General features: G+C 40.4%; 1 long non-coding RNA gene across 2 annotated transcripts; it reads right to left on the bottom strand.

Annotated features, from left to right (window-relative positions):
- Positions 1-28,177: 28,177 nt before the first annotated feature.
- LOC122813373 lies at positions 28,178-207,969 on the bottom strand. 2 transcript variants are annotated; one of them, XR_006366677.1, is made up of 3 exons: positions 207,877-207,969; positions 72,801-73,054; positions 28,178-28,376 (listed from the first exon to the last, which is right to left on the bottom strand). It is a non-coding gene; the product is annotated as an uncharacterized LOC122813373 (long non-coding RNA). The 2 variants fall into 2 exon arrangements; XR_006366678.1 differs by lacking the exon at positions 207,877-207,969 and adding an exon at positions 95,241-95,421.
- Positions 207,970-271,719: the final 63,750 nt, after the last annotated feature.

Raw genomic sequence — 271,719 nt, 5'->3', positions numbered from 1 at the left:
TTTTTTCTTCCATCCTTTTTAAAACCTCTTCTGCTTTGGTGCCAAACAGATTGTCCTTGTTCAGAGGTGCATCCAATAATTTTGATTTGACATGGTCTGGCAAGGTCTGCTCCTTAAGCCAGACATGCCTCTGAGCACAGAACCTGTGACTGCTGCCTTGCAGGATGCTTCTAGGGCGTCAAACCCACATTACAGGGTATGCTTGCTGACTTGGCTTGCAGAGTGCATAAGCTCTTGTAATTCTTTATTTTCTGCACAGTCAGGGAAGGTAGATAATTTTTGCTTAATAGGTTCCATAGTATGTTGCTGGTATTTCAGCATGTGAAACTGACAATTTAATGCTCTAATGGCAAGAGTTGCAGAGGTGCACACTTTTTTACCCTGTCTAAAGCTTGGGACTCCCTGGTTGAGGGGGTGGGATTCTTAGCTGTAGTTGCTTTTATTCCTTTAGGTCCTTGGGAGATGACCTCTGGGTCAGCAGTAGGATTTTTGAAAAGAAATTTGTGTGTGTCAGGGACTGTGTAGTACCTGTCAGGTTTCCTGGGAGCAGGGGGTAAAGTATCAGGAGTTAGACTGGACTCCATAAAGACATCATCCACAACATCCAGAACAGGAGGTATGGCTAAGGGTCGTGCTGTGTTAAGTCTGAAAATTCCCTGAGTCTCTTTTTGGACTGTGGATAATCCTTGCATTCCCAATGGAAATGCTCTCTCAAAGTATGTAGGGTTTCACCAAAAGAAAAATCCTCTGGAGGGGAGGCAGAAGGAATGGATTCCTCTGCATCTGAATCCTCATAGGCAGATAAGGGCATGTCTTCATAATCAGAAAGCTCAGAGTCATTCGACTATTGGTCAGATAAAGCTGCTGGGGACAAGTCTCTCTTTCTTTTAGCAGGGGAAGGCTGGCTTCCCCTAATCAGCATGATCAGGTCCTTCTGCCATTTTAAGCATCTGTGATTGTGGCAAGGAAGCAGGCGCTTGAGCTTAGATTGTCAGGTTTTTAGGTGTAGCTCGTACTCTTGGCCTTAAAAACTCAGTAGTTTTAGAAAGAACTGAAGAAGTGAAAAATTGTCGTCGGTTTGTGTCGAATATCAGTAGTGCGAAGAACTTCCTCAGAAGCCGGTGCCTGCACAGCAGCTCCGGACCCATCCAAGGTTGAGACATCCGCAGGTTCCGTAGTCAAATTAGAGTCTCGCGGCATACCAGACTCCGAACGAGTCTCGGTAGCAGCCTGCGAATACATTGAAGCGGGCATCAGGAGCTGCGAAAGTGCCTCACTGAGTACCGGTGAACTGCCGACTAGCTTAACGGACGCGTCATCAGCAGTTTTGGACCTGTGCAGTCTGTTTATGTCATGGTCTGGGCCTAAACAGGTGACGCAGTAAGAATGGAAATCTCGGTGTGGTATTTGCTTTCCACAGGTGAGACAATTGTTAACTTTTTCTGACATTGGTTAGAGCAAGAAAAAAGCATCCCCAACGGGGTACTTAGCTTTAGAAGACTTCAAGAGGATTCAATTTCGGAAATGAAAACTCCGGTAGAGGCCGACCAGCACTCATGCAAAATGCTTCTGCTTCGGGCTCCTCGGCAAGAAAGACAGATGCAATGGCATCGGCTACCTGTTTTTATACCACTGACGACCTGACATCAGTCCTGAAGCGACAGCAACCGATGCAAAAATACTAAGCCTCTGGTATTCTGGCCAACTGAGGCTACCCCTGGCAGGATAACCCAAGTGTGATGACTGCAACAGTGAAACAAGAACATGTATTGGTTCCCTTGCTGAAGCCGTGGCTATTTACTTTGATTACTTGCCGATAACTTTAGCAGAAAAGAATAAGTCATACATAAGAGATTTAATGGATTGTTTGAGGAAAATAAAAAACATTACAGTGGAAGCTGACAGTATTTTATTAACTATCGATGTGGAATCCTTGTACGCAGTACTCCCTCACAATTACTGTATAACAGTAGCTATGGAATATTTTAAGAAACACAATCAGGATACACAGGCACAGCTGCAAAAGTTAAGCAAGTTCATCAATCTTGTATTGGACTAACTTCTTTACCTTCAATGGCAAACACTACAAACACAAAACTGGTATAGCAAAGGAGGCTGTCATGGTTCCCCATATATTTTTTATTAATTTTACATTTGTTTACTGGGAAAGTCCAGTTGGACATGTGTCCTTTTTCAGTGGAGGCGCTGGGAGATAAGCGCCAAGCCATAAAGTAGCATAGCAAAAGTACAATATATTACCAAAAGTAAAGTACTTCATATTAACAAAAAACAATAAAACAGTGTTAGACATTGCAACTCTAGACATAACACCAAGTAGAAGTTATAGTTATATACAAAGTATTACCAAATATGCAGAGATATCTAAATTGGCAGTTGATATATAAACATAATTGTCAGTAAGGTGTGAAGAGCATTCAGCTCTTAGCTTCAAGAACTGGCCAGAAAACTGTTAAGCAAGGGGTAGGAGGTGTGTTAGTAAACAAGAGTGGTATGTGAAAGTGGCCTATCCTGGGGGACTACAGGGACAAAGTCAGGTGTTTGCAAGGTGCATTTTTAGGAGTATTTTAAATTGTTTAGATGAGGGAATAGTCACTATTGAGTTTGGTAGGGTGTTCCAGAGTTTTGAAGTGTAGTTGGAAAACAGGGATTCTCCTGCTGAGTTTTTTGCTTTAGTAACTTGTAGCAGACGTTTATTGTTAGAGCGAAGGGATCTTGAAGCCGAGTATGGCTGAATGAGGTATTTGGGTGATGTAGAATTTTATGGGCTAAGATTAACAGATTAAAATGTAGGAGTTGATGGAGTTCGAGCCAATCGAACTGTTTGAGAGCAAAGCAATGATGTGACTTGTAAGATGCGTTGGTAGCCAATTTAGAGATTTTACTGTAACAAGCTTCCAGTTTGGCAAGGTCGTTTTGCAGAGGTTGGATAGGACCAGGGATGCATAAAGGAGTGTTTATAGCAGGTGGGTTCTGGCAATGGTTACTCTTGTACTATATGTTAAAAATTGCTTGTTTCTATATAGACCACCAAGTTTTTAATGCACTTTTTGATGGTTTGATCTATATGGAGATCAAATTTCAGGTTATTGTCTATTATGACCCCCTAGCAGTTTGGTATGGTCAGTTGGAGTGATCAAGGTTTTGTTTTTGGAGTAAATGTGGAAGATTGGGAAGGGGGGGTGTAGTCCTAGTGGGGCAGAAGAGGAGGGGATTTGTTTTACTGGGATTTACTATAAGCTGGGAGTTGGTTAGCCAGGTTTCTACAGACAGGACGGAGTCCTGGGTTACGATTTGAAGATGTTGAGGGAGGAGGCTGAGCAGATCAGGGTCGAGTCGCCCATGTATTGAATTACGGTGGTATGCAGGGTGGCAGAGTGAAGCTGGTTGGTAAAGAGGGAGAACAGAAGGGGTCTAAGGATGGAGCCTTGGGGGACCCCTAAGGTGACTGGGAGGAGATGTGAGAGGGTCTGTTGCCACCGGACTGCTTGTTGCCGGTCGGATTAGTAGGAAAGGATGCTAATGAGCTTCTTGTGGCTGAACATGTCGAAGACTTGACAGGTCAAGGAATAAGGCTGATACAAAGTGGGTATTGTTTCTGTGTTGGTTAACTATGTTAGTCAAGGACAGAAGGGCTGTTGTGATGCTATGAGCAGGGTGAAAATCATGCTGGGTGTGGTATAGAAGATTATGTGAGAGGACGTATTCCATGAGTTGAGTGTGTACTACTCTTTCAAGGACTTTGGACAGGGGTGAAAGAATGGCAATGGGGTAGCAGTTTGTAAGTTTGCATGAGGTTCCTCCTTTGTGAAGGGCTAGAATGTGAGAGATTTTCCAGATAGTAGGAACATATGCTTCAGCTATTAATCTAATTATGAGTATGACAATTCACCAGGAACCATGAACCAGAGAAAACAATCCACAAATAGGCACAGTGAACTGACTAACTACACACACCAAGTACCACCAAACTAATTTCAAGTAAATTCAGATTCAAAAATACAATTTATTCGAACCGAGTGATTTCATCTATTGTAACATAGACTTCATCAGAGTTAATGCATAAGGTGAAATGAGCTCAATTTATACCTTTCAATTAATTGATCACATGACAACATAACCCCATAAAAATCTTAGTCATATTACCCCCCACATGTACATAAATCACTACAAAATAGTTAAAACATATGAACTTTGAAACTTTACTTAAAATCAAACTATATATGATCTCAATTTTAAAATACTGGCAACTGACACCTAATCATTAAGTCCAGGAACCTTACAAGCATCCAATTTAAGTTGCCAAATTAGTTCTTTTACCTTTAACAGGTTTTCCCACAAAGATGTGAAGTTATTGTACATTTTGTATATTTACACAGCAAGGTGATAGTTTTTTTACAGCCCTTATTTAAAGAAAATCATTAAGACCAGTGCAGGGGGTGACTAACACTACAAAAGTAATTTACAAGGCACAGTGCAACTAATGTGATGCATTTTATGTGGGCAAGACTGTAAATAAACTTAAGCGTACGATTTCATGTCATCTGGCAGAAATCCACAATGGATGCAAAAATAATGCACTAGCCAAACACCTTACTCTGCATAAAAGAGACACAGGTTTCAAGTTCAGATACTGGATCACACAGACATGGGTGATCTTGAAGGAGACATCCTGAATATGCTGGAAAAACATGAACTCATGTGGCAATTACAGCTGAACTCTTTCAGGAAGCCTGGACTAAACTACTATTGTTCACTTAAAAGTGTATTGGAACTTAGAAAATTGCCACACTGTTTACATGACTAATTTAATTTTCTTCTTCCAGTTGGTTTTAAATATCATGGTAAATATTTTTTAATAGAAGTGTACATTTTGTTTTTATCACACTTTTTTTTCTTTTTCTTATTCTTTTTTCCACTTTACTTGAAATTATGTTTAATAACAAAGCTAGCTAACTATACAATAATATTTTTTTGTAGATAGCTTTTTATGGTTCTTGTACACAGACCTGAAGAAGTCTAGAAGGACGAAAGTGATCTTTGTTAACAGGTTATGGAAATAAAATATGGTTTGCACATGGATTTTTTGCATACAAAATGTATTATCTATATATTTACATATACGTTTAGATTGCTAAATGGTCTAAGGTTTTTATATATTTCCAACTATGTAGTATATTGTCTTGGATAAAATCACAGGCTTAATAATCTGGTTAATAAGAGTTGCATCACTATTAATTTTATTTAAAGGACATAAGGGTTATATTATTATGACAGCTACACTAAGTAGGGCAGGACCAGCTCTAATGTCACACTGATTGGGGAAGGGATGTGAATTTGTTAACATGTGTATCAAAACACTGTTTTATGGCACAATAAACCACTCCTTTACCTGATAAAAAGTATATACATAGAAAGGTTGTGATGAAACTATTATTCTGTTATTTTTGTTTTCCCTGGATTGCTTGTCTGTGTGCTTAATAATTTTCGACTAGAAACAGACTGTCTACCCTGATTGGATTATTTTTGAATGCTTAGTAATTCTGTATAATATTTCAAATTATACTTTTTATTATTTTTTGATTTAGGATACGTTTGTTGGCTACTTTTACTACTACTACTATCTGATCTTATTAATCTCCAGTGATTAATTAGATATATATGAATTGAAAATCTTCCTCACTGAAAAGTTTCTTGCACTGTTTTGTTTTAAAGAACAAGATTTCAAACACCCACTTGATAATGTCATGTTTTTACCAAAGTTGTATGTTGATTGTACTACAAATTTGGTGTACTTGGCTACATGCGACAATTGCACATTTCAATGTAGAAAAGACTGAGACAGTCTAAAGAAAGGATAGCAAAGCACATCAGTGATATCTGTTTGAAAGATCTTAAAAATCCCCTGGTGAAACATGTGCATGAATTAAATGGACACAAGTAATTTTTTTTTTGGTGAGAGTATTACAAGTGGTATCTGAACAACAGAGAGGCAGTGATCATAATAATCGCTTGGAACTTCCAGAAATTAAATGGATAGGAAGGTTCCAAACACACAGATATCCTGGGCTGAACTAATACTTCCTGCTGAACCTGCCCTTAAGGGTCAGAAGCTGAAGCATTAATGTTGATTAGTTGAAAGTTCTTTAAATTTTGACATCTTGGATTAGTTTAATAGATCTGATGAAGGGAAATCTTGTACCTGAAAGCGCTTATCTGCTGGTTTTATATATTGCTACTTTATTAAAGTTTTCATTCGAGCCACAGCAGTGTTTATATGGACTGCCTTGTTGTAACAGCACTGATTTTTGTCTTTTCATATTATGTATTTTTACACACACACAGACACACGCACATACACACAATTGGGACTGTATCCTTACAACTGCTACCCAGCATTACAAAAAAAAAAATTGAAATCATTTTTTTTACAGCTGAATAAGGGCTTCTTCCATAGTGTAAGACATGACATTATGAAAAGCAGCAGCCCTGCCTTTCTTTCTTGGTAAAGGGGAATGATGATCCTTTGGGAAAAGGAAGAACATGTGATCTCATTTTCTACATTTACACGGAGTACTGCGAGAAATAGAAATATTTGCTACTAGAAAGACAAAAATCATATTATTATGTCCTCTAACACAACTGTGGGTTAAAACCAAATTAAAAAAAAAAGCGTTGCCAGATAATACATACTACTATATTGACTACTGATATAAAAAAATTTACTTATGTGACAGGGAAAAGTCTGACTGGGTAAAACTCATTTTCAGAGGATGCCCGGGGCAGAAAAGCTCCACATTTACAGCTGCTGCAGGATAATATCTAAACGTGAGCTTACTTACACCTAATTTTAAATATTGTTTACATGAATGTAGCATTTTAACACAAAGAAAATTTAACATAAATTTGATATTCATTGAATAGAAAATAAAACATCTGCAAATGAATTTACAGCATGATGACTGCAGGGAAAAGATCAACTGGGGTGTTTTTTTCAGATTAGCAATAATTTACCGATAGACAAGTAGTAATGTGATAACAGATATAAAAAGAGGAATTATAGATATCAGCAGGAAGATAAATGGACAGAAGGAGAATAGTAGTTAGTGGTGGGGTGAGAGAGGAGGAGGAAGATAAGTGTTTAGGAAATTAGTGCAGTATGAGCAAAAACAATAAGGTACAGAAGACTGGGAAGCCAAATGGCTGTAAGAGTTGGAGAAAAACACTCTGAGTAAAGCTACCAGGTGAGCAGGATCAAGAGAGCCATTTTCGGCATAGGTGCTGTTTAAGCAAATTTTTCTGTCTGTATTAACTGTGAATGGATTTCAGTTTTGACACATACTGAGAGTACACAGTCTTTCCAGCAGTGCTGAATGTCTTACTGACACAAAGTAAGATTTATTGCTAGAGTGAAGGTCTCCAGTGGGTAAATACTACACTAGAGTTTTTCATAATCCTGGGCGTTTGTCTGAAGAGTTCAATAAATTGTGGGCAATAAGTAGTTGAAAGCATGTCAACTGGTTTGGGAGTTCAAGCCAGTTTAATTATTTTAATGCAAAGCAGGTGTGCTTTATAAGGTTGCTTGGTTACAAATGTAACTATTTGGTAGCAGCAGGAGGCTAGTTTAGTTTTATACATAGTGCTGATATTTGTAAGAATAAGGGGAACATATAGTGAAGGAAAAAAGTCAAGCCAAATAGGTGAATAGAGTCCTTGGGGTTATTGCTGTTTATGGATTGCCAGTCTATATTCAGGTCACCTAAGATTAAGGTTTTCAGGGGGATGTTGTCAGATATCCAGTGTAGGATATTTTCAGCTGTAGCAATGTTGTTGCCTGTTAGGATGTACACTGCTGAAATACATGTAGATTTATTTTGGTTGATTTTTGCAATCAGAATATCAGCATTATTCAATTTTGGGATATTTAGATGGGCTAGAGTTATTTCTAAGTTGTTTTTATAAATAATAAAAATACTACCTGCTCTAAGTTTCCTCTCCATTCTGCGCATGTTAAAACATGGGGGAATAATTTCATGGTCAGTTATTTGTTTTTTTTTTCTCCAGGTTTCAGTGGCAATTAGAATGTCTGGGCAGTAGAAAATCTAGACATGCACGTATATCATTAATTTTGTTGCAGATAGTTCTAAGGTTAACACTGAAAAGAATGAGGTTAGATTCATTATTGGATGAGAAAATTATGGACTAAAAACGCTTCGTTTGTAGTTGAGGACATGCAAACTCATTCCTATCCTAAATTAAATCCGCTAACAAATAAGTAAACTATTGAAGTGAAAGGGATGAGGAGGCAGTCATAGAGGTTTCCTTAGCCTCAACAGATGCAATTGCTTTTACAAATAATTAACTGAAAAAAGTTACAAGCCTTGCTAACAAGCAATTTTAACAAGTACTACAAGCTTAGTTACCAAATAACAATAAAGACATACAACAGAGTTAGCTTTTATTTGCGTTTCCTTTTCAACTTGCAAAAGTCATGTAAAGTAGAATCTTAAAGTCAAAGGGTTCAGTTGTAGATGTGCAAGGCCTTGTTATTTTCTGTAAAAATAACTCAAACTGCAGCTTGTAGTTACTACTGGCCATGAGGAAAGATGCAAGTGACTGCCGCAGAAAGAGAGCTCGAGTGTGATAAATATTTTTATAGTTTCTGATCACAAGAGGTGCTTTATGACACGACTATGTTGGGATACTCTGCCATAAGAACAATCAGGGCATTCTTATTATTAAACAAGTTCCAATCACTGAATGTCATACTGCTCAAGTAATGCCAATGATTAAATATTCTGATCACAACGCAATATTACATGTTTCAAATGGCAGAAAGTACTGGAAATTTGAGAGATCATGCCAATACTGCATATGTGATTTTCAAATAAATCATCAATCATCAACCTCCCTCCCCCTTTCCCCCATTTTCTACAAGGGGTTGGGGGGGTTGTGTTAACTGTCACCATCTCTCTCGATTCAGTGCTAAATTCCTGCCTTTAACACTCATGCCTGACTGGCAGATCTTCTCTCTCACAATCTATGCATCTCTCTGCTGGATGCCCTTGTTTCCCCTTACCTTCTTCCCATCTGTCCCAAATCATCTTCACCAGACTGTCTTCTGCCTTTCTGCGCATGTGCCCAAACCACCACAATCTGTTCTCTTTCTGCAACTGTAGCTACTTTGGCTTCTGCTCTCATGTCCTTATTTCTTAGTCTGTCACACAGACTGCATCCTGCAACCCATCTCAGGCACTTCATTTCCATGACCTCTAGCTTCCTCATCTGCTCGTACTAGTCGCATCACTATTTTGTACACCTTACTTTTCAGGTTCTTTGGCATTCGGCTGTCACACACTGCACCTGACACACTATGCCAGTTTGCTGCATCCCCTCTGATTCTAGCTTTGACCTCTTCATTCAGGCTTCCCCTCTCCTCAACCACACCCCCCAGATACTTGAAGCTATTAACCTGTTCCATTATCTTCCTCTCTATCGCAATTCTCAGCTTCTTCTGGATTTCCCCAACTTGCTCTCATTACCACCGTCTTTATCTGTACTTAAGTTTCATCCCATGTGTTTTCCATTCCCCTATTCTTCACTGAAGTTATTGCTCAGAATCTGCCTGCAATGCCGCATCGTCTGCATGCAGCAACTTTGTTGATCTGTCCACTCCAGCTTGTTTGCTAATATAGTCCACCTCTAGTATGAACAGCAGTGAGCTCAGAGCTTAACATTGACGTACAATCACCCACACTGGGAACCCTTCTGTGAGGGTGAACACTGCTCGTACACGAGTCACTGTGTCCTTGTACACAGTCTCCACTAATTCCACCAAGGTTTCTGGGACTTCAAAACACCAGAGTACTGCCCAAATCAGCCTTCTTGGGGCCCTGTCATATGCTTTCTCCAAGTCTAAGAATCTCCAGTTGGACTCTTTCCTCATGTCTAGCTTCTTCTCCACTATCTGTCTCACTGCAAATATCACATCATTTGTGCTGCATCCTGGTCTGAATCCAAACTGCTCATCTTCCATCTTACTTTCTCATTCTCTGAGTGTCCATTTATCACCCTCTCCAGAGCTTTCATGCAATTTGACAGGAGTTTGATACCTCTGTACTACCCACAGTTGTGGTTGTCCCTTTATTCTTGTACACTTGCACAAGTATGCATATTCTCTATAGTTATCTGGGATACACCTTTCTCTCTACATTACTAGGAGTACTCTCATAAGCCATTTCTCCTGTAACTCACACCCAGCATCTTTATATCTGCTGTGACCTCAACTGAGCCTGCTGCTTTCCCAGAATTCGTTTTCTTTAGTCCTATTCTTACTACTTCTAGGGTGGGCTTTTGTGAGGTTTTCTTCATTTAGAAGCTGCTGGATGTACTCCCTCCATCTGCCTTTGATATCCTGGAGAATGGCGAGTAGCTTGCTGCTGGCATCCCTAATGAAGGATGTCTGACTATCTTCATCTTTCTGTCTTTGCCTTGCAACCTGATATAGTTTCTTTGTGCCACCTACTAAGTCAATTTCCAGAAGCTGGTAGAGTGCCTCTGAAACCCTATTCTTTGTATTGCAACTCCCTTGTTAGCCAATCAGTATTCTTTCCTAGCCTAGTCCATTTTTTCCATCTCCAACTTTTTCCTGCATGCCTTTCTTTTGAGAACTTCCTTGACTTCTGCATTACACAACCAGCTTTCCTTATGTACCTTATATACATACCTGGCTCTGTCACATATCCGTTCTGTAGTCCTCAAACATGCTATTTTGAAGTGCTGCCATTCTTCAACTCCACCTACTTCCTCCTCTTCTTAGGGTGGTAGAGCCCTAAGTAATCCCTTGAACTGTTATATTTTCTCTCCAATAAACTTTCTGGTCTCTGTTGACTTTGGGCCCTTCTCTGACTACTGCTTGCAGCTGACTGTGGCAACCAGTGGTTTATGCTGTGGGCCGACTGTTTCATGGGGATGACTTTGCAATCATCGATGCTACCCCAGTGCCCTTTCCTTACTAAGAAAAAGTCTGAGTTGCATGTTGGCCACTCTTGTATGTGACCTTGTGACGGTCTCTTTTTCTGAATGTGTTGGCTACAATAAAGCTATATACCAGACAGAAGACTAGAATGGCCTCTACTTTATTCCTGTTGCCCCACCCATGTGGTACCAGGCAGTCCACATATTCTGCTATGTCTGTCCCAATGTGTGCATTCGAGTCCTCCATCATCAAAACCAATTCAAGTTGTCCTGCTTTATCAAATAGGTATTGCAACTGCTATATGGATGCATGCTTTTCCTTACTATTACAACCCTGCTGTGGGTCATAAGCTGAGATTATCAATACTGCTCAATCATTACAGTGGAGTCTGACTGCATGAGTGTCACTAATTCTATCTCTCACTGCCTTCTGAAGCCTCAATCTCACCACAGTTCCACCATAATTTCTAGCCTGCCCTCCTCCTGAGTAGTAGACTCTGGATCCCAAGCCAAGTGGCTTTGCTGAATTGCCCCTTCCATCTTAACTCTTTGACACATATGATGTCCAGCCTCTTCCATACCAACATGCCATCCACTTCCAAGCTCCATCCTGTTAGTGAACATACAATGAGTGCAGCAATTATAAAGTTAAGGTTTGGCAAGTGTATTGCTTTTACTCAGAGCTATTCCAGGTAACCCAAGGTGGGCAACCAGACATCAGCCTGATGGGCTGCTGGGCTTGAGACAGGCATGCATTGACCAACAGGGGTACGTGCACCCATCCCCCCATTAGCATGGGTCTCTAGAGTAGGAGGTTGGAGTAGGCTGGGTCCTCATAGGTTCATAGGTGTTTACTAGGCCAACGACCACAAGGATCTTTTTAAGCCTAGCCATGCATCCCAAAATCTGACAAGTTCTGGTACCTTTAAGTGTAAGCAGGGGCTTGAGAGATTAAACATTTACAAGCAGGGGCTTGGGAAATGAAACATTTACAGCATGCCTGTGTCCATTAGAGAGAGAGGTGTCAAACCAGATATGAATTTCCTATTTCCCATCCAACTGTCCAAGGTACACTTGGATTTAGTTAGGGAGGAACTCTGCTCTGTGTCAGTCAGTCCTTCTTGGAGAAGATTTTTGTCAGTGTGGGATTCAATGGCAGTTCCTAATTTGCAATCTGCAAATTTAGTCAGCCAGAGGCCAGAGGCCACTGATATTGGTCTTGACTTCAGAGAAGTAAATCCAAAAGGAGTGGTCCCAGGACCAATCCTTGAGGGACTCCGCTTGTTCTCTATGGCAATTAAACAATGACTCTGTACTCTAGGTACTTGATACTATTGAAATGATGCAGCCAACAAGTACAGGAACCAATTACTCTCAATGCCATCTAAAAATTTTGAATTTAGGTAGGGAGTGGCAACCAAAAAATAAGAAGCTGTGAGGTTGCATTCTAAGAAAAATATGCTGCTTCCCTTAAACAGACAGGCAGGTTATTTCATATACAAATCACCACCAATGCTATCAAGAGAGGTGTACTGTCATTTTGGAATGTGTACTCAGGATTGGGGTTACGACCTTCAGTGACAGAAAAATGCCCTATACTTAAACTGTGAAGTGGACAACTTGAAGCTTGCAATATCTATGCCCCAGTAAGCAACTACCACAGTATATTTACACAAAGAAAGTCACTGCTGGTATGGCTTCTATTTAGGTTTTCATAATGACTCAAATTTGTAAGGCTTCTTTCTTTTTTCTCTACAGTTGTGTAATTATGAATTAGTATACAGAAGTAAGGAGGTGAAGCTCCCATCAAAACACTTCTTACTCCTAGTTTCATTCAGCTGAAGCTTCATCCATTTTTCTTAATGAAATATAATAGAAAACATGACAGCAGAGAGATGGAATAAAAGATGGACCTCACTTGTGGTTTTACTATATATGCAGGATGCTTCTCTGTTTTACACAGTGTACACGTAACGTGACTATGAATCTCATGGAACATCTCAAATCATTCTTAAACAAATATTCGTACTGAACCTAAGTTTTATTGTGGCTCAGTTTGTTTTTTTTTTTTTAAAAGAAGAAACATCCCTATTAAATTATGTTGTACGACATGGGCAATCTTACATTGATATAAATGCAAATAAACCATACCAACGTAATCTCATTTGTAAACACTACTTAAAAACCATGCCGACACAACTGTAGCTGCAAACATTATACATCACTTCTAATATTTCCCATCATTGTCAGTCAAGCATTGCACAGCTCATTCACTTCCTGCCTTCTTTTAAGCCTCGTTCCTCCTCTGCATGTATTAATTTCACACCACATTTTTTTCCTACGTAATTTGCTCTTATCCTTTTCTAAATATCCCAATTCCAGTTGTTTTTTCTCGGTTACTATCTTCGCTAGGTCTATTAAAGTTGGTTTAGACTGATTTCCATTTTCTAGTAATTGCTTTTTGGCAGCCATCATAATTAGACTCTGCAAGGCCTTACTATATCTAGGCAATTCCAATTCTGTATCATAGCTCAAAAAAATAATTTCCTTAGTTACACCAATTTGCTCAACCAGCATCACCGGCAGAGCAGTCTGTGGGGTATCTTTAAAGTCTACCAATTCATTACACTTCAAGAAAATATGTTACCAGTTACCTCTTTCTTCCCCATCACACTTCCAACATTTGCTGTCTACCTGAGGAAAAGTTCTTTGCAGTCTACTTGAAGAATAATTGCCAATTTTCTCCAATAAATTCCAGCCAAATCTTGCCTACTGCCTGTATCCCTAACTGCAGTCATCCTTATCAGCAGAAACTCCTTTCTCCATTCCTGTGTTGGCTTAGTTCCTAGTATGCTTTTTTCTTCTTTAAGAATATAATATTCTGTAGGATTATAGTTATTCTCCTTAAAGGTCTGCTTCCAAAATCCCAGTCTCTCTCTCTCTCTTTCTTGAGCTTCCCCCCATTTCATCATCTCTTTACACTTTGAATTACAGTTTTCTGCTTGTACTATGTATAGGAGCCTTAACTGTGTTACTCTGAAATACCCCTTCAAATCGGGTAATCCTAATCCACCATGTTCTACTGGAAGAATAAGATCATCCCACTTGACTCTTGCCGTCTTCCCCTCTCAGATAAAATCCTTCAACACTTTAAGTGGTATCCAACAACTTCTACTCGGATGATAAAAATATGCCTGACCTGTGTACAAGATTAAAGGGACTAAAACATTTTAAATGATTGTATCTTACTATTGATATTCACTTAACCAAGCAACCATTTTCTCAGTTTTTGCTGTATCTTTTGTTTAGTCTCTTCCCACATACCTTAAGCTGACACACTGGAATAATTTTTAATCCATGCTCTTAAATATTTCATTTTATCATGTTCCCACAAGTATGGATATTGCTGAACCAATTTGTATGTGGGTACACAGTTAACTATTACTTTTGTTTTAGCTTCAATAATTTTGTATTCAGAAAAGATATGAAACTCTCAATATGTTCCAAAGCATTGCAATGTCTCTTTCTGGTTTTGTCAGGTATAAAATAATGTCACCTGTAAATAGAGCCAGACTTTCTTGACTACCATACCAACTATACCCTTGAATTTCTGAGTCCCTTATTCTGGTTCCTCTGTTCAAACACAGATTATAAAAGAGGACAGCATCCACTTTAATTTTCTCCTCACATCTCTAATATAGCCTCCTAATCAACCTTATAATTTTATCAGGGAATGCAAATGCTTCTAATGCTCTGCTCATAAAGTCCCAGCTTACTCTGGCAAATGCTTCCTCTGCATCAAGACCCACTAACAGTAGTGGTATTTTCTTACTTTTTCCTTCCCTCTGGATCATCAGCGTTCTCTTCTCTTAATGTTTTCAAACATTTGTCTCTCCTCCACAAAACCACATTGATCCACATCTATCAATTCTGGCATCACTTTTACCAATATGTTAGCCATTATAGACAAACGCTTTATAATCATGATTTAGTATTGAATTGGGCCTGGATGAAGCTGGCTCTGATGAATCTTTACCCTCTTTAGGTATTGCAGCTACCACCACTTTCTTCCAGGATGTTGGTACTTCTCCTCCTCTTAAAATACTGTTAAACAAAATCTTCCAGATCTTTATCAGCTTTTTCCTCCTAGTTTCCAAACTTCCACAGGAATACCATCTACTCCTGTGGACTTTCCTGTACATCGGTTATGCATAGTCATTTTATCTCATCTCCTGCTATCCTAAACGGTTAGTAATTGAGCCTTCTCTACCTCTAACCTTGGCATATTTAATTCTTCCAGAAACATTTCCATATGTACTATTTTTTGAGTTCCATATTTCTCTGCTTTATACAGAGTTTCATACAATTTACAAAATATTTCTAATACTTCTACAGAATCCCTTGTTCTCTCCCTAAACTTGGTGACGGCCCTTTTTACTTTCTGCTGCCGGAGTCATTGTGCTAAAAGTTTTTTTTGCTCTAGAGTTAATCAAAAAACAGCTGCTTAACAGCAATCTTTCTAAAATCCTGCATATAACTAAGGCAATCCCTTATTTTCTGTTTAGCATTCTGCAGTTGTCCCTCTTCCTGTTCTGTGAGATTCTCCCTATTTTGCAATACGTTGTCAGTCCCTCTAAATAACTTACTTAACCATATCTCCCTTTCATTTATTTCTAGCCTGTTTTTAACCTCCACTTTAAATTTTATCTCACTCCACAGCTATATTTTCAGAAGAAACTTCTATCACCTATAATAGCTCCTGAATAATTTCCACTACCCATTCCTTAAATTTCTCTTTTTTCAACAGATAGGTGGGAAAGCACCAGTATCTCATTTTTATTTCATTACCCTCTTTTTTTTTTTTTAGTTATTACTGGTGCAGGATCTGAAATAGTTACTGGGTGCATAACAAGACCTTCAATTAAATGCGCATGTTCCTGTGAAATGTCAATTCTGTCTAGCCTAGTACAGTTTTTGCATCTTCGGGAATAAATATGTAAATTCACATCTTCTATGCCAAATATTTTCATAAAATTTCTTTAAAAATCTACGCTCCTTTGCTATATTTTTCCTTCTGGGCCGCCAGGACACATCTTCACTACTGCAAATCAAATTCCATTCCCAACTTATAAGTAATATTCCTTGCTGAAAGCTGATATTTCTCCCATAAGTTTAAGTTTCATTATAGCAGTTTTTGGTGGAATATACATACATGCCAGTGTAATCTTCTTCCCTTGCGAGTAGCCCATTAGTACTACAAATATACCATTACAGTCTTTTTTTATGCTCTTCTGTTACTACTGGAGCTCCTTTTGCAATTAATATAGGTACTCCTCTCCCTCCTTTGCCCCAGGTATACTGCTGAATAACCATCATAAAAACCTTTCTTTATCAAATTCACATGTTCAGTTCTTTCCAAGTATGTCTTCTGTAGTATAGCTATTTGCACTCTACATTTTCTTAATACAGTCCATTGCTCTTTCTTTTTTTCATATTTATCAGTGAGACCATTAAAATTTTAAAGACATTAAAGAAAGCATCATATTCTTAAGAGATTATTCTCACCTTTTATGTATAACAGCTTTTTTGTTAAATATCTAGTTTCAGATTTTGTGTTGCATGCATACACCATTTGGCAGGTTTATCTTTTATACAGTCATTTCTTGTCATCTCCATTTCAGCCTACAGAACTTTTTTTATTGAAAACCCTTAAACAAAAATACACACAGTCACCCAATACCCACAAAAAACCTAGTAACTTAACACAAAAAACTATGTTAATCTTCAAATATTGAAGTTTTACCCTCCTAATAGGAACACATGTTCCAAACTGACAGACACACACAATCAAGCTAACCTAAAATAAAGGTTTATCTATGCTAAGATGCATGGTATAGTCTGTGGTACTATTAAGTGCTGTCTGTTTTTGTCTCATATTTATAGCTCTCTCAGCAGGGAAAACAAATACTTTCAGCAAACATTTTCTCCAAGCCATTTCTCTCTATCAGATTGTCTGCTAGAGACATGAGAACCAAACACAAAACTGTTTACTAGAAAAAAGTCTTTTACTATTCAATATTCTTTTTCATTTACTTGCTTTCTCAAACTTGTTACTAGATTAAGCTAACCTTAACCCAGTCATTCCCCTATGCAAGAATGAGAAAAAGCACACTTTCTCCTGTCAACCTCTTTTAACTAGATTCTTTTTACATTGCAGTGCCTACATTTCTTAAAACTTAAAGTTTTATTCTATTTTCTATATATTTATATATCTTTATTCTTTGAATAAACATGCAAAGAAAACCGTGCACCTTTTAAATACTATTATGAAAACACTGTTTTACTTACAGTTAACGTTTTCCCTCCTCTGCTCCTCTCCTGAGTATTTTTCCAGCCATTACTGACATGAAGCAGGGCATATGCTTTAGAGTCCCTAACAAGTTTAATAAACTCCAAGAAAGTCCAACATTTCCATATGTTCTTGTCCTACTCCTGCTAATCTTCCACCAAACCCTGTCTTTGCTTCATTTCTAACTTACTCTTGATTTTTATAGTCAACTCTTGTATTTTTCCCTCTCTCAAGAATTTTCTGTTGAAACACTGGAAAATGTTTCATTGGCACAGTCTCACTGTGGTCTTTATTACCACAACAAGAAGCAGAATCTGCTTCTGTTTCACAGTTCACATTTTGCTGGACACACTTCTGTATTTCATCCTCAGCAAGTACTTCATCAAAAAATGATTTTGCTCCTCCAGGGAAAAAATATTCAGATAGCTGGGTACAGCAGTTGGAATCTCACACCTGCTTCTCAACACTCCTTGAATAATGGGACAAATTTACTCCTCTTCTGCCTGCTGTAAAATGAGTAGTCATTCTCCACAAACAAACACTCCGCTATCTCCTATGTTTAGTGTTTTCTTCTTCTGCCACAGTTTTGTCAGAATCAACCCCTGCTTACTATTAAACAGTCTAGGTTGTTTTCTCATAGCAACGTTTGGAGCATACACGATGTACCCTTTCAATTAACAATTCCTGTTGTGGAACACCAATCCAGTTGCTTATTTTTGCTTTCATAACATTAATACAGTCCGTTCCTTCCAGCTTCTCAGGTACAGCAGAAAATCTCAGGTTTTCCCTATGTACTCTGCTCTCTAAATTCTATTTTTTTAAACATTTTTTTCTTGTGCAGTCTTATATACAGCCAGCCTTTTCTTCATTTTGACCTCTGAGTTTTGCAGTTTTATCACCTTACCTAAATATCTGTTCAAAACTTCTTCCATTTTTCCAGCTTTTTGTTTGAGCTGATATACTCCATCAGTGTTGCATTTATTTTAGTCAGGTGTGCGTGCAGCTGCCTTATACTTTCCTCTAGGTTACTGGATGTCATGTCTGGAGCTTGCACTGCTTTTTGCTGAACAGCTACAGTATTTTTCCCAGCCAGTGTTTTTCCGTTGTCTTTTGTAGTGGATTTTCCTTCAGGTCCTCTGTATTTCTTTTTTTCCTGGCATCAAGGCAGAGCACTTACTAGCCAGTTACTGAAATTTACCCAGAAATCTAGATTCACTGGCTTTCTTTGCTAAGTTTCTGTTTCATACTGGGAGAGCTAGAATAAAGCTGTTATTCAAGTGTGACGCTATCTTGGAAGTCCACATCTCAATTTGTTAATACTTCAGTGCCTTCGTGTTTAAAATGCTACTACAAGAGAGAGAGAGAGAGAGAGACTATCATTCAGTCCCAGTCGACAGCTTGCATTTAGCCTGATCAGCCTTAACAATTCCTTATAACCAATACTTTCCCAACAACAACCTCTTTCAGCTAATTCAACCTTCTCTAGTACAAAAAATAAACAAATTCACGGCAATATAAAGAATGCTTCAAAGTATATGATTTGTATTTTTTTTGATATTATGTAACAGTTCTCAAATTCTTTACAAAAAATTTCAGTTTATCTTTTAAAACAGAGCATTTAAAAGACTTGTGTTCTCAACTGGTGTGAGTTTTTAAAGCTAAAAGAAATATTTAAAAACATAAAAGTACACAAAATCATGGTGTAGCACAACACCTAAAGCAATGACAGAATGCAGGTGCACGCAACTACTGTAGTTATATTCTTGAAGGATCAAGTGTGATGCGAGTAATTATCCCACTCCTATTCAATATAAAGACTATTACAACTGTACAAAGGGGACGGTTTGCATTGCCAAGTGTTTTACATGCAACACATATTTTGTTGGCAACTGTAAGATGTCTGGCAAAAAATTTATGAGCACTGTTACAGAATCTTAAAAAGGATATAAATAATGCACTTTATAATCTTAAACTGTCATGATATAAAAACAAGTGTTTTTTTGTACTTGAAAAGGTTAAGTTACCTGAAAGAGCTAATTGGTGGAAAAATATCATTGCTCAAAGAACTATTAAAACAGATCAGGCCAAACGTGGGTTGTCCACTTAGGCTGAATGACATTACCTCCTCTAGTGGTGTTTTAAACACGAAGGCATTAAAATATTATTTAGAGAGAAGTTATTAAACGGTATAAATTGATTTTTATTCCATGCTTTGACACAGGATGTTAAATCAGAAATTTTAAATACTCCTCTGGATAAAGAGATGTTATTTGGCATTCTTCTACAGAAGACCTTAAAGGATTTGATGAAATAAGGAAAGTTAATACAGGGAATTACCCAGGTTTTCTTTCCTTCCATTCCAAAAATGAGAAACTTTTTCCAGTTCAGGTTTTTCTTTCAGAAAGCAGAACAAGAGTACTCATCAATGTTTAGGGAAACAAAATTTCAAAAAGTAGTGAAAAAAGGAAGTTACTTCCAGATCCCGGCACAATACAAAAAAAAAATAAATAAATCAGGCTGACTATATGACCCTTCTTTTTCAACTCGCCATCCTGTCAATTCTATGAATCTTCATTACCCTTGTAGCACCAGATATCTTACAGCTGGGTTTAAGAATCATTCTCTGTGGTTACAGCTGACAGTGGGACTCCCTCAGTTTCAAAGAATTCCTCCAAATCTTCCCAAACTGTCCTGCTTCAGCGTGTCTCAATGTCACATGCTGTCTCAACTGGTAAGAGAACCTGTTCCCTGACACCAAGCGGGGAAAGGACTTCAGTAAAGAATCTTTCTGATACTAAAGAAAGAAAATTCCTAGATATTGTCCTAGACCTTTCCTCTGTAAATCTTCACATCACAGCTCAAAGTTGAAAATGCTTTCTTTACAATCTTATTTACTCCTCATTCTTCCATCCTGTTTTCTGGTAACTGTGGCCTTAAAAAATGCTTAGCATCAAATTCCAATCAGCAATAACTTCAGGTGCTTTTTGATTTCACTGTATTTGGTCTGCATTTTCAGTTTGCTGAACTGCTCTTTGGGTTATTACCGTTCAGAGTGAGTTCACAAAGTTTTTAGGTTCTGTTAATAGTCCATTTTACTTAGTTGGCTGACTGATACTTGCAGCTTCCTTCACAACTTATCACGAACCGCTGGCTTGGGTACTAAACCTATTTTGCAACCTGGGATTTGAGGTGAACAGACAAATACTCTCATTCCTTCTCACAAGGTAGTGTTTTTATATAAGACACTTATGATGGCATTTCTTCCTTAAGGCATAGTGGAAAATTACAAGCAAAATTTTCTGACATGTTTAAAGCAAACTTGGGTATCTGCCAGAGAATATCTCAGAATTCCAGTTTTGATTGCCTCAACAAATCTAATGATTCCATTAGCCAGAATTAACACAAAAAGATTGGATGGTTTCCCAAGTCAATCTGGACTTTATGCAAGCACCCTCTGTCATTTCAAATTCCAGTGTGGGGTATGTAAAAAAGGAGTTGAACTGGTGTGTAAATCAGTTCTCCCTCAACCCAGGTCTTCCCTTCCTCCTGGCAGCCCCCATTCATTCTATAACAGACTTTGTTCGGGGAGCTGCTTCTAACAGGATGAAACTGCAGTTTCTATGGAATAAAAACACAAATCAAACAAAAGTGAAGGCTGTTATAAAAGCTCTCAAACGTCTAAATCATCTCTGGATTCCAGGTCCTTTGCTAGTTCTCAAGCATCACCACAGTACTGCGTTATAGAAATAAACCTGGGGGAAAGAAACCCTTTGCAAACTAGCTATGGTGCCCTGGGATCTAGCAGCTCAGATACATTTCTCCTGTTGAGCTACATGCATTCCATCAGAGCAAGGATTTTGGACAGAGAAGCTGAGCATGACCAGGACAGATCCCCTCAAATGTAAATGAAACCCGGGAGTCTTCCAGGAAATGGTCCAAATGTGGGGAAATCAAAGTAGAGCAGTTTGCATCCAGTCAAAACAAACAGTTAAAGAAATTCTGCTCCAGGATTCCATTCAAGCAGGTTGGGAAGACAGATGCTTTTTCAATCACATGCACAGTAATGTTGCTTTATGTTGTTCCACTCTCACCTCTGATAACCAGGGTTCTTAAAGATTCAGAAGGACTCTCCAAAGATAAATGTGGTGATCCCCTTTTGACCTAGGCTAATAGTAGCTTCCCCTTCTTTTGAAACTGGCAAAGAGCAATCACTATAAACTGTCACATAATGGACTTGTTCATAAAGGAGAAGGGGAATTTGACACACCCCAATGTTCACCCTCTTTAACTGACTAACTAGATGATAGAATTTGAATGTCTTTTAAGCATCTTTTTTTTCTGAGGGCTGTTGGCAGGTATTAGAGGAAGCAATGAAAACTGCTGCTAGAAAATCATACAGGACTAAGTGGAAAAGACTTTTGAGCTGGTGCCAGTCTAAGACCCACAATCCTTTTAAATCACTCAGACTCTTGTTATTCTTCTGCATTTGTATGAGTTTTTTTATCCCCGGCCATTCTTATTCTTCTATCAAGATTCTGCTTGATTTCTATCAAGACATCTATCAAGATTTCTGCTTGTGATCTCCCTCTTGCTATTTTACCCCCAGTGAAACCGGTTATAAAAGGGATATTATATATCCATACACCTAGTAAACAGCACCTGCTGAGGACCTTAATTTTGTCTTAGATTAATTCCTTAGGAATCTGCTCAAGAGGCTGACTTGGGGTTCTTGTCTTAGAAGACATTGTAATTTACTGCTCTGACTTGTGCAAGAATATATGAGTTACAAGCTCTTATGGTTATCCCTATCATATTTTCTACAAGGATAGGGCAACATTCAGATCAAATCCTCCTTTTATGCCCACGTCATTTCAGAGTTTACATTAAACCAGTTATACATCTCCTGGTTTTCTTTTCAGAGCCTATGAGGGAGAAAGAAGTATTCACATACCATATGTCCATAGGCATCTCAAATACTATATTAAGAAAAAAATCCTTCAAGACTTCTTATCGTCATAATAAACAAACAGATGATCAGAACAAAGGCAGCCAGTGTATAGACAGATCATTTCTAAATGGTTGCTCATTTATTAATTTGCCTGGAAGTGACTTGTTATGGTGGGAATAAAGTCAGGGCCCAATTTACTACAGCTCTGCCTACATATGTGGCTTTTTCAAAGGGGTGGATTCAAGAAGTACTTCAGAGGCAGCAACCTAGTAATTTTTGTGCACACCTTTGCCACGCAATATAAACAGGAATCCATCTTTAGGTCTAAATCAGACTTTACTAAGATTATTCTCCAAGGGAACCTGGACTCTGATCCAGCTTCCTCCTCCTCCCTTACTCAGTAAGCTCTGACATTTGTTGCATACAGCTTAAGGCTACTGCACCAGTGATTGTATGATAACCATAGTACAGTTGTGCAAGTAAACTTACCATAAAAGTAGACGTTTGAATAGGCCACTGTGCTTTCTACATGACTCATTGTCACTACTCATTTTTCTGTTTAAAAAACTGGGTTCATGAATTATTCTGATAAAGTCCACATTATAACAGAATGACATCACTAAATAAATGTGCTTTTTGGGTCTTATTTGCAAGATGAATTAGTGTTTTCTTTTTACATGAGGTACATTTACAGAAAGAGCAAGCCAGTATTTTGAACAATTAAGAAAACCAAGAGATTCATGTTACTCAGCTGTAAATATAGACAATACTTAAAAGGAACTTTCACCACAAACTTTTTTTAGGGGAGCATAAATTGAAACAATCATAGATGGCTCATCAGTGGTTCACTTACAGGATTTTTTTTCAGACAAACTGGAAAAACTCCAGCCAAATGATGAAAGCCAGAAGTACTGCAAACAGGAGCAGAGCACATAGGCACTGTAAAAGACTCTGAAGTGGTCATGTCATTTCTCCAAGACTCAGAGAACAAATGGTTGGGTGCATAATGGTCAAATAACATTTTTTTCCCCACATCTTTTTGTGCTTCTGGCCCCCACCATCAACCACCTCTCATATCCTTGTGCCCTTCTTCAACCTCCACAATGAGGCAAAGGTAAGACATGGACACATTTGTACAGTACTGCCATGATTAAAGAAAGCTTTTTATAAATTTATAGACAATCCAAAGCCAAAGAGCCTTATTTACAACCACTGATGTTTTACCATTACCCCACTCAGGCTGATCCTCCTTTCTCCAGGAAAGCCAGATGAATCAATCCTGGAGTAAATTTGTGGATGCCCATCCAGACAAAGTTACATTTAAAAGAAGTGAATTGCACTGCTCAAAAAGCATGACGTTTATTACAGACGTTGGGGAAGTGCTAAGTTATAAGCCAGTCCTTCCACTGTGTTTTTTTTTTAATCTGTTAGTGAAGATCTAGTTCCCTGGTATTAGCGTTGGTGGAGATTACAGGACTTGCAGAGACACAGGAGGTCTGAGTTAATCTGCCACTAAAAGCTCATTAAGTGAGACAGATCTCTCATCAAAAGTATATAAAGATACTGTACAAACGTGATGGAGCACTCGGTCTCTCTTGGGGACTCTCCAGGTACTTTAGATCTTTGATCTCCTTGACTAATAACTTTTGGGGCAATTCTAATTACTTGACATGCTTAGCAGGATTCATTCCAATGGGGGCACCATACTCAATGGACACAATCATTACCAACTATTAGGGAGCTATTACTCCTTTAGACCTTCATAACATTCCTTTGAAAGTCATCTTTGAAAAATAAAGGGATTTCCTGACAATTGTTGTCACATGATGGTCAAAAAAAAAAGGGCACTATCAACCCAATTACTAAGGTCCCCACCAATATTTGGGGCGTCATCTACATAGTATGATGAGAGAAGGGGATGTCTACCAAGAGTGAATAAAACTTAAATGCTAAAAAGAGTTGCAATACACCAACAGTTTACTAGTGAGAGCAAATTCTGGGGTGTCTGCATATCATACCTCCACCACTACCACCCCAGTTTGCAGTGATCAAAAAACTTAGTCAGAGGTATTGGTAAATATTTAAGTTATCATTCCTTTGACACTTTGGCTATTCTAAATATTCTATTTCCATGCAGTGTGCACAAATGCATCACTACAATGGTTTGTGTTACCACATGCACACCCTCTTCTGCAGATGACCTGTCTAAAGTTTTCCTTGCTACATTTGCCCTAGCTAGGCCTAGAGGCCTCTCCCAGGGGGTCACAGCCAGAAAGAAACATTTTATTCCTGAGATGGGCAAGTTGATATTAAGCCACTCATTCTCACACCTCTGGACTATTCCTTCTGTGCCCAGCACTGCTACTCAAATCGTGTTTTCTTGGGGTCAGTTGGGGCTGCATTCCTGTGCAACAGAAACCAGGTTAATTCTTAGATGTTACTTATTTTTACATTACTTTCATTTGTAAAACACCTGATAAAGGGTTAATTCCAATATTTAAGCTACCATTACTTTGGCACATCAACTTAATAAAAATCAATGCACACCAAATTAAGTTATTTCAAATGCTCAGCAACGGTTGTCATTATTCAGCTTACTTGGAAGAAATACAACATTAGCATATCACTTACAAATTTACTTATAGGAGTAATTGTGATTTATTTTAAACATTTCCCAGCCAGTGCCAACAGAAGACTAACAAGAAAAGCTGTTGCTATGCACTGAAAGGGAACCCAACAATTCTGGTTGCTATATGGGCAAAGCAACTTAGTGTTTTTGTAGGTTTATACCTTACATGCTGTAATGGCAGATTACACCAATGTAATCATATTAGAAAGGTATTATACTGCAACACAGACATCAGTGTTGGTATGAGGCTGGTTAGATGGCTTAGAAAACTGCAATGCATTTTCGTTACAGTATGCCTCGAGCCAGGGTAAAAATAAAATAAGTCCTTTCAGCAAACGTAGTAGAATGTCATCAGCATGAACATCTTAATAATATGCACTTAAAAATCAATACAAAAGACATTCAAATGTATTAAACAGGTTATTATGCTCGTTTTCTAGGCATAATCAGTGTGGTTCCTACTGTATTTCCCTGTAAATAAGACCTAACCAGAGAATAAGGCCTAGCATGGTTTTCCAGGGTGGTCATGATATAAGCCTTACCCAAAAATAAGCCCCATTTAAGACAGTCAACAACACACGACGGATGTGTTGAATTATAAAATAATATTATTGACACCTGTTGACTGAGGTTATAGTACTCTGCTTGCCAATTTAGGACCATTCGGACACCCAACTTCTTCTCTTTGCAGAAAGTCGTAAGATTCTTTCCCCAGGACTCCTTCACGATTCTTACTGTAACCCGAATCCTCACTCACACTTGACAGTTGAGATCCTTGGCCCATAAACACTGGCAAGTGTACTTTGAATGGTCAAAGTACAGACAACAAAAGTAAAACGTGCACACTTGATAACGAACGGGTGTGGTTGTGTTTTCTTAACCGTCACCATCTTGTGCTGCCACTCCTGTCTCGTAAGTCTTCAATTAACCCACCCCCCCAGACAAGAGGAGTGCAAAAAGAAAGAGCTATTCCGTCGAGTACAAGAAAGGAATCATGGAGAACTCCCAGAGAAAGAATCTGATGGCTTTCTGCAAAGAGAAGTTGGATCTCCGAATGGTCAGAAAAAGGAGAGAATCGTATGATAACCTCAGTTAACAGGCCGACGAGGGAAATGCTAAGAAATGTAAGTGTGGATCAGGTCTGCAACCATTATTTCCTGAGCTTGAAGACATCATCTGTGAATGCATTGCTAACAGGACAGCAAAGGCTTTGGTTCTGCGCAAGACTGATATTCAAGTATTTGCCCCTGCAATGGCACCACAGTTAGAAATATCCCCAGAAGAATTCAAACCATCAGAACAGTGGCTGGATAGCTTCCTTCAGTGATATGAATGGTCTCTAAGAAGATCAACAACACTGTTCAAGCTGGAAGATACTGAAGTTATTAAACGTGCACTTGCATTCAAGTCCTTTGTCAATGGTATTGACTTTTCTAAATACCAACTCTCCAACATGATTGCTATGGATGAAACTGCAGTGTTTGATGATTGCTATGGATGAAACTGCAGTGTTTATGAGCCAAGGATCTCAAACAACAACTGATCAGATGGGTGCCTCGTCAATCTACATTCCTTCCACTGGTTACAAAAGTACACGTGTTACCTGTATTTTGACAATTCATCTAGATGGAAAGAAAACCCCACCTCTAATCATTAGTAAGGGCAAGAAAGATGAGACTGAATGTGTTTCAGGCATTTACATTCTTGAAACTGAAAAAGCCTGATGCACCCAAGCAGTTATAAGGAAGTGGGTCGATGTAATGCTGCCACTTGTTTTGCAAGGTGGCGAAAGAGGTCTGCTGGTCTGGGATTCAGCCAGCACTCACCGTGCTAAAGATATGAAGAAATTCCTTGCACAGAGAAAAACAGGTCAAATAATGATTCCCGCAGGAATGACTGCCTATCTCCAGACTCTTGATATTGCAATAAACAAGCCATTCAAGGGCCATTTGCACATGGAACTCATTGACTACATTGAAAAAAGAATGGAAAGAAATCAGCATGGAACCTTTGTGAAGCATAGCCAGCAAGTGGTAGTGACTTGGGTGAAGAATTCATGGGACAAAATCACTGACAGCTGTGTTGCCAATGCACTACGAGCAGGCTACATGGATAAGCAGTGCTCATTTAAGGAGAGCTCTATTACTAGGCATGACAGATTGGGGCCAATGGTTCTACAGGAAATGGAGTTGCAAGAAATTCAGGCCAGAATTCGGGGGTTGGAAACTTATGTCAATGTTCCAGAAGAAGATGACATGACTGTATTTGAATAACTTTTCCATTATCGGGGCAATGGAATGGATTGTTTCTGCTTTCAGCAAGCTCGTCAGTTTTTTTACTTTATTGTATTAAGGTAACGTTTCATTATCAAGGGGTATTTACAAAGTAAGGCCACTACTACCCACACTTCATTGTTATGACTTTCCATCATTCTTCTCTTATGGTTTTGGTAAGGAATAAAGAAAGCATCACCACTCAAAAAGTGGCAGTTATTCACCTGTTTTATTCCCCTCCTTCAATACACATGTATTGAGATTTTTCTGCACTTTCTGTTAAGCATGAAATATTGCACTGTGAAAGCCAAGGTGTAGATATTCTGAAGGTGAAATGTTTGTTGCACTGTTTATGTAGAATTCTCACACAAATGTTAATGCATTACCTAGAACTATTGCCCAATAACGGAAAAGTACCAAATAAATATTTATTTTATTTTTATTTTACATTTGTTAACCGAAGTTCCAACTGGACCAGGTCCATTTACAACGAAGACCCGGGGAGAAAAGCTCCTGCATTTAGTTTAACAAAAAGATACAACATATAAAGTACACAATATAAATATACAACATATTAGGGAAATAAAATAAGTGATAAGCAATAACAGAAAAAATACGATAAAAAGAATAGTAACAAGTTATATAGTGCTGTACAATCATCACGAGAAGAAATATGTCAAGCATTTCCAACAGCCAAAAGTTCGACATTCATATTACAATTAACATGGAGGTGTATACTGTTGTGCCTAAGGAGATGTCAATTTGTGTACATGAACAAATGTCGATTTGTTTACATAAACAAATGTCGATTTGTGTACATGAATAAATGTAGATTTTTGTACTGGGGGGCTATAAATAAGGCATCCCCTGATAAGCCCTAATCTGTATTTCGGTGGGGGAAAAAGTATAAGACCTGGTCTTATTTTCAGGGAAATACTGTACATACTCAAAAGATAACCTACAAAATGTTTTCAGAGTTTCAGAAGCCTGAGCAGATCGTCTGCCAGATTTGATGCCAATATTTCTTTTAACTTCCTTCTTTCTGTTCTGTCTTTTTCCTGAAACCGTTTTGACACAAATGGAGGTTGCATTTTTGACTCTTTACTTCCCCTGCAGGTTGCCATCATTTAGCAAAGATTCACTTTTCAGCCCACTGTTCTTCCCATTCACACATACCCAAACCTGCAAAGAGAGAAAATAAGTAAAGATCAGTGCAACTTATCAATGCAAGCATCAACAAAATTGCAATACAGTTAACAGTATACAACATTGTTAAAAACAAAATATGAACACTCACATCTGAGAGAATAAGACTGTAATGCACAAAATATGAACACTCACATCTGAGAGAATAAGACTGTAATGCACAAAATATGAACACTCACATCTGAGAGAATAAGACTGTAATGCACAAGGTTTAATTTAGTCAATCAGGATGGTCAAACTGGGTGCAGTCCACTTACATTCAAGTATAGAGAAAAAAATCCAATGGGTACCTCATAGCAGAATACTAAAGGAAAACCTGACCAATGCAATAGAATAATTTACACTATATATATATATATATATATATATATATATATATATATATATATATATATATATGTATGAACAAAAGGTTATGATCCTTACAGCAGTACTAATGGAGGTCAGAGGCTTAAGGCAAGTAATGAGCACATTACAGGGAGAAAACAAAACAGTGGCATACACCACAAACACCCAACCACCACCACTGTTCATATCAGTAACCTAACTAGTGTTCAGATTCAGGTAAAACTATAAGTGCTAACATTACTAGTATGTATTTTACTTAATAGTAGTGGAATATTAATAGCATTAATTAAGGGTGATAATCACAGCTTTAAGTGATACAGCATTTGGAAATGTAGCAGTTACCACATGATGTTTAATAAAGTGCAGTTGTGTACACTTACCATAAATGTAGATGTTCGAGTGTATTCACTGTTGCAGTCATTACATGTGGGTTATTTGCTTGCAGGTAGCCCTCAGCCGGCCTGATTATCAAACTCTTGGGCCCTGCGTCGGTTGCTGTCTCTTCTTCCATGACGTCAGATAGTCAGGGGTAAAAAAAGCATGCAGCCAACACCATTACATCAGTTTTTCTTGCCCCAGATGTCAGGTGCCCCCATAATGGGAAGCAATTATATACAAGGTTACACCTCCAATTATAAAGCAAATACACCAGAAAGCTTAAATACAGTAAACAAGAGAGGTATAGCACATGGAAGTCAGGGGGCTGGAGGGAGGGTAACCAGGACTACAACAGTGAATACACTCAAACATCTACATTTATGTAAGTGTACACAACTGTACTATGTTCTTCGTGTTTCACTGTTGCAGTCATTACATTTGGGTAGATTCCCAAAGCTAAGGAAGGGAGGAGGCAATTAGAGAGCATTAGGACCAGCTATTAGGCCCTGCAAGACTGCAGTGGCAAAACCAGCTCTAGATTTATCGAAAATAGGCAAGTGGTAATGCTTGGTGAAGGTATGAACAGAACGCCAGGTAGCAGCTTCTAGGATGTCCCTGGTAGGAACACCTTTAAGAAAGGCTGTTGAAGTAGATGCAGCCCTGGTGGAATGTGATCTTATCCCCTGTGGGGTAGGTTTTCCATGGTGTTTATAGCAGAAATGAATGCAATGGCCTATCCATTTAGAAATGGTTTGCTTTGAAATGGCCTTCGCCTCTGCCCCTGCAGCAAAGGCAACTAGCAGCTGTTCAGTTTTTCTGAAAAGCTTAGTCCTGTCCAAATAAAATCTAAGTTGTCTGTGCACGTCCAAAGAGTGCAGAATTCATTCTCCTTTGTTCTGTGGATTAGAAAAGGTTGGCAAATGAATGGACTGATTAAAGGCCACACTGGATACCACCTTGGGCATAAAGGAAGGATTGGTCCTGAGGGACACCCTGCCTACATGGAAGATGACGAAGGGCTCCACTGCCTTGAGGGCCTGTAATTCATACACTCTTCTTGCTGAAGTGATGGCTAGAAAGAAGGCTGTTTTCCAAGAAAGGAATTTCAACTCTGCAGTTGCGGCTGGCTCAAAGGAAGGTAGAGTGAGCTTTTCCAATACAAAGTTAAGGTCTGAGGCTGGAGTAGGGGCTCTCCTGGGTGGTCTTAAAGTTTTGGCCCCTCTGAGGAATTGCTTCAGCAGGGGGTGAAAGAAGAGGGGTGGGCTCCATATTATAATGTGCTGAAATGGCAGAGGCATGAATTTTAATAGAAGAAAAGGAAAGGCCCTTGTGAAGCATCTCTGTTAAGTACTGGAGAATATGCGGGCAAACTGGGCACTGTTGTGCCCATCCCCTGAGTTTAGCTCCAGGAACAGAATCTTTCCCACTTTTCAGCATAGGATTTTCTAGTACTAGGCCTCCTTGCCTCCAGAATGACATCCAGCACTTGCTTACTGAGGGATGGTAATGGGGAGCTCAGGTAGTTTAGCCAGGCTGCAAGGTTCAGGGTTTGAAGCTGTGGGTGCAGAATTTAGCCCTCCTGCTAGGACAGCAGGGAAGGGGTCTGAGGCAGGTGCCATGGTTCCAGCAGTGACACACTGCCCAAGAGGGGATACCAGTGTTGGCGTGGCCAGTCTGGTGCAATGAGTATTTGTCCTGTTTGATCTTTAGTAGAACTTTGGAGAGGAGGCAGAGGGGGAAAGGCATAAACTGAGAGGTTTTCCCAGGTGAAGGACAGGGCCATCCACTTTCCAAGCTTGTCTGTGGGGAGTCCTTCTGCAGAATTTGTCCAATTGGTAGTTCTGAGGTGAGGCAAACAGGTCTATCTCTGGGCTCCCCCATTTGTTTCTCTACATGTTGAATATCTTTGGTTCCAGTTTCCACTTGTGTGGGTCCATGAGATTTCTGCTTAGGTCATCTGCCAGTGAGTTTAGCTTGCCTGGCAGGAATTGAGCCTGTAGCTGTACTTGGTAGCTCAAGGCTGTGTTCCACAAAGCCATGGCTAGTCTGCAGAGGGGGTATGAGTGGGTTCCCCCTGCTTGTTTATGTACCACATAACAGTGGTGTTTGTTTTTACCAATAATTGTCCTGGAAGGATGTGGTCCTTGAAGGCTGTCACAGCATTCTGTACAGCTAACATTTATTTTTGATTGATATGCAGGTGCATTTGACTCTGGTTCCATTTGCCCTGAATGCACTGCCCTGCCAAGTGAGGCCCCCCATGCATAGTCTGATGAATCTGTTATTAGGGTTTGGGCGGCAGGGGGTAGAGTGAATAGCAGTCCCTTGTTGAGGTAGCAGGCCTTTGCCCACCAAAGGAATTATGTCTTTATACAAGGGATGATAGGAATCACGGATTCCAGGTCCTGAGAATGTTGACACCATAAGCTTTTTAGATACCATTGTTGTTTCCTCATATGCAGTCTTGTATATGGAATTAGAAGGATGCAAGAGGCCATGGAACCCCAGAGCTTGCAGTATTTTCCTTGCAGTTAACTGGGTCTTTGTGGTCAGTAATGTGAAGTAGGCTGTCAAATAAACTTGTTTCTCTGGCGTGAGGTAAGCCATCTGGGAAGTTGTGTTCAAGCTTGCGCCCAGGAATACAATTTGTAGGCAGGGTACTAGATGAGATTTCTTTTCGTTTATGGTGTACCCAATGAGTTTAGCAGTTTCTTTACAAATGCCAGATGATTTAATAGTATGCCCTGGCTTTCTTCCTGAATTAGACAATCGTCCAGGTATGGGTATATTTGAATATTTTTTTGCCTGCAAAATGCAATGACTGGAGCTAGGCATTTTGTGAATACCCTGGGCACAGTAGATAAGCCAAAAAGCAGTGCAGAGAACTGATAGTGCATGTAGCCTGCTCTGAGGCGTAGGTATTTTCTGCAAGAATCCCTTATTGGGATGTGCAGGTAAGCTTCCTTTAAATCTAGTGTTGCCAACCAGGCATCTTTGCCTAGCATGGGAAGCAGCTGATGAAGAGTTAGCATTTTGAATTTTGGAATTACCAAAAAGGTGTTTAGGATGGATAGGTCCAGGACAGGCCACCAGGAGTTGTCTTTTCTGGGTACCAGGAAAAGTCTGGAGTAAAAACCTTGTCCCCATTCTTTTGCTGGGACAGGTTGAATAGCCCTGATACTTAGAAGAGAGAGAACCTGCTGTTGAGCCTCTGCCCACTGGTTTGGGGGTAGGTCTGGCCAACCTTTTGGCGTTGGTAAGGTGCGGAAGTGGAATCTGTATCCTTGGGAAACTATATTTAAAACCCATTTGTCTTGGGTAATGAGTTCCCAAGTTTTCTGCATGCAGGGCGATCTTTCCCCTAAAGGTGCAGTCAGTTGAGCAGGGCTTGGAAGGTTTAAGGTTAAGTCATTGTGATAGTTTACCACAGGGGGGTGTCTTACTACCTCCAGCTTTGGAAGTGAGAGCCCCCCACTGTTTAGGCCTGTGAGTACCTTGAGACTGTGGCCTAGGTGGTCTGCTGTTCCTTGATGTGAACTGAGAAGGCCTGGAAGAGACAGGAAAGGACCAATTCTTACAAGGCCAATGCCTACTAAATCTGGGAGGCTGTACTTGCAAGAAATCTTTAACAGTTTGCATAGATTTAGCTTTTTCCTCCATCTTTTTAAGAACTACTTCTGCTTTGTTGCCAAACAGGCGGTCTTGGTTTAAGGGAGCATCCAGTAATTTGGCTTTAACATGATCTGGCAGAGTTTGCTCCTTAAGCCAAGCATGCCTTTAAGAAAAGACCCAGTAACAGTAGCCCTACAAGATGCCTCTAAGGAGTCAAAACCACATTGCAAAGTAGGTTTACCAACTTGTTCAGCAGAATGCATTAAATCCTGTAATTCTTTATTTTCAGCAAAGTCAGGAATCAACATCAATTTCTGTTTAAGTAATCCAATAATATGCTGCTGGTACTTTAACATATGAAACTGGCAGTTTAATGCCCTAATGGCCAAAGTAGCAGAAGTGTATACCTTCTTATCCAACCTGTCCAGGGCCCTGGAATCTCTATCAAAGGGGGTAGGAGATTTGGCAGTAGTAGCCTTAATGACTTTGGGACTCTGCGAAATAATCTCTGGGTCCGCAGTAGGATTCTTAAAGAGGAACTTGTGAGACTCGGGTACTCTGTAATACCGGTCAGGTTTCTTGGGAGCTGGAGGTAAGGTGTCTGGGGCCAGGCTAGATTCCAAGAAGGCATCATCCACAATGTCCAGTACAGGGGGGATAGCTAAAGGCCTGTGTTGAGGCAGGAGTAAGAATTCCTTAAGCCTCTTTTTGGAGTCACAGTAATCCTGGCTTTCCATGCGGAAATGCTCCTCAAGGAAGTGCAAAGTTTCAACAAAAGAGAAATCTTCTGGAGGGGAAGCAGAGGGAATGGAGTCCTCAGCATAAGAATCCTCAAAGGTAGATAATGACAAATCCTAGTCATCAGAAGAAACAGAAATTCCAAAATCCTGAATCAGAAGGAAAATCAGTTTTAGGTCTCTTATAGGGAGAAGGGTGGCTTCCCCTAATTAGAGTAATAAGGTCTTCAGCCATTCTTATCATTTCTTTTTCAGGCATATGGGCCTGACCATGCGGTTTGAATGTCTGTTTTCTAGACATGGCTCGAATCTTAGGCCTTGAAGAATAAGACGGCGTCTGTTTGATATGCAAGTCAGTAGGCCTGAATACACCCTCAGAAGCTGGTGCCTGCACAGCGGAACCATTCAAGGTAGAGACATCCGCAGGTTCCATAGTCGAAGAAGCATCTTGCGGCATATCGGACTCTGAATGGGTCTCAGTACAGGCCTGCGAATCTGAAGTAGCGGGCATCAGGGGCTGCGAAAGAACCTCACTGAGTACCGGCGAACTGGTGACTAGCTTAACGGAAGCGTTGTCGGCAGCTTTGGACCTATGCAGTCTCTCTCTTTATCTTTACGTTTTTTTGAATGTCTGTAGTCGGATGGCTTACCGAAGCCATTTCTGGATAATTAAACCGAGTACCGAAATAGTTAGATGCAAAAATGAACAGACAACGAATAGTACGAGGATTGAATAAGGCACAAAACCGACAGCGAGGGACGTCATGGTCTGGGCTTAAGCAAGGAATGCAGTACGAATGAAAATCTTTGAGGTATTTGCGAACTGCTTCTGCTTTGGGCACCGCAGGGAAAGAAAGACTGATGTAATAGCGTCAGCTGCATGCTTTATACCCCTGACTACCTAACTTCATGGAAGAAGAGACAGCAACCAACGCAGGACCCAAGACTTTGATAATCAGGCCGGCTGAGGGCTACCTGCAAGCAGATAACCCAAATGTAATGACTGCAACAGTGAAACACGAAGAACATCCAACTACTCCAGATACTCTGTTTCCTACTACATATACAAGTAGCACTACAATTTTTGTAAAATTATGAAGAGTTATTTAAGAACCAAGTAGAGAGACCCAAGTTTCTTCCAACCTCCAATCCTGTGCCTTACCTAGAAGCCCAATCTCCAGGCAGCAACAAACTAGTACACATTACATCAGAAGGGAAAAACAAAAAATGAGCCATTACTTGAGGCCTGCAGCACTTAAAAGAAAACAGATTTACCATAACTGCTCCTCATGCCAGCACTACTTAGAAAGTCGTGTTACATAAGAAAGTTATTCCATACTCACTACCCAAACCTCTCCCGTTATTAAAGCTCAAAGTGTGTTCTCCCAAGTCTACTGTACAGCAGCTTACAGTAGAGAAGCTCCACAAGAAGGAAATCAAAACCCTCACCAAATGTGGGAAACCTAACATTTGTTTGCTGCTTTCCCTTGGATGAACCCACCTAGGACTCAAGTTGCTACTCATACCTAGATTATTAATGGTGCTGGCAAGGATGAACCCTCTAAACCGAACAGGATCAGCAATGTGAATATTTAAAGGAAAACTAATCATCTTCACCTCACAGCTCAAGCAGAGCCTCAGTAACACTTTTAATAAGGAAGTGTGGGCCATCTTTACTATGGTAAATAATCTGCCCTACTAAGTGACAAAATGCAGTATTAAATTGCTTTCACTTCAACCTGCATGTAATGTAATTTGTAGCATGGCAAAAGCACTTACACATTAGATGGAGATGATTTAAGTGAAGTTGTGAACCAAGTCAAAGGTATCTTTATTTTAAATACTTCAAGCTGACATATTAAAGAGTACAAAGGAAGGGGGGCACCTCTCTGGCATACAAATGTGAAAATCAGTATTTGTTCATCACTCCTTAAACACCTTAAATTGTATCATACATAGTAGAAATCTCTCATCCCATAGTTCCGTTATTAAACGGCAGATTGTTAGTTGCAAGGTTTAAATAAGATGCATCATGACATTATCACACTTGATTATGTTCAAAAGCTTACTTTCATTGATGTACAGGCTACTGACATTAAAACCACTAAAATTCTGTAGTCACTAAAGAACTAAAGCTACGACATAAACTGGTTAAAAGACAGCATAACATGATTTGGTAACACAAGCTAATCATTGCCTATTTTAATGATGACCCAGGCTAAAGTTACTTACTACATTCCTTCTATAACACTTTCTGTATGCCGGCCCAGACTACTTAAAAAAAAAAACATAAACATATATACATACATACATATATATATATATATATATATATATATATATATATATATATATATAGAGAGAGAGAGAGAGAGAGACACACTATACACACACACACATTATATATATATACACATATTCATATTACATACATACACACACATATAGCCCTGAACAGCATCCTACCATCAGCCAGAATGACACCACAGTACAAGCAGAAAATGATTGATTTCAACAACTGGTTAAGTTTCCGGTGTCATTCTAAGGGGATCCAGTATCTGTCTGCCTGGGATGACAAGTGACAAGGGGAGTACCTCAGGGTTCTGTCCTGGGACCGCTCTTGTTTGGCATCTACTTCTCTGAAATACAGGCCAACACTAAGGGACTTTGGCTAAAAAAGTTTGCAGATGACTGCAAACAGGGAGCCATTACTGAATCCCCAAATTATGTGGATACTCTACAAAAGGGCCTCACAGAAACAGATGCTTGCTCCCAGAGCCATGGGCTCAAGCTCAATGCCAAGAAATGTATAGTTATCCCCTATGGGAAAAAACATGTACCCGTGAATTACCACATAGGTGGCAGGGCACTTAACACCGAAAGTGTGATAAGAGACTTAGGGACACAAGTGGACAGTGGTCCCACCTTTGATAACCACATCGCCACAACAGTCAGGAAATCCTATGTGGCACACCTCATCACTAAGGGCTTTTCATCCAGAAAAAAAGGAGGTCATTGTCTCACTGTACTCAACCCTAATTAGACTCATTATAGATTACAATGCCCCATTTGGTATGTACCTCTCAAGACATCTGCAACAACTGGAAAGGCCGCAGAAATACCTTACTAAAAGAAGAATCACAGGCCTAAAGCAGATGCCCTACGCTGACCACCTTAAAAAACTCCAGCTATACTCTGTCACATATCGTCTACTCAGAGGCGATCTCTGCTTAACATACAAGACCATGTCAAACCCAGAGCTGTTGGACATGGTACACTTAAAGAAATCCCAATCCCTCAGAGCCACACACTCCAGGGATCTAAACCTTGTCATCACAATAAACAAAACATGCTGGAGGGATAGGTTCCTGACCCAGGGACTCCCCAGACTCTGGAATAGACTGCCCATACATGTCAAGAAGAGCGCCTCTTTGGCCGTCTTCAAAAGGAACCTTGACGACTGGATGGGAGAAAGGCAATTCACCCCGGGGATCACGTCAGTCGTCCTGCTAAACAGGGGTCCAGGGAAGTAAATAGTGTGGGAAGAAAGAGCCAGGGAATTGTTATGGCTAGGCTTGTATAGGCCCTAGGGCCGATAGCCTAGTACCAACCTATGAACATGATTGACAGACCTCAATGCTTTGCTAGAGATGGCCTGAATCTGTCACCCCTGGGCTTCTGGATACTAGCCAAGGCTTTTGCCACCCCTATAGTGCCTTTTTTAGTCAGTGTTCCAAAGACCAAACTACCACTGTAACAGCTAACAAATGCAATCTGTGGGTCATTCTGCTCAACGCTAAAAGTCTAAACCTCAAAATGCACTCGCTCGAAGCACTCCTTAAAATGGAAAACATCAACATTTGTGCTGTAATAGAGAGAACTGGTTCAAGGCAGCAGAAAGCACCCCTGCACTACCAGGCTACATCTCATCACACCTTTCGGCACAAGAACTTGGACTGAAGCTCCAAAGGTGGTGGTGTTTTCGTATTCATAAAGGATGCGCACATCTCCAGACTGGTAGCCCAACATAATGCATCAGAGACACTTCAGGTGCACCTAACATTGGGTAAGACAGCGATTCAGGTCGTAGCCTGTTATAGGTCCCCACACATGTCCCAAGACTCACACTCCGCGTTCCTAAGCACCTTGGAGAATATTAGCGTCCAACCTAACACTTTCATACTGGGCGACTTCAACTACCCCTCCCTCCATTAACTGGGAAAACTACTCATGTACCAATACACTTGCCCAATGTTTCCTGGAATTCATTAATTCCAATGCCCTGGACCAGCTTGTTCTTACCCCCACTAGAGGTAGCAACATCCTTGACCTGGTCATTACTAACATGGGTGACCATTGCTCTGCACCAATAGTCAACTTCTCCCTGGTTAGATCCGACCACAAACTAATCACCTTGGAAATCCACATCCCTCCCACCCACCCTCACCCCCACAAAGGTAACCACTATGAAAAACTTCTCAAAAGCTAACTTTGGGCTCCTAAAAACAGAAGTGGCTAACTTTGGGTTCCTAAAAACAGAGGTGGCTAACTTTGGGCTCCTAAAAGCAGAGGTAGCGAACTTCACGGCACAAATGCAAATGGAGAATAGTTGCATGGCCACCGAATCATACACCAATGCACTGTACGAACACGTACACAAATGCATGGCTCTCGCCATACCCAATAGAACCAAGACACTCTTCTCCAAAAAAAGGAAGTCAATCTGGTGGTCCTCCGTCATGTATTAAACGAAAATGGTACATAGGACAAACGAAACGTAGGGTTAAGTTAAGAATCTTGGAACACTTGGGGGATATTAGGAATAGTAGACTTGATAGTCCAGTTGCAAGCCACTTTCATCAATTTCACAATGGAGAACAAACTGGTTTTAAATTCAGTATTTTGGCAAGACCTTGGGGAATGGGAGAAAGTAATATAAATTTTCAAACAAAATTATTGAATATGGAATCTAAATTTATTGTAAATTATGGAACACTATTTCCCAATGGTATGAATTTAGATGTATGATATAAAATATTATTTATTTTTTGTATTCTGTGTGCGCATGTATATATGTGTATAATATTATATATATGTGTATATATATATATATATATATATATATATATATATATATATATATATATATATATTTCTTTAAGAAGTGATATATTCATATTTGATTGATTAATTGTTTAATTGACATGATTGATTATGTGAGGTGTGTATTTATACTGGTTTGTGCTTTACATTATTGTTCCATGTGAAGGCGAAGGCCGAGGTACCAGAATCCAGTAAAAAGAAAATCTTTCTATCCAGTTGTGCTGCTTCATTTGTTTTTTTGTTTTTTGTGGGTCCTCCGTCATAAACAAACTCTACAACAGAAGGAGGAAACTGATACAGAATAAGGTGAAGTCCCAAGATGGGAAAAACTCCCTTATCAGCCTCAACAAAAAGTTGAGATCCCTAATCAAATCCTCTTAAGCTAGCTATGAAAACAGAATTGCAGCAGATAGTAAAGACAACCACAAGGCCTTCTATAGTTATGTAAAGAATCTCCATGGCAATACCCAGATTTGCTCTGAGCTACTGCACAATGGTACCTCCTATACCGAGCCAACAGATATTGCCAATATACTCGCCGACAGATTCAGTGCCAACTTTACCCCTCCCCCCCCAAAGGACCAATCACAATACCAGTAGATTGCCAGGCACCCAGTATTAGTGCTGCACAGGTTAAAATAGCACTGCCCAAGGCCAAGAATACAGCTTCTATGGGACCTGACAATATTCCCTGGGCTGTGTTCTACATGAACTACAGAGTGAACTGGCACCCCACTTGTGTGCCCTGTTCAATCACAGCCTCATCTCAGGCTTTCTCCCTACCAAATGGCACATTGCTACAGTCATCCCTCTCCATAAAGGAGGAATGACTACAGGCCCTGACAACTATCACCCCATTACCCTGACTAGTCTGATACGCAAAGCTATGGAACGCATCATGGACCTAATAAACAAGGATATAGGGAATCTCCAAACTCTGGATCCCACACAGTTTGGTTTTGTGAAGGGTACATCATGCCTGCTCAACTTGGTCGACAACTTTGAGGTCAGTCACCAGAGCTGTGGATGAAGGCAAGGTGGTTCATACAGCCTACCTTGATCTGGCCAAGGCCTTCAATACCATTCCCCACTCAGGAATCATAGAAAAACTCACTAAGCTAGGCATCAACCCCTATATCACTAGGTGGGTTGCAAACTGGCCCATTAATAGAACCCACAGTGTGAAAGTAACAGACTCCAAGTCAGACTGCTCACCAGTCACGATTGGAGTCCCACAGGGATCGGTCCTGGGTCCTCTCCTGTTCGGTATCTACTTCTTAGAAGTCCAGGCCAACACGAAGAAATTCTGACTGACAAAGTTCACAGGCAATTGGAAGTTGGGTGGAATTATCTCCCCAAGTGATGTTGACATCCTACAGAAAGGCCTCACTGAGACCAATGACTGCTGTCAGAACCATGGCCTTAAGCTCACTGCCAAAAAATGTGTAGTCATCCCCTTTGGGAAAAACCCAGTTCCCATGAATTACCACATCAATGGTAGTCCACTGAACACAGAAGGCATTATAAGAGATCTGGGAACACAGGTTGACAGCAACCTCTCTTTTGACCACCACACTGTCACTGTGGTCAGAAAGTCCTTATATGTGGCACATTTCATTACTAAGGGTTTTGCATCTAGGAAGAAAGAGGCCATTGTCTCAGTCTACTCTTCCCTCATTAGGCCAATCATAGAGTACAATGCCCCATTTGGCATTTACCTCACTAGACACCTGCTACAACTGGCGGGCCCGCAAAAGTACCTCACAAAGAAAATCCTAGGTCTTAAACACTTGTCCTATATGGACAGACTCAAAAAACCTCCAACTATTCTCTGTCTCATATTGCCTACTTAGAGGCGATCTCTGCTTGACTTGCAAAGCCATGTCTGACCCAGCTCTGTTAGAATGCTACATCTAAAGAAATCCCAATCCCTCCAGACCACATGCTCCAGAGACCTCAACCTCATTACCACAATCAACAGAACGTGCTGGAGGGACAGGTTCATAACCCAGAGACTGCCCATGCTATGGAATAGACTTCCCATACATGTCAAACAGAGAACCTCATTGGTCCTCTTCAAGAAAAATCATTTATGAGTGGATGGGAAGTAGAAAATTTGCCCCGGGGATCACTCCATTGCCCTACTCGACAGAGGCACTGGGAACTAAGGTCGGGTGGCACGATGCCAAGTTAATCCTATGGGCTAGGCTTGTAAAGGCTCCAGGGCCATTAGCCTAGTACACACCAATGAACACATGTATACACACGCACACAGACACACACACCCCCCACCCCCACACACAGACAAATGATAGACTGAAAAGTCTGGTGGAAGACATTTCAGCCATGAGAGCTACTTTAACACATTATCTGAGCAGTGCTCATCTGCCTGTAAATTACTATTTAAAAGTAAAAAGAGGTCTTCAGACAAGAAGCAGTATTTTTCAAACACCTTTATTGAATTATCACTTGTGACACAGGCAAATTTACATTCATATAAAAGTAATTGAACTGTATTAATATAAACATTATACTTCACATATATTGCTATACATCATATAACCTAACCAATATTACATAAATTATTAAATTCCTGCTTTTTTTTTTTTTTTTTTAAAGAAACATCTTCATTATACCATCTCTTACGACATATCCAGTCATACATACATTTATGTAAATGAAAACAAACCACACTAACACAATCCTAGTTGCAAGCATTTTACATCACAAATCATACTGACATGCTCCCAGTTGCAAAACTTTATACATCACTTATAGTCTACCCAATCTTTTTCACTCAAACATTGCATAGTTCATTTAAGTCCTGCTGCCTTACAAGAAGCAGTTTTGAGAGTCCTACCTTCATTTTTAACCACCTTTCTGTTGGGTGATACTGCAAAGGATCTTTCAATCACTATATTCTTTTGGAGAATGTGGTACTTCAGCAGGGACACTGCTAGCTTCTTTCCTGTAAGCAATGAGTTTTTAGACTGAATGCTTTTTTTTTTTTTGTAATGGAAGGAGACTAACAGAAAAGTAGTCCCTATTATCTGGTTGTGTAAGCTAGACCTTGTTGAAATTAGACCAATTCTGGATGTCCTGGTAGTATACAAGTCCACTTGTGTTTTAAGAACTGTGGATCAAACATACAACAGCCTGGACTCGGTTTGTGCTACTGTTATAGGTTTGATCCACAGTTCTCAAAACAAAAGTAGAAACTGAACCGTTAGTCTGTTGCATTTATCTCTGTGTGAAGATGGTGTCTGTTGATATTCTTGATCAGAGATGGACCTGAATTTCATAGCAGTGGACTCCACAAACTCATAACTGTGAAATGTTCTGCAGCTGTGTCATCACAAAATTAAACCGCTTACATTTAGTACTATAAGCATTCTGGCAAATGGTTTAATAGTAGCCAACACATGGTTCAGAAAGAGACACAGTCACAAGACAGCATACAAGAGTAGCCAACATGCAACTCGGGTAGACTTCATCCTAGTAAGGAAAAGGCACTCTGGTAGAATCAATGATTCCAAAGTCGTTTGCAGGGAAGCACTCTGCCCAGAGCATAAACCACTAGTTGGCACAATCGGCTGCAATCAGTGGTCAGAGAAGGCTCTAAGATCAACAGAGACTATTCTGAAGATCTGGAAGTTAACTGAAGAGAAAGTACAGCAGTTCAAGGAATTACTCAGGGCTCTAGCACCCCAAGAGGAGGAGGAAATAAGTGGAGTTGAAGAAGAGTGGCAGCACCTAAAAACAGCATGTGTTAGTACTACAGAAAAGATATGTGGTCGAGCCAGGTATGGAAATTAGGTACATATGCTGGTGGTAGAATGCAGAAGTCCAGGAAGTCATCAAAAGAATGGAGGACTGCAGGAAGATGTGGGCTATGGAAAAGACTGACCAAGCTAGGAAGAACTACTGGTTGGATAACAAAGCAGCTAAGAAAGAAGTTGCAATACCAAAGAATAGGGCATCGGATGCACAACACCGTCTTCTGGAAAGTGACTCAGTAAGTGGCACAAAGAAACTATAACAGATCGCAAGACAAAGACAGAAAAATAAAGATGATAGTCAGACACCCTTCATAAGGGATGCCAGCAACAACCTGCTCACCAGGCCAGTGGACATCAAAGGCAGATAGATGGAAGGGGTATTTCCAGCAGCTTCTGAATGAAGAAAACCCCACAGAAGCTGTACTGCTCCAGAACGAGCCTACAACGAGAGAACAGGAGTCCACCCTAGAAAAACAGCACTAAGGAAAATGAACTCAGGGAAAGCAGCAGGCTCAGATGAGGTCACAGCAGATATGATAACGATGCTGGGTGAGATAAGGGAGAAATGGCTCCTGAGGGTACTCGTATCAGTGTGGAGAGAAAGTTGCATTCCAGATGACTGGAGAATAAGCATACTTGTGCCAGTGTAGAGGAACAAAGGGGACATCCAGAACTGTGGGCAGTACAGAGGCATCAAACTCCTATCACATTGCATCAAAGTTCTGGAGTGGGTGACTGAAACGGATATGCAGAGTAGTAGAATCTAAGATGGGAGGTGAGCAGCTTGGTTTCAGATCAGGATGCAGCACAATTGACCAGATGTTTACAGTGAGACAGATACTGGAGAAGAAGCTAGAGATGAGGAGAGTCCAACTGGGTATTCCTAGACTTGGAGAAAGCATATGACAAGGTCCCATTAAAGCTGATCTGGGCAGTACTGCAGTGGTTTGAAGTCCCAGAAACATTGGCAGAATTATTGCAGGCTATGTACAAGGACCCAATGGCTCAAGTATGAACAGTGTTCGGCCTCACAGAGGGGTTCCCAGTGGGAGTGGGTGTATACCAGTGTTCAGCTCTAAGCCTGCTGCTGCTCATACTAGTGATGGACTACATTAGTAAACAGGTCAGAGGGGACAGATGTTTCTATATGCAGATAATGTGGCACTGCAGGCAGACTCTGAGCAAGAACTTCAGCAAAGGTTAAGAGAATGGAATGCAAAACTGAAGGCACATAGGATGAAACTAAGTACAGATAAGACAGTGGTAATGGCAGCAAATTGGGGAAATCAGAAGAAGGTGAGGATAGAGATAGGAGGGAAGATAGTGGAACAGGTAAACAGCTTCAAGTATCTGGGAGGGGAGGTTGAGGAAAAGTCAAGTCTGCATGAAGAGGTCAAAGCTAGAATCAGAGGGGCTGGAGCCAACTGGCATAGAGTATCAGGGGTAGTCTATGACAGATGAATGCCAAGGAAGCTGAAAAGTAAGGTGTACAAGACAGTGGTGCAACCAGTACTACTGTATAGTACAGAAACCATAAACTAATCACCCTTGATATCCACATCCCGCCCCCACCCCCCATTAAGAAAACTATGGCAAAACATTTCTCCAAAGCCAACTTCATGCTTCTTAAGACAGAAGTGGTGAACTTCATGACACCCATGCAAATGGACACTACAGTTACAAACTGCTGAAACTTACACAAATGCACTCTATAATCACTTACACGAGTGCATGGATCGTGCTATCCCAAACAGAACCAAGACACTATCCTCCAAAAAAAGGAAGCCAATCTGGTGGTCCCCTGCCATAAACAAACTGTACAACAGAAGGAAGAAACTGTTGCAAAAGAGAGTAAAATCCCATGAGTGGAGGAGCTCCCTGGTCAGCCTCAGTAAGAAGCTGAGATCCCTTATAAGATCCTCCAAAGCTAGCTACGAAAACAAAATCACCACTAATTCGGAGGACAACCACAAAGCATTCTATAGCTATGTCAAGAATCTCGATGGCAACACCCAGATCTGCTCTGAGTTATAGCACAACGGCATGAAAATTACAGAACCAACGGATATTGCCAACATCCTGGCAAATAGGTTCAGTGCTAACTTTACCCCCCTCACCCCCTAAAGGGCCCATATCTATACAGGAAGAATGCAGAGTCCCTGTATTCAAAACAACGCAGGTAAAAGCTGCACTCTCTAAAGCCAAAAACACAGCATCCATGGGACCAGGCTGCATTTTACACGAACTTCAGAACGAACTGGCTCCCCACCTAAACACCATGTTCAATAATAGCCTCGCATCAGGCTTTGTGCCCACCGAATGGCGCACAGCAACAGTGATCCCACTCCACAAAGGGGGAGCCACCACTGATCCCAGGAACTATCGCCCTATTAGCCTGACGAGCCTGGTCTGCAAGGCCATGGAACGTATCATCATGGAACTCATAAACAAAGACATTGGTAACCTCCAAACTCTGGATCCCACCCAGTTTGGGTTTGTGAAAGGCAGATCATGCCTCCTGAACCTGATCGACTTCTTTGAGGCAGTCACCAAAGCTGTAGATGAGTTTAAGGTGGTTCACACAGCCTATTGTGACCTCGCCAAGGCTTTCGACACCATCCCCCATTCAGGAATTATAGCTAAAAATCACTAAACTGGGTATAAATCCCTATGTCATAAGATGGGTTGCCAATTGGCTCATGGACAGAACCCACACTGTAAAAGTTGCAGACTCCAAATCTGACCTCAAACCAGAGACAAGTGGAGTACCACAGGGTTCAGTCATGGAACCGCTCTTGTTTAGTATCTACTTCTCTGAAGTACAGGCTAACACAGAAGGCCTCTGGCTAACGAAGTTCGCAGATGACTGCAAACTAGGAGCCATAGTCAAGTCCCCAAATGATGTGGACATCCTACAGAAGGGCCTCACTGAGACAGATGCCTGGTGTCAGAGCCATGGCCTCAAGCTCAATGCCAAAAAGTGCAGTGTCATCCCCTTTGGTAAAACTGTACCCATGAACTAAAACATAGGCAGCAATCTACTTAACACTGAATGTGTGATAAGAGACCTTGGGACCCAGGTGGACAGTAGTCTCTCCTTTGATAGTCACATCATCACAGTAGTCAGGAAGTCCTTCTACATGGCACACCATCATAAAAGGGTTCTCATCCCGGAAAAAGAGAGGTCATTGTTCCCCTCTACTAAACACTCATTAGACCCATTATAGACTACAATGCCCCTTTTGGAATGTACCTCACAAGACATCTGCAGCAGCTGGAAAGGCCACAGAAGTACCTCACAAAGAGGATTACTGGCCTCAAACAAATGCACTACACTGATTGTGTCAAAAAACTCCAGCTTTACTCCGTAGCATATCGCCTACTCCGGGGTGATCTCTGCCTAACATCTAAAGCAATGTCAAACCCAGAGCTGTTGGACATGCTACACCTAAAGAAATCCCAATCCCTCCGAGCTACACGCTCTAGGGACCTAAACCTTGTCATCACAATAAACAGGACATGCTGGAGGGATACATTCCTGTCCCAGAGACTTCCCATTCTCTGGAACAGGCTACCCATCTATGTCAAGCAAAGTTCTTCATTAGCACTCTTCAAGAAAAATCTTGATGAGTGGATGGGAAATAGGAAATACACCCCGGGGATCACTTCTGTGTCTCTGCTTGACAGTGGCACAGGAAAATAACTTTCTTGGGTGGTGTAAGACAGGGAACCTTGTTGGCTAGGCTTAGGTAGGCCCTTGGGCCGATAGCCTAGTACCTACCTATGAACCTATGAAATCTGGGCAGTAAAGGTAAAGAAGTTGAAGAAGCTAGAGGGGTTGGAAATTAAGTGGCTGAGAAGGGTGGTAGGATGCACACTGTGGGACAGACAAAGAAATGAGGACATAAGAGCAGAAGCCAAAGTAGCTCCAATTGCAGAAAAGATCAGAGAGAACAGATTATGCTGATTTGGGCATGTGCAGAAAAGCAGAAAACAATCTGGTGAGGAAGATTTGGGACAGACAGGAAGAAGGCAAGAGGAAGCGAGGATATCCAGCAAAGAGGTGGATGGATTGTATGAAAGAAGATGTGTGACAGTCAGGCATGAATGTTGAAGAAGGCAGGAGTATGGCACAGAGCTGAGAGAGTTAGCGACAGTTAACATGATACCCCGAACCCATGTAGAAAAATGGGAAAAAGAGGGCTGATGATGATGATTTAGTACTTTAAGCAAGAAACCAGAACCTTAAGAACTTCTGTATAAAGCTCTGCTCTACAAAAGCTTCAACCCTCACCCCCCAAAAAATGTTTGTTCAAGTGGTGTCATAAGACTTTGGAAGTTGGTGTAACTTTACTTAAAAATTAAGAATCTACAAGATAATAGCACGGCTTTCAAATGGGGCCTCTGTCATGAAACAAAGCCTTCAAACTGCTACTGCTCAACAAAAGACTAGTAAAATGCTGTCCTAAACCCCGGCATAGGATATTGCTGAGCAACAAGGGAGATAGTAAAAGGAAACAAAGAGGACCTTGCAAACTCTAATCACTTGACATCCACATCACTTAAGGACCCTGATAGCAGCTCAATGAAAGGATAAAGTGTTAAGAAAGAACAATGAAAATTGACAGAGGGCCATTATAATGTTGCATGTGGAAATCAGTGCTGTAGTTGAAGGAAAGTTCCATTCAGGAAGGCACTAACCAGACTGGTTCATCAGTTATTTTTTTGAAAAAGAATCCCACCATTTACATCAAAGTAGTCCTCATCACCTTGGAGTAAGGGAATAGGAATTGGAGTGTGAAGGCTGGCTCACCAGCAAATGGCAAAGGATAAATGCATCTTTTCTTCGCAATAAGATGCAGAAAATCAAATCTAACTTTCAGCTAGCAAACACTACCTCCAGGATCATGGAGTAGATTGTGGAATAATTTTTTTATGTTTCTTCTCAGTCAGGACAGGGAACCCAACCACAGACAAGCAACTGAACGACTTGGATAAGAGATATGGAGTGGTGATCAAATAAAAAAACTTGTCAGGGGGGGTAAAGGCCATTACAGTGTTGATAGTGGAAACTGTTGCTTGAGTGGAAGGAGACACTTTTTTACTGTGGTTTTAAATTATGAGAACCAAGATTATTCATCTAGTGGCAGTAGGTGCTTTGCAGCATTTACATATTTAGCTAGGACTATTTAGGTCTACCTTACCTTATTACAGCACCCTGGACTATCAGTGCTCAGAAAGCATCTGGTTTGGGCACTGGGCAGCATCACTGGTTAAATTAGCTGCAGATTACACCCTCCACTCTTATCCCTTGCAAGTGCACATTAGGATCTGCAACCATAGATGTCGACTTTCCTGCTAGTTCTGCATCTAGCTTGGTGGACATGGGCATCCTGAGGCAATATAGTAATTGCCTTATATACACCTACAACCAATTAATTCCTGAACAGCCAAATACAGTTTGCAAGAGATGAAGTTAAACATTAACACTAGAGCAACTAGTCTGCATTCCCACTAGGAGAACCAATATCTTAGATCTGGTAAACACAAATATGAGAGCGCTGCACCCCCCCCACCTCCCGTGTGATGATCTCATCATTAAATTAGATCACAAAGTGGTATTCCTAGAAATAAAGGTAAAACTAGTCCCACCAATTAACCCCAAAAAATTAAGAGAAGTTCTTAAACGTAAATTACCCCCTAGTAAGGGACTGCATAGCCAGTTTTCAAGCACTCTCAAATCCAGAGAAGAGACCTATGCAGGGGCATACACAAAAGCCCTGTACAACTGCACAGAAATTTCAGTACAAGACCAAAATAAACCCAGGTCAAACCACAAAAACAAGCTACTCTGGTGGACCCCTGGTATTAACAGGTTGTCCAACAAAAGAAAGAAAATCCTGTCGATAACTAAGGAGGAATGTGCACAACAGAACAAAGCCCCTCACTAGTCTAAACATGCTAATAAGCCAACTAGTCAAGTCTCTGAAAGCAGACTGAGGTAAGAATGGCCTCTAAAGCTCAGGGTAACCATATGGCATTTTTTAGTTATGTCCACATTCTTAAGGGCAACACCCAGCAATGTGCATAACTAGATGCAGATGGCATCACCAATACTCAGCCAGAAGATATAGCAAATCTGCTGTCCAACAAATCCAGCTCAAATTTTACCTCCCCATCAACCCTAGTTCTCCCCCAAGAAATACCCTTCACCACTCCACAGTCAATTATCACCAATGGACAGGTTGTTACTGCGCTCTCTAAAGTTAAAAAATTGTCTTCATTGGGGCCTGACAATATACCAGGTTTCACTTAAACAGCTTAAATCAGGACTTATCAGGCTCATTAGGATCTTTGTTACTACAATCTCTGGACTGCCTTTGTCCAGATAGAGTGGAGGACAGAAACGGTCATCCCTCTGCATAAAGGGAGACCAGGAGACCATCTACTGATCCAGGAAATTACAGACCAATAAGTTTGACTAGTCTTATAAGCAAGGCCATGGAAGGAATAGTCATGGACCACATAAATGATGACACAGGAACCTCCAAATACTGGACCCAACCCAATAAGCTTTGCCAAGGGCAGGTCATGTCTATGGCACCTGGTGGATTTCTTTGATAAAGTCACGAAGGCCATGGGACAGGGTAAAAAGTAAATGCCACCCACTTCAACCTGGCCAGGGCATTTGACACAATTCCCCACTCGGGTATAGGTTCATAGGTAGGTACTAGGCTATCGGCCTTCAGGCCTACATAAGCCTAGCCAAAAAAGTTCCCTGGCTTTTGCCACCCATGAAAATTATTTTCCTGCGCCCCTGTCGAGCAGAGCCACAGAAGTGATCCTCGGGATAAATTTCCTATTTCCCATCATCCAGTTGTCAAGATTTTTCTTGAAGAGGGCTAATGAAGAGCTTTGTTTGACATGAATGGGTAGTCTGATCCAGACCAGGGGAAGTCTCTGGGACAGGAATCTATCCCTCCAGCATGTTCTGTTTATTGTGGTGACAAGGTTTAGGTCCCTGGAGCGTGTGGCTCAGAGTTTTTGGAGTTTCTTTAAGTATAGCATGTCCAGCAGATCTGGGTATGACATGGCTTTGTATGTTAGGCAGAAGTCGCCTCTGAGTAGGCAATATGCGATGGAGTAGAGCTGGAGTTTGAGACGGTCTGCGTATGGCATCTGTTAGAGGCCGGTAATCCTCTTAGTGAGGTATTTCTGTGGCCGTTCTAGTTGTTGTAGATGTCTTGTGAGGTACATGCCAAATAATTAATAGGATTTTTTTGTCCATATTAGTGGCATAGAGATGCAAATGAATAGGTTAGTACTAAGCTAACTGCCCTTGCGAGCCATTTTAAGCCTAGCCAATTATCCCTTGTGAGACTCAAACCCTGCACCTTGTGTTTGTAAGGCAAACACCTTAACCATTAGGCCACCCTCCCAACCCTTGTACAGAACCCACGCAGTGAAAGTAGCTGACTCCAAATCCGACTTCAGACCAGTGACAAGTTCAGTACCACAGGGTTTAGTCCTGGGTCCTCTCCTGTTTGGCATCTGAAGTCCAGGACTAAACCCTGTGGGGCGTTGTACTCTATCATGGGTCTGATGAGGGATGAGTAGAGAGGAACAATGACCTCCTTTTTTCTGGAGGAGAACCCCTTTGTGATGAGGTGTGCCACGGAGAAGGATTTCTTGACTACTGTGGCGATGTGATTATCAAAGGAGATACTACTGTCCACCTGTGTCCCAAGGTCTCATCACACTTCCGGTGTTTAGTAGGCTACCGCCTATGTGATGGTTCATGGGTACAGTACTTTGCCCAAAGGGGATGACTATGCACTTCTTGGCACTGAGCTTGAGGCCATGACTTTGACACCAAGCACTGGTCTCAGTGAGGCCCTTTGTAAAATGTCCACATCATTAGGCGATTCTATTATGGTTCCTAGTTTGCAGTAGTCTGTGACCTTAGTCAGCCAAAGGCTTGCTGTATTAGCCTGGACTTCAGATGACAAACAGGAGAGGACCCAGGACTAAACCCTGTGGTACTGAACTTGTCACTGGTCTGAAGTCGGATTTGGAGTCAGCTACTTTCACTGCGTGGGTTCTGTCAGTGAGCCAGTTGGCCACCCATATTGTGACATAGGGATTTATGCCCAGTCTAGTGAGTTTATCTATAATTCCTGAGTGGGGGATGGTGTCAAAAGCCTTGGCGAGGTCAAGATAGGCTGTGTGTACCACCTTACCCTCGTCCACAGCTCTGGTGACTGCTTCAAAGAAGTCAATCAGGTTTAGGAGACATGATCCACCTTTTACAAACCCAAACTGAGTGGAGTCCAGAGTTTGGAGGTTACCTGTGTCTTTGTTTATAGGCTCCAAGATGATACATTCCATGGCCTTGCAGACCAGGCCTGTCAGGCTAATGGTGTGGTAGTTCCCAGGGTCTGTGGTGGCACCTCCTTTGTGGAGTGGGATAACCGTCCCTATGCACCATTCAGTAGGCACAAAGCCTGAAGTGAGGCTATGACTGAACGTGGTACTTGGATGGGGTGCCAGTATGTTCTGTAGTTCGTGCAGAACACAGCCTGGGATGTTGTCTGGTCCCATGGATGCTATGTTCTTGGCTTTGGAGAGTGCGGTCTTTACTTGTGCGTCCTTGATTACACGGGCTTTGCATTCTTCCGGTATAGAGATGGGCCCTTTGGGGGGGGGTAAAGTTTGCACTGAACCCATCTGCCAGGATGTTTGCAATATCAGTTGGTTCTGTATATCTACTGCCATTGTGCTGTAGCTCAGAGCAGATCTGAGTGTTGCCATTGAGATTCTTGACATAGCTGCAGAATGCTTTGTGGCTGTCTTTAGAATCAGTGGTGATTTTATTTTCATAACTCGCTTTGGAGAAATTTATGAGGGATCTCAGCTTCTTACCGAGGCTGACCAGGGAGTTCTTGCAATCAGGGGATTTTACTTTTTTCTGCAACAGCTTCTTCCTTCTGTTGTAGAGTTTATTTATAGCAGGGGCCCACCAGATAGGTTTCCTTTTTTTTTTTTTTTTTGGAGGATAGCGTCTTGGTTCTGTTGGAGATGGCAAGATCCATGCACTCGTGTATGTGCTTATATAGTGCATTTGTATAGGATTTAGCAGTCGTACCTCTATTTTCCATCTGTATGGGTGTAATGAAGTTTGCCATTTCTGTCTTAAGAAGCATGAAGTTGGCTTTGGAGAATTTTTTTACGGTAGTTTCCTTAATGGGGGGTTGGGGGTGGGATATGGATGTCTAAGATGATTAGCTGTGGTCGGATCTGACCAGCGAGAAGTTGACCTTTGGCGTGGAACATCGGTTACCCATATTGGTGATACCAGGTCCAGGATATTGCTGCCCCTCGTGGGGATATGGACAAACTGATCCAGGGCGTTGGAATTTATGAATTAAAGAAAACGTTGAGCAAATGCGTTAGTACACGAGTAGTTTTCCCAGCTGATGGTAGGGTAGTTGAAATCACCCATTATTACGGCATTGGGCTGTACCTTAATATTATCCAGTATATCAAGAAACGTTGACTGGGCATCCTGGGGCATGGCAGGGGATCTGTAACAAGTTACAACCTGGACTGCAGTCTTGCCCAGTGTTAGTTGTACTTTGATAATGTTGGATGCATTATGTAAACCAGCTATACTGGAGGTGCGGATATCCTTAATGAATATGGACACTCCTCCTCCTCCTTCAGTGTTTCGGTCCAGGTTAGGTGGCCAAAAGGTGTGGTATGAATTATAGCCTGGTAATGTAGGGGTGCTCTCTGGAGCATTGAACCAGGTCTCTGTCACTGCACATATGTCGATGTTCTCCGTCTTAAGGAGTGCCTCGAGTGAGTGCATTTTGAGGTTTAGACTTCTAGCACTGAGTAGCATTACCCTCAGATTTTGCTTGTTTGTACCTGCTACGGTGGGGAGTTTGTCGTTTGAAGCTTGCCTAAAAAAGGCACTATAAGGGTGGCAAGAGCCTTAACCAGTATCCAGAATCCCAGGGGCAACAGGTGTAGGCCATCTCTGGCAAAGCATCATGGTCTGTTGATCATGTCATCCGAGGAAGACAGATACTGGATCCACTTAGAATGACACCAGAAGCTTAGTAAATTGTTGAAGTCAATCATTTTGTCCTTGTACTGTGGTATCATTCCGGGTGATGGCAGGATGCTACTCAGGGCTAGGCTCATACCTGCCTGGGCTACATGATCCAAGAGCTCCTCCACGTCTCTTTTCATGTGATCCAGGGAGGTACATCTCAGGTCATTCACACCAACATGGACAACGACAGAGTCATATTTGTACTCTTTGTGGAGTGACCTGAGTGAGTGCATTATGTGGCGGATCCGGGCACTCGACATGCAGCTGACAGTAACTTTCTCCTTGTTTAGCCTGGTGAGTGGGACATCAGTGTGCTTTACTGAGTCACCTATGACTAGTGTGCTGGGTACGTTTTGCCTTATGGGCTGAGGTTGCATGGCACACTGATTTTGTGGGCTATGTGTCATTTGGGTAGTGTTGGAGGGGTGGTGGTCGCTTGTGTTTCAGCTTTGGAGGTCTCTGTTGTTTGGGCAGATTTTTATTGAGAGCCTTTGTGAATGTAGGTGCGTGTTTTGTGTTACTATGTGTGGGTTTAGATGGTGTAGGTTTTGATGGACTATGTGTGGAGTGTGGTGTGGTGCAGGTGTTTACCTTCTCCTCTTGACTGTCTAATCCAGTCTTGGCTGGAGAGAGCTTGGCTTCCAGTTTGGATAAACAAGTGCATCTCTCACAGGTTGCAGTGTTGGGTGCCCCAAGATGCCCAGATTCATCAGGTAGACAGGGGAAAACACCGGGAGCTGACCCTTAGACATGCCTGGACAGGTGCTTATTAATTTAAAGTACTAAAAACTGTTTTCCTCATCAAGTGAGGAAAGTTGAGTGCTGCAGTAATTTGTAGATTATTTAGTGCTTCCAATGAGTTTTGAACAAGTGCTGAGCACAAGGAAATAGTTTTGAGTGCTAAAACTAGAAAAATGGCTAGTTCTAAGGGAAAATTTGAAGAGCAGACTTTCTGGCACCGGGAATACTTTACCTCTAGTTAAACAACACTGCGCGATGCTCAAAACTACACAAACACAGGTTTTTAAACAGAAAGGGATAGAAATAGCCCAAAATGGACAATAAAACTGCAGATTCTGAGCTGAAACCACTCCTCCAGCGGCAGACAGGCTGCTCAAAGCTCACCACTCTCATGGATGGGCAGAGAAACTTCCCTCTATCTTAGTAAGGTCTGGACAACACAAACTACAAAACATCCCAGAATTCAGCAAAATCTGAAAACCGGACTCTACTGGTTATAGAAAGGTGGGAAACTAGTAGAGAGAGGTTTTTTTTTCCCAAAAATTAAAACAGATACAGTAATACAAATTTTTAAAGCAGAAAACTGGCTAGTGCACTTGAGTGTGTAGCCCTTGCAGAAAAATGGCTATTGCACTTGAGTGTGTAGCCCTCAACATTTAAATGGTTGAAAAACACTTAAAAACATTCAGTTAAAGTGCAAACAGTATCAGAATTAAAAAAAAACCCAGTTCAAATAAGTTGCAAAGTTAATAAAAAAACACTTGGAATAGTGTGGCTAGCAAAAATAAGCAATAAAAAGAAAAATAGATGTACTTAATCCACTCAAAGTCTTTCTTTTCTCTCTCTGCTGCTGTAGAACTCTGCAGGACACCCAGACAGGATCTTGCTGAGGTAATACAAGATCAGAAACAAAAAAACAATGCCAGCAAATATATAAAATAATTCAGTCAGGCAAAAATTAAGACAATGCAGAACTCTGAAAAGTTAAAGTGACAAGAATTTTACTTATTAGCGATATATTCCCAGATTGTTTGAGATCACTCTTCAGTCAGAACACAAGGAGTTTCTGTGTATAACAGTGTATTGTAAATAAACTCACAAAACTGGGCATGAATCTCTGCTTCACCAGATGGAACAGCCAACTGGCTCACGGACAGAGCACATGGTTAAAGTAGGCAAATCCAGATCCAGCAAGAGGCCAGTTAATACTGGTGTGCCACAGGGCTCAGCGCTGGGACCACTCCTCTTCAGAATATCCTTCTCTGATGTCAAGGCTAATGTGGAAGGCCTCTGGATGACAGTTTACCTCCAGCCTGCAGCCACTGACAATCACTGAATCCCCAATGATATAGATGATCTTCAGGAAGGTCTTGATCAGCCAAATGATTGGTGCCAGAACCATGTCCTAAAACTTAATGCAAATCAAAATCATCATCATACACTTTAGGAAGTCAAATACTCTGCGAAATGACATCAAAAACATACCTCTAACAGTATAACAGTAGACTCAGTGGTGACAGGTCTAAGTACAGAGATAGGACAACAGTCTGAATTTTGACTGCCATGTGTCCACAGTGGTGAGAAAGCCCTTCTATGTGGCACAACTTTTAAGTAATGGTATGGCATCCAGATATAAGGAAATTATACTCCCTCTGTACTCTGCCCTCATTGCACCAATAATTGGAATAAAATGCACCCCTAGGCATGTACAACTGGAGCAACCTCAGAGGTTCATCACAAAACAAATACAGGGTATAAACATGTCCTATACGGACAGATTACGAGCCCTATTCCTTACTCTGTATCCTACAAACTATTAAAGGATGACCTATGCCCAATCTACAAGGCACTCACAAAGATCCAGCCCTGATGGAGCTGCTACACATCCGCAAGTCAAACAGCGCAAGAGTCACCCAATCTAGAGATCCAAACTTAGTTAGCGATTCAAAGAAAACATGCTGGAGAGATAGTTATGTGCCTCAGAGACTGCCCCTTGTTTAGAACAGGCTTTCTAGTCACGTTAAGCAGAGCCCTTCAGTAGCATTCTTCAAAAGCAATGCAGATCAATGGATAAAGAATCGCAACTTAACACCTGGGATAGTGCCTATGCCACTTATGGACAGAGGCAAGCTAACACACTCAAGGCATAAGAAGAAACTCATGTAATCCTCTTGCCTCTAAGGGCCATTTATTGGGTAAAATTATGTTATATTGGTAAGGCATGTAAGGGCTCAATCCATTAGTCTAGTAATCTCCTATGAACCTATGAGAGTTCCATTCAGGAAGGCACTTAGAATCTTAACTCTCTCTGTATAACCTACTCCACAGATTGCACTTAGTCAGCAGCTGTACAAACAGGCCCTAGACTGTGACAAGTGGCACCCTAGTGTGTGTGTGTGTGTGTGTGTGTGTGTGTGTGTGTGTGTGTATATAGACAGACTGTTCATTTTAGACAGGCAGCACCTCCAGTAATAAACTTCAAAACTCATAGGTGCTTTTTCTGCCAACATTAGTAAGCACCTGGAGCCCATGATGTATACTTTCCAACCATCTCTGCAGCTGGCTTGGTTGAAATGGGCATCTCGGGACAATTTAGCAACAGTCTCATATTTACTAACAACCATCTACTACTTAAACATTGTGTGAAAGATGTAGCTACATACTGTTGTTACAGGCAAATCTCTCACACGAAGACACAACAAATAACGAGCAGGTTTTTCAATACCACACAAAATCTAACACAGACCTACAAATGCTGAAGCTCTATAAAGTCCATCCATCCCCCCCAATTTCACCATGGGGTTGGGGTGTCACTTCACCACTGACAATCATCTAAATCCATGGTTTACACTGTCAGGTGGCTAACCTTGCCTTGTTTGCTCTTCCAAACTACTCACATGCACACACACTCCCTTCTATGGCCAATTTAGTGTGTCCAATCGACATACTTCGTGCCTTTGGAGTGCGGAAGGAAAATGGGAGGACCTACAGAAAATCCATGCAAACACAGGGAGGATGTGCCAACTCAATATACAAGGCACACAAGCCCACTTTAAGCACAAAGGCCCCCTAAATGCATCCTTAAAAAGAAGTACCTTAAGCAACCTCACAAACACCCAACATAGGCACCACTTGGACTTCCAAGATGGCTGCACATTCAGTAACAGCTTAATTCTAGCTTTCTCAGTGTGAAAACAGAAACTTCGAAAAAGCCAGTGGACCTACATTTCTGGGTAAAGTTCAGTAACTAACTAGTAAGTGCACTGTCTGGATGCCAGGAAAAAAAGAATTACAAAGTACTTGAAAGAAAATCAGCTACAAAAGGTGACTAAAAACACTGACTGGTAAAAGTACTGCAGCTGTTCAGCAAAAAGCAATGCAAGCTCCAGACATGACTTCTGGTAACCTACAGGAAAGTTTAAGGCAACTATACACAGACCCGAATAAAATAAACAAAACGCTGATGGGAGTATATCAACTCAAACAATAAAAGGCTGAAAAAAATGAAAAAAAGATTTAAACAGATATTCAGATAAGGTGGTAAAACTGCAAAACTCAGAGGTCAAAATGAAAAAAGGCTGGTTGAATACGAGACTGGACAAGAAAAGATGTTTCAAAAAATAAAAGATTTAGAGAACAGAGCACATAGGGAAAACCTGAGCTTTTCTATTGTACCAGAGAAGCTGGAAGGAACAGACTGTATTAATATTATGAAACCACAAATAAGCAACTGGAATGGTATTCCACAACATGAATTAATTGAAAGGGCACATTGTGTGTGTGCTCCAAATCTGGCTATGAGAAAGCAACCTAGACCTTAAATAACAAATATGAAATCTTACCAGCAGGACAAGTTGATTCTGACAAAACTGTGGCAGAAGGACAAAGCACTAAGTGGGAGGCAAAGTGTACTCATTGTAGCGTAGACAGAAGAAAAGCACGTTTATTCCATTATTCAAGGGATGTAGAGAAATAGGCATGAGATTCCAACTGCTGTACCTAGCTATCTCCAAAATAATTTTCCCTGGAGGGACAAAATCATTTTTTTATGAAGTACATGCTAAGGAAGAAATACAAAAGTCTGTCCAACAAAAAGTAAGCTATGAAACAGATGATGATTATGCTTTTTGTTCTTCTGGTAATAAAGACCACAAAGAGACTGTACCAGTGAAACCTTTCCCAGTGTTTCAATGGAAAATGCTTGAGAAAAGGGAAAAAACAAGAGTCGACTAGAAGAATCGAGAGAACACTGGAAATGAAGCAAAGGCAGGATTTGGGAGAGGGACATGAGCAGGAGCAGATCCAATAAATCTGGAAATATTAAACTTTCTTGGACTTTGTTAAACTTGTAGGGGACTCTAAAGCATATACCCTGTTTGTTCGTTTGTCTTTCGGCTTTTCCCGGTTAGGGGTCGCCACAGCGGAACTCCGGTCCGCTAATGATTGGCAGTAGATTTTTATGTACTGGCTTGCCGGGCCTAATGCACAACCTTCAATGAAGGAACGCCCATTCACGCATGTCGCTACACAGAAGACGCTCTGAGAGTCAAACGGGCAACATCTAACTGTGAGGCGACAACGCTACCACAGCACCACCACCGCAGTTCTAAAGCATATACCCTACTAGGTCCATATCAGAAGCTTATGTTTTCAAAAACTTGAAATTCATATAGTCAAGTTTCCAAAAATACAAACAAAAAAATATTTATTTTTTTCTATGTTTTTGCAAGGGGGCAAGCCCCACTGAGGCCCCTACACCCCCTGCACATTATATATACCAACTCCAAGATCATACTACAGTGGGGAAAAGGGTAAATTCCCTGATCTGCACTGTACTGTGATCTCCATTCAAAAGTTTTGAGTTTTTGGAAACTATCATTGTCTCAACAATATGAATTTCGAGTTTCTGAAAACTCAAGCTTCTGACAGGGACCCACCCTACTTCATGTCATTAATGTTTGCAGAATAAAATCAGTAACTTGGAAATTGATAAATGTGTGATTACAAAGCAATAATTATGGTTGTAAAATATGACTGAAGAAGAAAATCTGGAAAAAATTGGACTGTTAAACTTGTAGGGGGACTCAAGTCCAAAAAAGCTTATGCCCTACTTCATGTCATTAATCTTTGGAAAAATACTCAGGAGGAGGGAATAGGAGGCAGAAAATTAACTTAAGTAAAACATTTTTTCTCTTAAAAGGTACTATTTTAGTAGTGCATGGTTTTCTTTGCATACTATAAAGTTTTTCGAGTTACTTTAAGTGTAATGTCTCTAAAAGTCAATGGTTTCACACAAATGCAAAAAAGAAAGAATAGTGGACTATACTGAAAAATGTAAATAGCTATGCTACAGGACACACACTTAAAAAGAAATGAACATGTGAATATGATAAAGAAATGTTTTCAGGATGGTTATTCAGCAGACTACCTGGGGCAAAGAAAGAGGAATACTTATACTAATTGCAAGAGGAGCTCAAATAATTATAGAAGAGGATAAAAATAAGATATTAATAGCAGATTTGTAGTACTAAAGGAGCTACTGGTAAGGGAGGAGGAATAAACTGGCATGTATTTATATTCCACCAAAAACTGCAATAAAGGAGCTTTAAGAAAACTCTGGGAGAAATTAATCAGCTTTCAGCAAGCAATATTACTTACAGGTGGGGACTGGAATTTGATTTGCAACAATATGGGGCCCAGAAAGAAAAAAAAAAACATAGTGGGGTAGGTTTAAAAAATATATGAAAATAGTTGGCATGGAAGATGAAATTCAGTACTAGGAGCTCAGAGTGAATTTACATATTATTCCCCAAGATACAAAAACTTGGCTAGGCTAGACAGAATTTACATTTCACAGGAATGTGTGCATTTAATTGAAGGTCTTGATATGTACCCAATAACTTTCAGATCATGCACCAACAATAGCTAAAATAAAAACACAAGATAATCAAATAAAAACGAGACACTGGTGCTTTCCCAGCTTTTGAAAAGTGAAGAATTTAAGGAATGGGTAGTGGAAAGTATTCAGGAGCTATCAAAGAAGATTGACATTTCTTCTGAAAATACAGCTAGGAAGTGGGATAAAATTTAAATGGAGTTTAAAAATAGGGTAGAAATAAAAGAAAAGGAGATATAGTTAACAAGTAAAGAATTATTTAGGAGGACTGACAAATGTTAAAGTAATATAAAACCAGGAATATCTCACACAACAAGAGGAGGAGCAACTGCAGAATGCTAAACAGAACATAAGGGATTAGCTCGGGAATATGCATGAGTTTAGAAGACTAAGGATCTTTACCATCTCTAGGTATTACAGCCACTACATATTCCTTCCAGGATGTGCTTTCCCTACTTTTAAAATACTGGGAAACAAAACCTTCCAGATTTTTATCAATTTTTTCCCTCATAGCTTTGAAATTTCCAAAGGAATACCATCGATTATTCCTGGAGACTTTCCTACAGATTGAGTATACATCACCGTTTTAATCTCCTCCTATCTTAACTGTTAAGCCTCATCCATCTCTAACCTTTGTATACACAAGTCTTCAAGAAAAGCACAGATGGAAATATTTCTGGATTTCCCCAGTTCTCTGCTTTATAAAATTTTCTAAAAACTTCCAAAATATCTCTACAGGACCTCTTTTTTTGTACAAACTCCCTTACATTGGCAACAACTCTTTCTACTTTGTTGCCCAAGTTGTTGTGCTAAATTTGTGCTCTGGAATTATCAAAAAAAAAAAAAAAAAAAAAAAGAACAGTTTAACAGCCATCTTTCTAAACTCATACATATCTTGATACCCCCCCCTTTTTTTTTTCATTAGCACTTCGCATTTGCATCTCTTCTGGTTTGGGGAGATTGCCCTTTTTCTACAATATGTAAACCTTGGTCAGTCCTTCTAAATTCTTGTTACTTCTTAACCTTCTCTTTTATCTCTACCTATTTTTAAACTCAAATTCATTTTATCCCACTCATCAGCTTCTGAAGAAATTTCTCTTTCCTAATAATTCTAGAATAATTTCAAACTAACCATTCCTTAAATTCCTATCTTTTTAAACAAGTAGATCGGAAAAGTGCCAGTGTCTCATTTTTACTTCATTAATCCCTGCATTTTTATTTTAGCTACTGGCACATGATCTGAGTTAAGTTATTAGATGTGTATCAAAGCTTTCAATTAAATGCAAATGTTCAGGGGAAATATAATTTTTGTCTAGTCCAACCCAGTTACTGTACCTTGGGGAAGAATATGTAAATTCGCTTAGAGCTCCTACTACAGAATTTGTGTCTTCCATACACTTCCTCTGAATTCTACCCCCTTTTTGTTAAATTCTTCCCTTCAAGGTCCTCTGCTTACATCCTCACTGTTTCAATGCTACAAATTAAGCTTCAATCCCCATCTGTAAGCAATATTCCCTGCTGAAAGCGGATTCTTCCCAAATCTTCTTAAGCACCATAATAGCAGTTTTAGGCTGAATATAAATACATGCCAGTGTCATCTTTCTCTCTCGCCAGTAGTTGCTAATATTCAAGGTGAAATCCTTTTAACAACTTTTTTCCAAATGTGCCTCATGTAGCACTGCTATTTGTACTTGCATGTCTTGTTTAATATCCTTACTTTTTTCCACTGTATCTGACAGACCACTCACATTCCGAAAAATATCTTTAGTGTAGCCATTATGTAAGTTATTATTCCCACCCATGACAGCTTTTTTAAATGTCTATTTCTAGCTTCTGTTTTACATCCACACTAATGTTTGACAGGTTGGTCCTTTATACAATTGTTTCTCATCTCCATTTGAATCCATGCCAAGATTTTTTGTTTTAATGAATACCCCAAAACCTATTAACACAATACTATGTACATCTTCAAATAATGAAGTTTAATCCATCTGAAAGGGACAATTGTCCCAAAACAGCTGCATCCACAGGCATCAATTAACCTAATATTGAGCTTATATATGCTAAAGCACATCATAGCCTGTGCTCCTACTTACATTAATTACAGTCTGTTCTTATCTTATCTTTATTCTCCTCTCATATGTGAAAAACAGCTTATATGCTTTCAGAAAACATTTACTTTTAGCCTTAAGAAAAAGTACACTGTCTTATCTTTAAATAAAACTAAATTGCGCATTATTCTAGTAGATGCATTAAAGCGTTTAGTTACCAGAAATGCTGCTCTTATTCAGTTCCAATAATTTCAAACTTTTTTGACTGAGCTACTTGTCTTTTAATGTTACATTTCTCTCAGAAAACATGTCTAGACCTCTCAGTTTATTGCTATCACCTTTAACCCAGACTACCATCTCATAGCGCGTCTGTGCTTACATCCGAGCTCGCTATGAGACGATAGAAATTGGATGCTTTTATCCACGAGTAGCTTCCACAGGTGCGTGAAAGTGTAATGTTGATTTGTAGATCAGCTTAGTGTAAAACACGCTGAAATCGTAACTGAACTTATTTACCCAATATAGGTACGATTCAGTGTGTTTTTCCATGTTGGTCACATTAAACTTTTAGGAGAAAATCTCCTTTCAAAGTATTTGCTCAAGCAAGTGGTGGCAGCCCATATGTTCGGCAACACTGCAGCGCATAAGACTGCTTCAGATTTGTTCCTTAAAAATGGAGAGTATCAAAATTCTGGTGTTTTGGCAACATTATTTTTTATAATACCACTGAATAGTTTTCTACCTAAAAGTCAGTTATTTTCAGTCCATTTCTTTCATTTGAGAGATTTTTTAACAGTTTATATATGATAGGCGTCCCGCTCTCGAGTTTACTCAAAGTACCTCCCACTTCTTTCACTAATTTAAATATGAAAAAATGTTTTCTTTATGTATTTGTTAAATGAGGTAGAGCTCTGGTTCACGTGGACCTTTGTCGGACTGAGCCCCAGAACATAGTTACAAAAAGTAAAATTACTTTGAAAAAAGTGTTGGTGTCAAGAAATCTGTAATGCGAGTGAAGACAGGTATGTGCCCGCTGCCCAGTCATGCAGCATGCTAGATGGAGGAGTGTTTCTAAAGAACACATTGGCTTGATCAGATACTTGCTCAAGACGAAACTTAATGCTCACACTTTGATTGGAATTGGTTGAGTTTTAGCATTCTGTATTCTGGTTGGGTGGGTGGATGGATGACTGGATGTTTGAGGCGGAACGAAAGTTGTGCCTGGACATGACAGTGCTGAGCTCATAAAAACAGAGGAAGCGATGAACAAATTTTGATTCGTTTGTGGCTATTAAAGTAAGATAAAATTTATTTTACCACTTTAGAAATGCGAGTCCGACAAGCACCTGTTTTCTCACTTTTGTATATTTTATTTGTAAGTTTACATCACGTATAGTTGTTAAGTCTGGATATTGCTGCTTGCTGGGGTTAGTCTTTCAGTGACCTCCTGTAAGATAAAATTTAATTGCAATGATTTGTTAGGTGTGGCAGATGGATGTTAATAACAATCTAAAGTGTGATTAGCACCCTAATTAAGCTTCCAAAGGTTTATCTGCTTGCCATTTGTTAGCAGTTTTGTTTAGAGGCACCGTGTTTGGTTTGACTTTTCCCAGTGGAGCATTATTGGTTAGGAAAACATAGAAGCATTTTCTACGTGGTGAATACACTTATACTTGCTCAATAGTAAAAGTTTTCTGAAACTGCAACACAGAGTTGTACGAAGTGCATTTCATAAGTAAGAGTAAATGCTCAGTGCCACAGATCAGAGCACAAAAACTTTTTCAGAAAGTTTTAGACAGTATTGTCAGATATTTTTCAATTTTACAACCACTGCAAAATATAACCATAACCACTTGTTTGAATCCCAGATTTTTTTTATGCGACAGCTCTGTGCGTTAACTGTTCTTTTTTTTGGGGGGGGGGGGTGAGAAACGTGCACAATCTAAAATGCTTTTCAGTCCTAAAACTGCTGACATTTGTGCTAGTATTACCTGATTTTGTTTTCCTTTGTACTGCCTACAAGGGCCAGTAGTAGTCCTTCTCAGCTGCCAAGTTACTCTAAGAATAACTGAAATTGCTGCATAAATCAAGCAAAATAGGCCAGACATTCTTTTCATGGATATGATGCACAGCTCACTACTCACCTTTATTTTTAGCATGTCTGCTCTTAAATCCTGAAAACAGTGGCTGAATTGATGTAACAGGTGTACTGCAATACCACTGACTAGCTGGGCTTCAGACAGCCTGACCACATATTGACAGTAATATCTCAGAGGTCAGCAGGGTAGCATACCTGAACTGTTCTCTGTACAGAGAGATCTGCTTTTGAACAAATGGCTCTTTCAGCTGGTAAGCACTTGGAATTTGCAAAGCATGTAAAGCCTTTGAACTAAAGGTTTTGGAGATGGATTTGATGATTTAATGACAATGCATTAATTAATTATTTCCCTTTGAAGCTCTTGTATCTAATTTTTGTTCATCTATCTACAGCTATATATTATATAAGATACATTATATATATATATATATATATATATATATATATATATATATATATACACACACACACACACACACACACAATTTGATGTGTGTGCATTATATGTTAATCTTTTTAAGTTCTTTAGAACCATCATAGCATACCTAAAACCATCAATGATAATAGACAATTATTGCATAGTTTTATTTATATATTTTATTGAACTGAGTAGAGAGCACTGACCAATTTAGACTTTTTTCAGATTCAGCCTGAGAGAATAAAGATAGAATATACAATTCGATAAATGCTCAGTATAGGTCAAAAAGCATAGCAGTAAATATTAACTAAAAAAAAAAAAGCCAGCTACTGATAAAATGGGAGGACTAGCTCTGAAGCTCTTATTTATATTTTAGTTTTATATTGTATATTCAGTTATGCCCCAAACAGTAATTTAAAACTAGAGATGGAGTCCAAAAACTTGCAGAAACTTGTTAAACACTTTACACATTTGCACATTGTTTGAAGATAAGTCCTTTCTCATATTCAGTTGTTTAGATTTAGTAAAAACATATTTACATTGATGGGCTGATCTATGCAGGAACATCTGAGTGTATGTCTAGAAACAATATGAAAAATACCACCATAAAATGACAACTATTTTTATTTATATTTTATAGGATAACCACCTTAGAAGTAGATAAATGAATGCAACTGATTTATGATGCCAGCCATAATATCCATGTCTGTATCTTGGATATTTGGCACAGTAGAGGTCAAAGGTAACTGCATGCAGCTGTATCAGTGGCATAGAATCATAAATACCTGACTACAACCTATTCATTCCAAGTTTATGTAGTGGTTTTGGGTGCTTGGCACATGAATGTGGGAGGCAGCTGCTGATCCTGGGGGAGGACATGGGTTTCTCAAATGGTATGAGCCATGTTCCAATGAGAGGACTTATTTCTGCAGAGATTGTGCTTGTGTGATATTGGTGAATTGTAATGACAGATGTCACAGTGGCCTTTTATGGCTGAAATGTACTGAAATGGGTAGTTTTGTCATTACTGGTTCATAAGTTTGATTCATTGCTTACAGAGAATGTAATCTAATATAACCAGCAAGATATGTACAGTTTAGGTCACAGGAAAGGCTCAGTGATACAAATGTTATATACATTTTATTGCTGCTTTTAGAGTAGTTCTGGCATTGCTCAACTCAGTATGTACGGCAGTATTTCTGACTTTTTGTATTTGTTTATTTACAGACAACAGTATGCTACAACATTCACGTCAAAAAACAATATTGAGCATGTAGTCAATATATGTTTGGGTGGGATAAGAGGCTTAGTCAGATGTATTTTATTGCCGATTTTTTTGGCACTGCTCAAACAGGTGTTTTACTTGCAAACTAGTACCAGTATAGAGCTACCATATATTTGGGGCAATATTCCAGGCTCTGTCACTACTGTGTAGAATTTAGGTAGGAGGAATTGCTCAGTAATATATGTTATACTAATTTTATTGAATTACTCTGGTCTTCTCCTAACAAATGGTAATGAGTCTGTTACACCTGCACCAGGTAATATAATGAATGCCTACTCAGCAGGTTATGTGCAGCAATTATCACCCATGTCTGACCGTGCAGAACTATGCAGCAATGACATGCAGGTATTTATCACATTAACAATAAGTGCAGTTACAGTACAACACTGAGTCATTACCACATTTCAGGTAAAACTCTCAGCAGCTGTCACGGTTATTCACATCAGTAGACGTCATTATCACATTGATGAATGCACAAGCCAGATTTGAGTTTTTGTCTATGTGCAGTCTTTTCAAGCCACCATCTCCCACCATGTTCTATCATTTTTACAATTTGTTTGATACACAGTTAAGTCCCCATTGTGGTTATATGCTTCATATTTTTGTAAACTACTGCAATTGAACATTGTATCACTGGGCTGCTTTCCTTGATATGCATGGTTTCAGCTGTGCCACTCTCATGCTTTCACTCCTTCCCCGAAAGGCCACCTGCCAAAAGAAAGTGTCTTGGCATGTCTTTTTTTTTTTTTTTTTTTTTGTGTGTGATGTGCCCTTTCTCTCTCCCTCCACTTTGGTGCCGTAAATGTATGTAGGTCAGGGCAGGAATTATTACATTGCTTCTGTCCTTGATCCCTGATGTCCACTGCTGCATTGACACATGTAAAGAGAAAAGGCAGAGGTAAGGCAGACTGCGGACATTGAAGGAGGTCGTTAGGATTTATGTTATGAGAACTATGACATTTTTTCATATTGTGGTAAATAACTTTGCTAGGGAAATTGTCAGCATGCTACGTAATACCTCATTTTGAAGACAGTATCAGTATGTACAACATGGTAAAAGAACTGTCTGTATGCTGTACACATATTACAGTTTGTTTAGGGCTTAGGTTATGGAATACTTTGGTAAATAACTTTGCCAGGGAGCATGTAATTGTGCCAAGTGATAACCTCAGTTTGAAGACCGTGTTAGTCCTTACAACATGATAAAAGAATTGCGCATGCTGTAAACATGTACAGATATCAAAGTTGATTAGGACTTAGGTTATTGAAATTATTTTTTTCATATTTTGGGAAATAACTTTGCAAGGGAGCATAACAATGCTCCAAGTAATACCTCATTTTGGAGAGAGAATTAATAGTTACAAAATGGTAAAATAACTGTATGTATGCTGTACACATGTACATATCTCGGTTTTTAGTAATGTAGGATTATGAAAATTATTCATTTGCAATATTTCTCATTATTATGCCCACATCTTTGCAAGGGAGCATGGTGCCGACACAACTGATGTATCATTTTGAAGCCGACATTGAGCCACACTACTAGAATTATGGTTATGAGAGTTATGATTTCTTTTCCTATTGTGCTAAATAACTGTCAGGGAACATGTCATCAGGTTAAGTAATACCTAATTTTGAAGGCAATATTATTAGTTACAGGATGGAAAAAGAAATGTGTCTGTATGCTGGACAAATGTACAGATATCACATTATGTTTAGGACTTCGGTTATGAGAATTATATTGTTTCATATTTGAATAACTTTGTCTGGGAACATGTCAGCATGCTAAGTAGTAGCTCATTTTGAAGACAGTATTAGTACTTGCAAGATATAAAAAGAACTGTATTGGTATGCCGTACACATGTCCAGATATCACAGTTTGTTCGGAACCATGATTATGGGAATTATGATATTTTTTCATATTTTGCTAAATAACTATCAGGGAACATGTCATCAGGGTAAGCAATACCTCATTTTGAAGGCAGTATTAGTAGTTATGGGATGGAAAAATAACTGTATGCAGGACAACTGTACAGATATATTTTGTTTAGGACTTCAGTTATGGAAATTATGATTTTTTATCATATTTCCGTACATAACTTTGCCAAGTTATACCGCATTTTGAAGACAGTGTTAGTCCTTACACATGATAAAAAAACTGTGTCTGCATGCTGTACACATATGCAGATATCAACGTTTGTTTAGGACTGAGGTTATGGAAATAATGATTTTTTTTCATATTGTAGTAAATAACTTTGCAAGGGAGCACGTCAATGTGCCAAATCATACCTCATTTTGAAGACATTATTCCTCATTACAACATGGTAAAAGAACTGTGTCTGTATGCTGCACACATGCACTGACATCAGTTTGTTTAGTCTTGCAGGATTATGAAAATTATACACTTGCAATATTTCTCATTATTATGTCCATATCTTTGCAAGGGTGCATGGTAACAACTCAAATGAGGCATCATTTTTGAAGCTGACATTCAGCCGCACAACTTGTACACTATGTGGTCTCTGTCTGTTACAGGTGTTGAGATATTGTGCTTTATCAGTTATAAGAAATATATTATTAATCATATTTTTGTGAAGATCTCTGTAATGGAGCATCAAACAGTAATGGTTAAGATATCATTTTAAAGCTAACATTCATGCAAACAAATTAATTACAAATTGTATGGGTTTACATGGTACATTCACCAAGACATTGCGATTTGTTGTACCAAAAAGGTAAAAAAATATGCACAATTTCAGTATTTCTTAGCAAATATTTAATAATGACTTGCATAAACACTATCAACATTTACCCTGTTGGAAAGGTCAGTGTCTGCTAAACAACTTTCGCATTTACATTTTTAGTCTAGCTTTTATGGTTAAAGAGTTATGAACATTTGTTTTCTGTATGGTATTACAAATGGATTATCTGAAAATAAGCTCAGGCTGCACTGTTGTTCCTATGGTGGAAGCAAGCAGGTAGCATTTTATGAGCTGCTCCAGAGTGAATGAGTTAAAGTGCTTGGTATCCATGGAAACTTAACAGAATGTACTTCTCAACTGACAAGTGAACATTTACTTGCTAAAGGAATATATTTAATACATTGTTAGAGTAAGCTAACGTAACAAAACCTTAATAGTTCATAAAAAGATACAACTGTCCTTAGAAGATTCTTTGTTTCAGAGAGCTATATCTGAAGATTTGATTTTTTTTTAAATCACAACATCCAACTACACCAGTGGCCTTCGGTATTCCGAAGGTACACAAGTCTATTGTACAACCTCCCTTCAGAATTATTATTTCTGCAAGATATAGTATCACTTACTCATTAAGCACTTTAATCAATAGAATATTGAAAAACTACATCAAGGATGTTGACTATTTACTTCCTGATTCATGGGATTTCTTGTCCAAATTTAAAAATGAATGGTATTCCGATAAAGGGATCATGAGTACAGTTGATGTGGTCAATTTGTTTACGTCAATTCCACACCATGAAGGTCTGGAATTATTTTATGAGGCAATCAGAGCTCTGACCCCTTTAAACAACACTATGATTAATTTCATCATGACCTCCATAGAATATATTCTGTCTAGTAACTATTTTTTTGTTTGAAGGTGAACATTATAAACAAGTACAAGGTGTTGCGATGGGAGCAACAACATATGCCCCTATATACGCAAATATGGTTCTTTTCGCCTGGGAGAAGAAACATTTTCTCTAGCCCTTTCAAGGAAGATTGGTTTAGTTACTTCCATTATTTGGATGACATTTTTATTATGTGGAAATGTCATGAATAGAGTCAAAGAATTTGTTAATTACATTAATCAAATCTCCACATTTTTTTAAATTCACTTCAGAACATTCATTAGATTGAAATAAATACATCCAAAAAAATTAATGCTAAGGACAAAGCAAAGGGTATTTTCACATCAACTATTTTTAGAAAACCCACTTTTTCCAATGCTTTTTTAGATCTCCAGAGTTGCCATCCATTTCACCACAAGAAAAATATTTTCAAAGGGCAACTTATTAGGGCTGCAAGAATGTGTTCCACTGAGGAATTATTTTTGAAAGACGTGGATAATATTTCACTTATGTTCAAAAATAGAGGATATCCCGATTCACTATTGTTAGAAACAACCAAAAGTGTAATTTATTTTCGGGGTACTAAATACAATTCTCTTTTTTGTAGTGGCATAGCCACTTCAAATTTTGTTCCCTTAACATACGGCTCTAGATTTAGTCTGAGTATGGTGATTCCTTTTGGTGAAGGTGAAAAGATTATGAAATCTATTATCAGGAAAAATTGGAACATTTTAAAGGGTAATTCTGAAATATTTAATGTGGTGGGTCAAGGTCCCCAATTTGTATATAAAACAGGCAAAAATATTAAATTCTATGTTGAGCACATCCCACAACGACCCATGCTAATGAGAGGTACATTCAGATGTGGCACATGCAAACAGTGCCCGTACATTTTAGAAAATTATGTTGTACAAGTAGAAGGCAGGATTCGACCAGTAAAATTACAGAAAGGCAACTGCAATACCAGAGGTATAGTATATATTTGCTGTCTGTCAGACATGTAGGTATTATTATGAAGGAAAAACAGAAAGAGCTTTAAAATCTAGGATTTACAAGCATTTATATGCTATTTCAAGGGGTGACATTAATAATGTCCTTTATAAGCATACACTCACGTCAGGATTTTCACCATTTTAAGTTTGGAATCTTGGAGGTGGTTCCAAAAAGCCTGAGAGGAGGGTGGTGGGAGCTCAACGTTGATTTAAGGGAATTGTCTTGGATCATTAGACTAAATGCTACGAATGTTCCTGGTTTAAATGAACATTTTTCATTATTACCAGTAGTGAAAAGTAAAGCTTTAAAGCTATTAAAAAAACATAACTAAACATGAAGCACATATTTATATTGTTGGTTTTATAAACAAAGTTTACAATTTTTTAATCGTCATAACATTTATTTTTTGGGTTTTTTTATTTCATTTGAAGCATGTATTTAAATTGTTTTTATTCATAATTATGTTGTGTATGTATTGTCTTAAGTAACTGATAGTGCTGATTGATTTATTAATAAGGGAATGTATTTAATGGTGACCTCACTTCCTTTTCATAAGTTCTGATGATGTCTCAGAGCATAGAAGAAGGGATGAAAGTGCTAAACTTGGTTAATAAATTGTTGTTTCTTGATTTCACTACGGACTGTTTGTGGAGCTTATTATGAAGTTACGTACAAGCACTTGTTTGTATTTAATATATTGTTAGAGTAAGCTAAAGGTATTATTCCATTCACCTATGAAAAAGAAAAATGGAACATTTCAACTCTACATATATATTAAAGTGCACTTTTCACCCCATTCCTCACAAACAGCCCACAATTATAACCTATTAACTTAAATAAGCTTTTGTCCATTCTTCTACTTTTACACTAATTCCTGCATTTTTCTTTTAGTTTTAATAAAATTATTTGTTTACTTTAGCATCATTATCACATATATCGAGAATGCTTTACTGCACAACATGCAATTTACATCATGAATCACTGTGCAGCCACCATCTTGGAAAACAAAAGCATATTCCCTTTATATTCTTGGAGTCAGACTGTACTATGTGGATTAGTTATGAAAATAGTCTTGAATGCAGTTTTCCTGCTCTTATTTCATCTTTGGCTGGCAGCAATGGGATACCATCGGTGCCAGCTACCTTGACATCAGTTTGTGGCATCCAGGTGACAGACTGATCACAGGGGTGCATTCACACAATCATATCTGATGGCAGTGGTAACAGTCTTATAACCCCAACCGTAATAGTTCATTATATTTTGTCAAAAGCTATGTATTATAAAGTAATTTCTGTATGTTTTTTAGATGTTTAAGTTAGGCAGGATTCATTTACATTAATACAATAATGCTGACCAGTCCTACTTTTTCCACTTCAGTGGACTAAACATTCATTCTTAATCAGCATTAAAAACAAAGTTCTTGGTAACAGTAGTGCATATTATAATTAAATGTTACTTGAATTGCATCTGAACATGAAGCAAGATGCAATATTTTGAGACAAAACTGTCTTACTCAGGTTATAACACCAGCTACATACTGTTATATGAAGACCTTAGTTCTTAAATGGTATCTTTAAGCAACACATAGGATATGGTTTTCAGTAAATACCTAAAATAATCCACTACCAGACCAAAGCAAGTTACTTTGCATAATGTTTCAGTAAGTTAACACCAATAGTACACGACAGAAAATGTATTAAGGCAAATGATGTAAATAAAAGGAGGACATCCATTTGTACTAATTTAAAGAAATCAGAAAGGTTTGCACTACCATCTGGTGAATTCATGTCAGAGAGCTCTTGCACTTCAAGCTTTATCCTAACTTGATTGTTTTTAGTACTGTTTTTTATTTTTTAACTAATATTAGGTAGAGATTATGTTGTGATAAACTATGTAGACTACTACTAAAATAACAGCCATGATTTGAACTTTTTACGATTCCCCAGTAATGCAGTACTTTACATTCCAAGTAAAAGTCTGATATGATCTGAAAACATATGTCGAGTGTTTTCAGTGTTAAACAAGTCAGAATAACGAGAGATTATTTTTTTTAATTGCACTTTACTACTTAAACAAAGTAATGAAGTACAACTGTGTGCGTTAAAATGTACTTCATTATCCTGTGTTTACCTGGCAATATTTCAGTTCCCTTTCATAATCAACTATATTTTTCAAAGTAATCAGTGAGACAGCTGTGAAGTGGTATAACTCCTGAATCTTATTAAAATAAGTTAACTTTTCTGTAATGCTGGTTATAAATATTTTACTGCGATACCAGTATCACATGATGTTCTTCTTCTTTCGGCTTTTCCCGGTTAGGGGTCGCCACAGCGGATCACCTTGTCCGCTCATGATTGGCAGTGGAGTTTTACGGTGTCGAGTTGCCAGCCCGATGCCCAACCTTCCACAGAAGGCACACACACACACACACACACACACACACACACACACACACACACACACACACCTAGGGCCAATTTAGAGTGTCCAATCCACCTGCAGCATGTCTTTGGGGTACGGGAGGAAACCGGAGCACCTGGAGGAAATGCGACCACAGGGAGGACATGCAGACTCCACACAGAAGGTACCCCATCCGAGGATCGAACCGGAGAACCTCTTGCTGCGAGGCGGCAATGCTAACCACTGCACCACCGTGGCCGCCCTGATACCAGTATCACATGATAACATATTAAAATAATTTTATGACAAAGCTGTACTGTACCTGAAACCAGCTTATATCTGGATCAAACAGCCAGCAATGCTACTGCTATAGGGTTTGCAATTCACTACTTATGTAATTACTAAATGTAATTACTGGCTACTTGCTAAGACAGTTTGAGGTGCATTGTATGAAAGAGCATATTAATCATGGGTAGATACATGACTGCAAGATTTTATGGTCATCTTTTCTATCTTCACGTGCCAGCTTTTAAATGTTTTGTGTTACTGCACATATTGTCAGTATGAGTAAACTAGTTTTAACATTACATTTTCTGTTATTTTTGTTATATTGCTCATGTTAGTGCTTTGTCTCTCAGCAGAAGGCAACTGAACCATTCTACCACATCAAACAGCTCAAGTCGTATACTTACTGGTTTATTTTTATTACAGTACCACAAGGAGACATTGTATTTTTCTAAAATAAATAAATAAATAAAAACTTTCCAAGGTGCATGCAAAAAATTCACTACTATTACCTTATGAAAGAAGGTTTCAACAAGTTAAAATGAGGATTATTTCAGTCATACTTACTGAACTCTTGTTAAGAATTTGCACTTAAAATTTTCAGTGCAGGCTCTCAGTTTTTGCCACAATAAAACCTACACATTCCTGGAAGTCTTCCATCACAGCATGTTGCAAGCACCTCAGCAGCAGTTTCCTTGGAGGCAATGTTGCCACTGCTCTCTGGCACTACGGTTTCCAGAAGTCCACAATAACCTTTTCAATTACCGCCATTTTCTCGGTTCAGACAAGCATTTCACTATGCCTCAGCATCAGAGAAAGGGCTGTAAGATAAGAATGTGAAAAGGACATAAAATAAAAATCTCTTCCATAAAAGTTGCTGTTCAAGCAATAAAACAGACAACACTGGTCACCCAAAGCTAGAAATGCTTGTCTTTTGAGTTTGACAGCATCACTACCTGTACAGCCTATTTGGTTCCTTCCATCTAGAGTCAGTCACTTTTTGCTGGCTCAGCACAGCAGGACATACAGAGATTGGCACTCCTTCTCAGACTTGGAGATGCTACGGTGTTTAGCCAAAAGAAAGCAGTCCCCCCTCAATAAGCCACGTCTCAAGACATAGTGCCTGTACATATGACATATGCTGTGGTGGCTATGGCCCCTACCCCTTCCAGATTAACATGGTCAGTGACATTAGTCATCCTCCCAAGTAGTGGGAGGGTATACACCACATCTAAAGTGCTGAACATAGATACATATTTATCTGTAAAGTGCAACAGAAATCCCAAATCAAGCATAAACGCACTGCTTGCAATAATACTTTGAGAAATGTTTAAACTGTGATGAAATATACCAAACACCTTTTTTTCTTAAATGCATTTAATATGCAATTACTGTTGAAATGCAAATCTATTTAAATTTCTTATTAACTTCCAAGTACTTGCGCTGCAAAAACAAAGTTAAAATGATTTCAAACTTTTGGGCATCAATTTTTTTGAATTCATAAAAATTTTACTTGCATGCTTTCCCAAAACTATTGTTTGGAGAACTTTTAATAGATGACAACACCACTTCAAATGCACATAGACATTCTACTTTGAGCAAACTCACGATATAAAACTCAGTCTCAGTTAGTTAATAGTTCACCTGTGTTTTCAAACAATGATGCCTGTACTGCAGATATACCTCACCCTTGTTTGCATGATATGGAACTATATACCACCGAAAGACTGTTTATGAGACACAAAACCCAGCACGACTTGCTGCTCAGTGTCAAAAAAAAAAATGAAAATTATGTTGTTTTTTCGTATCAATTCTTTACACACAGTTGAGAAATGGTGGCAATAGCAAATTTTTATTTTTCCTGGGCTTAAAAAATCTCTGAAAATGGAAACTGCAACCATGAAATTACAAGACACTTCTTTGATGGAAAGCTATGACAAGTCTAGACAAGATTTTAAAGACTAAAGACAGTTTAATTGTCAAAGGTCCTGACCATCAAAGTTTGAGTTTCCCCAGTGATAGCATAAGGCTGGGTGGTACCAAACTGAGGATTTTGACCTGTGGAACTGCAGAATATGTTTGATATGTCAGTGGACAGCATCATCATCAAAAGTACTTTGTCCACATAATGCCAACTCAGGATTCACTAGAGAGGACATTGATGTAAGGAAAGATCAAAGACAGAAGAGCAAACCAGCAGAGGCCAAGATCAATAATTAAGCAATGAATATGAATTTACAAGAACATGAAGATGTTTCTGACAGGCAGGCCTGGTATTCTTTAGTCCCAGAGGCCAACAGTCTGACTTGAATAAACAAATCAGCTTTACCTAGAAGTACTTAAATAATATAATCACAATAATTTAGGTTAGCACACAGTCCAGTTACTCCAACCATGTTTTTTTTTTTTTGATTTAACTGATTTCTTCCTTTAAAACTCATTCCCTCCAGTAGAGCTCTTTTGAGTGTGTATCTAACTTCCAGTGAGTGTGGCTTCAGCCTTTAAAAATGAAATCATCTTACAGTTCTAACAAATACTAACAGAGAGGTCATATCAATACAGTTGTGTATGCCATCATGTATGCTTCAAGATAAAATAATCTGATACCTTGTATGTAGCATGGTTTTGGAATTATTAATGCAAATATGAACAGGCAATATTTGATGCTTAGAGACACAGTAGAAGGTAACCACAGAAACGCCTGGAGACATCACTCGGCTTGCACAAGTTAAAGGAAATTTTATGTTCAACATTAAACCTATTACATGTGTGTGTGATATATACATACAAACACATATATAAATATATACACCCATTATGTATTGTGTGTGTGTGTGTGTGTATGGGTGGGTGCACGCGCACACACACATTTATCTATATACTGTGCACAGGTGCAAGTAAGCACTTACAATTGTGATTTAACTCGGAGCTTTACTTTCTGCTTCACTCACTTCCACTCCATTTATATAGGAGTTCTGTGCATCAATTTTCCAGTGAAATAATCTATAAATTACTAATCATATCATTCATTCTCAAATTAATGTCAAAATTGTTTGCTGCTCCTTCTCCAAAAGGACTGTGTTCCACGTCTCTGATAAAAGTAAGGTAAGCTACAAATACACAAAAATATTGTTAAATCCAAATATCTGTGTGTACAAACACACACACACAAACTTCTTTATTAATCACTTATGACATAGGCAATCATACAGTTATAAAACATTACATAGTGACATATTCTATTTTTTCAACACCTTTCTTGTCACTTGTGACATAGGCAAATTAACATTTGCAGAAAAGCAATCAAACTGCATTAACAAATTAACAAACATACACTGCTATACATCATATAACCTAAGCAACATTACATCAATTATTCAATCCTTGCCTTGTGGAACAATACATACAGGAGGAATGAGGTTTAAAAGAAGGCAGGACATTTTCAGTTGCAAATGTTAAACATCACTAATCTAGCCAGTCATTATCAGTCCAACATTATAAAGATCATTTAATTCCTACCTTTTCTTAAACCTCATACCTCCTCAAAAACATTATTCTTTATGTATTGTTCCCACAATTCCCATTTCTATGTAACTTGTTCTTCCCTTTTCTAATAATCCCACTTCAAGTTGTTTTCTCTGTTACTAATTCACTAACTCTAGTACAGTTAGTTTATTTTAGACTAAATTCTGGTGGTTGCCAAAAAGCAGTTACTAGAAATAGAAATCAAGCTCAGATGTCTTGTCAATTTAATTTGTATCATAGCTCAAAAAGTAATTTCCTTAGTTACACCCAATTTCTCACTCAGTATTTATGTTACAGTAAACTACAGGAATTTTGAAGTCTGCCAACTCCTTACACTCCCCAAAACTTTGTTCCCGATTACCTATCACACCTTCAACATTTGCAAATTATCTGAGGAAAATTCTTTCAAATCTGCTTGGGATATAATACCTATGCAAACATGTCCCAATCAAAGCTCCTAAATCTTCTAACCTTGTTGCATATTTAGAGACAAACATGCACCCCCCATTGTTTCTTTGTGAATTGTTTATCCACGCTTTCTTCCCAACCTCTTCTGATCAATTCCTATAGTTATCATGCAATATTTTATATGCCCTAATTATACATGTTAACAGCAGCTTCTGTTGTAGATTCTACAAAGGAAAAAGAAAACTCTACCAGTGCTGGTATTTCACTTAGGAGCCCCCTATTTCTTTCTCTTTGTCTATAATCTAATATCAGTCTTTGATAGGGAAGACAACAGCCTGCAGCCTGAATGAATTCTTGGCCTCTCCCTATTCTATTACCTTTCTCTAATTATTTGCTCCCAGCACCTTGGTTCCTTTGCCAGTTTTCACCAGCAAATTCCACCACCTCTTGCCTATTCTCTGTGCCACTAATTGCAGTCATCCCTATCAGCAGAATCTTCTTTCTCCATCCCAGTGATGGCTTAGTTCTTAGAATACTTATTGCTACTTCATGAACATAATATTTTGCATGGTTATTATTCTCCTTCTCCTTAAGGATATGCATCCAAAACCCCAATCTCTCCTTGCTTCTTCAGTCCCTCCATTTCATCATCATCCCTTTCCACTTTGAATTACAGCTTTTGCTCAACTAGTATAGGAGCCTTAACTGTATAGCTCAGAAATACCCCTTTAAATCAGGCAATTCCAAACCACCTTGTTCTACTGGAAGGATAAACTTATCCTACATGACTCTTGCCTACTTCTCCTCCCAGATAAAAACCCTTTAACTCTACATTAATTGCTATCCATAACTTCTGCTCTGGTTGATAAAAATATGGCTGACCTGTGTATAAAATTAAATTAAAGAGACTAAAACATTTTCAATGGTTGTATCTGATATCCATATGCAGAGAACTTCCAATTTCTCATTTTTTGTATCATCTTTTTTAGTCTCGTCCTACATATCTTTCTTATAAGAGAATCAATTTTAATCCATAATCCTAAGTACTTCATTTTATCACATCCCCATAAATATGGATATTGATGAGCTGTGTGTGTGTGTGTGTGTGTGTGTATACACAGCTTACAGCTATTGCCACTGTTTTATCTTCATTAAATTTTGTATCCTGAAAAGACTTCGGCCTCAATGTCCCACACCACCAGAATGTCCATTTCTGGTTTTACAGAGTATTATCTGCTGCAAATAAAGCAAAGTTTTTGCCATACCACTTATATACTTTAGTTTTTGGGTATTTTATTTTCTTTGCCAAAGGTTCTAAATATAATGCAAACAACAAAATATTACACCACCACCTGGCTCCTCTGTTCAAACATAACTTACACCCTTCACTTTAACTTACACCTCAAATCCCTCCTACATCCTCCTAAAATAACCATATAATCAGGGAATGCAAATGCTTTTATTGCCCTACTCATACAATCCCAACTTACTCTGTCAAATGCTTTCTTCATATCAAGACCCAAAACGTGGTATTTTCTTAAATTTTGCTCCCCTCTGGATCATCACTGTTCTATTAATGTTGTCAAATGTTTCCTCCTCCACAAAACCACATTGATCCATATCTATCAATTCTAGCATCACCTTGGTCTATAATGACTAAAGGAATGGCAAACACTTTATAATTATGGTTTAGAATCAAAATGAGCCTATATAATGCTGATCTGATGGGTCTTTACCAATTTAGGGATTACAGCTACCACTGCTTTCTTCCAAGATGTTAGTGTTTCTCCTCCTTTTAAAATACTGTTAAACAAAACCTTCCATATCTTTATCACCTTCCTCCCTCCTAGCTTCCAAAGGAATACCATCTATTCCTATGGACATTCCTAAATTTAATTTCATTACCTGCATTTTTATTTTAGGTATTATTGGTACATGATCTGAAACAATTACTGGATGCGTATCAAAACTTTCAATTAAATGCACACGCTCCTGTAAACGTAATTTCAGTCTAACCTAGCCCAGTTTTTTGTATCTTGGGGGTATAATGTATATATTCTCTCTGGAATCATACTACTAAATTCACATCTTCCATACCAAATATTTTCAAAATGTCTTCAAAAATCTACCCTCTTTTGTTATACTTTCCCTTCTAAGCCTCCAGATAACATCCTCACTGTTTTAAATAAAATTCCGTTACTCACCTAGGAGTAATATTCCCTGCTGAAAGCAGATTCTCACAGAATGTTCTTAAGCTCCACTGCAGTAGTTTTAGGAGGAATATAAATTTATTTTATTTTTTTATTTTACATTTGTTGACCGGGATGGTCCAAACAGACAAGGTCCATTTACAGCAGATGACAGTGTCCAGATCCTGGCAGTGCTGTGTCCATACATTTTGAGATACCATTGTAGCTTCCTCATATGCAGTTTGGCATTGGGAAGCACCAGAATACAAGATGCCATGAACCCTAAGGCTTGAAGGACTGTCCTTGCAGTCAGCCCGGACTGATGAGATAGTTGATGGAAATAAAGGGATAGATTCTTTTGTTTGTCCGGGGTTAAAAAGGCCATCTGGGCTGCTGTATTCAGTCTCACACCCAGAAAGCACATGTCTTGGAGAGGGTACTAGACTGGACTTTATTTCGCTCACAGAATACCCTAGGCATCTTAGCACTGCTATCACATACTCCAAATGACGAAGAAGCTCTTCCTTTCCTTGAGCCAGAATCAGGCAGTCGTCCAAATAAGGATAGATCTGTATTCCTTTTAGTCTGAAGAAAGCTATCACTGAGCCAGAACTTTCGTCGGCGAACACTCTGGCGCAGTAGATGCTTCAAAGGGCAATGCAGAGAACTGATAGTGAGAAGTCCCAGCTCGAAACGCAGATACTTTCTGCAACTGAGTCTGATAGGAACATGAAGGTAAGCCTCCTTGAGATCCAAAGTTACCATCCAATGATCTTTGCCCAGCAGAGGTAAAAGCTGCTGCAACGTCAACATTTTGAACTTGGGAATGTCCAGATAAGTGTTGAGGATAGATAAATCCAAAATTGGTCTCCACGTGTTCCCCTTCTTTGGTACTAGGAACAGGCGAGAATAAAAACCTAGGCCCATTTCTGGCAGAGGGACCGGCTGTATGGCCCCTAGTTGGAGCAACAGAGAAACCTGTCTGTGAGCCTCTATTCTTTGAGGAAGAACGTCCGGCATGCCTTTGAAAGGAGGCAAGGTATGGAAATAAAACCTGTAGCCGTGGTGTATGATATCCAATACCCATCTGTCCTGGGTAATTAAACTCCAATTTTCTTTGAAGAGTGCCAACCTTCCTCCCAAAGGTGCTGCCAGACGAGCAGGCTCTGGCAGCTGAAAAGGTAGGTCATTGGGTCTGTTTACGAAAGGACTGACCCCTGCCCTCACCAAGCCTGTGCAGGAGAACTCCCTGTTCTAGGGCCGGAAAGAGCCCTGAGCTCTGCCCTTACCACGCCTAGATCTACCCCTAGACTGGGAATCATAAGAAGGATACGCCCACCCTTAAGTAGGCCAATTTCTACTAAACTTTGGAGGCTGGACTTGTAAAAAATCTTTAACAGTCTGCATAGACTTAGCCTTGTCTTCCATTTTCTTTAAGACTGTCTCAACAGGAGGCCCAAACAACACGTCAGATTGTAAAGGAGCATCTAAAATCCTTGTTTTAACATGTTCAGACAAATTCTGATCCTCAGCCAGGCGTGCTCGCGAAGAACAGTCCCAGTGGCAGCCACCTAGACGAGGCCTGTACAGCATCAAAACCACATTGCAAAGAATGCTTACCCACCTGTTCAGAAACATGGACTAAATCTTGCAACTCTTTACAATCAATACCAACTGCCAGAGCATCAACCTTAGACTTCAATTGTGAAAGGAGATAGTTTTGGTATTTCAACATGTGAAACTGGCAATTCAGAGCCCTTATAGCAAGAGTGGAAGAAGTATAAACTTTCTTTCCCCATCTATCCAAGGCCCTAGCCTCCTTATCTGTAGGAACCGGATTCTAACAACAGAAGCCTTAACACCCTTAGGCCCCTGGCTAACAGTTTCTGGGTCTGCCCTAGGACTTTTAAAAGATACTTGTGAACGTCAGGCACCCTGTAATACCTATCCGCTTGACAGGAGCAGGAGGCAAAGAATCAGGATTAAGAGAAGCCTCTGTAAAACATCTTCCACTACACCCAAAACAGGAGGTATAGCCAAAGGCCTATGCTGGGGTAAAACAAAATTCCTAAGCCTTTTCCTGGAATCAGAGAGTCCTGACCTTCCCACTTAAAATGCTCCCTCATGGAATGAAGAGTCTCAGAAAAGAAAAATCCTCAGGAGGAGTAGCAGAAGGAGTAGAATCATCCACATCAGAATCAGAATAAGGAGAGTACTCCTGCAAGTCTTCAGCCGAAGACTCTGAAATATCTGAAGCTTGCTCAAAACCACCCAGCTCAGGCTCCACCCTAGGTCTCTTAGCAGGAGGGGGCATAGAACCCTAATCAAAGTAATTAAATCTTCTGCCATTTTAAGCATATGCTTCTTGGGCATAGTACCTGAAGAGCTAGGGGTAACACCAACTGAAGCTAAACCTGTCCAGCCCCTGGGAGAAGCCTTAGTAACAGAAGGAGAGGGCCTAACCACCTTAGGAAGGGAGAGTATAGTAACCTGAGAAGCCCCTCAGCCTGACTTGCCTCCTGAGAGGCCACATCTTGCAATAATAAAGTTTCACTCTGTGAACACAAAGAAATCTCCGGTGGAGCTGCCGGCTCCACCGACACCTCTAAAGAACCGGCGTCCGTTACAGACGGTTCTTCTAGCCTAGGCTTAACTGTCTTGTCCTTGCGCTTCTTGAGAAGCGGGCGTCGGAGCATCCGACGGCATTTTATAATTGCACCGCTTCCCAAAGACTAACCTAGCACAATCCAACCTTCTCTTTATAGTGCGTTTATTAAATCTAGCACAAGAGCGACAGCTAACAACGTCGTGCTCAGGCCCTAAGCAAGGAATACACAAAGTATGATAATCTCTATGCGGTATCTGTTTCCCACAAGAAACGCAATTATTAACTTTTTCTGACATCCGGTAAATGACTGAGGCAAGAAAAAACAAAAATATTCCCCAACGGGGTACTTAGCCAACTTTGAACTTGGTCTGAAACTTCTAAATAGAAAAATCTCAGAACGCCAACCGGCACTTGCAATGTTGTTTCTGCATTGGACCATGCGGCAAAAAAGACTGAGGATATGACGCCGGTCATGCGCATTTGTACCCTGACGTCCTGACGTCAGTTAAATGCGCCCTGACCGACGTCAGCCTTATACTTTGATATTCGGGCCGACCGTGGACAGCGGACTACCCAAGTGTTAGGACTGCAGCAATGTGAGATGAAGAACATCTATTGTTTGGAGAACTTTTAATAGATGACAACACCACTTCAAATGCACATAGACATTCTACTTTGAGCAAACTCACGATACAAAACTCAGTCTCAGTTAGTTAATAGTTCACCTGTGTTTTCAAACAATGATGCCTGTACTGCAGATATACCTCACCCTTGTTTGCATGATATGGAACTATATACCACCGAAAGACTGTTTATGAGACACAAAACCCAGCACGACTTGCTGCTCAGTGTCAAAAAAAAAAAATGAAAATTATGTTGTTTTTTCGTATCAATTCTTTACACACAGTTGAGAAATGGTGGCAATAGCAAATTTTTATTTTTCCTGGGCTTAAAAAAACTCTGAAAATGGAAACTGCAACCATGAAATTACAAGACACTTCTTTGATGGAAAGCTATGACAAGTCTAGACAAGATTTTAAAGACTAAAGACAGTTTAATTGTCAAAGGTCCTGACCATCAAAGTTTGAGTTTCCCCAGTGATAGCATAAGGCTGGGTGGTACCAAACTGAGGATTTTGACCTGTGGAACTGCAGAATATGTTTGAAATGTCAGTGGACAGCATCATCATCAAAAGTACTTTGTCCACATAATGCCAACTCAGGATTCACTAGAGAGGACATTGATGTAAGGAAAGATCAAAGACAGAAGAGCAAACCAGCAGAGGCCAAGATCAATAATTAAGCAATGAATATGAATTTACAAGAACATGAAGATGTTTCTGACAGGCAGGCCTGGTATTCTTTAGTCCCAGAGGCCAACAGTCTGACTTGAATAAACAAATCAGCTTTACCTAGAAGTACTTAAATAATATAATCACAATCATTTAGGTTAGCACACAGTCCAGTTACTCCAACCATGTTTTTTTTTTGATTTAACTGATTTCTTCCTTTAAAACTCATTCCCTCCAGTAGAGCTCTTTTGAGTGTGTATCTAACTTCCAGTGAGTGTGGCTTCAGCCTTTAAAAAATAAAATCATCTTACAGTTCTAACAAATACTAACAGAGAGGTCATATCAATACAGTTGTGTATGCCATCATGTATGCTTCAAGATAAAATAATCTGATACCTTGTATGTAGCATGGTTTTGGAATTATTAATGCAAATATGAACAGGCAATATTTGATGCTTAGAGACACAGTAGAAGGTAACCACAGAAACGCCTGGAGACATCACTCGGCTTGCACAAGTTAAAGGAAATTTTATGTTCAACATTAAACCTATTACATGTGTGTGTGATATATACATACAAACACATATATAAATATATACACCCATTATGTATTGTGTGTGTGTGTGTGTGTGTGTGTGTGTGTGTGGGTGGGTGCACGCGCACACACACATTTATCTATATACTGTGCACAGGTGCAAGTAAGCACTTACAATTTTGATTTAACTCGGAGCTTTACTTTCTGCTTCACTCACTTCCACTCCATTTATATAGGAGTTCTGTGCATCAATTTTCCAGTGAAATAATCTATAAATTACTAATCATATCATTCATTCTCAAATTAATGTCAAAATTGTTTGCTGCTCCTTCTCCAAAAGGACTGTGTTCCACGTCTCTGATAAAAGTAAGGTAAGCTACAAATACACAAAAATATTGTTAAATCCAAATATCTGTGTGTACAAACACACACACACAAACTTCTTTATTAATCACTTATGACATAGGCAATCATACAGTTATAAAACATTACATAGTGACATATTCTATTTTTTTCAACACCTTTCTTGTCACTTGTGACATAGGCAAATTAACATTTGCAGAAAAGTAATCAAACTGCATTAACAAATTAACAAACATACACTGCTATACATCATATAACCTAAGCAACATTACATCAATTATTCAATCCTTGCCTTGTGGAACAATACATACAGGGGAGGAATGAGGTTTAAAAGAAGGCAGGACATTTTCAGTTGCAAATGTTAAACATCACTAATCTAGCCAGTCATTATCAGTCCAACATTATAAAGATCATTTAATTCCTACCTTTTCTTAAACCTCATACCTCCTCAAAAACATTATTCTTTATGTATTGTTCCCACAATTCCCATTTCTATGTAACTTGTTCTTCCCTTTTCTAATAATCCCACTTCAAGTTGTTTTCTCTCTGTTACTAATTCACTAACTCTAGTACAGTTAGTTTATTTTAGACTAAATTCTGGTGGTTGCCAAAAAAGCAGTTACTAGAAAATAGAAATCAAGCTCAGATGTCTTGTCAATTCTAATTCTGTATCATAGCTCAAAAAAGTAATTTCCTTAGTTACACCAATTTCCTCACTCAGTATTTATGTTACAGTAAACTACAGGGAATTTTTGAAGTCTGCCAACTCCTTACACTCCCCAAAACTTTGTTCCCGATTACCTATCACACCTTCAACATTTGCAAATTATCTGAGGAAAAATTCTTTCAAATCTGCTTGGGATATAATACCTATGCAAACATGTCCCAATCAAAGCTCCTAAATCTTCTAACCTTGTTGCATATTTAGAGACAAACATGCACCCCCCATTGTTTCTTTGTGAATTGTTTATCCACGCTTTCTTCCCAACCTCTTCTGATCAATTCCTATAGTTATCATGCAATATTTTATATGCCCTAATTATACATGTTAACAGCAGCTTCTGTTGTAGATTCTACAAAGGAAAAAGAAAACTCTACCAGTGCTGGTATTTCACTTAGGAGCCCCCTATTTCTTTCTCTTTGTCTATAATCTAATATCAGTCTTTGATAGGGAAGACAACAGCCTGCAGCCTGAATGAATTCTTGGCCTCTCCCTATTCTATTACCTTTCTCTAATTATTTGCTCCCAGCACCTTGGTTCCTTTGCCAGTTTTCACCAGCAAATTCCACCACCTCTTGCCTATTCTCTGTGCCACTAATTGCAGTCATCCCTATCAGCAGAATCTTCTTTCTCCATCCCAGTGATGGCTTAGTTCTTAGAATACTTATTGCTACTTCATGAACATAATATTTTGCATGGTTATTATTCTCCTTCTCCTTAAGGATATGCATCCAAAACCCCAATCTCTCCTTGCTTCTTGAGTCCCCCCCCCCTCCATTTCATCATCATCCCTTTCCACTTTGAATTACAGCTTTTTGCTTCAACTAGTATAGGAGCCTTAACTGTATAGCTCAGAAATACCCCTTTAAATCAGGCAATTCCAAACCACCTTGTTCTACTGGAAGGATAAACTTATCCTACATGACTCTTGCCTACTTCTCCTCCCAGATAAAAACCCTTTAACTCTACATTAATTGCTATCCATAACTTCTGCTCTGGTTGATAAAAATATGGCTGACCTGTGTATAAAATTAAATTAAAGAGACTAAAAACATTTTCAATGGTTGTATCTTGATATCCATATGCAGAGAACTTCCAATTTCTCATTTTTTGTATCATCTTTTTTAGTCTCGTCCTACATATCTTTCTTATAAGAGAATCAATTTTAATCCATAATCCTAAGTACTTCATTTTATCACATCCCCATAAATATGGATATTGATGAGCGCGTGTGTGTGTGTGTGTGTGTGTGTATACACAGCTTACAGCTATTGCCACTGTTTTATCTTCATTAAATTTTGTATCCTGAAAAGACTTCGGCCTCAATGTCCCACACCACCAGAATGTCCATTTCTGGTTTTACAGAGTATAAAATATCTGCTGCAAATAAAGCAAAGTTTTTTTGGCTACCATACCAATTATATACTTTAGTTTTTGGGTATTTTATTTTCTTTGCCAAAGGTTCTAAATATAATGCAAACAACAAAGGGGAAATATTACACCACCACCTGGCTCCTCTGTTCAAACAGAACTTACGCCCTTCACTTTAACTTACACCTCAAATCCCTCCTACATCCTCCTAAAATAACCATATAATCAGGGAATGCAAATGCTTCCATTGCCCTACTCATACAATCCCAACTTACTCTGTCAAATGCTTTCTTCATATCAAGACCCAAAAACGGTGGTATTTTCTTAAATTTTGCTCCCCTCTGGATCATCACTGTTCTATTAATGTTGTCAAATGTTTCCCCTCCTCCACAAAACCACATTGATCCATATCTATCAATTCTAGCATCACCTTGGTCTATAATGACTAAAGGAATGGCAAACACTTTATAATTATGGTTTAGAATCAAAATGAGCCTATATAATGCTGGATCTGATGGGTCTTTACCAATTTAGGGATTACAGCTACCACTGCTTTCTTCCAAGATGTTAGTGTTTCTCCTCCTTTTAAAATACTGTTAAACAAAACCTTCCATATCTTTATCACCTTCCTCCCTCCTAGCTTCCAAAGGAATACCATCTATTCCTATGGACATTCCTGTAAATTTAATTTCATTACCCTGCATTTTTATTTTAGGTATTATTGGTACATGATCTGAAACAATTACTGGATGCGTATCAAAACTTTCAATTAAATGCACACGTTCCTGTAAAACGTAATTTCAGTCTAACCTAGCCCAGTTTTTTTGTATCTTGGGGGTATAATGTATATATTCTCTCTGGAATCATACTACTAAATTCACATCTTCCATACCAAATATTTTCAAAATGTCTTCAAAAATCTACCCTCTTTTGTTATACTTTCCCTTCTAAGCCTCCAGATAACATCCTCACTGTTTTAAATAAAATTCTGTTACTCACCTAGGAGTAATATTCCCTGCTGAAAGCAGATTCTCACAGAATGTTCTTAAGCTCCACTGCAGTAGTTTTAGGAGGAATATAAATTTATTTTATTTTTTTATTTTACATTTGTTGACCGGGATGGTCCGAACAGACAAGGTCCATTTACAGCAGAGGCCCGGGAAGAAAACTCCACTTAACACAATAGACAATGATAATAATACATAATGTAAAGTAAAGACATTCGTTATTGAGCAATATTCTGTGCTTAATAGAACAGTTCACAAAGAATGACTATATCAGCAATATATACAAGTGAACATTAAGTTAGTCATCAAATATACAGACAGAGATCACAACATTTCAAATGTCAAGGGATACCATTTGTTACTTCCATTTTTACAGAGGGTCTGATAACTGGGGAGAAGAGAGAAAGATGGTGGTAGCATATACAAGGATTAAGTGACACATGAGCGTATGTCTAATACATGTCAGTGTAATCATTCTCCCTTGCCAGTAGCCAGAGTGCTACAAAATCTACCATTATCTTTTTTCCCTCTTCTATCACTACTGGAGTTGCTCTCGCCAATTAGTGCAAGTACTCTCCTTTTTCTTTCTCACAGATATTCCACTGAATAACCATTCTGAAATCCTTTATCAAATTCACATGTTCAGGTCTTTCCGAATACATCTCCTGTAGTATTGCTATTTGTACTCTGCATTTTGTAACACAGTTCACTACTCTCTTTTTTGTATGCATCTGTGAGACAATTCACATTTAAAGATAATATGGAAAGGGTAATTATGATAGCTTTTTTTTTTAATGTCTAGTGTATGCTTTTGCATTACATGCTTATATTGTTTGGCAGGTTGAGCCTTCATACAGTTGTTTCTTGACATATCCATTTTACCTATGTCACATCTTAAAAACTTTTTTTATTTTAATAAAAACCCTAAAAAAATTCACACCTCACAAACACTCCCAAAACCTATTAACTTAATACGAACACAAAACTATGTACATCTTTAAATAATGAAGTTTAACCCTCCTGATAGGGACAACTGTCCCAGATTGACAGCCACACTCAAAGGTTTGAATTAACCTGTAATGAAGGCTATCCATGCCAAGACGTATGGTCCAGCTTTGTGATTGTACCCGACTAAGCACTGTCTGCTCAATAACTTCCTTTTTGTTGAACAAACATTTGTATGTTTGTATTTAGTATGTTCTGCATCAAACAATGATTTTGCCTCACCAGGAAAACTTATTCTGAAAACAACTAGGTACGGCAGCTTGAATCTCACACCTGCTTCTTGACATTCCCTGATTGCTGGAATAAATTTACTCTTCTGCTTGGTGTACCAGTCGCTAATCACTTACACAGTGTCTCTGTTTGTGCTTTGTTCTTCTGCCACAGTTTTGCCAGAATCAACTTTCTGCTGGTTGGATTGCATCTTTACTATTAAATCTGTGGGGTGCTTCCCCATGGCCAGGTTTAGAGAATACACATAATGTGCCCTTTCAATTAACAACTCATGCTGTGGAAAACCAGTCCAGTTGCTAACTTTGCTTTCATAAGATACAGTCTATTCCTTCCAGATTCTCTGGTACAGTTGAAAATTTCAGGTTTTCCTTATGTGCTCAGTCCTATAATTCTACCATTTTTTTGAAACATCTCTTCTTGAGCAATCTCATACTCAACCAGCTTTTTCTTCATTTCAGCCTCTGATTTTTGCAGTTTTTATCAGCTTATCTGAATATCTGTTCAAAGCTTCTTCCATTCTTTTCTAGACTTTTATTTCAGTTGCTATACTCCTTCCATGTTTCCTTTAATTTAATCAGCTCTGAGCACATTTGATTTTTTCCTCTAGATTACAGGAAGTCATGTTAATGCACCAAAACTGGAGCTCTAACTGCTTTTTATTAAACAGCTGTTGAATATTTCCAAGCCAGTGTTTTTTTCTTCATCTTTTGTGACAGGGTTTCTTTTGGGTTCTCCAAATTTCTTTTTTGCTTTTATCCATTGCAGTGCACTTACTAGCCAGTTATTGAAATTTATCCAAAAAGACAAATTCACAAGCTCTCTTTTCTGAGTTTGTTTTCACAGCAGGAAAGCGGAAATTAAGCTGTTACTCACTGTGTAGCTATCTTCAAAGTCTTTTCAATCCAAATTAAATAAGCAGAGTTCCTCCCTAAAATTTATGTGCAAGTTAGACAACTGGATGGGGAACAGGAAATTCATCCCTGGTTTGGCACCTCTCTCTCTAATGGACACAGACAGCTTGTAAATGGTTCATCTCCCAGGCCCCTGCATGTAAATCTTGCATCTCCCAAGCCCCTGCTTACACTCATCAAGGGTACCAGAATTTGTCAGAGATTTGGGATTCATGGCTAGACTTAAAAAGGCCCGTGTAGTCATTGGCATAGTAAACAACCATGAACATATTTATAATCATATCACCTTCGATGCTGTCACATTTCTTAAAGATAAAGCTCTGAAATTTAAGTGATTAATTTAAACAAACCTGTAACACAGTTGCATCTTCATGGCTATAATCACTCTACGAAAAAAGTATTTTTCATATTTTCATCTTAAAGTAACTTTTTAAATCTGGTCCAAATACCTACCATCACATGCTTTTGCATTTCATTTTACTGTCATGGACATTCAACATGTATAATGACATAAAACTGGGAACTCGCAGAAAATCATTTCCATAATAGGTCAAAACAACTCACCCCCCCCACCCCCACCCCATTGTGAAGCAACTGTTTTAAAAAGACAAACTACTCACAAACAGAAGACTGTAGAGCAGCTGTGCAGTTTGGAAATTAGCCAATTGCTTTGACATTTACACCTATTAACTGGTCCCCCCATAACTGAATCAGTACATCTCGTTTGGATGCGACAACTAAAGCAGGACACTGACAGATATAAGACTTCAGTGTGTGATGGGAGTTTTTATAAACTTTTAAGATGAAAACATGGGAAAACACCTTTACTCCAACAGCAGCAATCACAGCCATGAAAATACAACCAGCATTTCATGTAAATTAAAATGTTAACATTTTAAATACTTTTGAACTTGTCTTTAACGGTTGTCTACTAAAAAAAAATGCTGCAACCTTTTGCCATGTGTATCAAACTCTACAGTTTTAGACCATAATCCTTCTTAAAGGCATTCCACTTATATTACATTTAGATATTACAATCTATAACACCGAAGAGCTTACAATATGCAGTTTGCATGTGCACAGTCACTTCTTGCTGAACTTTCTGTAAACCCAGCATCAGTACTGCAAACTTTCCCTTTCCTGTATGTTAAGCATTTACTTTTTTAAATTATAATTATTTTTATTGTGATAGTCATTTAATATTTGTATATTGTCACTTTATTTTTACTTATGTTTGCTGGGGCTTTTCCCCTCGGGTCTACACTCGGTTGGACAAACCCGGTTAACAAATGTGAAATAAATAAATACATACATACTTAATGAATTATGATACTGTCTACTAGACATCAACATAAATAGCTCAACTGTTCAGATTTTTGCCTCATAGTTTTCTTCTGTTCCTCAAAATGTATAGTTTTCTGAGAAATTGAGGACTTAAGTCATTAGAGAATGACACACTTGAGTTTCAGCCTTTATATCCTTCAGAAAATGCATGCAAACATAAACTCTGTTATTCCAGCAACTAAGTTCATAAGGACAATATTTAAAATCTGTCTCTATTTCTGGGCCCTTCTCCCCATTTCTGGCTTTGTCCGATTTCTTGCACTAAAAGGTCGAAAGGTATGGATATCAAACTTATGGTTTATGAGTAATCCTGCTCCTTAAAAAAGTAACGAGGGTCTCAAACTGCTCAGACGTCACTTTTCTTTGGCAAGCTGTGAAAAAAAGCCTTCAATAAGGTAGTCTCTGCTTCAAGCAACCATATACTAAATGAAATAACTTCAGTAAGTCATAAAAAAAAAAAGCTGAAACCTCACCTTAATAAAGAATGCATATATGTATGTTTCAGAGATCTTGGGTAGGGCAGTAGTACATTATTCCAAAACATTTTATTTTTCTGACTACTATGCTCATTCGGAAATACAACTGCAATTCTGTAGGACATATACAACGGAATCAATCCACTGCTTCAAACTGTGTTCAGAATTTTTTTTTTTTTTTTTTTTTAACTACAAGTTTAATTTGGTGCCTTCCGTGGAAGGTTGGGAGCCAGGCTGGCAACTCAACTCCGTAAAAACTCCACTGCCAATCATGGGTGGACAGGTGATCTGCTGTGGCGACCCCTAACCGGGAAAAGCCGAAAGAAGAAGTTTAATTTGACTATTAACCCAAACCTCTGGACATTTGAACACATTATATGTAGCTCTCTATTAGTAAAACCAGTTTTGAAGGCATTGCAACAGCTAAATGCATCACTTGTGAATTTCTGTTTTAAAAACATTTCTGGAACACGCATTTGTTTTTCTCCACATTCATATGTTTATAATGCCTCATTTATTTACACCATACTTACTATGTAATACATGCTTCTTTGTTGTATGTACCCACTCAGTGATAACAGCAATATTATACAGCGACCCCCCCCCATTAAATATTCAAAAACGTGCACGCTGATTGGTCAGCGTGCACGTTGTAAATCAGAGTTATAGTAATGGAAAAAGGTCCGGTCGCCCGGACTTTTTCCATTACTATAACTCTTTTTCATAGCAACGGAGAACGCAAGATCTCCGTTGCTTCACACTGTCTCGCTATGTTAAACAAGTTTAACATAGCGAGACAGCTTTAAAAAAGCAACGGAGATTCTCCATTGCTTTTTTTAAAGCTGTCTCGCTATGTTAAATTAATTTAGCATAGCAAAACAGTTTTTAAAAAGCAACGGAGATCTTGCTTTCTCCATTGCTTTTGCCCAGAGCTCTGATGTACTGCATAGGCATGCGCAGTACATCAGAAGTGCCACAAAATACCAGACAGCTGCGGAAGGGCAGCAAGGAGGCATTATACAATGCCATTATTTAAGAAAAGTAATTTTTTTTTTCTTAAATAATGTCATTGTATAATAGCAATAACCCACTTCTGGGTGTGGGTAAATGCTGGATTTACCCACGGTTGGCTTTGTTTGGCCACTCGGGCTTCGTCCTCGTGACCAAACCACACCAACCGTGGGTAAGTCCAGCATTACCCACACCCAGGCGTGGGTTATTGCTATAATTGTGACTTGTACAGGATTTCGTATTACAGGTTTCTTTTGATATCTGTACACATTCTAAGGGAATACATTTTTTTTTTTACAACACAAAGGGCTAATCATAGTTTTAACATAATGCACAGTGTGACTTTGGGCATGTAAGTTGTACTTACAGGAAACAGATTCCTGAATAACAAAATAATTGGTCAATGATCATATAAAAGTATCCAAAGTCATTTTGCAGACTAAGGCCCAAACTATAAAGTGAGTGGTTAGGCCAAGATAGCAAGCCACACTAGAAATGTTCATGCTTTTACTGCTATGCTATTGCAGAAGATTTTTCAAATTAGAGAGTGGATTTGAATTCAACTGTACTGCTAATGACACAAAACCAAGTTCAAATGCAACAAAATATATCTACTATTCCAGTTTACTACCTCTAAAAAAACTTTCAGAAAAACATTTAACACTTTAGAAATACTGCAAGCCTATATAAGCTTCAAGCCATAGGTGAAAACAAAACTACAAGACAATATGTTTCAGTTGTTTTGAAGAATCTTGGATCTTACAGAAGTGGGTAGTCCACATTACCACACACATGGCTCCTCCTGCATCAGAAGCAATCCCCGTGGCTTTCTAGACTCGAGAATCCTTTACTTCAAGCTTCTAATGTCCACATTTAAGTCATCAGTCTCACAGGCTGCTTTATTCAGACAAAGACAGCTGCTGCAATTTAAAGTTTGAAGTAAAAATAATATCCAATGTCAAACAAAAAAAAATTGTTTTTTATGCACTTTCAATTCCTATTTCACCTGGCTTCATATTTTGTGCCCGCATATAAATATCGTAGTTTGTCAAAAACCTAAAGCAAATTTTCCATTGTTCTACACAACATTCCCACGAATGCATTTAATTTCATCCCTATGTTACAACCAGTAACTCCACTAACATAAACAAATACATTCTTGGGAGTGATCTAGGAGTATGGTGTCATGTTTAAGTGGTGAAAAACCCAGGACTACACAACACTGTATAATGGCCCCTCGTAACATGAATCCTGTATGCTTAACAGTCAGAAAAACAAAATTTTTATGTCCTTCTCTTATTAAAGACTAAACTTGCTTTACTTGAATAATTTTGTCAGTACTACATAAAAAAGTAAGAAAACATTTTGGGTTTTAAAATGGCATAATGATTAGGTTGTTGCCTTGGACTGATTGGGTCTTCAGCTTTCCACTGAGGTACATTCTGTGTGCATGCTTGTGTGTGGGTGGACACGTATGTTTAAGGATTAAAAGCTGACAGGGAATGACATGAAATGTTAAGAGTATAAAGTCAAGTGTTTCAGCTACAAGGCTTCTCAATGTACATGATTTTTTTTTTTTAAAGTCTTAACGATCACATTCAGGCCAACAAAGCCAAACCCCACAAGCTGTGGACATGCATTAGCTGAAAGGCACAGAATAATAAGAGAGAGTAAAAAAAAAACCACAAACTCAACACAAACAGCAAAGTACAAATTGATACATAAATGAAAGAAGCTAAAACCCCACATAAAACACTAAAGAAAATTGTTAAAAAAAAAAAAAAAAAAACATACTACTTTTGTGGTGGGTGCCCTATGCTTCCCATACATTCATGCTACATACAAATTCAGATTGCACAACAGTTAAGGAAGGTATTTTTCCCCATTCTACACTGTAGTGCGATCTTACTCAAAAACAAAATAGCAAATTCACATACTTGCCATACATCTACCACAGATATAACTACAAACCACTCCCCGACATACTTTCAACCAACACTCAACACACACACTCACATGCATTACCTCACTACCAACATATGTGCATTTAAACCAAAAAAAAAAAGTTATGACAAAAATGGAAGAAATAATTGAATGCTGATAAAAATTCAACTACCTCCAAACACCCTTCTCTCTTCACTCACACACACACACACACACACACACACACACACACACACACACACACACATTACACATCTCAAAGCAACTTCTCCCCAGCACACACAGGCAGCACGTTCGACCATCAGCCCAGCCTCTACCTACATACCCATTACAAGTTGACAAAAAAAAAAACATATGATCGGGCATCCAAATGTTAACCATGTTGTGTGCTCAAGACACAGATTCCAATAAATTCACTGACAGGGAAGTCTTGGCATCCCTGTCGAGAACACATAATCAGTTATGATTGGTGAGACCCCATTCATAACTCTTTGCAGTGCATGCTGGTTTATCTACTCCATATACTACTTGTTAAAAAGGCCAAACTATTTTATCAGTTTTGAAAGCCAGTAAAGCATTTACAGAGCACTGTCAGCAAGTAAGGCAAAAAAGTCAGCCCTAACTTAAATAGGTTACTTACAGATTGACATCTATAAACGTACATGGACATACTGGGAAAGAAATTTGGGGACTATTGAGAGAGAAGGAACACCCTTTGCACTGATCTAATCAAATGTGTTTGTTCAGATATTTCGATTTCTTGCCTTATTTCAACAGTGACATAAATTGATTTGTCCCTTGCCTTATACCAGACTGTAGCAGCACTGTTTCTCGCTTTTCTTGGTCTATAGAAGTGAGCAACAGATTAATCTTTTTTCCTATTTTGGAGCATAATCTCTACGCACACTACATATGTATTATAGCTAGCAATAATTAATATCCAAACTGGCTATTTAATTGGAATTCGACTTTACCAAGGAGATCTAACCCATCTATATGTGGTTACCTCTTTAAATAATGTACAGTTTTTCAGCTTTTAATTACAGTATGAAGATATTCTGTGCTTTTGACTGTACTAAAGAAGCTCCATTTAATCAAAAGGAAACTTGGATTGCAGTTTTTCATTCTGGTCATAGATTCTGGTTAAACACAAGACTGGTGCAGTGTTTTCAGTGTACATGTTTATTTTACGCCCAAGAACTGGGCTCACCAAAAAATAATGAATCAAGACAAAGATTATTTCTGTCAAATTTAGCATCTGTTCAGTTGACCTTGTATTTGGAAAAGCAGATCATGTCTTAGCTTACAAAATGAGTCTAACCATCTATTACAGGTAAGTGATAAATACTGAAGAAAACTAGGTATGAAAGAATGGAGAATTCCCTTAAAAGAGCCACACCGTTACTGTATCACAATACGACATTGATCCCTTAACCACCTCTTACCAAGTGATAACCAGAAACCTTGTCAGTCTCCACAGACTGCCATAAAGGTAAACATTAGCTGTAGAGGTACATCACTACCATACTTGTCTGACAGCTACACCAAACCATTGATAAGGTCCAATGTTCTCCATTGCAGACACATTTTCAAAGTAAAGTTGCCACTTGTTTTCTTCCAACAAAAGAACTGTAAACTAAAGGGCACTACACAATGCAAATGTCCATGGAAACAGCTGTAAGACCCGCATCTTAAAAGCAATAATAGATGACTCAATGCACCTTTTTAATAAGATGGCTATTACATCCAACCTACAAACATGTTTTCTTCACGTTAGAATGTCATACCACCAGCAGCCACTGATCTAAAGAAAAATGATAAAGAAAAAGCTATAGGAAAAGCCAAGTTAAACGAATGTGTAGATAGAATGGAGCAGGAAAACAGATACAAACATATTAAGCCAGTGAAGCAAAACCTCAAAAAAATTGTGTATAGCCTGGCATAATACAACAGAAAATTACCACAAAAATTCAAAGGGGTCAACCTGTGCCAGAGGTGATACTGAATAATGGAGCCAGAATCAACAGCAACATTTTCTATTAAGGACAGTTGTTTAAGTAAACTTACCATAACAACAGATGTTCTAAATGATCACAGCTGCAGTAGCCTAAGCTATTCGAGTCCACCTCCTCGTGATCAACCAGCTTTCACACCTTTTGGGCAGCTTCTTGCCTCTCTCTCTCTCACTCACTCTCTGGAGCACAAAAGGAGCTACATAAAAAGACTGAGTAAATCTCTTCAGTTTTTTTTTTGCCTAGAAAGGGAGGCAAAAGTCCAGAAGTAATAATGAATGCTATGAAGCAAATCAGCAGTAAACTATATACACAATATATATTTACAATACATCCAAGCAAAATAAAAGGAACAATCCTTTAGAATAAAGAGGGCTGGAAGGAGGGGCAGCTACTGAACAGTGATCTTTTAAAACAGCTACCGTTATGGCAAGCAAGTTGACTTAAGCAGCTCTACTGTGTTCAACATTTAGACCTCTGTTGCAGTAGACAGTTGGGTAAGCTACTATAGCTTTGAAACAGAGAAGAATCTAGAAGCCCCTGGAGAAAGGCTGCCTAGAAAAGTAATCTAGTTTGTACCGCTTTGTAAAGATATGTACACAGGATCACATTGCTGCCTTAACAGATTTATACAGAATAATGTGAACTCTAGAAAATCACCAAAGAAGCAAATGCCTTAGTGGATTGGGCCCTAACCTTCCTGGAAGTAATTATTATGGCGAATGTAAAAAAAAAAAAAAAATGCAGTAGTCTGAGACAACTATCTGGAAATAAGAAGTTATGTACCTACCATAACGTTCCATGTTAGTTGTCTTCTCTCGCCTTCTTTCTTGCTTGATGGGTTCGGAGCCGATCCCTCGGCTCCGACTCGGCACTTGCTTTAGCTCGAGAACTCCTTTTACCAGCTCGAGGCAGCCCCATATCCCATGATGCAAGGCAGGAAGTACCCAGATCTCGTTTGTTGACAAAAGGGCAATAACACCAAGCATAAACAATACTTCCCAAAGGAAGAAGAAACTTACAGATGGAAAAAAGGACCAGGTCTAATGGTCTTTAGCATTATAGTTTCTTATACAAGGTCTGTCTAGGCCAGGGGGAAGGAGGGAGGGTCGCAAGAAAGAAGCGAGAGAAGTCAACTAACATGGAACGTTATGGTAGGTACATAACTTCTTAATGTTAAGTTGTCAATCTCGCCTTCATTCTTGCTTGATGGGACCGCGTCCCTAGCACCTCTATCCTGGGTGGCTCAATGGAACAAACTCTTGAGGACTGTAGAGCCAAAACTGGCTCTGTCCCTGGAGGCCAAGTCCAATTTGTAATGGGAAACAAAAGTGTGAGGAGTGGCCCAAGTGGCGCTGCACAAATAGTGTCTAAAGGTAGTCTAGCTTGAAAGGCTGTAGAAGTAGCTAAACTCCTAGTTGAATGTGCTTTAGGTTTTGAGCACAGCTGTTTTCCCCTGATCGTATAAATTTCAGTGATGACCGAAGAAAGCCATCTGGACAAAGTCACTTTAGAAACAGGAAGGCCTTTTTTATTATCCGCATAGGAAACAAAAGTTGATCAGATTTCCTAAATTTTTGTTCTGTCCAAATAATATCTAAGCTGACGGTGGACATCAAGATAATGTAGCTTTTGTTCAGCTCTATCTGAATAGTTAGGAAAAATACAGGAGATCAATGGATTGATTCAGATTGTTTTTGAAGCGACCTTAGGTAAAATGATGGATTAGTTCTCAAAGATACTCTGTCTTTGTGAAAAATCAAATAGGGGGGTCGAACAGAAAGAGCATGAAGTTCAGACACCCTCCTGGCAGATGTAATAGCCACTAGGAATAAAGTTTTCCAAGAAAGATATTTCAGGGAACAAGAAACAGCTGGCTCAAAGGGGAAGAATCAAGGATGTCAGCACTAAATTTAAATCCCACTGAGGAGGAGGATTCCTGATTGGAGGCTTTAGTAGGAAAATCCCTTTCAAAAGGCCCTGCAGAGTCTATGGGACATAATATTATGATCTGCTATCCCGACATGAAAATTAGAAATAGCAGCCAACTGAACTCTGACTGTGGAAGAAGAGGAGCCTGCCTGGAAAATCTCTGCTAAGAAGTCCAGAACTGCCTGAACAGGGGCAGTAAAAGGTCAATATTTTGGGCCTTAGCCCAATAAGAGAAACGTTTCCATTTGCTTGTGTAAATCCTCCTGGTAGAGGATTTTAGTGAAGCTACTATAATATCTCTAACTGGGTTAGAGATCAAAGGAAGCCTGGCTAAGGAAGGAAGTGGAGCAACCATGCTGTGAGGTTGAGAGAAGGGATTGACCGGTGCAGCTGACCGGATTGGTGAATCAGTAGATCTGGCACTGGGTCCAGATGCCACGGCTGCACCAAAAGGTGACGATGGAGGAACGGGAACCAAACTTGTCGAGGCCAGTAAGGGGCAATGAGAATCAATTTGGCTCTCAAAACGGTAGCTTTCTGGATCACCTGAGGGATCAGAGGAAATGGAGGAAGGCATAAAGAAGTCCCTGGGGCCAATCCTGGGTCAGAGCGTCTCTGGGGATGGCCTGATAGAGGGAAGAGGCTGAAGAAGTCTGGACATTTGCTGTTTTGGGGAGTAGCAAAAAGATCGCAACATGGACGACCCCATTCCAGAAAAATCTCTTCCGCTATGGATTGCTTGAGAGACCACTCGTGAGGCATGAGAATAGCTCTGCTCAATCTGTCCGCTATAATGTTGGTTTTCCCAGGGATATGCGTTGCTACCAGAAACCGATGAGAGGAGATCGCCCATTGCCATAGTCTGAGCGCTTCTCGACACAAGGGGTAGGACTTGGTTCCGCCCTGTTTGTTGATATACCAAACTACAGACATGTTGTCTGTGTGGACTGCAATTGTCCCTACGGGAAGAAAGTCGTTGAGGGCTTGCAACGTTAAAAGCACTGCTCTCATCTCCAGGACATTTATGTGCAGATGGTACACTATCGGTTGCCGCGTCCCATGAACCATCCTGCCCTGATAATGACCCCCCCCACCCGATCAGGGAGGCATCCGTGGTGACAGTGGCTATCGGGGACGGAGGTACAAAGCACCTGCCTTGGTGAACCTGAGGCGATGTGATCCACCAAGCAAGATGTTCTTTGCATGTTTGTGTCACCAGAATCTGGTGACGCATTGGGAGTTGCTGGTATGACCACTGTGTGAACAGCATCCACTGAAGGAGGCGCATGTAGAATCGAGCCAGGGGAAGAAGAGTGATGGCCGCAGCCATAAGACCTAATACCTTTAGAACCATTCTGGCCTGTACCTTTTTGCTGGCCAGAATGATCCTGACATGAGTCTGAATGTCTGAAACTCTTTGTTCTGTAAGGGTAGCTGACATCCGAACAGTGTTTAAGTTTGCGCCTATAAAGGTAATAGACTGGCAGGGCGATAAGGATGACTTTTCGTAGTTGACTGAGATGCCCAAATGAGAACAAAGGTCTATTGTGTAATCCCTGGCTTGTATAAGCTGATGCCTGGTGGTGGCTGACAGGAGCCAGTCGTCGAGATACGGAAACACCTGGAATCCTTGACGTCTCAGGTGAGCCGTGACCACTGCCATGCATTTGGTGAACACTCTGGGGGCTGTAGTGAGACCAAAGGGCAGGGCTCTGAACTGGAAATGACTGGACCCCAGCAAAGCGGAGAAATCTCCTGGGCGTCTGTGAATTTTGATGTGATAGTACGCATCCTGAAGATCTATTGAGCACATCCAGTTGTCCTTCTGTAAGAAGGGCAGAATTGACTGAAGAGTGACCATTGAATCTTGTCTTCCTGACAGACTTGTTGAGTCTGCTGAGATCCAATATTGGTCTCCAGTCTCCCGTCTTTTGGGGACCAAAAGAACCTTGAGTAGATTCCGGCTCTGAATGGTCTATTGTGACTGGCTGAATGGCTCTTTTGCAGTAGTTTTGCGATCTCTAACTCTGCAATGTCCCTTAGACCGGGTGGTACATCTGGAAGGGAACTTGAGGGAAGGACTTTCCTCGAAAGGAATTATGTAACCCTTGGATATGATCGACTGTACCCATCTGTCTTGAGTGAGGGAATGCCAGGCTTCTGGGTACAGTGATAATCTTCCCGACTGCCTCCAAGGAGGGACAGCCGGGCAACACCTCAGGGATGCTGAAAAGGCTTTTCAGGAAGAGACTCCCTGTTGCCCTGGTTCTTGGACCCCTCTGCCTCTAGCGGCGTCTGTTGTTGTTACCCCTCTGCCTCTAGGGGTAAACTGACCACGTGAATCCGCGTGACTCCTTGGGATTTACGGAACCACATCTTCCCACCCTTCTGTCCTTTAGGTTAAAGCCTAGAAGGGTTGGGAACACGGACTCCAACAGCAGAAAGAGTCTTGCCGTCCTGCTCACACCTGGTCAAGGTTTCTTTCACCTGAGGGCCAAACAAAGCTGACCCATCAAAGGGAGAATTTGTGAAGGACGCCTTAAAGGGATCCGCAAAATCACATAGCCGCATCCAGGCTTGGCGTCTAAGAGCCACACCTGTGCCTGCGGCTCTACTCGCTCCATCAGCAGCATAAGATATTAGCCGCATGGAGGAGTTAGCAATGGAATTGAGGGTTCCTAGCTGCGAAGCAATCTTTTCTTGGGCCCCTGCAGCTGTAGGATCCTGAACTACTTCTCCCAGCTCCTTCAGGATATCCCTCTGGAGTCTGGTGAAGTGACAAAGATAATTCAGCGAACGCATAGCAAAGGTCGCTGAGGAAAACATCCGCTTGCCGTACCTATCCATGGTCCTAGAGTCCTTATTAGGAGGATGGACGGGCACGGAAGGATCTGCAAGTTCCTTTTGGTGGCCGCAGCCACCACCATGGCATCAGCGGGACACCCTTTGTAAGGAATTGTTTGTCACTAGGGGCAGTTATAAATTTAGAAGGCCTCCTAGGGACTGGCTCTACAGAGTCAGGAGCTGTCCACGCCTTCGTGCTATAACCTGCATAAGGGGTCGAAGGCGGAGACACCCAGGAGGTGGAGGCCGAGATCCAAACGCCTCTAGGTATACTGACTCATCCTCAGGGGGATTGTTGGAGGCCCAGTTTCTCCTCTGTTTCAGAAGTTCTCGGCTGTCTGAGAAGGTGACATCCTCAGAGGGGATCTAGGGATCCCTCTGATTCATCAAAGTCAGTATCCAAGTGACAGACTCAGGGAGTCTACATGCTTCCTCTTACAAGTCCTCTTCCTAGGAGGATCTCCCGAAACATCAGGAGAATCCTCGGAAGAGGGGAAATTCCCAATGGGGAAACCTGAGGCGGAGGATCTCTGGGTCCTGTAGCAAGAGAAGTGGCAGAGATGTCAACAGGTACAATAGAGGGAGGAGCTACGGGAAGAGACTGCTGACTGATACCAGTGGCCAGTACACTCTTCATCACCTCGAATGCTCCCCTCCCAGGCAGGTCCGAGAGACCCGCTCCAAGAGCTAGGAACTCCAGGGGCCACCGAAGGGAAGTCTCCGAGGCAGATGTCGGAGCCGAGCTCACCAAGGCCGAGGCTCCAAGGGGAAGAGCGGGTTCGGACAAGAGTCCGATGCCACTCACCTCCTCGGAGGAGACCATGGAAGCCCGACCACCGAATCCCTCTAAAGAAGAGGAGATAAGAGTAGGGCTGAAGGAACAGAAGGGGGTATCCGTCCTCCAGCCGTAGCAGTAACCCTGCCCGAAGACTCCAACTCCAAACTCTGGGGTAGAGTTGAAGGAGGAACTGTAACGGGTGTGGACCAACAGTCGTCTGCTGAGACGGACTGTGTAGCATTTGGGCCAGTACCTGTGACTTGAGCAATCTACTGACCACTCTCTCTAGGTCATGGTCTGACAACCTGGACGACCTTGAAGATCGGCTCCGATGGCTCCGCTCCGATAGAAGAGGGAGGCCGGGCAGTATCGGCTCCAAGGAAGGAGACCTCGACCTCTTCCTGGAATGGGTCATCGGAGCCGATATTATTGATCCTGTCGGCACCGATTTCTCGGAGCCGGCAGAACGCCTCGATGTATCGGCTCCAGCCGGAGCCGATACAGCCACCAGAGTAACGGTGTCGGAGCCGATCGGGCCGACCCCGATGCCTGTGCCACATGGGTGTCGGAGCCGATCGGAGCCGACACCGATGTCCGCGGGTGTCGGAGCCTTCGGAACCGACCCACAGTGGTCAGCAGATTCGGCACCGATAGCCATCGGCGCGAAGGCTTAGTAGATACAGAATCGGCTCCAGCGGGCGATCTCGACTCTATACGAGTCGGAGCCGAGGCCACAGGCTTAGAACCAGAAGCCTGGGTCTTGGCAGATTTTGTTGATTTTGTGGGGCCGACTTAGCCGGAGAGCCCTCCGGCTTAAGAAGACCCCTCAGAATCAACTTATTCTTCTCTCCTGCAGGACTCTCTGGCTGAAGGAGTGACAAATAGCACAGGAGTCCTGCAGGTGAAGAGGGCCTAAACAGTACAGGCAAGAAGTGTGACCGTCTGTCAGAGACATCTTCTGACAGCACGAGTCACACTTCTTAAAACCTGAAACCCTCTCTTTAGACATGGTGCCCAAAAACACACACACACCAGTCCAATTAAATTAAATTAATCCCAAAAGGGATATAGTAAATTAAACCAACACACACACCCTAACAGGGGGATGGGAAAGGAAAATAACTGACTAAAAATTTTAAAAGAGACAGGGATTTCTGTCAGAAAAATTAAGTTTAAAGTTAAACTATCAAATATAAAAAGTTTTAAGTAAAAGGGGCTTAAATGTCACAAAGTGAATTACTTACCAGGAGCTGGTAAAGAAGACCTCCCAAGCGGCAAACGAGATCTGGGTACTTCCTGCCTTGCATCATGGGATATGGGGCTGCCTCGAGCTGGTAAAAGGAGTTCTCGAGCTAAAGCAAGTGCCGAGTCGGAGCCGAGGGATCGGCTCCGAACCCATCAAGCAAGAATGAAGGCGAGATTGACAACTTAACATCAGTGTGCTTTGATACTGGTTGTCCCTTCATTTTACCTTCATATGAGACAAACAGATTATCGGTTTTCCTGAAGGCCTGAGCTGTGTCTAGGCAGTGGATAACTAGAGTGTGAAGAATCTTCTTTTTTCATGGGTTCAGGAAAGAAAATGAGCAGCCAAACTCTGAAACTACTTTAGGCATAACAAAAATCACTTCTTAAATATACCTGGTCCTTCAGAAAAATGTGGTAGGGATGAATCACCGTGTCTGCAACTCAGATACTCTCCTAGAAGTAAGAGAAATAATAAACACAGACCTCCATTCCACATTAAGAACCTAAATTCAATAAGCAACTGCCACGAACTATCATGAACTTGTAAACATTTATTTGTTAGCGCCTCAGCTCAAATGCTGAATCGCTAAATGTAACGAAAAAATGTTTACATGTTCATGACAGTTATTTTATTTTGTTTTATTTTTTGTATAGTTGTGTGAAATTCTGCCCGATGAGCTGGTTAAAATGGAGAGAGTAAGATTTTTCAATCACAAAGTTAAGATCCCAAGAATAAGACACTTGTTTCCTAGATAGACACATATGCAACATCCCTTTCAGAAACTAACTTGAGAATGGAGGGGGGGTCTCAGGGCAGGCAAGCAGAAAAGGCAGATGAATTAAACTTTATGGAGAAAAAAAAATATGCCACAGCTCAGTAGCTCTCACAAGCAACCCACCAAAAATCAGAGGCAGCCAGGAATGAGGGGTCCTTGTTCTTGGATAGACATCACTTCTTGCATATATGCAATTTCTATTTGCGGGGGGGGGGGTCTCCTTTAGTACTTCCGGTGTGTCCTCAGAAAAACAGGTGCCTCAAAGGTATCAAAAACATCCAAGCAGAGTGTTGAGATGTTTTCTAGCGGAAATGAAACAAGCACCCCCCAGTCTTGTGTAAGCAAATCCAGTCTGTGGGGAAGCTTGTCAAAAAGGGAGAAGGTAATCGCAACAATTTCTGGAGAGTCCTTCTGGATCTTCAGAAGTACCTTGAATATCAATGGAAAGGGAGAAAAGGCCTTTAAGAGCACTCCTGTGCATGGCAATGAGAAAAAAACAAGCCTTCCAGGCCCATTAACAAGGAGTCATGGAGCAGAATTTCTTCAGCTCTCTGTTCTAACAGGAGACAGAAAGATCCACTGGAGATGTTCCACTCAGATGGATCAATTCTTGGAGATTCAAGGGTGAAGGTTCCATATAGGAGGGTTTGCGCTGGTCTGCAATCAGTTTGCTCGGACAGAATGTATGAAACTAGGAGAGTCAAATTAAGTTGAGCTGATATCTACCAGGCTATCAGAACAAAGTCTGCAAAGAAGGCAACCTCTGGCCACCACTGTTAATGTGTCACATCATTGTGGTGCTATGTAAATTTATAGAGGTCACGGGGACCAGAGATGAATTAAGGTCTGACGCACCTGCATCGCAGACTGGAAGAGGGGTGCAAAAGGGAGAAAGAAGAACATAGATTACAAAAGAACTGGTCTACAACTATAGAACTTGCCTATTTGCAATTCCCAGAACTGGAATCTGAAAGAAAAAAAGGGTGTAGATACTAAATCCAGACTAAGTACAAATGTATTCTCCCTCAAGTGAAGTCTGGCCAGGGGGCGCAGGAGAATCCTTAACATCATATACCCAAAAGTCCTAAGAAATTCCTAATAGATACATGGGTTTGACTGCAGAAAGTCAGGGATAATGGCAGAAAAGTGAACACCGATTCTTTCCTAGGAAGAGCCTTTCTTCCCCAGACTAAAACATCTCAAGATGCAATTCGGTGGGAAGAGCAGAGTGAAAACTTTTGAAATTGATTTCAAAACCCAGACTGAGCAGATTCTGAACACTTGCTAAAACTCTAGGAAACTGGAAAAGGAGTCTGCAAAAATAAAAATCATCCAATATGGAAAGGTATGAACACCCAGAAGTCAGCAATAAGCAATGACTGAAGCTAGACACTTTTATGAATAACCCTTGATGTAAAAATGATGCAAAGACAAGACAGAATGCCTAAACTGCTTACCAGTGGGAATGCAGTGATAGGCATCTTTTAAATGTAGCTTCATCAAGAAAGCTGTGGGAAGAAGCAGAGGTATTGAAGGAATTAAAAAAAGGAAAAGTCCAGTACAAGCCTCCAGGATCTTTCCCCTTTTGTTACCAGAAAAATGTTGAATAAGGGCCTTTGCCCACCTGGCACTGAAGCACTGGACCTATCATTCCTTGTATCAAAATTTGGATTCAGTTAAAGTCATCTGTCTTTAACAATCTGTTTCCACATGGAAGAAGCCTAAGAGAAATGGAGACATTGCTGGGTGGCTGAACAGGCAGTGTCATGCTCTCTGAGAGGATTGTCCTTCCCTTTTTGAAGCTTTACTTAAAAATTGTCAGCTCCTTGTAGCTTACTGACCAAAAAAAGAGCATTTCCAATATATCTGAAAATGGAGAATTGAAAAATCTAAATAAGTCCTTGAATCAGCTTTCCCCTTTGAATATACATCTTTATCAACTCAGCTGCAGAAGGCTGAGCAGAACAGCCTTATCTAAGGAAGAATTTAAAGTCAGTTAACATTTTCTAGACAGTTTTGATAATGAAGCAAAGACAATTTTGTCAATACTAGCCCAGAAGTAGCAACTCTGGAGAAAGAGATGAGGACATCAAAACCAGAAATGAGAAACAGATGTTACAGAGGCTTAGAATATGCAGGGTATTAATGTACAGATAATACCCTATGAAAAACAAGTCTGCTGCTTCAAGTGAAGCTCAGAAAGTTAAAAAAAAAATCAAACCATTTTTTTTATAGTCATTATAGTTTATGGCCACAGTAGTGCAGCGGTTAGCATAGTCACCGCACAGCAAGAGGTTCTCTGGTTCGATTTTCGACTGGAGCACCTTCTGTGCGGAATCTGCATGTCCTCCCTGCAGTCGAGTGAGTTTTAAAAACATGCAGGTAGGTACATTTGTGTGTGTGTGCATGCATATGGCTTCTGTGAAGGTTGAGCGCTGGGCTGGCAACTCAGCACCACAATAACTCCATTACCAAATCAATCGGCAGGCCAATGATCTGCTGTGGCAAGCCCCAATGGGAGAAGCCAAAAGACATTGCTTTTTCATGGCACACTGCTGTATACAGAGCGTAAAATGAAGAGAAAAATTAAAGAAAATATGTGTTTGCATGTGCTTGTGCGAGTGCATGACTGGCAAGTAGAGACAAGAGAAAACAGCATTGACTTCAACAAGCAGTCCATCAGCACAGATTTATTCAATGCCATAGACTTCAAACCTCAGTGATTTGACCTACAATGCAAAATTCAGCATGACGCACAGAAAAACTACGAACAGTATTGGTGGGGTAGCATAACGTTGCAATGATTTGCATTTTTTTTTAATTCATTGGCTTACACGGAGACATCGGAGGATATTTTCCACAAACTGTTTGTGTAGACATTACATACTTATACAGCTTATATTTTGAATGCACGATATATAGGAGAGCTTGAAACATTAGGCGAAGGAATTATTTTTCATAAAAAATATAAAGCATATATAGAAATTAAAAAAAAAAAAAAAAATCAGAAAAACAGATAACCCATTCTCTAAGCATAATAATGCCCTCAAGGGTGTGCACTGTTGGGAAAGAACATCATTCCAGGGGTGGAGAGACCTTACACCTGCTGTATTGGGTCTTAGAACACCCCAGGCATGCATTATTTCTGCAACAACACACCCCCTTGTCAAGCATTATTGCTTGCATTGAAAGAATCTTTTTTTTTTTTTTTTTACCTCAGAAGAAAGGGTAATCACTAACTTCTGCATCACAGAAATAGGTAAAAACTTTAGCATAAGAGCTAGGTAGTTAAAAATCATGAATACTACGGAACTAGAACATATTTTCTTTTCCCAACTTTTCCAATATCTTCCCATCCCTGACAGAGGGAATAAGGTTAGCAGCAGTAGTAGTCTGCTTAGCAGAAGCAGTTTTAGATACAGAAAAAAGAATTTATGTACCCACCATAACATTCCATGTTTGTTGTCCATCTTGCCGTTCATTCTTACAATGATGGGTTCGGAGACGATTCTCAGCTCTGACTTGGCTGAATACATAGCTGAAAGTCTCAAACCTGGCTCGTGACAAGAAGGTAACCCACATTGCAGTGATGTAATTCCCCAGATCTTGTTTGCTGCTACTACTGAATATGTACACTGTATACATATATACAAATATATACATATATCCAAGTCTATACTATACCTACTAGAAGGAGAAAAACTGAGACAAAGAACTCCTGAAGGTAGTAAAAAAACATCTACCAGGTCCACAAGGAGTCTTTGGCAGGGGGAAGGAGGGAGGGTTCGTAAGAATGAATGGCGAGATGGACAACAAACATGGAACGTTATGGTGAGTACATAACTTCTTTATGTTATGTTGTCCTATCTCACCTTCATTCTTACAATGATGGGATAGCGTCCCTAGCACCTTTACCCTGGGTGGCTGGCTCGCTCACGGGAGTACACCTTTAAGCACAGTGGAACCAAAGGAGGCTCTGTCCCTGAAGGCCAAGTCCACTTTGTAATGAGTGATAAAAGTATGTGGAGTAGTTCAAGCAGCTGCTGTACAAATATTATCCATGAGAATTCTGGCTTGAAAGGCAGATGACGTAGCCATTGCTCTAGTGGAATGAGCCTTCACTTTGAAAGGTAAATCTTGGTGATTTGAGGTATAGATGAATGTAATACAATTGGAAAAGGTAGTTTTAGAAACTGAGCTACCCTTTTTCGCATTAGAGAAGGACACGAATAATTGGTCAGATTTTCTGAAGTCTTTGGTCCTATGCAAACAGAATCTGAGTTGTCTATGCACGTCTAGTTGATGTAATTTGTACTCTGCCTTGTTGCTATGATTAGGAAAGAACACTGCCAGCTCTACAGATTTGTTTATGTGGTTTGGAGAAGAGACTTTGGGCAGAAAGGATGGATTAGTTCATAAGGATACCCTATCATTATGAAAAATCAAATATGGCGGTTTAATAGAAAGAGCTTGCAACTCTGATACTCTTCTAGCAGAAGTTATAGCCACTAGAAACAAGGTCTTCCAGGAAAGGAACTTGAGGTCTGAAGATGACGAGGGCTCAAAAGGTGGTAACGTGAGAGGAGACTGAACAAAATTTAAATCCCAAGGAGAAAGGGGTTCCTTAAAGGGAGGTCTTAATAAGGAGGCACCTTTCAAGAAGGCTCTACACAACCTATGTGACATTAAGTTGGAAGTAGAATCATCACTGTGAAAATTTTGACATTGCAGCGAGTTGAACCCCGATAGTTGCTGCAACTGAACCTTGTTGGAACAGTTCCGCCAAAAATTCCAAAACAGAATGGATAGGTGCAGAAAAAAGATCAATGTTCCTGTTTTGAGCCCAACAGGAAAACCTTTTCCATTTGCTAGAATACAGTTTTCTAGTGGAAGCTTTATGCGAGGACATTAAGATATGTCTAACTGTATGAGTGAAATTGTGAAGCCTGACAAAATTAGGAAGTTGAGCAGCCAAGCTGTCAACTTTAGGGTGTGGAGAGACGGATAAAGCTCCCCTGACATATCAGAGTCAGCAGATCTGGCACTGGGTCCAGAGTCCAAGGCTTCTCCTGAAGACGAGGCCAAAGGAAGGGGAACCAAACTTGGTGAGGCCAGTAAGGAGCAATGAGAATTATCCTGTTTCCAGAGTACTGAGCTTTCTGAATGACTCTGGGTATGAGAGGAAATGGAGGAAAAGCATATAGAAGTCCTGAGGGCCAATCGTGAGCAAGTGCGTCTCTCGGTGTATCCCCCGGAGGGGGGATTAGGATAAAGTAGTTGCTGCACTTGGTATTCATGGGAGTGGCAAAGAGATAACAGCAAGGCTGACCCCATGTTCAGAAAATCATTTCCGCTACACTGTGATTGAGAGACCACTCGTGAGGCATTAGGATAGCTCTGCTCAGCTTGTCCGCTATCAGGCTGGACTCCCCGGAATGTGCATTGCTATTAGAAAGCGCTGGGAAGAAAAGTACAGTTTTGTACCTACCATAAATGTAGATGTTCGAAGATCCACATTGCTGCAGTCCTAACACTTGGGTAGTCCGCTGTCCCAGTCGGCCCGAATACCAAAGTATAATTAGTCTGGCGCAGGACGTCAGGGTACAAATGCGCATGACCGGCGTCATATCAGTCTTTTCTTGCCCCAGATGTCAGAAGACCCTAAAAGATAAGGCCAAAACCAAAAAACACCAAACACTCCTGTACCAAATATATGTACAATATATACAAATTCACAGAAGTACAACCCCACCCACACAACCACCCCTAAACACAGAGGGAAGGAGGGAGCAATGTGGATCTTGAACATCTACATTTATGGTAGGTACAAAACTGTACTATGTTCTTCATCCCACATTGCTGCAGTCCTAACACTTGGGTAGAATCCCAAAGCAGAGGTAAGGGAGGCTGGCAAATCATAAAGAAGCTGGAGCTGTCAACATGCCCTGCAAAATAGCCGTGGCAAAACCAGCCCTAGATTTAGAATAGAGAGGCAGGTGGTAATGCTTAGAGAAAGTATGCACTGAACTCCAAGTAGCTGCCTCCAAAATATCCTTAGTTGCCACCCCCCTTAGAAATGCTGTTGAAGTGGCAGTAGCCCTAGTGGAATGAGGCCTAATCCCAGCTGGAATCTCCTTGCCATGATGGGAATAACAAAATGCAATGCAAAACCCAATCCACTTAGAAATAGTTTGTTTTGACACAGGCTTGCCCTGAGAACTCAAAGCAAAAGAAACAAACAACTGCTGAGACTGCCTAAAATCCTTAGTCCTGCTTAAATAACAACTGCCTGTGTACATCTAAAGTGTGCAAAATCTTTTCCCCTTATTTTGGGGATCTGCATAAAAAGTAGGCAAATGAATAGTTTGGTTTAAAGCCACACTAGAGACCACCTTAGGCATAAAGGAAGGATTAGTGCGTAATGATACCCTATCCTTATGGAAAATCAAAAGGCTCAACCGCCATAAGGGCCTGCAATTCAGAAACCCTTCTTGCAGAAGTAATGGCCAACAAAAGCAGTCTTCCATGACAAGTATTTCAATTCAGCAGTAGCAGAGGCTCAAAAGGTTGTAGAGTAAGTTTCTCCAACACAAAATTGAGGTCCCAAGCAGGAGTAGGAGCTCGGGGGTCTTATATTCTTTGCCCCTCTAAGAAATTGCTTGAACAAAGGATGAGAAAACAATGGTGGGTCACAATCATAGTGAGCTGAAATCGCTGCAGCATGAATCTTAATGGAAGAGAAAGACAAACCTTTGTCCAATAATTCAGTAAGATATTGAAGAGCCACACTCAAATTAGGCTCAGAAACCTCCAAATCCTTTGCTGCACTCCAAAATAAAAATCTCTAACATTTTTCTGCGTACACTTTCCTTGTACTAGGTCTTCTGGCTTCCATAATCACATTCAAAACTTGTTGAGGAAGTTGAGACCTGCTGTGTTTCAAAACATAATATGCCAGGCTGTTAGATGAAGAGAGTGAAGCTTGACATTGAGTAGATGACCGTCCCTCTGAGACAATAGGTGTGGAATCAAAGGTAAAGGCCATGGAGGCTTCCTTACCAGACTCCTCAGTAATGGGTACCAGTGTTGCCGAGGCCAATCTGGAGCTATTAAAATCATCCTTGGCTTGTCTTGTCTGACCTTTAGGAGTACCTTTGGGAGAACAGGCAGAGGTGGAAAGGCATACACATGAAGATTTTTCCAACTGAAAGAAAGAGCATCCACTTTCCAAGCTGTGTGATGAAACCTTTTCGTGCAAAACTTTGGCAGCTGGTGGTTTAGTGGAGAAGCGAACAGATCTATGTCTGGAGTTCCCCATGACACTGTCAATTTCCGAAATACATGAAGATCCAGTTTCCACTCGTGGGGATCCATGATTTGCCTGCTTAACACATCTGCCAAGGAGTTCTGTGCTCCCGGCAGAAACCTTGCCTGAAGATTTAGTTGCAAGCTGAGCGCAGTCTCCCACAAAATCATTGCTTGCCTGCATAGAGGATAAGAATGTGTTCCCCCTTGTTTGTTGATGTACCACATGACAGTTGTGTTGTCTGTTAGAATCAACACCTGCCCAGGAAGAAGTAACTCCTTGAAAGCCATTAATGCAAACTGGACTGCTAACATCTCCTTCATGTTGATATGTAGATGCTGTAGTCTGGCAGGCCACTTGTCTTGTATCCACTTTCCATTCAGATGAGCTCCCAAGCTATGTCTGAGGCATCTGTCGTTAGAATTTGACTCGCCTCTGGCCGGGTCACAGAGAGTCCCTTGTTTAGGTGACATTCCTGAGCCCACCACAAAAATTCCTTTTGAATGCAAGGTATTATTTGAATGACAGTGTCCAAATCCTGGCAGTGCTGTGTCCATACATTTTTGAGATACCATTGCAGCTTCCTCATATGCAGTTTGGCATTGGGAAGCACCAGAATACAAGATGCCATGAACCCTAAGGCTTGAAGGACTGTCCTTGCAGTCAGCCCGGACTGAAGAGATAGTTGATGGAAGTAAAGAGACAGATTCTTTTGTTTGTCCGGGGTTAAAAAGGCCATCTGGGTTGCTGTATTCAGTCTCACACCCAGAAAGCACATGTCTTGAGAGGGTACTAGACTGGACTTTATTTCACAGAATACCCCAGGCATCTTAGCACTGCTATCACATATTCCAAATGTTGAAAAGGTCTTCCTTTCTTGAGCCAGAATCAGGCAGTCGTCCAAGTAAGGATAGATTTGTATTCCTTTTAGCCTGAAGTAAGCTATCACTGGAGCCAGAACTTTTGTGAATACTCTGGGCAGTAGATAAGCCAAAGGGCAATGCAGAGAACTGATAATGAGAATTCCCAGCTCGGCAGATACTTCCTGCAACTTAGTCTGATAGGCACATGAAGGTAAGCCTCCTTGAGATCTAAAGTTACCATCCAGTGATCTTTTCCCAGCAGAGGTAAAAGCTGTTGTAACGTCAACATTTTGAACTTGGGAATGTCCAGATAAGTGTTGAGGATAGATAAATCCAAAGTTGGTCTCCACGTGTTCCCCTTTTTTGGTACTAGGAACAGGCGAGAATAAAATCCTAGGCCCCTTTCTGGCACAGGAACCGGCTGAATGGCCCCTATTTGGAGTAACAGAGAAATTTGCTTGTGAGCCTCTTTTCTTTGTAGAGGAGGAATGTCTGGCATGCCTTTGAAAGGAGGCAAGGTATGGAAATAAAACCTGTAACCGTGGTGAATGATATCTAATACCCATCTGTCTTGGGTAATTAAACTCCAATTTTCTTTGAAAAGTGCCAGCCTTCCTCCCAAAGGTGCTGCCAGGAGAAGGCTCTGGCAGCTGAAAAGGCAGGTCATTGGGTCTGTTTACGAAAGGACTGACCCCTGCCCTCACCAGAAGACTGAGCAGGTGAACTCCCTGTTCTAGGCCTAAAAGAACCTTGAGCTCTGCCCCTACCATGTCTAGACCTACCCCTAGACTGGGAATCATAAGAAGGATAGGTCCACCCCTTAGTAGGCCAATTTCTACTAAACTTCGGAGGCTGAACCTGCAAAAAATCTTTAACAGTCTGCATAGACTTAGCCTTGTCCTCCATTTTCTTTAAAACTGCTTCCACAGGCGAACCAAACAACACATCAGATTGTAACGGAGCATCCAAAATCCTTGTCTTAACATGCTCAGTCAAATTCTGATCCCTCAGCCAGGCGTGCCTGCGAAGAACAGAACCAGTGGCAGCCACCCTCGAAGAGGCCTGTACAGCATCAAAACCACATTGCAAAGAATGCTTACCCACCTGTTCAGAAACATGAACTAAATCCTGCAACTCTTTACACTCAATACCTACCCATAGAGCATCCACCTTAGACTTCAATTGTGAAAGGAGATAATTTTGGTATTTTAACATGTGGAACTGGCAATTCAAAGCCCTCATGGCTAAAGTGGAAGAAGTATACACCTTCTTTCCCCATCTATCCAAAGCCCTTGCCTCTTTATCAGGAGGAACAGGATTTTTAACAACAGAAGCCTTAACACCTTTAGGCCCCTGAGAAACAGTTTCTGGGTCTGCCCTAGGACTCTTAAAAAGATACTTATGAGCTTCAGGCACCCTATAATACCTATCCGGTTTAACTGGGGCAGGAGGCAAAGAATCAGGGTTCAGGAAGCCTCTGCAAAACATCTTCTACCACATCCAGAACAGGAGGTATAGCCAAAGGCCTATGCTGGGGTAAAAACAGAAATTCCCTAAGCCTTTTCCTGGAATCAGAGAAATCTTGACCTTCCCATTTAAAATGCTCCCTCATGGAATGAAGAGTCTCTGAAAAAGAGAAATCCTCAGGAGGAGAAGCGAAGGAGTAGAATCATCTACATCAGAATCAGAATAAGGAGGATACTCCTGTAAGTCTTCAAAGACTCAGAAGCCTCCGAACATTTCTCAAAACTCTCAAGCTCAGGTTCCACCCTAGGCCTCTTATCAGGAGGGGGCATAGAACCTCTAATCATAGTAATCAAATCTTCTGCCATTTTAAGCATATGTTTCTTAGGCAGAGACCCTGAAGAACTAGGAGAAACACCCACTGAAGTTAAACCAGGCCTGCCTCTCGAAGAAGCCTTGGAAACAGAAGGGGAGGGCCTAACCACCTTAGGAAGGGAGGAGAACAGCTACCTGAGAAGCCCCCTCAGCCTGGCCTGCCTCCTGAGAGGCCACATCTTGTAACAGTAAAGTCTCTCCCTGAGACTCCAAAGAAACTTCTGGCAGAACCTCCGGCTCCACCGAGCCCTCTAAAGAACCGACGTCCGGGACAGACGGTTCTTCCAACCTAGGCTTTGCTGCTTTGTCCTTGCGCTTTTGCCGGAGCATCCGACGGCATTTTATAATTACAACACTTCCCAAAAACTAACCTGGCACAGTCTAATCTTCTCTTTATAGTGCGTTTGTTAAATCTAGCACAAGAGCGACATCCAACAACGTCGTGCTCAGGCCCTAAGCAAGGTATACACAAGGTATGGTAATCCCTATGAGGTATCTGTTTCCCACAAGAAATACAGTTATTCACTTTTTCTGACATCCGGTTAAATACTGAGGCAAGAAAACCAAAATATTTACTTAGCCAACTTTGATTCGGTCTGAAACTCCGACTTCAGAAAATTTCAGAACGCCAACCTGCACTCGCAATACTGCTTCTGCATCGGACCATGCGGCAAAAAAGACTGAGGATATGGCGCCGGTCATGCATTTTGTACCCTGGCGTCCTGGCGTCAGACTAATCTTGACCGACGTCAGCCTTATACTTTGGTATTCGGGCCGACTGGGACAGCGGACTACCCAAGTGTTAGGACTGCAGCAATGTGGGATGAAGAACATCTGCCCATTGCCAAACTCTCAGGGCTTCTCAACAAAGGGGATAAGATCTGGCTCCCCCCTGCTTGTTTATGTATCAAACCACAGACATATTGTCTGATTGCATCCCAACTGCCCCTAGAGGGAGAGAGTCGTGAAGTGCTTGCAACACAAGAAGCACTGCTCTCATCTCTAGAACATTTATATGCAAGTGAACCCATATGTTCTTGCCATGTACCTTGAACTATTCTTGCAAGATAATGCCCCTCCACCCTATATGGGAAGCGTCCGGGGTCACTGTAGTTATGGGTTGATGTGGAACAAAGAGTCTGCCTATTGTCACGAGTGGAGTGGATCCACCATCTTAAGTCGTTCTTGCAGGATTCCATTATTCTGATTAGGTGAGACATCGGAAGCTCTTGAAGTGACCATTGGGAGAACAACAGCCATTGAAGGATCCTCGTGCACTTTGGCAAGAGGGACCAGTGTAATCGTGGAAGCCATTGTTATTAGTAATCTTGGGATTATCTTTGCTTTCACTTTGGACTTGGGAAGGAGGTGAAGTATCTGCTGTCTGAGTGCTACAGCTCTTTCTGTTGGAAGACGTACTACCATAGAGGAGGTGTCTAGATCTGCACCTATAAATGTAATATGTTGACAGGGCAACAAGGCAGATTTCTGAAAGTTTACTGTAATACCCAGCTGATTGCAAATGTCCAAAGTTAGATCCCTGGCTTGAAGGAGTAGATGTTTGGTGGTGGCAGATAGGAGCCAGTCATCTAGATAGGGAAACACTCAGAATCCTAGATGCCTCAGGTGAGCTGTAACTACTGCCATGCATTTGGTATACACTCTGGGGGCTGTGGTGAGACCAAAGGGCAGAGCTTGGAACTGGTAATGGCTGGCTCCCAGCCGGAAGCGCAAGTACCTTCTTGATGTCCTGTCCATTTTTATGTGGTAGTAAGCATCTTGAGCACATCCAATCATCTTCCCCTAAAAAGGGGAAGTACAAACTGCAGTGTCACCATTCAGAACATTGACTTCTTGACAGATTTGTTTAATTTGCTTAGGTCTAATATGAGCCTCCAAGTCTCCTGTTCTTTTTGGCAACAAAAAGAATCCAGAGTAAGTTCCGAATCCGTCTGCTTATATGACTCTTGTGCAGCAACTTTTGAATCTCTATAGTTGCTTGTTTCCTTAGATTGGGTGGAACATCTGGGATTGTTCTGGTCTGTGGAACAGGACTGGAAAATGGGATGGAGTATCCTCTGGATATTATATTTAGTACCCATTTGTCTCTTGTGATATTTTGCCAGGTTTCTGGGTACAACGATAAACGTCCCCAGACTGCTTCCAAAGTAGAGCAGATGGGTCTCCTTTCAGGAGCGCTGATAAGGGCGTCTGCGAAAGGAATCACGGTCACCCTGGTTTTGCGGGCCCCCTTTGGCTCTGGGACATAGTCTACTGTTACTGCCTCCCCCTCTGCCCCTGGGGGAGGAATCACCCTGTGCGTCCTGAAAAACTCTCTGGGATCTTTTGAACCACATTTTTCCACTATTCTGGTCTTTAGGATAAGGTCTTGAAGGTACAGAAAAATGTACTCCAACGGCTGAGAGAGTTATTCCTTCCTGCTCGCACCGGGTTAGAGTGTCTTTCACTTTGAGCCCAAAGAGTGAGGAACCATCAAAAAAGGCACTAGTAAAGGTAGACAAAGGGCACGGCAAAATTGCACAAGCATATCCAGGAGTGTCTCCTAAGGGAAACTCCGGAACCCGCTGCGTAGGATATGAGCCTCATGGAGAAGTTGACAATGGAATTTAAGGTGGACAGCTGGGAGGAGACTTTCTCATTCACCCCCGCAGATAATGAACCCTGTAGAGTATCTCCTAGCTCTTTCAGGAGATTTCTTTGTAGCCTTGTAAAGTGGGACAGGTAGTTCAGTGATCGCAGCGAGAATGTCACTGATGAAAAGACATGCTTCCCATATCTGTCCATCGTTCGAGAGTCTTTATTCAGAGGATGAACAGATGAGGAAGTCTCTGCAAGTTACTTCTTGGTGGCTGCTGCCACCACCATAGATCCATGGGTACCCCTTGGTTAGAAAATCCTTACCCAAAGGAGCTGATAAGAATTTGTTTGGCCTCTGAGGGACTGGCTCCATTGTGTCAGGCGACTCCCATGGCTTTCGACTAACCAGGTCCATTAGTTCATCGAAAGGTGGAGACACTCAGGAGGACCCTTCCGACTTGAGATCAGTGCTTGAAGTGACGGACTCATCTGGAAAGTCAACGTGCTTCCTCTTGCAAGTTCTCTTCAGAGGTGGCTCTTCAGAATGATATTCTGGGGAGGCCTCGGAGGAGAGGGGTTTGTCCACTGGGGGATATGGAGGCTCTGGATCTCTGCTGTCCTATGGAATAGGTGGTGCCAAGACAGTAGCCGATGCCTTAGGGGGATGAGTACTAGTATCCTTCTGTGGTGCTGAATGGGTAGACAACACACTCATCAGCTCAAAGGCAGATCCCGACAGCTCCAAAGACTCTCTCTGCTCCGAGGAGACCGAGGAAGGCACCAGAAACAACGAGATCGGACCGGAGGCTGATGTGGGAGCCAAGCTAACCCAGGCCGACGCTCCGAGGAGTAGACTCTGCACCGAAGATCGGGGCCAACCAGGGAACCCCGGCTCCCAGACTCCACAGATGGCACCGAGAGAGTCAGAGCAGATGTCGGCTCTGCGAACATCGAAGGGGGTCCAGGAACAGACAGATTCGCAGAAAGCAGTACCAAGCACCCTGCCTCCGAAGGACCAGCTTGGCTTGGAGAAGGAACAACAGTGAGTATAATGGGAACAGTAGGCTCAGAGACCAAATGGGTGGGGAGCCGAGAATAAATTTAGTCAGCAACTTCAGGAGTCTGTGCACCACCTGTTCCACATCATCGTCCGATAAGCTGCTGCTGGTCCTGGAAGATAGGGATGGAGAGCGAGACCTGTGCAGGATTGGATATCTCAAAATCGGAGAAACTGGTGAAATATCCATGGACCAGCTCACAGTAGAGGTATCTTGTGGCTCCGAGGACTTTGTAACCAAAGTACCAGGCCTGTCAACCAATATGACCTCCAACGGCTCCGAGGACTGTGGGGCCAAGGAGGTAGTGGCCTTGGAAATTTTTGGAAGTTTGAATGGCGGCTCCGACTGAGCCAATGTTGCAGGTGAATGTCTTTTTTGAGACCTATCCTTTTTAGAGGAAGGAGAAGAAGAAGAGGAAGAACTATGGATGGCTTCCTCAAAAGTCTACTTTAAGAGCCCTTTCAGAATCAATTTGTTTCTCCTTTCTTGAAGTACTCTTGCACTGAAAGAGTGACAAAAAGTGCAGTCTTCTTGAAGGTGAATAGCACTAAAGCAATAAACACATATAACATGTCCATCTGTGATGGACATTTTTTGTGAGCACTTCTGACATTTTTTAAAGCCTGAAGGCTTATGTTCTCTCTGTTTTGGGTCTTTGGACATAGTTAAAGTAAGACCACAAAAGCAACAACAAGAAAAAAATTGGCTATTGACTAATGAAGAGCTAAAGCTACACCGAATAGTAACTATGGGAAAAACAAGGAAATGACAACCAGGGAGAGAAAAATAGGACCTCTAACTCAAACGGTCCTATTTTCTAGACAAGACAATAATTAATGACAAGCCCTCTAACTTAAACAGGCGAATAGCTCTCTAACTTAAACGAGCTACAGATACAACTTACAGACAGAAAACAGCAACCACTACAAAGGATAACAATAGGCCTACAAAGTGACAGCAAAAGCCGTGCTAGGGGAAAAAAAAAGTTTATGTACTCACCATGACATTCCATGTTTGTAGTCCATCTCACCATTCATTCACTGCCTATTAGCAAGCTCAAAGTCTTTTAGTTGGCTCATGACTAGGTAGGTATCCCATGGTGCACCAGTATAATCCCCAGCTCTCGTTTGCTGCTAACTATAGAGAGAAAGAACAACAATAATAAAAGGTCTCCACTTGTTAAGAAAAAAATTTTTCTCTCTCCAGATCCTTCCAGGAAGGGGGTAGGAGGGTGGGTTCGTAAGAATGAAGGGCAAGACGGACTACAAACATGGAACGTTATGGTGAGTACATAACTTCTTTATGTTCTATAGCCATAGCTCGCCTTCATTCTTATACGTGGGACAGTGCCCCTAGCACCTTATTCTTGGGTGGCTGACGGAAAAATACTCCTGAGTACCATGGAACCAAAGGAGGCTCTACCCCTAGAGGTCAAATCCAATTTGTAACGAGTAATAAAGGTATGAGGGGTAGCCCATGTTGCTGCTGCACAGATATTACCAACTGGAAACCTGGCTTGAAAGGCTGCAGAAGTAGACTGGGATCTTGTAGAATGAAAAAAAACACTAGAGGCCAGCATAAGTAGTTCCACGTCTTTTATTCGAAACTTAATGAAATACTGCAAAAGGACATAATAATGTCCAAAAACCAACACTCAAACTAGTTTCGGCTACTGCCTTCTTCAGTGAGAGAAATAAAGAAATAGTAAATGCAACCAGCAAACCAGTAATCTTTATATATTCTTCACCCAGCCAATAGAGATGGAAGGTATAGTCCATACCTTCTGAATAATTCATTAGTTGACAACCAGGCTGCAGTAAGCAAAAAGTAAATTAAGACATATTTTGGGATGTCCTTGATAATCATTTGATATTTGGTATATACCATAAATTGTATGCATTAATATGGCAAAAACCATTGAAAAATGAGCAAATAATCCATGTGAGCATACACATTTAAACCATAAGTGAAAATAAAACCAAGCAACAATGCTGTATATATTATTGTAGTATATACATTATTTACTAAATCAACGCTATGTTAGAATTCTTTAATCTTATAATAATTGAATAAAGGAATATACTCATCATAAATGGTCATTGAGACCTGGTGGGAATAGGGCTCCAAGATGAATAATCCAATACTTTTCTTTATGGCTAAGTATACTTTGCCATCCTTTTTGATTGTGCTTGTTGCCTGTAATTTTATCAATAACTGTAAACATGAATTTTGCCGTAGGGTGTTTAATAGTATGCTGATATAAAGCATTCGTCAATTTCATATTACGAATGTCACTCCAATGTTCCCCTATTCTTATTCTTAGTGATCGTGAAGTTTTGCCCACATAGAAAGCAGAACACTGACATGTTGCCAGGTATATAACCCAGCTACTTGAGCAATTACCAAATATCCTGACATCATAAACTTTGCTTGTGTTAGAACTGGTAAATTGTTTAAGCTTGTTCACTTGACTACACGAAGTGCAGTGGCCACAAGGGAAAGTTCCCAAGAGTTCATCCCCTGTTATAGTCAATTGTTTGTACTTTGCCCCTCCACTCTCTCTCCGTTTGTAATGTGAAAATAATGATCCCAAGGTTTTGCCTCTCCTATATGATAGTTGACATTGGTTACCCAGGATACTACAAAGGTAGTTATTAGCTAACAAAATGTTCCAATTGTCATTCAGAACATTCCTAACCACCTGGTGGTTCCTACCAAAGGTGGTAATGAACCTGATAGTGTCATCCTTTAGGTTGTGTGTGCGGTCCTTGTATTCCAGCAAGGTTTTCCTGTCTTGTTTGTCTGTCCATGCACTGGCGGATGCAATATCGAAGATGCAATATCCCCTGTCCAAAAATCTATTTTTCAGATCTACTTTGGCATTCTCATAATCAATATTTGAGGAACTGATCCATTTAATTCTCAAATATTGAGATTTTGGGATATTGCCGATGGTGTGGCGTGGATGCATACTAGATGCATGAAGTAATGAATTGAATTGTGGATATTTCCGATGAATCTTAGTACTTAGGGTATGGTCCTCATTCCGATACACGGTAACATCCAAAAAGTCAATTTGATCAGTATGAGAAGTGATAGAGAACTCAATGCCCCATATATTGCTGTTAAGATATTCCACAAATTCAATAAGATATGTTGAATCTGCACGCCACACCATCCAACAATCATCAATATATCTCCGCCAGATATCGATTTCCACCAAATAAATGTTATGCAGGGGATTATATACAAGGCATTCCTCAAGATAGGCCATGAAAAGATCTGCATATATGGGGGCAAAAGAGGCCCCCATGGCCATACCTTGCAGTTGTCAGTAGCACTCCCCTTGAAAATAAAAAACATTTTTGCTAAGCACATGCTCGGACATACAGATGAGCAATGTGTTGAATCCCGGTGGATACAGTTCAACCTTGTTCAACCAGTGTTGTAGTGCCTGCAACCCTGCCCAGTGTGGTATACTTTGGTACAAGGACTTAACATCAAGTGTGCACATCAACCAAGTTCAAGGCTCAAGTTGTGTGTCTTCAATAATTTTCAAAAATTCTGTTGTATCCTGTATTCTTGCCCTTACATGTCCCAGGAGTGGTTTAAGATGTTGGTGAGTGAACACAGAACCATTATCGGTATTCTTAACCCAACATCTTAAACCACTTCTGGCCAAGCATAAGCTTTATCTCTAACTGTTATTATTGAAGCATATCCCTCCATTAAACTTGCAGTTAAAGCCTTCACAGACTTGCTTTTAAAATTTATTCAATATACTAGAAAGATGCAAGAAAACGGAACAAAAGACCACTCTGGCTATCGCTATCCAGTCCTGTCAGGAGGACAATTTAAGACCAACAATCAGCTTGACAGTTTACAATAACAGACTGTGAAAACTTAAAATAAATCATATAGAAAACTGCATAACTTGTATCAAAAAACAGATGAGGCTTTCTAAACAAAATTACTATAAATATTTTATGAAGCAACCATTTCTGTAACTTCAAATGTAATAAATGACAGAAAAGGTATCACCAAATAAATGCACATTAAATCCCTTCTCCTTTAAGTCCCACCTTGAAACTGCAAGCAGGTTTTACTCATACTTTGCCCCGAAAGAGTTTTCTTACCAGCTGTCAGCACTTAACCTAAGAGTGCTGCCTTGGAGCCAATAGGACACCCCCACCCTTGTACCTTTACAACCCCAGACTTCTGATGTATGTAAGAAATCTTATCACAAACAAAAGCTATGGAGATGCCATTGGTGACAATGATGGAGAAAAATAAACTAATTGTTATCCAAGTAAGACCACTAAACATAGACTCCACTTTGGAATGGCCCAGGTGCAATACCTTGTCAAATATCTTGCTCAGTCATACAGTAGGTAACAGGGGGCTGCAGGCATCAAACCCCAGACTTCTGGGGAGCCTAGGTCTACCAGTATATAGCCGTAAACCTCTGCATCAGACTCGGGCGTTTATTAGAGCTACACATTCATGCATTCTGCCTCCCCAATTAAACTATTTATAAACATAAGTATAATGTAAGGTACCAACCCAAACATCTAGAAAAAGAACAAGGTAACTCTTATCTCATTCCCTTTAAAGGAGCGGTGGAAGTTTGCACTGTAACTTCCGATCAGCAGAGCCTAAGCTTTTTTTGATCAAACAAAATGATGTCCTCACATTCCAAACAAAAGTTCATATGTCTGGAACAATAGCAGTTACTAAAAAAGTGTACGCAAGCTTTCCAGCACAAACCATTTTTATAGTGGTAGCTTTCTTTAGGGTACAAGTCTTAAACCAGATTTTATCAGTCACAATGAAAACTATTAAGTTTGTAATATTTTTGTTAACTTACAATATTTCAGCAACCACTCAAGTTACACACATACTACTGTCATCAGAATTTTAATCATCCATCTCAGAGCTTTCATAAGAGGATAACTAGTTCTGTCTGTACTACTTGTTTGTGGAGATATTTAGAAAAACAAAATTTATAAACACAAATAAATATACAAACAATTAACATCTCTAACTGCAACAGACATGCCCAAAATCAGTACAATAGAGTTTGCCATTGTTTAAGCTTTATGATGAAATCTTAATACTTTGTATGCAGCATGGTTTTGGAATTATTAATGCAGATATGAACACGCAATATTTGACACTTAGAGGCATCAGTAGGATCCAACTACATAAGTATCTAGACACATCACTTGGCTGTTATGAGTTACACACAAAAATGGGGACCATGTTAATAGAGAACTATAGATCAGCATTAATCAACCCACAGGCCAAAGTAATGGAAAAAAAGTTAGGCATACTAAGGCTACTTACAATGTATTCTGCCACAACATGCCATCACTATCACAACATGTTTTACAGGCAGTCAACATGAAAACAGTCACAGCCAGTCTGACAATCACATTATCTCCAATCTTGATCAGGGCTTTGGAAATCAGCAAGACTTTAATCTGTTAAAAGCATGCAGACTGGAAAAATCATTCCTAAAAGTTTAGTTAAAAGGAATGGACCACAATTCTGTTTGGTGTTTCAGAATATAGTAAGTAACAGCACCTGTTACTTGCTATGCAACAGAGCACCTAATTTTTTTTACTTGTAATGAAAAGTAGGCTGCATCCCAAGGTCATTCTTTCTGCTTATGTAAAATAAGAGGGGTAATACTGGTGATGTTTTACTTTTTTGTTTTAAAAAACATCTTTATTGAATTAATCACTCATGACATAGATGATCATACATTTATAAAAATGAAAAACTATACTGACATATTTTAGTTGCAAACATTATACATCTCACATAGTCTTCTATACAGTCGTCAAACAAACATAACTTGTATCATTCAATTCCTGTCCTCCCTTAAACCTAATTCCTCCTCCAAAATATTATTCTGCATGTACTGCTAACACAATTCAGATTTTTCCTGTTATTTGTTCCTACCCTTTTCAAACAGATCGCCCTTCCTTTTTTTTCTCTGTTACTATATTCACTGCTTCTAGTACGGATGGTTTAGACTTGGATTTCCATTTTCTAGTAAATATTTTTTTTCCAGCCACAAGAATTAAACTCTGCAAAGCCTTACTATGTCTATACAACTCCGATTCTTTATTACAGCTCAAAAGAAAAATTCCTTAGTTACACCATTTGTCACCCACTATTTCTGAAACAGTAGTCTGCACAGAATTTTTTTTTTAAAGTCTGTCAACTCATTACATTCCGAAAAAATATGTTTCCAATTAACTCTTTCTTTCCCATCACACCTCCATTTGCAATCTACCCAAGGAAAATTCTTTGGAGACTGCTTGGGATATAAAAATACCTATGCCAAAACTTCCAAGCAAAGATCCTAACTCTTCCTAGCTTTATGGCATATTTTGTAGCCAAACATGTATCCTCTCATCGCTTCATTATGAGCTGCTTATCCACTCTCTCTTCTCAATCCTTTCTCACCTCCTCCAATTGACTCCTATAGTCATCATGCAATATTTTATATGCCCTACTTTTATCCATTTTAACAGCTTCAGTTCTAGATTCTACTAAAAACTCAACCAGTGCTGGTCTTTCACTTAGGATCCCCCTATTCATTTATCTTTGCCAATACTTTTAGAAGTCAATCTCCAGCCTTCAGTTCAAATTACATTTTGGCCTCTACAATTATATTACCTTTCCCTAATTATTTGCTCCCAGTACCTTGGTTCCTTTGCCAGTTTTCTCCAGTAAATTCCAGCTCCCGCTTGCCTCTTCTCTGTACCCCTAATTGCAGCCATCCATATCAGCAGAATCTCTTTCTCCATTCCCATGTGGTCTTAGTTCTTAGAATACTGTCTGCTACTTTAACCACACTGAACATTATACTCATATTGTTATTTTCCTTAATGACCTGCATTCAAAATCCCAGTCTCTGCTTAGTTTTTGATCTTCCCCCATTTCATCACCATCCCTTTCCACTTTAAATTGTAACTTTCTACATATATTATGTTTAGAAGCAAACTGTGCAGCTCTGAAATACACCTTCACATCAGGTAATCCCAAACCACCTTGTTCTATTGGAAGGATCAATTTATGCCACTCTACTCTTGCCCTCTTCACTCCCAGATAACATCATTCAACTCTTACTAACTGCTATACACAACTTCTCCTCTGGTTTATACACAGGTCAGGCATATTTTATCAAACTAAAAGGACTAAAGATTTTCACTGCTTGTATCTAGGTATCCATAAAACAGAACTTCCAATTTCTCAGTTTTGTATCATCTTTTATTTAGTCTCTTCCCACATATCTTTAGGTGCCATAACAAAATAGTTTTATCCCATACTCCTAAGTACTATACCAGTTATATCCTTGAATTTTGGAGTCCCTTATTTTCTTTGCCAACAGTTCTAAAGATAACACAAAGAGGAAAGAGGATACCCCTGCATATTTCCTCTGTTCAAACAGAACTTATCAGAGAGGAACCCAGACACACTAATTTTCACCTGGTGGTGCTGCGGTAGCATTGTTGCCTCACAGTAAGACGTTGTCCTGTTCGATTCTCAGCTAAAGTGTCTTCTGTGTGGAGACATGCGTGAATGGGCGTACCTTTGTTGAAGGTTGTGCGTCAGGGGCTGGCAACTCAGTACGTAAAAATCTACTGCCAATCATTAGCGGATCGGAGTTCCGCTGTGGCGACCCCTAACCGGGAAAAGCCGAAAGTTACAACAACATCCTTCATATATCCTCCTAATTAACCTTATTATTCTGTCAATGAATGCAAATGTTTCCATTACCCTACTCATAAAATCTTAGCTTACTCTGTTGAATGCTCTCTGTGCATCAGGATCCACCACCAGCAGTAGTATTTTCTTATATTCTGCTTCTCTCTGTATCATTGTTCTATTAAATGTTGTCAAATTGTTGCCTCCCCCACAAAACCACACCGATGCTTATCAATTTTGGCATCACTTTTATCTATAATGGCTATTCTAACGCTTTACAATCATGATTTAGAATCAAAATGAGCCTATATGAAGCTAGATCTGAAGGATCTTTACAGTCTTTAGGCATTACAGCTACCACAGCTTTCTTCAAGGATATTGGTGCTTCTCGCCTCCTTTTAAAATATGGTTAAAAAAACATGCAAATAGTTATCACTTTATTCCCTCCTAGCTTCCAGACTTTCACAGGAATACCATCTACTCCTGGATACTTTCCAACAGATTTGTTAAGTCTCACCATTTTTATTTCATTTTCTCCTAACCTGTTAGTAACTGAACCTAATCTACCTCTAACCTTGGCATATTTAATTCTTCCACAAACACTGCCATTTGTACTTTTTTTTATATCCACATTTCTCTATTTTATACAGATTTTCATAAAATTTCTGAAGCATTCCTAATATTTTTAGCGAGGAAAATAGCCAGAGATCTCTACAGGCTTCCTAAGCTTGGTAACAATCCTTTCTACTTTCTGTTGTCTGAACCACTGTGTTAAAATTTTTGATAGTAACTCCAAAGTGCAAATTACTTAACAGCTATCTTTCTAAACTCACGCATATTATTGAGGTAATCCCTTATTTTCTCTTTAGCACTTGCTGTTGCTCCTCTTCTTGCCCAGTGAGATTCTCCCTATTCTGCAATACTTTAACCTTTGTCAGCCCACTAAATATTTCTTGCTACTTTTTAACCATCCATCTTTCCTTCTTTTATTCCTATCCTATTTTTAAATTCCACTTTCATTTTATCCCAATTCCTAGCTATATTTTCTGAAGATATTTCTACCTTCCCTAATAATTCCCAAATAAGTTCTATTATCCATTCCTTAAATTCCTGCAGATAGATGGGGAAGCACCAGTGTCTCATTTTTATTACCCTGCATCTTTATTTTAGTTATTACTGGTGCATAATCTGAAATAGTTAGTGGACATGCTTCAAAGTTTTCAGTTAAATGTATACGTTCCCATGATATATCGTTTGGCTAGCCTAGCCCAGTTTTCGTACCTTGAAGAATATGTAAATTCTCTCAGATTACTGACTGCTTAATTTATTTCTTCCTTACAAAATATTTTCATAAATTTCTAAAATAAATCTACCCTCCTTTGCTATATTTTCCTTTCCAGGCCACCCCCAGATATATCCTCACTACCGCAAATCAAATTCCAGTTCCAACTCAATTAATATTCCCTGCTGAAAGGAAATTTCTCACAAAATTTTCTTAAGCTCAACCGTAGCAGTTTTATGTGGAATATAAATCCATGCCAGCGAAGTCCTCCTCCCTTGTCAGTAGCCCCTTACTACTACAACTCTCCTATTATCTTTTTTCCCCCTCTTGTATACTGGAGCTCCTCTAGAAATTAATACAAGTACTTCCCCTCTTCCTTTGACCCAGATATTCTGCTGAATAACCACCCTGAAATCATTTATCAAACTCACATGTTCAGTTCTTTCCATTGTCTCCTACTTGCACTCTGCATTTTTTAATATATTTCAATAATCTTTTTTTTTTGTATATACCTGTGATACCATTCACATTCAAAGATAATATGGAAAAGGGTTATCATTATAAGTTATTATTCCCACATATTATGTACAACAGCTTTTTAAATTGTTTAGACACCGCTTTTATTTTACATACATACAATAATACTTGGAAGGTCGATCTTTTATACAGTTGTTTCTTGTCATATCAATTTGAACCAACATCACATTTTACAAGACTTTTTGTTTTAAAGAAAACCTTTCAAACACAAAACACCCCCCCCCCCGTATCTATTAAATTAATACAAAGCACAGAAAACCATGCACATCTTCAAATAATGACGTTTAATCCTCCTAATAGGAATGATTGTCCCAGACTGACAGCTAGACTCAACAGGCTTGAAATAGCCTAGTAACTACCTATGAACCTATCTGCCTGAAGGCATTTATAAGCCTAGCCAGAATGTGTTGGCTTTCGCTGCCCCCTAAGAATAGTTCCCTGTGCCTCTGTCCAGCACAGCCACTGAAGTGATCCCCAGAGTAAACTTTCTGTTTCCCATCCACACGTCAAGGTTTCTCCTTAAGAGCGTTAGCGAGATCTGCCTAATGTAGATTGGAATCTTGTTCCAAAGCATGGGAAGTCTCTGGGACAGGAATCTATCCCTCCAGCATGTCCTATTTATTGCTGTGGCGAGGTTTAGATCCCTAAAGCATGTGGCTCGAGGGGATAAGGTTTTCTTTAGGTGGAGCATGTCCATCAATTCTGGGTTGGACATGGCCTTGTATGTCAGGCAGAGAGATCACCCGAGTAGGCAGTATGCAACCAAGTACAGCTGGAGTTTCTTCAGTCAAGCTGCATAAGGCATCTGTTTGAGGCCAGTGATCCTCTTGGTGAGGTACTTCTGTGGTCTTTCCAGCTGTTGCAGGTGTCTTGTAAGGTACATTCCAAACAGGGCATTGTACTCCAGGATGGGTCTGATGAGTGATTAGCAGAAGAGCACAATGACCTCGTTTGATCTGGTTGCGAACCCTTTTGTGATTAGGTGAGCCACATAGAAGGATTTTCTAACCACTTTGGCAATGTGATTACCAAAGGAGAGATTACTATCTACTTGGGTCCCCAGATCCCTCATTACGTTTTCCGTATTTAGGGGACTACCACCTATGTGGTAGTTTGTGGGTACTTTGTTTTTTCCAAAGGGGATGACTATGCACTTTTTGGCATTTAGCTCGAGGCCATGATTTTGACACCAGGTATTCGTCTCAGTGAGACCCTTTTGGAGGATGTCTGTGTCAGCCGGAGTGACAATTATAGCCCCTAGTTTGCAGTCATCTGCGAACTTGGTCAGCCATAGTCCTCTGCTTGCCTGTACCTCTGAGAAGCATATGCCGAACAGGAGGGGTCCTAAGACTGAGCCCTGGGGAACGTCACTTGTAACCGATTTAGAGTCGGACTTAGCTCCCACAACTCTCACCATGTGGGTTCTGTCCATGAGCCAGTTGGCAAACCATCTTGTGAAGTAGGGGTTTATGTTCAGGCTGGTGAGCTTGTCTATAAAACCAGAATGGGGAATGGTGTCAAAAGCCTCTGCGAGATCTAGGTAGGCTGTGTGTACCACCTTTCCCTCATCTATAGCCTTGGTAACCATCTCAAAGAAGTCCACCAGGTTTAGGTGGCATGATCTGCCCTTAAAGCCAAACTGGGTAGGGTCCAGTGTTTGGAGGTTCCCAATGTCTCTGTTAAGGAGTTCCATGATGATGCGCTCCACAGCCTTGCAGACCAAGCTAGTCAGGCTTATAGGGCGATAGTTCCCAGGGTCTGTTGTGGCTCCACCTTTGTGGAGTGGAATAACCGTTGCTGTGCACCACTCTATGGGTATGTAGCCTGTGTAGAGGCTGAGTGTGAACAGTGTCTTTAGGTGAGGGGTTAGTCTTTGAGCTCGTGTAGGACACAGCCTGGTACACCATCCGGTCTCACTGATGCTGTGTTTTTGGCTTTGGAGAGGGCTGTTTTAACCTGAGCGTCTGTGATTTCAGGAACTCTACATTCTCCTGGTATGGTTATGGGCCCTCTTGGGAGTGAGAGGGAGGGTGAAGTTTGCACCGAACCGGTCTGTTAGGATGTTGGCGATATCCATCAGTTCAGTGTATTTTGTGCCATTCTGCACTAACTCCGAACAGATCTGAGCATTGACACTTAGATTCTTGACATATTTAAAGAATGCCTTGTGGTTATCTTTGGAGTCGTTGGCAATTTTTCTTTTGAAGCTCACCTTGGATGATTTTATGAGGGATTGTAGTTTCTTGCTGATACTGATCAGGGATGTCTTCCCTTCTTGGGATTTTACTCTTCTATACTAGTTTCCTCCTCCTATTGTATAGCTTGTTTATGGCAGGGGTCCACCAGACTGGCTTCCTTTTCTTGGAGGAAGGAGGCTTGGTTTTGCTTGGGATAGCATTATCCATGCATTCTTGTAGGTGCCCATAGAATGCATTAGTAAAGGATTTTGCAGCTTGGACAGCGTTATCCTTTAGCATGGGGGCTTTGAAACTTTCCACCTCGTTCTTAAGTAACGTGAAGCTTGCTTTTGTAAAGTTTTTCACGGCGGTTCCCTTGTCCGGGGGTGGGGGCGGAATGCGGATATCCAAAGTGATTTGTTTATGGACAGATCTAACCAGTGAGGGGTTGACCTCCAGTGTGGAACACTGGTCGCCCATGTTGGTGATGACAAGGTCCAATATGCTGTCACCTCTGGTGGCAGTGTTGACCAGTTGATCCAGGGCGTTTGAGTTTATAAATTCTAGGAAATGTTGGGCAAGGGAGTTAGTACTCGAGTAGTTCTCCCAGTTAATGTTTGGGTAATTGAAATCACCCAATATTAGGGTGTTTGGTAGGACCTTTGTGTTTCTCAGTGTTTCCAGAAACGCGGAATGGGGGTCCTGGGACATGGTGAGTGATCTATAGCAAGCTACAATTTGAACTGCAGTTTTGCCCATTGTTAGTTGCACGTGGATGATCTCTGAAGCATCATGGAGTGCCACTAACCTGGAGGTGTGGGTATCCTTGATGAATATGGATACGGACCTTTTCTATTTCGTCCGGGTTCTGTGGCCAAAATGTATGGTACGAGTTGTAGCCTGGTAGTGCTGGGGTGCTCTCTAGATCCTTAAACCAGGTTTCTGTTACTGCACATATATAATCAATTTTCTCCATACTGAGGAGTGCCTCGAGTGCGTGCATTTTGAGGTTCAGACTTCTGGCACAGAGTAGCATTACCCTCAGTTTTTTCGCACTTGTGCTATTTACAGTGGTGGGTTTGTCTTTTGAGCCTTGCCTAAAAAAGGCACTATGGGGGTGGCAAGAGCCTTGACCAGTATTCGAAAGCCTAAGGGTGACAGGTGCAAGCCGTCTCTAGCGAAGCAGCGTGGCTTGTCGAGCATGTCATCCCAGGTGGACAGACACTGGATCCCCTTAGAATGACACCTGAAACTTAGCCAACTGTTTAAATTGATAACTTTTTCTTTATGCCATGGTATCATTCTTGGTGAGGGCAAGATGCTACTCAGGGTCATGGTCATACCTGCCTGGGCTACGTGATCAGAGAGCTTTTCCACCTCTCTCTTCATGTAGTCCAGGGAGGTACGGCTCAGGTCATTCACACCAACATGAACAATGGCAGAGTCATATTTGTACTTATTCTGGAGTGACCCGAGTGCTTGTGTTATGTGGCAGATCCTGACACCAAACAGGCAGTTAACAGTAACCTTCTCCTTATTCAGCCTAGGGAGTGGGACGTCACTATGTCTGACTATAGAGTCACCTATTACTAGTATGTTGGGTATGTTACTTTGCCTCAAGGGCTGTGATTGAGTGGCACACTGGTTTTGTGAAGTATGCGTTTCATGGTTTGTGTTAGGGGGGTAGAGGTTGCTTGGATATCTGCTTTGGAGGACTCTATTGCTTTGGCAGATTTTTATTTAGAGCCTCAGAGTACGCTTTCGTGTATTTGTGTGTGATTTTTGCCGGTGCTGGTTTAATGGGTCTATGTGAGACTGGTGGTGTGATGCAAGTATTTCCCCTTCTCCTCTTGACTGTCTGATCCAGTCTTGGGTTGAGAGAACTTAGCCTCCAGTTTGGCTGTACAACTACATCTCTCGCATGTATTAGTGTTTGGTGATAGGAAGAGAGGATTGTCTGTGTACATGAGGCAGTTGTAACATTGCCTCAAAATGCCCAGATTCACCAGTTGGACTGGAGAGTACACCTGAAACTGCCCTTTGGACATGCCTGGATAGGTACAGTGAACTATTTTACTGAATGGCTGGTAAGGTCAAATAGAGAGCCTTGTCCTTCTGTACAGTATAGGGGGGTCTAGTGCTAGGATTTATAAGTGCTTGCTATGGGTTTTAAGCAAGTGCTAGGCTAAGAAATGAATGGCTTGAGTGCTTAAGTTAAAAGTTTGTCTAGTTCCAACGGAAAAATTGAAGAGGAGACTGTGTGGAGCCGGGAATAGTTATACCCTAGCTAACCAGCAATGCCCGGCGTGCAAAACCGGGCAAATGCGTTTTCATAGCAGGGAAATGAAAGAGATAGAAATTAGCCCCAAATGGCCAATAAGCTACTAATTTCTGGGCTGAAACCACTCTTCCAGGGAGAGATAGGCTGCTCAAACTCCGCTTTCTCACAGGTGAACAGAGAAACTTCCTTCTATCCAAGTAAGGTATGGGCAAACACAGAGAACTGTAACACAGCCCTGAATTCAGCACTAACCTGAAAATTGGACTATACTAGCTTAGAAAGGCGGGAAACAAGTATATCTTTTGTTTTTTTTTTCAGAAAATAAAGCAGATACAATAAAAAAAACACTTTAAATGCACAGAAAAGGATACTTATTGTTATATATCTCAGATCAGAGTTGTAGTCAATGCCCCTAGTAATAAAGTAGGAAGAAACAAAAAAAACCTGGTCGATTTCTTTGAAACAGTCACCAAGGCCATTGACGAGGGGAAGGTGGTCCACACAGCCTACCTGGACCTCGCAAAAGCCTTCGATACAATACCCCACTCGGGCATTATAGATAAGCTCACCAGCTTAAATATAAACCCCTATGTCACTAGATGGGTTGCAAACTGGCTCAAGGACAGAAACCACATGGTTAGAATTGCTGGAGCCATGTCAGACTCCAAACCAGTTACAAGTGGCGTCCCACAAGGCTCAGTCCTGGGACCTCTCTTGTTCGGTATATATTTCTCGGCGGTACAGGCCAACACGGAAGGACTGTGGCTGACCAAGTTCGCAGATGACTGCAAACTGGGCGCCATAATCAACTCTCCAGCCGACACAAGCATCCTCCAAAAGGGCCTCATAGAAACAGACAACCGGTGCCAGAGCCATGGCCTCAAGCTAAACGCCAAAAAGTGTATAGTCATCCCCTTTGGCAAAAACAAAGTGCCCACAAATTACCACATAGGTGGTAATCCATTAAGTACAGAAGAAGTCATTAGGGACCTGGGGACCCAAGTTGATAGCAATTTCTCATTTGACAACCACGTGGCCAAAGTGGTTAGAAAAACATTTTATATAGCCCACCTAATCATGAAGGGATTCACATCTAGATCAGGGGAGGTCATCGTGCCTCTTTACTCATCCCTCATCAGGCCCATAATTGAGTACAATGCCCCTTTTGGGATGTACCTTACCAGACACCTGCAGCAACTGGAAAGACCCCAAAAGTACCTCACCAAGAGGATCCAAGGGCTCAAACAGATGCCATATACTGCCCGGTTAAAGAAACTCCAGCTCTACTCAGTGGCATACCGCCTGCTCAGAGGCGATCTGTGCCTGACGTATAAAGCCATGTCCAACCCGGAATTAATGGACATGCTGCACCTCAGAAAATCCAAATCCCATCGAGCTACGACTCGAGACTTGAACCTCAGCACTGAAATAAATAGGACATGCTGGAGGTACAGATTCATAACCCAGAGGCTCCCTTCACTCTGGAATAAAATCCCAGTCCAGGTTAGGCAGAGTCCCACATTGACTCTCTTCAAGAGGAATCTTGATGAGTGGATGGGAGATCGTAGGTTTACCCCGGGTATCACTTCTGTGTCACTGTTAGACAGAGGCACAGTATACTAACCTCAAAAAAAGGCATAGCAAAATTAATTTAAAATGGGTGGCCAAAGCCAAACACACTCTGGCTAGGCTTATAAATGCCCTAGGGCAGATAGCCTAGTATGAACCTATGAACCTATGAACAGTAAAAGCAAATGAATAAAGTGCAATTTTTTTATAGATATAAAACAATAGAAAACGAAGAAACTGATTTAAACAAGTTACCCAATTAACCAGAAAAAAGCTCAAAACTGAGCCCTGTTCCAGCAGTCTTCAATCAGACAAGTTCTAACTGCACACTCCTGCTACTAGGGTGCAGGGGAACCTTCTCCAAAAAAAGATGGCTTGGATCAGTGCTCAAGTTATACAAACAAAGCTAGATTCAGCAGGCATGAATCTGGTCTATGCTACAGCAACAAAGCGCACCAATTTCAGAAAGAAACAGTTCAAATAAGCAGGCACAATAAGCCTGTGACCAGAAATTCCCAGCTCAATAGGGCAGAATCCAGCCTCTCCTCCCACAAGAGTGCAGACCACAAACCTTCTTAATGTAGAATAACTGGCCTGAAGCCCAAGTGCTTAAACCAGAACTAATACACTTTTAGAATAGCAGACACTGAGCCTTCAATCAGCAATTTCCAGCTTATAATGATGTAAGCTACCTGTCCTGTCACAACAGTGCAGACCACAAACCTTCTTAATGTAAACAACCAGTATGAAGCCCAAGTGCTTAAACCAAAAGGCTTAGAATAACAGTTACAATTTAATCAGGCTACTACCAAGCAGTAATAAATGCAGAAAAAATAAAATTGAGTACTTTTAAGAAGAGGCAAACGCAAAATAAAGTAGGAGTAAACACAAATACAGTAGAAACAGGTGAATAAAGTGCAATTTTTTTTTCTTGTTAGTAAAATGCAAGGAGAGGAAGGAAGAACCTAAGTGGGTTGGCCTTCTCAAATCTTCTCTCTGTATTAAGCAGAGTGAATACTAGACTCAGAATATGATCTCACTGTACTCGGTTAAGTGAGCAAATGAGATGGACTCAGGAGGAGTGTTCAAATACAGACTTACAGGAGAGGGCGGACAATTCCAGAGCCACCAACACTAACACCAAAACAAGAACAGGGAGAGTGGGTGGGGAACTAACTGCAGAGAGACACAGCACACTATATTCAGTGAAACACACAATTAGGTAACATAAAAAATGAAATACAGCACTTTTAAAAATGCAAGGTTGCACTTAACTTCAGCTTCTAAAGCAGGTGACTGTAGCCAAACCAGTCTCTCAGAAGTTGAGCATGACCTATAATTAAGGTTATCCATGACAAGATGCATGGTACAGCATGCACTTCTGCTTACACTAACTGCTGCCTGTTTTGTCTCATCTTTATTCCTCTCCCAGATGTAGAAAACTTGAAAAGTATTTTGTTTTTATTGCCCATATGAGCTTGTTTCCATACAAACAGGAGAACCAGAAACACAGCTGCATTCAGCTACAAGTTTCTCATGTTGTACTGTAAACATTTGCTAAAGGAAAGCTTAAATTCATTGTTCTTTTACTTACTTGCTTCTTAGGCCAAGGGCCTTAATCCAGTCATTCTCATATGTAAAAGAAAGAAAAAATCAGTTTTATGTTTATAGTGCTCTTTTCATACTTTATGCCTATATTTTTTAAACTAAACAAAAAGCAGTAAAAAAAAAAGAGTGTGTGTGTGTGTGTGTGTGTGGGGGGGGGGGGGGGGGCACCTGTTAGTATCCCTCTTCCACACAACTGAAAAAACTTTACAGTATTACATGCAGTATATGTCATGTTTTATAAACATATCATCAAGAACACAAATGGGCTTACTTACAGTTAACTCCCTCCTCCTCCTTAATCTTCTTCCAAACATTAAGGACATGAAGTTGAGCATATACTTTTGTTAAACTTGTAGGGGGATTCCAAAGTGAAAAAGTGCAATATTTCCAAGTTTTCTTGTTCTGTCATATTTCACAGATGGGAGTGATGCTTTGTAATCCCACATTTATTCATTAATTTCTGAGTTGCTGGTTTTACTCCTGTTGCTCTCAGTCTCCTAACTGTAGCCTCATGTTCATTTCCAGTGTACTCCTTGTTCTTCTACTCAACTTGTGCTTTTTTTTCAGTATCTCAAGGATAGCCTCTCATTTCAGCCTCTGATTTTTGCAATTTAATCAGTTCAGATGAATATCTGTTCAAAGCTTCTTCCATTTAGTCCAGCCTTTCATTTGAATGGATATAATCCTTCGATGTTTCATTTACTTTAATCAGATTTGAGCACATTTGTGCTTCAATGCTGAAAGAGGGGGCAGTTGAGCCCAGAGAGGACATTAATAAAAATAAACAAATACACCCTGGCATAAAAATACACATCAACAAACAAGGGGGATGGAGGAAGCAGTTCTGCTGCAGTGATTATTCAACCATCTACTGTCATGGTAAGTTTACTTACACAACTGTACTAGATTCTTCATATTGATCACTGCTGCAGTAGTCTAAGCTGTATGGGTGGATTACCACAGCTTGGAACAGGAATGAAGACAGAGAATGGTCCTAGCACAGCCTGATCTAGACCTGGAGAAGGTAACTATTGTGAACTGTTTTGTAAATGTACAGAAAACCAAGTTACTGGTTCTAGAATACTTTGAGTCTAACCCTTTCCAAAAAGCCAGAGGGGAAGCCAAGACCCTGGAGAATGAACATTGACCATGCCTGGAATAGATTTGTCATGGTGAGGACAAAAAAAGGCAATAGCCAGAGACAACCATTTGGAAATAATCTGCTTTGATACAGGTGGACTCTTATTACCTTCACAAGAAATGAACAACTGACTGAAGTTCCAAAAGGTTTAGTTCTGTCAAGCTAGTACCAGAGTTATTTATTTTATAATTTAACATTTGTTTGCCAAGATAGTCCAACTGGACAACAAGTGTCCATTTTCAGTGGAGTCCTGGGGGAAAAAACTCCATAAATTTAGACAGAAGAAAAATCTACAAGAGAGAGACATTACAGAGTAGTAGCATACAGATTGTAGACTTTACAGCCGTTAGTATACAATAAGAGGATATTCCCCCATTTGGTTGAAAATACAAGTGTACAAAATATACAATGAGAGTAGATAAGAACCTGGTAGAGCATTGCAAGATATTTCACAATTGAATAAGTGTATACAAATAAAGTTATATATATATATATATATATATATATATATATATATATATATATATATATATATATACACACACACACACACATATATATATATATATATATACATACATACATATATACACACACATGTGTATATATATATATATATATATATATATATATATATATACACACACATACATATATATGTAAATATATATATATATATATATATATATATATATATAAGCACATACACATTTTAGATATACACACACACACACACACACACACACACACACACACACACACATATATAGGTAATTGCTCACACATGGATAGGTATAGTTAGATGGTGGTAATTGTGGTGTCCAGGACAGATTGGGTGTAGAAACAGTGAGTGGATGAGGCTTCAAGGGGTCACTTACAGTTGCACAGATGGTTTGTAAAGAGGTATGTTTTAAGTAGGCTTTTGAAGAAGGGTGTGGAGTTTAGTAGTCGGAGGTCAGGGGGAAGATTGTTTCATATTTTTGCTATTTCATGGGCAAACAGTGATTCCCTGGAGCTGATTTTGCATGTGACGGTTTCAATTAAGGCTTTGTTGGAGGACCAAAGTTGTCTTTTTGAATTGCAAAAGTTCAGCGTGCCCGTCAGGTCGGGGGGTTTCTCGGGATAGTACAGAATTAGATGAGCTGATTATTTAGAATTGGGGATGCATAAAGTAGAGTAGATCAGAGGTGGGTCCTGGCTATTGCAATTCGTGATTCGGTGGTTAGATAACTTTTACAGCGATAGAGGGAACCTAGCTTTTTTGTGGACTTTAGTGATGGTTGTTGATATGTGCTTTGGGAATTTGAGTTGCTGGTCAATGTTAACTCCTAGGAGATTAGCCTCAGTGACAGGGGTGATTTGGATTTTGCTGGCGGAGAGTATAGACAAGGTAAGGTTGCTCGTTTTAGTGGAGTGGAATAGGATTAGTTGTGTTTTCTTGGGATTTAGTATGAGTTGTGAATTGTTAAGCCAGTTCTCTATCTCAGAGAAGGCTTTTTGTTGAAGTTGGATGTTGGTTGCAGAGCATATGAGAGTTGTGTCATCAGTGTACTGGACTATGTTGGCTTTAGAGGTAGCCAAGTGGAGTTGGTTTGTGAAGATATTAAAAAGAAGGGGTCCTAGGATTGATCCTCGCAGTACACCAAAGGAGGATTGGAGTGGGAGGGATAGAGAGTTATGCCATTTGACAGATTGTTGGCAGTTATCTAAATAGCTTTTAAACCAGAGGAGGGCGAGTTGTCTGTGGACATCCAAGGTATGAAGTACCCTCTCACTCATTCTTTGGTTCAAGGAAGAATACAGGGAGATAGTTTGGCTTAAAGCAAACTGATACTACTTTAGGCATAAGAGAAGGATTAGCTCATAAGGAAACCCTGTCTCTGCAGAAAAATGAGATGAGGTTGACCCACCACAACATCTCACAACTAGATACTTTTCTTGAAGAGGTCAGAGCAACTAGTAAAGACCATTTTCCATGTTAAGAACCTCAAGGCAGCCAGATGAGCTGGTTCAAATGGAGCAAGTCCTAGCTTCTCCAACACCAAATTAATATCCCAAGGTGGAGCCACTGGTTTTCTTGGAGGTCTCTCATGCAATACCCCTTTCAAAAACATTTTGACATGGGAATGCTTTGAAAGACGGGGATCCATGGGCAGACTCAGTGAAATGGCCAACAAATAAACCCCGACAGAGGAGTAAGACAGGCCACAGAAAAGTAACACAAACATTGTAAAATCACACCAGAGAAACACTAGCCCTGAATGGGTGGGGTTTTGTTGTTGTTACCAACTGGAAAACCTTTCACATTTCCTAATATATGATTTTCTAGTAGAAGGCTTTCTTGCCTCAATTATTGCCTGCTGCACATCCTCAGCAAGCAGGTGCCTAAAATGTATTAAGAGCCTATTATTCAAGCCATCGGTTTAAGTCGTTTGAGGCTAGGGTGTTATCAAACCCCTCTATTTTTCTGTGAGCAGATCTAGTATGCGAGGAAACTTGTAGTAATTCCACGCAGACAGCTCCAAAAAGGAAGGGAGACAATAGTTTGCCTATCCCAGAAAGGATTTACCACAACGAACTTAAGGGATTCCTTCTTCATCTTCAGAAGTATCCTGGATATCAGTGGAAAGGGTGGAAGAGCATACAGGAACATTAATGTGCAAAGAAAAGGAATCAGAGTTCCAGGCCTTCTTGCATGAAGTCCTGGAGCTTAATTCTGTCAGCTGATTGTTGAGAGGAAGCAAGAGAATCTGCCTGAGTAAACTCCCTACAGATGGATTAATCCTGGAAGACCCCTGATCACATTTCCATTTGTAAAGGTCTGCATTTGTCCTGCTCACCTAGTCTGCTAAAAAACGTTGCTTTGACGGAATGTAGGAAGCCTGTAGAGCAAGACTGTACTGTAGAGCTATATCCCAATGATAAAACATGGCTAGCCTCCGTAGGGGAAAATGCCCATTTCCCCCCTTGCTTATGTACTGTACCACCGCGGTATTGTCCATAACAACATGAAGTGTTCCTTTTCTCACAAATCCCAGGTCTGGAATCCTCAAGGATGATGGGTGTTGCTGCTGGGAACCAAACAGACTTCAGATACTACTGTATCACTATCATTTGGAGTCTTGACAGAGTTATCATGAGAATCATAAAATGCCTGGAGACCCAAAATCCTTGGGAATTCTCTAGCAGTGACCGAAGACTGAAGGGAGAAAAAAAAAAGACTTAAGAATGTTCTCTTAGAATTCCAGCCTACACAGGAGATCTCTCACCCAAGTGGGAGACTCCTGACACTTTGAAATAGATTCTGCAAAGATAAGCAAGTTGTCTAAATATGGCGGAAAAGGTAGATATTGTGTAGCCTGCAATGTACTATAACTGGAGCTAGACATTTAGTAAACACGCTGGGAGCAGTGGATATCCCAAACAGTTAAGACAGAGAATTTGATAATGTGATCCTGACACACAACCTTAAAATAAATCTGAAGTCTGGATGGATAGCAATGTGATAAGCATCTTCTAAATCAAAGGTTACCAAAAAACTCAAAAGATGGGTTTAGAGACACTGTGTAGTGAAAGCATTTTGAACGAAGGCTCAGAACTGGTCTTTAAGCATTTTCTTTCTTTGTCACCAGACAAAGGAGGAACTGTTTCTATTACTCCTTAGGAAAACATGTGCTGTAGGACATGAATGAACAGAAGGGTTTTGTTCTAGTGGATATGGAATAATTTCCTGGAAAGGAGGGACTTCTTCCCAAAATCATCTGTACTCCTACTTAAATCAGACTCAACCATTTGTCTGAAACAATCGGTTGTCAAAGAGAAATGGAATGGAGATTCAGATTTTCTGGAAGAGATAAGGGCCTGCCAACTGGGATGACAGGGTCCCTCACATAGTCATTCTGACTTAATTCATTTTTTCTGGAACCTTCCTGACTTGTTTTTAAATGTCTGCTCACCAACATTTTGCCGAGTCTTTTTTTAACCAAAAAAGAATGAGGAAGTACAAAAAGTTTTGGAAAAATTGTGTGTGTGTGGGGGGGGGGGACTGAAAAATAATCTTGAGTCTCTCCCTGCACTAGCTTACTCCTCTTATCTCATGTTTATAATCTTGGCAGCAGAAGGACCAAAAACTAAATTCCTAGCCAAAGGTGAATTTAAAATCTCATTTTTACATCTTCTGGGAGGTTTTGAGGATGCAGACGGGCAAACCACCTCAACACAGTACCAGTGGCAACAACCCAATCTATACACACTTTAAAACAAACAATGACTAGTGACCTGAAGAAACTGAACTACACAAAGCAAATTCTTCCTCATGGGAAGGAACTGCAGATACAACATTCCCCATAGTTTCACAATTAGTCAGAATAAACATTAACATATGAGCCTGACAGTTGAAAATTCTAAAAATTAAAGTTGCAGAAGCACACACTTTTCCCCCCAAATGCATATACTTGTTTTACCATCCTTGTCAGAAGAGGAAGGATTAGAGTTTTTTTTTTTTTTTTTTTTTTTAAAGTTTGGTAGCACATGAGTTGGCTAAATCTATACTTGCTGGGACAGGTCTGGGCCAAGTGTATAGAAAATTGAAAGACTGAGGAACTTTGAACATTCCATCTGCTCTCTTAGGTGCAGCAGACTGGCTGTCAGGGACACCACATCCTGTGATAAATATCCTCAAATGCTGGCAGCACTGGGGGTGGGGTATGAGAGAAGGTTTTGGAACTCAAGTAATAACATTTCATGGTATTGTCTGAGGGATTGTGTTCTCCCACTGAAAACACTGGCACATTCTGGAAATAGTCTCAGAGAGAGAACCCTGGACAGGGATATTCAGATAATTCTAATTCTGACTCGAAGGAGAAAAAGTTATGAGGAGAAAAAGCAGCTCCTCTGACATCACATTCCTCACCAGATTCAATTTTGTGAATCTCTTCAGGAAAAGAAGAATCCCTTTTTCTCGTACCAGAAATCAACTGAAAAGAAAATGTCAAAAGGCTATAAAAGACCCTGAGCCAGACAAACTTCTCCTTTCCAGTAAAACTGGAGCGGAATTAAAAAAGGTACATGCTCACCATAAACAGGCATCTGTGTTGTCCATTTTCACTCTTCAATACATGGGTTCAGATCCGCTGCATACTCCAGACTTTGGATCCAACTCTCAAACTCCTCCCTCTCCCATAATGCCTCACTCCATTCCCAACACCTCAGATTGAGTTTGTTGCCACAAGGACCCTATAGCTAGACAGAAACAGAGATAGCTGAAAGAAAAAGGGCTCAAACCCAGAACTGTAAGCTCTAATAACAGTTTCTCCAAAAGATTTAAGGATGGGGTATGGATGGGAGGGAAGCTAAAGAATGAAAATGGACAACCCAGATGCCTAGTTATGGTGAGTATATAACTTTTAAATCCTACACTGTCCTTTTCATTCTTCCTCAAGACATGGGACAGAGTCCCCAACTATACTGACCTTGGGTGGTCCTCATGGAAGGATATTCCGGAGTACCATCGAGCCAAAGGTGGCCCTACTTCTGGATACAAGATCCAATTTGTAATGAGTAATAAAGGGATGAGCATTGGACCATGTGGTCGCTGTACAAATATCAATAGATGTTCTTGACCAAAAAGAAGATGAAGTAGCCATGGAAATAGTTGAAAGAGCTTTGGGTGATTTTGTTAGGGAAATATCTTGTTGAGAACAGATACAAGATATGCAGCAAATCAGCGATCCGTTTAGATAAAGTAACTTTAGGAATTGGGAAACCCAGTCTTTTGGTGAAAAGGAAACAAATAGCTTATCTGATTTTCTGATTTGCTTTGTCCCAAGCAGACAAAAAAGTAATTGTCTGCACACATCATGGAGATGTAGCACATCATCTCCTTTGTTTGAAAAATTTGTAAAGACCAGTGTATGAATGGACTGGTTAATGTTCATTTCAGAAGCTATTTTAGGTAAAAAGGAAGGGTTTGCCCATAAGGAAATCCTATCTTTATAGATAATAATGTAAGACGTCTTTGAAGAAAAAAAACAAAAGCCTGGAGTTCAGAAATTCTCTTTGCAGAAGCAATACCTACTTAACAGACCCATTTTGAATTAAATAAATTTTAGATCATTTTTTTAATAAAGGTTCAGAAAGTTTGAAGGGGGGGGGTTGAAGGACCCTTTTTGGTGTTCTAAGGAGAAAATGCCTTTTAGAAATACTTTGTATAACTTGGAATAAGACCAGGAATAAGCTTAGTCTCCTGCATGAAAACTGAAAATGGCTAATTGCAGTTTAATCATAGAAAATCTAGCTCCTTCTTTAAAAAGAACAGCCAAAAATTCAGATACTGCAAAAACTGGAGCAAAAAAGGGTCATCATTTTTCAATGCCCAAAGTGAAAATCTTTTCCACTTGTTCGTATATAAACCTTCTTTATAAAATCTTTGTGTTCAACATCTTTGTATCCTGTACAGGAAGGGTTAAAATGTGAAACTGCATTGCGTGCAAAGAAATAAGCTAAAATGAGTTGTTTTTCTTGTAAGGAATTTGCTGACCAGAAAGGAATGCACAGATGCTACTTTGATCCAGGCACAGGCCTATCTTGGGACTGACCTCTGACCAAGGAGGAGTGCATAGATGTTACCTTGATGTAGGCACCAACTTATCTTGTGTCTGACTTTTTTACCATCTAAGGCTCCACTGAGTGAATTTATAGCCTTGACTGAAATTCCTTGTCTAGTAACCAGCTGCTGAGTATGCACGAAAGAGGGTATAAAAACCCATGTAAAGTGTGTAGAAATTAGACTGCTAGCAACCAAGATTTTTGTGGCAGGTCTCCATGCATGTAAAATAAACTCTTTTTTGGCCTACCTTCTTTTGCTGCGTGATTCTTCCAGTATATGTTAAGAGTATTAAAAATCTTTTGACATTTCTGGCGCCCAACGTGGGGCCACCTCTTCACGGTACGAATCACATAAGAGGGACTGAAAAACCTGTACAGGAAGGGGAGAACGAATCTCGGGCTCCCTTGAATGGAAAGACCTCCGACGAAGAAGTCGTAAGTAGAGGCCAGTCACTCTTAGATTCGATCCGTGGGACGGTGATTTAACGAGGGCGGAAGATCCGCAGTAAGGTAAGCTTTTTATTTGTAAAAGTTTTTTTATTTAAAAGGGACTAGTCATAAAGGAATTTCTTTTGTTTAAAAATTTTACAAAAGACCGGTAGAGATCTCAGGAAAAGGAAACAGTTTTTCTTTTAAATAAGAAAAATGGGAACAGGAAGCAGTTGTTGTGTTAGGAAGGGCTGCTTAAATAAAAGGACTGAGGATGAGGAATATATGTTTAAATTACACCCGAAAAACTTGAAATATATAAAAATGGAAGAAAGACTATGGGTTTAGTGGTACCTTGAATAAATCAGAATGTCAAAATCTAGTGAGAGACCTGCGAGGGACACAGGAGGTAAGGTTAAGAAACAAAAAGGGTAGGATTTCCTCAAGCACAGAAATGGTTAGAAGAAGCTAATAAGAGACATAGGGAACAACTTTCAAATAAGGGAGATGGTGGCTCGAGTGCAAAAGATGCATTTTTTGTCCGAAAAGAGGATGACGAGACATCTGTTGCCTGTCGAGACCGACAGCCCCGCCCTTGTATCCCGAAGTTAGAAAAGACATGGTTAGTCCACCCAAGTATCAGGAAAATGACACAGAGAATCAGGATAAAACTGTACCCCCTGTAGTACTGACAAAACAAGTAGGTGAAACCCTGGAACTCCGAAACCGTAATATAGATAAATCAGAATGGACGCGTAAGGAAGCTGAAATGCAAGAAGATGAATTAAATATAGTATCTACAGACTCATATCCCTTATAGAAGTAGCAAATCCACAGGCAGGAACACCCGGTCAAGGTCCCACTATTTTAGTTTACCGACCTTGGACACGGGAAGACATCCGAAAAGCTGTGGAGGGCATACCACACCCAAAATTAGACATGACCAAGTTTTGTGAAAATATCGCAGGCATGATAGAAAGTTACAAGCTAAATGCCGTAGAGCTGGAGCAAGTAGTTCGACAAATTTTGGGTCCCGACTGGCACCTGGTCTGTGGGGACTGGGACCCCATAACCAGGGAAGATGATAGACCACTTGCCTACAATTCAGACTCCTACCAAAAGCAGGTTAAGGATTTACTAGACCGTATTATGGAAAAATGGAAGCCTAGGGCAGACTGGACCTGTATCAATAGATGTGTGCAAGAAGACGATGAAAAAGTAGATAACTACTTGCACAGACTTACCCAGTGTTTTGATAACCATAGTGGAATAAGCAAACCACCCAATCAAAAAGATGATTCACCTTATGAACAACAGTTAAAAAATGCCTTTTTAAAAGGATGTAGGACTGCAATCAGTAACTTCATTCACAAACATATGATAGACCATCGGACGGCACGTCTGCAACCCTTACTGGAGTATGCAAGACATGCAGAGAAATATTTAGAAGAAAGGAAAAGGAAACAAGCTCAAACCTTTACGGTGGGTGAAGATGGGACACTTATGCTACTGCAAGGTCCGACTAACAGGGGCAGAGGCAGGGGCAGAGGAAGAGGGAATGTGGGACATTCCGAAGACTATGAAGGCAGACAGAAAAGAGGAGAATGTTTCAAATGTGGCAGAAAGGGACATTTTGCCAGGGATTGCCGGTCTTCTGAAAGAACTAAAACCACCCCGGATCACGAGTCAGCATGACTATATGATGGTGGTGGAGGTGAATCAGACCCGGACAAAAAAGCTGAGGGGCCAGACTCGATAAGGCGGAGTGAAGAGGAAGCTTTTGAGGACGTAAACGAAGAGGGTAAGGGAGAATGCGCAGGATGGGAGAATGAAATGACTGATTTTTCAGACAAAGGTGAATATCAGGTTGTTAATTTAACAGCGCTTGCTGTAACTATGCAGCTAGAGGCACAACCGATTACCACACTTCAAGTGGAAGGGAAGGATGTAGAATTTTTGTGATTCAGGGGCCTCCAGGACCCTGCTAAAAACCTCTGCAGTGCCATCTGATGTAACTTCTGATGACTATGTATTAGTCAAGGCAGCCAATGGCCGCATTTATAAAGAACCACTATCTAAACCCTTATGGTTTACGGACCCTGAAACTAACCAAACTATCAGATTTGAGTCATTATTTCCAAAATTTGCCCTGTAAACTTATTAGGAGAGATTTGATGCATGTGTTTGGCATAGCAGCTGTCCCGACTGCATCAGGGATTCAGGCGAAAGGAGTAGAAATTCAAGATGTTATGTTGCAGGTGGGGCAGGGTGATTTACACTACTGGTACAGTAATGATCTTGTCGAAACTGGACCACAAAATGTAGTTAATGAGCTAACTAATTTAGCCTTAAGCAAATATGGCACACAACCGCCAGTGGTAGCTAAACAACTACATTGTACAATGTACTACAGAAAGCACGTAGAACCAGTCGACAAATATGAAGAGCAATTCTTTAAACACAAGGTCACAAAAATCTTGTTACAAAACCTATATTGGGATAAAGCAGGAAATTCTGCAGTTACATGCAGTCTTACAAAAGATATGCAGTTACTTTTTCGCAATAATTCTATTGCACATGTCTCTGTAACAAGGGAAGAACAAATGGCATGGTATCTGGTGGGGAGGAAAGTTACTGAATGGGCTAAAATGACGCCAGAACAGTTGGCATGTAAAGGCGTACAGGTACAAAGACTAAATTGGGTCACCCAGGCTAGACCAACAGTGCACCTCCGTGAAGACAGGCTAACGCCACCCGGGGGAGGGCCATTCTGACTATATCTCCTAACCCCGCAGGAAGAATTGAAGTTACAATCAGTGCCAGACTCCTTATGGTCCCGCGGGCAACATGACATTGGGCTAATAAGAACAGCAGGACAGGTTAAAATAACTCCAAAATCCGACTTTAGACCTCACAAACGCCAGTATCCGTTGAGTAAAAGGCAGAAGAAGGCATTCTACCAGTGATCACGGCTCTATTACAAGCTGGGGTTTTAATTCCATGCACAGATTCACCGTGTAACACACCCTTGTTCCCAGTAAGGAAACCGGATGGGACCTGGAGAATGGTACAGGATCTGCAGGCTGTGAATGCTGCTGTGGTACCAAGGGCTCCTATGGTCCCAGATCCATCTGTTTTGTTAAATGATATCCTTCCCACAGATAAGTATTTTTCTGTCATTGATATCAGTAATGCATTTTTTCCATCCTCTACAGGAAACTAGTAGGTTTTGGTTCGCTTTTACGTTCATGAGCAAGCGGTACACCTACACCAGACTGCCGCAGGGATATTGTGAAAGCCTACAATCTTTTCACAAGAAATGTCAACAAACCTGGCACAGTTTCAACGAGCATGGCTGTCATCTACTGTTATATGTGGGCGACATCTTACTGGCTGCACCCACGGAGGCTGTCTGTGAGTCGAAACTATTCGGTTATTGCATTTCTTGGCGAAAGAGGGACATAAGGTAAACAAATCTAAATTACAATTTTGTAAAACTGAAGTACGATATCTAGGCTATACCATTTCAAATGCTGGTAGACAACTAGATAACTGTAGGAAAGAAGCTATTTTACAGGCACCAATGCCCAGTACGAAAAAAGAAATTATGTCATTTTAGGAATAACTAACTTTTGTCGTAGTTGGATTCCCAATTATGCAGAGGAAGTGAGTTCACTTTCAGAACTTATTTTACACTTCCCATGGCAGCACATGATGCGCTGAAATGGACAGATAAGGCAATACAGGCATTTACTAGGGTAAAGCAACTGATAGCAGGATCCGCAACACTTAGCTTCCTGACTATACGAAACCTTTGTTCAGACAGTAGATTGTAAGCAGGGTTTTATGACATCGGTTCTGTTGCAAATTTATGGGGATAAGTTGAGACCATTAGCTTTTATTCCAGTAAACTGGACACAGTGGCACGATCGTTGCCACACTGTGTACAAGCAGTAGTCGCAGCTGCACTGGCGTGCAGGCGTCTGCAACCCTAGTTTTGTTTCATGACCTTACTTTACGGGTACCGCACTCTGTCGCGTAATACTTCTACAGGATAAAGTTACCTTTCTCTCTCCTAGCAGACACTTGTCCTGCATGACAACATTACTATCACAACCACACATGACCATTGAGCGATGCACCACTCTAAATCCAGCCACGCTGTTACCTACAGCTGATGACGGTGCCCCTCACGTATGTTTAGACTTAATACACTCTAATGTCTTACCAAGACCAGACCTTAAGGATCAGCCTTTGGCAAATTCAGATTGGACCCTGTTTGTAGATGGGTCAGCACGTAAGAATGAGGCAGGTATTACACAAGTGGGTTATGCAGTCACAACTGAGACTAAGGTACTAGAGGCAAAACCTCTCCCCAGGAATCTGTCCGCACAAGCGCTGAATTGATTGCTTTGACCAGAGCATGTACCTGTTCCAAGGATAAGGCAGTTACTATCTACACAGTTAGTCAGTAGGCTTTTCCACGGTCCATGTCTTTGCACAGCAATGGAAAAATAGGGGAATGGTTACTGCCTCAGGAAAGGAAATAACCCACAAGGATTTAATTCTTAGCCTCTTACAAGCTGTCCAACTGCCACGGGGATTGGCCATCTGTAAGTGCGCAGCACACACAAATGCCAAGGATCCAGTATCACTTGGAAATGCACTAGCTGACAAAACTGCAAAAAGTGTAGCCTTAACCTCTACTTTTGCACTCGAGACCACACAGAAGGAACTTCATCCTACAGATAAATTTGATCTACAAACTTTACAAGTAATGCAGGAACTTAGTACAGTTCAGGAAAAACAGTGATGGGTTAAATATGGGGCTATTCAAAAGCAAGGAGTTTTTGTAGGTCCAAATGATAAGTATGTTCTGCCAACAAACCTTTTTAGGTATGCCTCATTAGTGACGCATGGCCCATCTCATCTGGGCCCTGCTGCTATGGTTCAAATGACCCAGCAAATTTTCTGGACCAAGGGCTTTATAGCATATGCTAAACGATTTTGTTTATCATGCCTGCTTTGTGCACGATACCATGGTGGTGGGGTACGAATCACTCCAGCAGCTTTCCCGCTGCCTCCGTATCCATTTCACACAATCTGTATGGATTTTATTGAACTAACTCCTGTTCAACAACAAAAGCGATTTGTATTAGTCATTATTGATGCTTTTACAAAATGGGTTGAAGCTTTTCCAGTAACACATCCAGATGCCCTGTCAGTAGCCAAGGCCCTTACGAATAATATTATCCCTCATTTTGGGCTACCCACACGCATCTATTCTGATAATGGCACACATTTTGTAAACCAAGTTATTCAAAAGCTGGCTGCCGTTTTTCAGATGGAACTAAAACACCACTGTGCCTACCACCCACAGTCAGCAGGGTTGGTTGAACGCCATAATGGCATTCTCAAAGGCAAGTTACGTAAACTCATGGCCGAGACACATCAGTCTTGGATAAACTGCTTACCTCTGGCACTCCTGTCCATGCGTACCACTCCCACTTCAAAAGGGGTCACACCATTTGAACTACTATATGGGAGACCTTATTACGTCCCGCAGTGGCAAGGTCTTTTGCCTGCGGAACGTGAGGGGTGAAGAGATAGCAGATTACATGAGGAAAATGCTGACAAAACTAACACTTCTCTAACGAATGATTATTTTTCAGATCAGAAGAACAACAGGATCCTGGAAGTGAAGGCTGGCGAGTGGGTATGGATTAAAATTGTAAAAAGAAAAACGTGGGCCTCCAAGTGGGAAGGTCCATACCAGGTTTTGATTTCGACACCCACAGCAGTTCGAATAAAGGAGCGAACATCTTGGATCCACCTGACACATTGCAAGATTGTCAGGAAATTTGAGTTGGAAAAGAATTTGAGTTCCCCTGAGGAACACTGATTAGTAGTAATCCTGTTTTTGTATGAACTTTTCTGACTGTTGTAGCAATGCAGGAAAATACCGGAAGGGAGCAGCCCTTCCCACAAAGGCATTGTAAAATAATTTTGTTATTAGTGATTGTAAGTGTTATTTTTCTGTTTTGGCCATTTTATTTTCACAAACTAGCCAAACAAAGAGAGATGAAAATACAGCTTGGCATCCACCTTTAACACGTACCAGGCTATTAAATATGCATATGCTTTGTCTTTTAATGTTTCAAATTGTTGGATATGCACAGCTATCCCGACTGTACATGGTGGTCTGATGTTAGGTACAGTCCCTTTGGGGCAAATGATACATGGACCAATTTACTATTTGAAACTTCGAGGTAGCCGTAAAGGACAAAATAGCATTACCCTCATGGGTCGTCAGAATGGAACTGTATGTTTCCAGAGATCTGGAAAAATTAAGGTTGGATGGAGTCAATGTAATATAACCATAATTCATAACTGTACATTAGATGGGCACTGTGCAACAAGTTTCAAGCCTATAAGAGTGCTTATTAATAGTACAGGGCTTATTAATGTCACTAGTTTTGTTGAAAAAATGTTATCTGTGTATGATCTTTGTTTAAAGGGATACAAGACAAAGGAAATCATTCTATTCCAGTAAATATCACTCTTAAAGTGAATGACTGTTATTTTGTCTGTGGTAAAAAGCATACAAATGGTTACCAAGGAATTGGTCAGGCAGTTGTTTTTGGGTTATTTGGCACCAGCTATAAGACATTCCTTTACTCTTCCCCAAGGTAAAATACTGAAATGTAATGCTGTGAATAAACCTGTTAATCCCGTAGGTAACATTGATGCATCCTGGATCTATCATCACGATTTGGCCCACAGTAGCAGCAAGGGACTGTCACACATGGACTTGGGCGATGATGTCATTTCTTGGGCTGGTATTCTTCCAGCCTATGGGACAGTAAAATCTATTTGGGAGCTCAGAAAACTGTCAAAACTGTTAGAAACTCTGAGCAATGCAACTTTTCTGCACTAGAGTTGGTGACGGATGAGCTAACTGCAATGAGGACTGTAGTGTTGCAGAATCGGATGGCGCTCGATTTCACCCTAGCGAAAGGAGGTACTTGTGCTCTTATCCAGGAGGAGTGTTGTTCTTTCATTCCTGACAATGAGCATGATATAGACAGTCATTTGGAGATCTTACAACAAGTTTCTGAACTTACAAAACCAGGGCAGAATCCATTGACTGACTTTTTCCAGAATTGGTTTGGAAATTGGGGAACAGTATTTATGAATGTCTTAATTGCTGTATGTGTTGGTGCCATTATATTCCTACTGTTGGGTTGTTGTTGCATTCCTTGCATCCGAATGATAATATCAAGTGTATTGTCTGCTAATGCAACTAAAGCTTATTATTCTGAATATACCGAAAATGAATCGTGTTAAAACCTGTATGAATAAAATGTATTACTGGGGATACAAAGTGTTGTGAGCTGGCAAATGTAGTAAGAATCTTTGTGTTCAACATCTTTGTATCCTGTACAGGAAGGGTTAAAATGTGAAACTGCATTGCGTACAAAGAAATAAGCTAAAATGAGTTGTTTTTCTTGTAAGGAATTTGCTGACCAGAAAGGAATGCACAGATGCTACTTTGATCCAGGCACAGGCCTATCTTGGGACTGACCTCTGACCAAGGAGGAGTGCATAGATGTTACCTTGATGTAGGCACCAACTTATCTTGTGTCTGACTTTTTTACCATCTAAGGCTCCACTGAGTGAATTTATAGCCTTGACTGAAATTCCTTGTCTAGTAACCAGCTGCTGAGTATGCACGAAAGAGGGTATAAAAACCCATGTAAAGTGTGTAGAAATTAGACTGCTAGCAACCAAGATTTTTGTGGCAGGTCTCCATGCATGTAAAATAAACTCTTTTTTGGCCTACCTTCTTTTGCTGCGTGATTCTTCCAGTATATGTTAAGAGTATTAAAAATCTTTTGACAGTGTTCTAAGGAGAAAATGCCTTTTAGAAATACTTTGTATAACTTGGAATAAGACCAGGAATAAGCTTCGTCTCCTGCATGAAAACTGAAAATGGCTAATTGCAGTTTAATCATAGAAAATCTAGCTCCTTCTTTAAAAAGAACAGCCAAAAATTCAGATACTGCAAAAACTGGAGCAAAAAAGGGTCATCATTTTTCAATGCCCAAAGTGAAAATCTTTTCCACTTGTTCGTATATAAACCTTCTTTATAAAATCTTTTTGCGAAGATAAAATTATAGTATGTACTGGGGAAGAAAGGCTGGGATGTGTAACCATTATTAAAAGTGGAGAACCCATGCAGTTAGCTTAAGGGCCTGAATATTGGGATAGTTGACTCCCAAGGAGTGTGACAGGAGATCTCGAAATGGTTCCAGTATCCATGGAGGATAGCGAAGCTGAGACCTTGGGAAGGGAAACCCTACTTGTCAAGGCCAGAAGGGAGCAATGAGGATGACTGAGCTCTTCAGCCAGTTAGTTTTCTGTAGAAATTTAGGAATCAAGGGAAGTGGAGAATAAGAGTAAATAAGACCAGCGGGCCAAACATGGACTAGAGCACCTCTCGGTAACCCCCTTGAGGGGGGATAACAGCAAAATACCTACTGAACTTGTTGTGGGGAGGAGCAGAGACATTGCAGCAAGGTTGGCCCAGTGACAATTGTTTTCCTCCAGACTGTATTGAGGGAACACTTTGCGGCATCAAAATGGACCTGCTTAATTTGTCTGCTAACATGTTGGGTTTTCCTCTGTATGCGAGTTGCAACTAGAAAGCAGTTTGAAGAGATCACCCATTCCCACAGTCTTATGGGTCTTCTCTGCAGAGGGGTAAGACAGAGTTACTCCTTGTTTGTTCATGTACCAGACAGACATTTCAGTCTGAACAGCAATGGCTCCTAGATGAAGAGCATCTGGAAAGGCCTGCAATACTAATAGGACTGCTCCCATCTTACGTACACTGATATGCAGAATGATCTCTTGGGGGAGGGGGGGACCTTGGACTGTCCTTCCCAGGAAATGCCCTCACCCCATTTAATTGGCATCTGTAGTCACTGTGGCCATTGGGGGAGATAAAATAAAAAAGTTAGCATAGACGAATGTCATCCAAATGAATCCACCAGCAATGTGTCTTTTGCAAATTGGAGTAAGTTTGAATGGAAAGGACAGGGGTTGAAGAATAACCCACTAAACAGCTATATTCCACTGAAGAACATGCATAAAGTATCATGCTGAGGGAATCAATACAATGGCTGCTACCATGGATCCTAGTGCTTAAAGAACTAATCTGGCTGAAGGAGATGAGCTGATGGACCAGAGAGTGGATATGCAATGAAGTGGTAGTTATGCTGTTTGCATTGTTCTGTACAGATGTGCGACGCCCATGCACTGGCCAAGCAATCAAGGAGCCTTAATCTTCACCACTAACACCAGTGAGGGGCATCCATATAGGAAAAGGATAATAAACACACACAAAGTAAAGTACAATTTCCCTAAAGAGCACACAGAGATCATAGTCAGTCTGGGGCTGGTTTCTCTCCAGGTCCCCAATAAGACTCCCCAGTGGCACATCTATAGGCTCCAGATCTCAGCCTAGTGGGCAAGCTAAAACCTTCAGCACCCTCTCTGTCCAACCAGTGCTTCGTGTCCCTGCCCAACTAGCTGACATACACACACTTTGAGATAAGTGTTGTAAACAACCACACAGACACTCTTGGGGAAGGCTGGCATAGGTTCTTCAGCTGTGCCCCTTTTCTGCCCAGTCTAAAAGGTAGTACCAGCTGCCACCACCTATTAATATCAGCTACTCAAAGGCCCTTCTGAAGGGTGCCCATTTATTACTGTACAATATTATTGTCCAAATGCTAAGTGTGAATGAGCAGTCAAGGCTTATTAGAGTGACTTGGTACAGTATCACTACATACATGCAATGTACTCTAGAGCTTAAATTAACTCTACATAAAACAGCCACTGTTGAAAGGTTTAAAAATATTTAATAATAAAAACACAAGACAATACTTCTTACTACACAGTGCTAGTCAAGAGTTCAGAAATCACAGAGAAATACTTAAAATACCATTGTAGAAAAGTTCTGACATCACAGAAAAACAAACTAGTCTAATCTTCCTATTTCCTAGCTATATCTAAGAGAAAACACTGTTCTAAATAACTTGCATACAGAGCAAAGCCGTGCTGGTGAAGTTGGATGTTCTCACGAAAAAATGCTCTGAGCTCTCGGATTCTCTCTCTTGAGAATGGATAACACAGAGGTGCTTCACATATCATTCTTCGCACTTCTCTGGTGTTCCCAGGCTAACAGAAACTACATTTACATTCTTTAAACCTGGTCAGAAACCAGAGCAATAAAGGACATTTATACATGCAAATTCTAGCCATTAACTCTGGTCTTACAACAACAGCAGGATGCCTCCCTTCTAGGCATATCAGCTCCAAATTTTGACATCAAAGACGGTCATAAAATGATCTATAAAAACAAGGAACTGCTTTGCTAATTTGTTTATTTCTACAGTCATAAAATGCTCAACTTGGATTTCTTTCAGCGGGGTGCACTGTTACATTTTTGCAGTTCAATATCCAATGCAGTCTTTTCACATTTAACAGAACAAGCCTGTGGCTTACAATAATATTTACAAATGATAGAAATCTGGCTAGGCTGGCAGCCTTCACATGTCTTCACAATGTCACCAATGAACTCCAGGCTCTGAAATGGTGTCACGTTTGATTTGGCATAATTTGTTATTCCCAGTGACTGGTAAATCTGGAGCAAATAGTCCCTGGACTATTGAATGAAATGCTTGGAGGGGGCAGCGAGGAGCTAGTCATCCAAATATGAAAACACTCCTAATCCTTTGAGTCTGAGGGGAGCAGCCACAACTGCCATGCATTTGGTAAACACTCTGGCGGCAGTGGTGAGTCCAAAGGTCAGTGCTCTGAAATTGTTAATGACTGGCTCTCAGCCGAAAGTGTAAATATCTTCTGGGTCACCTGTCTATTTTGATGTGATAGTGTGCATCCTGAAGATCTATGAAGCACATCCAATTGTCCCTGCAAGAAATGGGAGAATGGATTGAACTGTGACAATTCAGAAACTTCTTTACATACGGATTCAATTGCTCAGAGCCAGAATTGGTCTGAGGTCCCGCCTTTTTTGGGCACTAAAAAGAAACATGAGCAAGTTCCAAATCCTATTTGGTCTGGTGGGACTTCTCGGTTGACTTTTGCCTAGCAGCTTTTGAATTTCCTGCACTGCTGCTTTCCTCTGGAACGTCGGAAAGCTTTTTCCTTTTGCAAACAGAAAGTTGGAGAAATTGAATGGAACAACATCTGGATATTATTCTTAGCACCCAGGAATCTTCTGTTATACTTGCCCAGGCATCTGGGTGCAAGGATAATCATCCCCATCTGCCTCCAGAGTTTGACAGTTGGGCAGCACTTCAGGAGTGCTAGAAGGATCTGTCCAGAAAAGAATCATGTAAGTCTTGATTTTGTGGGCCTTCTCTACCTCTAGAGCAACATCACCCATTGGAACTTCCTCCTCAGCCTCTGGAGGAGTTTTCCTTGTGTGAATCTTGGAAAGGACCCAGAGCTTTCAGGATCCGCATTTTCTTACCAGCTCTTTGATTTCTGGAGGTTTGTTAAGGGGTAGAAAACTTTTTCCCCCACGGCAAACTGTCTTTCTTTCTTGTTCACTGCAGGTAAGCATCTCTTTTGCTGATGGACCAAATAAGGACGTGATATCAAAGGGTGTGTAGATGAACGACATCTTAAAAGGCTCCACAAAGTCACATAGATGCATCAATCCATGTATCCTTAGAACAATGCCTAAACTAGCAGCTAGTGAGGTGCCTTCAGCTGTGAGAGAGATCAACCTCAAGGAACCAGAGGAAACTTGCAACACAGTGGCCAGCTAAAAGGATGTTCTTTTGAAATCCCCTGTAGACATAGACTCAAGAGTATTTGATAGCTCCCTGGTCAAATCTCTCTGTAGATTCATGGAATGTGCCAGGTAATTAAGAGACCTCAAAGCAAATGTCGCAGAAGCCAAGACTCACTTTTCAAAAAACTGTCCAGCTCCCTAGACTCCCTGCCTGGTGGGTGGACAGCAGAGGTCTGTATTGCTCTTACTTACTGGCTGCCATCACCATCATAGCATCTACTGGATCTCCTTTGCTCCAGCCTTTGTCAGAGAATCATTAATATGTCTCCAAAGGAAATATCATCTGGTGGTGATCTGGGGGACTCTTATCCTTCACTGAAATTGGTATACTACACAAGATTCCAGCGGGGAATCTATATGCCTCCTCTTTAACATTCGCTTCTGATGGATGCCCTCTGGGGGATGTTCAGGAGAGGCATCTAAAGAAAGGAGAAGTTCCACTACAGGAACTTCTTGGAAATTAGTTGGAACTGGCCATCCCTATGGGAGTAGGCCTCATTAACTCAAAGCTTGGAACTGAACAGGGGATGGGAACTGGATCCAAGAAATGAGAAGGCAGTTCTATGGAGAGAGGAAAAAGCTTGTTGCACGACCGTGAAAGCAGATGGACCTACAGAAGCAGAGACCAACAGCACCACAACCAAGACTTCCAGTATAAGCAGATCATGACTCCTATCGGATCTGTGCTTCCAGGATGGAACAGGACCTGAACTGTCCAAGGCCAAGGCTCTGAGGAGTAGGGACAGATCCAATAAAGGAGTTGATCCCGGCCCCACAGATCCAATGTTGACTCTTCGGCTCTGGGGCCCATTCCAATCAGACGTTATCGGTGTGGAACTAGTCAGAGATACCGGAGTCGAAGAAGAGATGATCTTATTTGGATTAGACTCCGGTTCTCCCGAGCTTTCAGATGTTGGGGCTCCAAAACAGTGGGATGGGTTGTAGAAGGAAAGAGAATAGTACGAGATGTAGTTGGAAGGCTCACGGATCAAATAGGGAACAGAGCCAGTATGACCCCCATCTGGATCTGAGCTCTAAGAAATTTTCACATTATCCTATCCACATGTGATTCTGATGAACTTCTGGAAGACCCGAAGGATGTGGTGGACTGTGGCCTTGAATGATTCTTTGGAGTCTGTAAAAATGGAGAACTCACAGTAGGAGAAATTGGGTCTAGCAAAAATCTAGCAAAATGGTCTGGGATCCAAACTAGGGATCGTGGGACTAGCAGATATAATTATCAGATCTGAAGGTTTTGGATCAGATGATGGGATCTTCAGATCTGACTTTGAATCCAAGGATTTTCTGATCTTATTCAGTGGCTCCAACAAAGTCTTAGGGGACTTAAGTGGGGAGTGTTTTCTGGGCTCCACTGGAGCAGACATAGACGTTTTGACAGGGTTTGAGCCCAGGAAGTTGTTGTAGCAGCAGAAAGTAGGCCTTTCAATTCAACTTGTTGCATCAGTCACAGCCCTTGGATTACAAGTGGAACAGATGCTACAGTTGGAAACCAAGTGGCCCGCTCCGAGGCAATAAAATACACTCCTTGTGGGTATCCAAGTTAAGAACTTTATGCCCACAATAAGTGCATTTTTTAAACCTTGTCGTTTTTTTAGACATGACAGGAGTGAAAGCAATGCTAACAAAAGACAGCACATGAAAAAGCTAGAAAATAAGCCCTTTTTAAGGCAGAAAGGAAAAGGGAAGAAAGCAGAATTATTAGCTATGGTAATTAACAAACAATGCTCTTGTTTAAAGAGTACAAGGGGAAAAATACTAAATATGGTATGGAAGATGGGCTTTACTACTACTTTTTATAGTATAACACTGCTTTATAGTATAACACTGCTGCGTATACTAAGAGGGAGGATAGAAAAGTAAGAGAGACTGGTTATATAGATTTACTAAAATTTTCTTCTAAATCACCAGGAAGTCATTACTTTCTCGCTCAAGAGAGGAACCTGCATCTCAGCATGTTGGTTGCAAAAGAGATCTAAGGGATTGGGGATGGCCTGAGGCATTATGGGTAAAGGGAGGAGCTCCAGAGTTTGATCCAAAGTCTGGAGTATGTGGCCGAGTCGGATCCGAAGATCAGATCCAAACACATGCGTTGAAGAATGAAAAAAATATCATCAGATGATATACACTTAGTTTTGCCTTTATTTTCCTGTCAAAAAGAAATGGAAACAGGTTTTTAATGGCAGCAACAGCTTCTCCAGGGACTGGTACAAAATTAAAGTTGAGCAGGGTCACCTTCCGTGCCCCTTCTCCCAACACTGAAGAAAGTGGCTCTTCTTTACCCACTAAGGGGGACCCCAACACCCTCAGAGGACATGGCTAACCACCAGTCCATAGTGGCTGTATGGGCGACACCAAAGGGATCGGGGGGGTATGAGTGGTCCAGGGAACCAGCTTTGGGCACAGTCAAGTAACCACCTGCGGCTGACGCAAATTGCTAGCCTGCTGTAGTGGCAAAGGCTGTTTAGTTAACCTTTTTCTTTTTGTGGCTGGAAGGACAAGCATGACAAGCTGAAAATGGTGCCACTTTCTTTGGGAAAACTAAGCAGCACAAGCTGGTAAAATTTCAAAAGTTGTATGAAGTCATTTTTGCCAACAGAAATATAGTAAAAAGTACTGTAATAGGACCTTAACCAGTCCCCCAAAAGAAATTTAAACACAGCTTCTTCATAGAAAAACAATGGTTTAACTACCAAACACACGTGCTCATGTTTGCAAAAATGAAAAAAAGGCAAAGTTGCAAGATTGCCAGAAACACATTAAAAATAGTATGTGGAAGGTTTTCTCCAATGGGAACTTATCTGCCCAGCAATGGCACAACACAAGATGACACTTGATCTTCGAAAGCCCATTGAAGAGCATGCTCTCAAAGCAGCTGGAGGAAAACTCTGAAGTGCTTGTTGCTGCAGCTGCCTAAATCCGTTTTTTAGTTAGCTCAGGTCAAGATCACTAACTGTTTGCGTAGGTGGAAGGTTTTGTGAAGATTTGCAATCTATCCGGCTGTTATATCCCATACAGGATATAACCCACATAGCTTAGGCTTCTGCAGCAGTGATCAATATGAGGATCACTGTGGACATTAGACGTCATCTCTTTGTGAATATGTCAGGCACTGCGAACTATGGCTCAAGGAGGATTGTTGCCATTAAATTCACACTCAGACCCCATGCGCAAAAATGGGAAAAAGGAGTTGCGGATGAATGTTTCAGTCATTACATAATGAGCGCCACTTCACACAGTTAGGAATAATTAAAAAGTGGTGTACAAAACTGTATCAGAAAAGCATGGGTAACTGTACAGCATGAGAAATACACAACTACAGATAAAGACAGAAGCTACAAGCTAAGGGATATGGAAAGCCAGGCAGAATTTATTCCTTCAGTTCTGTTTCCTTGCAGTGTTACACACTTATAGCATTGCCCTCAATACACATGCTACTACTCCCGCTGGTTTCTGTGGTAAAGAAAAATGGAACAATTAATAAACTAGTCAGAGAAGAATCCAGCCAGCATTCAGAATGTGTAGATACATGAATTCATAAGATTTAATATGTACAGAATAATTCAATGTATGTCGCCTCACAGTTAGACATTGCCCATTCGATTCTCAGTTAGAGCGTCTTCCGTGTGGCGACATGCGTGAACGGGTGTTCCTTCGTTGAAGGTTGTGCATTAGGCCCGGCAAGCCAGCACGTAAAAACTCTACTGCCAATCATTAGCGGACCGGAGTTCCGCTGTGGCGACCCCTAACCGGGAAAAGCTGAAAGACACAAACAAACAGCATCCCAGCTTTAAAAAGGGGTTACACTAGGAATCACCAATACATACCTAACAAATAGTTCAGTCTAGTCTTTCATCATCAGTGCTGCTATTCATAACTATCACTGTGGCAGTGCTGGAGCATCACTGTTTGTCTTAAGTATGCAAGCAAAGGCAAATCCAAAAAATGTCAGGTGTTGGGAAAGAGCAGGAAGAACCTCTTGGAGCAGCCACTAGCTTGACAAGCCTATCTGTATCCTCAACCTTTCTGCGATTCCTAGAAAAAGTGAAAATATCACAGCCACTCTTGTTGAATTGCAACTCTGCAATCCATAGTGAAAGTGGGATAAGTATCTTATTTTGATTCACACCTTTAACAGCATTTGTAACCAAGCAACAACACTTGTCTATTTGTACCACGTTAAACTGGATACATTTTTAAAATAGACACCAGACTTTGTGGCTGCCACATTCATTCCTCACTAAAGTTCAAAGACTGATCACCTCAGTACCGGTTACCACTACATGTAGAATATACTTAGTTACATTTTTCTAAACATGGCAGATATTACATCTACAGCATTCATCTAAACAAAGATCCTGGTTATGATAAATTCGAAGTACTTAACTGTGTGAAACATGTCATTATAACTAGAAGTCCTACCTTGACAGGCAGAATAGCACAATCCAAAATTATTTGCAGGGAAGTTTAAACAATTTCTTTGCCAAGGTAATTTCCCATCCCCACAGTGCCATTCCTTTATATTAATACAGAGATCACCACATTGATTGCGATGAATCCATTAAAATTCATAGATAATAACCAATTATCTATTCACCTGCTTATCTTTTCTCTGTGTACAGTTCCCACTGAGCTAGGGTGAAATTTAACCCATGGTCTAACTGTTAAAATCTCTCTCCAAAATTCTTAAAAATGTCAGCCAAATCTATTACCTGCTGTATAATCATAAATCATTCTATTAAAAAAAGAACTTATCTCCCATAAGCCAGAAACATGTCTTTTTTTGTTCTAGTACACTAGGATATTTCTTCAGTTAATGAACAATTATTCCCCTACAACTCCCCCCACCCCACATTACCTACCCACACTGAAGTCACAGAAAAATATGCTCACCTGTGGCTCTTGAAATAGCCAAAATTCAAATGGCATCTCATGCTCGTAGCATGGATGCTGCACTAATCATAGCACAGGTACGGTCTTTGTGGACGTGGTCAAATTTATTCAAACCCTACTAGAGAGAGTGGTAATTTCATTAGTACATATACCTAGGCCACTCAAACTTTGTATGCTGTCATGTAAATCTTTTGGAGTTCTTTGCTAGTATAAGTCTTGTCTCTAGTGCTAATGAGTGGTTCTCTATTAGGCAATCAAGGGAAAAATTGTAGAGTGGAATAATACCAACTCCCAGTTCATACCAGTAGATATCAGAGTCCCTTAATGAGTGGTGTTGGGTCCACTTGTTCAAACTTTTTATTAAATTTAAAATTACTCATTGTAGTAGTTCAATGCTTATTAAATACACTAATGATTCAACCACTGGACTGATCACATTACAGCTTCTGTGGCAGTAATAAAGCTGCAAAAAAGGTTTTCATACTTTGCAGGTATGTTGTTCTGTTTAAGTATACATCTCAGTGTCAGCAAAACCCAATTGAATCTGTTTATACCTATGAACAATCTTGGGGACTGTTATGCAATTTTCAACCTAACAATACTATCATCCATACATATACAAACAAGACACACATTACCTCTCTGGACTTGCTTGTAACTGAAGTTGTTAGCTTGACAAAGCTTCTCAGTTGTACCAGTGATAAAGCGACTTATATACGATTAGCATTATAATACCATTTTAGTCAAGTCCGACCAGAAGCTAAGCATACTTTATATGATTTATCCAGTCATTACAGATAATACTAGACTTTGAAAAAAAAAATCTGTAATTACTCTCGTACCTTCTGTGTTCCGCATATCTTCTAGTACAATACTGCCATTCCTTCGACAGAAAAGATTAGCTATTGAACAAAACAGCTTAAAATCACAAACTGCTTATCCTTGAATGACCTGCACTGGTTAGATCTTTAACACTAACCAACTCCAGTACAGTTCTTTGCCCAGAAGCTTCTTGTAAGCCCAGCTACCCACTCTTTAAGAAGCTATAAAATGGAGAAAAGCTCCGCGTGAACACAAAATCATCTATATGAAGACTGACCTCTATTCCCAAATCAAAGACCAAATATGCTGAAGAGATTCAGGAGTGAAATGGAAAATATGACAAACCTCCCTTTATAACCTACTCTACATCTGCAAAAAACATATCTGAAAGATCCTCAAAAAATCATCTACAAGCCAAGTAGTCCCAGGATACTTACTCTCATCAACTCGCCTGATATTGCCAACCTACTAGCAACCAAAAAAATACCCCCCCCATATTAGTTCACATACCGTTATCAAGGGGCCTCGATAGCTGTTGTGGCTGCACCGCCGCAGCTTCAGGTTTACTCTGTTAAATTAGTTCAGGTGGAATTAATTTTAGTTGGCTTTCTGAAGAATTTTGTACTAATCTATGTGGCAGAAAAGCTCTACAGTGGATATAAAAAGTATATACACCCCCCCCCCTGTAAAAATGCCAGGTTTTTGTGATATAAAAAAATGAGACTACAATAAATCATTACAAAACTTTTCCCACCTTTGTGGCCTATAACCTGTACAATTCAATTGAAAACAACAAACAAATCTGTTAGGGGAAAATATAAAATTAAAAAAAAAAAAAAAAACGTACAATATGCTGGTTGCATAAGTGTGCAAACACAAACTAATAGTTTAAGGGTGTGCACACAAAGCAATACTTTGTTGAAGCACCTTTTGAATTAATTACAGCATTCAGTCTTCTTGAGTACACACCTGCCATCATTTAAAAGAGACTGATTAACCCCAACTAAAGTTCAGTTGTCCTAGTAGGATTTTCCTGACATTTACTCAGTTGCCTGCTACAGCAAAAGTCATGGTTCGCAGAGAGCTTACAAAGCATCAGAGGGACCTCATTGTTGAAAGGTATCAGTCAGGAGAAGGGTACTACAAATTTCCACAGCATTGGATATACCATGGAACACAGTAAAGACAGTCATCAAAAAATGGAGAAATATGGGACAACAGTGAGGTTGCAAAGAACTGGACATCCCTCCAAAATTGATGAAAAGACCAGACAAAAACTGGTCAGGGAGACTGCCAAGAGATCTACAGCATCACTCTAGATGCAGCAATTTCTGGCAAGTACTGGTTGTGTACTACATGTGACGACAATCTCCTGTATTCTCCATATGTCTGGACTATGGGGTAGGGTTGCAAGACGGAAGCCTTTTCTTACACAGAAGAACATCCAGGCCCGGGTAAAATTTGCAAAACAATACATCAAGTCTCCCAAAAGCATGTGGGAAAATGTGTTCTGGTCCGATGAGACCAAAGTTGAACTTTTTGGCCACAATTCCAAAAGGTACATTTGGCGCGAAAACATCACATCACCAAAGAACACCATCCCCACGGTGGTGGAAGTATCATGCTTCAGGGTTGTTTTTCTTCAGCTGGAACTGGGGCTTTAGGCAAGGTGGAGGGAATTATGAACAGTTCCAAATACCAGTCACTTTTGGCCCAAAACCTTCAAGTGCCTGCTAGAAAGCTGAAGATGAAGAGGAATTTCACCATTCAACATGACAATGACCCCAAGCATACATCCATTCAACATGACAATGACCCCAAGTATACATCCAAATCAACAAAAAAAAATGGCTTCACCAAAAGAAAATTAAAGTTTTAGAATGGCCCCAGCCACAGCCCAGACCTAAATCCAAAAGAAAATCTGTGGGGTGACCTGAAGAGGGCTGTGCACAAGATATGTCCTCACAATCTGACAGATTTGCAAGAAGAGTGGGCAAATATTGCCAAGTCAAGATGTACTATGTTGATAAACTCCTACCCAAGAAGACTGAATGCTGTAATTAAATCAAAAGGTGCTTTAACAAAAGTATTAGTTTAAGGGTGTGCACACTTATGCACCCAACATATTGTATGTTTTTTTATATTTTTTTCCCCTAACAGATTTGTTTTTCAATTGAATTGTACAGGTTATAGGTCACATTAAAGGTGGAAAAAGTTTTGAAAAGATTTATTGCGGTCTCTCTTTTTTTTTATATCAGAAAAACCTGGCTTTTTAACGGGGTGTGTACACTTTTTATATCCACTGTATATGGAAGTGCTCATAACTTGTAGAATATCTGAAACAGGATGATACAACTACTACAAATTTGATTTTTGTACTTCCAGCCTAAACGATTATGATTTGCATTTTATTACAACACTGCAGACAACTTTAAACTATAAACGTCTTAAGCTTATGATCTCACATTATATGCAATACTTCAGCATCTTGTACTTGTGACTCAAGTATCTTTTAAAATTGGTATGGAACTTCAGTCACTTGGACTTCAATGAAAATGACACGCATACAATGTTAATATACAAAACTATAGCATGTACTAGATCAAACCGTACCGTGCATTTTACTTGTACACAACTTGTATATTAAATCAAATCAACTTAAATGTTTTGCACTGCATCAGCCCCACATTATTCTGTGTGCTGACTATATGACTTGATATTTTCTGCTATTGCCATGTGTTGTGGGTGTATTTATTTTTAAGCTTACCTATGTTGCCATCCAAATATCCTTATTGTGTACATTTCTGAAATGTACCTTACTTATGTTGCCACTCAAATATCCTTGTGTACATTTCTGAACTGTACCAAGAACATGCGGTGCTATTCTCTTCTGGTTTCCATGTAAATATGCACTGCTCATTAAGGTCAATCTAGTCAATACAACAACTATAAAATTAAGGTCACTAAAATACAGAAAGATGTTAAATACCAAGTAGGAGTTTGGCAAAATAAAAAGGGAGCACTGTACTGATCTATGACAAAAACACTTGGAAAAAAAAAAGGACACTACTTTTCAATAGATTGACAAATTTTACAAAACAGATTTCCTCCCTTAAGGTACAAGAACACTGGAGGATAAAGACATGTTAATCTCAGCTGGACTTGCAAATCAGATAATCGTGGACCCTTTTTTGTTAAAAATTCTGATGCATACACTTATGGTTACCTGCATTTTCTTTGGTTGTTTTCATATTTTAAGTTAATATCACGATCACTGCAAGAGTAGCAATGAGGAAAGAAAAAAATAAAGGAAGAGTTGCTAAATACAAGGTACAAATACATAAGTCACTGTACACAAGGCTAAAGAGGATAGTTCCTTTATTGTTACACAATAAGTCTAATAAGAATAGAAAAAGGGCAAGTTTCCCCAAGATGGTTGCACACTGACCAGCAGCTTAATTTAAGCGGTACTAGTGTGAAAACAAACTGAGAAATAAGAGACAGTGATATTGTCAGCTTGGGTAACGGTTCAGTTACTGGCGAGAAGTATGTTACCTGGGTGCCAGCAAAGAAGAAATTTAGAGAACCTGAGAGAAAATTCACCAGAAGTGGAGAGAAAACAAAGGCTGGGAAGAATTGCGCAATTGTTGAGCAAAAAGCAGTTGAAGCTTCACCTTTGGTACAAGGTGGTGGCTTCCAGCAATTTAGAGGAAAAAAAATAAATAAAACATGCTTGCAGGTAATTAAAATAAACAAACACTGAAGGAATGTATCAACTCAAATAACAAAAGAGTGGAAAAAATAGAAGCTTTAAATAGCAATGCATATGAAATTATTAAAAAAAACTGCAAAAATCAGAAGTTGAAATAAAGAAAGGGCATAATGACTTTCAGGCTTCTCAACATGAGCTGCTTCAAAAAATGTTAGACTTAAAAGACAGTGTGCAAAGAAAACAGATTTTCTGCTGCACCAGAGAAACTGGAAAGAGCAGAGTATTCACTTCATGAAAGCACAAATGAGCAACTGGACAGTATTCCATAGCAGGACTTCTTAAATTTAAAGGGCAAAAAGTGTATGCTCAAAACCCAGTCATGAGAAAGTAGCAAATATCTGTATTAGTAAAGAAGCGATCAGCAGAAAGAGTGGATCCTGAAAAAACTGTGGCAGAAGGTGATGGTATTAAAACTGGAAACAGCACTGTTTGTAGAAAAATGATTAGTCACTGTACACAAGGCTAAAGAACAGAAGCAAATTTATATCCCAGCAATCAGGAAAATACCGAGAGGCAGGTGTGAGATTCAAACTGCTGTATCCAGCAGTCTTAAGAGTATTTTCCTCCTGGAGAATAAAATACATTTTTTTGGATGCAGAACAGGCTAAAAAGGAAATAAAGAGAAGGGAACTCTGCCTCCCAGTCTTTTCACAATAAAGCTCATTTAGAGCCTTTGCCAGTGAAACCTTTTCTAATGTTCCAAATGAACATGCTTGAGAAACACAAAAAAGCACAGGAGTTTACTAGAGTCATTGGGAGTACCTTGGACTTGAACCAGAGTCTGGTGTTGGGAGATGGAAATGAAAAGGAAGACGACCAGCAACACTGAAATTAGTGAACACATTTTAGACTATAAAGAATCAATCACTTTTGTAAAGTATGGCATTGCAAGAAAATTGGCCAAGCAAGACTGTGGGTGGGCTGTAAAGTATACCCCCAATTTGTCATTAATGTTTAGGAGGACACTAAAAGGGGAAAAAACTTATTGTAAATAAAAACAATTTTGTTATGAGTATTTGTATAAAACCTTTTATGATATAAATTGCATGTTATACAGTAAATCAGTTTTGTATAGTGTGTGATTAGGGGCATCTTAAATGTGTTGGGGATCTTCAATTACTACTGTGTTAAAGATAAAGATATTAAAATAAATAAATAAACTTTAGTTTTAAGAAATACAGGATTTACAGTATAAGAGAAGACTAGTCAAAAGAAAGTTAATATGCTGCGATCTTATGTTACTGGGGTGGGGTGCAGGGTATAAAAAATGCATTGGTTATACTATATTGTAGAAATAAGGCAATTTCCCTTATTTTTACAAAGATGGATGCCTAAAATAATTACTTTGACTTAAGCTATAGACAGCTGTTTTTGTAAGCAAGCTGGCATGAAAAATAAGATACAATTATGAAAGCCATGAAAAAAGGTAAGTTTTGTGCATCTGCAACATCAGTCCCCCCCTCCATTAACAAACATTTTAGTGGTACTAGAAGTCTGCAACTGAAAGCAGTTGTACATTCTGTTCTGACTGAAACAAGCATAAATTCCTTTATGTATCTGCAAATTTGTTGGCTCCTTTCACTCAGTGTTAACTGCTTTTACCTTTAAATAAGCTGTCTGCAAGTGCAAGCAATTAAATCTGGTAAAGGTCTGAGCATTCTTTGCAGAGATTGATGAAGCATTTAAAAGGTATGATATGTCAAGCAGTTCAGTGAAAACTAAAAGTTTGAAATTATGAGTATTGAATAAGGTATAGCAGCCACACTAGCAGCTTTAAAGATAGTGTTTAAAGGCACAAAATAACCTTTTGCTCTGGTATTAAAGAGAGAGAGAGAAAAGTATTTTCTTGCATCTTTATGCATAAAACACTTTTTATACCAAGATAAAAGGTTGTTTCACACCCATTTATAAACGGTTTTTAAAAATTGCTTCCAAAAACAGGTAAGTAATGGTAAATCAGTTATGTACCCTACAGTAATCCAGATGGAATCCAGAGTGATGCAAGTGCCCCTGCCCTCCCATGAATATTAAATACCATAAAACTGGCACACTACATTTAGTCCTCCATGTCTGGAAGCAGTCTATAAAGCTTTGTATATTCTTAAAGTCTGCAAAATGCACTTTTCATACACACACACACACACAGACACATATCTGCATAAAGACACATACAAACACTTTTTTGCTTGGAAAGGAAAGGAAAGACAAATGCATTTTGTACCTTTAAACATGATCTTTTAATACTTTAATGCATTTAACAGAACAATGTACAATTTAGTTTTATTTAACTACAGCCCAGTGCACTTTTTCTTGGCATTACAGGTTAACGTTTTCTGAAAGCACACAATCTGTTTTTCTCATCTGGGAGGAAAGACCAAGACAGCAATCACTGTAAGGGGGAACACAGGCTGTAACATGTGCTTTTGGCATAGGTAACCTCCGTTTTAGATTAGGTAAAGTTTGAGTGCAGCTGTTAATTTGGGACAACTGTTCCTCTATGGCGGGCTAAACTTCATTTCTTAGAGATGTATATAGAATACACACAAAACTAAATTAACAGAGGACAGGAGTATTATGCAAATGTATTTGTTTTAATGAAAACCCTCAAACTAAAAAAAGCTAAGTCTTGGAAAATGTGAAAGGGTTCAAAAAGAGAAAAAGAAACAACTCTATAAAAGATCAACCGACCAAATACTGTATGCATGCAAGTCAAAAGTTGGAAATACACACAGCTTTTTAATCACAACAGCCACACTATCCATACTATTTTGGAATGTAAATGGCCTTACAGTTATAAACAAAAAGGAAAAAGTATCGAATTATATTAAGAAATGCAGAGTGCAAATAGCAATGCTGGGGAAGACGCATTTGGAAAGAAATGACGTGTTAATTTAAACAAAAGATTTCAGGACGGATATTCATCAGAATCGGTGACACAGAAAAGGGAAGTAACAATACTTATCACTAGAGGGGCATCAAAAACACCATATGGAAGGGGGGGGGAAACAAAATCGCAAATTTCTGGTAGTAAGGGGTTAATGATAAGGGAGGACGATTATGCTGGCATGTTTTTATATTTTACCAAAAACTAAGAAACTTTGGGAAGAAATAATCAGCTTTCAGCAGGAATACTAAAAGTGGGGAGCTGAACTAGAATTGCAATAGTGCAGATGTATCAGGGTGATCTATAAGGGAAAATTATAACAAGAGGGTAGAATTCTCCAGAGATGTGAATTCAGTAGTAGGAATTCTGACAGTAATCAAGTATTACTCCCCACTGTACAATGACAAGGCTAGATAAGACAGAAATTACATTTAGCAAAAAACAAGTTTTAGCAGCAAAAAATAAATAAATAAATAAAACAGAAGCTGAATGTGATGGTGAATCAGCACATCCAGAAATTATATTTCATAGGAACACGTGCATTAAACTGAAAGCTCTGACACATCCAATAACAGTTTCAAATCATACACCAATAAAAACAAAAGATAAAAATACAGGACAATAAAGTAAAAATGAGACAATGGCACTTTCCCACTTTTATATTAAAGAGAGAGGAACTTAAGAAATGGGTAGTTGAAATTGAGAGTTATTAAAGAAGATAGAATTTTTTTCAGAAGTGATAGCTAGTCAGTGGGATAAAATGAAAATAGAGTTTACAAACAAGGTAGAAATAAGAGAAAAAAAGAAACATAGTTAAGGAGTAATAGGAATTATTTAGAAGGGCTGACAAATGTTAAAAGTATTACAGAATAAAGGAAACCTCACAAAAAAGAGGAGACATAGATACCAAAGAGAAAATAAGGGACTATTTGGATAATATGCAAGAATTGTGAGATATTGCTTTTAAGCAACTGTTTTTTTTGATAGCTCCAAAGCACAACAACTTTTAACATTACAACTTATGCAACAAAGTAGGAAGGGTTGTTGGAAAAATTAGGAAGCCTATAACAATAAAAAATTACCAGATTCTGTACAGATATTACAGATATTATGAAAATCCTATGAGAATTTGTATAAAGCAGGGAAATGTGAGGGAAACAGAGTATGAATGGAAATATTTATGGCACACTTAACTATATCAAGGTTGGACGTAGAAGAGGGTTGACATAATAGTTAAATAGGAGGAGAGGAAAAAACAGGGATATAGAAATCAGTTAATCAAACTGCAAGAAAGTCTCCTGGAACAAATGGTATTCCTGTGGAAATTTGAAAGGAAGAAAATGAGAAGCCGAGAGATTTTGTTTAACAGTAAGGAAGGGAAGCATGATTATTGTCCAAGAAAGCTGCAGTTACAGTATTATTTAAAGATGGTAAAGACCTTGCTTCATATAGACCCATTTCAATTTTCAACTACAACTATAAAGCGTTTATGTCTATATTAACTAAAAGAATGGCAAAGTTGCAGCAAAAATTGACAGAGATGAATCAATGTGGTTTTGCAGAAAGTAGGCAAATATTTGACATTAACAAAACAGGGATGATCCAAAGGGAAGCAGAATAGCAAGAACATTTGTTAATGAGTCTTGATGCAGTAAAAACATTCAAACACAGTAAGCAGGGATTTTATTACTAGTACAATGGAAGCATTTGCATTACCTGATACAACAATAAGGTGCATTAGGAAGATATATGAAGGACTGAAGGCAAGATTAATAATAGTGGGAGGGTTCTTCTCTGATAAGCCGAGTTTGAACACAGGAACCAAGCAGGGGTGTACCGTTTCCTTTTTATTTGGCTTTATATTTAGAGCCACTGGCTAAAAAAAAAGGAACTGAAATTCAAGGCTATAACTAGTATGATCAAGAAACGTTGCATTTTTGCAAATATTTTGTATCTGATAAATCCAGGGGACATCTCAGTGTTGTGGAATATTCTGAGACCATTTTCAAGTCTTTTCAGAATATAAAATTAAAGATAAAACAAACACTATAGCTGTTAATTACGTACCCAAACTGGTTCAGAAACTCCTACATTTATGGGGACGTGAGATGAAGTATTTCAGTGTACTCATTAAAAAGTCCTCTGTGATGGCAACTAATGAGATGTGGGAAGAGACTAAACAAAAGATAATACAAAAGCTGAGAAACTGGAAGCCCTTTTTTATGAAAATGGATAGTGAGAAAGAAGCAGCAAAAACGTTCTTAGTCCCTCTAGTTTTATACACAAGTCAGGCATACTTTTAAATCAACCAGAGAAGTTCTGGGCAATACTTAAAAGACTTGAAGGAATTTATTTGGGAGGGGAAGAGTGCAAGAGTTAGTTAAGATAATAAGCTGAGCCTGCCAATAGAACAAGGTGGATTAGGATTACCTAATTAGAAGGGATATTTGGAAGCTGCACAGTTAAGACTCATATGTATGTTACACTCATGTACTTTGTGCGCACATGCTTATACATGCATGCAGGTGCACACACACACACAATGAATAGAAGGAAAACAGAGGTATTGCAGGGAATTGTCAAACCTGGCATGAAGTCGCAACCATAGTTATGGCCGAGGGTAGGCGAAGGATGAATGCCATAAGAAATGTAAAATCTCACACCTTGGATGGCAAACAGTGTTGTATACAGTTAATCACATGGGAGTGATTCATGGAATGAAATTATTCAAGATAGTTCCTATAAAATGAGTAATTGGAAAGAGGAGATAAGTGAATTAAAGAGGAACAGAAAGCCAGCTAAGAGGAGAGAAACAGGACATAAAAAAGGAAGACATGACTGTATCAGACTGCCGTAATCAAACAAGGAAAGTAAATAAAGTAGTTAGTTTAGTACAAATTAAAGACAGGATTGGTGATGGTTAGCTACATTACACATTAATGGCGAAAATGTGTTATCTTTTTACAGCATTAGGTAACAGTCTTACAAAAAAATCAGAAGTAGATCGAGGTTTCAGCTAAAGTTACCCTAACAAAGAATAAACATAAGCTAGCTGGGTGGCTATAGGGTGCTGGCAGAATAATCTTGGAAGGGGGGTGAGAGGGTATGTTTTTCATGGGAAGAAAAGTAACCCTTGTAGAACTAGAAAAAGAATCTCAAGATGAGACAGGTTGTGGATACTTCCAAGATGTCTGTACTCTGACTAACAGATTGTTTCTAGCTCTCCCAGTTTGAAAAACTCAGCAGAGAAGGCCAGTAGACTTGTGTTTATGCGTAAAGATCAGTACCTGGCTAGTTAGTGCAATGACTGGATGCCAGAAATAAAGAAATACAGAAGACCTGGAAAAAATCAGCTACAAAAGTGATGACGAAACACTGAGAGGGAAAGTTCTGCAGTTGCTCAGGAAAAAAACAATGCAACCTTCAGACATGACTTCCAATAACCTACAGAAGACATAAGACAACTGCATACAGACCTGGTTAAAAATAAACAAAGCACTAATGAAGTATATCAACACAAACAACAGAAGGATGAAAAAAATGGAAGAAGCTTTAAACAGATATTCAGATGAGATGATAAAGCTGCCAAAATCAGAGGTCGAAATGAAGAAAAGGCTGGATGAATACGAGACTGCTCAGGAAGAAATGTTTCAAAAAATAATAGAATTAGAGGACAGAGTACATAGGGAAAACCTGAGATTTTCAGCTATACCACAGAAGATGGAAGGAACAGACTGCATTAATTTTATGAAAGCACAAATAAGCAAATGGACTGGTATTCCACAGCAAGAGTTGTTAGTTGAAATAGCACAGTGTGTGTATTCTCCAAACCTAGCTAGAAGAAAGCAACCTAGATCTTTAATAGTAAAAATGCAATCCTACCATCAGGAGTTGATTCGGAAAAAACTATGGCAGAAGAACAAAATACTAAAAGTAGGAGATAGTGTTTGTGAAGAATGATTACTCATTGTACACCACGCAAAAAAAGATATGCATTCATTCATTCCACTATTCAGAGAATGTTGTGATGCAGGTGTGAAATTCAAACTGCTGTACCCAGTTGTCTTCAACATTTTCTTCCCTGGAGGGACAAAATCATTTTTTGATAAAGTGGATGCTAAGGATGAAATACAAAAGTTTGTCCAACAAAATGTGAGCTATGAAACAGGAGATTCTGCTGCTTGTTCCTCTCATAATAAAGACGACAGAGAGACTGTACCTGTGAAACCCTTTCCAGCTATTTTAACGGAAAATTTTGGAGAAGAAGGTGGCACGAGAGTTGACTAGAAGAACTTGAGAGTACATTGGAAATGAAGCAGACAGAGGATCTGGGTAATGAACAGTAGTAAAACCAGTAACTTAATGTGGGATTAGAATGTAATAATTATATTTGTGAAATATGACAGTACAAGAAAATCTGGAAATATTGGACTTCTTCAAAATTTGCTGGATTTGTGCAGGACTCTAAAGTATATGCCCTACATGTCATTAATGTTTGGAAAAATGCTTTGGGGAGGGGAAGAGAGGAAAGTAAAAAAAAACACTTTCTTTTCTTAACAGTACTGTATTTGTAGTGCATGGTTTTCTTTGCGTGCTATTTTTAAGTGTAATGGGGATTGTAAAAGGTGGTGTTTTTTCTCCACTCTTCTCTCCTTGTACAGTTTTGAAAAATCTAGGCAATGCAATGATAAAAAAGGAACCTGGTTAAAGAAAGCATGTGGAAATTACTAGATTAAGAACCTTAGCTTGGTTAGTTTTAAGAGAGAGCAAGTAAATGAAAAAGAATATTGAATATTATGAGGCTTTTTTCTTCTAGTAAATGCATGTATACTAAGTAGCAATTCTGAAGCTGGTCTTCATGTCTCCATGGAGACAATCTGATAAAGAGAAACTGGATAAAGTCTGGTGGAAGGAGAATGGCTGAGGAAAAAAAATGGGCTAGGACATAACATTCTCTGAAAACGATCATGGGTTTCCCAGCTGTGAGAACTTTAAAAGATATTACAAAACCAATTAGACAAAGTTCTCAGTTCTTTTAAATGCAATGAGGATACTAACAAACAAGTGCTTTTGCTTTTTTTTTTCTTTTGTGTTTTTATTTTTTCTTCTTTTTCTCCCTTCTCTCATTTTCTATGTTCAGTTTTAACAAATGCAGGCACTGCATTGAAGAAAAAAAAAGAGGAAGAGAAGTGAGGAGTGAGAAAGGGTCTGGTTAAAAGTATGACAAAAGAAAAATCAGTGTGCTTCCATACAGAAATAACTGGGTTAAGACCATAGATGTTAACCAGAAACAAGTTTATTACAAAGCATGCAAATGAAAAAGAATATTGATTATTATAAAGTGTTTTTGTGGTAAACAACATACCCTTAGCAGTATTGTATCTGGTTTGCATGTCACTAGAAGACTTGATAAAGAGAAATGTCTTGGAGAAAGTGTTTATTGAAGGCGTTTAAGTGTTTTCTCAGCTGCGAGAGCTATAAAGATAGACAAAATCAAATAGCACTTGCTAACAGCACAGGCTGTACCACACGTCTTAGCATGACTAACCTTTCTTTTTCGTTGACTCTAGACTGTCTTTGTAGCTATCAACTTAGAACATTTGTTCTTATTAGGAAGCAAAAACTTTAATATTTGAAGGTGTACACAGTTTTGTAGTTATTTAGGTAATAGTTTTTTGAGGGAGTTGTTTGTTCTGTTTGAGAGCTTTCAAAAAAAAAGCTATGCAAGATGTGGCATAGGTGCAAATGGAAATAGCAAGAAACAATTGTATAAAAAACTGTCTAATGGTATATGCATGTGACATAAAAGTTGGAACTAGACTTAACAAAAAAGCAGCTATACATAAAAGGTGGAAGCAATATCTATATAAGAAAATGTTTTCTGTAATGTCTTTCAGTCTGAATGGTCTTACAAATAAACATAAAAAAGGAGTAGTAGTGAACTATATTAAAAAAATGTGGAGTGCAAATAGCAATGCTACAGGAGACACACCTGGAAAGAACTGAACATGTGAATTCAATAAAGAAAGATTTTCAGGATGGTTATTCAGTGGAATATCTGGGGCAAAGGAAAATAAGAGTATTCATATTAATTACAAGAGGAGCACCAACAGTGATAGAAAAAGAAAAAAAATATAATAATGGAAGATAATTAGAAGTTATGTACTCACCATAACGTTCCATCTGAGTAGGTATCTTCATTTGTCTGCAACCTTTGGGATACGGATCCGATCTCGGATCAGAGCTGGCAACTTTTACCACAGCATAGATCCGAGCTCCTAGCTCCTCCCTTTACCCATAATCCCCTGCCAACCCTAACTGACCTCAGATCAAGTTTGCCTGATATAAGCAATGTAAAAGTGCCCCGGAAGGGGCTAATCCAAGACAGATCCTAAAGGTCAGGGGGAAGGAGGGGGGGATGGTTGCAGACAAATGAAGATACCTACTCAGATGGAACGTTATGGTGAGTACATAACTTCTAAATCTGAAGTAGGAACTTCATTTGTCAGCAACCTTTGGGACAGAGTCCCCAGCTACCTGAATCCTGGGTGGCCTTTATGGAAGAACATTCCAGAGCACTGCAGAGCCAAAGGACACCCTACCTCTGGAGACAACATCCAGTTTGTAATGACTGATAAAGGTATGAGATGAGGCCCAAGTGGCTGCGGAACAATCATCATCTAAGGGGACCCTAGATTTAAAAGCCGCCAAAGCAGCGACGGCCCTAGTAGAGTGAGCTCGAACTCCCTGAGGTGCAGGCCTTCCCGAACTCTGATACGCTAAGAGGATACAATTAGCTATCCGCCGTGATAGTGTAACTTTAGAAATTGACTTGCCTAAACTTGTTTTGGCAAAGGAGACAAACAACTGGTCAGATTGCCTATGACCAGCAGTTCGATGAGTATAAAAACGTAATTGTCTGTGCACATCCAAGGAATGCAGTTTATATTCTCCTTTGTTCTGGTAATGGGGAAAAACACAGGAAGATTAATAGATTGATTAATATTAGCTTCTGAAGACACCTTAGGCAGAAAGGACGGATTGATCCTGAGGTAAACTCTATCTGGATGGAAGGATAAATACGGCGGCTTAATGCTTAGAGCCTGAAGTTCAGAGACCCTTTAGCTGAAGTAATGGCCACTAAGAAGGCCGTTTTCCAAGAGAGATATTTAAGATCAACCGTGGCCGCTGGCTCGAAAGGGGGGCTAGTCAAGGCTTGGAGAACCAAAGACAAATCCCATGGGGGTACTACCTCCCTGACTGGAGGCCTGAGAAGGAAAGTACCCTTGAGTAAAGCTTTACAAAGCTTAGCAGTCAGAGGGCCTGATTCATGCCCTACATGATAATGCGAAATCGCTGCCAGTTGTACCTTGACTGTAGAGCAGCTAGCCCCTTGATGAAAAAGGGTAGTTAAGAACTCCAAAACCGACGTGAGAGGCACCGTGAAAGGATCCAAGTGATGGTGTTCCGCCCAGATTGAGAAACGTTTCCACTTGCTTCGGTAGAGTCTTCTGGTGGAAGGTTTATGTGCTGCTACTAGGATGGCTTTGACTGGTGAGGAGATTCCGGGAGTCCTAATCAGGAGTGGAACTGGAGCAACCAAGCCGTCAGCTTGAGGTTGACCAGGTTGGGGGGCTGGAGACCCAGAGGGTGAGTAATGAGATCCGGGAGTGGATCCAGAATCCATGGTGGATGAATTAGGTGAGACCACAGGTACGGGTACCATGTTGGACGAGACCAGAATGGGGCAATGAGGATCATTTTGCTCCCTAGCCGACTGGCTTTCTGTAGGAGTTTCAGCATCATGGGCAACGGAGGATAAGCGTAAAGGAGACCGGGAGGCCAAGCATGTACTAGAGAGTCTCTCGGGGACTCCCCCTGAGGGGGAATTAGAGCGAAGTAACTGTTGCATTTGGTATTTGAAGGAGAGGCAAAAAGATCGCAACAGGGTTGCCCCCATAGGGCAAATATTTGTTTCGCTACTAGAGGATTGAGAGACCATTCGTACGGAGTCAGGATCGAACGACTGAGCCTGTCTGCCAGGATGTTGGACCATCCCGGAATGTGAGTTGCAATAAGAAAGCGGTTGGTGGAAATCGCCCATTCCCACACTCTCATGGCCTTGCGACAAAGGGGATAAAACCTGGTTCCCCCCTGTTTGTTGCTGTACCAGACAACTGACATGTTGTCCGTTTGTACTGCAATTGTCCCAATCGGTAGAAGGCTGTGAAGTGCCTGCAACGTCAAAAGCACCGCCATCATCTCTAGGACACTGATATGCAAGGTAGTCTCTGTCGTTCCACGTGCCTTGGACTGTTCTGCCTGAATAGTGCCCCCCCCACCCCAGGCGAGAGGCATCCGTGGTCACTGTGGCGACGGGGTAAGGCATCGAAAATGGTCGTCCTGTGTGAAGACTCTGGGACCAGAGCCACCACATGAGCGACGTTCTGCAAGCCCTGCTTAGGGGAATAGGATGGGACAGGGGGTTGCGAGACAGGGACCATTGTACTTGGAGGGTTCATTGCAGTACCCTCATATTTAGGCAGGCTAGGGGTAGTAGAGGAATAGCTGCCGCCATGGACCCTAGAGCCCTCAGGATCAGTTCCGCAGGTGGAGCAGGAAGAATGAGAATGGCCTTGACATGCAACCTCAGGTTCTGAAGCCGATCGGGAGTTAAGAAGGCAAGCATTATCCTGGAATCCAATCTGGCCCCTATAAAATCTATCACCTGTGCAGGGACTAGAGAAGATTTGGTCATGTTGATAGTTAACCCTAGACGTGGAGCAAGGTCGAGGAAGTAATCCCTGCCTGAACAGAGCAGATGCCTTGTTGGGGCGATGAGGAGCCAGTCGGCCAGGTACGGAAAGACCTGAATTCCCTAAAGCCTCAGGTGGGCCGCTATGACCGCCAAGACTTTGGTGAACACCCTGGGGGCTGAGGTGAGACCGAAGGGAAGGGCCCTGAACTGAAAGTGACCGGCTCCCAGCCGGAAGCGGAGGAACCTCCTGGAGCGTCTGTCCACTAGGATGTGGTAGTACGCAACATTGAGGTCCATCGAGCACATCCAATCGTTCTCCCGTAATATGGGGAGAATAGATTGTAAGGTGACCATTCGGAACTTTTCTTTGGGTACTGCCAAGTTCAGGAGAGAGAGACAGATCGAGAATGGGTCTCAAGTCCCCCATCTTTTTTGGCACCAGAAAGAACCTGGAGTAAAACCCCGATTCGAACTGATCTGGGGGGATGGGTTGGATGGCTCTTTTTTGTAAAAGCTGCTGAATTTCTGTAGCAGCTGCCTCCCTCTGATTGGGTGGTACGTCGGGGAGGCTTCTGATTTTGCGGGTTACAATAAAGGGAATTTGGTAACCTCTGGATATGATGCGAAGCACCCAGCGATCTGTTGTTATGGACTCCCGCATTGCTAGGTGCTTCGAAAGACGCCCCCCGACTGCCTCCAGAGTGCAGCAGCTGGGCAACCCCTCAGGGGTTCTGCGTGGCCTCTCAGAGAAGGGTTCTCTGGACCCAAAGTTTCTGGGACCCCCTCTGCCTCTTGGGCGGCATCCTCCCTGTCCTCCTCTGCCACGAGAGGACTGGTTGTCCGGAGCAGACTGGGACTGATGCGATTTTCTGAACCACATCTTCTTCTGACCCTTTTGGTTCTTAGAAAAGGACCTCTGGGGAGCAGAGAAGCGGACTCCAACGGCAGACAATGTCTTCCCGTCTTTCTCGCTCTGGACTAAGGTGTCGCGAACGGTTTTGCCAAAAAGTGCAGAACCATCAAAGGGGGCATTCGCGAATGACGCCTTAAAGGGTTCCGAGAAGTCACAGTGTCGGAGCCAGGCCTGACGCCCGATTACCAGGCCGGCAACACCGGCTCTAGCGGCTCCTTCAGTGGCGTGTGACAAGAGCCGCATAGAGGTGTTAGAAACTGAACGTAGAGTAGACCTTCAGGAGGAGTACAGATGCTTGTCTCCTTCAGACATGGACTCTGGGGGGGGATGCAGCGTATTCTTTTATTAGATCCCGCTGCATCCGGATGACGTGTGCCATATAGTTCAACGCTCTCATGGAGAAGGTTGCTGAACTAAAGACCCGCTTCCCCAGAAGGTCCATCGCTCGAGAGTCCTTACTCAGAGGGTGGACTGCAGAGCTCTCCTGAGCCAGCTCTCTCTTGGTGGCCGCCGCCACCAACATGGCATCCACAGGGGGACCTCTGCTCCAGTGGGTTCTCCCAGCAGGGGGACTCAGGATCCTATCCGGGCGCTTGGGGATTGGCTCCACAGTGTCCGGCTCCTTCCAAGCCCTGGTGGAAATAAGGTCCACCAGGGGGTCGGGGGGAGGAGACACCCAAGAGGTAGATGGCCCTGCTTCGAACGCCTCTAGGAATACGGACTCATCGGAGGAAGCCTTGGGGGCAGACCACCCCCACCCCCCCTAATCCTGAGCATCTCCATGATGTCTCCAAAGGAGACATCCTCGGGGGTGATCTTGGGGAGCCTTCCCCTTCATCTAAGTCCGTATCTTCGGTAAGAGACTCAGGGGAGTCCATGTGCCTCCTCTTACACTTGGCTTTGTGAGGGACCTCTTCGGGGGGGGGGCTGTCCGAGGAAGACTCACCAGCAATATCACGTTCCGCAGGAACACCCAGAGACATTGAAGCAGGCTGTCCCGAAGGCCGGGTGATGGGAGCCCGGACCAGCTGAGAGGGAGTGCAGGGAGAAGCCGAAGCCAGGACCGGGGTCCGGATACACTCAACAGTGCCCTCTCCACCACCGCGAAAGCCGAGGGGGAGCCACTCTCAATAGGCACAGAGAGTCTGCTCCCACTCGGATCCGAAGCGGGGACTGGATCCGGGGCTGAGACCCTCGGATCCAAAGGACCCGTGTGCTCCGACCGGGACGGAGCTGAAGTCACACAAAGTCCCTCGGATCCAAAGCTCCGCCCACGGCTCCGAGAGGTCGGATCCGACAAACTCGAGGGACCAGTCGGAGCCGAAGTAACCAGTACTGTCGCCTCCGACACACACCCCGGATCCGATGCGGCTCGGCTCAGAGTGTTCCGAACCCGGGAAGCGGGACGGAGAAGGAGCGACTGGGGCATTAAATGGGGTCGAGCTCCCCCCCGGAGGGGGGGGGGAGGCAAGAGCACTCCCATCTGCAGCTGGGCCTGGATGAACCTCCCATCTGCAGCTGGGCCTGGATGAACCTCCTCATCATCAGGTCCATGTCTGCATCTGACGTACTAAATGTAGACCTCGACGAGGCCACCGAGGCAGACCTAGAGTGACGCCTCGATGACCTCGACAGGGACCGGGTTGCCTCCTCCCCAGGTCCCGGTAAAAAACAAGGGGACCGGAGAAGCCCACTTGGTGGGCGGGGCCGAGGAAGAGTCCTCGGCCCGCTGCTTATGGTGCTTCTCCTTCCTTTTGGTTTTTCCGGCCTCCCTGTCCTCCGGAGCCAAAACGGGAGGTCGAGTCCTGACCGGAGGAAGGGAGGCAGGGGTGGCTACTACCAAGGACTGGGTAGCGGCCACCGAAGAACCGGAGGTCGGAGCCGAGTCCGGGGGCAAAAGGCCCGCCAGAATCAGCTTCGATCTCCAGTCCTTAAGTGCCCTGGGGTTGAACGCTGCACAAATCGTGCATCCCGAGGAAAGATGTTCAACCCCAAGGCACCTAACGCACCGGGTGTGGCCATCCGCCGGTGAGAGCTTATGGCCACACTTGGTACATTTTGAAAAGATGGCTTTAGGGGCCTCCGACATATTGAACGTAAAACACACTCACTAGGCCCCTAGCACACCACAAACACACACTACGGACCAGCGAGGGTAGGGAGGAAAAATTTACAACAAAAATAGATATTTAAGAGGGAACCTAAACAAACTCACACAATCACACAAGAAAGTACAAAAATTCTAAGATTTTTCTCATAAAAAACCTCCGAATTGCCAGGAGCTCAAAATCCAGCTTGTTGGCTTGAAGCGCAGCAAACTAGATCTGAGGTCAGTTAGGGTTGGCAGGGGATTATGGGTAAAGGGAGGAGCTAGGAGCTCGGATCTATGCTGTGGTAAAAGTTGCCGGCTCTGATCCGAGATCGGATCCATATCCCAAAGGTTGCTGACAAATGAAGTTCCTACTTCAGATATAATACTAAGGGGCTACTGGCTAGGGAAGAGGATTACACTGGCATGCACTTACATTCCACCTAAAACTGCTAAAATGGAGCTTAACAAAATTCTGGGAGAAATAATCAGCTTTCAGCAAAGATTATTATTTATAGGTGGAGATGAATTTAACAGTGAAGTTGTGTCTAGGGGGCTTAGAAGGGAAAATATAACATGGGGGGGGGAGATTCCTGAAGAAATTTATGAAAATGTTTGGCATGGAAGATGTGAATTCAGTACTAGGAGTCTGGAGTGAATTTACATATTCATAGGCAAGTACTAGGCTATCGACCCTAGGGCCCTTACAAGCCCAGCCAAAAAGGTACCCTGGATTTCACCACCCAAGAAAATTACTTTCCTGTGCTCCTGTCGAACAAAGAGCCACAAAGGTGACCCCAGGGGTAAATTTCCAATTTCCAATCCAATCATCTAGATTTTTCTTGGAGTGCTAATGAGGAGTTTTGTTTGATATAGACAGGTAGTTTGTTCCAGAGTATGGGAAGTCTCTGGGACAGGAATCTATCCCTCCAGCATGTTCTGTTCATTGTGGTGACAAGGTTTAGGTCCCTAGAGCATGTAGCTCAGAGGGATTGGGATTTCTTTGAGTGGAGCATGTCCAACAGCTCTGGGTTTGGCATAGCTTTGTATGTTAGGCAGAGATTGCCTCTGAGTAGGCGATATGCGATGGAATAAAGCTGGAGTTTTTTTGAGATGGGCCGCGTAGGGCATCTGTTTGACGCCGGTAATTCTCTTTGTGAGGCATTTCTGTGGTCTTTCCAGTTGTTGCAGATGTCTTGTGAGGTACATACCAAAAGGGGCGTTGTACTCTATAATGGGTCTAATGAGTGATGAGTACAGGGGAACAACAACCTCTTTTTCTCCTGGATAACAAACCTTTTGTGATGAGGTGTGCCATGTAGAAGGATTTCCTGACTACTGTGGCAATGTGATGATCAAAGGAGAGAGAGACTATCCACCTGTGTCCCAAGGTCTCATCGCACTTTTGGTGTTAAGCAGACTACCACCTATGTGGTAGCTCATGGGTACAGAGTTTTTACCAAAGGGGATGACAATGTACTTTTTGGCATCGAGCTTGAGGCCATAGTTTTGACACCAGGCATCTGTCTCAATGAGGCCCTTTTGTAGGATGTCCACATCCTTACGAGTTTCAATTATGGTTCCTAGATTGCAGTCATCTGCGAACTTCATTAGCCAAAGACCTTCTGTGTTAGCCTGTACTTCAGAAAAGTAGACACCAAACAGGAGAGGACACAGGACTGAACCCTGTGGTACTCCACTTGTCACTGGTCTGAAGTCGGATTTGGAGTCTGCTACTTTCACAGTGTGGGCTCTGTCAGTGAGCCAGTTGGCAACCCATCTTGTGACATAGGGATTTGTACCTAGTTTAGTGAGTTTATCTATAATACAAGAGTGGAGGATGGTGACAAAAGCCTTGGAGAGATCTAGACAGGCTGTGTGAACCACCTTACCCTCGTAAATGGCTTTGTTGACTGCTTCAAAGAAGTCAATCAGGTTTAGGACACATGATCTGCCTTTTACAAACGTGAACTGGGTGGGGTCCAGAGTTTGTAGATTACCAATGTCTTTGTTTATAAGTTCCATTATGATATATTCCATGGCCTTGCAGACCAGGCTCATTAGGCTAATTGGGCAGTAGTTCCCGGGGTTCATGGTATCTCCCCCTTTGTGAAGTGAGATAACCGCTGTGCGCCATTCAGTGGGCACAAAGCCTGAGGTGAGGCTATGATTGAACATGGTGCTTAGGTGGTGTGCCAGTTCATTCTGTAGTTCATGTAGAATGCAGCCTGGGATGTTGTCAGGTCCCATGGATGCTGTGTTCTTGGCTTTGGGGAGAGTGTTTTTTACCTGTGCAGCCGTGATTACAGGAACTCTGCATTCTTCCGGTATAGAGATGGGCCCTTTAGGGGGTGAAGGGGGGAAAAGTTAGCACTGAACCCATCTGCCAGGATGTTGGCAATATCAGTTGGTTCTGTATATTTAGTGCCATTGTGCTGCAACTCAGAGCAGATCTGTGAGTTACCATTGAGATTTCTGACACAGCTATAGAATGCTTTGTGGTTGTCTTTAGAATCAGTGGTGATTTTGTTTTCATAACTAGCTTTGGAGGATTTTATGAGGGATCTCAGCTTCTTAATAAGGCTGAACAGGGAGTTCTTCCAGTCACTGGATTTTCCTCTTTTTTGCAATAGTTTCTTGCTTCTTTTGTAGAGTTTGTTTATGGCAGGGGACCACCAGATTGGCTTCCTGTTTTTGGAGAATAGCATCTTGGTTCAGTTGGGGATAGCATGACCCATGCACTCGTGTAAGTGCTTATAAAGTGCATTTGTGTAGGATTCAGCAGTCGTACCTCTATTGTCCGTCTGCATGGGTGTCATGAAGTTTGTCACTTCTGTCTTAAGAAGCGTGAAGTTGGCTTTGGAGAAATTCTTTACAGTGGTTTCCCTAATGGGGGCTGGATGCGGATGTCTAGGCTGATTAGCTTGTGGTCGGATCTGACCAACAAGGAATTGACCTCTGCTGTGGAACACCAGTCGCCCATGTTGATAACGGACTAGGTCTAGGATACTGCTGCCCCTGGTGGGGGTGTGGATAAGTTGATCCAAGGCGTTGGAATTTATGAATTCCAGAAAACGTTGAGCAAAAGAGTTGGTACACGAGTAGTTTTCCCAGTTAATGGTGGGGTAGTTGAAATCGCCCATTATTAGGGTGTTGGGTTGTACCTTAATATTTTCCAGTGCATCAAGAAATGAGGAGTGGGAATCCTGGGGCATCTGTAGCAAGTTACAATTTGGATTGCGGTCTTGCCCAGAGTTAGTTGCGCTTGGATAATCAAGGATGCATTATGCTGAGCAACTAGCCTGGAGGTGTGGATATCCTTAATGAATATGGACACGCCTCCACCTTTAGTGTTTCGGTCCAGGTTAGGTGGCCGAAAAGTGTGGTATGAATTATAGGCTGGTAATGCTGGGTTGCACTCTGGGGCCTTGAACCATGTCTCTGTCACTGTGCAGATGTCGATGTTCTCCATTTTAAGGAGGTTTAGACTTCTAGCATTGAGTAGCATTACCCTCAGATTTTGCTTGCTTGTACCTGTTACTGTGGTGAATTTGTCATTTGAACCTTGCCTTAAAAAAGGCACTATGAGGTAACAAGAGCCTTAGCCAGTATCCGGAATCCCAAAGGAAACAGGTGCAGGCCATCTCTGGCAAAGCATCATGGTCTGTTGATCATGTCATCCCAGGCAGACAGATACTGGATCCGCTTAGAATGACACCAGAAGCTTAGCCAATTGTTGAAGTCAATCATTTTGTCCTTGTACTGTGGTATTATTGTGGGTGATGGCAGGATGCTACTAAGGGCTAGGGTCATACCTGCCTGGCCTACAAGATCAGAGAGCTCCTCAATGTCTCTCTTCATGTAGTCCAAGGGGAGATGCGTCTCAGGTCATTCACACCAACATGGACAATGACAGAGTCATACTTGTACTTGTGGACTGACCTGAGTGCATGCGTTATGTGGCAGATCCTGGCACGCGACAGGCAGCTGACAGTAACTTTCTCCTTGTTTAGCCTGGTGAGTGGAACATCAGTGTGCCTGACTATAGAGTCACCTATGACTAGAGTGTTGGGTATATTGTTATGCCTTATGGGCTGTGGTTGAGTGGCACACTGAGTTTGTGGGCTGTGTCTCATTTGGGTTGTGTTGGGAGGTGGAGGTTGCATGCGTTTCTGCTTTGGAGGTCTCTGTTGCTTGAGCAGATTTTTATTGAGAGCTTCCGCGTATGTAGGTGTGTGTGTTTTGTGTTGCTATGTGCGTGTTTTGGTGTTGTAGGTTTTGAGGGACTATTTGAGGAGTGTGGTGTGGTGCAAGTGTTTAACTTCTCCTCTTAACTGTCTAGTCCAGTCTTGGGTGAAGAGAGCTTTGCTTCCAGTTTGGCTATATAAAAGTGCATCTCTCACAGGTTGTATTCACAGGGATACAAAAACTGAGCTAGGCTGGACAGATTTTTATATCTATCTCACAGGAACATGTGCATTTAATTGAAGGTCTGCAAACACATCCAATAACTATTACAGATCATGCACCAATAATAAATAAAATAAAAACGCAAGGTAATGAAATAAAAATGAGACAATGGCTCTTTCCCACCTATCAGCTGAAAAGAAAGGCATTTAAAGAATGGGTTTTGGAATTAATTCAGGAGCTACCAGAGAAGACAGAATTTTCTTCTGAAAATATAGCTAGGGAGTACAATAAAATAAAAGTGGAGTTTACAGCTAGGGTGGAAATAAAAGAAAGGGAGATCTGGTTAAGAAGTAAATACTTAGATGGGCGGACACATTTTAAAGTATTACAAAATAGGGGAATCTCTCAGAACAAGAAACGGAGCAACTGCAGAATGCCAAACAAAATTAGGGATTACCTTGATAATATGCATGAGTTTAGAAAGAATGTGTTAAGCAACTTTTCCTGATAATTTTAGAGCATAAAAACTTTTAGCACAATGACTCAGGCAACAGAAAATGGAAAGGGCTATCACCAAGATTAGGGAGCCTATAATAAGGAAGATAACAAGAGATCATGTAGAAGTATTAAAAATATTTTGGAAAGTTTATGAAAATATGTATAAAGCAGAGAAATATGGAAATCAAGAAAAGGTACAAATGGAATGTTTATGGAAGTATTAAATATGCCAATGTTAGAGGTAGAGGAGGCTCAATTACTAACAGGAAAGAAAGAGATTAGATAAAAATGACTACGTATAACCAATCCACAGGAAAGTCCCCAGGAATAGATGGTATTCCTGTGACTGAAAAATATACACATGTGCACAAACGCATATATATTTATCACACACATACATACATATATATATATATATATATATATATACACACACACACACATACATACATACATATACAGTTTGATATAACTTGTTTTTCCTTCACAGTAGCAGAGGGTTGGTAAATCATAGTAAGTGTGATATTTTTAGAAATAGCACCTGCAAGTGCAAAAAAGAAATATGCATTGGCTTAACAGAATGTGCTTATGTGGAACAAAGTATTGTACTTCTGAATTTTTTTGTAACAAATGGCATTGAGAGAGACTTGTTGAAATATCCTAAACAGTTGAAAGTACACAGATACTCAAGTGAAAAGGGAAATGACTAACAGCAAAAAAAGTTACAGACTATCCTATAAATGAAAACATTTTGCACTGCTGAGAATTGGTTTTCTCTGGATTGACATAAGGATGCAAACAAAGAAGGCTTCAATACAGGAAAATAATGTTTTCATCAACAACAAATTTTTGAAACTATGAAAGTTGTAAAAGACATTTTTGTAATCCGAGTCAGATGAGGAAGTACAGTGTATCAGTGATCTGTGTTATAAAGAAAACGTAATAAATCTCTCAGTAGTGCTTGGTCAGCTTACGAATATGCAGTTGAACAGTTAAGTCTGTTTACTTGCTGGTAATTCAACTTAACAGGGGCATGCCAGACTTAATACTTGAAAGGGTCCAAATTCATAAAAGTACTACAAAAAGTACTAGTTAATATTTTGTTGGAACCGACCTCTATACAGTCGGTATTGAACAACTCAGCATTATTAGGAACTTCCAAGATGGTGAAACTGAGATTTTATCCTTGCTTCTGCTCTGAGGTGTTCACCAGCATTTTCAAGAGAGAGGGATTTTTCCAGTTTGCAGTTTTGATCTACACCTTCATCACCTGTTAGCCATTTCTGAAAATGGTAGGCCTCTTTCTGAAATAACATGGATACCAGCAAAGACACAAGTCCTAAACGCACACATTCTGTGGCCATAGACAAACCAGACTCCTGATAAAGTTTGGACGTTACTACATCAGTTGTATCAACAAGCCAGTAGTGATGTTAAATATAATACAGCACTGTCTGGTATAAATAGAAGTGGGAAAGTTTGCATGTATACATGCGTTCATTAGTATATACAGCACTGTAAAACTCAAGTTAAATGTTTTAACCGTGGAGACAAGATATCCTTGTTCTTGTTTAACATGTCATAAAACTGTGTTACATCAATTGTCAGTATAGACTATGCAAAATAAGTCAAAAATTAATTTTGTAATGCCAGTTTCTACCTTTTATAGAGAATTCCAGTTATTTGTAGATCATGCTAAAAGTTTACAGGTTGTAGAGACAGCTGAAATGTTTCTGACCTACTGCTCACAGGGGGATGCTGTTAAAGATAAGAAATTATCAGACAGACAGGTGGAAGATAAGTTAACACAGCTTAATGAAAAACACATGCCAGTGTTAAACGTGACATTCAGGTTAGGAAGTATATGCAAAGTGTTTCAGACATTTGATTAGGGCTGATGTTACTATACATACTGCTATAGATACACAGGAAAATGTGTGTGGGAACACCGACAGAAACTCTTACACACAAGTTACAGGATACATAACAAACTTTTGAATGTCATGACAAGGGAAGCAGAATTACACATTAAAATAGGGGGATTATGGAAACATGCTACAGATTGTACAGGAGTGCACATGGTTGACACTTGTAACAATTTGCACAAATGCACAGATTTAAAATAAAAGGTTACAACAGAAAAAAGCAAATTTATGGGTTAAAGATTAAATAAATTCCAGTTCACGTGACACAGCTGAAGTGCTCAGAAAGAAGTATTGGGAGTGGCTAGTTAGAAAAAAAAGAGTAACATTATGCATTTATGTTGTGTAAGGTATACCAGAAAGAACAGTCAAGTTGTTGTTATCTTTCGGCTTTTCCCGGTTAGGGGTCGCCACAGCGGAACTCTGGTCCGCTAATGATTGGCAGTAGATTTTGACGAACGCCGAGGTGCCAGCTCGATGTTCAACCTTCAATGAAAGCACGTCCATTTACGCAGGTTTTTCGAACACCCACCCAACCGTGGGGAGGACATGCAGACTCCACAAAGAAGGCACTCCCCGCACTCCAGCAGAGAATCGAAAGGGAGAACCTCTTGCTGTGAGGCAACAATGCTACCGCATTTGCAGAATAAAGAGGTTTACAGTTACAGATTTGGCAAATTATTTTTTTTTTTGCTACTTTACAGAATGCAAAATTTAAAGTCAATGCTACATTTTAAAAGTGACAGTACAGTCAAAAAGTTCAGATCCCATGAATGAAGAGTGTGCATCATAAATATTAAGACTCAGGTTCAACTCCTATGTTTACTTGTAAATCTGGAACTTTTTGTCTGCCCTTTATACATCAGTGTATATTTCATGCAGAAATTGCAGCTCACGAAGCACACTAGATCAGATTATAGGCCAGCACAGCAAGCTGAATTAAAGACAGTATTCTTAGTTATAGTTTATACAGTTATACATGCATTTTTGGAACAAGTTAAAGGAGTACAAATGACAGCAAGTGTATTTATGAGGAAAATGCGGACACATCAGAGCAATGGATTCATAAACTAATGAGAGGAAGAGTAATGAGTGACAACAGAGAAGCATGATTTTTTTCTCTCTGGTACTGATGAAGATAAGTTTGAAATATTAAGTGCAGTAGGATGTGGGAAAAGTAGAAAAAAAGATGTGGGAATGAGAACAGGGACATACTGAGAGCACCATCACACCCTCCAGCTACAGGAAGCCCTGATGATAGACAAATTGCATGTATTTTTCTGTAGGAAACTGGGACATATCAAGCAGGACTGTGTACACTACAGAAAATGGAAAAAATAGTCAGATAGAGAAGGGAGTATTTTCAAGGGACTCAGAAGAAAAAGAAGTCAGAAAGGAAAATCAAAAGCAAAAGTTGCAGGAAATGTTTCATATGGAAAGAGGGAATACTAAACTGCAGTAATACGATGGTAAAGGCAATGTAGGAAATCAAAGTAAACGGAGTGTTAACTGACAGTGCATGACAATACAAGTTAGCCTAGTTCAGAGAAAAGGAAACAGGGCAGCGTCCTTGATGGATGAACAAAGAGATAGGGCAGAAACAGACTGTGGAACATTAGAAGCTCCAATTACAGTGGGAGGTATAAGGGATTACACATTTTAGTGAGAGACTTAACTAGATCAACTCAGGGTTTTCAGAACAGTCCTGTCATTTTTCATCAGATAGGACATTTTTACAGTATCTGAGTAAAGATGACAAGATTATTCATTATATTAATGACATTCTGATACAGTTAAAGACTGTGGAAGAACATGCATCACAGATGAGAAAAGTTTTAAGACAGCTAAAAGAGGCAGGGTTCAAAGTAAACAAAGACAAAATATATTTTTTGTCACAAGAAGTAAAGTTTCTAGGAACCATTATCAAACCAACAGGGAGGACTCCTGTCAGGAAAGGATGAGGGGGGCAGTCTGCAATTTGCAAATTCTTTGACAATTTCAGATTTGCATAAATTCATGGGAATCAAGAACTATTATAATAGGGAATTCATAGAGGACTACTCAGAAGCTGCAGCTTCTCTCTATAAAATGTTGGCAGATCAAAAAGAAGAGTTAAATCTACAATGGAGTCGCACTGAGGAAGAAGCATTTAAAATGTTAGAAGTTGGCACAGGCAATGGAGCTGATAGCTCCCACCAGTAAATTTCCTTTTTGTTTTGCAAGTAGCAGCAGGGAAGGACACACGCTAAATGGTGTTATTACAGACTTGGCCACAACATGCATCTCAGGGAATTGGCATTAAGACTTTTTGTAGCAGCAGAATAACTCCTGTAGAATAAGGATATAATCCTTGCATTAAACAGCTTTTGGCCATTTATTGGGGAATAAGACAGACAGAATATTTGACAATATACCTGGTGGATTTCTTTGAGACAGTTACTCAGGCTATAGATAAGGGAAAGGAGGTACACACGGCTTACCTTGACCTTGCTAAAGCATTTGACACCATTCCCCACTCAGGTATTATTGATAAGCTCACCAGCCTGGGCATAAACCCTTATGTCACAAGATGGATCGCAAACTGGCTCTCAGACAGATCCCATAAAGTAAGAGTAGCTGGATCTATGTCCGAATCCAGACCAGTAATGAGTGGTGTGCCTCAGGGCTCTGTCCTGGGGCCCTTCCTGTTTGGCATATACTTCTCAGAAGTACAGGCAAGCATGGAAGGGCTGTGGCTGACTAAGTTTGTGGACGACTGCAAACTCGGTGCTATAACAGAGTCTCCGGCCGACATGGAGATCCTCCAGAAGGGCCTAAATGAGACTGATGCATGGTGTCAAAGCCATGGTCTCAAGCTAAATGCAAAAAAAATGCATAGTAATCCCCTTTGGAAAAAACAGAGTACCCGCAAACTACAACATAAGAGTTAATCCCCTGAAATCTGAAGAAGAAATAAGGGATCTAGGGACCCAAGTAGATAGTCAGCTTTCCTTTGATAACCATGTTGCCAAAGTGTTAGAAAATCCTTCTATGTGACCCATCTGACCACGAAAGGGTGTGCATCAAGATCTAAGGATGTAATGGTGCCCCTCTACTCTTCCCTCATCAGACCCATTATTGAGTACAATGCACCAATTGGAATGTACATGGCTAGACATCTCCAGCAGCTGGAGACCACAGAGGTACCTAACCAAGAGGATTACTGGCCTCAAACAGTTGCCCTATGCAGCACGATTGAAAAAGCTAAGACTGTTCTCGGTTGCATACCGTTTTCTCAGAGGCGATCTCTGTCCAATGTAGAGAGCCATGTCCAAACCAGAATTGTTGAACATGCTCCATCTTAGCAAAACCAAATCTACTCGAGCTACACGCTCTAGGGATATAAACCTCAACACAACAATGAATAGAATATGCTGGAGGGATAGATTTCCTTCACAGAGACTTCCCTTACTATGGAACAGGGTCCCAATCTACATAAGACAGAGCCCCTCACTATCACTCAAGAGGAACCTTGATGAATGGATGGGTAACAGAAAATTCACACCGGGGATCACACCAACAGCACTACTAGATAGGGGCCAAGGGTACTAGCTGCTAGTACAAGGGTCTAGGGAACTACTAAAGGGGCGGTGAATACCGCACAACATGGCTGGGCTAATATATGCCTTCGGGCAGATAGCCCAGTACCAACCTATGAACCCAATATTCTCAGGGGTTATAGTTCAAAACTCCACAATTGACAATCAAGTTTGCTAAAATGACAGTGAGATAAACAAAATCACTGAAGGGGTTAGTCAGACAAATATTTCAAAATGGATAACTACCTTCAGTACGAAAAATGTACAAATACAGACAGGGGACAAGTACTACTTATCCAGTTTTACTGGACATGAAGGGAAAGTGCATGATGGTAAGGCAGACTTGGAGAAACCGGACAAGTCACCATTAAAGGCAGATTATGATGTTTCAGATAGAGAAAGGGCTAACATCCATACATTCCATACCAGTTGGCAATGAAGTTTAATCACCAAATTTTGGGACATGAAGGAACAGAAAAGTTATGGCCAATAGTACAAAAAAAAGATTGGAATCCATATTTGAAAAAACTGTGTCAAGTAGTGCAGGATGAATGCTTGATATGTCTGCAGACAAATGCAAAGTGAAGAAGCCACAGTTGCACAGAGTACCATGGTACTCTACAACCAACTATGCAGGACCATTGCAATTCCTGGTAGTGGTAGATATTTTTTCAAAAATGGGTGGAAGCAATTCCAAACAAGGGAAGGACAGCTAAAGTGACAACAGAAGCACTCTGGAAAAACATTTTTTGCCATTGGGGATGACCCAGGGTGATAGAATCAGACAATGGACCACAATTTGTCAGTAAGATGATGAAATCACTTTGTGACATGCTGAGAGTTAGGCAAAGGTTTCATGTTCTGTATCAGCCACAACCAAATAGGATGGTAGAAAGAATGAACAGAACCTTAAAGGACAGGTTCAAAAAATGTACCTTGAGACAAGAAATAATTTTGTAAATCATTTATCCTAGCGTTTTGATTAGAGTCAGGGCAACACCAAAGAGCAAGAGAGGAATATCTCCATTCAAAGTGATGACAGGCAGGCAAATGCCCTTACAGTTTCCTTCAGACCCAGGTACGGAGTGAAAGACCATTGTTAGAAGTAGCAAAGCATCAACAATGGATGAAAGACATTTAGGAAGTATGCCAAAAGATAGCCAAACAGCAAGCATTCCATTAGTGAAAAACAGTTCCAGCATTACCATAGGAAGGAGATATTCAGCTGGGAAATATAGTCATGATTAAAAGTTTCAGTAAAACAGGTCCATGGGACAGTAATTGGCAAGGACCTTTTGAAATAATGTGCACCAATAAACTCTTCGGCATGCAAATATACAGTTGTACAGAGTCTGTATATCTGCTAATAATTCAATTTAACACATGGGGACCACTGTGAGTTTGTAGGCGGCAGTGGACAGCTGATCATATATTCTACACTTTGATGATAATTCAGGATGCCCAGAGTTAAACAGAAAAATCGATGATGGGTCTCACTAGATAACAAAAAAATCACTTGATATGATGAAGAGAAAGTATTTATTTAATGAGAAGATGGGGGGGGGGTTTCTAGTCGTATAGTTAAGATGTTACACAGAATATATCAAAAGGTACATTACACTGCTGTGAAATATACTGAGACAGTTTCAGACCTTTTTGGGATACAAAATTAATGAAGATAAAACAAAAGCAATAGCGGTACATTATGTACCCACATACGAATTGGTTCAGCAATATCCATATTTATGGGGACATGATAAAAAGTATTTAGGAGTATGGATTAAAAATTATACTGGTGTGGCACGTAAGGGTATGTGGGAAGAGACTAAGCAAAAGATAATACAAAAACTGAGAAAATGGAAGCTCTGTTGTATGGATATCAAAATTAAGATACAAGCAGTTATAATGTTTTTAGTCCCTTTAGTCTTATACACTGGCATATTTTTATCAACCAAAGGATAAATTATGGATAGCAATTACTAAAGACCTGAAGGATTTTATCTGGGAGTGGGTCAAGTGGGATAAGCTTATTCTTCTAATAGAACAGGGCAGATTGGGTTTATCCGAGTTGAAGGGGTATTTCAGAACAACACAGTTAAGGCTCCTATACATAGCACAAGCAGAAAACTATAATTCAAGCTGGAAAGAGATGAAGAATCAGAGGGTAAGCTCAAGTAACAAGGAGAGAGACTTGGACTTTGGATGCAGACCTTTAAGGAGAACAATAATCATACACAATCCATAAATTAGCAGAAAGTCTTCCAAGAACTAAGCCAACATGGGAATGGAGAAAAGAGATTCTGTCAATATGGATGACTGTAATTATGGATACGGACAATAGGCAAGAGGGGGCAGGAATATATTGGAGAGAACTGGCAAAGGAACTAAGGTATTGGGAACAAATAACTAGCGAGGAAAAGGTAATACAATGGAAAGAATGTATATAGACTGCAAGCCAGAGACTGCCTTCCATATCAAGGACTGATATCAGAATATAGGCAAAGAAATGGGGAGGGTCCTAAATTAAAGACCAGAACTGGTAGAGTTTTTAGTAGAATCTAGAACAGGAGTTGCTGTTGAGAAAGAAGTAATTAGTAGAGCATATACAATATTGCATAACTACAAGAAACAGAAGAGGTTAGAAAGGATTCGGAAGAAAGATTAGATAAGCAATTGACAAAGAAACAATGGGGTACATGTATGTCTCCCAAATATGCAAGAAAATTTAGGATGTTTGCCGGGAAGTGTTTATATAGGCATTTTTAAACCCCATGCAGACTTCAAAGAATTTTTCCTCAGGCAGACAGTAAATGTTGGAAGTGTGATAGGAACTAAAGAGGTAACTGGGAGCATATTTTCTGGGAGTGTTATGAATTGGCAGACTTTAAGTTTCCCTGCAGAATGCTCTGTGAGCAAATTAGAGTAACTAGGAAAATGTTTTTTTGAGCTATGATACGGATTCAGAATTGCCTAGACATAGTAAGGCCTTGCTGAGTAATTATGATGGCTGCCAAAAAAAGCAATTACTAGAAAATGGAAATCAAAGTCTAAACCAACTTTACCATAAGTAGTGAAGATGTTAAGAGGAAAACAACTGGAACTGGGATCTTTAGAAAAGGGTAGGAGCAAATTACACAGGGAAAAAAATGGAAATATAGGATCAATACACGCAGAGGAAGAATGAGGTTTAAAAGAAGGCAGGATTTGAATGAGTTATGCAGTGGTTGACTAACAATGTTAAAAGTTATCTATAATGTTTGCAGCTACAGTTATAGTTGTGTTGGCACAGTTTGGAATGTATAATGTTTGCAACTAAGATTGTGAAACTATGTTTTATTTTCATTTTTATAAGTGTAATGTGGCCTATGCCATACATGATAATTTAATAAAGATGTTTCTTGTTTAAAAAAATAAAAATGAGGTGGGAGGTGCAGGGGCTCCCAACGAGGAAAAGGGCTTCATTATTATTGAGGCCGAAACAGGGGGCATGGGAGACAAATTACAGAAGTTTCATAAAATACTGCAAGAGTTATTTGAGAAACTGAAAGGGGGGGGGTAAAGGATAGGGAATGCACAAGCAAATATGGAGAGGAAATTAAAATACAATTTAGTAACCAGGTTGTGACGGGCAGTAGATCAAAGAGATGGAATGAAGTGGAGAGGGAGTATACTGTAAAAGAAAGGTTAAAATGAGGTCACTGGGAATCAGAAGGATTGCACAAAGCTGTCCCGTAGTGGTGGTGCTGCAGTAGCGTTGTCGCCTCACAGTAAGACGCTGTCCGGTTCGATTCTCAGCTAGAGCGTCTTCTGCGTGGAGTCATGCGTGAATGGGCGTACCTTCGTTGAAGGTTGTGCTTCAGGGCTGGTAACTCGGCACGTAAAAATCAACTACCAATCATTAGCGGACCGGAGTTCCACTGTGGCGACCCCTAACCGGGAAATGCCAAAAGATGCAACAACTGTTAATGAAGACGTACCCCATATAGTCAGTAACAGAGTGGAGGCTAAGGAAGCTTGAAAAGTTTGTCTACTATGCATGATGTAGTGACCAACATGAAAACAGATTTAACTGACAAGATGAAAAAGCCCTGGGAGAAGGAATTGACAGTGGCAGAATGGGAATGCATAGAACTGTTGAAATATTCTACAAAGTCTTGTAAATTTTCAGTCTTTGCACAGAAATGTTTCTATTGGTATTTTTAGACCGCAAGTCCATTGTAAAGAGTGTTTACAGCTACAAAAGGGTATCGTTAGAAATGAGATGACAGGGAGGGGGAAACTCAAGACACATTTTTGAGGTTTATCAAAAGCTAGGAGGAATTTGCATTGATTAGTGCAGAAAATAATGGGAACATATTTGAATATGGATAAATGATTATTTGGGAGGGGGGGTGATGAGTGGAACAAATACCCAAGAAACATGAGAGAATGGTATGATGGCTTTTTTGCCAACATTAAAATTACTAGAAAATGAAAGAAAGAGGGCTCTCCAAAAACTAAGTGGAAAAGTTAGTTAGATTTTAGCTGAACAAAAGAGAATGTGGTCAAAGGGAAGAAAAAAAATGAAGTACATTCAAAAATAAGGGAGGTGGCAAGCATCGGTAGATGAAGGTGCACCAAATTAAAGTGGGACTACATGGGAGGAGATAAGGAGGAAGAAAGTGGGGGGGGGGGGTGTTTTCTAACCAGCTGAGGCAAGTGTGACAGAAAGAAGTATCAGGAAGTACTTGAGGGATGTGGGGGGAGGGGGAAAATAAAAGGAAAATATGTTGTTCTTGTCTAATTCCGATAAAGATAATACAATGGTCTCACTTACAAATGCAAGTTTGTTATTAAAATAAAGAAAATATTAGCTCATTAAAAAACAATATTAACTACTATCAGTCACTACCATCACGGATATAAATATTAGGAAAAACTAGAAATTTTTTAACATGATATTGTTCCATTCATTTTGTTGTAATATTTGTTTAGCAGTATGGTATGGAAGATAACTATATTAATATCAGAATGTGGTTGGTTCACTATTCACTTTAATTTGAATGTTTAAATATACTGTAAATATTAGAACTTAGATGAGTACATACATAGCGAATACAGGTTAAGCTTTATTGGGGCAAAATTAGGGCACTTCAGATTTATAGTGGGCGGTAGAAACTGTTTAAATGGAATAAAATCTGTGTTCATTTTTAGGGAAGAGGGAAACAACAGGGATGTTTGCTGTTGGAATTAACAGCAGAATATTTACAATGCTATTTATTATAACAGACTTGCAAATTGATTTTTCTTCATTGTAAAAGATAGGGTAATGTACAGTCTACTTATTTTTATAAACAAATTTAACATTTACTAAGGCAATGTACATAATTAAATTACACTAGATGGTCATTATACAATGTTAAATAAAGACATGAAAAAAAGGAAAATATTCACGACAGTGTAAAAAATTAAAGTAACAATATTAAAATACAGACAAAAACGCAGAGACTAAAAGCACACTATTTATACTGCAGTACAGCATATCCCTACAAGTACGGACACATCCAAATCATGGCTGGATGCCCCAACATGCACCTGCAAGTCAGCTTGTCCTCCTTTTCTACAATTCATTGAGTTATGCACTCCTTTTTATTCACATTAAATTGTGTCAAGTCTGCAGCTGTTTCCTTTGCTTGGGACTTTTACAGTACCATCCATTTTGTAAAGGACTAACTGCAGCACCAGCTTTGCACTATGCTTTATGATACTCTTGCAAAGAACAGTATCTGCCTTTACAGTGATGTATGTTCTAGCAGCATAACAGACTGCATGCGTGTTGCTGTCATGAAGCTTGTCTGTTTAAAAAAAACAAATTCACAACTCAAAAACATGACATCTGTTCACCCTTTTTACTAAGAACAGGGGATAGTTTCTTATGGAGTCCCACCTGTTTGATGGAAATAAACCATAAGAAATTTGGAAAAAAAAAGATCACAGCTTCATTTTATATTCATGAGCTGGGGGGGGCCTTGAAGTTGCACCGTCTCTTACAAGGGAAATAATATTACAATGGAGACTGCAGTACAGGAGGTGCAAGACTGATAAAGGTACGCTCACTTTTAACAAACACTCCTCCTATATTTTTGACTGGAAAAATACTGCATTCTTAGAAACACTGCAATTTTTATGGCAGATTACAAAACTGGATTTTGAACAAAGACATGGTAGAAAGTATATATAGGTGTTCCCAGACGAAGTGCTTGCTTTTAACCTGTTAGATACCCCATGTTTAAAATGGAGAAATGGCAGCTCAAGTTACCAGGCTGCCGGACTGTATCCCTTCCAATTAAAATGCTAATTTAAAACATAAAGCTAATATATATATTTTTTTTTAATTCCTACTATGTGGTCCCATTGGGATCTCAGAATATATGTATAGTTGTGTACAGTACACACATGGAATTATTTTTTTCAATTAAGAAAATGAAAGAAAAAAGTTAGCTTAATTCAATTGTTCATGTTTTTAAACTGCACATTAAGGCAATAAGGCATTTACACGTTATTACCCTTCTGCCTGTTATGGAGCGATAGAAATAAGGCTTGAACGATGGCTGGTTGGGATTGCTAGATAAAGCACTGAGCAACCGTTTTCCCCACTTGTTTAAACTGTGCCAGGAAACTGGAGCTTCAAAAAGCCTGAGAATCAAGTGAAATAACTTCCACTCTTGAAGCAACAAGGTGAAAAAAAAAAGCGTATCCAGGTTAGTTTTAAAAAGTAATTAGATACCAGTGTTCTGCAGCATAACAAACATCAGTTGTTGACAAGGAGTGAGACGGTGTTTTTCACTGCCAGCTAGCCTGTAGGACAATATGTATTTTTTAAGTTGAACTGAAAATACTGTCAGGACAGGAGAAAAACAGCTGCATCACATCCAGGGACATGCACATCATAGACAAAAATGTATTACGTATGTGTGTGGGGGTGTCTGATGGTCAGCTGACAACTGTGTGCATGCATGAATATGTACAGTATGCCTGCATACATACAAGGGCATGCATGGGTGTGTGCTTAAGATTGCATATGCGTGTCCATTCTAGAAAGTCCCATCTATTCAACTGTTACTTGCAGCTCCTTCTTGCTTTGAAGTCACCAGTCATTGCTGCTTAAATGTTAAAGAATTAACATTAACAGTACAGCTATAAGGCTATAAACTATCAAACACTGCAACAGGTATCAGCGTAGGTCACAACAGTGGCAAGATGGGTAACCAGAGAGAGGGCTGACACCATCATTACATAAGTAAGGCAAGAGATCCAAAATGTCCTATACATGAGACTGCCTAACAGTGAGCTTCAGATTTCTAAACAGAGATGAACTAAAATAGAGAAAAAACAAAATATCTAAACAGTAGAATAGAACAATTTTATTTGCCAAAGATACAGTTTCAAATGGAGAAATTTCTGTATTACAATCTTCTGAGTCATCTCTAACTTTGCACCATTAGTAAAATGCTCAAACAGGAGACAGTATGTACTGAAAAAAAGCTGACTGTGCAAAGTGGAAAGCAGCAGGAGTCATCATTGGCCAGGATAGAGTTGTGGTACTTATGAGCCAAGGCAATATTTGTACAAGGGTGCACCATTATAGGCACTGTAAAGTCAAGACTGAAAAGAAAGATAAATGCAGAAAGATAAATGGCAATGATGAGAAAAAGACTTACTGGGAATTACATCAAACAAACTCAGAAAATGGAAGCAAAGAAGAATGACTAACTGTAAAGCGAAGAAGGAAGAGTTTGGTATGAATGGAGTAAAGCAAGAACAAATGTTACAATATAGTAGCAGTACCCTCAACTTCAAGACAGGTCAAAACATAAAAGTTTTTGTGGGCAAAGCAAAAGGGGTGCAACATACAGCTGAAAACTAAGGTGACGGTAGTAAATAGAGGAAAATACAAACCCACTAACAACCTCTCCATCAACTCTTCAGCTCAAGTCATGCCACTGGTTATATACCAGAGTCATGAAAAACAGCTGTTGTGGTGTCCTTCCATAAAGCTGTTCCCTTGATTAACACTGAGAGGATTCTTAGCCTCAGTAACCTTTGCAGGACTATGTAATGCATTAAAGCTGAACTAAAACAATAATAGCGTGCTTGTATCCCTGGATTTATGCCAGTTTGTCTTTGGAAAAGGCAGATCATGCCTGCTCAAATTTTTTAAAAAGTTTACTGCAGCCACTGATAAGCATACAAACCATGTTACATACATGGACCTTACCAAGACCTTCAACTTTATCCCCCATATTGAGATTACTGACACACTCTCCCAACTCAATATTAACCCTTACATGGTTCACAGGATATGTAACTGGCTACCTGAGAGAAGCCATAACATTAAGCTCAAGTGTGTCTGCTCTAGACAGAAAAGCATCACCAGAGGTATCCTGAAGGACTCTATGCTGTGCATCCCTCACCTGTTTGGAATATGCTTCTCCGGCACATACCAAAGAATTGAGGGTATATGCTTCTTCAGCATTTAGCCAATACAACCAGGTTATGACTTATCAAGTTTGGAACAACTCTAAACTGGATAGTTATCAAATCTCATTCTGACAACTTCTCCAGCAAACTCTACGGCAAACAAATGCTTAATGCATTAAACATGGGATTACCTTCAATGCCAAGAAATACAACTGTTTTTTTTTTTTTTTTTTTTGGTAAAGTCAGCTTAACTTCCCCTTATCATATATGGTACCATTACACTTAAACCTGACAAGTCATTAGGGACTTTGGTACCTCTGCTGATAACAGATTTTCCTCTGACCATCAGATTTCTGTAGTGGTTAGAAAATCCTTCTATCGTGCACAACTTAACCATCATGGTATCTCCTGAAGGTCCAAAGAAGATACAGCCCCATTTTATTTCTCCCTTATCAGCCCCATTATTGAATACAATGCCTCCTTTGCATATACCATGACAAGCACCTAAACCAACTAGAGAGGTCTCCGTTTCCTCACCTAAAAAGATCCCAGGTTTCAGTACCCTTAACTCCTCTATTAAACTGTCATATGGACTCCCAAGCGGTGATCTCTGCTTATTTCTTGTGCTGTGAATGACTCGGCACTCAAATTCTCACCTAAAGAAAGCTACTGGTAAAGTAAATACCTCCTCTAAAGATAAACTACACTACCAAATTAACATCAACAGATGGTGTGACAGACACCTAACCCAGCATATTCCCTATTTCAGGAATAAGCAGCCCTTACATATAAAGTAGAGTGGTTCCCTATAAACTTTAAATCCAGTTTGGATGACTGGTTAGGTGAGAAATTTTTCATCTGGGAAGCGTGAAGAAAACTTACTTAAAGATCACTACAAGTCTCATACACCAGTACTGGGTAATCTGACTCAGCTTCCCAATTGTCTGCTTGGCCATAAACTTAGTAAGGATATACAATTACCTTTGTTACAGTTGACAGGACTTGGCTACTACTGAGGAAATGATGTTGATACACCAAATTAGGTATAATTACAAAACAAGCTTCATACTACTACCATGGAACCATCAAAGACAGTGCAGCGAGTCACTTCCTTACCACAGGTGAGATGGCTTTACTTGGGTAAAAAATAGGATGTATTCTTCAGACTACCAAGCAAAGTACACAAGATACCATCTTAGATTCTTCCCATTTAGTATGCAGTCTAGAATGTTTCACGAGTAGTCTATACACTGACACAGACTATTAGGAAAAAAAATCACTCTGCAAAAGGAACTAAAATTTCAACACCTGGGGAAAGAATAATCCCCAAAACCAGTTACTTCAATAATGCTTCATATGGAATCATACATAATGATGGCACTGAAAGGGAACATTTGGTAGTTTTGATGTGAAAATAAAGAAAATACTCAAGCCATTGCTGGCAGCTAAATAAATCACTCAGAAAAGCTGTACACACAGCTCTTGCAGGAGAGACTCTTACTGTGAAAAACATCCTTAAAAATGTAATCTTAGCTTCATTTTATTCTGAATTTATAACTGGAGACCATAACACCCTTCAAATAATCTGCATCACACAACTATTCTCTGGCTATAGGAACTAACTCTTCAAACCCAGTCGCAGAAAAAAAAGTCTCTCCTGGTAATTAGTGGAACTAAAGAACTCATTCAAAAATTTACCCATTCCTGTGGTCAGTTACAAAGTATATGTCAAACTGACTTACTTTAAAAAAAGGGCCTTCCAAACTAGGGCTTCTAAATCCAAAAAAAAAAAAAAAAAAAAAAAAAAAAAAGTATAGTAACTATTGAATCTCTGTGCAAATTGTTTTTACAGAGGAAAATCAAGTCTGTAGTTGCTTTCTTAGTTTGAAATTTGTACAACAACATGCATTTTGTGGAAGACTTACTTTGCTTTATGACCTTATCTGCCTTTATAGCAACAAGTCTGTGCTTCTACAGCAGTTGAGACTATGAACTGTGACTGAGGGTGTACATCTCAATGGTGCTGCCTGTGCAAATTGGTTGTTCAAGAGAATAAATTCCATATGCCTTTTAAAACAACTTGTTTATTCAAACTTTTTAAATCTAACCAATTTTCTTTAAAGTCTATCGGAATTTGAGTTATCAAACTGCCTGCCACAAACTTTTTGCTGCTCCAACTTCACATCAAAATAACTTCAGTATAAAAGGAAATGTAATGTGGATTTTTAAAAGGCATAAATTTCGGCTCCATCATCCATTCACAATGTACCGAATTTGTGAGCCAGCTGGCTGTTATTGTTAAACAGTGAAGAGGTTTATGGCAGGTTGTTCCATAGAAGATGGGCATATTTACTTGGCTAAAATAGTCTGCGCTACTAATAAATTTAAAGTATGCAAGTATTCAAATTAAATAAAATAATTCCTATTAACAGTTAGCTAATCAATTCTATTCATCACTCAATAAGTGGCAATTATGCTACTACGATAACACTTTATTACACTTCACTTTCAGAATCCAAGATTTATATTAATTTGTTCATAACTTTTGAAATTGAGAAGTTATGTACCTACCATAACGTTCCATGTTAGTTGTCTTCTCTCACCTTCTTTCTTGCTGGATGGGTTCAGAGCCGAACCTCGGCTCCAACTTGGCCTATACTAAAGCTCAAGAGCTAATTTTACTGGCTCGAGGCAACCCTATATCCCATGATGCTAGGCGGTAACTACCCAGATCTCGTTTGGTAGCTGAGAAACAATAGCCAATTCAGTCTCCCCTCTGAGGTGGAGGAGCAGAAAGGAGAACCCCCCAAATATCACTACCTAAAGCTGTATCTACCCCAGGACCTACTGTCTGGGCTTGGAATAGTGCAAGATAAGGTCCCTTAGAAGAAGGGGAAAACCTTTCGGTCTGTCCAGGCTAGGGGGATGGTGGGCGGGACGCAAGAAAGAAGGCGAGAGAAGACAACTAACATGGAACATTATGGTAGGTACATAACTTCTCAATGTTAAGTTGTCAATCTCGCCTTCATTCTTGCTGGATGGGACCGCGTCCCTAGCACCTTCATCCTGGGTGGCTCATTGACTCTTGAGAACGGTGGAACCAAAATTTGCCCTGTTTCTGGAGGTCATGTCCAATTTGTAATGTGTAACAAAGGTATGAGGAGAGGCCCATGTGGCTACCGCACAGATAGTGTCTATTGGCAATCTAGCTTGAAAGACTGCTGATTTAGCTAACTCTCTGGTTGAGTGGGCTCTTGGCCTAGTAGTCAATTCTTTACCTCTGAGTTGATAAATATAGGTAATCACAGAAGGCAGCCACCTAGACAGGGTTACCTTGGATACCGGAAGGCCCTTTCTACTTTCTGCATAAGATAAAAAGAGTTGATCAGATTTCCTGATTTGTTTAGTTTTGTCCAGATAGTAGCGGAGTTGACGAACGTCCAGGCAATGCAGTTTTTGCTCCGCCCTGTTTGAATAATTAGGAAAGAAAACTGGGAGATTAATAGATTGATTTAAATTTGCCTGAGAAGCCACATTGGGTAAAAAAGACGGGTTAGTTCTTAGAGAAACTCTGTCTTTGTGGAACACTAAATAAGGAGGACGAATGCAGAGGGCATGAAGTTCAGATACTCTCCTAGCAGATGTAATGGCAACTAGGAAGAGCGTCTTCCAGGAAAGTAACTTCAATGAACAGGAGGCCGCAGGTTCAAAGGGAGGGAGAATCAAGGATGCTAAAACTAAGTTTAAATCCCACTGTGGTGGGGGGGTCCTTGATCAGAGGCTTGAGTAAAAAGATACCTCTGAGGAATGCCTTGCAAAGCTTATGGGACATGATACTGGAGTCCGACAAGCCTATGTGAAAATTTGAAATGGCTGCTAACTGAACTTTTACTGTGGAGGAAGAAGATCCTGAATGAAAGATTTCAGCTAGAAAATCCAAGGCCGAGTGTATTGGAGCAGTGAAGGGATCTATATTCCTAGCCTTTGCCCAAAAGGAAAAACGTTGCCATTTACTAGCATAGATCCTTCTGATGGAAGACTTAAGGGAAGCTACAATAATATCCCGGACAGAATTTGAAATCATTGGAAGCCTGGCTAGGGACGGAAGTGGAGCAACCAAGCTGTGAGGTTGAGAGATTGGAGGGATTGGTGCAGCTACCCTGACTGATGGGCCAAAAGATCTGGCACTGGATCCAGATGCCAAGGCTGCTCCAAAAGATAACGATGCAGGAAAGGGAACCATATCTGTCGAGGCCAATAAGGGGCAATGAGGATCATCTTGGCTCTCAAGGCGGTAGCTTTCTGGATTATCTGTGTGATTAATGGAAAGGGGGAAAAGTGTATAGAAGTCCCCGAGGCCAATCGTGGACTAGAGCGTCTCTGGGGGGATGGCCTGGAAGGGGGAAGAGAGTGAAGAAGTCGAGGCACTTGCTGTTTTGTGGTGTTGCAAAAAGATCGCAGCAAGGAAACCCCCACTTCCGAAAAATTTTGTTCGTCACCGATTGCTTGAGAGACCACTCGTGGGGCATGAGAATAGCTCTGCTCAGCCTGTCCGCTATGACGTTGGACTTCCCGGGGATGTGCGTTGCTATCAGAAACCGCTGAGAAGAGTTTGCCCATTGCCAGAGTCTGAGAGCTTCTCGACACAGGGGATAGGACTTGGTTCCGCCCTGCTTGTTGATATACCATACTACGGACATATTGTCCGTTTGAATTGCAATAGTCCCCAGGGGGAAGAGAGTCTTGGAGGGCTTGCAACGTCAAAAGCACTGCTCTCATCTCCAGGACGTTTATGTGCAAGTGGCATTCGAAAGGTTGCCATGGACTGCCCCCCCCCTAATCAGGGAGGCGTCCGATGTGACTGTGGCGACCGGGGGGGGGGGGGGAGTAAATGGTCTGCCTTGATGGACTTGAGGGGAGACCATCTACCAAGACAGATGGTTTCTGCAAGATAGAGTTATTAAGATCTTGTGTTTTATAGGGAGCTGTTGGATGGGCCACTGGGAGAAAAGCATCCACTGAAGCTGCATGTAAAAGCGGGCAAGGGGAACAAGCGTGATGGCTGCTGCCATGAGACCCAATACTTTCAGAACATACCTGGCCTGAATTTTGTTGCTCTGAAGGAGGACGTGAACATGATTTTGAATATCTAAGACTCTCTGCTCTGTTAACTTTGCTGAGAGCTGAACGGTGTCCAAGGTGGCGCCTATGAAGGTAATAGACTTACAAGGCGACAAGGCAGACTTTTCGAAATTTAGAGAGATACCTAGCTCTTTGCAAATGTGAATGGTGTAATCTCTGGCTAGAAGTAGTTGACGCCTGGTGGTGGCAGTGAGGAGCCAGTCGTCTAGATATGGAAACACCTGGAATCCTTGATGTCTCAGGTGAGCCATAACCGCTGCCATACATTTGGTGAACACTCGGGGGGCTGTAGTGAGACCAAAGGGCAGGGCTCTGAATTGGTAGTGACTGGCCCCCAGCCGGAAGCGGAGAAACCTTCTGGAGCGCCTGTGCATTTTGATGTGACAGTACGCATCCTGAAGGTCCACTGAGCACATCCAATTGTCCTTGCCCAGAAAGGGTAGAATGGACTGTAGCGTGACCATCCGGAACCTCGTTCTTTTTACAAACTTGTTTAGTTTGCTGAGATCCAATATTGGCCTCCAGTCCTTTTTGGTACCAAAATGAACTCGGAGTAGACTCCAGATCCTAGTTGGTCTGCTGGGACTGGCTGGATGGCTCTCTTTTTTTATCAGCTTTGATATTTCTAGTGCTACTTGTTCCCTTAGACTGGGTGGAACGTCTGGAAGAGACCCCATTTGAATCGCTGGGGTTTGGATAAAGGGGATTTTGTAACCCTCGGATATAATCGACTGCACCCATTTGTCTTGTGTGAGGGATAGCCAGGCTTGTGGGTACAGCGATAATCTTCCCCCGACTGCCTCCGAAGGTGGACAGTCAGGCAGCACCTCAGGGATGCTGGAAGGGTTTGTCAGAGAGGGTTTCTCTGCTACCCTGATTCCGCGGACTCCCTCTGCCTCTTGGACGGCATCTGTTGTTGTTGTTCCCCCCTCTGCCTCTAGGGGTGAACTGACCTCTTGCGTCAGGCGTGACTCCTTGTGATTTGCGGAACCACATTTTTCCACCCTTTTGACCCTTAGGATATGGTCTAGATGGGGTTGAAAAACGGACTCCTACGGCAGAAAGTCTCTTGCCATCTTGTTCGCATCTGGTCAAAGTATCTTTCACTTGAGGTCCAAACAACGCTGAACCATCAAAGGGGGAGTTAGTGAAAGACGCCTTGAAGGGGTCTGCGAAGTAGCAAAGCCGCATCCAGGCGTGACGCCTTAAAGCCACACCTGTGCCTGCGGCCCTACTTGCTCCATCGGCTGCATAGGAAATAAGCCGCATGGAGGAGTTGACAATGGAATTCAGGGTTCCTAGCTGCGAGTTAATTTTGTCCTGAGACCCAGCAGCTGATGGATCCTGTAGGACCTCACCCAGTTCTTTGAGAATGTCTCTTTGAAGACAGGTGAAGTGGCATAAGTAATTCAGCGACCGCATGGTAAAGGTCGCTGATGAGAACATCCACTTGCCGTACCTATCCATTGTCCTAGATTCCTTGTTAGGCGGATGGATAGGCACTGAAGGATCAGCCAGTTCCTTCTTGGTGGCTGCCGCCACCACCAAGGCATCAACTGGGACACCTTTAGATAAAAATTGCCTATCTGAAGGGGCTGTTATAAATTTGGAAGGCCTCCATGGGGTGGGTTCCATTGAATCAGGGGCCATCCACGCCTTCCGCGCCACCACTTCCATAAGGGGGTTGAAGGGCGGAGACACCCAGGAGGTGAAGGGTCGAGAACCGAAAGCCTCCAGGTAAACCGACTCGTCCTCGGAAGGATTAAGGGAAGACCAGTTCCCCCTCTGTTTAAGGATTTCAAGGATGTCAGAGAAGGAGACATCCTCAGAGGGAGACCTTGGGGATCCTTCCGACTCATCCAAGTCGGTATCAGATGTGACGGACTCAGGGGAGTCCGCATGCTTCCTCTTACATGTCCTCTTACGCGGAGGTTCATCTGACGGATCAGGAGAAACCTCGGAAGAGGAGGATATTCCCAATGGGGAAACCTGAGGCGTTGGATCTCTACGGCCGGGAACGAGAGAGAGGGAAGAGACCTCAGCAGGCACTACAGTGGGAGGAGCTGATGGAGCTGACCGTAGAGCAGGCACTGGGGCCAGTACGCTCCTCATGACCTCGAAGGCGCCCCTATCAGGCAGGCTAGAGAGCTCCCGCTCCGAAGAACTAGGAACCCCAGCCAGCACCAACAGGGATGGCTCCGAAGCAGATGTCGGGGCCGAACTCACCAGCGCCGACGCTCCGAGAGGGAGAATGGGGTCAGACAAGGGTCCGATGCCACTCGCCCCCTCGGAGCCGGCGAGAGAGTCCAAGCACCCGGATTCCTCCAAGAATGGCACCATGGACGAGATCGGAGCAGACGACGGAGCCGAAGGGGGAGGTATCGGCTCCAACGACACAACGGTCATGGCTCCGAGGAGCTCCAGCTCAGAACACTGGGGCAGAGTCGAAGGAGGAATAGTAGGTTGTATGGACGTAGCCGCTGTCTGACGAGACGGGCTGTGAAGCATTTGGGCCAGTGCCCGAGACTTTAACAGTCTGCTAACCACCCTCTCAAGGTCATGGTCGGAAAGCCTGGAAGACCGAGAGGAATGGCTCCGATGGCTCCGCTCCAAGAGTAAAGGTGACCTTGGAGCCGAATGGATAGATTCCAGAGATGGAGATCTGGACCTCTTGCGTGTGGAGGGCATCGAGGTTGATGGAGCCAATGGAGCCGTAGACACGTCGGCTCCAGCCGGAGCTGACTGTGAAGATAGAATCTTAGAGGAATCAGCTCCGGCCAGAGCCGATGCAGGAAGCTGCGATACAGAGATATCAGCTCCAGCCGGAGCCAATCGTGTCGCAGAAGGTGAGCCACCATCCGAAGGCTTTAAGCACGGAGCCGACGGTTTGGGTGGCTTCGAAGGCTTCCCCGGCATGGACTTAGCCGGAGAACCTTCGGGCTTTAATAAGCCCCTCAGAATCAACTTATTCCTGCGCTCCAGCAGGACTCTTGGGCTGAATGCATGGCACAAGGAGCAAGAGTCCTGCAGGTGCAGTGGTCCCAGGCAATAAACACAAGAAGTGTGACCGTCTGTCAGTGACATCTTCTGACAGCACGAGTCACACTTCTTGAAGCCTGAGACCTTTGTCTCTTTCGACATATTGCTGTCGAAAAGAACAAACAAAGTTCTAAAATTAGAAACACACACTCAAACAGACAGGGATACTAACGGGACACACACACACAAAGAATCCCTGTGAGGGAAGTTAAGAAAAAGGAAGTGCCTAAGGCCTAACCTGGGGGGGGGGTATAACTGGGATAAGGGATAAAGATAAGAACTAAAAACTTGAAATAACAGAGAAAATAGTTTTCCCATTATTTTTTCTAAATAGGCTAAGTAGAAAAACTAGAATTTTTCTGAATTTTAATCACTAACCTGTGAGCCGGTAAAAAGAGCACCTCGCTAGCGAAAGCGGCAAACGAGATCAGGTAGTTACCGCCTAGCATCATGGGATATAGGGTTGCCTCGAGCCGGTAAAATTAGCTCTCGAGCTTTAGTATAGGCCGAGTCGGAGCCGAGGTTCAGCTCCGAATATCCAGCAAGAATGAAGGCGAGATTGACAACTTAACATCTAAGTTTACTCTACCATGTTCTGAGATTTTTTTTTTTCAAAATCTATTTGAATTTTCAGATGTTAACAGCGATATATCCACAAACACAAAAACAGTACATACAAAAAGGAAACACTCAAAAAACTAACACCACAATAAATATATATACACTAGAAGTCACTACATCATCAAATGGAGTATAAAAGGTTTTTAACATCACTTAAAAAAGTGAGGGATAGTATAAGGGACATATTATATGAAGAAGATAAATATAGACATTCAACCACTTATTATACTTAATGTAATTAGGGAATACAATTAGATATATATATATATATATATATATATAAAGAGAAAAAGGGGAAAGAAGAAAAAAAAAAAAAAAGAAAAACTGGTTACAATGCAGTTATTGCATAATATAAATTTGTCTTATATCAGCGTACAGACTATCTTTGTTAAGAATTACATCCAGTAAGTAACTCCAATCTCTGATGATAGTGTTTCTTTTTTGTTTTTGTATAAAACTAGTAATTTTCTATCTGACAGCTTTGACAGTTATCCTACATGTTTTACACAGTTTACAGTCAAGTATCAGGCTTTATTTTTAGCATTTTTATGCATTTATTCAAATATTTCTATACTCTATAATTTGTAAATATATATGATGCTTTTATAATCTGATTAAGGACGAAGTTTGTAATTGCTATATTTAGTTACTATAAAGTACATATACGTATTTCTCAAACTGTATGTAATATATAGTTTATCCAGTCATAGCAAAATCTGGACTTTTCACATTGTTTCTTGGATGAAAGTTTGATGATTTTCTGTTTTGAAATAGATGTAAAGTCTCAAACACTGCATGCAAAATATTGATAGAGATATCAGCTGGTGAAGTTTAATGCTATCGGTTTCTGTTAAGTTATTGAAAAGGAAGCATAAACTACTGACTGAGTAGGGTAAAGGAAAGCTGATCTCAACCCTAAAGAGAATCTGATCTATGCTACTGCCTAAACCTCTAACACAGCTTGACCTCTCTTTACTGGCTGGCTGTATAACAAACTGAATATTCTGCACAACTGAGGAGTACAAAATGGACTAAACCCAGCAAAATAAACATCTTTCCTTCACTGGTCAAATCAGAGGAAAGCACAGAGTACGACAGGTATAGGAATCAGCAGGCGTAGGAGACCTATTTTTTTCCATAGGTTCACATGCCCAGGCAACACGACTCTCTGCATTACTTTGGAGCAGCTGCAGTGCATGAAAAATCATAGTAAAAGTTACCCCTCACAATGCTGGGAACATACGACTGCATTAACTACAACAGGATTCAGTTCCAGTCACTAATTAACCATTGTAACACCACTTTCTGGTCTTTAAAAATTATTCATCTCTGCAGCCACTTAATGGCTTGTCCACTTATATCCTCACAAAAACATCAACCAGCTCATGAAGTTAAACTCGCTGCATTCAAGTGCTGTGTTTGTCAAGATTCATAGAAGCTGTCTTCTTATGAAGTTGTTTTATAATTCAAGAAGTACATCAATACAGCCTGTAACCATTTTGATGTCTGATGATGCCACACATCGATAACAGAATTCTGAACTGCACACAACTGACTCCACAAATATACACCAGCAAAACCCGCCAAAACAAACAACCCCACATGTACTGTACTGCACAAAAGAAACAAATGGAATTTTTCCATAAAAATACAAAATACATACACAGACGTCATTTAAGTTACAAAACCAACTAGAAAAACACCAGAGTCAGCAAAAAACACACAAATCATTTTTTAAGGGCATATGGAAATGGCAAACATCCCATATTTGTGGTGGTCTACAGTTATACCGCCCACCCCGTCAGACATTCCCTTGCTGCATCATATGCACCAGATTTCAAACTGCGTACAGTAATTTTCTTTGTAATTATACCAACATGGATGAGAAGGGAAGGTTATCAACATAAAGCATCAAAAGGGAGGGAGGCAAACTATGAATCGATCTGCTCTGTTCAGCGAAATAAAGATGGTCTATGACCACATCATACCACATATTTTATTCATAAGGACTCACAGAATGTCAAACTCTCTGTGGATAAACAAATAGAAAGGTTGAATTCTCTATCCTGCTGAAGTAACTGAACTCAGCTAACGATAGTAGCTCTGGCCCCAGAACTGACAATACAGAAGTAATGCAGAGCTGCAATTCTTTATAGAATCGCCTTATTATAACATGCGATTACAGCTAGGACTACGTAAGCATTTGACAATGCAACATTGCCTATAAACATCTCAATCAAGCAACTGCATTCTAGGAAATGATGTATTCCTCTTTGCGCTGGTATTAAGTTAAAACACACAACCACCTGTTAAACTGTTCCGAGCATTATAGCTGTTCTTAAAAATCCTCCGAACTTTTCACACTTAAACAGTAGTATAATTACTTACAGAACAAATTTCTTCGTTGGCACAGAAAGAAAAGGATAACAAAAATCAAAACCGCTAAACCTCAAGATAAACAGAAACCATGCCGGTATGTTTTAAAACGTCACAACACGGAAATAGAGGATTCTTTCACAATTTTACTGGTTGCCGCAGGTCACATGCAATAGAGAATCCAATGAGATTTTTAATATCACAAAAGGCGTGATCACTTTGTATACAAATACCAACTGAGCAAGGATCCCTGGGGGTAGGGCGCTTTGAAAGGCAGTGAGTATAGCAGCAGTGGTGAAAATAAGACTCCACAGTCCAACAAGACAAACATATTACAGCAGTAGCATGTTGGTTATGGAGTGTAAAGAGCAAGGCTTTCAGCATTCTACCGCTAAAATATGAAACATTACTAGTAACGTCAATCAGGGAAGTCCCCAATGTGGTTAAACTTTACTACTTTGTTCTTATAAAACGTTGTTTTGATGAACTAATATACGCCAGTATTATTTGCAATGAATATTTGTAAAAGTGTTCCTAACAGTTAGTGAATGGCAGACCTGTTCTTAGATAAGCACTAGGTCACATACCTCTCAAACTCTTGGCACAAAAAAATATGGACAAAGGCCCAAAAATAGAGGCAGATTTTACAAATTGCCCTTATAAACTTAGAAAGTTGTTAAAATTAGAAGGATCTGTGTACGCATGCATTTAAAGATGCAAAGTCTGAAACTCAAATGTTTTCTTTGTCACTATTTAATGAGTTTAATCCTCAGGGATTTGCCAGAAAACCACAAATTTTATGAGGAACAGACAAAAAATATGAAGCAAAAATCTGGACAGCTGAGAGGTATGCATGAGTAGGCAATCAATCTTCAAAATAGCTCCCAACCAATCAGGGACAAATCTCAAAAGAATCTGGCACAAATCCAGAAATAATCAGGGACACTTTTAAAATAAAAGTACTATTAAAACGAAACTGACAGAATAAGAGAACGTGAATTAATAAACATTTTCTTGAGTAAAATAAGTCTAGAACTATAATTATATATACTATATAATTATATATTACTGTCATTGTTTATTAAATGTAATTCACTTCCTTTTTACCAACAGTCACTCCAATTTTAGGGGGATTAAGAGGGACACAGCTAAAATTTGAGTCAAAATCAGGGACACTTGAGCAGTATGGTTTACAGGCCATTACAAGTCTAGGCAAAAAAAATAAAAAATCCTCCAGCCTTTGGATCAGGTGGAGATGACATTGGAAATTAGGCAAGCTAGGTAGAAGGCTTTCTGAACTACTCTGCAGACATGATGGACAAATGATAAAGAATTGTCAACAAGAGTGCCTAGCTCACGTATAACAGTGTCTTAATTGGAGGGGTGTGTCACCTATATGGTATGTAAAAACGTTTTGTTTACCAAAATGAATTACGCTATATTTTTCACATTTAGTTTGAGGCCATTTTCCTTGAACCGATTAACAGGGTCTAACCCATGTTGGAGCAATTGTGAGTCACTGGAAGAACAAATAAAAGCACTCAATGTACAATCATCTGCTAACCATAGGCTAGGAGTATTGGCCTGAAGGCCTGAAAAATAGATGACAAACAGGAGAAGGCCCAAAGTTGAGCTCTGTGGTACATTAATAGTAAAATGTTTGCTTTCAGAACAGGTATCTGTGACTCTAACCACATGGATTAAGTCAGACAGACGGATAGCTATCCACTGCACAACATAAAGATTCATATTAAGATTTACAAATCTATCAGTAAAGCCTGCATGGGGAATAATGTCAAAGGCCTTGATCATTTTAAAGAAATTAATGAGGTTAAAGAGGTAGAATCTTCCTTTGAAAAACCCGAATTGATGAGGGGTCTAGGGTTGAGGTCTTCAATATGCAGATGTATGAGGTCTGAGATAAAAAAAAAAAAAAAAAAACCTCCTTACCTTTACACATAAGGCTAGAGAGACATACAAGTCTATAGTTACCAAGATCCATGGCTGGGTTACCCTTGTGCAATGGCATTACGATGACTGTTTTCCAGACATCAGAAATTTAATCAGTGAAAAGGTTTAGAATAAAGAAGTTAAGTAGGGGTTAAAATAAGCCATATTTGGCACAGATAATCAGACAACCTGGTATATTATCAGGACCAACAGTTGAAGTATTCTTAGCTTAGAGAGGGCTGAGAGAACTTGTTCTACAGTAATTAAAGGGAGTGGCTGGGATTTTGGAATCAGTGAAATAGCTCTAACTGTTGGCAGAGTAAAATTGAACTAAATTTGTCAGCTAGTATATTAGCCATTTCCTTTGGGTCAATGTGTGGTGCATTATTATTGTGGAATAGCCCCAAACATTGTTGGCTATTAGTTCTTAACCTTCTGACATACTTGAAAAAAGATGTGTAGTTGTTTTGGGCTTTAGTGGCAATTCTAAGTTCATATTCAGTGGTGTGCTTCCAAATGGCTCCTGTAATAAGCTCTTAACTAGTCTGCTTAACAGTACTCTTAAAGCAGACAGAATGAGACCTCTTATTAGCATTAAGCAATTTCTCGTTATATGATTTATTTGTATGGGTAATCTACCATAGGGGATTATATTTAAATTTCTTATTATACTTGGTGCAGATAGGAGCTGTCATCAATACTATTTATGTGGGAGTAGAAGGTAGGAGCAAAGGCTTTAGCAATTCTAAAAATCCACAAAACAAACAACACCAGAATTACCCATTCTAAAGACTTAAACCTTGCCTGTGGTATAAATAGGACCTACTGGAGAGATAGGTGTGTATCCCAGAGACTACCCGTCTATGGAACAGGCTCACTATCCATGTAAAGCAGAGTTCCTCCCTAACCCAATTCAAGTCCAGCTTGGACAATTGGATGGGAAACTGGAAATGCATCCCTGGTTTGGCACCTATGTCTCTAATGGACACAGGTAACCTGTAAATGGTTCATCTCCGAGGCCCATGCTCACACTTATCAAGGGTATCAGAACTTGTCAGATATTTGGGATGCATGGCTACGCTTAAAAAGCCCCTTGTGGTCGTTAGCCTAGTAAACACCTATGAATCTGTGAACCTATTAGATACATCAGAGAAGGATTATAGCAGAATTTTTTTAGGTAATCAAGTAACTGAAAAAGGTTAACTTTTGAAAATTCCCTAAACACAGTGGTATTTACAGAAGTACCACCAGTTTGAAAGGAATTTTTTAATGTGGAACAGTGAGGAATATACCTGTGAAGTGGACCTCATTGTAAGGAAGTTCCTCATTTTTAGTCTTAAGTCCATGTTTCTCTCATTTCCACACTGAAAAGATCCATTACACATTCCTTGTGAAGATTTTTTTTCTTAAACTAATATCTATGACAAATGATCCTGAATTATACTATTTCAGCAAAAAAAAATTTTTATAAACAAAGTAAAACAATTAACCATCCTGCAGGCTTCGTAGTTGCAATTGTTAGTAAGCTGCCAGTAAGTGTTCCATATTTTTAAGTGGAGCAATGGTGAAGAACAAGGACATTCTAAGACTAAAAAGGAAGAATGTTCCTCATAATGAGGCACACTTGAGAGGTATATTTAAAGCTTCTGAAATGCATTTCTGTATTATGATATAATGAGAATGAGACTGTATTTTAGAGGACGTTCCATTTATCAGATTTAATCAAAGCCTTATTAAATACACTTCCCAACTTTCCTTCACCAAAATGAGATATGGGGTCAAAATTGATAAGCCCTAGGACAGAACTGCACAAATGTGAGCATTTCTATGCATGGCAATAAGATGTCCTCGTATCTAAATTAGCAGTGATTACCAGTTACATTTGTGCCTACATCATGTTCAAATTAATGAGTGAGATATATGTAAATAGGCACCTCATACTGAAGCACTTGAGTGTCAGTAGTTGGCAAATTAAGCAACATTTCCCAATATCATGGAATCTATAAAGCTTGTAGCAATGCATACCAAAATCTAATGTATAAATCTGAACTTCCCATCATAAAACTTTTTATTTTCTGATAAACAAATGAGGATTATAGTCAGTCAATAATACTAAACATTAGCATTTCATACTTGTGTCATTCAGAAAATGCACATTCATGCATAAAGTACAGCTGTGTAAGCTGAACTTACCATAGCAGTAGATGTTCAAATGATCAGTGCTGCAGTGGCCTTAGCTGTATGGGTAGATTACCTTAGCTAGCTACATTTTCAAGGTGTTAGGAGAAGTGTCCAGAAGCCCCTAGAGAATGGCCTTAGCAAAATTTGATCTGGACCTAGGGAAAGAATCAAGCTTCACAAGCTAAAAAAGCAACAAAACCACAAACTGAAGTAAAAGCCACAAAAGCTCAACAGCTTACAAACCCTGGTCTGTTCAGAACAACAAGATGCACATCTCCAAAAAATGCTGTATAACAGATAGGACTATTAAAACCTCTTTAATAAAAAGTGTTTAAAATAAGATTATAAGCTTATAGTGCTTTGTAAAAGTATGTAAAGAGGACCAAGTAGCAACTTCTAAAATACTTCTAGAATCCATCCCTTTCAAAAAAGCCATAAATGAAGCCAAGGCCTTTGTAGAGTGGGCCTTGATCCTGCCTGGAATAATTTTATTATGATGAGTATAACAAAAGTTAATATTCTTAGACAGCCATTTGGAAATAGTCTTTTTTGACATAGGTTGTCCCCTCTTCCTACCTTCACAAGAAATGAACAATTGATCTGAAAGATTTAGTTATGTAAAGATAGTATCTGACTTGTTTGTGGACATCCAAAGTCCCTCATTTTTAGGCTGAGAACAGGAAACTGAAATAGATAGTTTGGCTTAAAGTAAACTCGGATACCACTTTAGGCATAAAAGAATGATTAGCTCTCAAAGAAACCCTAACCATATGGAAAATGAGATGGGGTTGAATCACCATAAGAGCTTGCAACTAAGATACCCTTTTTGCAGAACTCAGACCAATCAGTAAAACTGTTTTCCATGTTAAGAACCTCAACTCAGCCAGATTAGCTAGTTCAAATGGAGCGTTAGCTTCTCTAACATAAAATTAAAATTAAGATATCAAGGAGTGGCCCACGGTTTTCTTGGAGGCTTCAAATGCAAAACCCTTTTCAAGAACATTTTGACATGGGATTGCATTAAAAAAGGAGGATCCATGTGCAGACATGCTGAAAGGGCAGACAAATGAACCTTGATAGGGGAATAAGAAAGGCCACAGGATAGTATCACACAAATATTGTAAAACCAGAGAACAACTAGCCCTGAATGTGTGCTGGTTATGTTGCTGACACCACCAACTAGAAAACCTTTCCAATTTGATAATAAATGATTTTCTAGTAGCAGACTTTCTTACCTGCAATAGTACCTGCTGCAGGTCCTCAGTAAACATGTGCCTAAAAACAATTAAAACCCTATCATCCAGGCAGTCAGATGAAGATAATTAATATCAAGGTGTATCAAACACCCCTGTTCTTGTGCAAGTAGATCCAGTCTGTAAGTTTGCTTGTGATAATTGCCCCGGGCATTTTCAAAAGAAGACAGAACCACAGCTGCCTGGGCCAGAAGGTAGCCACCACAATGATCTTAGGGGGATTCCTTATGAAACTTTAGACATACCCTAGATATTAGCGGAAAAGGTAGAAAAGCATAGATGAACATTCCTGTCTAAAGAAAAAGAAAGAAAAGGCATCTGTCTTCCAGGTCTTCTTAGATGGAGTTCTGGAACAGTATCTTGCCAGCTGATTGTTTAGAAGGCAAAGAGGTCTACCTGAAGAACTCCCCACAGATGGATCAAATCATTGAAGACCCCCTGATCTGTTTTCCATTTGTGAGGGTCTGCCCTGGTCCTATGCAGCTCATCTCCTACACAGTTTTGCTCTGACAGAATGCAGGTTGCATGTAAAGTGAGATTGTACTGTGAAGTTATGTCCCAAGCTAACATGGCTAGTCTGCAAAGGGGGTATGACTTGGTTCCCTCTAGCTTGTTGATGTAACACATGACTGTGGTATTGCCTGTAACCAAATGAGGAAGTCCTGAGGACCAAAGATGGTTCAGAGAGTTGAGTGCTTCTGTCAGGGCAAGCATCTCATTGATATTTATGTGCTTGCATCTATCCTTGGTGTCCCACACCCCCTGCACTTATATCCCTCCTGAAACTGCACCCTCAGCAAAGTCCAAAGTGTCTGTGGTGACTGACTGCTTTGGAACAAGGAGGGAAGGAGGGAGACGTGGAGACCGAGATTTAAAGATTTTTTGTTGTCTCCACCAAAAGATTTCTCTTCTGACAAATCCCAGCACTGTCATTTAAAAAGATAAAGGGTGTTGATGCTGGGACCAGAGAGATTTCAGATACCACTGTAACTTTCTCATGTTGAGTCTTGAAAGGGGTATCATGAGAATCATAAATGCCATAAGACCCAAAATCCTGAGGTATTCCTTTGCAGTGACTGAAGTCTGTGTAAAAACTCTTGTAAATAGATCTAAATGATTATCTATTTTTTCCCATGGAAGAAAAACTCTTTGAACTGAGGTATCTAGTTGACATCCCTTGAATTTTCTCTTGGAATCTCAGCGTATGTAAGATATCTCTCACCTAACAGAAAGATTCCTGACACTTTGAAAAAGACACTGTAAAGATAAGCAAGTCATCTAAATATGGAAAAATGTGCACACCCTATAGCCTGCAACTGAAGCTAAATACTTTGGATAAAGTGGATAGTCCAAAGGGTAAGCAGAGAACTGATAATGTGATCCAGACACACAAAACCTTAAAAAACATCTGGTCTGAATGAATAGAGATGTGATGAGAAAGTATCTTTTAAGTCTAGTTTTACCAGAAAACTTCAAAGAGGAAGAACACGTTGTGAAGTGACATCATTTTGAATTTGGGCACTATCACAAACAAGTTTAGGAAACAAAAATAAAGAACTGGTCTCCAAGCATTTTCTTTTTTTGGCAATAAGAACATCCTTGAATAAAACCCTTACCCACCTGGGAAGGAAAAACTGGTTCTATCACTCCTTGGGACACATGAAGAACAAGCGGCAACAAGAGTCTGCTCTGGAGAATGAAGAATGACCCCTGGAAAGAAGGAATTTCCTCTCACTGCCACCTGTAACCTTGAGAAATGATTTTCAGAACCCATTTGTCTAAAACAATCTATTGTTAAAGAGAAAATGGAGAGTCAGATGTTCTGGAAGAAAAAATGGGGCCAGGGTCTCTTAAATAGTCATTTAAACTTGTTGGACTGTCCATGGCTTTGGGAGGTTCGAGACTTGCTTTTGGAACCCCTTTGCCAATTCTTCTTAAAGTCTGTTTACCTGAATTTTGTTAAGACTATTTATTCCTTTTATTTATTTTTTTGCCATAATTGGATGAGGAGATTAAAAAAATCCCTTGGACAATTTGGAAAAGGAGAACTGAAAAATCTTAGAGATTCTCTCTAAATCAAGCTTGCATCTTTCATCACACTTTTTGATCATCTCACAGCAGAAGGGCCAAACACTAAATCTCTATCCAAAGGAGAATTAAAAATCTCATTTTTAGCATCATTTGGGAGATTCTGAGAATCCAGCCACACAAACCTCCTCAAAACAGTACCAATAGCCATAGCCCTGGAAAAAGTTATCAACAGAGTCATGCACATACTACAAACAATGAGTAGTGACCTGTGCAAAAGAAGAAACTGGGTTATTTAAAGCAGAATTTTACTCACAAGAAAAAAACTGCAGATAAAACATGACTCATACTTTCACAAATTGTTAGAACAAGCTTTAACATATGAGCCTACCAATTAAAAATCAGAGTTGCATAAGCAAACACTTTTTTCCTATACCTATGAATAATTTTCCCATCCTTATCAGAAACAATAGGATTACAATTAATGGTTTATCAGCAGTGGAATCAACTAAAGCTATATATGCTGGGTCAGGTTTGGAAATAGTGTATAAACATTTAAAAGACTGAGGAACTTTACACATTATATCAGGCTTTTTGGGGTCAGTTGGCTGAGTATTAGGAAAATTTAAGGCAGTAACGCACACATCCTCTAAAGCAGATGGAACAGGAGGAATGGGTATAGGCTCTGGAAAAAACCTTCTGTAACAACTCATAATATTTTCTGAGACTGAGAAACCTGAGTGTTCTTCCACTGTAAACTGTGGCATATTTTAGCATCACAGAAACAGAAACCCCCACAGGCAGAATAAGAAACTGAGCTGCTGTCGGAGTCTGAATCAGAAATTTGAGGGAAAAAAAAACACTTGTATCCATCCCTGCATCTTCCTGTTCAGATTCAGAATCCTGAATCTCTCCACAAAAAGAGGAGTCCCTCTTTTTTACCAGAAACTAATTAACGAAAAGGATCAGCAGCCTGAATTAAACCCTAAGCCAGACCCAGTAAACTACTTCTATCCAAAGAAATTTGAGAAGTAGATACAGGCTTAGTTTTCTGTTACTTTACACTACTTTTAAACTGACAAAAAAATTGGAGTGCTTAATTTAAAAGTACATTACAGTCTCAAGACAGTCCATTAAAACACAACACTCTCAGCTTTAAAATAAGTTTCCTGAAGAGGAAAGTAATACAACATCAACAAAATAAAGACAATGGAAGCTTTTTTTCCCCAAAGGGAACTTAGGTGCCCAAGTAAGGAAAGCACAAGCTGACTGTCAATTCTCAAAAGCCTCAGAGGAGTGTACCCTTCAGCAGCAGTGAATCTCTGAAGGGCTTTGCACCCAAACTTAACTTTTATTCAGCTCAGCTTAAGTTGCCTAACTGTTTGGGCAAGTGAAAGGTGCCCTGAAGCTTTGTAAGCTGGCTGGCTCTTATATCCTCAGCAGGATATAATCCACATAGCTATGGCCACTGCAAGCAGTGATCAATATGATAAACATTTTGTTCCATTAACTTTTTAAGTAAATTAGAGTATTGTTTAAGATTGTCCCTGATTACAGGCTTTGTTCCTATTGCTTATGCAAAAAAGTTTAGAGCAATGGTCTCAAAATATTTTTTGCATTTCCTCTTCTAACAAACCTTTAATCTAGCTGCAGCTGTATGACAAAGGGGAAGGGTATTTCACTCTATTAGGAGCCATCATAACGTTTATCATCTCAGCACTAGAATCAGGGACAAGGAGAAAATAGTTATCAGGGATAAAGGAAACAAATCAGGGACATTTTTAAATATTAGTATTACTAGTTTTGAAAGTTAAGACAATGCGAATACATGAACTAATGTGCATGTTTTCCGAAGTAAAAGTAGCCTGCAACTGTAATGAATATCATTATTTGCTAATTATAATCAAACACTTTTTCCTCAAAATGTCACTGATTTTAAGTGGGTTCAAGGCTCCAGAGAGTACCCTTGCATTATCAGGCTATAATTCATACCACACCTTTCGGCCACCTAACCTGGACCGAAACACTAAAGGCGGAGGCTTGTCCATATTCATTAAGGATATCCACACCTCCAGGCTAGTTGCTCAGCATAATGCATCTGAGATTATCCAAGTGCAACTAACTTTGGGCAAGACTGCAATCCAAATTGTAGCTTGCTACAGATCCCCCACCATGCCCCAGGATTCCCACTCCTCATTTCTTGATAAACTGGAAAATATTAGGGTAAAACCTAACACCTTAATAATGGGCGATTTCAACTACCCCACTATTAACTGGGAAAACTACTCATGTACCAACTCTTGTGCTCAACGTTTTCTGGAATTCATAAATTCCAATGCCTTGGATCAACTTATCCACACCCCCACCAGGGGCAGCAATATCCTAGACCTGGTTATTACCAACGTGGGCAACCGGTGTTCCACACCAGAGGTCAATTCCTCATTGATCAGATCTGACCACAACCTTAATCACCCTAGACATCCACATCTCTGCCTCACCCCCCATTAGGGAAACCACCATAAAGAATTTCTCCAAAGCCAACTTCACGCTTCTTAAGACATAAGTGGCAAACTTCACAACACCCATGCTGACGGACAACAGAGATATGACTGCTGAATCCTACACAAATGCACTTTATAAGCACTTACACGAGTGCATGGATCGTGCAATCCCTAACAGAACCAAGATGCTATCCTCCATAAAAAGGAAGCCAATATGGTGGTCCCCTGCCATAAACAAACTCTACAACAGAAGAAAGAAACTGTTGCAAAAAAGAGTAAAATCCCATGATTGGAGGAACTCCCTGGTCAGCCTCAGTAAGAAGCTGAGATCCCTCATAAAATCCTCCAAAGCTAGTTACGAAAACAAAATCGCCACTGACTCTATAAAGACAACCACAAAAAATTCTATAGCTATGTCAAGAATCTCAATGTCAACACTCACAACTGCTCTGAGTTACAGCACAATGGCAATAAATATACAGAGCCAACTGATATTGCCAACATCCTGGCAGATAGGTTCAGTGCTAACTTTACCCCCCCTCTCATCCCCTAAAGGGCCCGTCTCTATACCAAAAGAATGCAAAGTTCCTGTAATCACGGCTGCAGAGGTAAAAAAAAAACACACTCTCCAAAGCCAAGAACACAGCATTCATGGGACCTGACAACATCACAGGCTGTGTTCTACATGAACTACAGAATGAACTGGCACCCCACCTAAGTACTATGTTCAATCATAGCCTCACCTCAGGCTATGTGCCCACTGAATGGCGCACAGCAATGGTTATCCCACTCCACAAAGGGGGAGCCACCACGGACCCCAGAAACTACCGCCCCATTAGCCTGACGAGCCTGGTCTGCAAGGATATGGAACGTATCATCATGGAACATATAAACAATGACACTGGTAATCTCCAAACTTGGGTTTGTAAAAGGCAGATCATGTCTCCTAAACCTGATAGACTTCTTTGAAGCGGTCACCAAAGCCGTAGATGAGGGTAAGGTAGTTCACACAGCCTATCTAGATCTCGCCAAGGCTTTCGACACCATCCCCCACTCTGGAATTATAGATAAACTCACTAAACTAGGTTATAAATCCCTATGTCACAAGATGGGTTGCCAATTGACTCACTGACAGAAGCCACACTGTGAAAGTAGCAGACTCCAAATCCAACTTCAGACCAGTGACAAGTGAAGTACCACAGGGTTCAGTCCTGGGCCCTCTCCTGTTTGGTATCTACTTCTCTGAAGTACAGGCCAACACAGAAGGTCTTTGGCTAACAAAGTTCGCAGATGACTACAAACTAGGAGCCATAATCAAAACTCCAAAAGATGTGGACATCCTACAAAAGGGCATTGCTGAGACAGATGCCTGGTGTCAAAGCCATGGCCTCAAGCTCAATGCCAAAAAGTGCATTGTCATCCCTTTTGGTAAAACCTCTGTACCCATAAACTACCACATAAGCAGTAGTCTACTTAACACCGAAAGTGTGATAAGAGACCTTGGGACACAGGTGGACAGTAGTCTCTCCTTTGATAATCACATCGCCATAGTAGTCAGGAAATCCTTCTACGTGGCACACCTCATCACAAAAGGTTTCTCATCCAGGAAAAAAGAGGTCATTGTTCCCCTCTACTCATCACTGATTAGACTCATTATAGAGTACAACACCCCTTTTGGTATGTACCTCACAAGACATCTACAACAACTGGAAAGGCTGCAGAAATACCTCACAAAGAGAATTATCGGCCTCAAACAGATGACCTACGCAGACCGTCTCAAAAAACTGCAGCTTTACTTCATCGCATATCGCCTACTCAGAGGCGATCTCTGCCTAACACACAAAGCTATGTCAAACCCAGAGCTTTTGGACATGCTCCACTTAAAGAAATCCCAATCCCTCTGAGCTACACGCTCTAGGGACCTAAACCTTGTCACCACAATAAACAGAACATGCTGGAGGGATAGATTCCTGTCCCAGAGAATTCCCATACTCTGGAACAAACTACCTATCTATATCAAACAAAGCTCCTCATTAGCACTCTTCAAGAAAAATCTTGATAATTGGATGGGAGATAGGAAATTCATCCCGGGGATCACTTCTGTGGCTCTGCTTGACAGTGGCACAGGAAAATAATTTTCTTGGGTGGCGAAAGCCAGGGTATCTTTTGGCTAGGCTTATATAGGCCCTAGGGCCAATAGCCTAGTACCTACATATGAACAACAATGCATAAATCCCTTACAAAAGTGTTTAATTGGAGGGTGTGTCACCTATATGGTATGATGTGAAAATGTTTTATTTACTAAAATGAACTCTACTACATTTTTCCACATTGAAATTGAACCAGTTGCTAAAATAGTTTAACTCATGTTGGAGCATTTCTGAGTTAAAGATGGAATAGCAATACTCAAATTTAGAGTCATCAGCAAACTTAGATGTATTTATTTATTTTTTATTATTTATGTAATTGTTAACTGGGTAGAGCAATGATCCCACAGATATATTTTCAGGCTCAACCTAATGTTTTCAAGCAAAAGTTTACACAGCAAAAGCTCTTAAACATCATAGTTTGTGGAAGTTGTTTACAATTAGTAAGTCTCCAAAAGACAAACGATGTAATGTTACAGTCATGTTTAAGGTATTTACAATATGTACTATGCTAATTACTGTCAAACTATATGGATAACAGCAATGCTTGGTGGATTACCAGATTTGAAATACAGATGACGACAAAGACAGGAAGGGTAAAACAATGCATGAAGGTCTGAGAAACAGAAACCAAATGGGAGAGGGACCAACACTGAGCATTGTAGTACACCACTGGTAACTTTCTTTCAGAAGTGGCACCTGTGAATCTAATCACATGAGATTCTGTCAGTGAACTAGTTAGCAGTCACATCACACAGCGTAAGTATTTTTGTTCAGATTTATAAGTATGTCAATAATACCTCCATGGGACAGTGTCAATAGCCCTACCAAGGTCTAGATACTCTGTATGTATGAATAGTCACTATCCAATACTTTGATAAAATTTAAAAAGAAATTAATGTGGTTAAAGAAGATCTATCTTTTGGAAAGCTGAACAGATGAGACTCCAGGGTTCAGAGATTTTTATTGCCCAGATTAACGAGGTCTGAGATATCACTCCATAGCTTTACATACATATTCCATGACTTTCTATACATTCCATAGTTTGCAAAAATCTACCTTATGAAGTCATTTATTTTTTAATCTGAAAAAGAGAGTTGAAAAGCATGGGTTCCCCTTCTCTAAATTATTTGTGCCATCATTAGTATTCTGGTTGTGTGTTTTGGTTTCCTGTGTACTAAACAGGTTCAAAAATCATATGTCACAAGGAACTTGGAAAATAGTGTGAAGGCTTAAGCCTGAAAATAGGTATGCACTTCCAAAATAGGTAAAGTTGACACATCAGGAGTGAGTTTGGATACCTCTGTGACATCAATACCCTTTTACAGCAGGGTGCTACAACACGTAATTTGAAAAAATTTCAATCTTGAAGCCATGGCTAGTCTTATTCATAGGAAGCACCATTCAGCTAGGGACAGCATTTATTTATTTAAAACTTAAGAAATGCAGTATCTCTTAATTTTAAATAAATAAGCAGCCTAAAGCATCCATCTTCAATGTTATCACTGCAGTGCCCTATGGAGGGAGGTGAGGTGCTTTACACCTGAGTAATCAAGCTGAAGACTTTCTGCTTTTTTCCATCCCCGTATTTACCTGATTCATGGGATGACAAGATGATGAAAATCAACAAATACTTAACAGAGTGGATAGTTGTGCTAGAAAATACAGTAAAGGATGGTGGTAGTATGAGGTAAATTTCTTTCTTTTTTTAATCCTGGCAAGTACACAAAAATAAGCAGTGATAGCTTTGCAGGGCTAATTTTGCAGTACTTTGCTACGGCTGCTAAGCAATTTTGTGTTTGTGTGAAATTAAACTGAATTACATTACTGCAGCCATTATTTTATTTTATTACAGTCAACCATAATGAGATGTACCCAGACAATAGCATATAGATGGCCACAAGAGCTGTCTGTGGATAGAAATGACTGACTGCTGTCATTTGTTCATTGTACTGGCTTTGCAGAACTAATGTAATGTGTGTAAAACAAGCTGAATTATTTTATTGTGGCTATAGATTGTATGAAGCAAATTTGATATACATTATTATGGTCATTGCTCTTATCACAATCAAGGGCGGCCACGGTGGTGCAGCGATTAGCATTGTCACCTCACAGCAAGAGGTTCTCCGGTTCTATCCTCAGCTGGGGTACCTTCTGTGCGGAGTCTGCATGTCCTCCCTGTGATTTCGTGGGTTTCCTCCGGGTGCTCCAGTTTCCTCCCACATCCCAAAGACATGCTATAGGTGGATTGGACACTCTAAATTGGCCCTAGGTATGATTGTGTGTGTGCCTTCCATGGAAGGTTGGGCACCGGGCTGGCAACTCGACACCATAAAAACTCTACTGCCAGTCATGAGCAGACAGGTGAGCTGCTGTGGTGACCCCTAACCGGGAAAAGCCGAAAGAAGAAGATTCTTATCACAATCAAAAGTCTTAAGGCATACAGATTCAACAGAATGGCAATAACTGCTAGGTGGGGGAACTGTCTGTGGATGAGAGTAATAAGCCCTCTTGTCATTTGCTTGGCTTAAACATTCATTAATCTGGCTTTGTGAGACTAGAATGCAGTTGTGTAAAAAGCACGATAAAATAATTTGCTATGGCCATTTTTTTATTACAATCAGACATCTGAAGTATACACATTCAATAAAGTGGCTACAACCGATGGATATAGAGGCTGTCAGGGGATAAACATGACTTACCTTGCCATTGATTGGTCACTATGAAACAGCCACCTATCTTATAGGGGAGGAGCAGTGTCACACAATACCATATTTGCTGAAATGAGTGTAAAACAATGATTGTTATGCCATGTTTGTATGAATGTGCATGTGGATGTTGAAGTGTATTTAAAAGTAACTAGGTGGCTATAATGTCTTTCACTTTCCTTCACAGTCAAACATTACTGCACTAAGGGTTATCATAGGTGGTCTGCACAAGATGTGTTTGAAAGCAACTAATCAATAGCACAGTTTTAAAGTATGCAGCATTACCATCTCACATCACTTGAAATCTCTAGTTGAGTTCTAGGCTGTGACTCCTTCTGTATGGAGCCTGCATATCCACCCTGTCTCTTTGTGGGTATATGCAGTTTCCCTGACACCTCAAAGACATGCCATATGTAACATAGTGCTCCTCTAGCTTGCTGCTAGGTAAGCATGAGGGGGTAGGTATATGTGTGCATATGCAAAAATCAGTGCACCTTGTGATGCATTTCGCTTATCTGGGTCATTGTCAGAGTCTGTGTGTATGTGTGTGAAAGAATATCACCATTTTTTTTTGTGAAGCAATACAATAGTGGTGGGCACATGTATAAATCTTCTAGGTAGCAGAACAAAATGAGTAATTACAAATAGTAAGTCACTGCCTCTCAAGAAAAAGGTATAATGTACATCGCAGAACATCTAGACCTTTACAACTTCTAGAGACCTAGCGGCCTCCACACCCCAGGCTGTATAAGTGGATTTTGACACATATTTATTGGGAGGCCTATGCCCTGGACCCCACCTAGTCTAAAACTGGCCTTGCACAGAGGTGTGCAAATAGGTTTGCTATAGACTGTGGGATGACAAGGAACAGTGTGGTCATTATATTTTTACATTCCTGACAGTTAAACCACAGAGCTCTAAACACATTGCTATAACTTGTATGGGGGCTTGAGACAGTGTCATCTTATTTCATTAATTTTCCTCACAATCAAACCACACAGGTGTACACAAAAGGTCACTATAGCTTGACTGACAGTTGGAAACATTGTGGTCATTATTTATTTTACGTTTATCACAACCAAATGTCAAAACTGTGCAGAGACTATTATAACTTGTCTGGGGCATTGTACTGGGTAGAAGCAAAAAGTTGCAATACATTATTTTGATTATTTTTTTCACTGTCCTTACAATGAAATATCAAATGTCTATATAGATAGCTATATTTCGGAAGAAGAGTTAATGAGACATACTGTGTATTTATGTTAGACAGCAATAAGCTGAACTGTTACAGTGTTCTGTTTATTATTTCACTTTTTCTCAGTCTGACATCAGAATGGTGCACATAAAGTGACCACCTTTGGGGGGGGGGGGTAGGAAGGCGTGCTGTGTATATGTATGACAGCAGCACTTTGATAGATGCAGATGTATATCTGACTGTGGCCATTTGTTCATTTACTTTCATCCCAATCTAACATCAGAGTGATAAAGAAAAGGTAACTATTTATTTTAAACAAACAAAAGGCATGCACTATTCCAGACATGATTTTATCCTTGCAGGGAATTGTCTTTATAACTTGCAGGGAACTAGCATTTTGTCAGCTCTGATCATTAACATTTAGGCAAAACTTACTTCTTCCTTTTTTTCAAACACCTTTATTAAATTATCACTTAAAACGCAGGCAAGCATACAGTAACAGAAAAAAAAAACATATTTAATTTGTTTCCCTTTACATACATCACATATACATTCTTTCTTTATAACCATTATCAGTCATTATATAAATTGCTTAGTTCCTGCCTTCCCTTAAACCTCATTCATCCTCCTGAACCTTATTCCACATGCTGAGTTACCACCATATCCATTTATATCTATGCAATTTGCTTCTTCCTTTTTCTAAAGATCCCTCTCCAATTATTCTCTCTTTTACAATATTCAATAATTCAGATACATTTGGTTTAGAAAAATCTTACTTCTTAAAAAAAAAAAATAAGACTGAATGTCTTTCCTTGGTCATGATTTTTGTTCAGGCCATTATTAACCAAAAGGTTGGGGGGGGGCTCCAAAATGCACCTCAGAGCATCAAGAACCTCATGGCTTCTGGGAGTTCCAGCCCCTCCAGGTTAGTTCAAGTATTTCCATTGCAGTTATTACAGTGCAGTCTTCACCAGTTTAGGTGTTTTTAAAGGATGCATGAGGTGAAGTAAGACTATGTGCTTGATGATCCCTAACCCCCCCAGCTTAAGTCAATTACTTCATTTATAGTTGGTGTAGTTTTTGACAGTTAGCATGTATTAAAAGGGTGCAGAAAAAAGCTGAAGAGTAATGAAAAAAATGTGAGAAAACAAGAAAAAAAAATCATTTGGATAGTGTGGGCAGACCAAAATTGGGGAAAACCATGGGGATGCGGGGGGGGGGTGCACCCTGGAGCCCTTTGCATATAAATCTATTTCACCTAAAGCTACATCAGCTCATAGCACCATAGTTATCTTGGGACACTGGTAAGTTACAAAAAATGTGTTTTAAAATATGCAAAGATTATTAATTTTTTATACTAGTAGTTACCATCAGGTTTGACACATTTTCAACTATCTTACTGCATTTCAGTAGTAAGAACAGTTCCACAGCTCACAATAATCTACACCAAAAAATTTGACAAAGAATGTAAGGTTCAAAAGGTAAAATACTTCATTTAATGTAAAAACCAGTAAAACTGAGCACTTTCATCCCAAAGACAAAGGGGACTTCATCAGAGCATAGAATGTAACAAACTTTCTGAATTTAAACACAAAAGCCCAGGAAAAGGTAACCAAAAGGTGTTTGAATTTAAATGTACACTAACGTCAAACAAAACATCTCTTAATAAACATTACAAATTGCATAAACTTGCAAACTTATCCAAAATATTTATCAAAATTACATAAATATGTTGAATGTGATTTTTCAACATATTTATCTAATTTTGATAATTATTTATGTAATTTTGATTAGTATACGAGTTTTAGTTTTACTATCAGACCTTCCAGTAAATAGTACTGGTTTATTTCCTTAAGTATCGTGATTTAATCTTCTTGAAATCTAAGGAATTCTTTAGAGTTTTCCAGTACCACTGTTCATACTGATTTTCTGCTGCTTAGCCTTACTTACTTTTCATAGTAAAACGTTTACAACTATTTTTATTACTGGGAAAACCATAGCCTTGACTGCATGGATCTTTGTTGACAATGTAATATATTTACCGTTTAAAATCTTATCTTGATTTGCCATAGCTTTACTTCCAAGAAGTAAATGCCTTTTCATGTCATTGTTGTAATCACTGGCTGTAGATATAGTTAAGTGCAAGAAATTAAAATCCATCACCGTCTCCAACTCCCCTTTATTTGCAAAATAACCAAAAGGGCAAGATGACATCAAAAAAAAAAAAAAAAAAAAAAAATATATATATATATATATGGTTCTACCTGACTTCGTCGACAGCGCAGAAGACCGACATCGGAATCCGGAGCTCCAGAAGATGGAAAGTGAAGAAGACCGCCAATCCCGAAAGTGGCAGAACATCGACAATGTAGAAGACCGACACACGACGACACACCCACCGCCGAGGATGCCGACATGGGGAAAGGCTGTGTGAGTATGCGGTAGTGACGGACGTTAGGGTGCGAGGCAGGTAAGTGTGGAGATTGACGGTCTGTGGGGATAGGGGTGGGTTAAGTGAGTTAGGGTTATAGGGGTGGGTTAAGTGAGTTAGGAGGAGGCGATAGGGGTGGGTTAAGTGAGTTAGGTAGAGTTAGGGTAAGGTTTAGTGTGGGCTTGTAAGGATTTTGGTGTGCTTGTGTTGTGTGTGTGGTTTGTGGAATGGGGATGTGTTTTGTTTTCAATTGTTATTGTGGTGTGTGCAGTGTATGGGGTTTCGTGTTTGTGTACGCCGGTTTATATTTATTTGTCGGTTATGTGTGGTTTCGTGTTTATGGACTGTCGAATATGTGGTGTCGGTGATGTGGTTGTCGGTGTTGTGTGGTTTCGATTATGTCAGGTAGAACCATATATATATATATATATAATTACTATATATATTGTATATTATTACTTTTCATTAATTGATTAATGTTGAGCATCAAGGCAGTTTTTATTCTACTTTCATCTTTAATAGCAGGCTGTTAAACTTTCTCTCACTTTCAGTCGTTAGTGGTATCATCTGAAAATCTGAGGTTGGTAATTATTTAATTCCATGTGATTATCTGGATAGTAAAAATGAGCAGATACCCAGGGAGAAAAAGAAAAGCTCCACAGTTTACATAATAGATATACATTAGTACATAAACAACATTACATGTTTTGCATATAGGATTCAAAAAAAGGAATTATGTCTTACCATAACATTCCATCTGTGTTGTTGATCTTCTTTCATTCATCACTGATGGGTTCAGTTCCGAGCCCTTGGAACCGAGTCGGCCTAATACCAAGCTTGTGCCAGCCAAAAACTCTCGAGCTAAGCTTCTACCCACAATTCCCTTCTCCCGGTTACATCAGATTGAGTTTGCCCATGTTATACAAGTAAAGCTGAGGCCACTTCTTTGCAAGTGCCCTAAGACATCACTTGGACCCAAAGTATCCTCCAGAAGCCCTTGGTGGGGAATGTGGGGGAAGGAGGGTGAGAAGTGATAAATGAAAGAAGATCAACAACACAGATGGAACGTTATGGTAAGACATAACTTCTTTATCTGATGTTGTTCATCTTCTTTCCATTCATCACTGATGGGACAGAAATCCCCAGCTACCTTGAGGTCCTTGGGCGGCCCTTATGGAAGAACGTTCCTGAGTACTACTGAGCCAAAGGCAGCTCTCCCACTGAAGACTACATCCAATTTGTAATGATTGATAAAAGTGTGGGGTTTAGCCCAAGTTGCTGCTGCACAGATATCATCCATGGAAGCCCTGAAATGGAAGGTTACAGATGTTGCCATAGATCTAGTGGAATGGGCTTTAATATTCTGTGGCACGGGTTCTTTTGTAAATGAATAAATGAAACGTATGCAGTCCCTTAGCTATTTTGATAAAGTGACCTTGGAGACAGAATTTCCCATTCTAGGCCCAGAAAAGGAAATGAAAAGTTGGTCAGTCTTACAAATTGCTTTGGTCCTGTCTAAATAAAATCTCAGTTGTCTGTGCACATCCAAGGAATGTAGACAGTATTCCCCTTTATTAGAAAAATTTGGGAAAAATACTGGTAAGTCAATAGTATGATTGATGGAAAAGTCAAAAACAACTTTTGGGAGGAAAGATGGATTTGTCCGGAGTGATACTCTGTCCTTGTGGAAGATTAGCTAGGGTCTTTTGGTGCATAATGCCTGAAGCTCAGAAATTCATCTGGCTGACATGATGGCTACCAGAAAGAGGGATTTTCATGACAAGAATCTGAGGTCACACTTCACTGCGGGCTCAAAAGGAGGTTGAGTCAAAGACTGGAGAACCAACGTGAGGTTCCATGGCTCTATAGGCTGTCTGATTGGAGGCCTAATGTGAGAAACTCCTTTGAAAAAAGTTTTACGTAAATGTAGCAATATGAGAGGAGTACCATCTAATCCATTATGATAGTTTGAAATAGCCGCTAGATGTATTCGTATGGTAGAGGCTGCGGCTCAATCTTCGAAAAACTTAGACATATATTGTAAAACCATTGTGATTGGAGCTGAATACAGATCTAGCATCTTTTCCTTTGACCAAATGGAGAATCTTTTCCATTTGTCCAGATATAGTCTTCTGGTGGATGGTTTATGAGAGGCCAGAATAATGTCACGAACAGGTGAGGTGAGATCATCCTGCTTGGCAACTAATGGAAGTGGAGAAACGAAGCTGTCAGGTTGAGACTGGATAGGTTCGGATGACTCAACCCTTGTGGGTGAGAAATTAGGTCTGGAAGATGATCCAGAATCCATGGTCGACATAACAGATGAGGCCAAAGGAAGGGGACCATACTTGTCGAGGGCAAAAGGGGGCTATGAGAATCACTTTGCATTTCAACTGAATGGCTTTCTTTATGAATTGGGGAATCAGAGGAATGGGGGATAGGCATATAGTAGTCCCGTGGGCCAATCATGAATTAGAGCATCCCTTGGGGACTCCCCTTTGGGAATAATAAGGCAAAATAGCTGCTGCATTTGTTTGACGGGGAGGTGAATAGGTCGCAGCAAGGCTGGCCCCAACGGCTGAAGATTTCTGCTGCTACTTCGGGATTGAGAGACCACTCGTGAGGCAAGAGAATACATCTGCTCAACTTGTCTGCAATCACATTGGAAAGCCCCGGGATATGTGTTGCTATCAGAAAGAGGTTGGAAGCCATCACCCACTGCCAAATTCTCATGGCCTCTCGACACAGGGGACAGGACTTGGTTCCTCCTTGCTTGTGGATATACCAGACTACTGACATATTGTCTGACTGAACTGCAATCATTCCAGAAGGAAGAACAGGTTGGAAAGCTTGCAATACTAACAGCACCGCTCTCAGTTCTAGAATGTTGATATGCAGGTTGGCCTCCAACATGGACCATGCACCTTGGACTGTCTTTCCCTGGAAATGCCCCCCCACACCCTATCAGGGAAGCATCCATGGTCACAATGGCTTTGGGCTGAGGGGGCTGGAATGGAAGGCTCCATAGTTCTGTGTCTGGCCAAAGTAGGTCCTGCTTGCAACAATTGGTTATCTGAATCTGAAAACATAGAAAGTGGTAATCTGGAAACCACTGAGAAAGAAGAAGGCATTGAAGTTTTCGCATGTGCAGCTTCACAAGAGGCACTTTTGATATGGAAGCTGCCATGGATCCTAGAACCTGAAGAACCTCTCTCACTGAGACTTTGTTTTGATAGAGTATCATCTGGAGCTGAAGCCTCAATCTCTGAAGTCTGTGAGCTGGGAGCGACACCAGGCAAGAGCGGGTGTCTAAGACTGCTCCAATAAATTCTATCTTCTGGACCAGAGGAAGATTGGATTTCTCCCAGTTTATAGTCATCCTCAAAAGTTTTGCCAGAGAAAGGGTGTATTTCAGGGCTGTTACCAGAAGATGCTTGGTGGGGGACGTAAGGAGCCAATCATCCAAATACAGAAACAGCCGGAATCCTTGCAGTCTCTAATGAGCTGTAACCACTGCCATGCACTTTGTGAACACTCTGGGGACTGCAAAGTCTGAATGGCAAGGCATGAAACTGGTAGCGATTGACTCCTAGCTGGAAGCGAAGCAGACTCCTGGGATGTTTGTCCATTTTGATATGGTAATAAGTGTCCCAGAGATCTATCGAGCACATCCAATCGCCTTCCCTTAGAAAAGGGAGAATGGACTGAACCGTGACCATCCGGAATTTCATTTGGGCAACAGACTTGTTCAAATTGCTAAGATCCAAAATTGGTCTCCAGTTCCCTGTCTTTTTTGGCACCAAAAAGAATCTTGATTAGAATCTGGATCTGCATTGGTCTGGTGGGACTAATTGGATGACTCATTTTGATACAGCTTTTTTATTTCTGCAGCTGCTTCTTCCCTTTGATTGGGTGGAATGTCGGGAAGGTTTGCTGGGAGCTTTGGGTAAGTGATGAGGGGAATGGTGTAACCTCTGGTTATTATCTTCTGCACCCAGTAATTGGTGGTTATTGAATGCCAGGCAGCTTGGTGCAGAGAGAAAAGACCCCCAACTGCTTCCAGAGGAAAGCAATCAGGCTGCTCTTCAGGAGCACTAAGGCTGCCCAGAGAAAGAATCCCTGGGACCCTGATTACATGGACCCCCACTGCCTCTGTAGGGGTGCCTTCAAAATTTTCCCCCTCTGCCCCTGGGGGTATCATCACCATGCGTGGCACAGAAAAGACCCTGAGATTTTTTGTGCCACATTTTGCCACTCCTCTGGTTCCTGGTAAAGGAATGTTGAGGACTGGAAAAACGTAGACCTATGGCAGACAGGGTCTTACCATCCTGCTCACACCTGGCCAGAGTGTCCTTCACCTTGGGACCAAAAAGGGATGAGGCCTCGATGGGAGCATTCAGGAAGGAAGACTTGAAAGGGTCTGCAAGGTCACAAAGGTGCTTCCAGGCATGGCGTCTCATAACTATGCCTGAATCTGCAGCTCTAGCTACCCTTCAGTTGTGTGTGAGAGCAACCTCATGGATGAATTGGAGATCAATTCTAGGGTTTCGAGCTGCAAGGCAACTTTATCCCTCACCTCATTAGACACCTGCCCTGCGACTGTTCCAGGGAGTTCTGAGATCAAGTCTCTTTGGAGCCTTGTAAAATGTGCCAAGTAGTTCAGTGATTGTATGGCAAAGGTCGCTGAAGCAAAGACTAATTTTCCCAATCTGTCCATGGCCCGGGACTCTCTGTTGGGCAGGTGAACAGTAGGACTCTCTTCCACGATATCCTTTTTGTGGCCACCGCCACCACCATAGCATCAACTGGTAAACCTCTGGACCAATGTGGGTTATCCTCGGGTGGAGAAAGTATCTTGTCAGGTCTCCGAGGGATCGCCACAACAGAATCAGGGTACTTCCAAGTGCACTGCACCACGAGCTGAACTAGCTTGTCTGCAGGTGGGGTCACCGAAGAGGTAGATGGCCAGACATGGAAAGCCTGCAGAAACATGGACTCCTCAGAAGAAGGATTAGTGGGATTCCAGTCACCCCTCTGTTTCAACATTTCAAGAATGTCTCCAAAGGAGACATCCTCAAGGGGGTGACCGTGGGGACCCTTCACCATCATCGAAATCCATGTCCTCTGTTAGAGACTCCTCAGGTGAGTCTACCTGCTTCCTCTTGCATGATCTCTTCTGTGGGGGCTCCCCAGTGTGAACTTCTGAGGAGGACTCGGAAGAGAGGGCACCCTGCAATGGGGGGGGTGTTGCGGCTTTCCTGCCCAGTGTCCCGGGGAGGTGGTCTGTTACAGCGGTAGCTCAGAGGGGAGAATTCTGAGGATCCAATGTCAGCGGAATGCTTCCAGAAGCAAGTGCCCTCTCCATAGCACGAAAAGCAGGTCCACCTGAAGAGGGATGGTAGCCTGGAACCGAGATGGACAACCTCGGAATCGGGGTCACACCCCACTCCATCAAACCTGCTCCCAAGGATGGAGCCTCAAGCAGGATCGGTGCAGACAGGACTCCCGGCACTGAGGACAGAGCCGAAGAAGCACTCAGAACAGTGCCACAAACAGAGGAGCCTGCAGCCTAATCACGAGGTTGAGGGAGGACCACTTCAGCGGGAACCAAGGACCAAAAGGTCAGTCCTGAAGCCATAGTGAGGTCCACTACAGGTGCCGAGATGGGGGGGGTTCCAAAAAAAGATGTCGGAGCAGAGGGCTTTGGAACCAGTATGGTCAAAGGAGGAGAATAGGATGGAGTCCGTGGAGAAGTCGACCCAAGTCCTGCAGGAGGATGGGTCCTGGGAGGAATAGTTATCCCCTGGCTGTCAACATCTGGTCCACAAGATGCACCACATCAAGTTCTGAAAGGCTCCTGGTGGATCTAGTGGATACTCCCGATGGAGACTCGGGTCATTCTAGGAACAGAATGTACACCTGCCCTAGAAATGGGTCAATGGAAGGGGGTATCAGGTCTGTGGTGTTGAATCTACCATCATCGATGTCTCAAGTTTGGAGACCGGAAGCAGCGGGGTCAAAGTCGTACTTATCAGGACTATAAAATAGCTTGGTGCTGAAGGGGTACTTGGAGCTGACGTGGAAGGTTCAATCGTAGCTGCAAAGAAAGGCATCAAAGGCGTGCACAGTGCCAAAGCAGCACCCGGTGCCGAAGTCATAGTAATTGTAGTGAGGTCGATAGTCAGTGCTGGAAACAGTATCGGGAGCCAAAGTTGGTGCCAACAAAGTAATGGTCGTAGCTGGAGCAGAAGAGGTCAGTGTCGACGAGGCAGACTTATGCTCTGAAGATAGTTTTGGCACTTTAGGTTTCACAGATTTACCCTGGTCACCAGATGGTGAATAGGGAACCAAATGGGACATTTTCTTATCCTTAATTGGAAGGGGTGAGACCTCCATCGCAGAAAGGGCCTCTGAAAAGGGCGATTTAATTAGGCCCTTCAGGATCAACATATTCTTGCACTCATTCAAAGTGCGCTGACTGAAACTTTGACAAATCACACAGGGAGGTTGCACCAAAAGATGGGGCACCCCCAGACAATAAACACAATCATCATAAGAGTCACTATTCAGAAGCTTACCCTTACAAGAAGTACAATGTTTGAAACCCGATGTGCCCTTTTTATCAGACATCATGAAAATTACACACAACAATCAAAGGTAGAATACTATAGGGAAAAAAAAATTAACTCTGCAATAATTATATCTAAGCTTATCTAAATACCTAAGTAATATGTCAAAAACACACAACTATCCAGAAAAGGGAGAAAGAGATACCAAAGATGTTATTCAAGGAATACCACCAGGATAGAAAGAGAAGGCCATACCACCAATGGTACTTAAAAGTTTACCAAACGGGTAGAAGCAGGAGTGAAAGGTTCTAAATATAAGTATAAAATATACAATTATCAATATAAACCAGAATCGTGACAACAAATTTTGAGAGATTATCAAAAAGTTTTCACTTAGCTGAAAGCTCAGCTGAAACGTGGCTTTATGGCTACATGGCAAACGAGATCTGAGGTAACAGGAAGAAGGGCACTGTGAGTAGAAGCTTAGCTCGAGAGTTTTTGGCTGGCACAAGCTTGGTATTAGGCTGACTCGGTTCTGAGGGCTCAGAACCAAACCCAACAGTGATGAATGGAAAGAAGATTAACAACATCAGATTAATATTTACGAAAGATTAAAAAGACAAAAATGAGCATTGTAGGTAGTAAATAAGTAGGGACAGTAGGAAGAAGTGGACAGTTTAGAGATCTAAACTACAATATATTTTGGAAAGGAAAGCCAAGTTAAGGAATAACTAGTACTAGGGGATTTCAAGTACAAGGGGAATGTCAGTTTGAGGTTAAACACGTTTTTAATTTGTGCTGAAAACTATAGTAGTTGATTTCATTTTTTGGGGTCTGGATGTATTGATTTCTACAGATTGGATACATGAATAGAATATAGGGAGTTTGCATAGTAATTATATAATTTAGTTATCTCTAAAACTGATTGTGGGTTTGTGAACTCTGGTTTCAAGTTTGAATGTATTTAATAACAATAGTGAATATTGCGGAACTTCCAAGATGGAAAATGCACATTGAGTAACAGGTTAATTCTAGCTCTCCCAGTGTGAAAACAGAAACTCAGCAAAGAAAGCCAGTAGAACTATATTTTTGGGTAAATTTCAGTAATTGGCAAGTAACTGCACTTCTTGGATGCCATGAAAAAAAAGAAATACAAAGGACCCGAATGAAAATCAGCTATAAAAAGGTGAGGAAAAAACACTGACTGGGAAGAGTACTACAGCTGTTCAGCAAAAAGTAGGGCAAGCTTGAGACATGACTTCCAGTAACCTAGAGGAATGTATAAGGCAACTGCTTACAGACCTGAATAAAATAAATGAAACACTCATGGAGTATATCAATTCAAAGAATAAAAGCCTGAAACAAATTGAAAAAGCTTTAAACAGATATTCAGATAAGCTGATCAAACTGCAAAACTCAGTGGTCAAAATGAAGAAAAGGCTGGATAAATATGAGACTGTTCAAGAAGAGATGTTTAAAAAAACAGAATTAGAGGACAGAGCATGTAGAGAAAACCTGAGATTTTCTGCTGTACCACAGAAGCTGGAAGGCAGAAGCTGGAAGGAACAGACTGTATTTATTTTATGAAAGCAAAAATAAGCAACTGGATTGGTATTCCACAGCACTTGTTAATTGTAAGGGCACATTGTGAGTATGCTCCAAACCTGGCTATGAGAAAGCAACCTAGACCTTTAATAGTAAAGATGCAACCCTACCAGTAAGAAGGAGTTGATTCTGACAAAACTGTGGCAGAAGGACAAAGTACTAAAAGTGGGAGACAGAGTGTTTGTGGAGAATGATTACTCCCTGTACACCAAGTAGAAGAGGAATACATTTATTTCACTATTCAGGGAATGTTGAGAAGCAGGCCTGAGATTCAAATTGCTATACCCAGTTATCTTCTAAATATTCTTTTCTGGAGGGACATCATTTTTGACACAGTACATGCTACACAGGAAAGTTTGAACAACAAAAAGTGAGCTGTGAAACAGAAGGATATTCTGCTTCTTGTTCTTCTGGTAATAAAGACCACAGATAGATTATGTCAATGAAATATTTTCCAATGTTTGAACAGAAAGTGCTTGAGAGAAAGAAAAAGCACAACAGTTGACTATAAGAATAAAGAGTACATTGGAAATTAATCAGAGGCAGGATTTGGGAGATGGAGATGAACAGGAATAAAACCAGTAACTTGGAAATTGACAAATGTGGGATTACAAAGCAATAATTCTATTTGTGAAACATGACAGTACAACAAAATCTGGAAATATTGGACTTTTTTGGACTTTGTTAAACTTGTAGGGGACTCTAAAGCATATGCCCAACTTTATGTCATTAATGTTCGGAAAAATACTCAGGAGAGGGGAAGAGGAGGAAGAAAGTTAACTGTAAGTAAAACAATTTTTTTCTTAATAGTAATATTTTTATAGTGCATGATTTTCTTTGCATACTATAAAATTTTCTCAGTTACTTTTTAGTGTAATGGGGATGCTGATACAAACAGGTGAGCCTTAATTTTTTTTCTCGCTTCTCTCTTTCTCCTAGTTTAGTTTTAACAAATGTAGGCACTGCAATGTAAAAAAAAAAAAAAAAAAAAAAGCGTGGTCAAAAGAGCACAAATCTTAAATGGAGTTTACATGTGTGCATGGTATGCAGCAGCGCTCATTGCATATTTCTGCTGTGCACCATACTTGAATGTAAATAAGCAAATCTTCATGGCTAGAAACAGTGTTGCCAGCAAGGAATCCATGTAAGCAAACATGGATAGCACTCCTGTTTAAATCAGAGCACTAAAGGTCTGTGGCTTTGAGCAGAATGCTACAATGATCACCAGGGCTTCACAGATAGCTTTCAATCTCTTAGTGCAAGACATCTGGACAAAGGCCCAGAAATATGGATATATTTCATATATTTGCATTATAGAAATGTGATAGAATAACCAGGGGTTTGTGTTAAGATACATGTCCTGAAGGATTTGAAGTCTGAAACTGAAATGTATGTAATTAATGAGTTACTACATCAGTCCTAGGATCGTTCCAGTGATATGGCAGAAAGCCACAAATTTGATAAGGAACACATCTGGACATTCTATAAAAATCTGGACAGTTGAGAGGTATGAATGTTAAGTATATGGTCCAAAGACAGTACAGGACAATGTATCCACAGTGCAGAGTATTGTGAAATCCCATTCTTGGCATTCTGTACTGATGTGTAAATGATCTGTAAGGGTTCACGGCCTGCCATGTAAAATAAACACCCAGGGGAAGTGTGTGTATTGAACAGGGAGACACAGATGAAATGTAGGAACAACCTAATGTACAGCAGATGAGGGCATGTCAATGGAAGATGGTTGTAGCAGCAACAACAATTACATATCAATATGGTACAGTAGGGACTGCAAAGTGAAAATGTGTATTATCCGATTGCCACAAGGTGACATACCAATGGAGAGGCTGTCTGTGTGAGATAATCATCCTTACATGAATCCGCAATAAAAACCAAATGGTGCTGGCAAGAGTTACCTCCAACAACAATAAAATGAACAGTAAAAAACAAAGCAGGAGGTAGCAGCCACGGATATGTAGAATAACAGCTTTATTAGTAAAAGAGGTGAGCGCTTTTGTGGCACCAGCCACTTCATCAGACAATCAAAGAAGAGTAAAGCACAGCATTTATACCAAGCTTATCATTGCCATCAACTGCCCAATTAATCCTTAAAGCCATATACTTAGTATAAAAAGTTTTATATCTAGTGTGAAAAATTTTAAAAGCTTAAAATTAAAAACAGCTCAACAATAGAAACAGCATAGTACATCACACAACTTAATACATACAATAAAAAAGTATAAATATATATAAAAGTATAAAAATATATAAAAAAGTATAAAAGGTTGAGGGGGGGTATTACCTACTATTTCTTTAAATCTCTATTTAGAAGAATGGGTTTAATATTGATTTTGTCATTTAGGCCTACCCCAATGTTAGCTCGTAGCCTTATAATCCATTCTAGTTCCCTAGTTTCTACTCTATTCCTAACATCTTCACCTCTATTGTCGGTATAGACTTTATCTATTGCTAAAAATAAAAATTTGTGTGTCTCATCATGGTCCCTCACATGCCTGGCTAAGGCATTTGTCTCTATTCCTCTGGTGATATCATATACATGCTCCCTCATCCGGTCTCTCAGCCTTCGCGTTGTCATTCCAACCTAGAAGGCAGGACAGACTGTGCAGTGTGCCAAGTATATAATATTCATACTGTCACAGTTAGCTAATATTCTGAAGGTAAACTCCTTCTTTAGATCTGAATGTAGAAATCTACTTCCAGTGTCAACGAAGGTGCAGTAATTACATTTATTGCAGGGGAAAGTTCCATAACTGACTGCATTTTCTATTCTTGTTTCCATGGGTTGTGGTCCACATAATAATCTTTTTATAGATTGTTTATTCTTAAAAGCAAATCTCGGGGTCTCACCTACCAGCCTTTTAACATCATCATCAGCACATAGTATATTCCAGTTTTTTCAATATACTTCCTGTAAAGATCTAATGTTACTCGAGTAGGATACTTGTACTCTCATGTGTTTCCGACTAACAGTTCCTCCATCTATGATGGTATCCATATCTGAAAAGTATGGCTTACCAATTCCTTCCCTTGCCTCAGATAGACCCACTAATGACTGTTGTATCTCTTTTTCACTGTACCCTCTATGTATGAACCTTTCCTTCAAGTTCTTGATCTCTTCCTCATACTTATTTTGATTAGCTGTGAGTCTTGATGTTCTCAGTCCTTGGCCTCTTACCGTGTTCTTAAATATATGTCTCGGGTGCATGCTCTGTCTATGGAGATAGCTATTCCTATAACATTCTTTCCTATAGATTTCAGTTTCCAGAATACCTCTATCTTTTTGAAGTATCCTGACATCCAGATAATCTATAACATCATAGGAATGCTTCACTGAAAACTTAAGGAAGCTGGTACTATTGTCTATTTTGTGGAAGAATGATAGAAATGAGGCTACATCACCTCCCCATAGAATAAAGAGATCATCCACAAATCTCCTGTAGAACTTCAGATGCCTTCCCATCTCAGTCAGTAGGAATTCTTTCTCCCACATAGCCATAACAATATTTGCGTAGCCATTTGCACATGAAGTGCCCATGGCCACGCCATCCTTTTGTCTATATAAATTTCCTTCAAACAAAAAGATATTGTTCTCTAATATCAGTTCCATCAACAGTGATAATAAATCAATAACTTGTACATCATATGTTTCATCTTCCATTAAATACTGTTTGAAGAGCTCAACACCTTTACTATTGGGGATGACTGTGAATAGAGATTTCACATCCAACGTAATCATGAGCCATCTATCCTCCATAGCTATACTCTTGCAAAATGCATACAGATCTTTTAAAAACTGTTTTGTATCATTTAATATATATACATTCTTTTTCAACACAGTTTTAAGGTGGTGCTCCACAAAAATGGACAAAGGTTCAGTGCACCAGCCCCTCCCTGATACAATGGGTCTCATGGGGGGCACTCTGGGATGCCTATGTATTTTGGGGAGTCCTTGTATGATGGGTAGAACAGGTTTGTCTACTATGAAGTACTTGAATAGCTCTTGGCTAATAACTTGACACTGTAAGCATTCAAATAATGCATTGTATATTAACATGCTGCTTATATGCACCTGTTGAATATCTACTTTCTGATAAGAGATATCATCATTCAACATTGTCAGCATAGATTCCTTATAAAAAACATAATCCATCACCACTAGAGAACCACCTTTATCAGCTGGTCTCACTGTGATGGAGCGATCATTATACAAAACCTCCAAAGCTTCTTTTTCTTCTCTGTTTAAATTATAGAAGCATTTCTTAAAAATACCACTATCATGCATCTTATATATTTCTTTTACACATGCTTTTTCGAATGTCTCAATAGCAGCATTGTTTACAGGAATATAGCTACTTGGTTTCTTAAAAATGTTTACACAGCTATTACTCATATTATTGTCACCAAACTGAGATTTAAGCATAAGATTCCTAGTAAACATTTTAAGTTCTATAATATTGTCAGTCATATCCATTCTACTTGCTGGTACAAAGGATTTCCCTTTGTTCAATACACTTATCTCAGAATCAGTTAAAATCCGCCGTGATATATTCCATACTAATGGATGTTGGATTGTTGCCACATTTTCTTGAGCATCATAGGTTGTTCCTCTTCTATGAACGCTTTCTGTTTCATCCTTCCTCTGCTCATGGAGCGGTTCCGAAAATTTGTAATTCGTATAGGATACGGTGAAGAAAGAGCCATGCTGTCAGATGGAACTGATGACATACGGCTACTGTTAAAGTTAGTAGATACATTTCTTTCTGCAAGCTCCTCTCTCAGTCCTCTGTACCTCACTGCTGCTTGTGAATCAGAGGGAGGTGTGGTAGGAAGTGGCATTACAGCAATGGAGTTCTCTAGTGCATCTCTAACAAGAGAATTGGCAGGCTCAATCGGTTGCTTAGGAACCAATTGAGATTCAATGGGCTGAGTAGAGCTACTGCTATTCACAGCATTGTTATGCTCTCTGGGCCAAGCAAAGACACGCCCACTAGAAAAATCTTAAGTCCCTTTGCACTTTCTTTTTCTTATAGCCCATCAGTTGCTGATCATAAACAGATATAAGTTCCAAGACATAGTCTAATTTTAAATCGACAATAGCATGCGGATATTTTTCATAGAGTTCTGCTTGCAATTTACAGTCATTGGATGATATAGTGAGTTCTTCTGGCTTAAAGAAATCTGTTAGTAGCTGCATATAATTGCGACTGGTTTCTAGGTTAATCTGCTGCCACTTTAATAATAAATCTTTGTACATAGTTCCATAAGTGGGCATTTTCAGTACCCTTAAGCCCCAAGGGACTATATTAAGCTTAAGACAGGCTTCAAAATAAAGTCTGTGTGACTGAAGCCGTTTCAATTTCCGTAAATCATTTTCAATATTAAACAAGTCTTTTCTCATTGCAGCAACAACATACTCACTGTTCTCTTCTTGCTGCAAATCTTGCACTAGAGGCTCTACCTCTAGCAAGGGGTTGTTTTTGACCTCAAGAAGTTCATGCAGGTTCCTTTGTATAAAATTCCTTCAATTTCCCTTTTCAGGGGCATAATCCAGTTCAATAATAGAGACATTTCCCTCTGCCATGTCCAGCACCACTCGTAATGTAAATGAATCCGCAGTAAAAACCAAACGGTGCTGGCAAGAGTTACCTCCAACAACAATAAAATGAACAGTAAAAAACAAAGCAGGAGGTAGCAGCCACGGCTATGTAGAATAACAACTTTATTAGTAAAAGAGGTGAGCGCTTTCGTGGCACCAGCCACTTCATCAGACAATCAAAGAAGAGTAAAGCACAGCATTATACCAAGCTTATCATAGCCATTAACTGCCCAATTAATCCTTAAAGCCATATAATTAGTATAAAAAATTTTATATCTAGTGTGAAAAATTTTAAAAGCTTAAAATTAAAAACAGCTCAACAATAGAAACAGCATATTACATCATACAACTTAATACATACAATATAAAAGTATAAATATATATAAAAGTATAAAAATATATAAAAAGTATAAAAGGTCGAGGGGGGTATTACCTACTATTTCTTTAAATCTCTATTTAGAAGAATGGGTTTAATATTGATTTTGTCATTCAGGCCTACCCCAATGTTAGCTCGTAGCCTCTATTGTTGGTATAGACTTTATCTATTGCTAAAAATAAAAATTGTGTGTCTCATCATGGTCCCTCACATGCCTGGCTAGAGGTATTCTGGAAACTGAAATCTATAGGAAAGAATGTTATAGGAATAGCTATCTCCATAGACAGAGCATGCACCCAAGACATATATTTAAGAACATTGTAAGAGGCCAAGGACTGAGAACATCAAGACTCACAGCTAATCAAAATAAGTATGAGGAAGAACTTGAAGGAAAGGTTCATACATAGAGGGTACAGTGAAAAAGAGATACAACAGTCATTAGTGGGTCTATCTGAGGCAAGGGAAGGAATAGGTAAGCCATACTTTTCAGATATGGATACCATCATAGATGGAGGAACTGTTAGTCAGAAACACATGAGAGTACAAGTATCCTACTCGAGTAACATTAGATCTTTACAGGAAGTATATCGAAAAAACTGGAATATACTATGTGCTGATGATGATGTTAAAAGGCTGGTAGGTGAGACCCCGAGATTTGCTTTTAAGAATAAAAAATCTATAAAAAGATTATTATGTGGACCACAACCCATGGAAACAAGAATAGAAAATGCAGTCAGTTATGGAACCTTCCCCTGCAATAAATGTAATTACTGCACCTTCGTTGACACTGGAAGTAGATTTTTACATTCAGATCTAAAGAAGGAGTTTACCTTCAGAATATTAGCTAACTGTGAAAGTATGAATATTATATACTTGGCACACTGCACAGTCTGTCCTGCCTTCTACGTTGGAATGACAACGCGAAGGCTGAGAGACCGGATGAGGGAGCATGTATATGATATCACCAGAGGAATAGAGACAAATGCCTTAGCCAGGCATGTGAGGGACCATGATGAGACACACAAATTTTTATTTTTAGCAATAGATAAAGTCTATACCAACAACAGAGGTGGAGATGTTAGGAATAGAGTAGAAACTAGGGAACTAGAATGGATTATAAGGCTACGAGCTAACATTGGGGTAGGCCTGAATGACAAAATCAATATTAAACCCATTCTTCTAAATAGAGATTTAAAGAAATAGTAGGTGATACCCCCCCGACCTTTTATACTTTTTTATATATTTTTATACTTTTATATATATTTATACTTTTATATTGTATGTATTAAGTTGTATGATGTAATATGCTGTTTCTATTGTTGAGCTGTTTTTAATTTTAAGCTTTTAAAATTTTTCACACTAGGTATAAAACTTTTTATACTAAGTATATGGCTTTAAGGATTAATTAGGCAGTTGATGGCAATGATAAGCTTGGTATAAATGCTGTGCTTTACTCTTCTTTGATTGTCTGATGAAGTGGCTGGTGCCACGAAAGCGCTCACCTCTTTTACTAATAAAGCTGTTATTCTACATAGCCGTGGCTGCTACCTCCTGCTTTGTTTTTTACTATCCTTACATGAATAATGCAGAGGACATTTATCAGGGATTTGACATACAATTGGGGGGTAGGTAACATATTGTGAAACTGTGCAAACTGATTTGCTTGATTATGAATGTAATCTCAGCAAAGGTCTCCAGCAAGTGGGACATAGGTAAAGGCTCATGAACAACATTAAAAGAAGCAACCACAATCACAGACAATATCAGAATAATACCACCAGTAATCCCATGCCTCTGACATAACACATGTGATTTAGAGAGATCAGGGATGATTCTGCACAAGCACACTTGTACAACTATTATGATATGTCCACACTCTATGAGGGTAATCATGCACACTGTCCTGGCACTGTAACATCTGCTGGATGTTTTAGGAGGGGCATTGATAAACTTTTTTGCAACATTATGATCAATACAGGCTAGTTGACTAGTGTGCATGGCATATATATATATATATATATATATATATATATATATATATATATATATATATATATATATATATATATATATATACACACACACACACACATATACACACACACACACATGGCACAATCCACACTGTCATGAATGTTATCCATGCCATTAATATTGTCAAACACCAATGTATGTACTGTGTGCATCACCAGAACAAGTAGCACACATGCATCTGGTGTAACAACTTGATGGGGGTTCCGCACCATCAGACAGTAATGTTTATGCCACAAAAAGAATAACTAGGTATGGCCAGTAAGATGTGTGACAGCTCATTGTGACAAAGGTGGTACACTTCAGTTATACATTAGTGGAAGATGTGCAGGGAGGTACATGAAGAAGGGTGCATTGTACTCCGTTATTGGTGTAATGAAGGCTGGGAACTATGGAGGTATTATGGCCTCTGATGTGGAAGTCCTTCACATACTCAGTACTTGTGTTAAATACAAGGGGGTAGCCAGCACTATGACCACATGCTGGTAGATGTTCCACTTACCATCTACCCCAGGACACAGGTCACATACCTATTGGTCTGATTATCAGGTGTGATGTCCACATTATACTTGCATTGCATGTTTGTTTTCCGGACATAAGAAATCCCCCATATTTTCTTGTCATTGCAGGTATTGTCATGGCTGTGGCAGTAATCTTTGGTGTGTGTTGATACTGTGTGTATTATACTAATATTACAGTTGGAGTCAAGGATTGCCCACAATCTGAAGTCCTTCAGGCAGCTGTTTGGACACAGGATGTGTATGTCACCTGTGATGTCCATTACTTAAATAATGGACAGGAAAGGGCCTAGCAGACAGCCCTGATGTACGGACTTGAGATATAGGTCACTACACATTTCAACATATTTTGATGCCATGTATGTGATACACTGGTCTACTCACTTGGTAATATAGGTGCATATGGCCACATAGGATCATAGGAAGTTATAAGCTAATGGCCCTAAGGCCCTTATGAGCCTAGCCAAGTTATACCCTTATTTCCATTATCAGGACCTAATGCCTGTGTCCAAGAGGGATACAGGTGAAATTCCCAGGGTGAATTTACAGTTACTCATCCAATCATCCAGATTACGTTTGAACAGGGCCAATGAGGTGCTCTGTTTGATATGAAGAGGGAGTCTGTTCCAAAGGTGTGGTAACCTCTGGGAGACAAATCTGTCCCTGGAGCAGGTTCTATTAATGTCATATACTAGGTTAAGGTCTTTAAAGTGAGTAACCCATGTACCATTTGACTTGCAGATATGCAGCATTTCCAATAAAGCAGGGTCAGAGATTGCTTTATATACAAGGCAGAGATCACCTCTGAGTACTCTGTATGAAACAGAATAAAGTGACAGTGATTTCAGACGATCCACATAGGACAGATGCTGAAGACCTTGAATTTTCCTTGTGAGGAACCTTTGTTTTTTCTCCAGTTGCTGCAGGTGCTTGGAAATGTATATACCAAAAGGGGCACTGTACTCAATTATTGGCCTGATGAGGGAAGAGTACAGTGCACTGTACTGACAGTGTTGAGTGAATACCTCAGTGTGGATTTGTGTCAAATGCCTTGGGCTTATAAATTTCAAAAGGATTACAGTGTTATACATGCCTTAGATTCTCTTTAAGGACATCTGACAGATGTAACAGATATGATGTAGCATTAACACCTCACACAAGCTTGTTGCACACAGCTGGGATATCATTAGTGTCCATTTAGAAAAGGTCCATGATGATATGTTGGTCTACCTCGCAAATGAGGAGAGTCAGGATTTGTCTATACATGCATGCATCAGGTGTTGTTCCCCCCAGCTCACATGCATGCATGTTGAAAACACCCTTCTACAGCAACATAGTCTGTGTGGAGGATGTGTTGAAGTGTGTATTAAACTGTCAGGAAGGTGTATGCGATGATTTATGATAGGCAATCTGGGATGCTGTCACAGCCCATTGATTCTGTGTATTAGGCCTGGATGTAGATAAGACAGTGCAAATCGGACATAGCTGATGACATCAGCGGTGTCTACTAAGGAGAATATGGTAATAATTGTGTCCCACATGCTGGTGTAAAAGGCTCGCTGTAATGTCAGGCAAGAGCATAAATACACACACACACATACACCCCCCCAGTTGACTGCGGTGAGAACAGAACCACTACCTAAGTACACAGATTACAGACCTATGTATTTAAGGCAAGCATCACAACTCAAGTCTGATTTGGTGCGTCTCAGACAACACTTTATAGCTGATGACATCAGCAGTGTCTGTTGAGGAGAATATGGTAATAACAGTGTCCACATGCTGGCATAAAAGGCTCTCTGTAATGTCAAGCAAGAGCACAAACACACAAACACACACACCATGAGTTGACAGCACTAACAATAGAACCCCTACCTAAGTACACAGACTACAGAACTCAGTACTTTATGCATGCTCAACGGCACAAGTCTGACTTTTACAAGACTGCAGGTCAACTTATAGTGGATGACATCAGAAGGGCATGCTGGATAGAAGATGTTGGGAGGCCTGCATGAAATGAATGTGTAGGCATGTGCAACTATCAAAATACTGTCAATCCATGGGAATGGAGCTATAACTGTAGGATACACACTTCTACTCTTTATACTAGACATATACACACACACACTTACTTGACTGCAGTTCGAACAAAATCCCTACCTAAGTACACAGACTACAGAACTCAGTACTTTATGCAAGTGCCATGGCACAAGTCTGACTTTCACAAGACTGCAATCAAATTATAGTGGATGACATCAACAAGGCATGTTGGAGAGAAGATATTGGGAGGCCTGCATAGGTACATAGCTTCACAAGTTCATAGAAGGTTACTAACTTAATGGCCTTATGGTGTTTACAAGCCTAGCTGTGCAAAAACACAAGTACTCTTATTCAGCATACTTAGATGGTTGTTGTTAACAGAGAGATTTTGTGATCAGCACTGACTGGTCCTGTCCATGATGGACACATATGCCACCCCAGGGATAAACTTACAATCACCCATCCAGTTGTCAAGGTTGAGCTTGAAAAGGGTCATTGAGCAGCACTGCTTCACATGCAGTGGGAGGCTATTACAGAGGAGTGGCAATTGCTGGGATATATATCTGTCTCCCCATCATGTTCTGTTTATGTCACAGGTTAGGTTGAGATTCCTGGAGCAAGTTATTCTTGTCCCATTTGATTTGCAGTTGTCCAGTATTTCCAATAGGGCAGGGTCTGAAACTGCTCTGTAGGCTGGGCATAGGTCACCTCTCAGCAGCCTGCATAAAAATGAGTACAGTGACGTGTCTTTCAGTCTTTTCATGTTTGTCATGTTTTGGGGGCCCTGGATTCTTTCAATCACAAACCTCTTTGTTTTCTCCATTTGCTGCAGGTGTATGGTGAGGTAGAGACAGAAGGGAGCACTGTACTCAGTAAGTGGTCTGATAAGGGTAGAGTAAGCAGAGCTATGAACTCCCTGGTCCTGGATTTGATGGCCTTACTTATGAGCTGCGCAATGTAAAATGTGTCTCTCACTACTATGTACACACAGTGATTGAAGTGTAGATTGCTATCAACATGTGTTCCCAAGTTTTGCAACACTGTGTTTGAGCTTAGAGGAGTGCTATGTATATCATAATAAGTAGCGGTACCTCAATGCAAAGAGGGAAATGAGGCATTTTTTGCTTTAAGGTTCAGTCCATGAGTTTGGCACCAATCATTTGTCTGTGTCAGCCCTACTGTAATATGTTAACATAGTTGGGGGGACTTTATATTACTGTGTCTAGTTGACAGTTGTCTGCAAACCTAGCATACCACAGGCCATCTACCTTTGCTTGGACTTCAGAGAAATAGTTTCCAAACAGTTTAGAGCTCAGCACAGATCCCTGTGGTATTCTAATGGTAAGTGGTCTAGAGCCAGATGTGCAGTCCCCAACTTTGACAGTGTGCTTTCTGTCAGTAAGCCAGTTGGCAATCCATCTAGTAATGTATGGGTTAATCCTCAGATGGGGAGTTTCTCTATGATACCTGAATGATGGATAGTGTCAAAGGCCTTGGATAAATCAACATAGCGGTATGTCCTATTATCCCTCATCCAGATCTTTGGGGTCATTATCAAAGAAGTCCAAAATGTTTAATAAGCAAAATCTACTCTTGACAAAATCAAAATGGGTCTGGTCAAATGCACTGAAGGTAACCTATGAACCTGTGGATAAGGTCTGTGCTGATCCTCTCCCTAGCCTTGCAGACAGGCTTTTTAGGCTTATGGGTCAATAGTTCTAGTTCTGCATGTTACCAGATTGATGTGCATTGCATATCACACATTTGATTGTAATGTCTGTAGTGTAGGTGATATGTGTGTGGAAAAAGTACTGAGACATGAAGGTTACAGTGCTTGAGGGAGGCAACATATGGCTGTATTGTAAATATGTGACATTTTGTTAGATAGGGCCTTCAGTTTGTGTTTCCATATGTAATTTCATGTCATAGACAGGAAATGGACAGTAAACAGCAGTAATACATAATAATATTTACTTTTCCATAGCATGGCGAGCAGCGGGTTTGCGCAATGGTTGACAAAGTGTTTGTCCATGCGAGATACACATTTTCAATACATTCCATGTTTGTGCATAGTTAAACAGTGCACAAATGCAAGCCACATTGTGAAAAGTCTGACAGTTAGTACTGACTGCTGCTTAACTGACTCTGTGGCAGCAGGTGTAAATACATTGACAGTTTTCTTTTTGAGACCAGATGATATTGGGTTTGAATCCAGGTGTATCTAATACTTTTAAATGCACAGTTATTATGTACTATAAAGAATTCATGTCACTGCATGTGTTTTGTGTGTTGACATAGCATAGCGAAGTTAAGCGGAATTGCACAAAGATAACTACAGCACAGTACAGCCACTCACCTTTGCTGTGCATTGGTGTGGGATGCAAAACTCTGCACAAACATACAGTCCAAAAGTGAAGGGATCCATTGCGTTTCTGCTATTTGTGTGTGTTGTGTGAGATTCTATTTTTTGACCAGATTATATGTGTTAAAATTGGTTAGATAGAGAAGTGGTGAAATGGGGAGCAAGCAGGAGGAAGAACAAATGGAAAGCAATACAGGAATATGCAGAGGGAGGTAGGAAACAACCACAGCTATCCATTTATTTAATAGTGGAAACAAAGTATGTGCAGAATATTAGCTGAATTTGGACGGTCACCTTCACAAAGAGGGATGACAATAACGCAATCATTTTGTATAGCTAATTGGACTGAATCAAGTGTGTAAAGATAACACCTGTGCAAAATAAAGAGCTATGATTGGGATGATTTTTTTTTGTGGGACAGGTGCCCAATTTTTTTAATTCAGTAAGAGAGGACTACTCGGTAAGGGACGTGGGTCTATATTAGTTCATCGAAAACTTACTTCAAACAGCAGTTCATCAAACTTTTTTTATAAATCAGCAATGTTCATTCATCGAACTTTTACATCAGTGAACATTTTTCCCAGGCCAGTGAGTTACCTGGCCAGTATTAGGAAATTTGCCCTTTTCCCCACTGTATTGCGATCTCAGTGTTGGTATATATAAGTGGGGGTACAGTCCCCCACCTTCATGGATTTGATATGCTGCAGTGTGTGTGTGTGTGAGTGAGAGAGAGAGAGAGAGAGAGAGAGAGTGGTATGTTGGCCAAGTAACTCACTGCCCTGGAAAACACATTCACTGATGTGAACATTCAATGAATGTCCAGTCGTTGATTTATGTTCAATGAAGGGCTGTTTGCTGAAGTTACTTTTTGACAAAGTAATATAGACCCAAGGGATGCAGGTATGTCTGCGTCAGTTAAGTTGGGTAGATGAGGAAGTAAATGCAAACATACAAGGCAAACAGGACAAGAGACAGGGATGATGATAGACACAATATGTTGCGGGACACCATAATTGGGGTGAGAGAGGGGAAAATGCAGGCTCATGGACATCAAGTTTGAAGACAGTGAGAATTGAGTCCTCCCCCACTAGACTGTCATCACTGTCCCCTTACTCCACTGGTGGCTGAACTGCTTGAGGTCTCCTCCTCCTATGGACCATGAGGGAGAGCATCCTCTCCATCCAAAGTAGGCATACACCAATGGTGCAATGCAGGACCCTACACTCCATCCCTGGCAACTCCCTGCTGGTGATGAAATCACCACCTCCTCCACTGCTCCTGGAGGGTACCACTGCACAAGCGTACAGAGCAGTACTACCTGAGGGCACAGGTAGTGCAGGGGCAGCAGAGGCAGTGCTGCCAGGTTGGCTCCTTGATTTCCTGGACATTGGTGTTGGAGCTGGTAGAGTGGGGGCAGGCTGATCTGCTGGGGTTGGCCTAGCTCACTCTGCTGTGTAACGTTTAGTAATGTGGTACACATGTATGACATAGAGACACTTTGATGACACATAACAGAAAATAAAAGAGAGAGATAAGAGTTGGGGTAGAGAAAAAAAAGATAAAATTAGTACCATCTGTTGTGACATAAATGCATTAATATACTTGTACGTCTTTTATAAGTATTACATTTAAGTATACATCATAACAGATACACACTATACTACAGATAGCTGAAAGTAATTCTTGAAATGTGCATATACTGCATACATGAGTGTTCCAGTTATACCGATTACAGTTTACAGCAGGGCATCTGTGCCACTGGTTTAGAGATTTTTTAATTTAAGTGAATTGTGGTATTTGAATCCACTACTTCTGATTACAGTCTAATACCGGACACTTACAATTGTTTTTTGCTACAGACTAATGCAGGCATACTTGCTTCTACAGTTGGGATATGCATGCTCACTTTAATACAACTCTATAAAAGACCAAAAAAAAAATCTATCTAACTTTTAATGCTACAATAACACTTCTCTGCTGTTGCATACATACCACTTGCTTCCCTCAGTCTGTCCAACTGAGCAACATGAGCCTGTCGATTGAACTGGGGAAAGAACAAAAAAGAACACAACAGCATTATGCATACCAGTCTTGCCTATATTTGGCTTTCCAAGTCTTATAAGTACTCTCTTACTGTCATACTTAAACAGCTGTGGGATGTCTGCAGTCTCAAATTCCTGCAACCAACAACTGATAGTATCCCTTTTTCTCCTGTATATGTCATTAAAATGATGCCTACATTGCTCTACAGTGCATGGGATACTGGTGGCACTGGAAAAAGCCGGAGCCAAACCATTCCATGCCTTAGACTTGTAGTGGGAGCTAGAATAGTACCCCTGCAGAAGCCTTTGGCTGTGATGCTTTACCGGGAGTCCAATAACTAACTATCCTGGACACACCACCTCTGTGCCCTAAAATGTGTACCTGCCTCTTCAATGCCTTCCATGTCTACCAGCTGAACTAGAGCAATGGAAACTGATGCTTTCCTGCCATTTAAAGTTATCGCGTTTACTGGTATTGCACAAACCAGAGCAATGATGCCAAGCGCATATGCATGATATTAAGCAGAGAGCAGCAGTGCCAAGCAGGGAAAAATTAAATAAGTGAAACTGGAAGGTTAATCTGACACTTGGCCTTAGTTTGAGGGGTGTGTACTGATGTAGCCTGGAAATATATACTGGAAATTGGAAGGTAACTGTTAGGTGAGTTAAGTTTGCAGACATGCACTGGGGGATAAATAAAATGACCTGACTTTTTCTTTCTTTATACACTGAGGAAAATTATTTTTTATGGTGTGGGATTCAAACCTAGACATAAGGGGCAAAACATTTTCTTCCACAGTGTTGTTTTTCCATCTTTACCACAGAAGAAGTGCTGCTCAGACATAGTCAGGAATCATACATAAATACAAGTGACAGTTTGAGCTGTTACACATGTATGCCTGTGACCTGACCAGGTTATTGTATATAGATCCTGTTGTGTATGTGACTTAATTAATTGTGAAGGCCATGCAAGTCCAGGTAGCACAATTATGCTTACAGAAATCTAGTAAACAATATACACTCAGTAACACATTTGAAAGCACAATAATGCTGTCTCATCCCTTATACATACAATTCTTATCAGCTCCACTATCTAAAGTGTTGTAAGTGAGAGTGAATACAATGGGAAGTGGAACAACAGTAGAAATTTCTGGAATAACCTGTATTAGAATCCAGAACCATGTGTATGGCAGTCCATCTCTCTCAACTTTCTGATTTGAAGGCCTGCATTTGCACTTGTTTCTGTCCTGTAACTCCTGGGCCCATCTCATTTGTTGACTCAAAAAAAAAAAAAAAAAAAATTATCTGCTTTTACTGTATTTGTGTTTCTTCCTACTTTATTTTGCTTTTGCGTCATCTTAAAAGTACTCAATTGCATTTATTACTGTTTGGTGTAACTCATTCTAAGCCTTTTAGTTTAAGCACTTGGGCTTCAGACCAGTTGTTTTACATTAGGAAGGTTTGTGGTCTGCACTGTAGTGGCAGGACAGGTAGCTTACATCCTTCTAAGTTGGGAACTGCTGATTGAGGGCTCAATGTCTGTTATTCTAAAAGTGTATTAATTCTGTTTTAAGCACTTGGGCTTCAGGCCAGTTATTTTACATTAAAAGGGTTTGTGGTCTGCACTCTTGTGGGAGGAGAGGCTGGACTCTGCCCTTCTAGCTGGGAATTTCTCGTTAAAGGCTTATAGTGCCTGCATATTTAAACTGCTTCTTACTGAAATTGGTACACCTTGTTTGCTGTAGCATAGACTAGATCCAGGCCTGCTGAATCTAGCTTTGTTTGTATAACTTGAGCACTAATCCAGGCATTCTTTAAAGTATTCAATTGTATTTATTACTGCTTGGTAGTAACTTGATTAAAGTGTAGCTATCATTCTAAGTCTTTTGGATTAAGCACTTGGGCTTCAGACCAGTTGTTTTACATTAGGAAGGTTTGTGGCCTGCACTGTGGTGGCAGGACAGGTAGCTTACATCCTTCTAAGTTGTGAACTGCTGATTGAGGGCTCAGTGTCTGTTATTCTAAAAGTGTATTAGTTCTGGTTTAAGCACTTGGGCTTCAGGCCAGTTATTTTACATTAAGAAGGTTTGTGGTCTGCACTCTTGTGGGAGGAGAGGCTGGACTCTGCCCTTCTGAGCTGGGAATTTCTGGTTAAAGGCTTATAGTGCCTGCATATTTGAACTGTTTCTTACTGAAATTGGTACACCTTGTTTGCTGTAGCATAGACTAGACCCAGGCCTGCTGAATCTAGCTTTATTTGTATGCTTGTTGTTTGTTTGCTTGTTATTTCCCTGAAATGCTAATTCCACCTAAACGCGGCTTTTCAGTGCTTCTGTGGATCCCTAGTGATATCTGCATTGCTTACTGTACTTATTTCCTTGTTTCACTTGAAAGAATGTTACTGTTTGTCGTTTTTGCATTTAAGTTACCTGTAACACATTGCATTTAAGTTAGCTGGCACTTGCTCACTAAAGCAATTATATAGGGCAGCACTAAAATATTAAAAGCACTACACCCTCACAAACTCCCCTTGAGTACCTCGTTCCCCATTGGCCCTTTTTTTTCAATTATAAAGGAATTCCCAATACTGTTCTAGCATGTCCAAAGGTCAGTTGTCAATCTCCTCTCCGGTCCAGCTGGTGAATCTGGGAATCTTGAGGCAATGTTACAACTGCCTCGTACACAGACAACCCTCTCCTCCTCCCAACAAATTCCAACACATGTGAGAGATGCAACCATATAGCCATTCTGGAGGCTAAGCTCTCTCAACTCAGTACTGGCAAAACCAGTCAGGAGGAGAAGGAAACTACACTCACTACAATTCCAGTCTTACATAGACCTACCATGACAGCAAACCAAACACATAAACACACAAAAACATACTCGGAGGCTCTAAATAAAAATCTGCCCAAGCAGCAGAGACCTCCAAAGCAGACACCCAAGCAACCGCTACCCCAAAACAAAACACGTGCAACACATAGCTCACAAAACCAGTGTGCCGAACAGTCACAGCCCTTAAGGCTAAACAACACACCTGATACACTTGTAATAGGTGACTCTATCGTCAGGCACACTGACGTCCCGCTCACCAGGCTGAACAAGGAGAAGGTCACGGTGAGCTGCCTGTCGGGCACTAGGATCCGCCACATAACACAAGCACTCAGGTCACTCCAGGGCAAGTACAAATATGACTCAGTCATTGTCCGTGCTGGTGTGAATGACCTGAGACGTACCTCCCTGGACTACATGAAAAGAGACATAGAGGAGCTCTCTGGGCATGTAGCCCAGGCCAGTATGACCTTGACCTTGAGTAGCATCTTACCCTCACCAAGATTGATGCCACAATATGAAGACAAGATGATCAATTTCAACAATTGGCTTAAGTATTGGTGTCATTCAAAGGGGATCCAATGCCTGTCAGCCTGGGATGACATGCTCAACAAGCCACGATGCTTCGCTAGGGACGGCTTGCACCTGTCACCCCTGGGCTTTCGGATATTGGGAAAGGCTCTTGCTACCCCCATAGTGCCTTTTTTAGGCAAGGCTCAAAAGACAAACCCACCTCCATAGGTATCACAAGGGATAAGAAACTAAGAGTAATGCTACTCAAAGCCAGAAGTCTAAACCTCAAGATGCACGCACTCGAAACTCTTCTTAGCATGGAGAACATCGATATCTGTGCAGTAACAGAAACCTGGTTCAAGGCTCCCGAGAGCACCCCAGCACTACCAGGTTATACCTCATACCATGCTTTTCGGCCCCAAGCCAAAACTTGGACCGAAGCACAAAAGGAGGGGGAATATCAATATTTGTCAAAGATACCCACACCTCCAGGTTGGTGGCACAGCACGAAGCATCAAAGACTATCCATGTGCAACTAACAGTGGGTAAAACTGCCTTCCAGTTTACAGCCTGCTACAGACCACCCTTCCAAACCCAGGAACCCCACTCGGCCTTCCTGAGAACACTGGAAAATATGAAGGTCTCTCCAAACACCATTATATTGGGCGACTTCAACTATCCAAACATAGACTGGGAGCATAACTCTAGCTCCAACACCCTAGCCCAAAGGTTCCTAGAATTTATAAACTCAAATGCTATGGAACAACTTGTTAGCACTCCCACAAGAGGGGAAAACATACTGGACCTGATCATCACCAACATGGGGACTCTATGCTCCAGACCAGAAGTGTATCCCTCACTGGTAAGATCAGACCATAAACTAATCTCACTGGATATTCACATCCTGACCCCACCCCCTGCCCAGAAAACCACAGTGAAAAACTTCTCTAAAGCAAATTTCACACTCCTCAAAACCGAGGTGGAATCCTTCAAAGCTCCCGGGCCTGTGGAAAATACGGCCCAGACTGCAGAATCCTTTATAAACGCATTCTATGAACACCTTCAGGAATGCATGGATTATGCAATCCCAAATAAAACCAAGACCCAATCCTCCAAAGGCAGACGTCCTGTCTGGTGGACCCCAGCCATAAACAAACTATACAATAGGAGGAGGAAGCTACTACATGATAGAGCAAAATCCCAGAAAGGGAAGGCATCTCTGATCAGTATTAGCAAAAAACTACGGGCACTCATAAAATCGTCTAAGGCCAGCTTCGAGAGAAAAATTGCGCAGGATACTAAGGATAATCACAAGGCTTTCTTTAGTTATGTTAGGAACCTGGGTGGGAATTACCAGATATGCTGAGAATTAGTCCAGAATGACAAAAAATACACCGAACCCACAGACATTGCCAACATCCTAGCTGACAGCTTCAGCGCAAACTTCTCCCCACCAAAAGGGCAAATATCTATCCCAGCAGAGTGCTGCCCCCCTGACATCTCAGATGCTCAGGTAAGAGCCGCCCTCTCCAAAGTAAAACCCACAGCATCAATGGGACCAGACGGTGTCCCGGGCTGCGTCCTACATGAACTCCAAGAAGAACTAAACCCAAACATAAAACTACTGTTCAATCTCAGCCTTACTACAGGATATGTACCCAAAAAGTGGCATACAGCAACAGTGGTCCCTCTCCACAAAGGTGGTGCCTCAATGGATCCTGGAAACTATCGCCCCATAAGCCTGACTAGCTTGGTCTGCAAAGCTATGGAAAGGATCATCATGGACCTCATAAATAAAGATATTGGGGACCTACAGACACTGGATCCTACCCAGTTCGGCTTTGTTAAGGGCAGATCCTGCCTCTTAAACCTGGTCGATTTCTTTGAAACAGTCACCAAGGCCATTGACGAGGGGAAGGTGGTCCACACAGCCTACCTGGGCCTCGCAAAAGCCTTCGATACAATACCCCACTCGGGCATTATAGATAAGCTCACCAGCTTAAATATAAACCCCTATGTCACTACATGGGTTGCAAACTGGCTCAAGGACAGAACCCACATGGTTAGAATTGCTGGAGCCATGTCAGACTCCAAACCAGTTACAAATGGCATCCCACAAGGCTCAGTCCTGGGACCTCTCTTGTTCGGTATATATTTCTCAGAGGTACAGGCCAACACGGAAGGACTGTGGCTGACCAAGTTCGCAGATGACTGCAAACTGGGCACCATAATCGACTCTCCAGCCGACACAAGCATCCTCCAAAAGGGCCTCATAGAAACAGACAACTGGTGCCAGAGCCATGGCCTCAAGCTAAACGCCAAAAAGTGTATAGCCATCCCCTTTGGCAAAAACAAAGTGCCCACAAATTACCACATAGGTGGTAATCCATTAAGTACAGAAGAAGTAATTAGGGACCTGGGAACCCAAGTTGATAGCAATCTCTCATTTGACAACCACGTGGCCAAAGTGGTTAGAAAAACATTTTATATAGCCCACCTAATCATGAAGGGATTCACATCTAGATCAGGGGAGGTCATCGTGCCTCTTTACTCATCCCTCATCAGGCCCATAATTGAGTACAATGCCCCTTTTGGGATGTAACTTACCAGACACCTGCAGCAACTGGAAAAACCCCAAAAGTACCTCACCAAGAGGATCAAAGGGCTCAAACAGATGCCATATGCTGCCTGGTTAAAGAAACTCCAGCTCTACTTAGTGGCATGCCGCCTGCTCAGAGGCGATCTGTGCCTGACGTATAAAGCCATGTCCAACCCAGAATTAATGAACATGCTGCACCTCAGAAAATCCAAATCCCATCGAGCTACGTGCTCGAGAGACTTGAACCTCAGCACTGAAATAAATAGGACATGCTGGAGGGACAGATTCATAACCCAGAGGCTCCCTTCACTCTGGAATAAAATCCCAGTCCAGGTTAGGCAGAGTCCCTCACTGACTCTCTTCAAGAGGAATCTTGATGAGTGGATGGGAGATCGTAGGTTTAACCCCGGGTATCACTTCTGTGTCACTGTTAGACAGAAGCACAGTATACTAACCTCGAAAAACGGCATAGCAAAATTAATTTAAAATGGGTGGCGAAAGCCAAACACACTCTCGCTAGGCTTATAAATGCCCTAGGGCAGATAGCCTAGTATGAACCTATGAACCTACACTTACACCTGTTGCCATAAGAATCTTGAAATAACACTTGTTTATTTTTCAGTTCATTGCTATAAACTGCACTGTCACAACAGTAAAAATAAGTTGCACTCCCTGTACTAGAACCCAGGACTATTTCCAGCTACACACTTGCACCTTCTGCCATAGGACTAGTTACATCAAATTTCCTAATCATTCTTAAGGTCTCTCTTTTAACCGCCACACAACACCACTTAGTGGGCTTTGAGCGGTACCCAACAGAATTAACAGAATGTACCCAATTTCAATTCTTGGCTGTCTGAATCCTGTCTGCAGGTGTTCGATGGCTGCAGCTGCTGGGGAATCCTGCTAACCTCCTTGCAACTCCGCTAAGCGCACTTGCACTATGAAATAAAGAAATTGCAAAAATGTATTCTTTTTGACCTTTACCCTTTTACAGATGCCCTGTTTACAGATGTTCTGCATGCTTCCTTAATGCAAACAGGATAAGCACAGCCAAACATTTTTCCCTTTCCTGTGTTTGCACTAAGCTGCACATCTTGCAAAGAGTGGCCTAAAAAGGGATAAGTAGTTAAAATGAGGAAAAGCAATCTATGACACAAACACTAGAAAATTTTGGTACACATGAAATATTTCTACATAGCTCTAGATTTGAACTCTTACTCCAATGAGCCTTCAGAACACAGGAAGGATGCTTTATCCCTCTTTGCCACACAAACAGCTTTGCAGCAAGAAACTGAAACCATTCTGCATACAACCAACTGCATCATCACCCACAGTAATATGAAACCATACAACTATTTGTGCATTTATTTTTGGATGTATAGCACAAAGTGATCACACAACTGGTTATGACTACTGCTTGCAAATATGCAGCTATGTCTTGCCTCTCTCTGTTTGTTGGCCATTCCTCTCTTGTCTGACCAGTAATCTGAGACATGCAGTCTGTAAGCCATTCTTTGTCATTGTCCTTAAAATGTATGAGGATATTAAATGGCAATATTACATTCAGTTGCCAACAAATGAAGGGGAGGTTGGATGTTAATGAACAGAACCTGTGAATTGTGTGCTGCTTACTTACATTTCCAACCCTACATCTAACACTTTGTAAGTCTAACCTGACGCACCCACTGGATGTAGGGCAGCCTGCAGTGTTGTTGTGTTTTCCTTCTCCGAACCTGTAATCATTCACAGTTGCAATCCATTAAAAACAAACACTGAAGGAGTGACTGCACTATGTTTACATGTGCGACAAGGAACCAAGTATTTGGGACTCAGCAATTCTACTGAGTTCACATTTCATTTGCATCTTCACCGCACTGACAGCCCTGAATCTAGACCATAAAAAGACTGTGTAGCTAGGGGAAACTGAAGGTGAGGAGACTCGTTTATGTGGAGAACACAGAAATGAGGCTTATCACTTTGGGATATATCTGCACAGAGGATTATTAACTTGAGAAGGTATGCTTGCATGTAATTAAGAAAAATCTGTATAATAGCTTAATATTTCGATTAGCAAGGGCTTTTACACTTTTATCTGTATGTATTAGTTAAAAGTGGACTGATGTCATGGGCATGCTTGTCAGGGCATTTCACAGGTATACATGACTGGCAATACCTTGTGTGTTAAATCTGTAGATATGTTTCAGGGACAGTTCATTTTATAGCACTTTTATCATTTCAAAGATGGTTTGTTAGCAAAATGTGTCATTTGCCTGTTCTTTATTATTTTGCGGGGGGGGGGCAAAGCTGCATTTCTGTTATGGCACAAACAAGGATATGTTTCTACTGTTACTCTCCTTTTTTTGCATCCAGCCTGCTGGTCATATTTCAAATCTCTAGACTGTTTTATATGTTTCTCCAGTGGGTAATACTGAAATGCTATCTTTCTGTTTTATGTGAGAACAGTTATTTTGTAGTTATGTGATACTTATGTGTATTATCCTTATGTTGTCTTTTAGAACACCTAGGACTATGCCACCAAGGCATCACAATCCTCAGAAACCATCCTTCACTGAGCCTGAAAATCAGGTAATTGTTGACATTTTTAGGCAACTTGGTGCCTTTCTGCTTGAAAGGGGACGTGGAGCTATGTCATGCAGAATGCAGACTTGGCAGCAGATGTTAATGCCATGGGTAGCCTCAGCTGGACATATGACCAGGTGTGCCATAGGGCCACTGACATGATCTCATCTGCACTGAGGAGAGCAGCTACAGTGGGCTGTGTTCAGAGGGCCTGCTACAGAACCACCAAATGAAAAAGTTCCTGTCCACTGTCAGAGATCCAGACAGCTCCAAGGAAAGTGCAGAACAGCATATCCTCAACATTGGTGCTACTGTTTCAGGGACAGCAAACATGAGCTTCCAGGTATGCTTTTGTATCTCTGTGTAAGCCGAGGCACTAAGTATTTTATAAACTGTGTTTGGTATTCAGTGGCCTTTGTCGTTATTTATGCTTTTGTATCTCAATTGTTGAATATTGTTGCATAGTAAAACAATTTAAATCAATATGTTACTTCTGTTTCACAAGAAACTTTATTTTTGGGGGGATTGAAGATTGCTACAGTTAACAACACATTCTGATTGATTATCTTAGGTTGGAGTTGTCATCCAAGTTCTTGTTGAAAATATAGTTAACAGACATATAACGGGGAAAAAGTATTACCCCCTGCATTACCATTAATTCAGATGATGTCCTTAACTTTTGCTTAACTTCTTCCAGGAACATCTGGCATGCAGAGGATACCATCATCTACACATGGTAAGCCAAACATTTTTATGTCAGTACTGAAGAGCAATTCAAAGAAATATTTTAGTGTGTGATGTTGATGTCAGTACTGTTGTGTGTATTGCTGTACTGTTTAATAGTGGCAGAACTCTTATTTTGTTAGCATATATTGGAGTATAGTAGTTTAGGTATTCATTTTTCCTGTGTGTTGCTTATTATCACAGGTGATCCTGACAATGGAAGCGTGGGACTTCTACCACCTGATGTCAGTATCAGCAGACTCTGATGATGATGGTGACCAAACAGAGGCACAATCAGAAGGGGGGTGCACAGGTTAAATCTGACAATGAGGTTGATTACAACCATCCCCTGAAATTTCATCAGACACAGACAGTAGGCCTATGCCTACCCTTTCCACTTATCACACAGATATTGGACAGTTGGAGGGCAAGACAATTGATCAGGGAAGTGTAGTTACTGCAGCTTCACTGCCTGTTGACTCTGGCCATAGCCAAAGTGTGGGCAAGGTGCCACACAGGAAGGTTGTTAGAGGTGCTTGGAGGAGACCAGCTGTCCATCCTCCACTTGATCCAGGTGTCTCTTCCTGTGCCACTCAGTGTATGTTTAGGGTCATCATGGCAGCACAGGCATGTTCCCATAGGTGCTCCAGAGAAATACTTAGGGTTGTAGCTGTGGCACTGGCAGACATAAGTGACTGCCTCCACCATGTTGCTAATTCAATGGATCAGATGAATGACATGTTGGAACAAGCAGTGTCTGTAATGGAACATCTGCTGGCAGGAGGATGGTATCCTTGTGGGCGTAGATCAGCTACATCATCTGCTGCTAGCCAATGTGGCCATACTCGACCATGCTCCCATAGTGGCAGACCTTCCACTGCTCCATCAGTGGGTGAGCTGTCCATACCCAGTCGTGGCAGACCATGGGGTTGTGGTCCTGGGTGTACTCATGAGGGGAGCTCATCCAGCAGACATCAGTCACGTTGAGGTAGCAGCAGTGCATCTGACTGTGGGCATGGATGTGCCACTGCAACTCCTGGCAAAGCCAGTTCTCATGGTCAGGGATGACAACGATGGACTGCCAGCTCTATCATAAACAGCTCACACCTGTCTGACATACCAAGACATAGAGCTAGTACAGAGCTTGGCTATGTTTATGCAGACACACAAACCAATTTCACCTGGAGGACACCTACAGACACACACACACAGCAATTACATGGTTCAGCAGTGCAGCTTAAAACTCATTTTGTCTCAATGGCCATTTGTCAGCCTAGGCTTCCTGCCCCCCAACACCCTGTGACATGATGATAACTGTGCCATATATCCCTGTTTTGTATCTTTTGGATTCAGTGATACTTAAACTTTGTGTCTGATAGTCAAGGTGCATAGCTGACATAGTGCTTAATATATCTGCATTTGTGATGTTGAATTGGTAATTGTACCATTGACTTATACTGGTCTTAGAAAGTTAGACAGTTGATAGCATCAGAATTTTTCAACTTTATTGTGAATGATTTTGTGAGGATTGTGAAGTCTGAAACTGCTGTGTGTAGCATTACTTTCTATCTTCTCTCTTTAATGATTTTCCAGTACAAACATATGGTGCTAAACTGAGGGCATGCAGTGACCATCGCTACTTTTAAGAGATATGACTGTGTGAATCTTTGATGCCTGAGGCCTACGACTTAATAATGGACACATACAAGTCAAATAAATCTCAGCTGTCACATATTAAGGTAATTTCTGTACAAATCTCCCACCTTTTACTTGCTTATACTATCAAGTAACAAAATGCAAGGATATGCCATTCATTCATATTATTACACAATACACTCCAGGTTCAACACTTATCTTGTAAATCCAGCAGCTGCAACAGTTTTAGTTCAGGGCTGACTGATGCAAGCAGTACACCACCAATACATGTAAGAGGTAAAGGTTGTGAGAGTTGTCTGGCATTAGTGTTACTGTATGTATGTGATAGCCCCTTAGGTGGTGAGTGAGTGTGCTATGCATTGTCTCTTAGCCAATGCGAGGGCATATTGAGCACACTATGTCTGCCTACACCTAGAGCAGCTGCTGGCTCTACCTCTGGCTCCTCACCAATGTGTGGCTGTGGTGACCTTGGCAGTTGTAGCATGTGTGCTCCTTCCCCTTGTTTATCCCGCTAATGCTGTTTTCTCAGGATGATGTTGTGTAGCATGACACACACTGTGAACATTTCAGTACATGTACGTGGATTGTACCACAGGGCTCCCTCAGATGTATCTACGCACAGGAATCGTGACTTCAGCAGCCCAAACACGTGCTATCTGATATTTCTCATTTGAGTGTGTGCCTCGTTATGACATTCTTCGGCGGCTATGTATGCACTTCTGATGGGTGTCATCAGCCATGGTTCCAATGCATAACCTTCAGCCCCAGTAAATGACCCTGTGAGATATCCCCCCCAGTGAACATCTGATACAGTTGGGAGGTGTGCCAGATATGTGAGTTGTGGTAACTGCCACAGTTGCCAAGACACATGTTCACAATGATACCCTTGGCATTACACACAACTTGGCAGTTAATAGAGTGAAAGCCCTTTCTATTAATATAGAGCCTTCCCTTTTCTCTGGGTGGTGCCTTAATTTCTACATGTGTGCAATCTATGACATCCAGTACTTGAGGGCAGTGTGCTACAGGGTAGAACTCCTGCATACTTCTGGCCCTATCCTCAGGAGTACAAGGAAAATATATGTAGTCACTAACACACTGGGGCATAGCATTTAAGAAATGAGGGAGGATCCTGGATGCTGATGCCTATGACACCCCCAGCATGTCCACTGTTGGTCGCTGAAGGGTACCTGTTGCTAAGATTCCAAACGCTACATATGCCTTTGTCTCCAATGGGATGGATTCCCCACAATTTGCCCTGGCTCTGAGTTGAGGATGACAGAGGTTGCAGAGTTCCTGTAGTTTGTCTCTAGCCATCCTGTAGCTCTTTACAATTTCCACATCATGAAGGTTGGGATAAGTTATCCGGGGTCTGTAAACTCTTCTCCTTCTTGGCCTTGGTCTTTCAGCAGCAGCAGTATAGACTTCCGCCTGTTGCATATACACATGAATTAAAGCAACAACAGCTCCAACATTGTTTCTGTGCAGACCCCTTTTCATGGTGGTATTCCATTAGGTTTTGGAATTCACAGGCAAAACCAGAACTGAGTCTACATGGGTGCTTTACAGATTGTTGAATAGTTCCTCTATATTGGATTGGTTGATTAGCATATGACTCAGCTGCTTATGCTGTAATTTGCATGCCATGGTATTTACCTTGTTTGCGTGGCTATGCATGGCACTACACACCATGTAGAGCCACTAATTGCATCCAAAATGGTGCACCACAGTGTACGTGTGATGCCGCAAGGCGCACACGGTGTAAATGGACTGTGTAGGTTTTTATTGAATCTGGCTTGTACTTTTTTCATTCTTGCATAGGAAAATGACTGGATTAAGGTTCTTAGCTTGATTTAGTAATAAGTTTTAAGAGAAAGTAAGTAAAAGAAAAAAACACTGAATATTATAAAGCTTTTTTCTAGCAATTCAATGTATGCTTAGTAGCAGCTCAGTATATGGTCCTCATGTCTCCACAGAGACAATCTGATGAAGAGAAATTGCTAGAAGATGATGTTTTCTGAAAGCATTCAAGTGTTTTCTCAGCTGGGAGAGCTATAAGTCAAAACCAGACAGCACTCAGTAGAAGCAGAGGCTGTACCATGCATCTTAGCATGGATGACCTTTCTTTTATGTTAACTCAAGTCTGTGAATGTGGTCAACAGTTTGGGACACTTGTTCCTATTAGGAGAGTAAAACTTCAATATTTGAAGATGTACATATTTTTTGGTGTTAGTATTAGGGTAATAGGTTTTAGAGGGGTATTGGGGGTGTTTGTTTTTTTAAAGCCTTTCAATAAAACAAAAAGTTTTGCAATATGTGACATAGGCTCAAATGGATATGAAAAGAAACTGTACTTTTCCGTTAAACCCCTATCATGCATCTCACCGTATTTATCAAAGACAAGGAAGACTCAAAGTCTGTGACAGACAGAGTTGTTGATTCATTAAATATTTTATCCAGCGTTTTAACAGAGAAGTACCCTATTAGGCACCATCTTTTCAAACTATTACCAAAAAAAACTTCCTCTCTCCCACCTGGCTTTGCGTCATTTCCTGCTCCTCATCTGGGACAGCTAACACCCTACATCACCTGACTTATACTTTAAAATACTTTAAAATACCAAATCACTTAACCTGTGTTATAAAATTTGTTATTGTTAATATGACTACATTAATTATGACACCTTGGATCTTTTCTCTCCAAAGGGCACTTGTGTTCCCAGTTATTGTGGTCTCTTTTTTTTTATATCACAAAAACCTGGCATTTTACCAGGGGTGTGTACACTTTTTATATCTACTGTATTTCAAATCATGCACCAGTAATAACTAAACTAAAAACACAGGAAATAAAATGAGACATTGGCACTTTCCCACTTATCTTTTGAAAACACACAAATTTAAGGAATGGGTAGAGGAAATTATTCAGGAGCTATTAGATTCTGAAAATATAGCTAGTGAATAGGATAACGTTAAAGTGGAGTTTAAAAATGGGGTGGAAATAAAAGAAAGGGAGATATGATTAAGAAGTAACAAATTATTTATAGGGACTTATAAATGTTAAAGTATTGCAGAATTGGGGGAATCTCACAGAACAAGAGGATGATCAACTGCAGAAGGCTAAGCAGAAAATAAGGGATTCCCTTGATAATATTCACGAGTTTAGAAAGACTGCTGTTAAGCAACTTTTTTTTTATAGCAACACTAGAGTACAAAAATGTTTAGCACAAAGACTCAGGCAACAGAAAGTAGAATGGGGTGTCACCAATCTTAGGGAGCCTATAACAAGGAAGGTAACAAGAGATCCTGCAGAAGTATTAGAAATATTTCAGAAATTCTATGAAAGTCTGTATAAAGCAGAGAAATATGGAAATCAGGAAAATATACAAACAGAAATGTTTATGGTAGAATTAAATATGCCATAGTTAGAAGTAGATGAGTTTCAATTACTGATGGTTAGGATAGGAGGAGATGAGATAAAAATTCTGATCTATAACCAATCTACAGGAAAGTCCCCAGGAATAGATGGTATTTCTGTGGAAATTTGGAAGCTAGGACGGAAAAACACTTATAAAGATCTAGAAGCTTTTGTTTAAAAGTATTTTAAGAGGAAAAGAAGTACCAATATCCTGGAAGAAAGCAGTGGTAGCTGTAATACCTAAAGAGGGTAAGAATCCATCATATCTGGCTTCATACAGGCCCATTTCAATACTAAACCATGATTATGAAGTGTTTATGTGTATAATGGCTAAAATAATGGGAAAGGTAATGCCAAAACTGACAGATATGGATCAGTGTGGTTTTCTGGAGTGGAGGCAAACATTTGACAACATTAACAGAACACTGATGATCCACAGGGAAGCAAAATGCAAGAAAATACCATTGCTGTTGGGGGGGAGGTCTTGATGCAGTGAAAGCATTTGACAGAGTAAGATGGGACTTTATGAGCAGGGAATGGAAGCCTTTGCATTCCCTGATAAAATTTTTAGGTTGATTAGGAGGATATAGGAGGAATCGGAGGTGAAAATGAAAGTGGGGTTGGTTCTTCTCTGATAATTTCTGCTTGAGCAGGGGAACCAGACAGGGGTGTCCTCTTTTCCCTTTGTTATTTACATTATATTTAGAGCCACTGGCAAAGAAAATAAGGCACTCAGAAATTCAAGGATATAATTGGTATGGTAGTCAAGAAAAGCTGGCTTTGTTTGCAGATGATATTATTTTATACCTGATAAAACCATACAGGGACATTACAGTGTTGTGGAACATTTTGAAACAGTCTCAAATCTTTTCAGGATACAAAATGAATGAAGCTAAAACAAAGTCAATAGCGGTAAATTATGTACCCACACATGAATTGGTTCACCGATATCCATATTTATGGGGACATGATAAAATAAAGTACTTAGGAGTCTGGATTAAAAATGATTTCAGTGTTGCAGCTAACGATATGTGGGAAGAGACTAAATAAAAGATAACAGAAAAACTGAGAAATTGGAAGCTCTGTTACATGGTTATGGATTGTTAAGATACAAGCAATTAAAATGTTTTAGTCCCTTTCATCTTATACACAGGTCAGGCATATTTCTATCAACCAGAGGAAAAGCTGTGGAATGCAATTAATAAAGAGTTGAAAAGATATTATCTGGGAGGAGAACACACAAGAGTCTGTCTGGGAGGAGAAGACACAAGAGTCAAGTGGGATAAGTGAATTCTTCCAATAGAGAGCAGGGTGGATTGGGATTAACCCATTTGAAGGGGATATTTCAGAGCTACACAGTTAAGGCTCCTATACATAGCACAAGCAGAAACCTATAATTCAAAGTGGAAAGGAATGATGTTGAGACGGGGGAAGCTCAAGAAACAAGGAGAGACTGGGATATTAGTTGCAGATCTTTAAGGAGAATAAAAAAATAATAAAACAGATTATATTCATAAAGTAGCAGAGAGTATTCTAAGAACTAAGACGACATGAGAATGGCCAAAGGAGATTCTGCCAATAGGGATGCCTGCAATTAGCAATACAGACAATAGGCAAGAAAGGGGTTGGAATTTATTGGAGAAAATTGACAAAGGAACCAAGGTATTGGGAGCAAATAACTACAGAGGGAAAGGTAATAGAATGGGAAGAAGCCAAGAATTTATTTGGTGCAGGTTAGAGACTGCCTTCTCTATCAAGGATCAATATCAGAGTATAGGCAAAGAGAAAAAAATTAGGGGGTCCTAAATGAAAGAATAGCACTGGTAGAGTTTTTAGTAGAATCTAGAACAGAAGCTGCTGTTAAAAAAGGAATAATTAGTACAGCATATAAAATATTGCACGTTGACTATAAGAATCAATCAGAGGAAGTAAGAAAGGATTGAGAAGGGAAACTGGATAAGCAATTCACAAAGAAACAATGGGGGATATATGCATGTCTTCCAAATATGCAACAAAATCTAGAAGTTTTAGGATTTTTGCTTGGAAATGTTTACACAGGTATTTTTATACCCCAAGTAGACTCCAGAGAATGTTTCCTCAGGTAGACAGCAAATATTGGAGGTGTGATGGGGAAGAAAGAGGTAATTGGGATCATATCTTCTGGGACTGTAATGAGTTGGCAGACTTTAAAGATTCCCTGCAGACTACTCTAGCAAGATACTGAGTGAGCAAACTGGTGTATCTAACGAAATGATTCTCTGAGCTATGATATGGAATAGGAATTGCCTAGACACCGTAAGGCTTTGCTTAGTCTAATCATGGTGGCCGTCAAAAAAAAATACTAGAGAAAGGAAATTAAAGTTTAGACCAACTGTAGGTATATAGTAGTGAATATAGTATAGTAACAGAGATAAAACAACTGGAATTGGGATCTTTAAGAGCAAATTACATAGGAAAAAATGGAACTGTGGGAACAATACATACAGGAGAGGAATGAGGTTTAAAAGAAGGCAGAATTTGAATGAGCTATGTGATGTCTGTCTGACAATGAATGGGTAGATTATAACATCTGCAACTAAAATTATGTCAGTATGATTTATGATGTATAATGTTTGCAAGTAAGGTTATGACAATATGGTTTGTTTTCATTTATGTAAATGTATAATTGCCAATGTTATAAGTGATAATTTCATAAAGATGTTTCTTGTTTAATAAAATAGTGAATATTGTTTGACCCTTGGTTAGTTTTAATTATATATCGTGTGCAGTCTTTAATTGTAGTATAATCAATGGGTTATTTCTCACAGCAATTTAGAATCTAGCATCTGATTCATCCAACCTAGCATTTTACATAATATATGCAGCATGTAAATTAAATAAGTAGGATGACAAAATACTGCCCAGGAATGCTCCTTTCCCAATATTTTATTTATTTATTTAACATTTGTTAACTGGGAAAGTCTGACTTGGAACGAAGCCAATTTTCAGCGGAGGCCCGGGGAGAAAGGCTCCAAATGCATGTCTTTGTAACGTGGAAGGAAACCGGAGCACCCTGAGGAAACCCACAGAAACGCAGGGAGGACATGGAGACTCCACACAGAAGGCAGAAGCCGAGAATTGAACCAGAGAACCTCTTGCTGTGAGGCGACAATGCTACCGCTGCACCACTGCGCCGTCCAATATTGAACCAGTTTATTATCCTGTACTTGGTTCTAATTATTTCTTTTTCTACATGCAAATTCCTTAGAATGCAACTAAGAACTTGCCACAATGTGTTATGGTCTGCATAGTCAAAGTCTTTAGACTAGTCAATAAAGCAGAAGTAAAATATTTTTCTGACTCCCCTGCTTTCTCCACTATCCAGCAGATACTGACAAATTTGATCTCTGTATTGTTTACATCTTGTAAAACTATCTAGCAGTTCTTGGTTCATATATTGATGGAGTGTAATCCTTTAAGATCTTGAGAATTACATTACCTCGCTGGCGTGTGAATGAAGTACAATCATTCTCTAATTTAAAACTTTTTAATACTGATTTTTGTGGGGGGCGGAATACAAACTTACCTCTTATAATCCAGTAATCATGGCTATATTTACCAAATTCCAGGCAACACTTTAAAAACATCATTTTGTAGGATTTTAAGCAATTCATATGGAATTCCATCACTTCCTACATACTTTTTAGTAATAAGTTTTTCTAGAAATAATTCAGATTCACTATCCAGTATGTTAGATCATAGAATATACCGTCATGTGCATTGGTAATGTTAGGAGCCTTTTTATAAAATTCAACTATATATTTCTGCCACCTCTTAGGTTCATAGGTAAGTATTGGGCTAGCTGCAACTGCAGGCCATTTTAAGCCTAGCTGGTTTCCTTTTAGAGGTAAGAATCAAACTCTGTACCTTATGTCTGTGAGGTAAAACCTTAACCATTATGCATTTCCCAACACAAACCAAGGTCAGAATCAAACCCTATACCTTGTGTCTATAAGGTGAAGAACATAACCACTATGCCAAACCCACACCCTTAAATACTAGGCAATCAATTTGGAGACTATTACAAGCCCAGCACAATAACCTGAGGTCAAAATTAAACCCTGTACCTTGAGTCTAAGAAGTGAAAACATTAACCATTATGCCTGACCCACCTCTTAATATCTTCTCGTTCTACAGTGTTACTCTAATCATTTGTTTTTAAACTCCTTTATTAAATTATCACTTAAGACATAAGCACACATATATTAACATAAAAAACAAGCCACAATGACATTTTTTCATGCACTATACAATGCATATACATATTCTCTCTTTATAACTGTCATATACTCCAACACTACATATAGTGAACAATTCCTGCCCTCTCTTAAACCTCACTCCTCATCCCTATTATTGTTCTGCATGTATTATTCTTACAACTTCCATTTTAGGTAAGTAGGTACTAGGCTATCGGCCCTAGGGTCCCAACTCAAAAAAATAATTTCCTAAGTTATAGCCATTTGCTCACCCAATATTTCTGACAAAGAGTAATCTGTAGGGAATTTTTAAATTGTGCCAACTCTTAACACTCCCAAAACATGTCCTCCCAGTTACTTGTTTCTTCCCCATCACACCTCCAACATTTGCTATCTATCTGAGAAAGAAAAAAATATTTGGAGTCTGCTTGGGGTATAAAGGTACCTATACAAATGCTCCCAAGCAAAAATCCTAAACCTTCTGGACTTCATTGCATACTTAGGAGCCATATTTATGTCCTCATATTGTTCTCCTGTAATTTGCTTTTCCAGTCTCTCTCTTCCCAGTCTGTTCTAACCTCTTCTAATTGATTCTTATAGTCATTGTACAATATTTTATATGCCCTACCAATTATGCCTTTAACAGCAGCTTCTGTTCGAAATTCAACTATAAAACTCTACCACAGCAAGTCTTTCACTTAGGATTCCCATATCCCTTTCTCTTCGAGTATACTTTGATATCAATCCCTGGTAGGGAAGGCAGTCTCTAACCTGTGATCCAAACATCAGCTTGGCCTCATCCCACTCAATTACCTTTCCCTCTCTAGTTATATGCTGCAAATATCTTGGTTCTTTTCCCAGCTTTCTCCAATAAATTCCAGCCTCCTGTTGTCTATTTTATGTACACATACTTGCAGTTATTCCTACTGGCAAAATCTAATTTCTTCATTCCCAAGTTGGCTTATGTCTCAGAGTACTTTCTGTTGCTTTATGAAAATAATATTCTGTATGGTTGTCAACATTCTCCTTAACTCATTAACACCTATGTGGTGTAGAATGTCACACCTGTAGCAGCCTACATACATCTTGCATTCCAGCCTTCTGCTTGTGTTATACACACACACACACACATATCTATATATTTATCTATATATATATATATATATATATATATATATATATATATATATATGGGTTCCATAGACTAGATCGAATTTTCACTAATTCGAAATAGTGCATGGAATGCTAACTCTAGCGAAAGTGCACTTAATCGAAAGTTGAACTTACACGAAGTTCAGTACAACGAACGGGTGTTGTACTGAACTTCTGTGCAGTACTCACAGACCTTAGGGTTAGGGCATGGGTCATAGCTATTCCCTTACCATGACCTCGTGTCCTAACTCTAAGGTCCGTGATGACTGCAGCACAGTGAAGGACATAGCAATGTCCTCCACTATGGTGCGATAGTCACAAATCTTAGGGTTAGGGTATGGGGATAGCTTTATTAACTATCCCCTTACCCTAACCCGTGCCCTAACCCTAAGGTCTGTGACTATCGCACCATAGTGGAGGACATACCTTGTTTTTTATGTCCTCCACTGTGCTGCGTTTTTTTTCGGTGAAGTGCACTTATGCAAAAGTTCACTTTCATTAAAGTGAACTTTCGCAGAAGTGTGGCTTCCTATTACAAGTTCGAAGTTGTGAACTTTCGTTCTTGTAATAGGAATCCATATATATATATATATATATATATATATATATATATATGTGTGTGTGTGTGTGTGTGTGTGTGTGTGTGAGCCTTAATTGTGTAGTCCTAAATTATCTCTTCATACCAGGTAATTCTAAGCCAACTTGTTCTATTGGCAGGATCAACTTATCCCACTTAACACTTGCTTTCTTCCCCTCCCAGATAAACTCCTGCAACTCTTTATTAATTGTACACAAATACTTTTCTGGTTGATAAAAATATGTCTGACCTGTATATAAAACTAAAGGGATTAAAGCATTTCCAGCACAGTCAAAAAAGCTCAGCAACGTTTGCAAATTCTAAGGAAACTTAGGAAGGGAAAATTACCAAACTCCATACTTCAGACCTTTTATAGGGGCACCACTGAAAGTGTTCTGACCAACAGCATTGCAGTCTGGTATGGGAGCTGTAACAATCAGGATCAGAAAGCTCTCAAGAGCTTACAGTTGTAAGGTCAGCAGAAAGAATCATTGGCACCTCCCTTACACCTCTTGGAGGATCTACACAAATGCCGGTTACATCAACACGGCCAAAAATATTTCCAGTGATCCAATGCATCCTGCCAATGGTCTGTACACTCGCCTGTTCTCACGCAGGAGATACAGAAGTCTGCATTGTAAGACCACCAGTTTCTTTCTGCTCTCCATTAGACTGTTGAACTCTTGGGAAAAACTAACCATGATGTCTGTTACATAACTAGCCTATCAAAGGGCTTATTTTATGGATGTGCAATAATTAAGTGCAATGCTAAGTTAGCTCACCTACACACTGAAGGACTGTAAAGTGCAATATACAAACTGTGCAATAATTCAGTCTTGTTCATAGGTATGCTGCTATTGTTTCAATTTTACTTTGACAATATTACCTTCATATTGCTCCTTGTCTCCTGTTCTGGGATGGGTGTGGGTCATTGCTGTCCTACTTTACTTACAAATTGCTACTTATTAAAATTGTACTGTGATATTTTATTAATTTTTCTCTGTCTATATGTGCAACTGTTTCCTGCATTGAGAATGAAGCATTGTAATTTTGTTCAGCTACACTGCTGTGTAGTCCTGAATGACAATAAAGTTTTCTTTGACTTGACTTTCACTGCTTGGATCTTGTTACTCGTATCTATAAACAAGAGGGTCCAGCTTTTCAGTTTTCGTGTTGTCTTTTTAGTCTCTTCCCATATATCCTTAGCTGCCATAAGGGAAACCTTTTTAAACCATAATCATAAATACTTCATCTTACTGTGTCACCATAAATATGGATATCGTTCAATGAATTTGTGTGTGGACACAATTTATAGCTATAGCCTTTGTTTTATCTTCATTAATTTCATATCCCGAAAAGATGTGAAACTGTCTTCAAAATGTTCCATAACACTGAGATGTCCTTTTCTGGATTTATCAGGTACAAAATAATATCAACTGCAAATAAGGCCAACTTTTTTGATTATCCTAGCAATTATACCCTTGAATTTCTGAGTCCCTTATTTTCTTGCCAATGGCTCTCTATACAAAGCAAACAACAAAGGGAAAAGAGGACACTCCTGCCTGATTCCTCTGTTCAAACACAGCTTATCAGATAGGCACCCCACACATTACTTCTTGCCTGTAAGCCTTCATGTATCGTCCTGATTAACCTGATTATTGTATCAGGGAATGCAAATACTTCCATTGCCCTACTCATAAAATCCCAGCATGCTCAGTCGAATGCTTTCTCTGCATCAAGACCCACCAACAACAGTGGCATTTTCTTACATTCTGCTTCCCTCTAGAACATCATTGCTCTATTAATTGTCAAATGTTTACTTCCCTCCGCAAAACCACAATGATCCATATCTATCTACTTTGGCAACAGCTTTGCCATTCATTTAGCTAGTATAGGCAAACACTTTTTAATCATTTTTAGCATTGAAATGCATTGATATGATGGGGATTTACTGTCCTAGGGTAATAAAACCACCGCAGCATTATTCCAAGATGATGCTGCTAAACCAAAATTGTCCAGA

This window comes from Protopterus annectens, chromosome 10.part0, assembly GCF_019279795.1.
Source record: "Protopterus annectens isolate FY-2018-M chromosome 10.part0, PAN1.0, whole genome shotgun sequence".
Classification (NCBI taxonomy): Eukaryota; Metazoa; Chordata; order Ceratodontiformes; family Protopteridae; genus Protopterus; species Protopterus annectens.
The sequence above is the reverse complement of the archived record's forward strand: the minus strand, read 5'-3'. Positions and strand labels throughout refer to the sequence as shown.